The following is a 245,885-nucleotide window of genomic DNA, read 5'->3' as shown; positions in this document are numbered from 1 at the left end:
AACAATCTGAGTGCAAGGGAAGTTCAGGCGGCAGGAAAGTTTACTTTTGGGCCACAGGCCACGGGAACAAAACAACTAGTGCCCATAAATTCCTGCAGCTGCTGCAGCCACTTTTGACACCCCCCCTGCCAACTATCACACCCTGGCAGTCCCAGGCTCAGCCCCAGCCCCCCCTGGAAACTAATGACAAGCTTCGCAAAATGAAGAAACAATGCGCGCATAAATTACGCTCAAGGCGGTGCCCGAAATTGCATAGCAATGGCTCGGAAGCGAGAACTAAACGCAGAGGGAAAAAGAATCTCGGCTGACACGGGGAAAGCGGGAAAACGGTGATGGGCGGGGGTGGTACTGGGGAAGAGTGCATGGGGATTAAGGAAAACAATGGCGCATCAAATTACAGCTAACAGCAAACAGCGAGTCGAACTCGACTTGGCAGACAACTGCCACGCCCATCGACCGAACTTTGCATTGTCGTGGTTCGGTTTTTGTTTCAAAGTGCCACACGCCGTATACGCAACTTGCTGCCATGTGTAGGTCTGTGCCGCCGCCTGTGTCTGTGTTTGCGTTTGTCTATTGTAATTTGGCGCTATTATTAAAAATCCTTTATGACGCCTGGCAGCAGCAGTAGCAGCAGCAGCAGCCGCTCAGATTTCAGTAAACGCATTCTGTGCGCTCTAATTGCGCCATTAAAAGATGACAAACAAAAACCCCGGCCTCAGACTCCAGACTTCAGACTCTAGACTCCGGCTTAGCCGCAGACTCGGGCTCGAGCCACAGTCTATGGCCGAAGACAAAGGCGACGAACAACGCCGGCGACAGGCAAGAGGCATTTAATATGCTTTTTATGCGTTGCCATTCTGCCTTCCAACTCCTTGCTTTTTTCGGCACTTTCGCGCGGATGTCATAAATGGCATGCTTCATGCCAAATTGTGCCTGTGTGTGTGGGTAAAGTTTCCTCCTGCTGTACCACTATAAATGTAATTTATGTGTGCGTGCATGGCTCTGTGTTTGCAGGTGCATTTTATTTTTTAATATGCTCCGGGCAAACACAACACATGAAATTTGCATTTTATGGGCACGCCTTCCTTTTTTCGGTTGGCCAAGTAAAATAGTAAATATACACACAACTAGTGGCCGTAAAACTAACTCAAACACGCACAGCCCCATGCCCCATCCCCTCCACCTGTCAGCATCATCTGAAGTGTGTGCTTAAACCGTCTTTCATAGAGTCATTTTTTCTGACAAAGTTGTTTTTCAGGCGCCTGAAATGGAATGATTAACTTTGAGAGTTGTTTAACAGGTTGAGGGTGGGAAAAATAAAAACGAATATACAGTTCTTTTTCCATATGAACAAATAGACTTAAAAACCATAAACTTGTTTAAAACAACCTACTTCCATTTAATGGAATTATCTTCCAAGTATGTGCTTGTAATCTCAAAAGCAGTCATTAAGTTCAATAGCAAATCCTTAAAAATATATAGTCACTTAGGACTAAAGTCAATTGATGTGAGCACCTTCAGTTTTCCAAATAAAATAAACTAAGTGAAAATATGAACTCATTTCACTCCAGAATCGCTTCATCCCTTTTGCAACTCACTTAAATCCGCAAAAACCTGCCTTGTCTTTGGATTTTCCTTTTCCCTGTTTTATGCTGCCTTATTGAAAAATTAAACTTGTAATAAAATTTAATGACTTGGCGGTTTTTAATAAAAATGCGCCAAGGCCTCGGCCAACAGGAGCCAGAGGAAACGCCCGCAATTTAAGCGCAAATTTGTGTTCATAATCACAATTTCGGTACCTTTTTTTCTGTCGGTTATGCGGTAATGACCACACAGAAAATTTTGGCCTGCCCTCGACCGCTAACTTGGCGCGGTGCGTGCAATAAAAAGTAACGAGGCTGTTAACATTAAGGCAAACGTTTGCCTTTCACTTTGGACAAGAAGTCAGGCGGAGGCTGAAACAAAAATACCTACAGACAGAGCGGACTCCCGACTGCTGACTGCTGACTGCCGGCAACCGACTGCCGTGGCAACGGCGACTCATCGACGTTAAGTCGGGGCGTTAATATTTAAATTTATATTGCGGCCGGGCCCTGGTCACGGCAGACGCACGGCCCCGCTTGGCCATCAATTCTGCGTTTAATGCCTGCGCAAATATTTGCGCAATCAGCAAACAAAACAAGCGCCGGCCAACCGTCGACTGTCGACTGTTTAAGCAAAGCAATTGACCGTTGCCCAGGACACTGGGGAATGGGGCCACGGGCACACGGGGATATATGGGGACACCGGAATACCGGGGGAATCAGGTAGCGTTGAAAGCGACACGGCCGCAACTTGTATTTCCTGTTGACCCGTGTCCGTGGGCAAACTCAGTGCGGAAACACTCGCAGGTGCGAAGCGGCCTTTTTTCGGCCAGTCCAGCGCTGTAAATATCTGTGTTAATCATTTAATTAAACTGCCTTTGCTGCACATATTTCTGGGACATACATTTTGGGTAATTTATGGCGTGATTTGGGTTCCCACAATTACTACTTCAATATGCTATCTTTTATGGGCCATTACTGGGTATTTACAATGGGGCGTATGCGCAATATTTTGCACCAGAGCATTAAGCCCTGCATACTTTTTGAGCCGAGTAGAAAAATGCGCAGTCCTAGATGATTGTAAAAAAAGGAAATTACAGTCGCACATAGAGCTGCAGACATTTACAAGTGCTTTTTGGGATTTGATTATAGCTTGGAAGCAATATTATTAAGTGGAAAAAATCAATAGTAGCATTACTATTTACGTTTTCCTTTCTATCGTGTGTGATTGCTATGAAGAGTTACTTGGAAATAGTTGCAAATTCGCGAACAGACCTAATTCCCTGGGGAGAAAGGGATATTTCCACAGAAAACCCTCATGTTTTACTTACTTTTAACAATGGAAAGTAAAAACCTGAGTCAATATTTCATCTATAATGAAGCATAATGTGATATTTACAACGGGGCGTATACTTAATATTACTCTTTCGATGGGTGGGAAATAAAACGCTGCATACTTATTTGGGCATCTTTTATGCACTACAACAATTTGCCGTTTTATTTAAATCTAAAGTAAGAAAATGGCAGTAGCACACCACCCCCTCCCCCCCTACGAAGGCCAGAAGAAAAGAAAAAGACTGAAAACCGTAAACATTCTTGCACTCTTGCAGCGGCAGAGCCGTAAAAGTTTTCGGTAAACGCATTTCAAACACTCGCCGAGATAGTTATTACAATTGTACTCAAGGCAGCAACAACACAACACAGCATGCGTGACGATGCCAGGGGGGGTGGGTGTGGGGATGCTGGCAGCAGCTGTGGGGTAAACTTGTAGCATTTTTCTCAAATGAAATGCAAAACGAGCAGAGCCATCTTCCACTTCTCCGACAGCAGCAGAAGAAGCAGCACAAAGTAATATTTACAAAAGAATATTCGTTTGCATTTATTTTTCCTTCGACATCCCTGCTTTGTAGTCTAGTGTATGGCAGATAGAAGCCATTTTTGAAGTGCAGTTAGCTTTGATCGGTGTGCGAGTGTGGGTGTACAGAGAGAAAAAGAATGAATATATTTAGAATATTTCTATTTCTTTGTTAGGTTAGGTTAGGTTAATATTTAATTACAAATAGAGTACATTTTTATAATTTCTGTTCTTTGTTTTTACTTACGGGATATACATTTTATGTTAATATTTAGCTTTATTAATATTATTTACATATAGCTTTTTTTTGTATTTAAAATTTAGTTTTTTTTTTTGGGAGCTTTAGAAGAATATTATTTAGATAAATATGGATTTGGTTCTCGGTATCATTCTTCTTTGTGCATGAGGGATTTGGGAGTAAAATACCAGAGGCGGAGATGGGGGCTTGGTGATTTGGATGGCGGATGTAGCCGAGCTTGGCGGAAGCCTGGCTGCAACTGTCGTTGTCGCTGTCACTGTCACCGCTCACTCCTATCTCCAATTCCATTCCGCCGCCGCCTTAATCTGCGGCCCCGACCCGCTCTGGCTGAACTCAACATCCGCTGGACAATTGATGAACGCCTTTGTTGTTGTATGCAGAGTGGATTCCAGTTGAACTTCAGTGCCTGTCCCCGTCCGCGCGCAAGTTTCGAGCAAGTTCAGTTACCATTTGCCGTGTGGAAAACTTTGTGCAGTTGACATCCTCGGGAAGGGATGGGGGATGGACTCGGAGGATAGGATTTTATCCAAAAGGTCCTCCGGATCGTCGCCTGATGTTTTTCGTTTCGTTTCGCGCCAGCAGTAAAAGTGCCGAGTTCAAAGTTTTGTTTACAAAGTTTTCAAATTTTTGTGGCACTGAGTTGAACTTCCGCCGAGCAGCGCAGCCATTCCCCCCTGCCATTTTCCCATTTCCGGCTGCTGTTGATGATGTTGCTGCTGGCCCTGTTCCCGGTTTTTCAGCGGACCATCCACCCGTCCGGGCAGCAGATGGTCTTCGATTCGCGACCATCCATCATTAGCCGCAATTATGTGGCGGTCTATTAAATTACCATCAATTGGGAAAATGTAACTAAATGATGCAGAAAATGCACGACCCATAGAAATGGCAGACTGACGGCGGTGAGGTTGTAGCACTCACTTGTGCACTCGAGGGCCGTTGCTCAGACACATCCTGCGGCTCCTTCAAGTTGTCATTGCGCGTAAAATTATGTCAATGCTTGTCAACTTTTCCGCGGAGCCAAGTTGCTCGACAAGTGCACCCTGTAGTGTCTTTGAGAGTGCATTGAGTGAGCGACTGAAAGTTTTCTTTAACCCGACCCCCGACCGCTGCGGCGGTTCCCCGTTCTTGTCCCTTGCCTGCTTGCGTGCATGCCAGTGTGTGTGGATGCGTTATTCACTATGCATAAAGTGCATTTACAGTGCTTCTCCGACAGAAGGAAGCTGCCAAGATGGAAAAAGACCGCTTACAGCGAGGGCGTGGGGGGAGGAACTTTTTAATTTAATGTACAAATTATACCAGCCGAGTCAGCCTCAAACAGAAGTCACCGGAAGTCCTTAAAGGCGACAACTTCGTTCGGGCAAACTTTAAGTAAACTTGGCGCTTGCCTTTTTCTACAAATTAGCCTGGTTAATTAGCAATTTTTGTGTGTGTACCTCTGTGTGGGTGGGGCCACGCTTAACTCAAGCAAAATTTAATAAGTTTCGCTCACCAATTAGCCCTTCCCCGCACCGTATTCCCCCGTATACCTACCTACGCCTGCATCCATGCATGAAATTCCCAACGAGTTCTCCCGAAAAGCACGCGCTGATATCCGTAGAGCAAGTGGAACGTTTTGCCCAATTATTGCCTTGAAGCTCTCGGGACTAGTCACTAAGCCACTAAGCAACCACTGTGTAAATACTAACGTAGTGCAACTAAAGCCTTCGACTGCCTGATTTTACTTTTACACCCCGGCACTTCCTCGAAGTCGTGATTAGTTATATGTACATATATTCGAACTGAACCGCTCGCGGTTATAGCGAGCAGTAAACACAGTACCTCCCAATCCCACCCCCGAAATATAACACCAACACACCGCCCACACTCACAAACAACGACACCTACGTATACTCTTCTTAAGCAAATATTTATATACTTATATCATACACAACTTATATGATAAGTGTCTACTCTTTTCCTTTTCGTCTCTTTTTACGCTCTGACATTTCATTTTCCGATAACAACCAATGCGCATTTAACCGCCACACGCCCACCACAATTGTAATGTGAACTCCACACCGAAACCCACACCAACAACACCATACAATACGCACCACCACAACAATAACAACAACAACAACAACCCCGAAAACACCACAAAACCAGAGCGTGCCGGTCCTTCGCACATTCGGCGGTCATCACATCGCGTAGCGCGAGCGGGAGCGGGAACTGGGCGTGGCCAGCACCGCAGCAACAGTAGCGGCGACCACTTGCAGCTCGCCGTCGACCACAATTGCCACGCCCACCGGTACGCCGCCGCTGCTGCCGCCACTGCCATTGCCCAACGCGTTTGTGGCCATCAAGACCAAGTCGGACAGCAACAGCAATAGCAACAGCAACAACAGTCTGGCCATGCACAGCGGCAACAACAGCTTCAAGTCGAGCGGCCACAGAAAGTCGCCACAGCCGCAGCCGCCCCCGCTGCCCCTCAAGAACGGTGCCAAGTTGCAACAGCAGCAGGGAGAGTCGCACTACCAACACCTGACCTATAACACACGCAACACCTTGGACCGCAAGCAGGCCAACGGCTCTGGCTCTGGCGGCGACTATTGCACCCAGATCAATCCCCACTACCTTCAGACCTTCGACAGTCTGGACCACTACAGTGTGGCCACTATGCAGCAGCAACAGCAGCACCAGCAGCAACCGCTGCGCAGCCAGTCCAAATCACAGATCTACAGCTACGGCAGCAGCGGCACAGCCAGCGACAACAGCAGCCAGCAGATCCCGCAGCAGCAGCAGCAGCAGCACTATCACAGCAGCAGCAACATTGCCCACATCGAGCACCACTATCATCCGCAGCACGGCGGCGATCGCTATAGCCACCCGCACGTGCAGCAGCAGCAGCAGCACAATCACCAGCAGCAGCATCACAGCCTGAAACACACCAAGCACGGCAAGGGGCACAAGAACGGCAAGCACGGCTCAAAGGGCAGCAGCAGTAAGTCGCAGGACGACTTCAAGGCCATGCACAAACAGCAGCAGAAGTGCAGCAGCAGCAGCAAGCAGACAAAACGCAACGGCTGTGGCAACCAGGTGCTGCCACTGCCACCGCATCAGCAGCAACAGCAGCACTACTCCAGCTCCAGTGATAGCCTACCATTCGATAATAACTATTATTAGACGCACTTGCACTCCAAAGCACACTAATCGCTAGCCAAGGGTGGTGAAGGATGGGGCTGTCCCAAAAAATGGTTTAAATAATTTGGTTTACTTTTCAAAAAACTTTATTTGTGCAAGGCATGTGGCTTATTTTGGACATGTCATTGAAATATTTCACACAGATCTTTAAACAAGTCAAAGAGTGAAATTTTTTGGGACACCCCCCTTTTAAATGCCAGTACACACAGATACACACCCAGCCCAACCCACACAGTTGTGTTCGCCAAATGGTTGAAAGTTTTCATTTGATTGAGAGACTCTCGAAGCTGAATTCAGTGTTGCAGGATGCATTCCCAATTGAAATGCAAATTTGATTTGTGGCTGCCGGAAGACAATTCCTGGCATTTTTTACAGCTGCAATGTAAGGCGATTTAAGTGTTTCGACTACTACAATCTGTTGTGTTGTTGGCTGGAATGATAGCCCTCTAAATGAATTGATTATTTACCTAGTCTATAAACTAATTTAGTTCGTAGGAAATGTGGAATGTGTGGCAGTGGAGAGCCATTGAACATGGCCAACAGTTTATTGTTTATTGTGTAAATAGGAATGATAAGCGTGTAGAACTAGTTAATATCTATTGTAGACCTAAGCCAGGCCCACCAGCCCCTGTCCAAAGACCTTTGACCCCGGCCCCGGCCCTTGACCCCCGATCTGAGACCCTTTCCCCACGCCCCCAAAAAGCTCACCAGCCACCAACTTCAGCACTCGAAAGCAGACCGCGTTCTTGCCCCAAACTCGGCTAATCTGATTTTGTTTATTTATTTCATTAACGAATTGCTTGAAATATCTGCCAACAACTCAAACTACACAACAACAACATCGACACACCACAAAACAACACCACCGCTTACACCTCCAGTCGAGTTCCCAGGCCCGAAGCAGTGGCCACGACGAGCTGGGCAACCTGCTCTGGCAGCAGGAGGCGTCCGAGTTCCTCGAGCAGTATCCCCCAGATTCCCAGCTGAACCGCTGCCCCGTGCCGCCCCTACGCCACTGCCACGCCCCCGGGCATGGCCATGCCCCCAACACGCTGACCAAGCGGAACGCGGATCTGTTCAGCGGCGACCTGGGCATTCCCGAGATCAGCACGCACGTGGGCAGCGTGGTGCACACCTTCGAGACGTTGGCCCTCCAGCGGCGCCTGGCGGAGGAGGAACGCAGCCCGGACCGGGAGCTGAGTAAGTATGAGACCGGCGGCGGCACCACCACTCCCACCAACACCAACAACACGCAGAGCAAGTACAGCCAGCTGAAGCGCCGCTCGCAGGAGATGCGCCAGCGGCTGGGGCAGCAAGTGCACCGCCAGCGGATGCAACAGCAACTAGCACGCTCACGAACACAGTCGCAGCCACAGCAGCAATCCTTGCACGAGGGGGTTTTGACCAACAGCTGTAGCACCCAGACTCTGGCCTCCTGTTTCTGGAAACAGCAGCCGCTGCCTCAGCGGTTGGATCGCTCTAGAGAGCAGCTCCAGCAATCCACCTTCGAGGACTACCGCAAGAATCTCTTCGGTACACTCAGGCGGCATGGCAGCGTCCAGGACGAGGAAGCGGAGCCGCAGGATGAGTCCTTCATTGTGAACGCGGCCTTTGATGAGATCTTCGCCCGTTACGACGACGAGAACGAAGAGGAGAAGGCGGCAGAGCGGAGCCACACCCAGACGCAGACCACCACCGACGACATCTTCGAGGACGAGCATATGCTGGTGAGCCTCAGCGAGCTGGACGACGAGGTGTTCGCCAGTCGGGCACAGACAGCCTGCACCACGCCCACCAAAAGTGCGGCAGGACGGACGCCCAAGCACAGCACTCCGCAGCTGAATCTCAACAAGTATCCCGCCCCGTCTCCACCCCGTTCCCGCACCCTTACGAACCTCTTCGAGCGGCTCAAGTCGCAGGACCACAAGCTGCAGAAGTACCCCGGAGAGGCGACGCTCAACGAGGCGGCCGACTTCAACCGGGGATCCACCGTCAGCAAGTCCTTTGTGCAACAGATGAGGAAGCCGTCGCACAAACAGAAGCGGGCGCCCCGGCCACCGCCCAAGCCACAGTCCCGGTCCCAGGTGGCCATCGCCCACGTGACGCCGCTGCGGAAGGCCCTGATCTTCCCCAAGCGATCCAAGTCCTCCAGCGAACTGCTGCTCGACGACCTGAGCGTGCAGACGCGTAAGTATCACCGATGGACGGAGCAGGGATCGGCGCTGTAGACAGGATCCGTGGGCACCCAGTTATGCACCTGTTTCTCACCTGTTGACCAGTTTGACCCACCTAGATATTAAATCGATTCTCACGTACTATGTATATTTCCGTTTACCCAGAGGCGACGCTTTTGTAGACTAAGTGACCCCCAACCCAATCAACCCCGACCCCGTCCTTCGAACCTCCCAAGCAGACCCCAAAACCGATCCCGAATACGATGTAGATGAGAGGGAGGAGAGCGCAGCTATCCCGCCGCCATAACGGAAGATAAAGATACGACCCGAAGCGAACCCAAAGAGAATTGAGCCATACGAGGATAAGCACCGCAGAACTAATCTAATTTCGTAATTACCCGTAATTAAATTAAGCCAAGTACATTACTCGAAATGCATGAAAATCAAATTAAAGACGACTAACCGTATTTACATATATGTGTACGCATACATTACTGTACAAATAGGATCGAAGACGCCACAACTGTGGGTTAGATATGGAAATGAAAATCAAACGGCAGACCGTGCTCTCAACCTAGTGCAAGTTATTAACGAGTACAAGTTTGTCTCTTCAATTATTGTTTACTTTCATCAATGAATATACCAAACAATCCCGATATACATCTAAACATTATACGGATATATATATATATATAAAGCATATAACTGCGTCATTTGTTGTAACTTGTAGGATAATTGCAAAATCAAAGCAAATGTAAACCAATTACAAGAAGAAACATTACTAACTCTTACCTGCATGCAATAAAAGATTTGAAAAAGCAAAAACAACTTAAAATATTTTCATTATAATTGGGTTTGTATATATATTTAAGGTTTGTATCTCAAAGATATCCTCAGGCCTGCAAACAGTTGCCTGCTTATTATTCATTTAGAACAAATCAAGAATTTCGCACAGTCCAGTAGCTGTTAGAAGGACGTAGAAGCAGCTTGAAGAGGCGTATACTCGGACGACCCATCAGGGGACTTTGGTTCAGCTGGGCAAAGTTCCACTTCAGCAGAAAGACAATGCTGGAAAATACAAATTCAATTAAGGATTTCAACTGAAATAAATACAAAATCAACTCACAAGCGCTCCGGTCCGCAAAGAGTGTTGGTAGGACAGCTTTCGTTAGACTCCCAGGATTTCCCTGCTGGCAACCGTGCGATCTCCTGCTCCCACTGCGCCCAGCTATACCGGGCGGTGTCTTGTTCTGCGGCCCAAGTCATGTGTGCCGAGGGGCTCTGCAAAATAAACCGCTGCGCCTGGTAGGTGCGCGTCGTCCGGTCCACGAACTCCATCACGAAAAGCAGCTCATGGTCACGCGAGTGAGTTAGTGCGTAGAGCTTATCCGTGCCCAGGAAGTACTCCCCCGCGGCGATGCTGTTGTAACCGTTGCGAAACTCTTGGGCCGAGCGACGGGTCCCATTGAATCGCTGGAGCACCAGAGTCCAGCCTCCCTCGTCCAGAGCCTGCTCGCAGAAAACATCGAACGGCTTGCTGGCCTCCTCCAGTTGGATGCGGGTGTATCCGTACTTGTCGGTCAGGGCACAGTTGCGCAGGAAGGCATTGGAGGCGACGGACAGCTGCTCAGTAGCATTGGCCAGACGACTTAGTATCTCATTCTGTTGCTCAATCTTTTCTTTCACACCACGCAGTGCGCTAGACACCGCTGCTGAGTGGGCGCTGTACAAGAAATTTATTTTAAATTGTTTTGTTATTATAAACATAATAATAAGTAAATTATCTACCTGCCGGGTAGCTTGACGTGCACTCCGCGCGGACTCCGGTGTGAGGCAAGGCTGCCTTGGGCAAAGAGGACCACTAGGATTACACCAAAAAACACTCTACTCAAGAACATATTTTCGCTTGGGAGACTCAAACGTCTCTGAGCCACAGCCATCACCTGGGAATTGATAGAAGCCCGCAGAGCTGCAGATAAGGCTACTGATAGCTCCTACCTTGACCTCGCTGAGCAAGTGCACTGGCCAAAATCTAATTCTGTGGCTTATCACTGGCCGACTTCGTGACGCATCTCGCGATTCCGGAGCTGCCCCGCCCTGCTAAAGGTTCTCTCGCACACTTGGCAGCGGTGCAGACGATCTTCGGTGTGAATCCGTTCGTTGCTTCGCAGGACGCCCAGTTGGGCAAACCTCCGGTCCCAATGGCCACAGGCGAAGGGCCGCCCGCCAGTGTGCGTCCGACTGTGTAACTGCATCAGAAAGACTCGAGAGAAGCTGCGCTGGCAAACAGTGCAGGTGAGAGGTCGGTCACTCGCATGCCAGGCGGCTATACTTCGCTTGTTGCTTGCCTCCAGGTAGCCACGTTTGCAGTGAGGGCACATTTGCTGGATGAGCCGCAGGTGCAGCCTGCGGTGGGTAACCAGGGCTCCATTGGTCCTGAATGCCTTCGAGCAGTCCTCGCAGGTAAAGGGCCGCTCGCCGCTGTGCAGGCAAAGATGAGAGGCCAGACTGGAGGCGAATTGCAGGCACTTGCCTCACTGTGGGCATCTATGCTGTCCATTCTGAACAAGATCCGAGCAGACGTAACTCTGGGAGCTGGAGAGATCTGTATAGAATCTACTACACTTCTCACAATCGTATATTTCCAAGGGCGAGTGGACCCTTTCAATGTGCCTTCGCAGAGCTACGAATTGCTGGAAAGCAGCGAAGGCAAAAAACTCTTCTAAATTATTATTTCCATTATTTCCGCCGACCGGATATCCGCTCGAAGCTTCATCTTAGTCTGCGAGCACTTCCGGCGGAACTTGGCCGCCATAAGCCGGTCGTTGGTGCATTCCTGGCAAACTTTGGACGTGAGTCGTTGACGTCCACCTGGAAATTAAGAAACTCTAAATAAAATGCCAATCACACGTACCGAACAACTTACCTTAATATCGACATAACCTTCCAGCAAGGAACACAAGTCCATTTGCAGCTCCTATACGATGTCAAATATGCCAACCAAGAGCTCGTCCTGCGGCACAGAAACTTCCCCAAAGGCAGTCATGTTAATTGTTTTAGTAATTCCTTAAATTAACAATGATATTGTTTGTTTTAAGCTAAATAGTGGTGGCAAAAATATTGGTTTATACTCGATTACTTTCTGAAAATACCCGATTGCTTACTGCGCTATATCCTCCCCACTAGAGGCAAAGAATTAAAAAGGACACCACCCCTGGCACCAACAGCTGTCCTTGCCAGCAGGACACAACAGGACTTCAGCCCTGCACTTATCGATATCTTATAAATATCGATTCATCGATACTATCGCTTATTTTATAAGGGGTATTCTTTTTAGACGTTAAAATTTAAATATTTTCAGCGTAAAATATTATTAGTTTAATGAAACTGCATACTGAATTTACAAATTTAAAAAAATTGCCTTTTTTAATTTCAAAAATATGTATTTAAAGAAAAATGGGCCTTATTTTATAATCCTGCAACAATCCTTTTGAGGAATTTTGCTTATAAGTAAGTTTAACCTTAATTTTAAGTAATTAAGACCCATAATTTTTATTGTTTTTAGCGGAATCCGAGGTAGAGATAAGTATAGTGGCAGGCTTAGCAGGATATGGAGTAAGATGCAGCTTCTCAGGCGACAATGCTCTGGGCAATGAGCTGCGGATTCGAAGTTTGATGCGGATGGGGAGCTGGGCCAAAGAACAGTGCTGACCAGCAGCGGTTCAGGAAGCAACGCATGTCGATCAGGCAGCAGAGCACATTGCTTGGCAACGACATGGCCTGCAGGGTCAGCCAGAGCAGGCTCCCTCCGATGAGCCCGGTGGTCAAAGTCAGGGTCCAGTACTCGCAGGCCAGAAAGGTTGGCTCCTCCACGGCCAAGGCTTGGAGGACACCAGTGATGGCACACTGGCAGAGTGACTCCACGCGGTGCCACAACTGCGTCAAGGTAACATCCAAGACCAGACAACAGATGCCCGTCTCCAGGAGCAGGTCACTCCAGGAACTGGAGCTGGGGCTGGTCTGGTGGGGTCTGCCTCCGCCCCTGAAACGCTGGCCGATGGGATTGGGAGCCGGAGCCCCAGTGGGAAAGATCTTGATCGCTTGGAGCAGGGCTACCACGCAGGCAGAGAAGAACCAGGCGCCCAAAAGCGATGCTGAGGCGGATGCTTCACGGTAGTAGTGATAGTACGAGATGCCCAGCACCGAGTGAATCAGCACCGCCATGCCCAAGGCAAAGAGTCGCGCCATCTTCAAACTCTGAGATCCTCTCCAGCTACAGTTTCCCCACGAGATGTTAAAACCTTCTGAAATATAAAAACTCCGAGACTGAAATGAACTTTAAGGGGTGACTTTTGGGGTTCCAGGCAAAGGTTCCTGATCAGTTTTTGCGGTTGTATTTTCAGATAACAGAAAGGAAGTAGGAAAAGGAAAGGAAAGGTCCTGCTAAATCTTAACTCTGCAACGAGTCAAATCAATTTTAAAATATAGTGATTTAAGTACAGTGATGTGAGATCGAGTCCTGAAATAGTCAGCAAGGATCTTAATTGTACAAAATACTCTAAGATACTGATGGTTCAAACCAAAGTTTCGAGGAGCTGCTTGCATAGATGGAATTCCAGCGGGGATCAAAAAGGTATCCATCCGGAGGTAATGGACGACGGATGTGGTGGTTCAAGTGGCGTCTTATGCAAATCGGGCAAAGTGCATGGCCATTTTCGCAAAACTGCAAACTTAGCCAATTCCACTGACACGAACACAAGCAGAAATCGGAGCCGCACATTCGACTTGACCCAAATGCCTTGTTACGGCGCACACACAGCCACTCCGCACGGAGAATAGCACCGAGAACGCGCCCGCCCCTTTGCGAAATTGTAATGGCAATTTGTATGCAAAATTCGGAGAATGTAAATTTCATGCAACACATCGAATAAATTCAAGTCGGCAGGAATATAAATGGAACAGAAAGAACTCGGTAATAACAACAAAGTGTCCCATGTCCGGTGGCGAGAAAAATTTGAAATGTGGCTCTCTATTCAATTTAGGAGTGGTGTACCTTTTTCTGGCCAACATTTTACATAATTTGAAGTCTTAGAATAAAATATAAATTAAGTTTAAAAAGAAAATTCAAAATAAAGGAGAATATTTTAATAATATCTTTCATTTTCCAACTTGAACTTGCTCTGAAGAATACGACAGACTCCTAAGCGAATATTTATCCTTTAAACCTTTTTTTGTTAATTCTCAAAACTATAATAAATGAGCAATTCAATAAAATTAATATTTATTTGCTTAAGTTAAACATTTGACAGCAACAAACAGTTTTAATTTAATTACAGAAATTGTTAGAGTTCTTAGAATATATGGGGAATTGTGTGAACATTTCCGTATGTTTTATGCCAATACTGGTGACAACTTGCAATCTAATTTATGTGGATTCAAATGCAACAAAGGTTTCCTTAGTTCGTTCATCTCTGAATCACAAGCATTGAAAATGGAAATGTGCCCTTATCTCCAAATTGAAAATGAATAAATTTATGTCAAGACAGCAATCCACTATCAAGGATTTCATTTTATGGCAAGCAATCTATTACTTGGCAACAGTATTTTTTGGTAGTGAGTCATAGAGACAATTATTAGTAGTTAGCATGGATATGAATTCATGTTCTTCCCAACTGAAGTTGATAATTCATGCTGGAATTTTTACATAACACAACTAGGCCCTGGTAACATATTTCTGGGCTACTTTTTATCACTTAAATACATTCACTTTCACTTGGTTTCGTTTTAGTTTTAATTATGATTTTACGTTGGATATTGAACCACACAAACCTCTCTAGAACCGAATTTGTCCTTAAAACTAGTATAAAACAAATTCGGATCTACAGGGTAGACGTGGAGCAAACTGGCGCTGAACAGCCGCTGCGGGATAATGAAGTCAGGTGAGGCAGGTGAGCAATCACGGCTGCAAAAAAAAAGTGAAAATATTAATAAACATATACAATGTGTGTGTGTGTGTGGGTAATTTAGGCAACGCGGCAATTACATGCGCCTCAGCCAAATTATATTTATCGTGCCACACGTGATGCGACGGCGGCCAGAGGAGCGTTTCCTTGTTTCCTTTGGAAACTATGAAATGACCCATAAATGTGATTACAAAGCCCGCCGTGGTCTGCCAATTAAATTCAGCCATTTCGCGGCTTCCCGTGCCCGTGTCCGTTCCCTTTTTCCTGTCACGGAAACCTTTTCGTCGGAGACTCCTGCTCCGTGGTGTCTTCGCTGTCGCCGCGGGAAAACAACTGAAGCCAAGACCTCACCGACCACTACGAGATTAGGCAGTAGCCCGAAAAAATCGTAGCGGAGCACGAAAAGTAATGCCCTGCCTTATCGGAAGAAGCGGCGATAAGATAAGATACGGCTGCGATGTCTTTGGGAGTGCTTAGGGCGTTTGTATCTAATTGATTGCCCGCGGATTACGGCACTTTCTTCGCGTCGATAAAAGAGGTGCGAGGCCTCGGAACTGGATAGACGGAAAACACATTTAATGAGTGATAGATCTGGTGTTGCGCAGCTAAAGGTCTGCTGTTTGCACTGAAATCAATCAGTGAGTCGCCTCGCTAAGCTCCCGCCCGACCTGTCGCTGGATCGCTGTCGCCAGCCGGCTCCGAAGCAGTGCCCCTCGTTAGGCGCCACCCAAAGCCTCCTTGTCCCTGCTCCACTTTGGTAACGATGGCAGCGATGATTCAGCACTAAGCCCGCTAAGGCTGCTGCTGAGTAATGGCTCAAGGCGTCGCCGATGCCCAATGCCCAATGCCCGATGGTCGGTGCAGTGCAGCTAGTTCTCCGGCGGTGTCCTGTAATGAAATTTCAATTAATTAATGACTTTCTAGCAGTATTCATTAGCACTAAACGGCAGGGCCTGGACAGTGGTAAGCTGGCAAAGTCAAAAACCTTTTCGGGGCTAGGCGGGTTACCCTGGAAATCCCTCGGATTAGGAGCGTAATGGCAACAAATCTTGCGTAAACAAAGGAAAGAGGACAAATCGTTTGACTTTGCACACCCTCTAACGCTCTCTCTCTCCCTGTCTAGCTCACTCTCTCCCCCTCTCGCTCTGCCTCCCTGCGGTGCCTCTTTGTCTGCAGCCCTGTTGTCCTTTTTTTTTGCAGCCTCAACATGGCTGCTCCGGATTCTACCCTCCTGGAGAGTGAGAGTGAGGGAGAGAGAGAGAGCGAGAGCTCTCCAAATGTGTACACACAATCCACAAGGTCCTCGAAGGGGAGGAAGTTGCGAACGAGAGAGAGGCTTAGCCATAGAGAGAGAAAGAGAGCGCGACGCAGAGGGAGAGTTAGGGTGAAGGACCAGGACCAGGCTGGCAAAAGGCAGCTGGGTCAAAATTGCTTTATATTCCTTGCGATCATTCGCAGCCAAAGTGCTCTATATAGCAATAATTTGGCCAAATTAACGCCGACTTGCCAAATCGAAATTCGCGAAAATAGATTACATCACTCCTCACCTATTCCACTCCCAACGGCCCCCGCCGAATCAGAAATGCTAATTGATTTCACGTGGTCAGAAGTTAACACCTAACGTGAAATCGTCAGCAAATAGGCGTACGCAATGGCCTCCCGAAGCTGGCTAATGCTAATTCAGTGCAAATATTTGCCGGCATTAAATATATTAGGGAAATGATAGATCTGTCGCTAATTTGGCTGAAGGATTTTGGTAACGAAACTTACAATCTGAGGGCATTGTGTACAGTCATGCCAAGGTGGTGGTGCTATAAAGATCTATCTTTAGAAATGTGTGTCATAGTAGCTTCCAAGATACAGAAGAAGGTTAATGTTTCCCATATTCCCATGAATTTATTATTGATTCAAATGTTCTTATTTCTTCTGAATATAATGCCCATTAATAGAAAGTTGATTTACCATAACAAGAATCTAAAAATTAACGTTCCTCGTTAAGCATTTATATGTCCTAAAAAGTCTATCATTTCTAAACTGTTTTTAAGACACTCGTCATTTATATGCGATTCTTTAAATAGTAGTCTTTTATGTCTTTTTTTTTTATTGAAAACTTCATTTCGTAAAATCGTTACGTTATGCACACATTCACCTTAATGATGTCTGCCATATTTCTGTGTGTGTGTAGCGTCTTTTTTAATGCAGCAAATTTATTTAATTGTCTGCCCATTGTGTTCAAGGAACATTGATTAATTAATTCACAAAGTATTCCCCCGATATCTCGGTCATTATCTGCATTGATAAGTATGATGTACGAGCAAGTCAGGTATCATTTCGGCAGTCTTTAGAAACTCTTGTGCTATTTTTGTGTTTGCCGATAGCCACAAGGAAATGATTTTCAATCGAGCCGCAGGCTTACGTTGCCCATTAATTATCTTTTACTTAACCTATTAACTCGGTTTAGTAAGCCACCAGAATCACTCAATCAGTTTGTTCTTAGGTGTGTGTCCGATAGCACACCTTCGAAAGCAGTGACCGAGGGAATGTTCCCGGAGAAGGCCCCAAGAGCAATCCCCTCCGGAAGTAGCAAAACAAAAGGCGGGCCAAGAATGCTTAGCTTCCCATCTACCAGTGCACGGTGAGAATAAATGGCGGAACGTATAAGAAAATAATTTCAGATTTACAAAAAAGTCTATAGCTATTTTTAAATATTTAAGATACTTTAAAAAGTCTTTTTTAAAAATGTAAAAATATTCCTTCTTTTCTTGGAGAAGTAATGCTTATCTTAGCTTTCGTGAATAGTGAATATTCACTAGGTTTTCAAACTGGAAATCAACTGATGAATTTAAAATTAAAATTCCCACTGATGGGAAACGTAAGAAGTTAAAGCAGACTTCCTGAAAAAATACTTTTAGGAATTTGATTTGCAACTATTTTGCCGAGTGTGCTTCCCCCTTAGCATCCGCTAACCTATTCCCTGGCCAGACCCATAAACCATCGACCATCCAGCAACAGATACAGCGGCACAAAGGGCCAATGACTGGCTAAAATTTGTGCAATGCTGCCCTTAGCTCATGAAGAGGACTTCGCACATAAATCAAAGTCTCTCCGCTGGGCGAGGAGCGGTGCGGGGGGCCCAGGGATCATTTACCTTGGTCAGTGCCAAATGTCACTGTGCATTGTGCCGGCGCATCACTGTTCAATCTCCGTTTGCCCCACTGTGCCGGCTGCCGGGTGCCGACGGCCCTCAGCCATGTTTTGTTGTTTGCATCAAGCTGAGGTGAGGCGCTGCGTTTGCTGCGGAGCTTCGGAGGCCAAGGTTGTTTCGGCTTACTGAATAATATTATTATTGCTACTTCACCTTCTTGCCATTCGCGGCAAGAATCGGGGGGGCAGGCAGGTAGGTAGAAATGGGCAGAGAAAGAGGTAAGAAAGAAATTCCGAAAATGGTTCGCGGCTCGCGATTTTTGTTGTGTTTATTTTCAACCTGCCCGGGCTTGCGGCATTTTGTATCTGTACATTTGTATCTGAATCTGTATGGGTATCGGCACCGCGGTTTTGGTATCTGTATCTGTATCTGTATCCCTGTCGTATGGGGCGCACATACCGGTCTCCGTCTCCGTTTTATTTCTCTCCCGATATTGTCGGTGTCCGTTTGTTGTTTACAAAAAGACGCGCCTTCGTTTTCGCATATTCAGTGGTTCCCTTTATTTCATTTTAGTATCTTAATTTATCTTTTCGCTGAGAGAGAAGCAGGTTGTCGAAACCAAACAAAAATCACAAAATATGGGCAATAAAATTGGTAATAAATGCAGAACCCGTCTAATCTTAAATACCAAATGTTTTTAAATAGATTTAAATATTTCTTAAGTTTGAGCAGTTCCTAATCTCCCAGTAGTTTTCTCTCTGTGCACTTTATAAAGTGCAAGGTCCCTAGGCCAGCTGCATTCCAACTGGGTGATTGTTTAAAAATTAGCATGAAATTCCAATAAATATGTCAGACTGCAGTTACCCCAAATTAGGTGGTAAAAGTTCCCAGCTCAGTTCTGTTTGTTTCTGCAAACTCATGGGGTTGGTCGGGATGTTTGGGGATGGTGCGCTAAGGGTATGTTAATATCAGCAGCTTGATAAGGGGAATATTGTCGTAAGGAAAATGCAGCATGTGGCAAGGTCAATGAAATTTCCTAAATCAAGCCATATCAGTTAGTCTGAATAGGGAAATCCCTAATATATTTTTTTTGCTATTTTGTTGCTGAATGTTTTAATAACAATCATCAATTTTAAAATGTCACATAGTTTGCATACTTATAGTTTTTTTTAATGATTTAACCCCTATTATTTCGTGACCCATTGACACAGAACCGCCGTCACAAGCTGCAGATTTAAATCTGAGAGCTCTTAACACTTTCCTCCGCTCATTCATATTTATGAGGCACACAGCACTCCCAATGCAAACTTTTAAAAATTCATATCTAATCACTGACAATCCACCACACCCGCTCTCCCGGTGCTGCCCAGGCTAAGCTCCCTTGTAAAGGGCCTAATTGCCCCGAGGAATCCGGACCAACATTGCATGCATTTTGTGGGCCATGTGGACATACTGAATAATTATACAACAGGCCAGGCCAAATTTATGACTCATATTCAGGTCAAAGCCCAACCTAAAAAAAAAAAAAAACAAACGAACTTGTTGGCGCAGCAGCACCTTCATAAAGATTCATAAAGATACCGCCCGAAAGCCCGGAGACGAACAGCTCTCCGAATTTGTCAAGAGCCAAAGAAAAAACGACGCTGGCCGACGGCCGGCCGTGGTTTCAATAACCAACGTCAGCAAATGCATAAAATAGCCATAAACTCTTATTTATTTTGCTTTTCCTATAAAGCCTGTGACCCAGCCAGTTTGGTTAGCCGTCACCTGCTCATTTGGTTATTAGTCAGTTGCCGGTTTTAGTTCGAACCATTTGCATACTAAATGAGCAGCGAAACAATTGGTGGGTCAAAAATAAAAATAAAACGAAGAGCAGCCTTTGAAACTATTTGACTTTTAGTGCAGACGCTTTCTCTGTCGTTTCAAAAAGATGTGCTTTTTCAAGGGGGGTTCCCCCAAGCGAAAGCAGCGCCATATTGCTGCGCATCCAGGCCAGAAATCGGATGACACGCACTTTACGCGCATCTCCACGCCATACAGACACAGACTGCACTGAGTAAATGAATACACCAAGAAAAATTAATATTAAATATTAAATATTAATAAAAACATTAATTGTAGGCTTTAACAAAACTTCCAAAATTGGCAGCAGGAAATTATACTTTTTTTTTGTATATTAGGGTAATATTTTGAAGTTTAATAGCTTGATAGTATAACCTCAGCAAAAAGTAAATCTATAAATAAATAATAATAAATTTATAAAGTAAATATGAAATAGGTAATACAGGTTTTCTCGGTGTATTTATGTGCAGCTCGCCATGTACGCACAGCCATTAACTGCAGCCGCTGCAGTCAGACTTGGGGTTGGGTCACCATCATCATCCCCATCATGCCATCACCCACCAAGGCATCTCCTCTCCAGCCCACTCTCAGCCGGGGGCTTAACACTTTGCCACTTGGCGTATCTGAGACCGATAATCATCGTCTTGGCCCCCGTGCCAGCCTCCAGTCGGGCAGCTGTCGCCGCTCCTTGGGCATCGCCACTAATATTTCGGTATACTACTTAACCCCATGCACTAAATGGCGGGACAAGTGCCTTCCACCAGGAGCAGAGCAGGAGGGGTAGGAGCTGGAGCACATTCACAGGGGGGTTGGGCTGCCAGGGGGTGGTTGCCATTGCCATTGCTGTTGCTGCTGCTGCTGCTGATAGCGCGACAACGAGGTTGAAATTCGGTTTGGCTTTTCCTTTTTTTTTTTGCGCCCGACTTTTAGAAGTGACGGGGGTGAGAACCGAGCTGTGTTCTGCGCAAATGAAAAGTGGATGAAAGGAGCACATTTCCGGGCGCTCACACACACACACACATAGACAGGGACGAGCTCTCGGAAAACGGGCACACGGATGTGTACACTCACACAGAGGCAACAACGACGACGACGAGTCAAAATGAGGACAGGCGCAGGCTTTGGAAATGGCAATTGACTATGGCGCTGCCATCAGCCCCCAAAGGTCCCCCCTTTTCAACACCCACTGGACCCCCCTCAATGCACATGCGTAGTGCTATCTGGTGACTTTGGCACATCTCCGTTCTTTTTTTGTTAAAGAAATTTAGATTCGCATAAATTTGGAGTTCTGGGACGTACCTGATTGGGAAGAACCCGCAATAAATGCATCTGGAAATCCATATTTTGGCTGAGGGTTTTATAATAATTGATTTTGGAATATATTTCCTCTAGATTTGTAAGCACTTTTTCACAGGTTTTCCAGTTTTCTGGTTGTTTTACTTGGTTTTTGTATGGTTTCGCTGCAGCCACATCAGGATCAGGTCCCAGCCTCCTGCAGGATAATGGCCGCTCTGCTGCAGCGACGGCAGCAGCAGCAGCAGCAGCGACGGGCGATGGCCGCCTTTTTTCTGCGAGGAGAACGCCCAACGTTCCGCCGCGGCATCAAATTTCAAACTGAAACTGAAGTGAGCTCAACCAGCGTTCGTCGGAACCGCCGCAGTCGCTGCCGCTGCCTCTGTCGGCGTTCTCCGTCGACCCACCAAGCCACTGAATGCCGTACGCTCTACGCCGAGCCGTAAGCGGTGAGCGGCGCTTTCTGCCAAAGTTGATAACAGCCATGATGCCCGCCGCTCAGCCCTCCTCCCTTCGGCTGACACCCCGCTTCCGCTCCCCTGGGCCCTGGCTCTGGCTGGGATCTGGATACGGATCTGGATCTGGGTTGTGTGTGGCCCAAGCAACTGGGAACTTGCGGGAAGCGAGGAACAGAGGGCTGTGTGGAGAGAATGAGAGAGAGCACCAAAGAGAATTGAGCTGTGGAAGAGAGCCAGACACTCGAATAAATGGTTAGGTTGAGTTTCTTGCCCAGAAAAAGTTTGGTCTGTCTGCAGGATACTCTAAATATATGTAGAATATATTTATTAAATCGGATATCCTTGTTTATGAATCGGTTAAGAAGCTTAAAATTTAGTATTGCAATTATTTTAACCATATCCAATGCTTGAAAAAATCAAATTAAAATAAAAATATGGTAAAATATTTTAATTTGTTGTGTAAAGTAGAAGCCGAAGTAGTAGATAGAATAGGAAACCTAACATTTATATGAATGTTATGATAAGTTAACCATTTAAGTCTTAAACAGTGAACTCGATAATAATATTATATAATATTTTTATAAAATGTATTCAAGCTAGTCCTGTATAATAATTTTTAAATATTACTTTTCAGTTTCAGCTAAAGGTCAACCTGGATTCAATAACTATTTCGCCAAGTGTGCCAACTCCTGTTTCTTCATTTTCCAGGGCACATTGTGTGCTTGTGTTTAGGAGAGTTTGAGCGAATCGAGCTCATTTGTAGACATTTGTGGACCCTGTTTCCAGCAGTTCTCGTTCTCACTTGCCCGATAGATGGGTGACGGCGAGTGTGTGAGTGGGAGGACCTCAGCTCGCGGCGATTTACGAGGCCAGCGTGGCTCTCCTTATATAAATATATATAAGTATATATCCTTCCAGCATATCTCCCCCTGGTCCGCCGAGCTGAGAGTCAATGAAACTTCTTTGTTGAAGGAGCGGCGACGAGAACGCTCCGCGTGTTTTCAGAATGAAATCAAAGTGGGATATTTAAAGCCTCATTAATCAGACCGTCGCTTTCGCCAGGGAAAATCCTCGCTCTGGGGAGCTTGAGGTCCTCGAGAGGTCCAAAAGGACCCCATTCAGCGGGTGGATGGGACTGGCTGCGGCCGTGGGCGGAGTCTGGTGTTGATGCGCTCGTTAAATTCAAATTTGTTGCACTGATAATTACCCAGTTGGCCATCGAAGGGGACACCATTAACGGGAGTCATCAGGCGACGCGGTTATGAAAGTCAATGCAGGGCAAACATATCAATTAGCTGCCTTTGAATGGATGGAAATCGGTGTTAGCCAAATATGTATATTAGCGGAAAATGCAGTTTAATTTGGTTCGATTCGGACTGGAAATGGATAAAACAGGTTATTTAAAACTTGTGAATGGGGATTACATATTTGTCAGTTAAAGGGAAATTCAGGTGTTTTGGTTTAATTGGTTCAAATATTAGACATTTAAAAATTAGGAGCTACGCAGTAAAGCCAAAAAATATATTTACTCTATGTTAATTAATTATCAAAAAAGCTATACATGTTGTAGATGATATGAATATAGTTTGATTTTTATTTTAAGCTAAAGGTCCCTATTAAAACTTAATTATTTATTTAAACTACATAACTCTAAATAAAATATTACTAATCTCGTAGGTTTTCTACCATGAATAATTGCAATATTTCTGTTTAATAAAATAAGAATGCATTGCATTTACATTTCATATATTACATTTTACAATTTTAAAAGCCAAGCGAAAAGTCCTTTGAAAAACACTTTTAAATATTTTAAACATATCTTACGACTCATATTTTATTGTCTGCACAATTTCCGTTCATTTGACAGATGCAACTTTAAGGAATTTAAGATTTTTTGACATTCGCCATTGTTGTTCGTTCCCGGATCTCTCATAAACAAACCAAGAAAATGTGAAATCCAAGTATGAAATGAGAAAGGCAAACGGTTCCCTGGCTCTAACGAGGGAAATCTATTGTCCCATTCGTGTTTGCCATTTTTTAATTTATGACCCATATTTCCTCTACGTTTTCCTTTTTTTAGGCAATGGCTACCTGAGGCGGAGTGGACAGGTAAGGGCGGTCGCTAATGGTCGCCGCAGCCTTGATGGAATCTCTCCGGAGCATATCATCCAACGTCATGGAACAGTTTGGAAAACGTCTCTTGACTTTGGTTTATCATCTAAATATTTGCGTTTATTTTGTAGATTAGCATGTACACCAAACGTTTTCTCCTCTCGGACGTTCGTCCCTGCTTTTATTGTTGCATCGTGAGCGGCGGGGCAATTTGATGATTCGTCGTAATGAATGCTAATTAAACGCATTCGTTTTCTAGTTCACTTGGCAGGCGGCAACAAATGGCCAGCATCCAGGTCCGTTGCTAAATCGACCAAAGCGGCCACGACTTGGTCTCGGTAAATACTATATGTTACCAGAGACTTTTTCTTCTCCGGGGGTTAGGAAAGTGTGTCAAAAATTCTTAGGCGTAACGTGAGAGTCACACGGTGAAAAATACACCAATTTATATACTTTCAATATATATTATGTAAATAGGTAGAAATAAATAAATGATTTTCAACATTGTGTCATAAAAAACGTTAAAGAATAGATAGAATATTTTAATTTAAATTAAATTAAATTTTAAGTTATTTTTGAGAGTATTTTAAGACGCAAAAATTATACCTAAAAAATAACTAATTGCATCATAAAATCGATATTTTTCTCTGTGCCACAAAGACGTCCAAAAAATAAACGAGCTCTGCGCTTTGCCGCCGGAACCTAGCCAAACATCGACAGAAACTCTCTCAAACTATCAGATACAATACAAAAGCCAGTGTGCAGGGAACGGGCATAGATACATTTTGGGTATAACCACGATGTCGGCAGTAAATGGAAACGCAAATAAAAGGTGCTAATTTCATGAGGGTTCAATTAGATGCTGGTGTGGCTGCTGTACGATTTCTTTTCCAGTTTCGTTGCTTCGGAATGCTCGACTTTTTGGAACTAATTTTCTTAATAATCTGATATTTCACAACCAAAAAATAAAAAACAGATAAATGCAGTAAAAATATAATAAAAAAATAGATCGCCCGAGCAGGGACTTGAACCCTGGACCCTTGGATTAAAAGTCCAATGCTCTACCGACTGAGCTACCCGGGCATGTGGTGAACGGCGGCCACAGTTCCAATAGGCTTCAAGAGCCGAAGCTTGCCCCGAAAGCTCTGGAAAGCTCTCCCTATATTCTAATTTTGGCTGCATAAAAAATTATATTGCAAAACAAATTAATAAAATAAAAAATTTTATTCTAAGCTTATGAAGTATTAAAAAAAATATATAACAACAAAAAGATTGTGGTCCAACCATATTGGTTGGGCTGATAACGGCAGTTCACTCCGGTACGCTATCCCACTACTGCCTACCACGGGAACTCTTGGCTGCTGGTTTTCACCCCTGGCCCGGTTCATCCCTCCTTAGCCAACCTGAATGCCGCGGACTCCTCCATGGCACCCATATTGATGGCAAGCTTAGTGCGGACGTTCCGTCAACATGAGCTGTTCGCTACACAGTAGATCCCAGCCTCAGGCCATCCCACAATCAGACCTCGCAGAAGCACGATTACAGAAGATGCCAACCTTCCAGTCGGAATCCGAGAGTCTAAAACTCGAGTCGTTGACGCGTTGCTTGATATTTGATATCGACGGGCACACTGCTTTATCGATAATCGCGTTGCCAACTGTTTGTTACTGCTTACCTTACACTGGGAAAATAAAACGTAGATTTAAAAAACCAAAAATAAAAACAATTTTTTTCTCTTTTCTTCAATATTTAGAGAGTTATATTCCAAGTTTAAGCAGATCTGTAAGGAGAAAATATTTTTAAAAATATAAGCTTCCTTTCTTGTTATATTTGTTTTTAACTTAAATTCAATAAAGTATTTTAAGAAAATAAGATAAACAAAAATAAACAAATAGATTCAAAAAGTTGGATACGGCTTTCAGTGGCCCGATAAAACCAAAGAGAATTCAGCGTTCATCTTTCCAGACTCTACATCTCCAAAATCAAAGAGTGGCAGGTTTTGGTAGAAGGTTCCACTTTATTTATTTATTTCTTTTTTTTAATTATAATTTACTTATCTTTTTTTTTTAATTAGGCTATGTTTTTTTGATTTCGGAAACCCCAAATATGTAAGTATATTGGCATGTTACCATTCGCTGATATTAAAAATATTGGGAACTGCTCCGCCTGAAATTCTAAGCAACAAATTATTACCATTTCTAAGAAAGAAAGAAGTAATATAAAAAATTGGGCACTGATAAGTTCTCACTGATAACACTTACTGAATGGTATAAATGGGATCGAAATCTCAGTTTTAGCTTAGAGTCTTTTCAATCTCTGTTGTCGAAAATGTCACCGAAAATGGCTCTTATCCTTCTGATCTGCTCCTGCGTTCTCCTGGGACTGGCCAGTGGCGGCCGTAGGCACCACCGTGGACGCGGAAAAGTACATAAGTGTTTTCGTGATCCTGTTGAATTTCCATTTTAATTTGTATTCATTTCTTTTTACTTGAAGCCAATACGTCGGAAGCTCCCTCCGCCCCCTCCCTGTGAGGAAGCAGAAATGAGTAAATGGTATAGTCCTCCGACTGAAAAACCTTCAACCCCGACATCCGTTATTGACAGGGAAGGCAAATAAGAGTTATGAGTAAAATAAAAATTGACAAATAACTTTTGTTTTGAAACAAAAACTTGCATTTTAAGAATAAACAAGAAAGAAAGCTAACTTTGGCCAGCCAAAGTTAGTGTACCCTTGCAGGTAACAATTAAAATATATCATAACTAAGCCAAAAATGCATTAATTTCGATTCGGAAAGCAGTTTTGTGTTAGTTTTTATTAATTTAAAAAAACTGCATACCAAATTTAAAATTTTAAGAAATCAAAATTTTTGGCCATTTTTGCTAATTTTAATGATGTAACCCCTTATCAAATTTCGCAAAAATGGCCAAAAAATCGATTTCTTTCGGACATGTCTAGAAAGATTCGCATGTTGATGCTGATCAAGAATATATATGGTTTATGGGGTCGGAAATGATTCCTTGACTTAGGAAAATATTATTTTGTATTATAAAATCTGATTTTTTATATTAAAAAACTTCTTGATTTTTTTTAAATTAAAAATATCCTAACTCTGCCAAAAGAGCATTAATTTTAAATCGGAAAACTGTTCTGTGCAAGATTTTCTACAGTTAATAAATCTGCATACTTCATTTCATATCTAGAAAGATTCCCCTGTTGATGCTGATCAAGAATATATGTACTTTATAGGGTCGGAAACGTCTCCTTCACTGCGTTGCAAACTTCTGACTGAAATTATAATACCCTGCAAGGGTATAAAAATAAAAGTAGAAATGCAATAACTTTTAAGCTGGGGGGGCCTTTTTAAAAGATTGGCAGGTATGTATAATTACTCTACTTTTTCTTTGATGTATAAAGTGTTTCTTGGAATTTGCACTTTCAGTTTTTTTATTTTGTAAGGATCAAGATACTTTAATCTAACTATTAACTATTCCTTCCAGCTCAATTAGGTTTGCGATGAGGTTTATAAGCCCCAAGTGGACCAGTCTCAGTTCTTTGTGGTCTCGGATTGAGGAACTCTGGTCTCAGGCCTTCTTTCCGATCGGATTGGACGTATTAAAGTCTTGGTCTGGCATTCTGGGCAATTTCTATTCGCCACGAATCTCGCTCAGCCGTTTGTGTCTGGGCCTAGCGGCCAATGCCAACTCTTATCTCATGTATACATATATTGGGTACTGGCCAACATTTTTGCTTTATTTAAAAATAATTTAATTAAATGTAAAATTATTGTGATAATTTTGGGGGGAAATAAACATTTTTGAAAATTTATAACTCAGCCAAAAACGCATGAAATTCAATTCGGAAAGCTGTTCTGCGCTTAACAAAACTGCTTACTCAGTTTTTCTTAAAAACTTATCCATAATTTAATATAATTTTACATAGCTTTATTTCTTATATTTACAGCACTCCAATAGCGAAAACAAGAGCGTGCGCAGGGATCTGGGAAGCACAAGTTCATCAAGTTCATTGTAATTGTTGATTGATGATCACCTGATCGGCAGAGGTGAAGCTGGAGGAGCGAGCAGCTGGGATGACAGATCTCAACCCGATGGCAGTGGAGGACGGTAATCGGATCTTGGCTCCGGGCTAGTTAAAACCCTGCAGCAGGCGTAAATAATTAAAATATTTATAAATGCAATTTAAATATGTAAATGTAATTGATGGAACACACAAATATGAATCAATAAAAGATGGTGAAATCAATGTCAAATTTTTTTGTGAAGGCGGCATTTATTTGGGATCGTTTGGGGAAAAATCCAATTATTTTGAAAGCAAAATCTAAATTTTTAAATTTGTTTTCTGAATTTTAAAAATTTTTTCGGATGTTTTACAATTATTCCAAATTTAAAAAAAATTGTTTTAAATTTTTAAAATTTTTTCTGAATTTTAACATTTTTTTTCTGAATTTTTAACATTTTTTAGATTTTTTATATTTATTTAAGAATTTTTTTAGAATTGCCAAATTTGAATTTGAATTTAACTGCCAAATTTGAATTTGAATTTAACGACGATCAGTTTCAGTGTGCCCAGGTGCATTTAAGCAACATTTTAGCCAAAAAATTTACAATATGGTCACATCTGGTTTGAGTCTTCGCTTACTCCAAGATCAATGGTTCGAAACTTGGACATTTTATAACAGTTTATACCAGTTTTCAGTTGCTTGCTGCTGATTTCTGTTCGCCTGTTACCCCAATTTGGGAAACGGGCAATTTGCATGGAAATGTTCGGAAATTTGGATGGTCTGCTGTAGGGATGTTGTTGTAAAAAGGTTGTTGTTGCCATCAAGCTGTTGTTGTCGGCAACAAATAGGTATAAATGCATAAAATGAAATATAACAGTTTATACCAATTATTATTTTTGCCCAAAAGTTTTTATAACAGTTTATACCAGTTTTCAGTTGCTTGCTGCTGGTTTCTGTTCGCCTGTTACCCCAGTTTGGAAAGCGGCCAATTTGAATGAAAAGTTTTGCTCACTTGTATCAGTGATGCTCATCTGCATCAGTGATGCTCATCCGCATCAGTGATGCTCATCTGCATCAGTGATGCTCATCTGCATCAGTGATGCTCATCTGCATCAGTGATGCTCATCTAACTGCCAGTGATGCTCAACTAGCTATTCTGCATTACTGGGACAAAATGGCATCTCACTAACTACCAGTGATGCTCATCTAGCTATTTTGCATTATTGGGACAAAATGGAATCTCACTAACTGCCAGTGATGCTCATCTAGCTATTTTGCATTATTGGGACAAAATGGCATCTCACTAACTACCAGTGATGCTCATCTAGCTATTTTGCATTATTGGGACAAAATGGAATCTCTCTAACTGCCAGTGATGCTCATCTAGCTATTTTGCATTATTGGGACAAAATGGCATCTCACTAACTACCAGTGATGCTCATCTAGCTATTTTGCATTATTGGGACAAAATGGAATCTCTCTAACTGCCAGTGATGCTCATCTAGCTATTTTGCATTATTGGGACAAAATGGCATCTCACTAACTGCCAGTGATGCTAATCTAGCTATTTTGCATTATTGGGACAAAATGGCATCTCACTAACTACCAGTGATGCTCATCTAGCTATTTTGCATTATTGGGACAAAATTGAATCTCTCTAACTGCCAGTGATGCTCATCTAGCTATTTTGCATTATTGGGACAAAATGGAATCTCTCTAACTGCCAGTGATGCTCATCTAGCTATTTTGCATTATTGGGACAAAATGGCATCTCACTAACTGCCAGTGATGCTCATCTAGCTATTTTGCATTATTGGGACAAAATGGCATCTCACTAACTACCAGTGATGCTCATCTAGCTATTTTGCATTATTGGGACAAAATGGCATCTCACTAACTACCAGTGATGCTCATCTAGCTATTTTGCATTATTGGGACAAAATGGAATCTCTCTAACTGCCAGTGATGCTCATCTAGCTATTTTGCATTATTGGGACAAAATGGCATCTCACTAACTGCCAGTGATGCTCATCTAGCTATTTTGCATTATTGGGACAAAATGGCATCTCACTAACTACCAGTGATGCTCATCTAGCTATTTTGCATTATTGGGACAAAATGGAATCTCTCTAACTGCCAGTGATGCTCATCTAGCTATTTTGCATTATTGGGACAAAATGGAATCTCTCTAACTGCCAGTGATGCTCATCTAGCTATTTTGCATTATTGGGACAAAATGGCATCTCACTAACTGCCAGTGATGCTCATCTAGCTATTTTGCATTATTGGGACAAAATGGCATCTCACTAACTGCCAGTGATGCTGATCTAGAAATTTTGCAATATTTCATGTTTTTTCCATTGTCCACCGCAAGAATGCCCTTTTATTGAGCCAGTTTAAATTATTCCACCCAAAAAAAAAACCGCATCCTCCTTATAAGTCAAAAATAACAAATTTTTAAAGGTTTTTTATTTACTTCAGCTTTAAATAAATAAAAGAAGAAAAGGTGAGGTATGTGGAAATGTCGGAGGTCATTTCCAGTGGTTTCGGCTCGGTCTTGGTGGCACCCTCGTCGTGCTGCCCCAGCACCTGGTCCGCTTCTGCTCCTCCTCGTCCTGATCCACCTTGCCAACGCTCTCTGACTCGCCATCGGCATCAGCTTTGAGTTCCTGGCAGCTTCCTGCAATTAAATTTAAAAAAGGATAGTTTATCTACTCTGAGATATGAGATTTACTTATTATTATAGAATTTTGGTATACATTTTATGAAAATCGGACAACTATATCATATAGCTGCCATAGAAGCGATCGGTAGATGTAGAGAAAATGTAAAGCTAGGAATGTAACTGTAACTGTCAAACTGTTTTGTGTGTGTTTTCAGCATTTTATTAATGTTATGAATAAATATACAACTTTTATATATTTTCTTTTATTTTTTACTTTTAATTATTTAACCAGAATGGCTCGATTCTTAGTGATCCAATTGTAATCTGCAAAGGTATACGAACTTCGGCGTGTCGAAGTTAGCTTCCTTTCTTGTTTTCCTATTTATTTCTCGATCGTTTCTATGGCAGCTATATCATATAGTCGTCCGATTTTCATAAATTTATATCGAAATTCTGAGATAATATAAAATGGCCATATCTGAAAAATGGTGAGTAATAATGTTTTTTCTAAAAATATATCGAACATTTGTATAGCAGCTATGTATATGATATAGTCGTCCGATCCGGCCCGTTCCGACATATATAGCAGTGAGAGCATATAGAAGACTATATGCAAAGTTTCATTCAGATAGTTTTGAAACTGAGGGACTAGTTTGCGTAGAAACGGACAGGCGGGCGGACGGCCATGACTAGATCGACTCAGCTGTTGATGCTGATCAAGAAAGGGAAAGGTCTCCTTCACTGCAAGGGTATAAAAAAAAGAATAATAAAAATAACAAAAAGATTGTGGTCCAACCATATTGGTTGGGCTGATAACGGCAGTTCACTCCGGTACGCTATCCCACTACTGCCTACCACGGGAACTCTTGGCTGCTGGTTTTCACCCCTGGCCCGGTTCATCCCTCCTTAGCCAACCTGAATGCCGCGGACTCCCCCATGGCACCCATATTGATGGCAAGCTTAGTGCGGACGTTCCGTCAACATGAGCTGTTCGCTACACAGTAGATCCCAGCCTCAGGCCATCCCACAATCAGACCTCGCAGAAGCACGATTACAGAAGATGCCAACCTTCCAGTCGGAATCCGAGTGTCCAAAACTTCGATTTGAAGTACAATAGCACTGCTTCTGTGAAGCACCACACTACCGATACACTGCTTTATCGACATCCAGCTAAGCAGGAAACGAATGGCCTTGTTGGCACTTTGGCACAAAAAGTAACATTGCCCGGGTAGCTCAGTCGGTAGAGCATTGGACTTTTAATCCAAGGGTCCAGGGTTCAAGTCCCTGCTCGGGCGACCTATTTTTTAATTATTTTTTTTTTTTAAAGGATTCTTTATTTAACAGTTAACATTTAATAAAATTATTTTACAGCTAGTGGCGAAATACATAGAATAGAAATTTATGGATGGGTTATTTACAGAGCAAACACATATTAAGCATATTTATTATAATGCATAAGAATTCGTTTCTCAATAATATTTTACTTTACAATAAACAATTAACAGAACTAAAAAAATAAATCGCCCGAGCAGGGACTTGAACCCTGGACCCTTGGATTAAAAGTCCAATGCTCTACCGACTGAGCTACCCGGGCATTTTGCAACCTCCTGCCAAAGTACCAGCAAAACTAAGGCTCTGCCTTCTTGCGAGCGTCATCTAAATGTGCAATAAAATCTCGACTGATGCAATATAACAACTTAATTCGAAAATGACTTTATTTACTTAAATAAAAATATTTTGCGCACTTGCTATATAGAACATTTCCTTAATATTTTTTCTTGCTTCAAAAACAGTATACAAAATATATTGTAAACTTTGCAAGCCCTCTTCTACATAAACCCACTTGTATTTCAAGACTAAAAAAATAGAAAAAAATTAAGCTCGCCCGAACAGGGACTTGAACCCTGGACCCTTGGATTAAAAGTCCAATGCTCTACCGACTGAGCTATCCGGGCATTCGAACGTCATCGACCGGACAACTGTGCTTACAGCATCGAACATCCTTTCTCCCCCGCCCCGAGATCATTATCAAAACACAGGAAATGGGTACATTTTAAAATAGTTTTTATTTTTTATGCCATATTCATACATGTTTACATACTTTTTGTTTTTCTTTATATTTGTATGGTTTTTGTGGTTTCATAGTTGGATTTGCATTTGTTTTTCGCTTTTGTTTTCGATTCCACTCTCGTTTATAAACATTGCGTCTGCAATTGAACCCAGATTAAGGTAATACATACATGCGAATTTCATTTAAAATTAGTTGCGTAATTTTATTTTTACATGGAATGCAGTTAAACTCTTTGCGCCCACTGTTCCCAGGCCGACAGTGAGTGCCCCTTAACCCAAAACTACGAATGGTGTATTGCATTTCGATCGAGTGGGAAATCATCTCATTACAGTTACAGTTCCGGCAAGTCGCATTAAACAAACAATCGAAATCGAGACTGTACAAACTAGGATTGAACAAATGTACATAATGGGAAACAAAAAATGATTGATTAATTTGTGCTAGGTTTTCTTTTGATTCTCTCATTTTCCACCGTCTCGTTTCCTTAGCGTTTGCTCAGCCGCTGCTCATTCTGATTTGTTTTCACTTCTGTTTTGCTTTCACTAAAATTTGTCTTGCTAGTTCGATATACATAATTTAGGCTTACGATCTAGGTTCACATAGACTACCGATAGTTCTAGAATGCACTAACCTTAGCTTAGCGAAAAGTACAGCATAAATAATTACTTTACATTACGGTTATGGGATCCTTTAGCTTTAGGCTTTAACAATTCTCGCTTTAATCGAATTTCGTTGGCTTACTGTGTCGATCGACCCTCGACTTACATAAATGTACAGACGTTGCTCAGAGGCCTTTGAATAAATAATGTGGAGGGGACGCTGCTGGTCTAAAGAAAATCCTGATTAACTATAGCAAGTTCTATGCTAATTTCGAGATATTTTACTTCCTGTTTAACTCCGAATTTGTTCTCAGTGGCAATTAAAACGATTGATTTTTGATAAAATTAGTAAAGCATTTCCAAGCTGCTAGAGCACTTTCAACAACACAAACGCAAACACACAAAATAAGGTGAACAGTTACAGATACTTTCCGAAATTTCTCTCCAAAACGAAACACAAACATAAAAAGGCGATCTCCACGTGGGGGCGCTCTGCTATTTACAAACTAAACAAAGCCTTATGTGGTTAACTAGAGTTAGGTCTCTACTAACTAGGAATTAAGTACACTCTTTAGGACTCCCTGGAGGGTGCTGGGTGGGGTGTTGGTTGGGTATTTAGGCTGGGATTGGATCAGATGTAAACGAAGGGCTAACGTTAATTAGAAATCACTTTGAAATTATTGCAGATATTAGTTTGCTTAACTCGACTTTTCGTCTGTTCGTCTGTGCAGCTTACGGGCTAAAATTATGCTAGGCTTACTAACTACCAGCTTTTCGAATACTGCTTAGAGAAAGAGGTTCATCATACTGGAAGGACCCACGAGCACTCGCAAGGATGCAAATTTTGAATGTAGCCACAATATATATCGGTTCAGTCTGAGAACAGATCAGTATCAAATATCAATCTGAACTTCAGCTGTACTTGAGAAGGTTTAGGGTGTGCACAGCACATTAATAGAACAATTGATAACAACTCTGAACTATTCCATTTTATTATTTCAATTTAAACAAGGGATGTTACCTCCTTGTGCATACCCTAATGCTTGCTTAAGGAATCGTTTTCATATGGAATCTCTGTGCAAGGGAAGTTGAGAGCTAAGCTCAATATACCCAGTCACAGAACAGTGTCTTTCAATTGCGATTGCTCGGGGTGCCGCCTCCAGTATCATAAACCCAAACGAACCATCTGAATGTGGCTCGTTTCTTAGCTTAACACGAATCAGTTGCAAACAAGAAACATCACTGGATGTTGGTTGATCGACGGGCGGCGACAGGCGGCAGGCGATGGGCAATGGGCGGCTGGCGGTAGGCGGCATGCGGCATGCGGCAGGGGCGTGGCTCAGCAGCAGAACAAGTTGCAGCCGACAATGTCCGCCTTGAACTCCAGCTGCAGGTCCGGGTCGGGCTCACAGTCCGAGGCCAGGAGCTGCTCAAGCCGCCGATCCTGGCTCCGGTCCGCAGGATCATCATCCTGCTGTCGCCGCTGCTGCTGCTGCTGCTGCCTGATGATAACCTGAGATCAGAACTCCTGCGGATACTTGATGCAGTCGGGCGCCTGGGAGCTGGAGGCCGCGGAGGCGAACAGGGAGTTGGGTCCGTTGCCGGGGCCATTGCTGCCGCCGTTGGACAGCGCTCCTGCCCCGCCACCACCTCCCACGCCACCCACTCCCACCCCCGAACCACCGCCCACAGCGCCACTGTCCTGGGACTGATAGCCGCTGGCCGCCGAGGCCGCCGCCGCCGTCTGATATGGTTCCTGATACAACTGATTGAGTCTCTAACCAGTACCCGAAAAGTGCCACGCGTCCTATGCGCTCAGGTGCGCGAACTGCGACGGATGGATATCGAACTGGTGGTAGGGGTGTCCGTAGGGACCCATGTGGTACGGCACGATGTTCATCGAGGCCATCTTGTGCTCCTTCTTCCACTTCATGCGCCGGTTCTGGAACCAGATCTTGATCTGCCGCTCCGTGAGGCACAGGGCGTGCGCGATCTCGATCCTCCGGCGGCGGGTCAGGTAGCGGTTGAAGTGGAACTCCTTCTCCAGCTCCAGCGTCTGGTAGCGGGTGTATGAGGTCCGTTGTCGTTTCGTCTCGCCATTGGCGTTCACAGTACCTGGGGGAGACAAATATGGAAATAGGTATTAGTTGGGTTGTCAGTGAGTCGAAGGAGTAAACTAAGAAACAATTTAAAAATATTTAAAAATAAAATTAAATTGGGAACTCTCTTCTTCAAATATAAATAATAACAATATTTTATTTCCCAATCCACCCCCATTGAAAGTCTTTCAGTTTACCCCGAAAACTATTTGAAGGCGTTTCTAGGCAATCGTCAAACGTTCAAGTGGACAGCACCACCCAGCCCGCTCTTCCGTTCCCCGCGACCTTTCTCACCGCTCCGAGGCAGTTAATTTTCTCATTTATTTTGTGATTTTCTGCAACGTTGCGCATTTCATAAATATGACGTGTCAAAGTGCCATTTGGTGGCACCCGAAAAAGTTCCAACCTGGCCAATAAGGGGAGCACGCAGAGTCCTCGCAAAAGTATGTATCTCGGCCCAGACAGATGTTTGTCGCTTGCCAAAACTATCCTTTCCCCTCCCCGTATCTTCCCCGTAAGATAATGACAATTTCCCGTTCTCTGCCAGTCGCCCCCGAAAACTTTTCTGTCATCTGTAAGGGGTTTCTTTTTTTTTTTTTTTGTTGGTTTGTATCTTTCCTTTTTGTCGTTGGCCAACTGCACGAGGGCGTTCGAAGCGCGTCGTTCATAATGAGGGGGCGTGCTACGGCAAAGTAGACTTTTAAAAGCCATTTACCGTGGCGTGTTATTACGGCCAACTCAATTGGCCCGCCCGCTTTGTTTTGGCTTTCCAATACACGGCAAAGAGTTGAGGCACCGAGTTCGGCAATAGATACTGTATCTGTCTGCGTATCTCTAGTATTTATATCTGGGAAATGTGTGGCAGTCAGTCAATGTGATAGACGGCAACCGCTGACTGGTGTGCGACGACCCCCTCTCTATTTTTGGGGCGACTGAAGTATAGGCTCCGTGTTCCATTGATTTAATATGGGTCACGGCCCATTTGCTGAGTTACAATAAGTTGGACTGACTTTTGCAGTTTTAATGCAAACCTTAGGTATTTTTTTTGTTTTTAATTAATGATTCATTAGGTGGTTAAGTAAGCAATGATATTCTTATGATTTTTAACATACGTTAATCCGATTCTTCCAGAATTTTCTTGGAGAGAAACATATTGGTGGGTTACTTGCTCTTGCCTTGTCATCCAAAATACACAGCGCTAAGTTCAGCTTAAATTTTAGCTTAAATTTCAGTTTAAATTTCATTTTAAATTGACTCAAAACTAAGTCTCTCCCACTCAATAGTAGCGCTATCTCTGTCCACTGCCCATACACGCTTCCAAAAGTTTTCCGCCTTTGTTGTTGCCTTTGCCGCTGTCACAGTTTAGTGGTCTTCGATGTGACGTTGGCGGAAGATGTCAGGTCACATCAATCAGCGGCGAAAATCTAAATGGAATTTCTGATTAAAGTTGAAATTAATTACCGCTCATTTAATTAAAGCGAGTTTGAGTGTGGCCAGCGTGGAAGCGCCAACATCAAAAGCTCCTGCACTTCCCCGGCTGGCTGCCATCCTGAATGGGCTTAAACTAATGACCAAGTAAACAGCGGGCAGACAGTAACCAGACAACGGCCATCGACTTCATCAGTCATGCGGATCAGCCGGCAATAGAGTGAGACAGACAGTGAGACAGAGTAGCTGTGGCCAACTGTTGTGGCAACAAATTGAATTGCACTAATCCCGGCTCTTGACCCATTTTGCTCGCTCTCCTGCAACCAACTGTCAGTCGAGCCATCATATTTGATATTGCAGGTAATATTTCTAGTGGCCATTAGGGCAAGCTTTTTTTTTCTTTTTTTAAGGAGAAACTTTTCCCAAAAAACTTGGCAGACTTCCGACTGATGCATGATGTGCAGACGTTTCCGAGTGCCCTTTACTATTTGATAAGCGAGGATCCTGACCTTGCCCAGGCGTCCGGCCAAATCGATACAGTTTTCTCTCCTCTGGGGTCAGAGACAGTTATTTTCGTGTGTCTTATTTGTTATTATGTGGCTGGCTCCGCGGAGGGACAACAAAAGACAAGCCGAGCACTTGCACTGCCATCGACCATTTACAATTGTCAAATGCGGCTGTCATATGTTGCAATTTGTTTACACCACTCAAGGGAGCTGGGAAAAGGGGAGAGGAGGAGAGTGTTGGGAACATCGTTGCGAAATGTATCTTTCGGATGCGTGCTGGTATCTGTCAGAGCTTAGGGCTGCTGCTGTCTTGGGAACGCTTCTCGAAATAATGTACAAACTTTTGTAGTTGTATAGCTGAACTAATTGCCTTGAAAACTATAACGATTTTTGGATTTTTTAAAATTTAAAGTACTATAATTTCACTTATTAAGCTTTACAATTAGTAATTCGTATAATTCAAAGCCAATTTCAGGTCAGACTAACTTATAATTTTGTTATTATTTGGTCAGCAACCTGAGGTATATCCGCTCCGAACCTGCTTCACTCTTTTTCGCTCATGATGTCTAAATCAGCCCCATCTGCTTCTCTATTACAGATCATCTCATCCCCAGCATTGCCATCCACTAATTCCCTCTCAGATTTGGTTTGATTTCCGACTAAAGATCACCGCACATCCGCAACCCGTTGAGTCCTCAGCCAAATGTCAGCACTGCGGCTTCCTCTCTCCGGGTTTTCACAGCATGTTTTATTTTTCTTTCATTTTTTCGGTTAACTACATGCGGGCAAGTAGCGCATCGCTGTCGTCATGGCCAGGCGCAAAATCCAAAGCAAAAGCCCCCAATGAGTTGACAGGGCAGGGAATCATCCGAAAGCAGCCTCATCCAACGGCACCTGGCATGTCATATCACTGGTGCTTATATCACTTGCCGGGGGGAGATCTCTTGACAGCGCCAATGAGCGAACATTCGAAGCGTTTTACAAGTTTGTTCCCATTTCCCAGCCACCTCAATGGGATGGGATGCTATGGCTTCGCACTGAGATGCCAGTGCCTCTGCCTCTGCCGCAGTCTGTATCTTTGTCTGGGTCTGGGCATTTGTGAAATACTATATAGACATATTGGATTTTGCATGTACAAACATATATATGTACACATATTTCAAAGACAGAACGCCCCAAGAATGAAGAATCTGCTGTGTGACTTTTATATTGTTGAGTTTCTTTTGTGCCAATACCCTTTTTATTTTTAAGCATCAACGGACCAGATAAAACGTTTTATAAATTGTATAAAACATATGATTAAAGCCTAAATAGTTTATATATTTTTAATAAAATTCTAATCTTCATGTTAAGGGAACTATCTAAATAAATTTTCATACTATAAACCCCCGAAAGAGGGTATTTACTAGTCCCCTTTGGCACAACCTTCCCTCATGCTTGGTCATTTCATTTGCATTTCGCGTAAGATGACGTCAAGTGTACTTGGCTAAGAGAGCGGCGCGCTGACAGCCGCTTAACATATCAGTTGGAAATTTGAAATTTTTTGGTGCATCCCATTTCGGGCTGCATGCAAAAATCTGTTTCAGAATTTATTAAGTGACGATCGGAGCTCGGAGAGCTCCTTCGATCTCAGTGTCACCGGCTCCGATTCTGCAATTCAAATTGCCATTGTCCGGCCGACATGTTCCCCCTGATGTTTCTTCTTGTGATTGACACGGGATTAGCATACACGGGACTCGAGGCGACTCCACTTCATGCCACTCCACTCGATCGCTGGCAGGTTCAAAGTTAAGCTGAAAACCTTTGGCGTAGGTCAGACATCACAGGCTCGTTCGAGCCGAAGTTTAATTGTTTTCTGTTCTGGCCGTGGCGCAAATAGAAATAAAAATACGACAAAAAGATACTTGCGGCTTGTCACAAACACTTGTAGCGGTCATTTGTCAACGGTCTGGCGTCTGGTCAGGCGCAAAAAAGAAAAAACTAAATAAAAAATATACAACAACGACTGAACATCGTCATCGTAATCAGCAACGTGTGCGGCACTCCAAGATCCCAGCACCTGGGATGCCATGCCAGGGTATGCCATGGTATGGGAGCGAGGGGCGCACGATCATCTGGCGGCCTCAGTTTTGATCTTATCGCGCAAAAACAACTTTGAACTTGTTGCACTTTTAAAGGGGAATTGTAAAGTTTACACAGAGAAAAATATGATAATATTCTGATATAATTTATATTGTTTAAAAACAAGCTCTACTTATAAACTTCTTACTATTCTTCTAATTGTGAACCTTTATTAATATGTGTTACAATTTCCCCAAGTGCAGGGCAGGGTCAGTTTGGTGGGCAAACGGAAACTCCATAAATCAACGCATTTCCGATGATCGACGAAGATCGGTGGCTACTTTGTGGCCTGCGACTAATGAGTCGTTTAGCCGAAAACCATTATCAATGTCAAAATTCCAGACGAGGACCATTACTCATAGGAAGCGAGCGAGTCGGGAATTTTGTCACAAATTGAACTAATTAAATACAACAAGTGATCGTGATCAGGGCCAAGATTGCTTGGATTGAGCAGGAATTCCGAGCAGTTTCGCGGCTCTCTGGAAACTAAAATTCCCTCAAATACGATTCGAACTCGAACAGTTCCATAAATAAATCAGACTGAGAGCGCGAGGTGCCACGCTTGAGGTCTGCTGAAAGAGATAAATCTTGGACCCTGGGACCCGATCGGAGCAGATGAGGATATATGGAATGGCATGGGATGGGATGGGATGGGATGGTGGAGGAGTCAAAAGGGCCGACGCGCCAAGGGTCGCCAAGGGGACATGTGCGGCGCGGGTTAATTTCTTTCGGAAAAAGAAAATTAATCAAATATGCGGTCGCCGGGCTATCTGGGCATGTATCTGCCTCTCTATCCGCGCACTATAGCCCTCTCTCTCGCAGAGCGTTGCATTCCTGAGGTGATAAATGATGCTGACTCTTTCCGTGTGTGTTACTTTGGGGGGCAGCCGACAAATGATGTGACATTCGTGATAATGAAAGTGTTACCATGGCCTCCGCCCACTCCATGGGCACATAACACGCGCTGGACAACAGGTGTTTTGGGGTCCATCGATGTCCACGGACCATTAAAGCGCTATTAAATCGTAGTCACAACTACTGTCTGCCACTGTCTGGATATATTTGTCACTCCCTGGGGCAAGGGATGGTGTGGGAAATCCCGAAAAAATAGCAGGAACAGCGGCCGAGCTTGATCATTAATCACAATTCAAATAAAGGAAGCGATGCAGTCACAGGATGGTGGTCAGGAGAATGGCAGGAATATTAAAAACACTTCAAGAAATGGGATGCAGCCACTTCAGGGGAACTTTTCTTATTGTTTTTGTGTAGCTTTGTGGTGCGAATTGTGCGTGGCCTTGCCTTAGACCCACCCACATCCACTTCCAACCCACTCCCCTCAGGTTTTTTGGGCACTCGCGTGGCTGCCTTTTGCCGGGTTTCGTGAAAAATGGAAATTATGTCAAGAAGTAAATTGATTATTTCGCTTTAAAGCATTTTTCAATTTATATTCCGTGTTTGTTGTCAACACGAACACATTCAGTTTCGTCAGTCCGACAGCCGCCACAATGCGCAAGAATGGTATTTCGAGCGCTTTTTTCGCCGTTTTCTCCATTTACTCAAGAGCCACTCGGGCGAAATGACATCATGTGGCACCGAGCCTTGGTTCTCAACTCTCGGATACAACAGCTGATGGCAAATTGGATGGTCTGAACCTTGAGGGTTTTGCTGAAAAACAGCATATGGTTTCCGGTTTTTACAAAACTAAGGCAGGAATTTGGGTCCAGCGAGGGTAGGAGGTTCTAGGAATGATTTCTACCAAATAAGTTGCAAATTATGAAATTATTAAAAAATAAACCATTATAAAACCAATAGAAATAGAAAGGTAACAAAGTTTAAAACCATTTACAAACAATATCAAGTTTCAAATTCATTAATTCTAATTCTAAAGTCTAGTAAATTCAAAAAGACAAGAGCCTTCGTAAAATAATTAAATTTTAATCCCCGAAATCAATGTATTTGACCTTCAGTAATTATTTAACTAACTTTGCACCCAATTGAATCGCACCAATTAAGCCAGTCATCGAAATCCACCTGTTGATTGGACACTCGGGACTTAAGTGCTTTTCGGGGGATTAAGCCAGGCAAACGCCCTCAGGAGACACGTGACGCCCCCGACCCACCTTCTTCACCCACACCTGGACGCGTTTCTCTGCCATTCCCGGCATTAGACAACCAACCCTCAGAGAGCTTTCCACGCGAAGGAGTTGGCCATAATTGTTTTCAATTCGAGACAGTTGCCAACCCCCAACTCGACGCGGGGCCACCTCATCCTTCGGTCCTCTGGCAGCTCGCTGGCATAATGAGCTGGGTAACAAATTATGCCGCTTGTAGCTCGCATTGTGTTGAAAATATAATAAATGAATTATCTGCATAATTAATGAGATTTTAATTTTTAATGGCGCGTCGCAGGCTCCCAGGGCCCCGGAAAGCGGACTGGGAGCCAGCATAAAACCCACACAGAGAGCCGCGGAGCGGTCAGCGTTATCGGGTCCCGCGTATCTCTTAGATACAATTTTAATGTGACTTCTTGCAAATTATTTATGCGCTCATTTTCGCTCAGATAATTATCGTTTATCTCTGATTTAAAGAGTTCTCTCCGGCCGAAGAAGCTGTGGAGCACACAGACACAGACACACACGCACACACACCAGGTACGGGCTGGCAGGTAGGTGTGTGCCCATGTTCGAGTCCAAAATGACTACCTCAGTTAATTATGGGGCTCCCGAGTAGGGAGCGAGCGAGCGTCGCGCATGCGCACATAAATTAGCCGGACTGCGCTGGAAACCTGTTTCCCGACTCCGCATAAAGACCGCGAAAAGGGGAACTCCCTCCCGCGAGATACCCTGCACCGTTGCACCCATTTTTAATGAGTGTCCTGTCGTCTGCAGTTGAATGAACGCGCTACAAAATGCGGCATTGTCGTTGTCTGGCGTTGGCTTCTGGAGTTCTCGCTCATTTTCCCGCAGCCCCATGATTAACTGCTCGGGGTCTTTGACTGGCGCTGATGACCACAGGTCCACGTCCGTGTCCGTGTCTGCGTCCGTGTCCTGGTCCCCGTCCAGAGTCATGCCCCGGACCCAACCAGACCCAATAATCAATCACGGGCACGTTGAAGAATTTTTTTCTCCGCGATTTTGATTTACTCCCGTCGCACTCATTGACTTTCCATTAATAATTTCCTTTGGAAATTGCATCCTGTGGCAATCGTTGTAATTGTGATGAATTCTTTATTAATGCAGAGTCCGGGGAGAGGGATCGGGGAGTAAGAGCTACTGTCAATGGCGTTAGGTTCAATTATCTTCCATATTTCTTGCGGCTGGCAGAGGCTGGGCAATTCATTTGCGATCCATCAGATAGCCGTCAGCAATTTGCATTTGCATTTGAATATAAGTTATCGCCGCCCCCGGACCCTCCACTATTTAATTTGCTAGTTGATGCGATTTTGATGATGCATTTAAATGCAGTTATCTGATTGACTTGGAGTTGCACAACAGCCTAGCCAACTAAGCTGAGTTGTCCCAGGTCAACGAGGGCAAGATTGAGAGCTCTGCATCGGCCATTAGCTGATCTACTTAGAGGTCATTAATCAAGACAAGATATTCTGTATTCAAATTATCGCTAATAGAGCTGTAGAATGTGTCCGCTTTATTTCATAAGAGCTTTCGAATCATTTGATATTTGCCATTCATTGAGAGCTGCACAGACTTTTCTACCGGTTCTCGGCGCCTCCCAAAACCCAGCTCAGTATTAGTTAATTAAATGGAAATACAAAATACACAGCCGGCTCAAACAAATTAACTTGAAATTTAACTTAAAGAAATAATAAAAAAGATGTATTTGCAAGCTTCGTTTTTAGAAAACAAAAGTATTCAACATGGCTGCCCCGACAGCATGTCAGAGAAGATGTGAACACGAGAAAAAAGCATACAAAAGTGAACAAAAAAACGCGATACAAAATTAAAACCCCAAGCAGAGCCTCAGCGACGGAGGCTGCGGTGATGAAGATGGAGATGGTGAAGTCAGGGCGCGGAACAAGTTTTCAAAACTTGCTACAAAGGTGTCTTTAAAAATCTTTTAATTTCGACGCTTTTTCCCCGGTCTCTTGCCCCTTTTCTTGCTTATATTTTTGCTGTTGCTGTCGAGCAATGTGCAAATTTGCTGTCGTCAGTGGAGCTGAAACCGAAAATGGAGCTGGAGAAGGAGCTCGAACCGGGCTGGGAGCTGCTAGTCGCCGCCCGCCTTTTAATGAAGCGCGAAGTGCAGCAAATGTATCTGTATCTGCGATTGCACGGAGAGAAATAACTTGGATCTAACTGCTCTATTTCGATGGTAAAAATATCTTAAAAATTCATCATAGAAATATATATATATTCATATGAGAGACTCTTTATGAATTTAAAGTTGTTTAGCTAAAGTTTTAAAGCTTTTTTTTTCGTTGTGCTTCTTTTTGCCTCATTTTTGAAAGTAAAGCCTGTACAAGCCAGCTGACCCGAAGTGGTCCTGGGCCCAAGGGCAGAACGTTGCCAACAAATTGCAATTGTTGCCATTGCATTCGGCCTGTCACTGCAAAAGGGAGTCACAAGACACACACACATACTCTCCCCCCAGGGGGTCCCCCGAGCTGACCCTTGAACCCCGGCCATTTTAGCACGCCGTAAACAGGAAGAGAGCCCCAGTTGCCGGCGTGGCACGAAATATGGCCAGGAAAAGCCAAGTGGAAGTGCCAGACATTTAAATCGAATTGGCTTCAGGTGGCACAACGGGCAGTTCGGTTTTAATCTGCGAAATGTAAGCCAGTGCTGCACGTAGCCGCAGACAGCAGATACATATGTATCTGCCAGATACACTCGCACACATACGGACCACGCGTGTAACTCAATTTTCAATGGAGAAGGAGGCGTCTGGCTGCACACGTCCCTCCGCCCCAGTTGGCCAAAATCCGGCACGAGGTGAGCTGTGGGCTTTGCGCCGCGAGGGGCGGAGTGAACCCAACCAGGGCTGCCTTGTGGGTTTGTCTACTCAGCCAAATAGTTTTGCCGCCTGCATTAATAATTCACAATTTCATCTCGAATTGTATGCGATTTGTGATGGTTTTCGTTTAACTTTGGTTTTGTTAGCCGTTCAGCTTCAAGGTCTGCGGTCTGAGACCAGGTCCCCATGTAGCAAGAGCCTGTTGCTGTTGCTACTCCTTGAAACAGTGGTGAAAGGGTGTAAAGAAAAAACGTATATCTTATGTTTTTTGGTGAGGTATTACTTATAGTTAACATAGATATTTTTGTATGGCTTTTAATTTAGGGTATTTCTATTGTTTTTTGCTATAATTCTTAAGAGGTTTTATATGTGAAAGCAAAAGGTTTTCTATATTGAAATGTTTATATAGCTAAATAAAAAGAATGAATAGAGTTTTTCTATGATGATAACATTGTGAGCAATATATTTTAGGCTTCGAAATAAACATTCTTCGATTTTCTTCCCCGAAAGTAGCCCCATAATTAACCTGTGCATCCCACTGTGCACAGTTCGCTTATCGCCGTTGCGTCATTTCATTTAAGTTAATGCGCAAAGAGATTAATATTCTATGCGTATCTCGGCGAAACCGGCCACAGGAAAAAGGGGAAAGCGGTAACTGGGTGAGAAGTTGATGTGGGGATGTGGCACTGGAAGTGGAGCTGGTTTGGGATCCATGGCAATCTGCAGATGTGCGCCAATTTGCGACTGAATTTGATAAATTCGCATTGCAGCGCTGCCGTGACACTCGCATGGATTTATGGCTCGCACTTTTTCACCATTCAAATCGCAATTACTTTGCTTGATTCGCAATTTAAATCCCCCAGCCCCAATCGAGTATCTGGCAGATATAGATATAACATAGATACGCATATATGCACCGGTAGTTCTCTAAACAATAGAGAAAGAGTAAACAACATTCGGGCGCTGAGCAAGTCCATTAGACTGTCGTATCAAAGTGAAATGGTTCTGCCAGAGCTTCCCGTTCTGAGTCCGTGAAAGTATCTCGTGGATGTATCTGCGCTAGCCGCTTGCATCTATCAGCGCTGGCACATCATCAGTCATTAGTGGCGCCATTGTTGGCTCTTTAAATATTGTTGTCTTTGTTGCCGGCGAATGGGCCCCATTGTTACTGTCTCGCTCGCTGCCCCCCTTTTATGCGCTTTTATTAACTTTGGCCAAAATGTGGCCGACTGCCACTTGAAGCCATCAATGGGCCACAAAGTTTCATAAACAACCAGCTCTTCGGGCCATCATTCATCTTTTTCTGTGTGTGCCGAGTTGAAGACGCTTTAAAAGTGTTTTCTTCACCGCCTGATTTGGGCTATATGATGAGTGATCTTCCTGGGGCAGACAAAGACAATGTCTTTGGGTAAGTATATATAGAACTGCACTAGAGTTGACCTACAAACAAATGAAATAATTTGGGGGATATGAGGCGGAATCTAGACAGCTAATGAGCAGCTAATTTCGATTACACTGTGCGGAAGTCATTTGAAAATTCGAAAGGAAATGTAATTCATTTTTTAAATGTTATTAGAACCTTATAAATTAAATGTGTATTTGTTGTTTGTCAACTTTAAGTTCAAAGAACATTATTTATATTATATTTTTTAAGACTGTATTTGAATTCTTCGTTCGTCACACTGTCTTATTAGGAACTTGCTCTCGTTCCACAGCCCGTATCTTCACAACTTAAAGCCAAATGAAATTCAATTCAAGCGGAGGGCTGAGTGTGCTCAGCATCCCTCTAAAATGAATGGAACACCAAATTCATTAAGAACAATCGCCATTAAAACACACTCTGCGCAATCGAGTGCCAAAAAGTTACGCTTGGTGCGAAACAATTCGACGGGCACTTCTGTTTTTTTAGCCACCTATTAGCGGCCCAGAAAACAGCCCCAGAGTTGGCTAATGATAGGCCCCGGCTTCTGACTCGGATCCATCATCCCGGGACCGAAGGAGAAGTGAAATAAATTTATGTTCTACTGCACTTTCAGCACCTTGCGCGGATGCCTGGCATTTTGCATTCACCTCGCGCGGTGGGCATTATAAAAATCATTTTCAGTTTCGGAATCGGGCTCGGTCTCGGGCTCGGAGGGGCCTTAGAACGGGTCGAGTACCAAAATAAAAATAATAACAATCATTATGATTAAACGAAGCTATTCGAAAAGTCGTGTTCCAAGTTAATGAAAATGTAATTGGGCAGCCAGTGCCGGGCGCGTTTTCCTTCCTGGCTCTGGATCTTCTGGTTCTCCTGCACCTCGGCTGGTCTCTGCCGCCTGTTCGCCTGTCTGCTGGTCTTTTTCTTTCCATTTTTTATGGGCGGGGGCAGGCGCAAAAGCAGCATGGCGGCAGGAGCCGAAGCTGCAACTGCAACGGCAGGTCCACGAGCAGACAGCGACACCCCAGACCATTTCCGAGAGAGTACCGGGAACCCAACCCCAGTTCTACACAGAAAAAAAGGGGTATAAGCTGGAGATTTGATTTTAAAATTATCAAAGGGAAATTCTTATAAAAAAAGCATACGAAAATCGGAAGACTATAACAACATAAGGTTATTCTCTTTACATTTTCTTAGTTAATATAGTAATGCTCTTAATCAAATAGTCCCAGTTTAACTTAAAAACTTTTAAGAATTCAAAACCCAATCAAAAAGTTTCTTCTAATTTAATTTATTTACTTTTCTTCAAGTGCATTTCCAGTCTCAGAGGCTGCTGCATATTGCTGCCTTGCAGCGGCCGCCGCGTATCTTGTATCTGGCATTCAACTCGTTTGCAAACTATTAATTTTGTGTAACATCCTGGCATCTGCCGCATCGAGTGGCCAAAGCCTTCGGGTTGAACGGCACGATCGGCGAGAAGGGAGAGAAACCAAACTCCAGATATTTGCAATTTAGATTTGAAAATATACTTTTCGCTGGCTATATATTTTCCCGGAGTTTCCCACTTTTCGCCCGGCTTCTGTTTTAATTCTTCAGCTGTGGCCAGGTCCCATTTCTGACACGATACTTGGCGATTATTATACGAATTATAAGCAATTTTCTGACATTATTTTTCAAGCCGAAATAGCACGCCAACTTGAACTTATTTTTAAGAGCAATTATCGCAAGCAAAAGCATAAGTATATGGCTGGCAAAGTGCATAAATATAAAGCCGGCATATTGTATAAATAAATAAATAACCCACTAATTAGGGAGCGGCCCCCTCTGAATAAAAAAATGTACGGGCCGAAATGTCAACAAATTGTCAATATAAATAAAAGAGGCTGGGGCAGAGGCAGGTCTAATAGGCATTTGACATTTCGTAAGTGCCGTCTGCCAGTCATCATCAGCAGGTAGTCCTATATCTTTGCATCTGTATCCGTATCTGCTGGCTGCATCTTTTGATGATCTGCTTGGAGCCCTGCCAGCTTTGGTCTTGTCAATTAGAGGATGAATTTCGAATGCCAAGCGACATCAGAGGACTGCACGCGGTATTAACAAACGGATTTTTCTAATTGTAAAAAGCAGGTACATATTATTCTACAGGTTTTCTTGCAAATAATTAGCATCAATCGACTTTTTCTTCTGTGTACTAATCGTTCGATACTCGATGCCAGGAGCTTCTTTTGGAGAGGCCTCTTCTGGCGAAAAGTGGTTCGCAGAATTCAGCAGACAGTCTCGTTCTCTCCGCGACGAAGATGGCGTTTTGGCTGGCGTTTTTTCTTTACATTTTAAAATGGTTGCCACAGTAACAACTTGACGTGATTATATGCAATCAGCCCGGCTCCCGGCCCCTCCTTTGCCCCCCTGACTCCTGCCTGCTTCCCGCCTCATGAGCAACATGCACTCGAAATTTGCATAATTGTTAACATGATGTTGCTGTTGCTGCTGTTATTTTTACTGGACTTTAATCAGTGCCTGTTTCCGATTCTTCCCTCTAGATTACCCTTTATTATTGGCATTTGCGCTGCTTGGCACCTGCAACAACGTTTTTTAATAGCGATTCTTAGTTTGGCTGCAATTATGAGAAAGGAACTAGCACATGCCAACACACCCAGCTGAAACTCCTAATAAAGACATTTGGTGTCGAAAATTGAGTTGTGCTCTGGGACGATAACGTGCCCAGCTTAATGGTCCGGCAGGCTGTTGACTCTTGGACTTTTATGGAATGGGTGTGGTGCCAGAGCCTCGATGTACATGTATCTATATCTGTGCCTACAGTTTTTATATATATTTATTAAGTTCTAAAAACCTCTCTGTAACAACTGCTTTATCGAAAGCGGATTCTAGTAAAGTAATTACTTTTAAGCACATTTGTTGCATGTTTGACTAAAAGAAGACATCGTATATAATTACCAGGGTATGTATTTATTGGGAAGAACTGAAACAATAACCGCTTTAGTTATAGTCATACATAATTGTGTGTTCTCAATGTATCTTTTACTTAGAACCCGATTTATAGTCTGCAGCCTATTGTTATAGCTGTATCCAGTGGAGATGTAATTATATTTTAAGATATGGCTGCACATAGTTGTATAGATGGCTGCCTTTCACATTGCCCTCAACCGAATATGATTAAGAAAGTAATTAAATCTCGACGATGCATGAAAACTCAGGGAAAATGGCAAAGCCAGACGGAGATGCCCAGATCCACGAGATACATTATTTGCCGAGTGCGTCTTTTTCGTGGGCGCTGGCAAAGTATCTGCATCTGCATCTGTATCTGTATACGTTTCTGTATTTGCATCCATTTCATTCATGTCTCTTCCAGGCGAAGTTCATGTTCTTCATTACGGCACCCCGTTACCCGGCCTCCCCGCCGCAATCAATTTCTTGGGCGCTTCCACTTGCTGCAATTTGCATAACAGATACTCGCCGTTCTTGCTGTTGTTGCCCCGGCTGCCATGAGTAACAGATACATAAATAATAACAATGTGCCCCATTGATTGGAACCGAGCAGGGAACGAGTTTCCACCTTCCCCGCCCGAACACACACGCGCGCAAATCGAAATGGAAAATCAGCCAAAGTTGCTAATCAATATGTATCTGTGAGCTCGCTGCTGACTTGTTGGCAGTCTGACTATTTATAAGGCCCCCTGAGCTGCATTTCAGCGTCTTTTTAATTGGCTGACATGTTGTGATTTCGGGTTGTCAAGTGCTACTCGCTGTCGCCAGTATGGAAATGCAAAATGCCAGCCGGCATTTAAGCAATTAAGCCTTTCAACGGTCAAATTATCTAGGAACTCGGCATGGAGTGTGCCAAAACCACATTGATTGTGGCAAGATTTACATAATGTATTTCATAGATAAATTCTATTGATTTTAAGGAAGTATAAGGTTAAATTTGGTATAGTTTCTTAATATTTCCTTTACATTCTTTTAAAAAAAGTATACTTTTCCCTATTGAATCTTGTTTGAGTGGTCTTCTAGTTGATGTTAGTTTATTATTAATATATTCTTAAATTATATTTATATATTTTCAAAATAAAAACAGGTATTTGGATTGACCTTCATTGCTTTGTTTTGAAATGATTTCATATTTGTTAAAAATAAAAAGCTGCTCGGTTCTACTTCAATGAGCTAATGAGCGCTGCGTCTGATTGATGAGACACCGAGCCAAAACTTGGCAAAAAATAGTTCCCAGAACGTGAATCTAATGATTTATACGTGGACACAAAAATTTAATTATTTTTTTTGCGCTCAAAAATAATAAACGAGCTGCAAGCCAGATTGCAGCCAGGTAGATCCAAGCAAATGTCAAACTATTTGGAGCCCAATTAATCTCGCCAACTACTGCCAATAAATATGAGGAATCATTCCGATAATTCGATTATGCCGGGATCCCCAGAACGACTTCGTGAGTTGCCCTGTCAATGGGTCAGCCGCGGTGGCGGGGAGATATACGAGGGGTGGCAGAAAGAAAAATCTGTGTGCGCGCCAGAGACATGATGAAAAATCGACCAACAATTTTTCGTTCACAATTTTCCAGCCCAACAAATTTCGGCCGAAAATGCGTTCGGTTAAATTTAAATATAAACCGAGCGAGGTGCTGAGATTTATATCAAGCCACAGTATCCGTAGTATCCGCATCTCGGAGATGTATCTGCATCTGTATATATATGTACGTGTCTTCGGCGGTTTTATGAGTTATTGTGGGAGTCAGGCGGCCTTAGCTGCGGGATCGGGATCGGATCGCTTCACATTTGTTTACAATTTTCACGCGCTACGATTTTCGCGGTCGAGTTTTTCACGCAGCGCTCTCGCTGGAAACTCGGAAAATCGAAGAGCGTAAGTGCGAGGGAAATTTTGTTATTGTTTATGTATTTTGACAAGATTCCCCGCGCGCACAGTTTGCCAGACAATTTGGAGCTGAGCACACGGCAACAACCCACAGCCAAGAGGCAACTGAATATGCCCAGTTGCAACACCAAGTGTCTCGCAGCAGCGGTAATGAGTGCTGGATGAGGTATCGAAGGAGCTATCCGATGGGTCAGCGATTGAGGTGAGCTTATCCACCGAGGATGTTGATTCATGATGCTGATTTGCCAGACAATTCCTCATAAGTGGGGGTGAGTCAGTTAGGCGATTCAGCGAAGACAAACAGCCTCATTCACAAATTAATAACCCAACATGGTACATTTTATAGTTAATTAATTTTCAATCGATGATAGGTGTTTTGTAATTTAATGCCACATTAATTAAAGCAATAATCTAGAGGCAATTGGATATAATAGTTCATTGATAAAGTCTATTACTTATTGGTTTATTAAAATGCAACTATTTTTCTAGGTCTAGCTTTATATTTATTCTTTATATAGATGAAATAATTATCGTTATTGAATTAGCTTTAGATAAACTTATATTTGAATTTGTAATGAAAATAGAATATGCAATAGTGGACTCTTAAGTAATTATCTATAATTATTCAGCAAAGGTCGCTATTTTCTATCATGTTCTGCTTTTCCCCTCAAATGAACCACTTCAATATCAGTTTTTAAATCAAAATCAATACTCACTCTGTCCGAGATGCACTCGCTTCATCCAGGGATATATCTGCGGCGGATTCTTCTTGCCGTTGCCGCTATTCTGGCTGCTGCCCGCCTCATTGCCGCTGTCGCTCTCCGAGTCCGAGTCACCGCCGCCGGGACTGTGCATCGGAACGTTGACGTTCCCGGAACCCCCTGCTCCACCGGGAACGCTGTGGTTGTTGTTCAAACTGGCGGCTGCAGCGGCGGCCGCCAAGCTGCCGCCTAGGACGCCCTTGTTCAGCGACCGGGCCACGCTCTCCACCACCGAGCTGGGCGACAGCTTCGGCGATATATCCCTGGTGGACAGATCCTGCGGACTGGCCAGCGACTGGCTGTTGTTGTTGTTGTTGGCGCTGCTGTTGTTATTGTTGCTGGGCACACCGCCGCCCCCGGCTCCGCCACTGCCACCGCCGCCCGGCGTCGACGGATCGTTGGCGTACTTGCAACTGATGTTGCTCTGCTGCTGCTGCTGTTGCGGGTGTTGCTGCTGTTGCTGGGCGAGCTGCTGCTGCTGCTGGGCAACCGCCGCTGCCGCTGCATGGGCATGCTGCTGCTGCTGTTGCTGCTGCTGCTGCAGGAGCAGGCGCTGCGGTTGCAGCTGTGTGTAGTCCACCATATCGGGGTTACCCTGTCCGCCGTAGGCCGCCTGGTTGGCGTAGTGCGCTTGCGGCGTGTTGGGGTACAGGTTGGGCGTATAGGCAGCCGCCGCTGGGAAATAGTCGTTGGCTCCCGGAGTCGCCGCCCCCGCGCTGCCCTGTCCACCATTGGCTCCGCCGGTGGCCACAACGCCTCCGCTGACACCACCACCGCCACCGCCGCCACCTACATTGCCGGCGCCCGCACTGGAGTTTCCCGCTCCCGGGTGACTCTGTTGAGGGTTCATCTGCTGCGGGTAGCAGGAGGCCAGTGAGTTGACGAACTGGTACGAGGACATGGCAAAGCAGTCGGGATCCATTCTGAAGCCAGTTGTCCTAGTCGTGGGTTGGAGTCTGTAAAAGAGGGTTTGGGATAGGAATTAGAAATGTTGCAAGTTGTAGATTAACTAAGGAGTGCTTTCCCTTTTTCTTTAATTAATAAGTCATTATTTTTTTGTTAAAATAAATTTAGTATATAATTTAGATCAGTATTGCTTACGAGAAATCTCCTCATAAATATAAAGTTATCATCAATTTTCAAGAATAATTTCCATAAAATGAAGCTAGTTCTTTAAGTACAATGGCATACGAAGAAGCGAACAATGTTATGGCTTTTCATTCGCTTTTTGTTTTGAGATCTCACTTTTCGATTAGCAACATTGTATCGGAGAAGCTCCTGGGAAGGGGATTGAGTATTTGTATTTAAGTAAAGAATCTGCGGGATTCAACATGGGAGAGGCAGTCAGCAGAGGGAAGGCTCAAGCCCCTGGGGAATACAAATAAATTGCCAAATGCAGATAAGAAGGAAATATTCATAAGTATTACAAGATGATGACCAATATAAAGGCTTAATATTTGTACAGCAATTTATCAAAATAAAATATATTGATAAAAAGAATAACAAAGTTCTGGAAGAGTAACCGAGTAAGTCCGACAAGGAAGTACTTATCAAAACCCTATAGTGAAAATATCTAAAGAACCAAAGTTATTTCCCTAAAATGTTTTACTTTTAAAACCCAATATCGTTCCTCTCTCCCCTAGTGATATCCGGCTTAGTTCAAAAATACCTGCAGATAAAAGAAAATGCCTAAGAAGGGATCCGGCAAGTGGAACCCAAGTCACTGTCTCCTGATTGGTTCGTCCCCCGAAGTGTTCCTTGGGACGCTGATAATTTCACTCGGCTTTTACTTGGCTTATTATTATTATTATTACTTTTAGAACGGTAGAGTCGGTTTTTTTTGTATTATTTTCCGCTGGTGGAGAGAGTCGGGCCTGCCTAAGCATGCAATTTGAGCAGGCCGGGCCATCGAGCTGGATACTGGTATCCGCGTATAGGAACCTTTGGCCAGGAATGCCGAGGGACCGCCCACTCTTCTGGACACACTTGGCGGAAACTTCTTGCGGCTGCACTTACCGGCCATGCCGTGCCACGTCCCCTCCTGAGCTCCCATCTCCCAGTGGGATGGTGCACCATCGCAGATATTGCAGTCTTGGTCTTGGTCTTGGTCGCGGTCTTGGCATGTTTGTTCAATGGTGGAAAAACCCGTATTCTGTGCGGCGCAGATAGCAAACAAAAGCAATGACCCTCCGCTTCGAAAGGAGCTGAAGGGAAGGGAAAGGAGTCTCGAATCGCCCGAGAGCCGAAAAAGTGCAAAAAGGCAATGAGGCAAAAGAGGCCAAGCGAGGCCGCTGCACATGAACATGGCCGAAAAAACTAAAGAATAATCGAGCAGGCCACGAAGCTTTGGTAAATCGAGACTTAAATACCCTGGCAGGTATTCAAAAATGCTCTTTACAAGAATATTTTGGGGGATAAAGGCAATACTCTATAGTCCACGCATTCTTAGACAAACCAGAAAGTTTAATTTAAAGAGAGAAAAACTAGTATAATTTTCATTCGACTGACTTAAAAGCTATAGCCTAAAAATGTACTAAACTTAATTGGTAAAAATCTATCTAGTACCCTGTTAAAGGGTATCAAAATAAACAGCAAAACATCAGAGCACCCAGAGAACTTGGGCCAAAAACAATGCAGCCAACTCCATGCCCCTCACCGCCCGTGCCTGCCCTTTTTGTGGCTTGAAACCAATAATTTTGATTCAGTGGGCAATTTAACCCTTTAGCATGTTGGCCAAATGAAAGGAGCTCTCAACTTGGGCTTAAATTAAAACGCCGTACGCCATTCGAAACTGGCCGAGAACCGAGAACCCAAGGAGCGAATGCTCAGCTCTGGACAGAGATTTATTTGATGAGCAGTGTTCTCGGGGAAAACACAGCGCAAAAAATAAAATTTAAAGGAAATATTGTAAGCTTGCCTTCAGCTTTCTTCCTCTCACTCCGATCGCCTCCGATTATAGGCTTTAAGGCCGTGGTAACGGTGCTTTGGATAAACCACCTCTTGATCCGGCAATATGGGAATTATAGTTGTAGACAAGCGCCCGTGTTTAAGCCGAACAAGGCCGAAATCAGCGAAATTATAGGATCAGCGTCTCTGGCTGACTTTGAACCTTTGACTGGCAGATATTTGAACAACCTAAGGTCGAATCGATTTGGGGGCAAATCGAATAGAAGCGATGAAAATTGATTGGGTGAAAAACAACAGCTTTACGATGGAAAAAGGCAACTATGAGGGGTTATTGAAGTTAGTTAACTAAAGTACTAGAAATTGATATAAGAAACACCAAAAAGCAGCGATTAAATAGTAATTCAAATGAAAAATTATAGCTCTTTGACTTCTGTGCACTCAACAAACTATTTTCTCTACAGTTGCAGTTCTGAAAAACAAACTCTTCGTTTCCCGATCACTTAAGGGCGAATTAAAAATTCCTAATAACCCGAAGATGGGGAGCAGCCAAAGCCATAAATTAAACGAATTTTCAAAATTGTTTTCCAAATAGTTTGAGACGGCGCTGAGCCGACAAGCGGTTCAATTGGTGTTAATTAAATCCATGAATAATAAAAACGCCAAGCGAATTTTGCGGGCAGGAGTCGGGGAAATCGTTAAAGAAAAGAGAGCGGGAGGGACAGACGCTGTCTTAGATTGGCGATCGTCGGCCGAGCTCATAAGAAAGTCATAAATTATGGCAATTCTTTCGGGCTCAGTGACATTTTGGACTCGATCGAGGGAGCAAACAGCCGAGTTTTCCCTTTGTTCCTCCTCTATTATATAAACAATTCCAATGTGCCTTCGAATGGGAGTGAAATTTCTTTCTGGTGCCCCGATACTTAAACCGCAGAACGAATTTCCCTCTCCCAGAAACGTCCTTTTCCGTCTCACACGGCCACAGGTAGGATCTCAGCTCTTGGACACTAAACAGTAGACAGGGGAGGGCAGGGGTCGGGGCGAGAGTAAATAAACACCAATTGAGTTGCACATGCGTCTGTCGATGCCATAAATCAATTTGGGGAAATATTCCGGGGCGACAGCTGAAAAGGGTTTTCCTTCTGGACGCTGACGTTACATTCTAAGAGGGTCGCGGAGTTTGAGGGTACTTTGCCCGGGGGCAGGAGCTGAGCATCTGCGCTATTAAGATGATTAACTTTTGCATAATCGATAATTAACCTTTTTTGGGAGAAGTTTTTAGATTTGCATATAAGCAAAGAAGTGGGTTTTTCAATTCCTCTCTGACATTTTTGCTTAGGTTACAAGTAGGGTTCAGTTTAGATACGATTTATATTTTATATTTGCATATTTTAAAACTACTTGGATTGCTTTTATACATATCTAGTAAATCTAAAAATATAATTAAAGGTTTTATAGTCACAAAATATGTTATTATTTAATATCTAAAAATGTAAGGAGTATTTTTCCTGCATAATAAACCTTTAACTTATGCAAAACTTTAAGGTCTTGTACGACTGAATAAATTTAGACATCTCCACAGATTAATTTAAAATATACCGATGCCAGACCTAGCATAACCCGTTTCCCATCTGCCACCTTCTAAGCCACTCCATTGAGAGGGAACTGTCCTCCATTTCGGAGCACTCCATCATCGTCATCATCTACGTCATCGTCTGCTCTGCCAAGGGGCCACCATCTTAATTATGAGACGGACAAAACACCCAAAGCAGTTACTTCGCCTACGAATGTCGCCCGTTTGGCCGTTTGTCGTCACCATTACGGATTTGTGCCCCAAACGAGCCGGGCCATAAATCATAATTTTTAATATTTGTTGTCAACAGGGGCGTAGCCTGAGCCTGTGTGCATGTAAACACGCCGCTCCAGAACCTACGGAACCTCCAGAACGAGCTGCGGTACGCACGAGTTCGGCTCACACTCTCAACAACAATTCAAAAAAAAAAAAAAAAAGAAAACATAACACAGAAAAAATAAAGATAAATAAAAGGTATTTGCGCACGCGCAGTCACACTCATTGGCGAAGCTTGTCGTCCCGCTCACTCGGCCTTCCGGAGGCATGGGCGCAACAGAGAGGGCCAGAGACTGTGTGCGGACCCATTAAAAAGTCATAAAAATTTGTAAGCACCTCATAAAAATAGTCATAAATATTATTCCTCTTCATCTTTTTGTGTATCTCCCCCCACTCCCGACTCCCGATCCGTGCAACCCTCGTCACAGTTGCCGTTTGCGGTTTGTTTGTTTGTCATGGCACTCATAATTTTTATGAGTTCTCTCCAATTGTTTTCCCAACTCGAAGCCAATCATCGATCCCGATCCTCCTCACTGCAAGCAGCCATTAGCGGTCGAGCAGTGTGGTCTGTCATCTCGTCTTGGCCCTCATAATTTACGATCTGTTGCGCAATTGTCGAGTCGGAATTATTGTCACAGAGGTCCTGTTTCTGTCCAAGGACATCTCAATTGTGTAATATGTCATGGTTTTTGGCTACTGTCCGAGGATATTCCTCGTGTAACTTGATTGCGGTTCCTGGAGGTGTAAGATTAGGATTATTATAAAAAAATCTTTAAAATTTAATTGTATAAATTGTACATTTGGAAATCCTTCTGTTGCCTTTATTATTAAAGAGTTGTCTTCTTTTTAACTAGACTAAATTATCTAATTTGTCTTTGCCTTAGGTTTAATTTATAATTTCTAATAAATATTCATTTAACCTTGCATTTACTGCAGCTTAAGCAGTAACTTTTGCTGCCTGTGAAATTCAACTATTGTTGATTTTATTTTCCTTACTCTAGTCTAGTATTTATTGTGCACATATTTCTTTTCTGGACAAAACTGTCTGCCATTTTGGCCAATAGATCAACGACTTTAGCACAAATTTTCAGCTTGCGTGTTTGCGATTTTGATTTATAAGTACGAGCAAGTAGAGTTGAAACATCAAGGGCTGGGAGGGAAAGCCAGGGTTAGGACATGATGAATGTCTCCGTCGGGCGCAGGCATAATTTACTATTTCAGTCAGGCTGCAAAAGACACTCGAACCTCGGACTTTGGACCTCAGACCTACTCCCGCCAATTAGCTGGGAACTGGGAACTGAGAACTGAGATATGGGAATGGCACTGGGTCCGCAAGTGTCTCTCTGTTGTGCCCACATTATGCAACCGGGGCAGCCAGCTCTTTGATCTTGGCCCACCCTCGGCGAATAAGCAAATGAAAGTGACCTACATCAAGTGGAATTTCTTCCACTTACCGCACATATGGGAGGCAATGCCGGGGATGCAGAATATAGGACCAGGAGCAGCGTCTTGGCGAACTTCCCGCTCCAGACGTTGCGCACCAGTGCGTCTGGCTGCCGAGTTGGTGGCTTCTTCTCTTCGTTTTACATAATTTCAGGTTCGCCCCATGGCGTCTTGGCCAGCATGAGTCCGCTCCCCGGACAGGCCAAGCCTACTACTATATGCTCGGTTTCTTCATCCCTACACGGCGGAGTACATAGGGCTATGTGCCTGGATTAGCCTTCTGCGAGTGGTATGTATATGAGGCGCTTGTTAGGCATTTTTCATTTGCTGTGACATTTCGCCTTTGTGCCTCTTAATTATTTCAAAAGCGGCTGCATTTCGTTTTAATGAAGTGAAAATTCCTTGTGTTGATATCGCACACGCAACCCAATGAAAAATTACTAAAACACACAACGAAAGGCAGAAACAAAGGCCAAATATAGGGAAAATACAAAGTCGTTTTGGGGTTTGGTTTCGGAAAATATATATACAACCTCTCCTTATTGATTTATTAAGATGATATTTCTTGGTTTCGACTAAGATAGGAGTTTCTTACGATTTATAAGGAGTTAGAAAAGTAAGCAGTAGATTTTAATTTCATAAGGAAAAGTATTTTCTTTAGTTTTTATGTTTAAACAAATAATTCAATAATAAATTATTATAATACACAAAATATTCCAACACCAAATTTATGAATAATATATTATTTAGTGGCGAGTATACCTATTTTTTTAGAGTTGATTTGTTTGAAATTATTGATTTAATCGTTGAAGCAAATTATATATTTAAATATTTATGATTCAAGCTAGTTGACAAGGAATAACAGAGAATCAAAATATGTATTTTAATTTCCAGTTATCAGTTAAATCCAATCTTGTGATTATTATTCTAAAGATACTATCTCATTTGAGTTGTCTTAGCTTTTGACCTAGAAAAATTTAAGTTTCGGTGAAATTAATATACTCAATCTGCCACAGGAAAAACTTTTTCCAACACAAATAAAAAATCACAGTAAAATAAAAAACAAAAATTAAATCAAAACAAATAGATCCCAAATTCGAATCATATTTTTCAGCAATCTAAACTCAATTTCCTGCCTCGCAACCCGATTTACTCACAATTTCTGTTAGCCGTCGGCGTTTGGCATTCACCTACGAACGAGTGGGTTCGGTTTTGTTTGCTTGGTTATTCACTGCACAATCACCGATTTCACTTGTCCGAGACTTGGTTTTTCATTAGAGAGCGGAAATCTCGATGACCTGGGGACAGTTCCGGATATCTGCGGAGTTAATCCGCTGGCATCCTGCAGCGGCAAATTGGCTTGGCTCTGGCCGGGGGTACCTGCACTCGAGAGTTTATTCGAATGCTTTTAAGCGGTAATTGGACGGCTTTTGGATATCACACACGCACTGGCACAATTTGTCACAGACCCAGATGCAGATGCAGATGCGATCGCGATAAGTATCTGCAGGATGGCTGAGAAGTATCTGCACGGATTTCACGCCGAATTTATGACTGTCCATCAACGACGGCATCGATGCAGGCACATTCGCAGGCACTGGCACTTTGCTGGCCATCCATCTTACGCTGTTATCGAACAGTATCGCAGTATCTGAGTGTCTTAGTATCTGTATCTCTGTGTTCGCGCGGCACAGCTGTGCGTTGGATTGTTTTTATTTTTTTAGTTTCTGTTTTAGTTGGGTGTTTTTACTTATTGCTGTATATATTCCGGTGTATCCGCGGATACGTGCTCGAAGCGCCAATGTCTCACTTTGACTGCTCGGGCATAATTCAAATATCTGAGCATCAATAAAAAACACACACAACACAGCACACACACACTGACGCGCCGCCTCACTCACTCACACTCCCCACGCGGCGTCCAATTGTATCTGCGAGTACGAGCAAGTAGGGCTATATATCTTTCGGATACCAAGTGCATCGCGTAAAAAGAGCAAGGCGAGTAATTCGAATAGCGAGCGAGGGAGACAGCAACACTCCGCTCTCCGTCGCCATCGCCAGCGCCATCTCGCTCGCTCGGCTACCTTTGCGGACGCGGAGAACGTTTTGGTATCAACCGCCAAACCAGAAATTCGTAGCCGCAAATTGTATCTCACGGATACCGTGTGTGTGAGAGCGTCCGTGTGCGTGTGAGTTCGAAAGAGCGCCTGTTCGACAAGCAGCACTCTCCTAGTTTCGAACCCATGTTCTTATTGCTCTCACTCGGCAGATCTTCGCCAGCAAGTTCGAAAACACATTTTCGAACTTTGGCTCACGCAGAATTCCTATTGCTCACACCGACACTGTCCGTGTGAGATCGATTCGAATTCCGAAGGGAAACCATAAACATTCGAACTTCAAAGTTTTGGCCATAACAGAAAGCTGGATTTCATGGGAAAGGCAGGGATTTGTTTTTTTGGGGCGCTTTCGAAAAGGGAGAGATTATCGGAGCAACCTCTGGAGGTGTCGAATATGACAGCGTTTTTTATCATGATTAAAAACCAGCTTAGTTTTTTAATGCCTTACATAATCTTTGAAGAAGTATACATTAAATTAATATCTTATATTTTATGGGAAAATTTATATTAAGTACTTTTTAGGGAATAGTAGAAAAAACCAAAGAAAACACAATTCAAATTTAAAAAATTACGTAGACAAGAAAAAGCTAACCAACTATACATTTGCCCTAAAATTTTATATGAAATCTTTAATTATATATAAATTAATAATATAAATTAGTAACTTTTAGACTTATCTGATCTGATGTCAAGAATAACTGAATTAATATATCCAAAATATCCTTATTAACTTGGGTGTATTTATTGTTTAATTTTAAAATTCATAAAAGAATTCAATGAAATTCACTGAGATGCTCCAAGTAATGTATTCCTGAATCTAAATATTCACTCTCTTTCAAATCTTTATAAGGATTTACTCCATATCAGACCCAGGTTTTTATCTTACCAATAAATTGAAGATGTAAGAAATCCAATAGCAGGTTCCTAATTAGCAGGAGCTTTTGAATAAGTTTATTTTTTGTTTGTTTCGGGCAGCACTTCACTGGTTAATATTTCGTATTTTCATGTGAATTGTATTTGCTTTGAGCAGCGCACTTGAGATATCTTAGTTATTCCAGACTTTGAGCACTTTTAGATATTTTAAAATATATATTTTTTTATGAAGGAATTTGCATTCCTCTTCCGTGAAGAGGAGCTATTCGTTGGAATATCCGCTATAAGGAGACCATTGCAATAGCAATTGCAGCTTGCCGACGCCAAAAACCTTTACACTTTTTGTCTTCGAGCGAAAACTTCGCGGACGTATCTTTGTATCTTGTATCTGAGAGTGTTCAGTATTTTTTTGGCAGGAGACCGAGCGCGCAGCTTGGCGACTGAAGTGCGCCACGTTCGAATCACGTTTGAGCCACAAACAGCAACAAAGCGACCCTTCAGTGCGCCGTGTGCGCTGGTGTGCGTTTCGAACACTGTAAATCATCCGCCGGCTCGAGCAGTGGGTGCGAGTGAGAGCCCGGCCCGTGCGCATTTTCGAAACGCATGGCATCCCTCTCACACGCCCGGCTGGCTCCGCCCCGCGCCGTGATTTATGCTAAGAGGGTGCCGTGGCCACGGGCCTATGGCGCTGCAGCTCCAGAGCTCTACCGCTCCACCGGAAAATGGGGAAATCCTCGGAGCAACGGCAACCGGGAGCAGTGAAAAGCGAGACAAAACAGGTAGTTTGCAGGCACCGGCAGCTCCTCGTTCCTCGCTCCGCGCTCCTTGCTCTGCGCTCCAGATTAGGCCGAAATCATCCCAGATTAGGCGACGCCACCCCGCCGCACGTCCCCAACTTTATTTGTATTCAATCGGGGCGCTCTTCCGCTAAATCACCGGCACATTATTATTTCGCATTACTATTTTATAAGCGTTTCGCCAGCGCGTTCATTTCCATTTTTATTGGCCGCCTGCGAAAATGCAAAATCTCCTGCTAAAGTTATTCCTTCTTTAAAACGAGCTCGTTGGCAGTTGTCTCCGAGCTTAAATTTATTGGCCCCGGTCTCGGTCTTCCCCATCTCCGTCTCGGTTTCTGTTTCTGTTTTGGGACTCGGACTCGGATTCGGATTTGGATTCGGATCGGGTTCATTTGGTGCCAAGCCAAGTTCAAGTTCTTATGATTCATTCGCCTTTCGGGGCTTAACGATTTTGATTTGTTTGGCTAAATGCCTTAATTAAAAGTCGATTTCATATTTGCTACCAACATTCCAGCTTCACATTCAGAGCTGAACAAATGCTGTTTGATTTCGGCGACATTTGAATGTGAATTCGATTTATTAGTTTGTTTTGATTTTTTTTAAGGTTGATTAGCTATTTTTATCAGCGCTTTGTAGAGACACACCCAATGTGGTTTTGTTTATTTTCAGAAATAAAACGTTAGTGGGTTGGCCTATCGAACAATTAATCAAAATTATGCATGATTTGCATACTGTTTTATTTATAAACATTCAAAAGTGAAAAGGCTATGAGCTACCGAAGTCTCAGGTTTCATTCAGAGGAAAAAGTACACTAATTTCCCTGGATCTGTAAACAACTTTTAAAAATAGTAGTTTAGAAATAAATATTCACAAAAACTGTTTTAATTAGAAAAAATATTTATAATACTTTTAGATACAAGAGAAACAAGCTTTAAAGGAAAGGCAATTCAAAAATGTATAAATTAAACAATTAACAACAATGAATTCCTTTGTTAAATATATTATTTTTCAATAAACTTCAAGATAGAATAACACCTCGTTTGGTATAAGAAACTTAGGAGTCTTCCCTTTAGCTAAAAACTCAATTGATTCTCCTTATTCTTGTTTCGATCCTTAGAAAAAAAAACCCACATTATAATGCGCTCAACTTTCCTCATCCAAAGAGCCCGCACATCATCCTCCCAAATGAAATGAAAATATGTAAAAAGGAGGAAAAAAAACTGAAAATAAATGAAAAACTAAAAAAAGAAATCATAAGAGAGACGCCTGCGTGTACTTCTGTAATTGGAGTTGATGTTGGCGATGCCAGCGGGCAGTCAGAGCCAGACTCCCAGAAACCCATCCTCGCGGGTCCGGAATCCAGATCTCACTCCAATCCACTCCACTCCACTCCATCCCAGATCCATAGAGGGTCCCCTCGGCAGCATCCAACATGTTGCAGTCGATTTTTCATCATCGCTCGCATGTTGCTCCCTGCGATGGTGCAGTTGTTGCCGCGGACACACACTCGCTCAGTTTTTAATATGAAACAATCAGCAGCATTTGTAGTTTGTTTTTAGTTAACAAAAACAGCGCTTAACGCGAAATAGGAATTTTCAAATTAAATGTGGGCATGGGACTGCACAGAGAGAAAATGGTATGAGATGTATAATTTTGTATAAGTTAAAACTAAGATGTATAAAGATACTTTACTACATGTGCCCTCTTATATATTTATACAGATGAATCTTTAATAGGGGCTCAATACCGTATGGTTCTTCTAAATAAAACCTATATGTCAACAGTCTTTCTCCGTGCACTAACGAAACTGCAACTGCAACAGTTTCCAATTAAACGATCCGGAGAAAAATGGATACCCCTCCTCCGGACCAAGCTCACGACAATTCGTTAATACCTTGCCATTTGAGTTCTTCACGCATCCGTAATGGAAATGGGGGTTTTTTCAGAATAGATCGGAGGACGGGTAGTCCGTGTCTACGAGGAGTTGATAAATACCCTCCATTTGGGGCTAGCACAAGTCGGTGTTAGTCGGGATATAAGCGGTATCTGGGACAGAGGGAGCACTACTCCTGCAGGCGGCGATGCATTGAGAGATGCCCTTACATTAAAGGCCGATTTAAATTAATTTCCATTCCCTGCTTTTTGGCAGCTACCAGTTTTCAGTTTTCAGTCCTCAGTCGCCAGTCTTCAGGCTTTCCTGTCCTCGGAGCCTCAGTGTCAGTGTCAGTCCATTCACATTTGATTATGACAAACGTGGCTCAGCTGTCAGACATGAGCTACTTAGTTGAACAAGATGGCTGCCGAGGGAGGAGTACGGGGTCCTGATACTGGGTGAAGTGCTTCCACGGGGGCTGGAGGTCATTAGGAGAAGACAACAGCTGAGCTTAAGCGATGAGCTCGGGGCAGGAGACTTGCCTGCTGCTGGAAAGGAGCTGGCACAGGGAACGAGACTTTAAGTAGGGTAAAAACAGGCAGTTGAGACCAAGATTAGCATACTTGCATGGAGGAGATGAATACTAAAGATAAATTCCACAAAATATTCCCAATTTTCTATCATATTTTACTCCAATTTTTATATTTAAATATTCTGTTTAAATACAAAATCCAAATCAACCACAAACTTGAAACAAAAAACTGTGCAAATAATGTACCATCCGGGCAAACGCCATTTTGATTGAATTTTTATACGCATACACACACACACTTTTATTCGCCGAAAGTATGTGTACGCAAGGACCATAAGGACACATTTGCCAGCCAGCCAGATAACGAAGCTTTTTTCTGCCAGCGAAGAGCTTTAACTGTATATTGCTCTCGCTTTGGCCGCAGCTGCTGTAGGAAGAGATGGTTTTTTTTTTTTTGGGAGGAGGAAGAGGTCCTGCGAGGACGCGGGGAGTGGGAACTGGGGACTGTTGCGCATGTCCTTAGCCACAAGCTGCGTACTTATGCGATGATTAATTCGCCAGGACAGCGGCGAAAGTTGCTACGGATCTATGAGATACTTTAAAGTGCCTTTAAAGTGAGTGTGAAAATTTTTTGGGAAAATTTAAAAATGGCCGCCGCAGGATAACAGGCAGCTGCTTTTGCCAGGCAGCCCCTAGGATTCGTTCCCAGCTAGAATCCTGACAGCAATCAATCAGATTGCAACAAAAGATACGCAGCAGAAAAAAAACAGGAAAGAAAACAAAAAATTCGATAAATGCTCGACTGGCCGCTCTTGAAATCCTGCTCCAAGGTCGAGCCCTCAGCGCGATGTCCTTCCAACAGGTCCTGCGGCATTGTTCGACATGTTCCAGTTGTAGTTTTTGGCAAATGCTTGCCAATTTCTTACCCGAAACTCCTTTCGCCCGATTCCGATACCAAGGCTCATTTGTGTTCATTATCGTCCTGCGGCGCGCCGCCATCGAAATCCTTCTATGCCCTTCGTCCTTTCTTCGCCCACATTATGCGTGTGAACAATGCGGGCATTCACTTGTATGCAGCACAAGGATACATGTGTCTGGATTGTGTCCCTCTGCTCTACATCTTGCCTCCTGCCGTCGCGGCTAATCAGCGCCGCTCTAATTAGCTTAGCCCACCTCATCAAGGCCGCATTAAAGGCGCAGAAGGATTGCAGCAGCGGGCAGGATTCGCAAATGTGACACTTTCGTCACGGTTTCAAGTTAATCCTGCCAAAGGCTGAACTGGAAATGACCTGGGAAAGAAACAGGTTAAGGATTTAAAGAGTTTGGGCTAAAGATGAAGTAACAACTTTGGCTTGGGCGAGAATTAAGCAATGACTAGGGCGATACCTTTATCGCAATGTGATGTTTATAAAAATAAATAATATATCAATAGCATTAAATAGTTGTACATCTTAAAAACGGTTATTTCTATCTACTTTGCAGGTTTCTAACTAATTTTCAAGTCTTACAAAAGTTCTAACAAACCTTGAAAAATATTATTCATTTACTATTTGCAGGTAAATATATTTTTAATTATTGCTGATATATTTCTAGATGAATAATGGTGAATAAAAAGGTATGTTGCAAGTAACAAGACCCCGAACAAGTTGTGTTCTGAAACATAGTTTCGATGACTGCAGCTCCCTTGGCAACATTGCATTTGCAACATTTATTGCAGTCGCATTGCAACAAGCTGGCTTAAAGGACATCAGCAAGCAGTGCCTGTGAACTGCTTTGCCATCAAGGAGTGGGTTTGTGTCCGGCCAAGAGTAGAGACTTATATAGTTTCGAAAAAACGTATCCGTAGAATGTATAGAATGTAGTTTCCAATCAGCCGGATAAGGATCAATATATGAATTCCATTCCAACTGGAAATTCATTATCCTTTCTGGTCACTCACACTCCTGACCACAGATGGCGCTTTAAGGTAGTTTTTCCCTAACATTTCTGCTCGAAAACCATTAAAGTCAAGTTCAAACCAAGAGCTCCCCTGGCTCTCCCCTTCGCAGCTGTCAAATCGAACACCGACCTTGGCCATTAATCGTCTCATTCACGTCAAATTTGTACAATTCAAATGTCAATTGTGTGCGAAAAGGAGAAAGTTTTCAGCCGGCAGCCTCCTCCGACGGCAGAAAAATCAATAATTCCGAACGCGTGAATTTCCATTAACAATTTGTTTTGGCGAACTTGAAACGTGAAGAGCACAGGGCACGAAGGGCCTTGAACGGCTGCTAAAAAATAAATTAGAAAATTCCTCCACACCCGCGGGCACATGTGCAGGGAAGCCCAGCCCCACCTCCTTCTCAGATTTTCCAGCGCCACTCTCCCCTTTTGGATTTTCCACCTCCATGTAAGCTGAGGCCATCGACATCGACTCTGCTACTTGGAATTAGGGTTTGTTTTGGGGGCAGCCCAAGAGGCGGCTGGCGCCTTGCCTAATTTGAATAAATGCTCTCGGGCAGAATTTGTGTGTGTGTCTGAAAATGGAAATTCTGTGTGCGATTCGCTTGCTGACTGACTGACTGACACATATTTGGGCATGATCAAAATTAATGACCCGGCACTCATATAGGCGCACAAGCTGAAGCCCGGAGACACCTTGGCACACACACATTAGGTTGATGCAACACGAGCTGCGGAAAATGGGTCAAATGGGGTTTAACTGAAAAGATTCCTGTGGAAAGATTTTCAAACTTGGATAGTAACTTTATTTCAATAAAGATATAATATTATAATGGAAGAATATAGGTTTAAAATAGGGAAATAGTCTCATCATGTATCGATATTTAAGTTAAAACACTTCCATTTATAAATACTCCTTAATTCATAACTAATCTATATTTAGTTTGCGAAAATAATGTAAACTATGTTTTGTTGCTTGAAATTCTTAAAATACTTTGGAAATTTATAGTTAAGGTTTTCTTTATTTATAATTATCTTCATGAACTACAATACAATTCCTCGACTCTTTGAATGCTTTTAGCCTTTCATGACTCATTCCTTCCATCAATCTGAATGGCTGCAGACTTGGCTCGTGGACAAAACCCAGAACAAACCCACAATATGATCGAATCACCGCCCTTGGGTAAATATCATTTCGCGGATTTTCTTGGCGTCACTTGCAGCCTGCCTTCATTTCGCGTTAAACGTTTTTTTTTTTGTGACCCGAGCTGTCGGTTATTAAAAGTCATAATTGAATTTCTTGTAAACAGTTGTTGGTTGTGAAAGATGTGGCCCGAACATGCAAAAGTCCACAAAAAGGCGAGGAGTACGGGGAGCCTGGCCTGGCGCTGGAAATTTCGAAAGTATGAAAAAAGCAATTAAAACTGAAATAATGAATTCTTTCTTTCGCCATGTTTACCCGTCGAGGTTGGAGTTGAATTCGGAGTTGGTTCGCTGGTTGGCTGGCTTACCCGTGAAGGGATTGGCCTTCGCTCCGCCGCTCCCCCGGACATTTCCCGGGCTGATTAGCATGAGGCGTAACAGTTTTTAATTGCAGCCACATTTGGCCGGGGCCGCAATGTGCAGCAACAGAAACACTGGCAACAAATAATGATAGCAACACTTATCTTGCCATCAGAAAGTTGAAAAAGTTTATACACATTTAGCCTTTTTTTTTTGTATAATTATAAAACTTTGTCTCCCAAAGGCTTTCCCCAGTTATGGCGGCGGTCTGAAAATTTCTTCGGTTGGATTAATGGGTTCGATAAAGTGTAGCAGCTTTCTGACTTCAGTAAGCTCAAATCCATTGCTAGATAATCGTAACAGACTGTATAGTTTAGTCCTTGCAAACTGCCCTAAATCTAATTTAGAAACCACCCATCGGGTGTTGACTGTCCGTAGCTGCATCTTCATTATTTTCCTAAGGCTCACAAGTTATCTACGCCGCTTGAGGCCTTTGTGGCCGCCTTCCCTGGAACAGCAACAACAAATTGTGACAATTTTCAGCGATCTGCGATCACAGGAACCTGGCCCAGAGCACCGTCCTTGACTGTCATAAAGTCAGTTCCGCTAAAAATCGTTGTAAAATACTCCCGTGAACTAGAAAAAAATAAAGCAGACAAAAAATGTGCCTCAGTTCTAGTTTGGTTTCAAGAAATTCTCTGTTCGCGCTGAGGGAAAAAATGGAAACTGGAATATGCGGGACAATAAAAAAAACGATGCGCTGTAAAAACGTTTTAGAGCGAATCCGGCATTGTATATCGCGCATTTTGGCCATTGTTAAAAAATTCGAGCATTTTTTTGGGTCGCGACACAATTTTTTGCCGCCGTATCTGCAGGATTTCTCCAGGTCCTGTCCTCGCTCGCTGCTCCTTGGCCTCAATTTCCATTTAAAATGCGCTACGCACAAAAGTTTTTACACGAATTTATGATTTTATCGCTTTACGACTCCGCTCGGGTCCCAATAAAACTTTATTGAGGCCGCAGCAGCGTCCTGCTCGAGTTCCCTCCCGTAGTAGACCTCATTTGGTAGCCTCAGAACTGTAGCAGGGTCAGGTTGGCTCGTCCTGCGAATTAAGCCGGCCCAAGGACGCGCCCGGTTATGCAAGTCTATGCAACGGATGGGCTTGCATAATAAAGGCAAATATTTGTTTAACTGGGAACTGCTCTAGTTAGCATTGTCCTGCCGGCATTGTCTCTCCCCTCACCCGGGCACCGCCCACGAGCCGGCGAAGGTGAGTCAATAAACCGTCACCTTCACCTCTTACACAATATTCGACAACGATCCCGTAAATCCGGGGATTAGGCGCACCGTTCCGGCGTTCTCAAAAGGCTATGGGCATCATGCCCGTCGCTCTAATTTAAATTGCCATTCCGCATTGTTTTTGCACCGGGGAAATGTTTCCTAAAAACTGACCTAATTTTCGCCGCACACTTTTCTTTAGACGTTTTCGAGTAAGTCTTTCGTTTTTACGACTCCCAAAAATGGTGAAAAGTTCCGCGAATTTTGAATCTATTGATGTTTTGTAAGAGTTTTCGAAAAGGTTCTCTGGGAGTTGTGGATTCTGCAATCGGGAAACGGAAAATCAGATTCGCGGAAGGAAAGAGACTGATTAAAATATATTTTCAATAAACAAAAGACTCACGTCGAGATTTTCAGTTTTATTTTTAGGTAGTTGGATTTTTTCCTTGATTTTAAAACCTTTCTGAAAAACTTAACAAGCTAGAAACTTAAACAAAATATTTAGAAAATATTCATTAAGTAAAATGGAAATTAGATGAGTCTTTTTTGTATTGCTGGTTCGGCATTTTCGAAGTATTTTTTAGTGTTTATTTATAAGGTATTTAAAAAAAATGTAAATAAATATTTACCAAAAGAAAATTACTGGAATATTTGGATATATTCTATATTTTACTATATATTTTATTTGTTTTTATAAAAAATAGAGATCAAAACCTCCAACTGAAAAACTGTATAAAATGTATATATTTTTGTTAAATTAAGATCTAATAAAATCAGAAATTTCTTCGAAAACAGTAATAAAAACTGTGTACTGCCTAAAACTGAAAAATATTTTGTTAAAATTGTCATTTAAATACAATTTAAATCGTAAGTCGTAGAAATATTTTGAGAATAAAGTACCAAATACCATAATACCCAACGAAAACTCTGAGCTTAACCCGAACTGTCATTACAGCTCAATTTCCAGCGAGACGGGGGCGTTAGCCAAAGGAAAGTATGTTTTGGGTAAACAGAGCCAAAATCCCTTCCAACACCCCCGCCCTCGAACCAGCCCGTTCCACCTCTGATCTCTCTGATTTCCACGGACGAATCAAGGTCTACCTGAGATGGGAAGACGCGTGTGTCTCGCATTAGAATGATGTCCTGCTGAAGGACGAGGGCCGAGAGGCAGGAGGAAATTGAGCTCGGAATCGAGGACGAGACTCGCGCGACTCGACTCGGCCGAGCTGAGTCGACTGTTTATGGATGGTAAATGCACCGTGTCATGGGTCCTTAAGCGTCTTAATTGCCCGCGTATCCTTCGCCTGCGAGCAGCGCAATTGGTTTCCAAGGCGGAAATATTATTGGCACATCATAAAACTATAAAACAGGCCGCAGGGGGCCACCGTCCACCTCGCTCTCTGCTCTTCTCATTCCCGTCCAGCAACGAGGACATCGAGTCCTGAGATTTCCTACGAGTCCATCCAATGCCATCAGCGAATTCGCCGAATTCCGAGGAGAGCGCGCGCGCGCCTTCGATTCCCCGGCGTACGACTCGTCATTGGAATCGCACTGACGACCTACGCCGAACTCCCCGGAGGCCTCCGTCTCAATCATTGTTAATGGACTCCGTCCTTATTAGCTGTTGATATCCCACGACGTCGAACGTTACGAGGTTACGCCTTGGATCGGCGACTACGCTGTAGTCCTGCTTAATGTCTGCATTCTCTGGCGAATTAAGTTGTAATTCAGTTGTTAACATTAGCATTAAAGTCTACTATATTTTATATAAATATAAGAAAGAAATCTAACTTCGGGTAGCCGAATCTTGTATATCCATGCACCTTGCAGTAGGATCCGGGTATCTAAACGAAAAATGATCTTAGCTAAGCCAAAAATTAATTAATTTAGAATAGGAAATCAAATCGAAAAAAGGATCTTAGCTAAGCCAAAAATTAATTAATTTAGAATAGGAAATAGCCCAGCATTGTTTACTAGTCGCCTCTTTCTATAAAAATATTATTTGCCTTGCCTTAAAAAGTACAGAAACCTCAAAGTTATGCTGTAAGTCTAACTTACATAATAAATAATAGTATAATAATAATATTTATGTTGCTAAAAACCTTAAATACTTGTCTCAATTTGCAGCTCCATTTGCTGGCCATCAATCTGAGTGAGCTCTGTTGGAGCGACTGGCACAGAAGGTGTTAACTGGGCCCTAACAGTGCCTTGGACAATTCGAAAATTATATCTCAGGGCCATAAACAGGCTCTTTGCGATGCATAATTCCCATTTCATTCAGCTTACGAGGTCATCATTGCTATTCAAGAGCGACGGGACAATGCGAATAAGTGTGACAGGAGCAATTATAGCCTGATCCTGATGTCTCCGATGTCAACACAACAGAGCGCGAAGACAGCGCAGGCAGTTGGCATTGAGTCCGGCCAGTATGGGACACACAGGACCTCGAACAGAAGCCAAGGACGCAGGCGACGCGTGACGCATTGGGAAAATATTTGTACAAAACATTGAGGAAACTGAAAAGGAGCACAGCGTCGCGGCATCCTTGACTTTGATTGGTGCCGAGTCCAAGGACGAACTGATGATGCAGTCTGACCTCGAGAGGAGTCGCTGGTGGGCCTCAGCTTCAAGGACATCGAGGGAATATGTCCTGTCTGGCTTTCTCTTTGCTCCTAACTGCCATATAGACTCGGGAACCTGGAGATTGCTTCATCTACCGCCCGACATCTGGCCGATTGATATGCCCGGCGGAGAGCTAACGATCCGATACGATCCCTGAGCAGTTTGATTGTTAAATCAAACAAATCGCATGGTGCACACCGAAATTTTGAATAATTCTCGAGCATCGCTCACTAATTAGCCGCCGATTGAGGCAATCAAATTGATTGCCTGCGATCTGAGCGCAAGAAAACCTCACGCTGGGATCTCCGGACCCGTGTTAGACGGATTGACGCTGATACTATATATAGACGCCTAGTATCGGAATAGTACGGGGAGCTTACACCACTCGCGGGCTGTTTGTTTGGTTTGTTGATAATTTTTCTCGGCCCTTTACCATTTTATACGCAGCAGGCAGTCGCCTGTTTCGGCCTGATAATGAGTGCTATCCACTCGATTGTTTTTATCGCCCCATTCCCAGATTTTTGGCAGTGCTATATAATGAGAAATCCCCCCGGGAGGAGATCAGCAGCGACTTCAAAGGAAACCAGCCCCAGCATGTGACCGTCGTAGCTCCACTCGAGCTATGAAAACAAACAAAACCCGGGGCTAACTGAAACTGGAGTATCCGAATGCTATAGCTTATGTAATGCGGCCATCTGTAGCCTCCTCAGGTGGAAGGAAGTCTTTTGAAGTATCAAATATTAATGAGCTTGGAGCCGCAGGTTCACCCATCGATAAACCAATTAAGGAAGCAATACTACATTTAAGAAGTAAACTTCATGACTTGTTTTTCCAGAGAAGCTTTTAGGTAGAACTTTGTGGTCTATATTTTAGCAAAGAAATATTACTGAACCATTGGTAAAATCTCTACCATCATTACGCTCATATCGAGGTCCTGATGATGGGTCCAGGGTTTCAATTTAGTTTCACTTCCCGTCCTAATGATGTTGGTCACTCTGGCCTCGCTTGACCGGCCCGAACGGCAGCTGATGATGCTGCTCCCGAGGAAAATAATGATGCCAGCGACTGCAACTGCAGCCAAACAAACGTGTCTGAGGGCTGGGAATTAACACATTCGCCTCCTCCAGGCGCGTGCCTGTCCTACCTTCCCGAGCATTTATCAATCGTCGACGGACCGACCCACCGCGCCACCGACTATATGGCCATACCGATGACTATCGCACTGGGGCAACCCTCGTGGAAGTGCCAAAAATGTGCAACGGCGTCAGCGGAAGGAAGGCAGGAAGGAGGAGGCAGGGGTTCGAAGGACATAAGGGACAGGGGACATGCAGCTACTCGGGCACAATGGGATGGTCCCGATCCACTGTCAAGGTAATTTATTAATTCGACAATAAAAACGCACGCAGCTCTTGGGCCGAGATACGGATTCGCAATCCTCTCTGGGTTGCCTTTGCGCTCGGATTCGGAATCGAGCTCGGGGTGTGTTGTGGTCGGACACTCGCATGTGGGCCTTACAACTCAATTAAAGTTGCCCGGGTCCTGGCTGCTGAATTTCTTTGCGCGGCAGAGTGGTTTATGGCCATGTGCCGGGTTAGGGTTAATCGCCATCGACACATTGATAAAAGCCAATTGGCCGTAAGTGAGAAAGTTAAGTGGAATTCAGGCACTAAAGCTGGTGATAAAATTTAATCAAAATTATATAATTGTTGGTAAACCCTTGGATATTTTATGGACATTTTAAAATATATATTTTTTTTGTTTTTGCAAGGAATTTTGAGGCATCAAAATAGGTTATTCGTCTTGGTACCATGTTTGGTTTTACAAAGCGGATTCGAAGGTTATTATACCCTTGCAGGGTATTATAATTTCAGTCAGAAGTTTGCAACGCAGTGAAGGAGACTTTTCCGACCCTATAAAATATATATATTATTGATCAGCATCAACAGGGGAATCTTTCTAGATATGTCAGGAAGAAATCGATTTTTTGGCTATTTTTGCAAAATTTTATAAGGGGTTACATCATTAAAATGTTTGATTTTGTTAAAAAATTGAATTTTCAAAATTTTTAAATGAAGTATGCAGATTTATTAACTGTAGAAAATCTTGCACAGAACAGTTTTCCGATTTAAAATTAATGATCTTTTGGCCGAGTTAGGATATTTTTAATTTAAAAAAAAATTAAGAAGTTTTTTAATATAAAAAATCCGATTTTATAATACAAAATAATATTTTTCTAAGTCAATGAATCATTTCCGACCCCATAAACCATATATATTCTTGATCAGCATCAACAGAGGAATCTTTCTAGACATGTCCGGAAGAAATCGATTTTTTGGCCATTTTTGCGAAATTTGATAAGGGGTTACATCATTAAAATTAGCAAAAATGGCAAAAAATTTTGATTTCTTAAAATTTTAAATTTGGTATGCAGTTTTTTTAAATTAATGAAAACTAACACAAAACTGCTTTACGAATCGAAATTAATGCATTTTTGGCTTATTTATGATATATTTTAATTGTTACCTGCAAGGGTACACTAACTTTGGCTGGCCAAAGTTAGCTTTCTTTCTTGTTTTTCTCTTATTTTTCTTCATATTTTAAAGCAAACAAAAGGCTAAATTTTAATATTAAAAATTTGGTGAATACTTTAATTATTCTTGTAAAGTTGTCAGTTTTCAAAGTTTTTATTTAAATAGAAGAATATACAATATTTTTGTCTTCAACTTTCATCGATCGCCTGGAACAACTTGTATTTTCTTTTCTGGATTGCTAGTTACTTGGATTCACCAATTTCTTAACCATTCCTCACTCGAGTATTAAGTTTCATTCCCCCTCCGCATTTCCAACTGATTGTTAAATTTACTCTAAAACCAAAAAGCCGGCTATGAAGCCGCTGGCAATTGAACAATCACAGGACATCGGGGAAAAGCGGCCTGCAGTCTGGCGGACTGTCTTCTGTCAAACTGAAAAACGCCATAAATTTTGTGCAACAATGGATGCTGCCAGGACATGGGGATGGACCGGGGTGGCATATAGGGGGCAGGGGTAGCATTCGCACATGCACAAACTGCACACATATGCCACAACTATCGATATGTTAGGGGTGTTCAACGGGGGTGGCTGAGATATAGAGTTCTCGCCGGCCGCGTAAGCCGATCAGAAAGTCGTGTAAACACAAAAAGTAGGCAAAATCTATTGTTTTTTTTAGCAGTCAATTTAGCTGAGCTGATTTTTTCTATGTAAATACTGTTTATGATTGGGAGTGAGAGATGAGTGCGGATTTTCACAAATATCTTAACATATTTATTGAATTCGGTTTTAACATTTGATTTTGTATAGAAGAAGGGCTGGTTTTACCCTTAAAAATTAGATGTAAGTGCAAAATATATTTTATACTTAGCTTAGTAAATCAATCTCAAGGTTTGCATTTCGTTTTTTTCTTTTATGAATTATTTGTTACTATATTACTTAAAGATTTTATGATTTAAATAAATGCAATTTAAGCAATTTCAATTGAAATTAAAAACAATTTAGCTAAATAACTTGAAGTATTTTTGAAAATATTTCTAAGATACTGTTTTGAAAATTAATAAAAAGTTAAAAACTATATAATTGAGAATGCTATAACTTAGGAGTTATTACATTTATTGAAATAGGATTTGTTGGCGCAGAAGGTGAGTGCTGTTTTCTTGCGCTGTCTGCAGTCAGTTAAGGAGCGAGGGTCCTGGGCAAATAGCAGAGATGGTGAGGAGTGAGTTGGCACCAGGAGTTGCGCACTTGCTTTCCTGGTCGCGAGGACAAACAAAAAGCGCAAACACGCGACCCTCGGCCACGCGCAATCGCTGCCGCGCGATCGGGACCAGGATCGGACGTAATGTTATCCTTTGGCCGCCCAGTGCCGCGAAATGAATTCGGAGGGAAAGGGCCGCGGAGAAGGATTCCGGGAACAACTGGCAGCCAGTCATGGGCCGAACTCTTGGACTGGCAAAAATCCAGAGAAATTTTTAGGGAACCATAAACGGGCCCGGGGAAAAAGCCTTTTGTCGCCGGGACATTCTGCAGCAACAGTTTGCAGTTTACAGTCTTCAGATCCTTTTTATGTCTTTATGATTATTGCAATTAGAGGGGGACGGCCTGAGGCCGCTCTCTCTCGCTCGTCGTACCTCATAGGTAGGCATCTCATGGCTGTAATTACTGCAGCAGCGTCTCAAGGCCGCCGCGGAGGGGAAGTGTCCGGCGGATAACTCGCGATGATAATGGGCGCGATGGGTAGGTAATAAGCAGCGCAGCAGGTAGGCCTCGAACGGATAGTTCGGCAGGACCTCGGATAACTTCCCCTCGATCTGCCGGCAAGGCCGTTCGCCGGGAGGGGTGGTTCGCCGAGCAGCGGGCGGCAAAGTGTCATGCGCAGGGATATTTATGCGCTATGACGACGAGCGTGTGCCGTGCCCCGGGTTTTGCTATATATGCAGGATCTGCCGCAGGACCAGCTCATTCGCAATCCCAGCAGCGTTGCGTGCACATCGCAGAGTCCGAACCAGCACAGCGCATTCACAGTTCCGAGATGGCCACCACCAACAGCCAGAGCCACTACAGCTACGCCGACAACATGAACATGTACAACATGTACCACCCCCACAGCCTGCCACCCACCTACTACGACAACTCGGCGGCCGGCAGCAGCAGTTACTACCAGACTAGCTCCTCCGCCAACTACCAGAGCTACCAGGGCTACTACTCCCAGGAGAGCTACTCCGACAGCTGCTACTACTACCAGAACAGCCAGGAGCAGGCGCCCGCCCAGACGCTGCAGCCCACCACCCCGCCGCCCAAGGCCACCAAGCGCAAGGCCGAGGAGGACGCCGCCTCCATCATTGCCGCCGTCGAGGAGCGACCCAGCACACTGCGTGCCCTGCTCACAAATCCCGTCAAGAAACTGAAATACACCCCCGACTACTTCTACACAACCGTCGAGTCGGTGAAGAAGCCTTCGCCCGCTCCCGCCAAGGCCGCTGCCAGTCCCGCCCCCTCCTACGAGCAGGAGTACGTGGCAGTGCCCACGCCCAGCGCCTCCGAGGACGTCGACTACTTGGACGTCTACTCGCCGCAGTCGCAGAGCCAGAAGATGAAGAATGGCGACTTTGCCACCCCGCCACCGACCACGCCCAGCTCCCTGCCGCCCGTCGAGGGCATCAGCACACCACCGCAGTCGCCGGGGGAGAAGTCCTTGCCGGCCGTCAGTCAGGAGATCAATCATCGCATTGTGACAGCCCCGAGCGGAGCAGCCGATTTTAATTGGTCGCACATCGAGGAGTCCTTGGCATCAGGTAGGCATCGTTCAGGCACCCAGCAACCCCTAAAAATATGAAATCCCCTTCCCAGACTTCTTGCATTTCTTTTTACATTTCAATAACTAACCAATCCTTTCCCCATTTCTTGATTCCAGATTGCAAAGACTCCAAGCGCACCCGCCAGACGTACACCCGCTACCAGACCCTGGAGCTCGAGAAGGAGTTCCACTTCAACCGCTACATCACCCGTCGCCGTCGCATCGACATCGCCAATGCTTTGAGCCTGAGCGAGCGACAGATCAAGATCTGGTTCCAGAACCGACGCATGAAGTCCAAGAAGGATCGCACGCTGGAGAGCTCCCCGGAGCACTGCGGCTACTCGACCCTGATGCCGCCCCTGGAGGCCGTCCCGACCACCGGCACTACGGGAGCAACAGCGATGCCCATGTACCACCATCACCAGACCGCCGTGCCCTCGTATCCCGCCTACAACCACAGTCACAGTCACGGCCACGGCCACAGCTACGGCCTGCTCAATGATTATCCTCAGCAGCAGGCTGCCCAGCAGCAGTACGAGCATTACCCGCAGCAGTATCAGCAGCAGTGCGGCTACCAGCAGCATCCGCAGGACCTGTACCATCTGCCCTAAGGTCCTCGCGGCGTCGCACAGCCGACACGAACACCGCGAAACCCGAACCGAGCCGCGCTTCTCTCGACCATTTGTAGGTGACACGCAAATGGCCCAAAGCCGAGAACGAAGCTGCGGCGCGATGAGTCGCACAGTGGAGGGCGCACTCCCTACGGTGCCCAGGCATCTTGGGCACAAGGACGAGTGCGCCTTCGCACACACAGACGGCGACGGCTGCGCAGCAGAGGAGAGCCCGAGAGGCTCCTTGCTGCGAGCCAAGGAACCGGAACCCAGTGGCTGGCCATGATGGGTTCTCAGCGATCGATTAGCTGCGGCCAAACACAAACCCAAAACACTCAGCTGGGAGGCTGACACAGGCCAAAAGACTTGGAGACTGACACACTGTACAGTTAGTTGTAGTTAAGTTAAAATTGTATTAGATTCTTATTTATTTATATACTAGTTTTATATATATTTATAGAAAAAACAAGAGAATTTTATGGAAATTATTTTGGAGTTTTATTTAAGGGATGCGAGTGTAAAATGGGAGGGGAATTGAAGAAGGGGAATGTGAAGATAGTTTTTGATTAAAAAATTATAATGAATAACTAGTTACAGACTTGCAAATTGAAGGATGAATTGGTATATTCTTTTACTTATTACCTACATGTTGTCCAAAGATATATGTAATCTTGGTTACAATGAATAAAATAACTAAAAATCATTATTATAATTGCAGTTTGGTTTTATTTCTATTAAAGAGTTTAATACGGATTTATTTGAAATAATACATAATACATACATAACATTGGTTATGTATACATGGAACTTGGCTTTAAGATATATTTTTTATTTGAATCATAATTAACTTAACAAGAAATAGAAAAAAGACACACTTAGAATATTGTCTTTTCTAATTATATTTTTGATTCTTATTCTTAGTTCATATTTAGCAAATGATTCTAATTTTAACAGAAATATTTTGTCCATTTAAAAATTCAATAGTTCATCCTTTGATTTATTTGTGATAAATGAGATTCTTTGATCGCTGCAACCACCCAATAAATTCTATCTGAACTTGGACGAAAGGCAAACGATTCAACATTGAGCACGGAATCGTGCAAATTCGAGCAGCTGCGTTTTCTCGCCTTGATCCCCCCAAGCCCCGACCCGCTGCTATCTCCCGGATTTCCTATAAAATTCACTCTTTTCGCCAGAGAAAATGTCACATTTTGGTCGGGCATCGGGTGCATCTACCACCACACCCCATAGCCTGCCCAGCGGCTTCCTCCCCTCGCCGCTGTGCGTTCGTCTATTGAAGTGAGACATTGATTGGTCATTTTTCATTGCATTGCACAGACCCGTGACAGTTATGGGTATAGCAGCGCAAAAGGAAAGTCGGATCGGGATCGGACTTGGACTCGGAGGGAATCAGGGGAGCCTTGTGTACGCACACACAGTTGGCCTGGCCATCGTTTATTCAACTCATTAGGTAAAAGTGGACAGTGGGTGAGCAGCAGGCGGCATCTGTGGGATCTAGCTGACGGACGGAGTTAGGTGCGAAACCAAAATACAATATAAATCTCCATATGCTAGTTTGGTAACCCAATAAAAACCAGCATAGAAAAGCTTTCAGGATTAAAATAATTTCATTTTGTTGTTAAATTCTGTCCCTCATCTAATTTTTTAACTAAAACATTACAAAAAAAATTACATGCTAAATTCAAGGACAATCAATATATTTTCTCAACCCCAAAAGTATCTTCTCAATTTATTCCTTTACCTGGATATAATATTTATTTTTTATGGGTTCCAGAAAGTCAATATTTTTCTTCGTTAACATTAAGCAAGCTGTTGTGAAAGGATTTTTATTAGTTTCCAAAATTCAGCCCTTTGCCTAGCCCTTTTTAGTCAACATTAAGCAAGGACTTTTTTACGGTTTCCCAAGAGTCAACTTTCCCTTTTCGATTGTTTTTTTATAAATTCTCAGCAACTCCCGAGGAGCTGTAAACGGTTTACGTGTAAATTGCGAAAGAGTTACGTTAACTCTTGCCGAGTCCTTCTGGGAAACGTGTCGTTTTTTATCCTTTTTATTCGCATTTCGCTTTATTAGAGAGCCTCGGAGCGGGTTCTTAACTCATTCGCGAACCATAAAACCCGAGATTCGCGGAAGGAGTCTGCGTTGTGGGCGGAATCCTTCTGGAGGCCGGGTGCAGTCAAGGCTGCAAAGTCAATCCTTTAGCGTAATCCTTTAAATAGCCAAAATAAAGCCCGCCTTTGTCAAAACAATGCGCAGCGCTCGCAGAATTCGCATTTGCGAATAGGCGGTGCCATTGTGTCCACTTAGCCGGCAGGTACCGCCTCCTCAGGATTCCAGCGATCCTGTCTCCTGCCTCCAGACCCTTCCTTCCAGCGACCTCAGCCATAACGATCGTAAACTTATCCTTTCGCAAACACGAGCACACGGTTACCTCCTTAAGCCTTAGGCCGGCGAAGGAGTTACAAAGTCATAAAAACAAAACACCTTTGTCCGCCCGGCATTGTCGGTTGGCGAATTATCCTTTCTGTCGCCGCTGCCGAATCCTTAATCCGCGACGTCTTCAATGACAGCTAAAGCGAGACGCATACACACAGTAATAGAAGGAGACGGCTGGGATTCTAAGGTAGAAATTCGCAAATGACCCGCGACCCTGGCGAAAGGGGAAGGAAGATGCCGGGCTAGCAAAGGGTATCGGATATCGGTAAGCCTTTCGCTGGAAGGGATTACATTACATTATCCTTATGTCTAAGATAAACACCGATCGCCTAAGCCAAAACATTGGATCGAGCGTGATATTCGAATTAGCTCGCTCGGGGAGATTAGCCCGGAAAAGTCAACAGATTTGTGGATGCTTAGCCGGCTAAGTATGAAAACAGTCCACCTTGGCATTATCGGGTTGAGAGGTACTGGAGAAGAAAATTATACGGAAACTATATTTCATAGTAATATTTTATTATAAAACAAGATCTCTCTTTGTATTCCAAACCTCTAATCAATCCGTTTTGGTTATGATTTCTAAATTAACTTCACAATAAAGCATATCCTTCCACGGTCAGAGGGTACCAAAACACTTGTAAATCTCAGTAGAATTACATTCCTCTCATATCATAACCAAAAATGAGATAATAATCGTGGTGATACAGCGATTTTCCGATAACGACTTCGGCAAGTCATCGTAAGGTCAGCACCTCTCTTGCGGCCGCACCCTTTGTTGTGATGGCCATATATTTATGGCGCTCAAAAAGCAATTAATTGTGACCCAAATCAACAATTTCCGAATGGCTGGCAATATCAACACGGCAGTCCGGTCTAATGGCCCGGCAAATGCCACCGATCTCCATGGACCAAGACGTAGGAATATAGGAATGGATATATGCACGTAGTGGGAATGGTAATGAGATCGAGATCGGAATGGAATGGTCTGGTATGCTGCATGAGTTATGGCCCAAGCGGTTAGATGTCGCCTCCAAATGCACAAAGAAAAACTACAGTGTTTATTATACTATTTTATGAAATAAATAAATTAAATCAAATTTATTTCAATTTTAAATATGCACTCATTATATTACAAAATAAATCAGTTTTTGTTTTAAATAATAACATCAATATGAAAAATCTATACCTTTTTTTCTCTCTGCACAAACCTAGTTCATATTGCTTGTACTTTCCACGGAACATCCAAGCCAAACACCGATGAAATCAGCGCCAAAACTAAGCCAAACCTGATCGCTGGCCAGCGGCTAGATCAGTGCTGAACCCTGCCCCCAAGCCAGAGGTTAACATCAATATGGTAATAAGCCATATCGCAGCCACTGAGAACCAGCCAGATCCCATCCCGTCCGATCCTCACGAGGGGCTGCCGGATTTATGAGTTCACCGAATGCTTTATGGCGTGTCGCTTTGACTAATTTATCTGCAAAAGGCGACGGCGCTGGCCACGAATTTTTATTGTTAATTTATGATTAAGCTGATTATGGTCGATTTGGTTTTGTTTCGGGCATTTTTCGGCTGTTGTTGGATTATAAAAAAGCCCTCTGACCGCTGTTTGGCAATACCAAAAATAAACGAACTAAAAATAAACCAATCGATATATTTTATTTATTGAAAAATGGTATTCTTTTGAGTATTACAATAGTAATATTCCTTCAAATAATGGCTATTTAATTGAAATTGGTTTTTAAGTTTAACAAAAATATACTTAAATTCAAATTTAAAATAAACAAATTCTTATCCTCGCATCCTCACAACAAAGAAAGCATCTTGGAATGTAATCCCGCAGATATATTTCAATTATTGTTGTTGCTGGGCCACCACCAGCTAATGAAACAGTCTTTCGTTATTCTGAAAATGAGAGCGAATGCGAGGAAATCTGTGGTCGGTTTAGTTTAAATGGGCCGTAAATGATAATTTTAATTTTTAATCAAACATATGCCTGCAAAAACGGCAATGCCGACGACCGGCATCCACCGTGGACTTTTGTGTCAAAGAGGCCGCCGAAAAAACATGTGAGGAGCCCCATGCCCAGGCCCAGGCATCCTCATCCTCAGCCTCAGAGTCCGCGGACGGAGCACGGAACGCGGCACCGCTCGACGTAGCACATCTTGAGTGGTCGTGGTCGTGGTCGTGCCTGCGGATCGGGAGCGATCTGCCACTGCCACCGCCTCCGCAGCGGCGCTATAATAGCAATATAGCTATAGCTGGCATTACGATCCGATGTTCACGGCCACGGAACGGGCATACTAAATTCCACAGGCGAGAGCTCCCGGCAAGAACTTGGAGAAATTGTTGGCAATGCGAATGGAAACAGTGCGGAGTTTTTATTTTTATTTTGTGTAATAAAAAAACTGGGAAAAGATTGTGATGTGGTAAACATAATTAACATATTGCGCATCTGTGCAAAAAAAATTGTATAAAGATGCAAAATCGGTAATTATATTTGGGAAATCAACAAGCTAGTAATTCATCGATTTTATACCCTTACACAGAAGCTATATAATATCGATGTATGCCATGTTTCAAAATATAAAGTTATACAATTTTATACTTATACGCTCTCCGGCTCTGGCATCGCTAGAAGATGCCTCCAGGAGGAAGCCAGGAGAACTCAAAAAATCTTCAAGGATCTCGAAACCCGCATAAGTAGTCTCAAGGTCCATCCAGGAATTTCACGGATAGCTAGGGGCCGTATTGACCTATGCGTGGGGCCATATTGACCCATCCGGATTAACCTAACCTAACCTAACCTGTATATATCTTTATACTTCGCCAGGATCCTGCCATCTACCGACAATTGCTGAAACTGGAATTGGAATAATTATCCGTTTCCAATTGGACGTTTTCGAATATTTAAAAAATTGCATTCTACATGAGCCCATGAAATATTTTTCAATTTAAGGAGAATTATATAAGATACCCTTGATGATTGTCCATATTTCTAACTCCTAATGAACTTTTAAAACCGCATACTAAGCTAATAATTTAAATAAATAATTTTATTTGAAAATATTGAACTAAGAAAGGGAATTTAAGGATTATCCTGATTGTTTGACATGGATTTGACATGTCTCCAGCGGACCGAAGACAACAACCAAATTCGTCTTCACAGCAGACGAACCGCTTGCTCGAACTGCTTGAACTGCTGGCAAAGAAATCATGTTGCTGTTGGCCCTGCTCCGCAACATTTGCTTAGATACAAAAGGAAAAGATTCAGATACTTTTGCTTAGATACAAATGGGAAACAGAATGTTAAAAAAATAAATTATTATATTTATCAAAAATGAATCCATAATGTAGCCCTTGAAGGTATTATAATTTGATTCAGAAGCTAGAAACGCAGTAAAAAAGTCTTTTTGACCCCATAAATCGTATATATTTTTGATCGGCATCAACAGCCCAAACGTTTTAGCCATTGACAACAATTTCAATTTTTAAAAATATTAAATTCAGTATGCAGATTTGTTAACTTACTAAAAACTAACTCAGAACAGTTCTTCGAATTGATATTAATGCATTTTTTGCCTAAGCATACCTAAGTATGAACGATTTAAAATTTGGTTCCCTGATCTAATTGTTAACTGCAAGGGTATACAAACTTCGGCTTCCCGAAGTTAGCTTTCTTTCTAACTTATACTAAATAGAGATTTTTTAAGTTTCACACTTGTATAATTTTTAAAGATTTACAAATGTTTCTAACTGCAAGTGTTTCATGGAATCCATATGTTTACTTTATATTTTGACTATATTTAAAAGTAATTTGTAATTATTAATTGTATTATTTTATTATTGTTAAGCCAAGAATTCAGCGTAGAATACAAAATAAGTTATATATAAATAAAAACCAACAAATGTTCAAGAATCATAAGTAATCGACTTTTTAGGACTAGTCTTTCTCTGTTGTTCTTTGTAATCAGAGAAAGGTATCTGTTTCCCTACTTTGTTCTCCTAATTGCGGCCCGTGAATGAGTTTCCACGGTCGCAAACAATACGCGGCACACATGGGGAAAACACACATGTAAGTATGTGTACCCCGCACTCTCAGATACGGATATTCGTGTCATTCGACGAAACTTCAAAGATATCCGACATTTTTGTTTCTTTCCTCTTGCGTGAGTCGTGAGCGTGAACCGGCAAAGTTTCGTATGGCGCCTCTCGACAGTTGTTCCTCAATTAAACTTTGGGCTTCGAGAGGGGCTCCCCCGAAGCCCCCGCAAGGCGGTGGCAAACACAAAGCGAGGGCTGAATAAATATGGCGCAAGCAAACAAAATATCTGGAAGATACAATTATACGCACGCAATTCGTCAATCAGAACGACATTTTTCTTTTATTTGCTCGCCGGTCATTAAAAGCAACAGCAACCTGAGAATGGGAGAACGAATGCAATAAAAGTGCCGCAAGCCAGCGTTTCTTTTTTCCCCTCTATTGAGCCCCAAGTCTGGGGCAATTATAACTTTTGTTGTAGGGTTTGGGGATGGAGTGTGGGGGCCTTTCCTTGGCAGTCATAACTCCGCTAGATTGAGATGCTCTCTCTCTAGATTCCGCTGCAGCCCGAATCGCTGAGATACGAGCACAAAAGGTAAACTAATTAATTGATTAATGGCCGCGATCACACGCTTTATCTCGCAAATTAATATTATTCAATTTAAAACTGACTTAAAGTCGTTTTCACCACAACTAAGAGTTGTCGCACTATAATGGCGCTCATTAATTTCGGCTGGAGAGGCAGAGAAAGAGAGAGAGAGAAAGAAGGCCCTGGCGAAAGAGAGATAGCACTCAGCAAGATCCTTTTGAGATCTTTATCGCCCCCAATACCTCGAGCTCCTCGGGCTCCTCTGATTCCTCCATCGATGGGCCCGCCGAATGAATCAGTTGCCGCTTGTCACATGCACCGAGCCGGGCCTCAGATAATGCCAATGGATCGCATAACTCAAATCTCGGCTCTGGTCACATGAGGCCCCGCAATTAATTGAGCTGTTAAATGTAAGTCTCGGAGAAACGAAAGGGAAAAATTAAAATTGACATCCCAATTAATATTTGGCTCGTTTGCATGTCGGCGGGGCCCGCAATACTTGGAACGCACTTACAGGTTCTACAGGTTTCCCCCAGCCACCAAGAGATGGTCCCGCGAGGGTTTGTCCCCCAAATCGTATCGATTTCAATCAGTTAGGTGTGGATATTTCAATTTCATCCTTAAATTATTCCGAGAATTAATAAAGCTTCGGCCAGATTGAGACGCTGGGATTCTAGAAAGTGTTGGAAATATAACCTGATTAGTTTTATGTGTTTAGTTTTACAGAGCACATAAGAAATTTATTCAATTTTAACTTTTAATTAAATGAATTTGAATATCTGTAAGGCTCCTCCTCCCAATGAAAGATCATCAAATTAAATTCGCCAAGCCAGCTTATTCTAAAATGCGCCGAATTCATTTCAATTATCTTTATAATTCCAAGTGTCTTGACGATAAATAACTGCAGAGTCCAGAATCCAATTAGATGATTGCATTCCTCCAGTTCGCCGAATGTATCTCATAGATTAAAACATTTTAATTACACGCATCGCTTGGTGGGTTTTCCCCGCTTTCCCGGCTATGGCCTGCTGACTGACATGGTTTCGTTCCACGCAACGTTCCGGGGATCAAATGGGAATAATGAAAACTTCAACGCCATCGAGGGTTCGGTCTCTAGTTCCTCACCTCTGACGGAATGCTGCCAGGGCATCCACATCCACCAAGATGGTAGGCATTTAAGCCCGGCCAGCACCAACACTAGCACGAGCACGCACCACTCTCACACAGACGGCTGGCTGGGCCGGTCCGAGAGTATCCTTTTCGCTTCCTTCGCTGGCACTGGGCCTCCCTTCAGGGGCGTAGTGCATGATAAATGTCCGGGAATTCGTCAATGTCAAAATCAGACTGTTACAAAGCAGCAGCGGCGTCCGCAGCGCTCCGAAGGGAATCGCCAGGGGACGGAGCTGCGAGCTGAGAAGGGAGCAGGAAGAATGCGTTCAGGATGCGAGCAGGAGCATCGCTAAAAAAACAACAACAAAAGTCCGACCAACTGCCGCTCCGGATCCGGAATCCCATTTCAATATCATGCATTCAATATTCACTTGGTAATTTTGCAACATTTTTGCCTTTATTCAAATTCATGTTCATATATTCGGAACACCAAAAACTGTGCACTCGGAGAAAAAATACTGATCATGAGACTGATGTTATTTTCTTCAGGAATAAGTCTAATTATAGGTAAGATATATTTTTAGTGAGTTTGGAAAATAATAAAAATATTATTATACAAAATAATCTAAATAGCTGAAATGGCATAAAGTAAGTATCCTTTAAGTACTTTAAATTGGTTTTTTTGGTGGTTTTTTTTCGGTGCAATCCAGAGACAGTCCAGTACATACTTATATGCAGGCCATGCAAATGCCAATGCAGAATCATCTAGCGGATATTATGCTGACTAATTGCGCGTAATTAATCAGCTCCTGGCGCCCACACAGGGCAGCAACAATAGGCAAGCCACTGCCAATGCCCATGGCCATGGCAATATGAGGCGGCGTGTGCAGTCGTGGCTGTTGAGTAACTGCCTAGAATTGAATTTGATATGCTCCATTGGCACCTTGCCTCATGTCAGCCCAAGTCGGGATAAAGTAATTAAATTAGTCAGTGGTGGAAAAGTCCTCCTATTAGTATTTTGAATTTGACATGCAGGCGAAAAGATACAAAAGATGATATCTAGAAGATTCTTCATTTATTTATTGGGATTATAATTGTATTTCGTAGTGCTTTAGTTAAGTTATATACTATGGAAATGCAGCTCATTATTTCATTATCAAGGAACCACCTGAACTTCTATCATACCCAGCTCCCAATTAGGATGGATTATTTTAGAGATACAGTAAAAATATCTTTAGTGTCTGTCATGATTTGTTAACCTGAAATATATAAGAAGTATCTTGAAGTCTTTTCTAATTAAGTCTGGCTCCAAAGACACCTACCTTAACCTGATTATACAAAATTAAATTTAAATTATATATAGTACTTAATTTCCATCCTGCTCTATCTAAGCCCAAGCTTGGAAGTTCATATCAATGTTAAACATATTTCCACTTCGACATGAGCACAAAAAGTAAACATTTTGTCCGGTCCGAGTGGCAAAAAATAAAATAGCCATGTCCATTGGCGAGTATTTTGACAAATTGCCCGATTGGACATTGAAACATTTTATCTGCCATGTCGCCGATGCCAGTGGGCGTAGTCCGGGGGGGATGAGGGTGGATTTTGGGCTGTGGGCGGTGGTGGGTGAAATCCCGGCAGGGTGTGTAAGCTGGGCTACGGGCAGTGCGTGGGGTCAGTGCGTGGCATTTCGGTCATTTATATGAACACTCGTCCTTTTTCATTGCCAGTTGGTGTCTCTGTCTCTCCTCGTTTCCTCTCTCTCTGTCTCACCCACTTGATCCGGGTGCTGTGTTATCTCTCTCTCTTTGTGGGCACATGTGTGTAACTTCCAAACTCCAAGCCAAACCAAACCGAACCGATCCAGAAGGGCCGCCTTCGGGAGCACATCATGGCGAATGACAGATTAGCAAAGTCCCAATGGACATTTGTAACCGAACGGAGGGACTCGAGTGGGGGCGGTGGTTGCACTGAAAAAAAAAACGCTGTGGGTGGAAAGGAGAAACTCTTGATCAAAGGTACTGTATTTTCTACCCTAAACTCTTTATTATACCCTTGCAGGGTATTATAATTTCAGTCAGAAGTTTGCAGCGCAGTGAAGGAGACGTTTCCGACCCCATAAACCATATATATTCTTGATCAGCATCAACAGGGGAATCTTTCTAGATATGTCAGGAAGAAATCGATTTTTTTTGCCATTTTTGCAAACTTTTATAAAGGGTTACATCATTAAAATTTTTGATTTTGATAAAAAATTGAATTTTCAAAAATTTTAAATGAAGTATGCAGATTTATTAACTGTAGAAAATCTTGCACAGAACAGTTTTCCGATTTAAAATTAATGCTCTTTTGGCCGAGTTAGGATATTTTTAATTTTAAAAAAAAATCAAGAAGTTTTTAAATATAAAAAATCCGAATTTATAATACAAAATAATATTTTCCTAAGTCAAGGAATCATTTCCGACCTCATAAACCATATATATTCTTGATCAGCATCAACTGAGGAATCTTTCTAGACATGTCCGGAAGAAATCGATTTTGTGGCCATTTTTGCGAAATTTGATAAGGGGTTACATCATTAAAATTAGCAAAAAAGGCCAAAAATTTTGATTTCTTAAAATTTTAAATTTGGTATGCAGTTTTTTTAAATTAATTAAAACTAACACAAAACTGCATTCCGAATCGAAATTAATGCATTTTTGGATTAGTTATGATATATTTTAATTGTTACCTGCAAGGGTATACAAACTTTGACTGGCCAAAGTTAGCTTTCTTTCTTGATTTTTTTTATAATTATTTATTTTATAAGCTTAAATCAAGCATAGAAGTTTATTGTATATTCTTATATTATTTTCATTATATTCAAACTAACTATTTTTACGACTTTTGTAATATTTCTCTCAGTGCCAGCGGGTGGTATAACTTGGGTGGTGGCTCCGAGAGTAATTTAAATTGCCAGGCTGGCCGGAACGCAGCGCTTTTGACCGCTGCCCACCTTGAGGTCCCCGGAGACGCTCGCCGGTGGACGCTTCTTATCGGCCGTGATTACTTTCTAATCCGTGGCAGCATCGGAGGCAGTCCAGTCGCCCAGCGTTGACACAAACAAATGGCCAACTGGCAGCGCCAGTCGGAATGACAGGGCACATCAAACGGGCCAGAGTGAAAGGTATTAATTGCAGTCCCAGGAGCGAGAGCAGGAGCAGAAGCAGGACGAGGCCACCAGGTAGGCTGGCAGGACACAGTGGTGGGCGAGGTGGAGAGAGTGTTTTTAATGTGAAAGCAATTTCGGCAAATCCAAAGCAACTCAAACGAAAGTGCCGCCACCACTCGCAGGTACACGTGGAAATTCTTTAGTTGTTATGACCAGAGAGTGGCCATAATTATTTTGATGTTGCTGCGTAATTAGTGTTCGATCAGCTGAATGAATGGACAGGGGGAAAGTGGCAGGGCAGCAGGAAAGGGAAAGTGAAAAATTGCATTTCATGCGTGGCTGCCTCAACAGGGAAATTACGCACTTATTTCCCCACATATCGGAAAGTGAAATTGGTTTGAAAACAACTAATTGCAGTCATTCGGTGCAATGCACAAAATGGCTGCCTTTGAATGAAATGGCGACATGAAGTCGAGGTAATTGCTAGAAAGTAACATCTGAGCCAGATGAACTTTGAGATACAAAAGTATCTTAAAGAAATCTTTAGATTGAAGATAGATGATTGAAGAGGGTTACTTTAATGGAATATAATAGCTTTTAAAATATTTTATATACTTTTTGCTACTTGCCACATTCAACATCTGTCTGAATCGAAGACTGCTTAGGGTTATAATTACAAGTTACAGGATCTCATAGACATCCTGCCTTACTCTGGCTGACTGATGGCCGCCACTCCCGTTGACGAGCACAACAAATTTCAGTGCAACGTCTCATACTATCAATGTCGGCAATATGTCAAATTTAACAGCAGCGGGCGGGATCGAGATCCGGATATATATAGTAGACGGCGACGGTTGTGGCAGCCACGTGATGCCAAAAAAATAAATAAAAATAAAACCGAAATGAGAGATGCAATGGCAGAGGCGCATGAAAATTCATTTTGAAAAGTTCTGCTCCCCGCATGTGAGCACGAATTAATAATGACGCCAACAGCGTCGACGGCGCGACGAGGCTATATATGCAGCTATATATCTACATGCAGTTGGCCCAGCTAGAGATGGGTGCGTGATGATGCTGGGTATTACAATAATATAAAAATAAATACTTATATTTATTTTAGCTTTAATTGAAAATGCAATATGTATACTGTTAACCTTTCTAATGGAATCACTATATTTTTCTGATTTTCTTGTAATTTCCAAGATCAAATCAACAGTGATTTCTGCGATATTCTAATATCTAATAATTTCTAATAATTCCTTATTAGTTCTTAGCTTTTAATCGTGTCACAGTGCCATATCAATTCACTGAGCCAACTGCAGTTCCCGACATCAAAGTGCTGGGAATTCGGTGTCTGGCTTTTGCCATTGGCTTGTTTGAGTGACAGATCGTTCTGGCCGGGGCTTTGAAGTGGAACTCGTGTGGCAACCGTTTAAGATATAATTAACTTGGCATCCGCGCACTCGCAAATTGGCGCAGAACAAATGGAAACAGAATGTGTGTTCAATATTCAAATGAACAACAAATGACAAACACCATTCCCCATTATGTGGGGAATGTGTTAACAGGGAAATAAACAAACAAAAAAAAAAGCCCAAACGGATGACAGTCGAACGACGATGAGAAAGAATCAAAACTTTGGCCGGTGACAAGCCACTCAACTCAACTCAACTCATTGACATTGAAAGCGACATCGGGCCACAAGGCAAACTCACACAAAATTAGATTAATTTGGGTAATTTGAAGTTTCGTTGTAATGAGTTTGGTCAGTCATTTGGCTCTGACATTTTCGTTCATTTTGGCCCTCGGCTTTGTTGTCTTTATTTCGTGGGTCGCGACTTTGTCAACGATTTCTGTTTTCCCTTTCCCCAGTGAATACAATCAGGGCCCAAAAGTTTTATTCGTCTTAGAATTCTTAACTCATAACGTTCGTTTGCTGCCTTATTTATTCGGCTGTTCGAAATGCTGAAGTTGCCCATATTTCGAGGGCCCCGGACGACATCAGTTCCGCATTCAGAGATTCAGTTGCATCTCGGGACATGGCATCGCATTTCCAAAGGGGGCCGGACTGGGGCTGGGGGGGAACATGTTCCTTATTATTTTCCGCTGATTAATCGATTGTCGGCTGCGTGTCGCTGGCTCTCCCTGCCTCCATATGTCATCCCCATCCGTAGTGCAGTGCGTTCGGTGATTCAGACACTTGTCACTGGAAAAATGTAAACATGAAATGCATTTATGTAGAAATGTAAAAAGTATCTGCGCAAAATACAAATATCCCCCTGTCATCCGCGGGAGGGATGCAAAAGTTGCTGCGAATAAAAAATGGTTTGACATGGCGCGTCTCAGTTGAGGGAGCCATTGCGTAAGGGAGAAATGGATTGCTCGAGTGTGGGTGGGGAGTACTCCCGGAAAATTATTTGGAAAATTTCTAAATTTCTTTGAGACTTCCAGATATTTTGCCAATGAAAATATTAAATTTTTATCAAGTTTTCTTAAGTAAAATGTAAGCTAAGAGCTTGTTAAATATGAAAAAATTGTATACAACGCACATTGCTTAACTTAATTCTTTTATATTTATATTTATTTATATTATTTAAAGAAAGAGTTATAAAGGAATCCTTAGTATTTCCTTCGGTCTAAGCCAGAAGCTTGAAATTCTGAAATGAAAGTGAAATGATTCCAGCAATTCCCAAATGTTACATTCTCACCGAAAGCCGCCTGGCTGCCGTATTGGGTTTCCCTTGGCTCATTGTTTTCCCAGCGCCATGGAACCCCCCCAGTTCCCAGTCCCAGTACCAATCCCAAATCCAAGTCCCTTCTCCGGGTTCCCGCGGCTTCAGATCCCGGCTGCTGGGCCCGGTCTGTTGGGCTGCTTTTGATGATGATGGCATTTCCTTTGGTAGTTGCGTACGTCATAGATTAATGGCGGCAATCCATCAAAATCACTCGATGGACATGACGAACAGCCGAAAATTCAGCAGAAGCAGCCAGCCAGTCCAGCAGCAGCTCAGAAAGAGCAAGCGAGATAGCACAGGGGCTGACAGAGAAGGGGAGAGATTGCCAGCTTGCCCATCAAGAAAGGCACAATTTTTGGGTTTTCTGTTTACCAAGTTTTTTGTGTGTTTTCACTGAATTTTTATTCGATATTCAGGCTTCTGGATTTTGTTATGATTTTATGAGGGTTTCACTGCCACCGAAGCTAATATGGTTTGGTTTGTATATAACATAAACTCGATTTGTTGTGGGTTTTTCAACAAATACCTTAATCCAATTTATTTACATTTTTTAGAATTTAGAATAAAGATAACTCTATTTTTAATACAACTTCAAAGAATATAAGTAATCAAACCTCTGTAAAACTGCATTATTTTTATGAATCACGCACTGAAACGCCTTTGACCCCATATCCGAGTATGGGAGCGTGGAAGACTCGAACTCGAACCTCTCAAAACGATTCGGAGGCGTCAAAGTGCATCGCCCGGGCACAGGCAGTGATCGATCAGTTGCCGGAAGAGCTGGCAACTCACGGCAAGGTACAATGACAACGGCTCTATGAATAGACCGAGAAGATCAGACGGAGGCCATCGCCAGCACACTTAGCAACGAGATTCGGATGCCATACCACTTAGCATGAATCCGGCATTAGTGGGAAGGCATCGACACGCTGTCCCCCAAAAGACACTTGAGATCGGCCGGGAAATACGGAAAATTCGGGGGGAAAATGCTGGCGTTCGCTTGCCACGTTTAATTAACAGCAAAAGTGTGACTGCGACACGTTCGCGGTGCACAGAGAGATCCCTGTACTTCCCCCATCGACATCTGTGACTTTATTCAAAACTCTTGTCTCCTGGTCGACGGCATTATCGGAAACTGATTAATAACCATTGTCGGGCCCTGTCTGGGTTCTGAAAGTGTGAGTTCATGTCTCCCTATCCGTGTCCCCCTCTAAAAAGCAAAGATCTTGTTACGAACTGTGTAGCTTGTCCTGAGGAGTATATCCCCAATTGAAAACAAGACAACCTGGGAAGCGTTTTGAAAATGGGGGAATAATAATATTTAAAATAAACAAGCCAACTTTGGAAAATGTGGGTAAAGAAAACTGATCTTAAACACATAATTTTAAATCCCTTGCAGGCTTTGAATTATTATTTAGAAAACTTTAAAAATAAAAAAACAGAAAGCAGTCTATTTATTTTGATAAATTTGTTTGCAGAACTTAAAATCGAAACCCAAGGACTAGAACCCTAATAATTTATTTATTAAAAGATTAAGTAATGTAATTAGAGGAATTATAAATCAATATATTCCCGTGAAGGCTCATCATATTCATTTCTGGTAATTCCCCAAATTATCAAAATACTATATAGAGGCTCTGTCATTTGTTCTGCAGATTTACATTGGTGTTATACAAGCCTTTGAATACACTTTAATTGTTTTTTAAGTGCCGCACAAATTACTTAATCACGTTCGGGAAAAGCCCTGGGCCTATGACTAGGATTCGGGATCTCGAAAATATATATTTCCAGGGGGCTTTTTGTGGGGATGGCTTTTTCTGAGCTGGCCCCTTGCGATTATTCGTCTGTTTTGTGTGATAAATGTTTTTATCACCGCATCGAGTTCATTCGGTGCCGGCAGCGCTTAATCTGAATGCCATCGTCAACTGATGGCAGGGCATTAGTTTTCCAGGGGCGTCCCAGGCCGGGATGGCCAGGAGAGTGGCGTTGGAGGGGAGTGGGAGGTTCGCCAGCGGAAGTTTCATTACTGGCGCCCAAGGAGGAAATGAAACGGAGAACGGCACGAACCCCGAGCTCAAATCGATGCGTATCTTGAGCGATGATTTGCGGTGTGTGCGAGTTGAAACTTTGTGAAAACCATAAAATAATTAACACTTGATTATTATTCGGGGAGCGATGACTGGGCGAAAGTTTGGCCACTTGGCCTGAGTGCCGACATGGGTGACATCGATTTAATTCGCTCGCCAAAACTCCACCGAAAACTATTTCGCAGCAATCTAAAAACAGATTTAGACTCGGTCCCTGTCAGCGGCAGATAGAGCGCAGAAAATGCTGAAAATGCTGAAAATTCAGAAAGCTGAAATGCAGAGCAGCAGCTGGGATCCTTGGGGCCGTTGGGGGGATGCAAATTTCTGCACTGCAAGATGGATGCAGGCATTAATTTATCAAAAAACTCCACACCCTAGCCGGCATTTTTCCGCTCCGCCTTTGTTCTTTCTAATAAACTTAAGTGCAAGTTGCACGCCGGCGACAAAAGAAGCCAAGACAAAAGCGGCGAGAATAAAAAATTAACGTCAAACAAAGAAAATCCACCATTATTATGTGCCACGCACACACACACACACACACACACACTGAAATGTGAATGGGAGAAATGCGGTTCGCTTTGGTTTTTCTTTTTCGGGTGGCTTGAAAAGTTCTCAAACTGGACAATAAGTCCGACTTTGGGTTTTAGAAAATATAACATATTCTTTAGGATTATTAACTTTTCAAAATGTTAACTAAAAATGTATAAAAGATTTTCAAATTTGAAGGTCTTGGCCAATGTTTAATTCTAACATTATAGCTCATTTATTATTATTCAAACTAATATATTTAATAAACAAGAAAGGAAGCTAACTTCGGCACGCCGAAGTTTGTATACCCTTGCAGATTGGTTTCGATGTTTATATTATAGATTTAAATGCTGAAAACACTCACAAAACAGAGTTTCCTTACATTTTACCTATACTTATTATGTTTACAGTTTGACAGTTACAGTTTTACAATCCCAGTTTTACATTTTCTCTACATCTACCGATCGGTTTATATGGTAGCTATATGATATAGTTGTCCGATTTTTATGAAATTTATACCATAATTCTAGAATAATAAAAAAAGCTTATATCTCAGAGTAGATAAACATACATTGAAAAACAACGAAACTATAATTTTTTTTCCTATTTATTTCTCGGCCGTTCCTATGGCAGCTATATCATATAGTCGTCCGATTTTCATAAAATTTTTACCAAAATTCTGAAACAATATAACATGGCCATATCTAAAAAATGGTGCAAAAATGTTGAAAAACAGTAAAGTTATAATTTTTTTTCTACAAATATATCGAACATTTGTATGGCAGCTATATGATATAGTCGTCCGATCCGGCCCGTTCCGACATATATAGCAGTGAGAGCATATAGAAGACTATATGCAAAGTTTCATTCAGATAGCTTTAAAACTGAGGGACTAGTTTGCGTAGAAACAGACAGACGGACAGACAGACAGACAGACAGACGGACAGACGGACAGACGGACAGACGGACAGACGGACATGGCTAGATCGACTCGGCTGTTGATGCTGATCAAGAATATATATACTTTATAGGGTCGGAAACGTCTCCTTCACTGCGTTGCAAACTTCTGACTGAAATTAAAATACCCTGCAAGGGTATAAAAATGTATAACAAAAATGTAAATTATATATAAAAGTAACAACCACTAATCACAGTTGCCATTCTCTCCTTCCAGAATTTATATATTTATATATATAAAATTTAAAATTATACAGCACTTTAAAATATGTTTTAATATACTTAAAAACTTTCACAAAATGTTCTTATTTCTTTGTATGGCAATCTGTTTTTTTCATATTCAAAACTCTTTAAACCACCCAAGCAAGGACAAAGCGTGGAAAATTCAGCTTTTCATCCCCGCAAGGGTATTATTTTCGGGAAACCATAGTTCTCTGTGTTACTGTTTTTTTTTTCTTTATTTTTTTTTCGCCGAGCTGCGGAGAAACAAGGGTGACATGATGGACAGACGTCCACGTTTTTCATCAGCGGTCGTCATCTTGTGTCATCGTCAGGCGGCGACTTAAGCACTGTGAGAAAATGTGACATAAATATATTTATTGTGTATTATTTTGTATAAACTAAAATTATATTTTATCAAGCTGAGATTTTTCAATATTTTAATTTGTATTTTGAAATGTTTTTTTAAATAAAATAAAAGGACTTTCAGCAATCGTCATATATGAGACCACAAATTGTTAATTCAAATACTTTTCAATTATTAAAATAATATAATTTAAATTATTTTCCTAATTTATATTTTATTCATTTTTTGGAGGATTAAAAACTGATGAAAAACTGCCAAAAGTGAAAACAACGGTAGAAACAGGACTTCTTCTCAGTGCACGGCCACTTCCGCAGGGACTCACGCACTCACAATGGTGCGTATGGCGGCCATTGGTATATTCGCGCCATGGTGGTAGTGCGATGGTGGTGGTGCTGCCACGGCGGTAGTGGTGGTGGTGGCAGTTGTGCGTATTTTTGTGTCACATTCCAATCTATATCAATCTTGTGTTCGCAATGACGGATGGCATTTGTCAATGTCAGACATTTTCGTTTTCCATTTGAGCCTCTAATGGCAGACGGGCAGAAAGGCAGAAGGGCAAACGTGGCGACGGAGCAGGAAGGCGAGCGTAGTCCTGGCTTTGAATCCTGCGTCCTTTAAGTCACTCGGCTCAGCGCCACTTGCCCGAGTCAGCGCCCACGCCTGCTACGCCCACCTCCCCCCAAAGCGCCCTCGACGCATGAGTTTGACGAATTTGATGTCAAATATTTTCCTTGTTTCCCTCAGTGTTTTTTTTTTATGAAAAGCATTTTCTGGGAATTAGAATTGGCTTCTCTGGGTGCGTTTTCCCCCTTGCTACTGGGAAAAATTCTTGGGTGCCGGGGTTGGTTTTGTTTGCTCCCCGTTCTTGGGGGGAATCTGTGCGAGTGTGTGCCGGAAATCAGTAAATGTGTTTGCACTAAGTGTTTTCGATTCACAAATATTTGCATTCTTTTGGGGGATCACCGTCTGTCTCTGTGATATCTGGGGAATGCCTTTGACTTATTTTCGTGTCAACTGAATAATATTAGTACAAATTTTAGGGTTTGCATTAAGAAAGGGATAAATCTTATTCCATTTGAGCGACTTTTCCTCTTTAGTATATAAAAATTAAGCATTAATATGAGGAAATTTGGGTATACAAGTTAGTAATTACTTAATTATTTAGGTTTATAAAAGATCTCCCTAAGGCTGCTTTTATGAAATGATTTTTTACTACCTTACTTCATCATGTTTTCGTTTATCTCAAATAACTAAACTAATTTAAATCCAACTCAAAATCTTACTTGCATTCTTGATGACTTGAAATGACCTCTGCAGGACTTGTTAACCCAAGCCGAATCTTCGGGGTACATCCACCTTTCGAAAGGAGTTACTCGCAACAAATTGGAAAACCATTAATCACAGGACTTAATGTTTAATTTAGCAGACTCCGCAGGACAGTCGCCGTCAAAACAAACACTCGACATCATTCAACATTAAGTAATGATAAACCGAGACCTGCGTGTCCCTATAAAATATGAAGAACAACTGAAACAATGATCGGAGGTTGTCCGAAGTAAACACAAACCACCCGCAAATGTGTCAGCAAACCAAAGCAAAGTCCAAATAAAACGAACCGAGAGCCGCCGTTTTGTTGAACATCATTAATAACAAAATACAACGAGCGAGGCAGAGCGGAGCAGAGTGCTTGGAATTAATGAATGCTTATGAGATGCCACTGCAAAGATGTGCTAAACGCACGTCCAGCCCAAAAATACACGGTTCCCGTCCGGTTGTCGGGCTCCCTCCGAGCCAAGGATGGACTGGATGGACTGGGAAATTAATGAACTGGCCCAAAATTAAAACCGAGAAACAAAACCGAAATGCATAAACAATTGAAAAGTGTGTCGACACCAGGCGCATGATTGGGTGGGCCCAAAATCGATTCTGGTACCAGGTTGTCTGCCCGGTCAGAGACTCCTCGTATCCTTTGGCAGCATTTCGTAGACTCCACGTCGGCATTGCGTTTTGTTTGATCGTTTCGAGTGGAGCAGGGAGAAGGGGATTTTGGGTGATTGATGAAGCCCAATCGTGAATTTCACACCCAGCCAATATCGCATACAAATCGAATTAAAGACAGAGCCAAACGATGGCTAATTAATTTCCCCCGAATATTGATAAATGACTGGATAGCCAGCAATGCAAATCTACAATCGAAGAAACTTCAAACTAAAATAGGAATTCCTCCTGGTGAAGTTATGAATACAAACAATAGATAAATAATGCTTTTTAAGCTTTCAAATTACTTTCTTCTCAATGTTTATTGCTTATTGAAGCTAAGAAAACACCTCCTAATACTTGTAAGAACTGATACTCCACATTTTCTTGCCGTGCAGCTGAGTTCCTCGAAGGGCACCTCGATCTGCGAGGGACTATAAATAGACGGGACTGATAAATGATGTGCCGAAGAACGGCTTCAAGTGACGGGGGCAATTATGCGAGGAGCCAACTGAGGCCCAAATGACAGGTCGATTGAGTTAACGTTAACGCTAAACGCTAACGCCCGCTGCCCTTTGAGGGCCCCTTCGAGCAGCTAACCGAAAGGAGGAGTCGCTGCACCGGCTACCAGCTAAATTTGTGGCTATTTCTGTGGCAGCGTTTAGCCCGATCGCCGCACGATCGATCGCCAATCATTAATAATCCATTGGAACAAGGTCTGGTGGCAGAAGCAGCAGCAGCCGCAGCAGCCGCCGGTTCGCACTGGAGTGGCTCGGCTCGGATCGTCCAGGGCCAAACAGGTGTGCCTCAGCTCCTCATCGGCGGATCGTGGGCTTTCGAAATCGATCATCGTCACGCCGCCGCGCGAGTCGATTAAGGTGAGCGAATTTTCATTACCAGAATTCATTTATTTCGCTGGCAGAGAAAATTATAATTAAATATCCCGTTGATTGTGTTGGCTGATCGCTTATTTTTTAGCTTTTCTGTTTCGTAATTCGCTTTTCAATTTGTTGGCTACAAATTGAGTGGGCTAAGAATGGACAGCGGGGCCAGGACCACACACACACACGCAAAACTGGCCAATGCAGGTGGTTGCGGCAATCAGGAATTTTAATTTAAAAATTTGATATTTGAGGTTTAACTTTCAAATCTCAATGGACTTTCTAAAAGCATTTATAAGCGGATATTATTATATTTATTTGAATATTTTTTGGGGCTTAAAATTTAAGCTAAAATTGTTTGAATGAAGAAATGTGAATATTTATTGTACAAGAAACCCCTTCAAAAATGTCAACATTTACTTACTGTTGAATGTGCATCCTTCTGTTTAGGGATATTGAGACTACTTTCAGAGCTAGGAGAGTCCAGACTAGACCGATTTGGTCAGCGGTGAAATGGAAACTGATCGACTGCTGTCCGCACATCCCGTTCCCATTACCATTGCCATTGCCATTTGCATATCCCTTCGCAGCTGCCCCGTCAAAGTCAAAAGTCAGAGGCCATAAATCAGCGGCAGACAGTGGGCCACAAAGGATCAAGTCAAAACACAAAACAAACAGACGCCCACGCGGAGAAAGGATGTGTGCAGAGTGAAGTTTTATGACGGTCAGCCGTCAGCCGGCGATTGACGTTTTGAAGCACATGAAGGACTACCTACGGCAAGGATTACAAAGGATTGCCGAACAATCGAATGGACAATATTTGCATATCAATTCGCCACGCATCCCGGAAAGTGTCAAGGACATTCCGCACAAGCAAACACAATAGGCGAAATGGGTGAGAGTAAAGGTTAAGTAAGGGTAGAAGCAGCGGCGAAAGGAGAGCGAGCCCATAAATCGTCCTGCTGCAGCCGAAGGACATGTGTTGACGGGGTTTTCAAGATGCAGTATTTGCATTTCTTTTATGCCTACACTGAGCGATAAATTGCTGGCAATTTGGCCATAACTTCTGGCCCATTCACATGCAAATGGGGGCTGGGGATGCTCGCCTGCGTGCTTGACGAAATTGTTGCACATTTGCATAATTATGGTAATTATCAATAAATATTCATTAGTGTGAGACTGGAGCTTAAATTTAATTCGCTTTTAATTGGCCTCATAACAATTACGGTCGGCCGGGAGTTTAGGGGCCAACATTGTACGTTTAAATATATAAGTTAACATATTGTTTACATGTGTGTGCCTCGACGTTGTGCAGCATTATTTTATATATATTGTATTTTTTCGCAATTAAAATGTATTAAAAAGTAGGCTCCTCCTTGGCAATTATAAAGTTAATGCATGAAATGTTTTTAAATATTATTTATAATTTTTTGAATAAAATATTTAAGCGCAAAGGCTCTTGAAAATGAATAAAAGAACCGTATTTGGTTTCTTAAATAACTCTAAATAATTTCTTAATAATCTATTCTTTTATATTAAAGGATTGTCTTGTTTAGAATGTCTCCCTTTATATATTCACAATGAAAAATCGATTTCCAAATGATCTTTCCCTATCTGACCAACTCAGTAGCCTTTGTTTTAGGCCACCGAATGACTTTTAAATTTATTTATTTCCCCCTCGACCTCGGGTTGGTATTATATTTAACCTTTATTCAAATCACTTGGATTTGTTGTGTAATTAAAATTAATACAGAAAATAAGGGGAAAGAATAGAGACAGAGACGACCCAAATCAGCCATTGACCTCACGCAGCTGGGAAAGCGGTGGGAAAACTGGTTTTCCGACCCATTTGAGCCCGGCCAGTCCGGCATGCAGGCGATAAATTTTCTACCTGTCAATGGATGAGCGGCTACCTTAATGGCATCCGAGAGATAAACCGGCCGAGGCCTTTGATTGTGCTCCCATCTTTCCAAGATGGCCGGCGGCTGGTCAGAAGGGAAAGCTGGAAATGCCATGAAAATTATGCACTTGCCCCGGCCGCCACTTAAAGGGCAGTTTTCCATAATCGCTCGAATTATTTAGCGGTCGAAAAACAAAAATTACTCGCTCGAATTAGGGGCCAAAAACACGCACTAAGTGGGCAGAAGTGGTGTTGGCCCTGTACGGTGGGTAATGGCTGTGTCAACAGGCGACGGCGACTCGCCGCCAGCCCCAAGCTGCCTGCCGATAAAGTCATTAAAATTTCACCCTTATTATGGCTTTTAAAGTGATTGCAAAATGAGGAGGAGAGAGCTGGTTCGCCGATGAAACGTCTTCATTAAACATGCATCAAATTTGCGATTAAGTAAAAAGTGCACGCACATTTCCCTTATGGAGTAGCCGGCCTTCGACTCCGGCTCCTTCCCTTCTTATTTTTTTTCTGACTGCCACGGAAGGTGCAAGGAAGCAATTTCCTGTAATTGCCACCATTCTTGTTAATCACACTCCGCGCCGGACTCCTCTATATATATGTGAGCATATAGGCAGACTGACTTGACTGTATAGTAGTAGTAGCACATTCAGTAGCCAGCCGGGGCATCCAAGTGCAACAGGCTAAATCGTTTTCTCCCGGCTGCCTTCTAAATTCGCGATGAAATATTTATGAGCTGCTGCTGCAAGCTCAGGTGGGTATCTCTTCTGTTTTTGTCTCAGTCCCGGGCGGAGCTTTGGGTTCCATAATTGGGGTCTGGCCTGGGAAGATCGCAATACTTCCGTTACGCGACTCAAATCGATCACTTTAGCAGCTCCAAATAATATGGAATTATTGAAAAGCGGCCATCAAGCAGCGCTCACGCCAGCCCATTAAACATTTTCGGTAAAAAATAATGAAGAAATTACGAAATTGTACACATTTTATTCAAAGTGTTTTTGCACGCAAACAATACTTAAGAACGTGAATTGTTTCCTAGAACTGTAAGTTAACTTAAGCTTTGCATTTGTATTATTATTATTTAAGGTGTTTTTCATTTAATGTAAATCCAGGTTATTTTAAAGGTAATCAAACCTCTGCAAACGTTTTAAAAGCTTTCAACTAAAATGTAATCCTAAAAACCTAACTTAAAAATAATAACCAAAAAGCCAACACTTACCTAAATTGTTTTGCATTCTTTTAAAATTCACACTCTCCAACATCCATCAAGTTGATGCTTCAACTTTTACCACAATTTTCCCATATGAAGGCACATAATCAAGCGACTTCCTTTGGTGGCGCTCAAAAGCGTCTGCATTAATTGCTCCAATCAAAAGATTCCTTTTTCTCTCAAGGAGCTTGGCTTGGGCTCATCGCGGCTTTGGCTTTTTGCATTCGCAATTTCTCTTCGTAACTCGCCACAATTAACGACTGATCAGCAATTAAAGTTGCATTACCGGCGACGGGCTGCGAGTCGCAAACGGCACCTGCGAGATTGGCGGGATGCGTGGATAATGAATTCGCAGCTTCGTGCAATCCATCAGTTTGGTGGCCATATATGTATATAAAATACTATATGTGCGGTGGGTCGTGATTGCCTCTGATTGCCGGCGACTGCAACATCAAAAACGAGTTAAGGCCACCGCCGAGATTATTCGTATTCGGATTCGGCGGACTTTTCCAAGTTTCTAATGATGATGATGGCTACGCTTTTGGCCTCGTCGGACGTCATCAAACCCGCGGAGGTCAAACGGGTCTTGATTGTGGCTAGTAAATAAGTTTAACGTAAGGATTTTCAAGCGAAAGAAAAACTTGTATTCCTTCCCTTAAACTAAACTGTTTTAAAGGCTTCTCTGCTGTGGTCTTACCCCTCCCGAATCCTCAAGGCTTGACTCTAGTTTTCCATCTCGGCAACCACATGTTGCTGCTCCACTTAGGTTATTAAAAAGCGAACTCATTCCATTGAAAAATCTCGTATGCAACTCCTTCGCAGGCAGCCAAGATTTATGGAATTTAATTTCCTGAGCTGCCTTGGCTGCCCGGCCAGGCGTGGAAAGTGGAGCTGGTGGGCGGGTGACCCGATGTAAACAAGGATGCAACGGATGCACGGCCATGTGGCGAGTGACACGTAATATTCGCAGCAAGCCACAGGCTGCTGCCGCTGCTGTCAGCACATCTGCAAATGGGAAACTGAGGAAAACTGAGGAAAATGGAAAAATGAGGAATGGCCCCGCCGGCAGGACGACACAATAACATTAGCCCAACGGCAGTGGCAGCATTGCCAACTGTTACCTAGGCAGGAGGATCGAAAGGGACCCTTGGTTTTTGGCCGAGTGACAGTGAAAGTGAAAGTGCGCCTCCAGGTCGCGATGGCAGGCAAATTTCATGCACCATTGCGTGACAGGCAGCGACTCAGCGTGGCAGGGCGGCAGTACTGCAGAGGCAGGGAGAGACACTGGGGGTAAAAGTGTGCCTAGAAGCGGCAGGACATCGTTTCTACACAGGGGAAAATTAAAAGGTAAAATAACATTTAAATTTGGTAAGCTAAATTAGGAAGTGAAGTACAACTTTTGGTCTTTTAATGTTTAAAAAGAGAACTGAAGTATTCAAGGAAAACGAAGTAAAAATGCTGGATAAATTAGGAATGAATTTTACAAAGGTAAAACTATTTATTTATAATATTTAATATTTTTTTATAATATTTACTAAAGTAAAACCTAGTTACAAAATAACTAATAAAGACACAATTTACACTTTCATTCTTTAGATTAGAGTTAGGTATTTTGTGTCACCTTTGTATTATGCAAAATTTCTCTCTCTGCACTGCTACTGTAGTTGTCCTTGCTGTTGTCCTCTCCTCGTTAATGCCACACAAACACACTCACACAGAAGGAAGAAGCGTTCTGGCAGGAGGCAAGGCACAGGGCAGGACAGGGCGAAGCAGGCAAATAATATATGAGTGCACTCACTCAAACTGACTAAATTCCCTGTTCCCACTCCAGCGACCCTCCCCACCTTCAGCCCCACCAGAAAGGGAATGGAACCGAACAGAACTGAACCGAACCGAACCGAAAAATGTTTGCTCTTGATCGATTGCCGTTGAACCGTAGCGGAGGCAACGCACGCGTAACAAATGCAATCCTCCTTAAAAGCAGAAATGTGTCACACGTTGGCATACACTCCGCCCAAGGAAGCCCCAGCTCCAGTCCCAGTCCCGGCTCCAGCCAAGTCCTTCTCCAATAATGGCTGAATCCTTTCAGTGCAACTCCTTGAGGCCGCCACCCCTTTTGTTGATTTTTTCCCCTCATTGTCGCCGCCGTTGTTGTTGATGTGTCCTGGCAGATCCTTTTGTTGCCCTTTTATTATAAACTTTTTGTCGCAAGCTTTTGTTCCAGAAGCTTTCTCTTCGGCTTCTTCTGGCTGTGCAGAAAACAAAGATAAATTGGTTAATTTCCCCCACCCCGCCCAGTCAGACATCAATCGATGTTCGTGTCTCCATCTCGCTCCCGCCGGAGCCTGGTCTCCCTCGCTCTGGTAATAGACTTGAGTGAGCTTACGCAGTTTTCCATTTTCCGGATGGTTTTTTACAGCTTCTTTTTAAAGGATTTTGAAGAATTTGCACATATTTTGAAGGGATTTTAACCTTAGTACTTTATGTCAATAATAGTTTCTTAATCCAATGATGCTTTTAATCATCTAAATCTTTAATAAAGCACATCGTTTTAGTTTTTTAGATATTTCTTGAAACTAATAATAATGTTTAAGGAATAATCTTAGATCACAAATTAAACCAAATAAACCAAAGGAACACCTAAGCTCACCTGCAAAAGAATGTTCTCTTAAGCTCTGGATCAAATCTAAAAAACAAATTGCAAATTTCAACTTGACAACCTTTTTCCATTATATTTCAATTTAAAGTAAACACAATCATTCCCCCACCCGCTCTGTTTTCAGTGATGCATTGACTGGCAAATGGGAAAAGTCGAGTCTGTGATAATTAAAAGTCAATGTCGTAACACACTCCAGCACCGGCTGGCTGATACTTATCAATGAAGTGCAAGTAGCGAGATGTATTACAATCCATAATCGTTCCAGCTACGATGGCAATCCGTCACTCAGATTTCCGAGGAGTCGGAATCGGAAGGAAGCGGAGTCAGAGGCCAGCGGTGTTATATGGATATCTCTCGGAATAGAAATTTCAGGCATCTCGCCTGCTTCCTGCCCTTGCCCCTAAATGAAGATTTCCCGAAATCAGCTACCGTTGGTCTCCTGGTTCTCCTGGATTCTGGATCTGCCCTCGACATATCCCACTTGCTAGAACAAAAAGTGGGCAGGCAAAGGAACACGGAAAGCGAAACGAAAACTGAAATACGGCTGCATCATTAAATTTAATATGATACTCATTTAATGAAATTGTTGCCGATTTGTTTTGAAAATACACGCGCTTGCTCCGCACTTCCCCCCTTCCTCCGTGCCTCCTTTGAGTTGAGTTTGACGCCTCCTCCAAGGAAGCACGGCGCGGGCGGTGACTCCCCTGGCCCTCGGTCTGAGTTGGGTTTCAGTCTGGCCTTTCAGTCCGGGCTTTATTTTCAGCTTCAGTTCCTCTGCTCGTGCCAAATGCGGGCGGGCGGCCTGGGGGCGTGGCTGAGGGAGTGCAATATTGCGAACATGGCCGGATAATGACGACAACGCCATCGTCATCGTCATTGCCATCAAAGCTAAAGTTGGCTCCAAAGGAAATATGCACTGGCCGCAGGCTGTGCGAGTGGGAAAAAGCCAGGAAGATGAGGGATACACTGTAAGTTATGGGATGAAGGATCACAGGATATTACTATATGGGTCGCCACTTGGAGAATTTAACAAGGTGATGCATTTTTTTTAAGTTCAAATTTATTTCTTACTCAAATTTCAACTCTTATTTACTTTTTAATTTAACTTAAGTTAAGTTCTTGAAGTTTGCTATTAAAGAAATCGATCATAAATAAGTCAAAATTACATCAATAGTTTAATATCAGGGAAACTAGATAAATATCCTTGTTTTACGATTTTCTCTCAGTGCCTCCCGGCATCGTAGTTAGTGGCAAAAATCATTCTAATGACAGCAAAACGTAAAAAGCTGGGAAAGTGTTAAGTGGTTCCTCATTAAACTTTATGTACTGCTCTCTGCCCTGCTCGCCGCCGTCTCGGTTCGGCTCGGTCCGCTCCTGTCCCGCTCCTCGGATTGGGTTTTTGCTGTTGCTGCGGGGGCGGCCGGCAGGATGGGGCTTAAACGATTGCCCGACCAGCGTCATTAGCACTTTTAACCGCATATTAAATTTAGTAAAGCCTTGATTAATGGGCTCGCACTTCATTTATGTGCATTTGACCGGTTCCGAGTTGTCTTTACAGTTTACAGTTCCTGTACCGGTATCCGTATCTGGTCGCATCCGTAGCCGTGCTACCGAAAATCTTATCTTTCAATGAGTCGCAGAGACAAATGACACGTGATTTTATTTGATTTACTTACATCTGCAGCTCAATTTTCAGTCTGACTTCTGGTGAGTCGAGTGTCTCGCTTCCCGCTTTTTGTCGCTGGCCTTTCTTATGGCCAACAGTTACAGATACGGATACAGATACAGTTACAGTTACAGATACAGTTGCCTGCCTCTTCATTTGGGCCATTATCCGAAATGATTCGATCATTAGCGACGTCGTTCCTGGCCACAGACGGGATTGTTGTGTTCTTTCGGCATTACGGGTAATTACTGGAATGTTGTGACAACATTTCCCTGCCTTGTCTTCAAATTACTTAATTTTAATGGGTGGCCATATCGCACGAAAAGATTGAGACATGTAGGGAAATTTATACGTCCTATTGTAGGTGGGTGGTAACCTTGATTCATTATTTACTTTGATCAACTCAACAGTTGGCGGCGATAATTGAAATCAAATGGGAATATCAATTCTATCTGATGGAATTTTTATGAAGAGAGACAGAGGGAGAATTGAATTAACTTTAACAGTATATTTAGAAACCGATTGCTTGCTTGATATTTGGTAATTTATTGAAAAAGTTGATCTAGAGCACCTTATTATATCAATTTGTTTGTATCAAAAATCTTTAAATACAATGCTATTAATTAGGCAAGAACTATAAGTGTTTTCTTCAAAACGGAACTCTTTTTAATTAAGTTACAAGTTTTTTATTTTGTGATACAATTGGCCCAATACACATTAAATTCTTTAGCTATAGAAACATCAACATATTTTGAAAATCTACTATATACAAACTATATTGATATTTGGAAAACCCATTTTTAAGATTTAGTATTAATTTATGTAACCCCTTTAATTATTAAATAAATTAATTAGCTGAAAGTTTGAATAGCTGTTATATTTAGCTACTTTGTTTTTACTTTTTTAGTTTACTTTGAAATTAAAAAATTGATCAATTAATTGAAATATATAAATAATTTGAAATTTAAAACTTTATTCTTGCAAACTTTTTTTAGATAGCAAATTTAAAACATTCTTTTTTTTTAACCAAATATTTTAATTTTCCATTTAGGATGATTAAAGTAGTTTTACACTTATAAAAAGAAAACTAATAAAACCCTTTTTAAAATACTTATCACATTCATGCACTTTCTTTTTAAATCATATTTTCATAGAAACATAACCACCGGCGGCAAGTGGCCGGCGGACTATCTTTTGGATCGCCGGCAAATGGTTGCTCCTACGGCATGGCGCTTCTGGTGGGAAGCAACAACAGCAACTCCGCACTCACACCAGCGAGCGGAGCTGTCGGTGCGGCGGCCATATTGAAAGTCAGTCAAGTATTTCGAAACCCAGGGGCGGAGTCAGGCGACGCGCATGCCTCCCGCCGGTGTGTGGGTGCGAGCGAGGCGACAAGTGTGTGCGTAGAGTGCGTCGCATGCGGAGCGGCCATGCCACCGTTATGCCGGCGAGCTGAGATGGTATTGAGCGGCGTGGCGCTGCCTCGACGTCGCATGCGCATCGCACGGCAGAGAAGGAGGAACTGCCCAGGGCCGCTAGCGGGTCCGGGTTTCAGGTCCGGTCGCGAGCTCTCGAACTCGAAATCGAATTCGAGCTCGAATCCACGCTGGTGTGGGTGCGCTCTCCCAGGTGCATTTCTATGTATTGGTGCGGCAGTGTACTGGTATGGGTGCGATCTCCGAATTTTCGCAGTTCGAAATCGGTTTCGAACTCGACTCAAAACCGGACTTGTCAGAACTGGTTTGCTCTGGGCCCGTCTACCTGCCAGCCTGCCCGCTGTTCTGCGTCTGTATCTGTATCTGTATCCGATACCTTCACATGTATCTGTAGGCTGGCCCGACTGCGACTCCAATATCCCGGCACAACCACTGCATTCGGGTTAGGCGGTTGCCCGAATCGCTTTTTGGGAGTTAATATTCTATTAGAGGCTCATTTGCGGGATTGCCAGCCAGGATGTGTAATGGCAATGGGCTTTCTGAATTGAATCGGACTCCGGGGCAGTTGTTACAAGCTCGTTCGAAGTTTGTTTTCCACTTCTAATTACGGCCCAGCCGTGGATGCATGATTTATGTGCTCCCTCAATATCGCCTTGATGGATCGATCGACGGGCCGGCCGGCCGGGCGATCGATTGATGGATTGTGTGAACCCGGCATCCAAGAGCACTTGTCCGCTCGCAGTCTTCATTATTGGCCCGAGTGGATTTCTGACATCTTGCTTTGTCTTCCACAAATTCTCAACCGGTCTCAATTTGCTAGCCGTAATTAATGATTTATCTCAGGCGTTTTGAAGTGTTGTCTTAATTCCGGCGAACTCCGAAGTGATTATTGATAGTTTCTCCATCGCACTCACTCGATCCGAGAGATCCGAAAGATCCGAAAGTGTGAGACGTCTCAAGTGACTTGGCATCCATCTCCGATTGGCCCTAGGCAACAAATGTTGCACTTTCCTTGTTTACAGATGGCGAAGGTTACTGATAGATGATACCTCAGGCATTTACATCATTATTTTTGGCCACTTGTTACTGATCGCTCAGCCTTTTATTGGGCATGCGGAACACAACGTCTCTAAATTAGACACATTTGTCTAAGAGTCGTAAACAATTTGTGAATTTCATTTAAATAATTTCTAAAGAGCTTTTCCTAGGGGATTTTTGGCTTTGTTCTTACAATTGCTGTTTTATTTCTTCGTGACTGCAGTATTTACTATAAATAATATAAAATAAAAAGCGTTTATTCAAAGTTGAAACCGAAATATAATTCAATTGAATATATTTTTGTATTGTAGAATCGTTTAAAGTAAATATTAATAGAAACATTTCTTTCAGGTATAAAATCTCTTGAATTTTACAAGTCAAATAACTTTAATTTTTCTTAAAATGAATCCTAGTTGTATTGTCCATATATACTACACTTAAAAGACTATAAAATAAAATATATATTATCCATATACTTAAAAGACTATAAAATAAAACTGTAGATATAAACAATTTCCTTATATTTGTTTTATTAATTTAACTTATTATTTTAAACAATGATATGCGGCATCAACAGAATATCCTTTATAGCTACTCCACCAGACATTTCATTATAATATTGCCAGATTAATATCATCATATAAACATTGTGGATGATTTAGTTAAAATTACAAAACTGCCCCTCGAATATATATTTGTAATAAGCCATAGAACTCATTATCACACCCCATCGAGTGCAAGATTCTCAGCATAAATGTGTTTACATTCATATAGTACTCTACAGCTACAGTCTAGGTAGGAATCTTAAGGCTAATTCTGTTTTGTTGGGGCCCAGAAGAAACCATTTTTAATTAACTTCAGCAGACCGAAAACCAAATAGGAACTCAAACTTGGCAGAAAATCTTGTGGGAATAGATGCGTCCTCTCGATGTCGCTGATTCGGCCATGGAAATGGAATATTCACGCTCGCATCCGTGAGTCCAAATTGGCAGCTGCTCAAAACTGTGGCTATTTATGTCAACTAGGGATGCGGCGGACACCTCGGAGGATGGCTGCTGGGAACTCTTGCAAGCGCAAACATTCTGCCGAATTATTCATGTGATTCGGGTGACACAAACGTGAGCACATTCACTGAATACGCGATTACAAATGGCCGGCGATTATGCGAACAATGCGAATTCAATTTGTTTGAGCTCCTGCCTGGCCCCGGAGATCGGGTTGAGTTCAGTGAGCGGCCAACGGGGTTTATGCGGGTGGAGCAGCTGCTGATCGTGGTCTTTGGGTCCGGATCTTGGCTCAGGTGTCTGGGTTGGCCACTGGCCGTTGCCCGTTGCCCGTTGGCCGGTGTGTCGTTAATGCCACGTGATTAATCGCTTATTATGATGTCAGATTAATAAGATCGTTTTCAAAAATGGTCCGAGTTCGGGGCCTGCAAAAATAACAAAGTAAATATTCAGTAGGCCATTCTACTTGAAATTGTTATATCAATTCAGTGCTTACCCTCTGACATAATCGTTGGCCTTAGAAAGCCACGACTCCATTGGCCATTCACGGATTGAAAATCACTGGAAATAAATAAATTGTTAATGGAAGTTTTAAATAACTTAAATCTCAAAAACTTACCATGAAGTTGTTGTCTGTTTAAAACCCCAAAAGGCAACCAATTCAATGAAAAACTACGCATACTTAAATTTTTAAATACTATATTTTTATTATAAATATTACAAATAAAAACAAAATCTCATTTGTAATTTAATTATAATTTTTCTTTATGCTTTTTCGCTTTGCCTTGGCAGCTCTTAAACTGCACTCCTCGTCTTCTTGTTTACACTAAAGTTTAAATTTTATTTACAACAAATTGTTTAGCTTCCACATTTCGTTTCAATTTCGCACAAATGTTTAAGTATATTTAATTTTTTTTTTTTTTGTATTTCAAATATATATATTTTTCAACGCTTTTGAATTTTGTTTTATGTTTTTTTTTTTTTTGTGAATTTCTACATTCTATATTTTTCTGTAATTTTTCCAATTTTTTTCATGAAATTTTAGATTTGAAACTTATACATTTAGTTTCTTACAGAATGAGGCCGAAAGTTACGTATCTGGATTGAGTTGAATTCCGCTCTCAAGGGTTGTTATAGCCAATGTAAAGGTTTTCTTTCGATTTTCGTTGACTTTTTTCTCTGCTTGCAAATCACAAATCGGGAATCGGTTTTTCGGGAAAGGTTCTCTCAAGGGGATTTACAAAACGAAACGCTCTACAGAGTTACATGTTTTATATTAAGTTGTTTAATTATATATATCTACATATAAACATATTATGCTTTATGCTTTTCCCTTCCCAACTTAATCTTTTCTCCTACGTTCCTTTGACTTTGGTATATGGATTTCCACAGATGGCGTGGAAATTGAGTTTGAGTTACGTACATACATTTAAATAGTTGTTAGGCGTCTATAATCGTATTGAAATCGCTCGGTTCTGCCTTCAAGGGGTTTAATGCATAATAATGCATTCATTTTACTACTTTACAGGGGTTTTGTCTGCCTTCATTATTTATACATATTCTTTGTGTTCTTCTTTTAACAATTTATAATTATTCCAATTCATATTTTATGCATTTCGGTATACTTTATATCCTTTTCGACCTAATTCGAGTTTTACTTTTGCAACAAACTAAAAATTGCACAAATAATTAAAAAATAAAATAAAATAAAAGAAGTAATTGAGAAGCTCCCAAAATGGGGCTCCAGTTGCGAGTTTTAAAACGATTAATTTGCCAAAAAAGTTTTGCCAATATCCTGCGATTCTTTCTGTCTGTGAATAGGTTTTACTTTGAATTGTTTACTTTAGGCGACGTCTTTCTGCGGTTTTGGTATCTCATTCTCTAAATCTGCGACATTCACTTGTATTATCTTGGTTTATGAAATAGTTTTGGGGGTTCTAGAACCAGCATGAAATGGATTTCGACGCCACTTGGATTTTTGTAGATTTTTATTGGGTTTTATTTCGTAGTTTTGCGCTAGGATTGCTACAAACATTGATTTATTAAGGGGTTTACGTTTAGGTTTAGGGTTTATGCTGGGTGTATACATATATAAGTTAATCGTACAGTACTTATGACGCGTAGAGCTAATGTTATCGTGTATATAGTATATATGCTTCATATATATTTATTTATGTATAACTCTAACTCCGCTCCTGGCTCTAGCTTTACTTGGTATCATGTATAGTTATCCATATATTTATGTGTATATATATGCATTATAGTTAAATATAGCTTATTTAGATCTGAGGTCACATGAGTTGGTTTTGTTTGAGTTTTACGCTTTACTTGTATCTCCACCGCGATCGGTATCTTCACGTCTACGCTATCTTATTTCGCCTTCTTCGTGTACAATTAAATAATAAGTAGAAAATAATAACAATTAACTAAGTTGTAGGTAGAGTTCTCAGCTCTGCTCTTTGTTTAGTGTGCTCCACGCGCAGTTCAACGGATTGGGTAGATAGTGGGTGTCCTCTGGGATCGATCGGAGCACTCGTAAATTCATTTGCGCTCTCCAAACTAACGTAAATTGTATTTAGATAGAAATTTCATTTAACTGGTGAAGTGGTGAACGTGAACGGATCAGCCTGCTCTGCTAGGGATTCACTGGGGACTGTTGGGTGGCGTTATCTCGTCGCCCTCGCCTCCGGATCCCGGCTCGCCCTTCGTCTTGTTCTCCTTCTTCCACTTCATGCGCCGGTTCTGGAACCAGATCTTGATCTGCCGCTCCGTGAGGCACAGGGCGTGGGCGATCTCGATCCTTCGCCGGCGGGTCAAGTAGCGGTTGAAGTGGAACTCCTTCTCCAGCTCCAGCGTCTGGTACCGCGTGTACGTCTGTCTTCCCCGTTTGCGTTCTGTTGGTTTGGAGTAGATAAAACAATTTTCACAATTAAAATCAATGCAACGATTAACAGTCCACCAAAATCAACAACAAATTCTACTATACATCTACAGGTCCAATACTACGGTGCATACAACAACAAGAGCCCGAATAAGGTACACCCTACATACTTGTTTCTCTCGTATCTCTCGCCTTTGTGCCCCCTCCACGCGGAGAATCGGATGAGAGGGATCGGGTCGGGATCGGGATTAGGGAGCGGGGCAACCCAAAACCACATGAAGCAAGACGCTGCTGCGACTCTGAAACTGAGGCTGATTAAAAGACAACCTTACCGAATTCGGATATTTGTACTTGTCAAAAAAAAAAAGAGGGAAAAACCAGGGCCCACAACAGGTCTGTGACGAGGGGCGGCCGCCGAAGGGGTCGTCTCTGCCGCGCTCCTCGGTCGGCCATCCCGATAGGAACTCTGGGTTTAATTTTCAACCAATACTCTTTCTAAGGCTAGCATGACTGGGAGATCATGATGATTTTTTAAGCAGTTAAAAAAAAATCGTATAAATAAGGTGAGCTAATAAACCCTTAAAATGGGCAACCAGAATTAATGAAAATATTCTTATTAATAATTATTTTCTTTAGAAATTGTTGGCTCTATATTTTATATTCAAAAATTCTGGATAATCATTTATATATTCGCTTTACTTATAATAGCTTTACTTCCTTTTCTCAAAGAAGGGCATCCCTTCTCCGTTCTGACCAAGAAAATCGGGTTTCACTTGTGGATTAAAACTCGGCGGAGATTTCATGGACATCAAGCGGCGAGCAGACAAGGTAACTAATTATGCCCCAATGCTGTCTGTCCGTCCGTCTCCCCCGACTGACTGTCCGACTGTCCGTATCTTTGTCCGTTAAGCGGAGTGGTATCATGGCTGTGATTCAGTCAAGTGCAGTTTTACCTTCGGGACCCGCTTCACGCCGCCGCCCCCCTTAGGACGGTAGCTGGGCATAACTGTAAAATAATTCGGCATAATTACGGGAGCAGGGTGCCCCAACCACCCCTGCCTTGGCTCCATTTCGAAAGCAACCAACCAAATGAGTTCGGCGCCTAATGACACTTACTATAATTATAATTTTCGGTAATGACAAAAAAGAGCGCAGTGAAAACGGCGGGCAAAATATGTCAAATATAATACGCAGCAGCAAATATTATAATTGTCAATGGCCGAGGCGGAGGCAGAGGCAGAGGTAATTGAAATGGGTTGCTAGCGTGAGAAGCCACTTTCGGGCGGAGTTTTCCTGCCTATATCTTGAGGGTTTGTTCTGACTCTGACTCTTTTTTTTCCTGTTTTGTTGTAGTTCGTTGTGGCTTTTGTGTATTTTTGGATTGGGTTTGGAAAATGTCCGGCCGGAAATTGAAAGGCGGCCACCGCAGCATTGGCATTGCGGTGGCTCTTGGCCAACCACGCCAAGCGGCAATCAGTGGAAGCCAACGCTCACCCTCACCCTCACTCCTCACCGAAAAAAACCATCCTGCCCGAGGTGGGCAGTCTTAACTATTTTTTAATAACATCTTCAGCATTTGTCTTGCTCAACTCGCTCGTCCAATTTTTTTCTTTTTTAATATTTTTACGTATTTTTTTGTGGGCTTCCATCTCGGGCTCGAGGTCATTACATCATAAGCTCTTTTATGTATTTTTCTCGTAGTTTTTTCTTTTTGTATTTTCAGCGGCATCCATTAAGGCGCGCGAATCCAAATCGCATAGAACCCGGCGAGGGGGGGACTTGGATAAAAAGGGGTGAGGCTGAGCGGCACAGCGGTGGTCAGAGCAGCTACCTTCTTTTAAATGACACGGCTGATGCCATGTCTATAACCCGAGGCGTTCGCATTTAATCATCATCAGTTAGACGAGTCGCTGTGGCGGCAAAAAAATCTTGAAAGATTTGTGGCAAAAAGCGTGTGCGTGGTCATCCCCCTCGGCATCTCCACCCATCTGCGAAGAATCCACGGGGGGAAGTCCAGAGAGTTGGGTATTAGGAGCGGATTAAGAGCGGAATAAATGGGCTGGACTTTCACCCCAGTGGGGGGACAAAATCAGTAAAAAAAGAGAGGTACTTGGAAATAGAGAGATCCCGAATATTGATTCAGGCAGGTGATGTATCTCTAAACTAAATATTAACTATTAAGTTGTATAGTCAACCCACCTTAAATATTTCTTTCAGACATCCTAAGATATCTTTATCAAGTATAAAATATAATTTCAAGCGGAAAATTTATTATAATACAGACAAGAACAAACACACATTATGTATACTGCCTTCCCAACCGATCCCTATCTTGCTCTGCAGCTGGCACATTTTCAACACATTTCCATTTCCATTTCCATTTGCATTTCCACTCCCATTTCCCGCAACAGAAGCTTTGCTAATAATTAGCAACACAAAGCTGTACGCCTCCCCCTCGTGCACTGCAAATAAATGATTATTTTAATTGATGAAAACACCTACAAGCTCTGGCTCTGGCCTCTGCGATGAGTATGCACATACTATTAAGCCGGGATCCCTGTGGCAAGAATGGAGCCAAGGGGTACTGGGTTTTTTTGTTTTTGCTGAGAGGGCCAGCAGTAAGTGGTTGGTTAGAGGGGCGTGCATTGGCAATTTAAGAGCGGGCGCTCACTGAAATTTGTTTTTAATGATGCCTTTGCACATTTCATGTGGCCATCGCTCAGAAAACAAGAGAAGAATGTCTACAAAAATATATATATATACTATATAGGAAGGTGGAAAAAGTGAAAAAAGAAGTTGAAGAATTCCTGTTTTTTTTTTCTTAGATACTTGAAGATCAGTCGCGGCGCCCATTTCTGCCCAGGAGCTTCGAAATTGAGCGCTGAAAAATGATTATAAACGCATTAATGGCGCTTTGGGGAAAACACGACGAGGAAAGAGGGGAAAGATTCCCAGTCTCTGAGCCCGAGGTGGAGGGTATCAACAGCAGAAATATAATAAAGGTGAAACAATTAATATGAAAAAGAGTAGCGATACATGTGAAGTACCAAAGGCAAGACCTCTGCCACGCCCCCGCCCATGTATACTATATATATATACCTATAGTATATACATATCTGTATAGTGACTGAGTGGTTGACTGACGTACCGAGTGGACCGGGAGGGGCATTAATGCTTTTTGATATGAAAGCGTATTGTAATTAAATTGCGATTAGGCCACCATTTTAACCATTTTACTCGTTTATTACACTGCTCCGGCTCCATAATGGATTTTATTTCATTTTCTTCCCCTATCCCCCTGCTTCCCCTCTTCCCCTCTGGCTCTCTATCAGCTGCCTCCTGGCACACACAATTACATTAGTGGCACGGCGTGTGTAGAGTGTGCGGTGTGTGTCGGTTAACGTTTAAAGGAAATCATTAAAATAATTGCTAACAACATTTTATGGAATTCGTTGAAGCAGGAAAAAAATTAAAAACATTATTTAATAGCTCGACACAACAAAAAATTCTATTTTATAATGCCCATAATGAATTATTATATTGGCTGAGATTGCTTTTTCATCAATCACGAGCCCCGTCGAGCGGAACTAGAACAATGGCCAGCATCGTGAGAGGAAGTTGGGGAAAATTAAATCAAGAGGATGGCTCGCATGAAAGTAGTGAGAGTCTTGGCTTGGTTTTACCCGTAATTATTTGATGTATTCTTTACAAATATTAAGTGCATATTAATTTAAGAATATGTTACTAATTACACCTTAGAAAGAAATTTCTATTAACTAAAATAACTACCATTTACGCAAGAAACTTCTTAATAATAAATTCTGTTAATGAACTGAAGCTCTTAATCTTAAAGCTGATTTAAACTAATTTCATTTGGCCATCAATTGTTCAAATTCCCATTATTATTGGCCAAATTAGATTGCCTTATAGCCAATAACCTCCAATATAGATGGCTTGGCCCCGGGCTAAGGCCAAATCCAATCTCCACCGAAGTTGGGTGGTCACCGTCTCAGCCGCAGTTTCTTGGCCAGAAAGCCACTCGTCATGCAACAAATACAAAAATGCATTTAGCAGCCAACAAAACGAAACGTAAACAAGTATCAGAGAGGTCTGGGCGAAAAAAAAAAGCTGACATCAAATGCGAGTAAATGTTTTTTTAATTGCGGAAATTACAGACAAACGCGAGCCGCCGCAACAAAAGCTGGAAAATTATTATTATTTATGATCGTAAGTTGATAAATTTTTCACCCAGCTGAAGAGTGTTCGTGTGTGGCATTTTGCAAGAATAAAAAAGAGGCGAGGCCGTGTACCGCTGGTTGATGTCACTCCGTTCTCCGGCCTGTTCTAGTGCGAATCTGCCGACTCATTCGATGACTTTGTGCTAAATAAATGGGGAGGCTGGGAGAGGGGGTAGACCAAGGCGGGAAGGTGGCTGGATCAGCGGGCGGGTGTGAGATTTTCCAACCAAAAAGTTTTTCTCCCCTTTGATTGTTTTGCATATTTGACGTATTTTTGCCGTCGCAAACTTTTTTCACAACCTTTGGGGACCTGACCGAAAATGGCACGAAAAGGAGCAGAAATAAATATAACCCGGAGTCCTTCTGAGGTTTGATGTCTTTGACTGCCCCACCAGCAATTTCTCTCTTTTTGTTACCGCTATTTTTTGTATTTTTTAATTAAGTCCAAGAATATTCGTTTTTATTTCCAGAGGTAAGAGTAACAATTAAATATTGCCATTGACCATTTGATCATTTGTTAGCACTCTTTTTTTGGTTGTAATTTTCATCTGGTCTGCCCTTTTCCATCTGGTTATAATCTCAGGAGAGTCGCAGGAGACAGCATTTTTAATTTGGGACTTGTTAAGCACTTAAGAGGGTTAAAAATCGACAAAAGTTGACAAAAAATGGAACCCCACAAAGAGAAGAGCTGAAAGGATCGCCAAGGAGTTGACTGGGGGGCTTATAAATGCATTCATTTCGGGCATTCCGACATTCGGGGACAAGTGGAGGGGGGAAATTTTAAACTTTATTTAGTTATCGCTTAAACAAAAGCCAGGCTCAGAGACCGGAGGAAGAAAAATAAGAAAACTATGCGCGCCATCTGATTGTTGTTGCGACTCTTTTTTTTTTTCGTTTGCTACACTCTCTTCTTCCCACAGTCGTAGTCCTATACACTGGCAGAAGCTTAGGGCTTAGTTTAATTTGGAAATTTGAAAATAATGTATTATTTAATTAATAAATATAATAAATAATTTAATAAATAGTAAGCAAAAAACATGAAGCAAAAGAAAATATGAACCTTTTCAATAAAAATATATTGGCCTCCATAAGATATTCTGAAATATTACACATTTTCTCTATGTGAAAGAGATAATACACAAGGAAAAAGCTTATAAAACCTAATTTGGCTATTCTTGGGGATATAATTTAAAAAAAATATATTTTTTTAATACTTTTAATAGTGATAACAAAGGCGTTTTTAATAACTTCCTCTTATATAAGAAACTTTTTTATTATTATTTGAAAATATCCCTATATTTCGCCTAGTGTATGGCCTCCATTTCCCCCATTTTGGATGCTCGCTGTGGCCATGGCTACCCATGTCAAAATATTTGACAGCTGACTAAAACACGCTATGCGAGGGACGAAGCGCGAGAGGAGCGGGAGAGCGGAGGAGCAGGCAGTCAGTCACTCAGGCTCATATCCCTGAGCGAGAGCCCAAAAATGCTCTCTCCCCCGCTCACACTCCCTCTCACTCTCTCTCTATGCTTTCCGGCCTCTGTCTCGCTTTCTCCAATGGCCGCTGGCTGGCAGCCATTGAAACATGTGGCCTGACATTGACGACGTCGACGTCGACAGCAACAGAGGAAGAGGGATCCAACGGAAGAGGTGGGGGTCGAGGGGGATGCTGGGGGTGGCAATTCTCTCTTATTTTCTATGGAAAAAAGCTTAGTGGAGCAGGCTAATGACAACTATAATGGTAGGAAATTATGGAAAACACTATAATTTGGGCAGGGAATTATTTAATATATTTTTTGTATTTAATCAATTTAAAATATTTAATAAAAAGGTAACCCTGCGCATTTAAGTGCATTATCTTAAAACATTCCTGGCTCTTATTCAAGATTTATTATTAACCAGAAGAAACGCTTTTCTTAAAAGTGTAATATCCTCTTTGGTTTTTCAATTTAAAAATAGACCTTTGCAAGGGCCTTTATAATAAGTAATTGCCAGTTATCAGGTTAGACTTCTTGGCCAGTTTAAAGAAGGCTTTCGAAGACCTCGTTACCCCAAGTACTCAAAATGGCTGCTTCCTTGATTGAAATAATTGCAAGAGGCTGGCCCCGCTCTCCTTTGGCGAGTCGTTTGCATAACCTCAAATTAATAATTCCTAACTAGTTTCGGATGCTGGCGAGGAGCGGAACCCCGGAACCGGGGAACCCGGGGTCTCCGCATTGGATACATTTTTTTTAAGGAATCCCAAACGCAGAAGCGCGGACCGCAGGAGGCCCAGAAGGCCCGGAGAGGGGCGGCAGGAGCTTCCTCACTTCATTGCCGCATGAATAATATTCGTAATTTGTCAAAAGGTTGGCCAAATCCCAAAATACAAAAACAGCAGCAAAGCAGCGGCAGAAACCGAAACAGAACCAGAGCCAGAAGATGAAGGAAAAAATGGAATCCGAAAACAGAGCAGCGATTGAGCCACAAGGCCCCCGCATCTCTGTCCAAAAACTGACCCATCTCTCAGCTCTCGAGCTGAGGCCCCCAAGGACCTTTGGCGAGCTGTTGCCATTATTCTGGGCTCCTCAGCTGGCCACAAGGATGGCGGCGGGCGGGGGCGGAGCTGGGGCTCGGGGGCGTGCAAACGGAATAAAAGCGAAATTTCCTCTTCGCATTTGCTGCGCTTTATTAAACTTTTCCCCCCAAAGCGACTCAGAGTGTGTGTGTGTGTGTGTGTGTGTGTGGGTTGGTGTTTTTGGGTTGGAAATCCCCAAAGTTCCTGTGTCATTTTTTGTGCTTCACGTTGCTCAAATTTTTTGACAGGCCCCGTCAGAGGGTGAGTTTTCCTAGACCTCTACATCTGCACATATTTACACCCTTGCAGGGCATTGTAATTTTATTCAGAAGCTTGCAATGCAGTTGAGGAGGGATTTCTGACTATATAAATCATATATATGCTTGATCAACATCAAAAGGAGAGTCGATTTAGCCCTGTCTGATGAATAAAAAAATCATAAATAAGGTAAACATTTTTTCAATATTTTTTAAGGGGTTACGTAGTTAAAATTTGAAAATATTTTTGTTTTTTAAATGCTTAACTCCATATGCTGGTTTTTCCAAATTAAAATTATTGCCTTTTTTGCTTAGTTATCATCGATTTCCAATCGCAAGGGTATACAAACTTCACCTTTCCAAAGTTAGCTTCCTTTCTTGTTTTTTTTAGAAAAAATCTTCACGCATTTGCCAAATTATCTTTTGATCCGCCCGCTTAAATTGCCCACAGCACGAAAAAAAATGCAGAAAAGTAAGCTAAAGCTCAATTATTCGACGAAAAGATACCTGGTATTTACAGAACACGGTATACAATTTCTTCATAAAAGCCAAAAAATATAATAATAATTATAATGTATATTATATTAAAATGTTTATAATATAATAAAGCTTCTTTTCTTCCTATTAAATGCCTCAACAGCATACCCCAAACCCCGTCGAGTACCTTGGAATCCTGAGCAATGCCAGAGAAAAATACGTTAACACAATTTCACTTTGGTTGGACACATCTAAGCCGGGCCAATCGTCTGCCTAAGTAGTTGCTTGCCGCCCTTCGTCGACCACACCGACCACCGACCACCGTCCACCCACCGCCCACTGTCGCTCTTGTGCCATCGAAAAGTAGTTTGCGCGCAAATCCTCAAGTTAAGCAAAACTCTCCAGGACATTAAGTGCAGCGCCAACAGACAACAAAGTCCAAGGATGCCAGAAGTTTCCCCGCACTTTTTGCCCCGCTGGCAACTGCCAAACGGATGATGGCCGGGATCAACGTTTTACGAAAGCCAGGGCAAAAGTTTTTCCAGCAGGCAACGTGCAACTTTTTGGCCAGCATCGGAGAAGTTCCTTTTCATTGTCTTGAACCCCACTGACAGCTCCTGGAGGGGGCTCGGGAACGGGAGACGACGGGTTTTGCGGGGTGGAAACTGTCGCTTATAATGCGCACAATGAAGTGCACTTTTCATACTCGTACTAGCCAGAATTGAAAAGTGCTCAACGTTGGCTCCTCCTCTGGCGTAAATATTTCCATTTTGTGTAAGCGAGAGATTTCCCAGGCAATCTGAGCGAATCACAATGAGCAGCTCTGACAGCGGCAATAAAAAATGCATTTATACCGAAGTGAGTAAACCACATTTAGGGGGGGTGTATAAGCTAGTTTCCAACTTAAAATAAGCAAGAAAATGTTTTTATTTAACAGAAGTAAATCTATAATAAATATGAGCTCTCTATAAAAGAAATATAAACAATTTCCCTACTAACTGGAATTTATAAACATTTTTCTCTAGGTGCAAATGGGTATTGAGAAGACCAGGCCAACAGGCAAACACTTGTTGCAAAAATTTGTTGACTGTCGCTTAAATTTATGACCCCAAAGTCGAGGACCGCAAAAAGAGCCAGCCGCATCCAAAGGATTCGGGCTTGGACTGCAAGTTTCCCTTCTCCTGCTTGACTCTCCAACAAATTATCAAATAGAAACGAGATAAAGACCGGGGGAAAAGGGCTGAAAATCGAGTTGAACTTGGTAAATATCAAAACAACATTAAGGGCCAGCAGAAGGGCCAAAAGGGGTGCCCAAGCCCCATTGTCGCTGACTGCCATCATGAGTTACAACTTAATTGAAACCGAGTTCGTTTTTCCCTCTGCTCCAATGCTTTTTATACGAAGGAGACCCCGAAGAGTCGTCTTCTCGCCTTGCCCAGTCACGATCGGAACCTTTTGTGGCACCTTTATATTTTTATTTGTTCGCCTTAGTTGTTGCCTAATGCACGCCTGAAATATGTCCAGGCGTTAAGTAGTTACGATCGTGATACAGTGGAAGAGGTATATGTCGGTATAACAGATTTATAACAGTTTATAGAACAGCTTTGTAGATTAAAAACGTATTAGTGATATATTTTATAGAATAGAATTGGAAATAATTAAGTTAAAGCTACATAGAAATTTGTCTTTGAATAATGTTTTTTTTATTTATTTCATCTAAAATAATTCATGAATAAGCTAAATAATTAATATGGAAATAACTATATTTCGCACTTTGTTTAAATTTATTTTTAAATTTAGATGGAAAATTCTCTATTAATAAGCCTGCACTGCCTGAGGCTTGCATCCTATTTTCGATTATTTACTCCACTGTCGGCGACTATTTATGGGCTATGCAAAATGCAGCCAACACAGAGACGATGCAGGCGAGGCAAAAAACCTAAGCAGAAATAAACTCGTATGCATTTAATCATCGTAACTTAAGCTCGGGGATCATGTTGTGGCACAGTGAGAATGCCGCAGTTGCCGCCGCGGGAGACGCCGTGCCAGCTTCGGGCCAACTCCAGCTTTAATACTGCCCCCTCCTCCTCTGTACCGCTGCCCCACACCTCTGACCGCTTCATTTTTAATAAAGAAAAGAAGCAAAAAGTACGGCAACAACAACAGAAATAAATGAAATGAGAGAAAAGAGAGGAAAACTTCATGTCACCGTGGCGATGGTGGTGGTGGTGGTGGTGGTTGCCTTCCTTTTCTTTATTTTTTTAAGGCGCGTTCGCTTTTATTTTTTGCACCGCCAGAAGAGAGTGGGGGAAGGGGAGGAGGCCAGCGGGCAGGGGATTAAGACGACGGAGTGGCCACTGCGGAGTGGTGCTATGAATGGAGCCTCGGCGTGTTCTGGAGATTAATAAATTGATGGCATCCATTGCACATAACGTGTAACTAATGGCGCTCATCAATTCTGCTTTACATCTCAATCTGGCTTTGGCGAAAAAATACGGGAAAAAAAACCACAGAGCGGCCGGAGGAAGGATGGAGATCCCGAAAAGCTCCTCGGATTCGGTAATGACCCAGGAGCAGGTCAGCTGCTGGCGGCAAGTAAACCGACGAACCAAAGGACCTAAGGGCCAGCAGCCACTTGAGTACGGCTCTCACTTTCTCCGGGGAAAAGTGAAAGGCCAACGGAATTCTATATTTGGAAGGGACTCGCCTTACTTCCAGTTTCCCTCGAAAGGACTCTCCCCACTTATGCAACACATCCTTTGGCACCACATGCAGCCTGCGTGCTCTAGTTGCGAGCTCTCATTAGTTACGCCTTCGGGTTTTTGGCAAACCTTTTTCGGGGCTGCAGGACTCGGAACGGAACGATACGGATTGGGACGGGTCGGGACTATTGTCAATTTGCATTAGCAGGGAGGACCGCCTTCTGTGCTCGGGGCTCTGCCGGAAAATCGGTGAGCACCGGTGAGCACCTCTTCCGCCAAACCTCTTTCATCTGCCTGCATTCATCGATTTTCCGGATCTGGGAAGTTTGCAAATTTGAACGAATGTCAGGTATCGGAGGGTGCCTTCTGCAGATGGATTACGCCTAATGTCGAGCAATTGGCCAAGGCAATAAAGTGAAATTACCCGGACGTGTCAAGGCCATGCCAGGATTGTGAGGATGCCGATGAAGAGCGGGAAGAGTTTACAGGGGAAATTTGCATAGCATTTTGTGAAATTCAAAGTTGAAAAGTTGAAGGTGTATTGGGGGAAAATATCGAAAATGTTGTGTTTAAAATTGTAGTACAAAAAATTACTTTTTCATAAAAAATTTAATTAAAAGCTGTAAAAGTTCTGATAATATAACTAAATACCAATAGTGACTCTTGTTGTTTGTTGTAGGCACCGTTAAAATTTGTAAAAAGGGGAAACTACGATCAACTCTAAACGGGGGAACTAACTACTGCAACCCACTACGATAAGAAGAAGAAAAATTCCACTTAATACGTTTCGTGGAATTGTCGATCACTTTCCTTGACACTTACCAAACTGACTTCGCATCCAGGGATACAGTGGAGACGGCATCCCCGAGGACTGCGAGTTCGGGTTTTGGGAAGGGGGCGTGTGTTGGCCAGGATGGCCCTGGTGCATCTGCGGTGGACCCTGGCCCTGGTGCATCATGCCCTGGGGCGGAGCGCCCACCGGAGGCACTCCCGTCTGCTGCTGTCCATACATGCCCATGTTGTGATGGTTCTGATGCACCTAAATCGGACGAGATATAAATTGGATTAGTTGTATGATAGATGCATATATTCAGGCGAGAACCATTCACCATTGACGGAGATCTTAGTGGATTGTGAAATGTGAATTAAGCGGAGTGGGGTACTCGTCTTACCTCTGTCACGTCGGGAACTCCCACGTCCGTGTAGCCCAGCTGTGGGTGCGAGCAGCGAAAGCGAGAGTGAGAGAGATGGGAAAAGCGTTAAGTGGTAAGCGATTTAAGCAGGTGGACTAAGGAGTTCTAAAACAGATCTTAGTCTATGTAAAACGAACTTTAGGCTAATATTAAAATAACAAAGAATCGAGGATAATTTAGTATAAAAGTAATGCCATAGATTATTTACTTGAATTTTACGAATTTATTCCATTATATGTATGAGCGTTACGCATCTTATTTTAATATTTTCTTTGATTTCAAATCCTTAAAAGATCTGCAGAATTAAAACTCACACAAGTGGTGACTTCAAAAACCCATTTTAATAATTGCGAAATGGTGATAATTTACTATTAGCGGTGTAAAAAATTTGTTAATTTAAATAATTAAATTTAAGGGGTATCCATAAGTCTGTTTTCAACTTCAAAAGGCAACTGTTAATTTGTTATTATTATAGCATACTTTTAGGCATATTTTTTTCTGCGATTTCCTTCTGTAACTTTAAACCACTACCCTTCACCCTTAGTGCTACCCTGCCATCCCGCTACTCACCTGCGCCTGCGGATGGCCCATGTGGTGGGGCAGCGTCATTTGGGCGTTCATGTGGTGGCCGGTCATCTGGTCGACCAGCGGCGGAGATCCCCCCTCGGGCACCAGGCCCAGGTTACCGACTGCCGCTTGGAGCTTGCAGCTGGCGTAGACGACCGGCTGCTGCTGCTGCTGCGGATGTGTAACCTGTTGCGTCACCTGGGGCAGTTGCTGCTGGTGCTGCTGCGGCGCCTGCTGCGGCTGCTGCTGCTGGTTCTGCGAGGGCTGCTGCTGCTGTTGCTGCTGCTGCTGTTGCGGCACCAGCTGGCCGTTGGTCTGCGCCTGCGGCATGACCCCGCCCACCTGGCTGGAGGGGCTGTCCGGGCGGGAGTAGACCTGGTGCTGCTGCTGTTGCTGCTGCTGCTGGTCCATTCCCTGGCCGTTGTAGTAGGGCATGCGGTCGTAGGGCGGGAAGCGCGGGTAGGGCATATTGCCCTGATGGTTGGGGTTCTGGCTGTAGTGGTGCATCTGCTGGGCGTCGAGATCGGTGACCCCGTTGCCCGGATAGTGACCATGGTGCATGTCCGCCCCCATGTACGAGTTGGTAAAGTACGACGTCATGCTCTCGCAGTTGTTTGTACTCATCGTCATCGTGGCGGCTGCTTCAGCGTCTGCTGACCCCGCCGCTAATCCTGATCCTGGCGTGAACGTGATCGTGACTGTGACTCTGCTTAGTGTCTAGTGACTGTGGTGCTTCCCCGTCTCCGTGCTTTTAGCTACTTTCCTTATATACAAAGTAAACTGAAATGAAAATGTTGAAAAAATTTATATAAAAATAGAATTTTCAAATTTAAAGCAGCTTAAGGAAAGCCTTGAGGAAAAGTCGTAAATATCACTCACCTAAATATCCTTTGAACACTTAAGTACAATGTACAGTTGCGTAGCCTAATCTTAGTTAGTGTGTAGTTGTTGTGTGAGGTATAAAATGATTTCCGCTTTGCTGTTCCTCTGTTTGCTGTCTTGGCCAAAAACGACGAAATGAACCTGCGCTCCTCGTCTCTTGTCTCTCGATTTGGTGTAGAAAATCCCCTCTCCTTGGTGTCCGTTAATCCTTAAATAGCCTTATCCTCTAGTTGGTATTCCTCAATTTTGATTTTGAAACTCTGCAAATAATTGAAAGCGAAATGTATGGTTATTGCTGTGTTCTCAGCTCAGAGTTTTGCCTTTAAGTGAAGTTTGATTTGGGGTTTTGGCTGCTGTCTGATTTCACATGTTGCCTAAGCTTAAGGCAACATGTGGGGGCATGTGAAAAATGGTTTATTGCATGCTTCGAAAAGTTCTTAAAAAGATGTCACAGAATTGGGGAGTTTTGAGATGAAGGGAGCAGTGCGAAGGTTGTGTAAGTTCTGAGTCAAAATTTGTTTTAAGATTTCCGACTAGGTGCCAGAAAATGAGACTTATTCATTAAATGTGACTTCTTAACACTTATGCAGCATATTTAATAGACATGGTCAAACTGGCTAGTATTATCATGACCTGGCAATCCTAAAACCCCAAGAAAACCCCTTATTATCTCCCCTCTGAGTAGCTTTCAAGCTTATTGGGCAAATTCCACAAGTCAAGCCAAGATGGCATGACTGCAATGTTGCTGCTGCTCCCCCAAAAACTTTTGTAATCCTCCGGCCAAGGATCTTCCGCTGGCATGCAAGTCCCCCGTTGCCTGACAAGCCTGACAACATTCATTGAATTTATGAATATGAAATCAATTGTGTTATCCCCTTTTGACCTGACATCCTTCCGGTCAAAGTGATTTAATTTCCTGGCTCATTATCACGAGTCTCTGACCTCATAAATCACAAAATTCCCCCCCTCCACTACACTCCGCTCGAATAATCCAGACAGACAGACAGACAACGAGAGGGAGAAGGAGAGACACACGTTACATGCCAAGCAGTGCAGTCATGTGTCTGTCCCGCTCTTTCCGAATCTGTGGCGATGGTGACAACCCTGCCGAAAGGACCCCCGACTAACTAACGGTAACTTGCTGTCGGAAATGAAACTTCCCCGACTTTCCACAGAGCACAAAAAGCCCAAGCAACAACAAAAAGAAAACAACATGTACCGGCGAGGAAAAAGGCGGCAGAATAATAAAATAAAGAGAATGGTAAACTTTAAAATATTTCAGTCTTGCATCCGAGTCCCTCCCCGGTCCCTTTTCCGCACATTTGCATTGTGTGTGCGGCGGCGGCGTTCTGCATTCTCCGCTTTTCCTGCCCTTCCTGCTGCTTTCCCCCTGGCATTTTGGCCTTTTGTTAACGAAATAATTTTCTTGCCTCCGTCGCTGCCAAAGCCAAAAGCTTCCCTTTCAATTACACACATTTCCCAATGATGGCGATTGAGCGCGGGAAACTCGGGAGAGGGGGAGAAATGGCGCGAAAGGACAATGGCGGCAGCGGCGGAAGGAAGCGTGTGTTTGCGTGTTTGTTTTCTATGTGTATGTGTATGTGTTGGTGTCCTTGTCGAGGGCCAAACGGATGCTGGCAAATCGCTGGACTGTGCCCCGATCTGTGCCTATATCAGAAGGGGGAACAAGAAGGAGGCTGGGAGCCTTGGGGCAGGCAAAGAAACTCACTCAAGCACAAGCGAGATGATAATAATGTCTGATGTGTGTGTTTTGTCTGTTCTTCCTGTTTTTGCCCGCTGCTGCGGTTGCGGGGGAGCTGCCCGCCCTGCTCCCTTTATGATTTATGTGCGTCTGATGTGATTTATTCAGGCGAAGAAATTGCTAAAATTTGATTTGCCATTAAAGATTTCGCAAAAACACTTTAATTGCAAGCGACCTTAATCTGTTGTTCCTATGCCAGCTATAGGATATAGTCGTCCGATCCGGCCCGTTCCGACACATATAGAGCAGTGAGAGTGTATAGAAGACTATATGCAAAGTTTCATTCAGATAGCTTTAAAACTGAATGACTAGTTTGTCTATAAATGGACAGACGGACGGATGGACAGAACGACGGACGGACGGACGGACGGACATAAGCACGGACGGACGGACAGATGGACCGAAAATAGCGCCGTCTATTGTGTCTGCCAGGAACTACACTCTTCAATACCTTGACACCTTGTCAAATTTGACAGGCGCTCTACATGCATTTCCATCAAAAGCCTGAAAGCAGGCAACAGAAAATTTGAGCAAATGCGTGGAATGCCTTTGGCAGAGGGCGCTGGCTGGTGAGTGACAAGCAGCGCCATCTAGCAGATAATCAGCGACTGTCAGTTTTACAGTGGTCTCTGTCAAGCGAAAATTTAGGAGAATTAAGGTTTTTTTTCATGGTTTTTCGGATATATCAATATCATAAAACACTTTTAAAAAATATGGAGAATATTTTATTTACTCTTAGAAACGTTTTTGTACACATCAAAACATTTCCGCATAAGTGTATCATGTCATAGGATTTGTCATTAGGCATAAGATACATTTTATGACGTTTAATTTTCTATTTGTGAATAAACATTTTTTTACTCCCTTATCCAGACCTTACTTGCTTTAAATTTCGATTTCCTTTTCATTATTTGTATATATTTTACTAAACTTTTAATTAATTTGTTCAAAAGATTTTGTTTGAAATTTATTCCCTTTATCCCACTGTACATTGCTCGTTCACTTAGCCATGACAACAACCATAGTTTTAAGCCCAGCCCACTTACGCACACACACGGACAACCCCGACAGAGTCCCGTTACCAGTTTTAAGCCGCACACATCGACAGCTCGAGACGAGGAGGAAGGACATACGAGGAGAAGAGATAGGATGGCAGGAAAGTGAACGGGAATGGCAATCCATCATTTCACGCACACATGCGAAGAATTTTGGCCAGAATTCGGTTAATGAGAACATCAACACTCGCCATCGCACTCCCACGCATGCGCCGTCCCTGTCTAACCAATGTGTCGGCCACTGAACGGAACTGAACTGAAATGGAATGATATGGAATGACTTCTTTCTTCAGCCATCAACTTCAGCTTCAGCCATTTTGATTTACGACAACCATGGACGAAGGCGACTGCTATGCCGTCGGCTTATGTAGCCTCTTAGTTTCCATAGAAACGATGGAAATTTACTTAAAAATAAATAATTTAAGAAACGAAGATAACGAGGAGAGGTTTTAAAATATATTAATATAAAATAAATAATATTTAATTTTATTTAAGGATAGTTTATGAAAATCTTTATCAGATTAAATAGGTTTTCAAACGTACAAAATATTTTTTAGTTATAAAAACAGAAGAATTTCTTATTTAAATTGAAGATTTAAGATAATGAATTCTGCTTCTTTAAACATATTAAATATCAGTGATCTACAAATGATGGGAAACTATTAAAGACAGCTCAAAGTAACCATTTTAAAAATTCGTCCAAGTGACTTGGCCTGGCTGCTGTCTCCTTTTCTTGTTCTTGTTAATTTTTTTTTTTTTTTCATTTTCTGCTGTTAGACAAAGGCGTCGCCCCCGTCAACTGTCAGTTCGTGTTCTCGTTCTTGTTCTTGCCGCTGCTGCTGTTGCTGTTGCTGGGCTTGCCATTGTTGTTGGCGGCATCATTTGAAGCCAAAGAGGAAGCAGCCAGCAGGGGCAACGGTAAACATATAGCTGGCCGTAGCCAGTTAGTGCGTCTCATCTTCAGGTGGCTCAGGGGGCGGCGCAGCGACTCGGGTGGATGATGTCTCTCAATTAAAGCAAGTCGAGAGAAGCGTTCTGCTCGGCTGCCCGACCTCTGCCGGCGGCTTAAATTGCTGCTTTGCATTTTATTTAAATAATAATTGGCTTGACTAAGTTTTCACCGAGTGCCGGAGAGAGGGAGAGAGAGTGAGGTTCTTTGGCCTCAAAAAGCTCTCAAGGTGTAACAGAGAATACGCTCCAATTAGGGGCAATGGCAAACAAAAGGCTTTAAGGAATGAGGAAATTTAATTAGGAGACTGTCTTCCGAAAAATAAATCAAAGATAATATCAATCTCATAATTACAGAGGAATTATACGTAGAATTTTTATATTGTACAAAAATATCAATCCATTACCCTTGAGCTTATATTTTTCTACAGTTTTTTTTTCCCCCCTTTTAGCCCCGCAAAAACCTAAGAAATGACCTTGAAATCAAACCCACTCAATCCGTCTCGCGTCCAGAATATATTTCAATATAATCACCTGAAGGAGAAGAGCCCCGAGCACGTGCTGCTTAAGGGGGGCCAAAAAATGCCAGAAGAGTTTATTGTGCCATCAACTAAAAGAGCAAATAAAATTTTATTACCACTATAAATTTCAGGCACTTGAAGAGGCGCACCAAAAACAGAGGCAAACGCAAAATAACAACAAAATAAAGTCTGAAAAAACCCTACAAAAATTGTACAGAGGCGTGGGCGGGGGTTATTGAAAGGGGTACATATGTATAAATGTATTTCAAGATTAAAAATTAATTTATTTTAAAGGTAAATAAATATTCTCTCTTTGTAAAGGTAAAATACCAATTATTTCAAAAAACCCCCTTGCTCACTACACCTCTGCCTTGCAGCCCATGATGGTCAGGTTCTGGCTCAGCCTGCAGGAGGATAAACCCACGCGATTTGGCGACGACGCCAAGACCAAGAAACAGGGGAAGAAGAGGAAACGGACGATAGGGAGCACCGGGAATAGGGGGTTCAGAAGCGGCGGCAATCGATGAGGGGGGATCCGGAGACCGGGGACCAAAGGCCTGCATTTTTCTCACATTTATCTTGCTGCGAGTGCTGCGTTTTATTGCGATTGGAAATTGAGCTTGTCAACGCGGCGGCGGCAGCGGCAGCAGCGGGCAACGCATGGCTAGTCATCGAAACCAGGGGTGTGGGAGGGGTCCGGTCCTCCAGAAGAAGGGTGCAGTGCAGGGACAGCTGGTCGAGTTTTGGGTTCCCTGGCTCCCAGAGATAATAATAAAAATGTCAGGCTTTGACGATCCTCCTCGTTGTCGCCGACGGTTCATAAATAAAGTGCTGCACTCGAAAAAGACATTGGGTTCTGGGAGAGTAAGGAAATATTACGACGGCTAAGCTAAAGAACAAACTACGTCTTCCGATAATCCAATACAGAGAAAATTTCTTTAACATTGACTTACAGAATGATTTACAAAGTAATTGAGGCTAAAAAACCTCTTCTAGGTCTGGATTATATTTAAAAATAAATCAATAAATTGTTTCCAGTGCATTCTCTCCTTCACGACACGTTTTCCTGCCTTCCTCTGTTTTCCCTTTTTTGTCTGCATTTAAATTTTGGCCATGATCTTGGCCAAGTGGCAGAATAAGGCATTTTCCTGGCTATTTAATTGGCGCATATTTAGCATTTACTAATGGACATGAGGCACAGTGTGAAGGCACCTGCCCCAAGCCGGCGACTCCCGGGGGAATTGGGCAAGCGGGAGACTGCAGAAGGGGCGGCGAGACAGTGAACACACACAGAAATGGACAATGACAAGAGCTGATAATAAATCTAATTGACACATTTGCAATGGTTGACTCCCCGGCTACAATTCCGCCGAGAGGCCGGGCGAGGAACCAGATCCTCGATGCAATTAAAACCGCAACTGCATTGCTAATGGTCATCACAATTATGTAGGTACAATCGCGGAAGAGGCAGGAGCAACTTGACAATCTACACGCACACACGAAATACATAAATTGCCGCGATCATATCGAATCATCGATCAATCGAGCGCTGCGGAGCAGCCATCGATGGATCACTCCTGCCGCGATAACACCGCAGGACCTCGGGCCGCCGCTGTCTGCTGCTGTCCACACTCGCCGGGACCCGGAGTCAGAGTCGCACCGAGACTCAGACCCGGACTCGACTGGGATCCACTGACATCCATCCATGTTGGACTTCATCTGTTGCCGTTGATTGGCAGGCAAACGGCGGAGAAAAAAGCTAGTGGAAATTGATTGGCAAAATGAAACATGGCCAACACATTGGGCTCATGTTTGCGATGGCAAAAATGCCTTCATTACAACGCGAAATGCGTAAAACGCAGGCCACGCATGCGCATTGCCTTCGGCTCTGGGATTCAGAGGAGATTCAGACTGCTCACGCAGGCCCCGAAATCACGCAATCCTTGTGCACTCAAAGAAAATGTTAGCTTTTAAGGGGGGGAGTTGTGATATATACCTGATGAGGTAAGACTATAGATAGGATAACACCTACTTCTTGTGTAGTTTTAGCAATCTTTCTGTTCCATTTTGTATTCACTTTGTCTTACCAATCTTTTTCTCCGTGTTGCACCCAATCCCAAGACTCCACTATCTCCGTTTGTCACTGCAAAACCCCTTGTTAAGTGCATTTGGCTTTGAAATATATTGTGGCACAATTGAATTGTTAAGTGCCTGGCCTTCGGAGCGGGTTGCGTGTGAAAATTATAATTTCCTGACCAGTTCCAGAGCTGACCCCGGCAAGTACCAACTACTAAAGAAAAACCAGCACAGCAATGTTGTCAACAATTTGCAAAGGTTTTTTTTATATTTTATGTTGCTGCGGTATCGCAATCAACCACGCGTAGAAACATTTAAGTGGAAGGTAATTAAATTTCATTTTATGACCACTGGCTGAACGAAAAAAGGAAGGGAAATTGGTTGCGCCACGAAAATAAATAATGTTTTTAGCGCGGAAAGTGAAATTACTTGGACTAGAGCCAAGTGGAAAGAGTTGAAAAGGTTACCAAAATTGCCGCAAAAAAAAGGCGCAAAATGCCGATTTCTCTTGCTCAGATTTCACCCCGAAATATTTTCAGGGAAAACCTTTAACGAGAACCTGTCCTGGGACACCCTGCTGACTAGCCAGTGGGTGTCAAAGGTGAAAGTTGCAATTGTTGCATAAGCAGATGATGCAACAAATGGAAAAGGACCCGGTACGGGGTCAGGTACTGGCCATAAAACTCGTAGAATTTCCAGAGCCGCCTACCTTGAGAACAACAAAGAAAATAGAGCAATTAACCTGGCCTACGTGCTCGGGGCTTACATCAGGCCAAGTCGCCGTGGAAGGCAGGGAACACTGTCATTTGCTTAATTGCCTGTTAGTGTCAAAGATTATCTGGACTCGGTTCTCCGGCGAAATGGAAGCGACGGAACTGAGGTATGTACTTCCCCCCGCCGATCAATTGCGTGAAAATGTCACAAAGTCAACACGTAATTGTCCCAGCATTAATTGAGGCCAAAAAGCTTAATTAATCAATTACCAAGCAATCTGAGGGAACGTAAAGTAAATTCAATAGAAATACATGTGACGGGGAAGTTATAGAAAATCGATTAAAAGAAACTGTTAAGGTTTCTCAATCAAGAGTTACTATTTTTTAAGCCCTCTCCAACATGTAAAATAACAAAAGGATAGCCCTAAAACCATCCTAAAATCGATAAGCAAAGTTTTCGGTATCTTTACGCTGCGGTCTTAACCTCCTTTCGATTATCTGCCGTCGCATTAGCAGTGTCATCTTCATCTGCTGCCATGTGCTGCTCCCGTTTCATACTTTATTTACTTATTCAAATCGCTGAGAGTCTCCCCCGTTGCCCTTCCGTCTCTGACCCAGTCCCTGTCCCCCCACCGCTCTCCGTGGGACAGCATTCAACTTTGCCGCCTGACACTTTTCTGACAGCGACAAAAACTTTTGTTCTATTTTCCGCAACAGAAGCCGGCGTCGACGAGAAAACCCTCGACAGCCCCAGCCAACGCAGGCAAAGCAGGCAAAGCAGGCGGGCAACATTGCAAAAATGCTAAAACAAAAGGCTGGAAAAAAATAATCTATATGTAGCAGTGTAAGATGTGTAAGACGTATCTCACCCCCCAGCTCGTGGCGAATGTCATGACAGGCTCAGTGACTTCGGGACCCGGGACCAACTGAATTGCTGACTAACAGCCTGTCGCGAAATATGAGTCCATTTCAGCAAAAGAGATACCGCAGTGGAGAGTACTAAGTACAGTGAGTATTAGATGGGAGGAAAGAAGTTTAAGGGGTTTTAATTTTAAATAAATTAATTTCGTTTTAAATGAAAGATTACCTTTCCTCTACTGGCAAACTATCTGTGTATAATCGGGCATCTAGTTAAGCCCCTTTTAAAATGAAATATTTAAAAGTTAAATCATTTTTAAATTGCTTGTTATAAAATGTATTTCTTTTCCCTGTATTTTATTTAGTGCAAACTGTCCCCTTCCTGAAAGTGCTACCCTCTCCCTAGTGGCAATGATGATGTTGCCCCAGGGTCTGTTCTCTAATCCTGCTCCCAGTTTCTGGCTCCACTGTGCTGCTGCGTGCACGTGCTTAAATACTTTGCCTTTACCGCCGCCGCCGCCCACTCTGGGCGACCCCCACGACCCCGGCTTCCCTTGGAAGTCTTCAGGATGTGACACAAAATGCCGCCATCGTCGCTGGCTGTCATCATTGTCTGCTTTAAAGATTACACAAAATATTTGTAAAAATACAAAACAACACAAGCCACCGAGTCACCGAGGGGAGAAGGTGCGGAAAAATAAACTCACAGCTTTACAAAAATAACAACTGCGGAGGCAGAACAACAACAGACAAAACGAAATCAAAGAAAAAACAACGCAACAAAATACTAAATAAAAAAATAAGGGAAGACAAAAAAAAAAACAGAAAACGAGGAATACACAAAATATTTACAAAATATTTTCCACTTCAACGAAATGGAAAACGCGACCGCCCCAGTAGCAGCCACCTTCCCAGCCAGTTCCCCTCTTCCGCTTTCAGCTTTCCCCTGTCCCCCAGTCCCTGCCACGCCCCCTCTTGGCTGCCCCTCCCCACACCACAGCTGCCGCCGCATAGCTTCTGGTTGCCTCGAGTTGACTTGGCTTTTGTCTGCTTTCCCATTACTCCACCGCCAGTCGCCAGCCGCCTCCTCATCGGGATGTCTGGCAATGGCTCGTTGGCTCCTCTCCTTATCCCCAGTGTTGTGGAAGACTATCGATTCTCCAGATTGCATAAAATCCCGAAAGTTTCTTCGAAAATCGTTTTTATCGCAGCGTAATCGGTGTGATTATTCTGGAATCTCAGATTAAGTTTGCAATTAAAGTTGGAGATAACAATTTATTGATGTTTTTAAGTGTCCCCTAACATTTTAAAGTTTAATTAAAAAATGTTATAAATTTTTTTAAATATTTAAAATTTATTAAATATATTAAAAAGGCTTCTGGATGCAAGGTTTATTTCCCTTGTGACTTAAAGCTTCAAGTCCCCATTAAAAAAAGGCTTAAAATTATTATTAGGTTATACAATTTATATAACTCTTCAAAGACATTAAAAATCCATATTTTTTGTGTATTTTTTTTTGTATATAAAAACCTAGCTAAATATTTTTAAAAAAGAAAGCCAACTAGTCAGCTCTTTTTCTCATCGCCTCAGCTTTGACGATGGCAGCGGCGCCGATTGCCAACGAGCGTGAAATGCCTTGGAAAAAAAACTACAACAACTGCAACGGCACATAGCAACAATAAATACGGTAAAACAGAACCGTGTAACAACAAATTGTTTAACTGAACTTGACTGAGAAATCAGCGGGCTTGAAAAAAGAAAAGATGAGCAGGGAAGGAAGAAGATTTTTCTCACAAAATGAGACAAAATGCTTCAGCAAACGAAAGTCGACAAATTATATAGATATGACATACATTTGTCGGTGGGTATATGGACAATTTTTTGCTCAATCTTAATTGGCAAACGAGTTTTTAATTGATTTTCCTTTTCGTGTTGCCTTGCACTGACCCACAAAAGTGAAAACATAACTTGAGAAACTAAAGAAGAAAAGAAAAGTTGGCTTAGAATATAATGAAGGAAAATGTTTTTAATTTATAAATTGCAGAGAAATATATTTTCTTAAGGAAGCATTCCTTGGAAATATTTGTAGATAACGTAAACCAATTATAGAAAAAATATTAACATTACTATATATTCAACTCAAAACGACCTTGTGAACTTTTCTCTCCCATAAACCCCATTACAAAGTTAACCAAGCCACATTATACCACATACTACACAGTAATTTTCACTATATACAAAAAAAAACCTAATGCTCATCCAGTGTTAATCCCTTTTTGGAGCATATATACCCCACTCATTGCCCCCGGGGGACTGGCAGCTCGTCCTCGGCCATGATATGATAATTACATGGCGCCACAAAATAGAACCCAGGGAAAAGTGGCTTGTGGAAATGGAAATGTGAAATTCATTTTCATTTAGCCCTGCCCGCAAACTTCAACGCGGCGGCGGTGGCCACTCAAAATATGAAATGGAAAATGTGTGAATATTTTATTTGCTTTTAGCCAAACTCCATTTTGCCCCATGCCCCCCCCCACCCGTGAGAGGAGTGAGGCACATGTGGCAGCCGCAGCAGCAACAGCAACAACAACCAGCCGTCGTGTCAATGTTAATTTAGTCAACGCCACAAAAAGAGCAAAAGCGAAACAATTCCATTGGGCATTGTTAGGCTAAGGCAACCACCTACTCGGCCGAGAACCAAGCACCGCCAGCCGCCTGATTTCACATGTGGCTCTGTGTCAACTTTCATGAAATTAGTTGGCAACATGACGAGCTGCCAGGCAAATGTCACCGTATCCGCCACGAACACACGCCCATTAGGACGGAGGCGTGGCCAGGCGGGGGGATGGAGGTGGTCCTTGTGCACAAAGAAAAATAATACCAAGAATTGTTATTCATTTTGTGAAGATTTTTACAACTTCACTCAACAAAATATATTTTAATTTAATCAAAATTACAATTTTATTTTCTCCTAATTCGATTTTCTCTCAGTGCACTAGGCTGGAAGTTCTGCCTAATGCGCAGCTGACATCGAGCCACCAACCAACACCTTGGGCCAAAGTAGTTTTCGCTGTTTGGGAACCAAAAACCAGACCGAACCCTGGGTCCATGGGGATTATGCTCTCGCAGCAGCAGCTCATATATCCATGTGCCGCACTGTACACGTGTTGCAACACCGCCGCAGAACGCAGAACGCAACTGAACGCACCACAGCGACCGTGTTGGCGGCGTTGCCTGCTAATTAAAAAATTCCCTCACCTCATTGCCACCCACGCCTCTTACTCCCCCTCTACAGGGCCTGCCAGCCATTTAGTCTAATTATTACAAATGGTCGAGGGGCAGGGCCAACAAAAAAAAAACAAAACAGCCGAAAATTGCACAGAGAGTTTTCACGAAAATGCACTCACAAATTCATTAAAGTAATTAAATGGCCATTCAGAAGTGAGAAAACAACTCGGCGGCGGCTATTACAATTTAAATTCACAAACCTGTGAACAGTGGGGTAAAAAGCTGGCAAAGGATATTAGAATTTGAAAGGAATATAGGGACAGGAATAGGATTTTGAATAGGAAATTAGGTGCTGATTTTGATAGATATTTTGTAAAAATTTACTACAACTTAAAAGGAGGTTAATAACAATTATAATAATGATTTCTTTCTTTATTCCAATTTATACCTTATTAAAATACTAAAAAGTAATAAATTTCTTTTACTTTTCAATTTGATTTTTGTATATTCAACCCACTGTCTGCTTCAGTTAGTTTCCATTGAACTTTGCCATTGTCTCAGGAAATCTGTTTTTCCTGCATTTCAACTTTGCCGTGACAAACACCAACTCCCGCTCCTCATTTACTCCCCTCGCAACACCAACACTTTCCTGTTTAATCGATAAAAACATTTCAACTGCAATTTGGCTATCGCTTAGTGCGAACATTTAGCAGGACGAATAAGTAGCTGAGGGGGGAAACTACTTTGCAGATACAATATGGTTGGCAAACAGCCCCCGCACATAAGAATATATATATATCAGATATCAGCTTTAACACAGGCTGAGATTTCAGTTCTCTGCTGTTGGTCCCTTGGGAGAATTCAGAGCACAAACTGAAGGCCCAGAATCAGCCAAAGAAAAGGAATTTCTTTTGTGCTAAGCTGTGAAACATCTTAAATTTATATAAAAATAAAATACAACCTAAAAATTTAAGATGAAATGATAATAAAAATAGCACTTGAAGTAAGTTCAGTTGTAATAAAAACGAGTATACGTTCAGCAAATTATTTTCATTAAATATATCTTTGAGATTAATTAAGAAATTATTATTATTCTGTATAAATAATTCAAAAATCAATCATAAAATCAAAGTAATACACATTTTCTTCTGTGCATAAGTGAATTTTGAGACCCTGAAGAAAAACTAAAAGAGGCCAGGCACTCAACCGATAAGGCAAGTCCAGTTTCAGCTTGGTCCTGGCTCCTGCTCCTGACCAGCTGCCCATATGGATAAATACCAAATACTAAAGGCAGAAAAAAAGAAAACAAAAAAGGAGGCGGAGAACCTAAAATGGCATTAGAACATCGTAATCGCAGGCACCACAAAAACCGGGTGGATTTTTCCTCGATTTTTTTTCTTCTTCGTTCCATCCATGGCGTTCGAACGGGAAAAACAACCCCGACCAAAATGGGGTAAGTCTTTGCATGTGTGTGTGTGTGTGATATTGTAGGGTGGTTTTCATTTCGCTAGGCTAAACTTATCCCATCTTCCAGTTATTGAAGTTTTCCTTTCGTTTTCCCGGACACGGAAAATTGCACACGCATTTAATTACATTGTTCGGAGGGTTAAGGGAATGAGATTGAAAAGAGTTTACTCTACCATGAACTGGAGCCATTGAAAAAGTGTTGAAGATTTACCTGAAATGAGAAGGAAAATAAAATAAACATTAGAATAGTAAAGCACAAATTAAAGTTTCTTGTATTTATAGCTCTTTAATTTATATTTATTTAATTAATACTTTTCCAAACTATTACAATTATCCAATACATTTCCCCTTCAAGCTCAATTGCCTTTCGATCCGAGCCAATTAAATCGTTGGCCAGCCTTAATTAAGAGAAAAGTCACTTGCAGGCACTCGCCAAGAACCTAACTCAATTCCAATTCCGATTCCAAATTCGCAACGTGTTGATTAAAAGACCATAAAAATAATAAGCAGGCAGAAGGAGAAGCCGGGAAAAACACACATCAGCAACAGCAAAAGTCACAAGAGCGAAAAAAAATTACTTAATTAGTTGGCCAGCAGCAGAAAGGAGCGCGAGAAAAAAAAGTGTAAATTGAATGAAATATTCATGCGGAGATTTCTCGGCGACCCGAGACTCCGTCTGTCCAGCATCCTTCGGTCCTCCACCAAAATTGGCAAGTGCGAATGCCAGCCTGATGTTTTATTGAATTGAAAATCTCATTATCACCTCGCTGCATTCTTCGAATGCATTCGGGGGGAGGGAGTCGCAGGGGGAACTTGGGCTTCGGACCAGTCAGGCCAACGCATTTGGCAGATACTCGCAGCTAATTATCGTAATTATTGCAAATTTACAAATTGATATGAAATTGATTAGTGCCCCTTGGACGTGGACGCCGAACTGGATGCTGGGGATACAGGTGCTACAGGTTCCCCCCCCCCCCAATCCTTGGCCACAAACAGGTTTACGTTGGCCTTAATGAATATGCCAAAAGGTGGGGGAAAAGAAGGGGAGATTTTTCTTCTTGTTTTAAATATTCCAGAATTTTAAAATGAAATGGGGAAGGAGCTTTTTCAATGTGTATGATTATTAGAAATTATATTGATAGTAATTTACGAAATTTGTAAAAATAAACGTCTAAAGGTTTCTTTTATCAGCAAAATAAATATTAAGCTTTACTTTTAAGAAAAGAGACTTATAACTCTTTCCAAAACTAAGAAATAAAAGTATTTCTGGTAACTTTTATTTTACAATATTTATATTACAATTTGTATTCATATTTTGGGGTATGTAACTCTTTCAAAAATATTCTCAAAACCCTCAAAAACTTGTTAAGAATAATCTAAAAATCTTTTCCGCTTTATATCAACTATGAACGTCACTGTGAAAATCGCTCAATTTGTCCATTCGACTGTCACATTGTTTGCCTCCAATGGCAGAGAAAGAGAAAGAACCGGCAAACTGTAAATTCTCATGGCGAGAACAAATTTTTCAATTAAGCCATTAATTCACTTCGCGCCACACAAATGCAAACACACACTCGCATTCGCACACACGAACACTCCATCATTCCGCAGTGTGTTAAAGCTATCATCATCATCTTGATCATCATGAGCCATGAGCCACATCCTCCTCATCGTCGGTCCCCATCGCCGTCGTTCCTTCTGTCGCATTATTTTATTAAGCAAATGCCGCTCTTCTTCCCCGTTCGCTGCACATTTTGCCTGCTGTCCGCTTTTACGCAAATTTTATTCATGTTTGCCCCTTGTCTGTCCCTCAGTCGCCGCGTGTCGCTTTGTTCGCCGTCCTTCTTGAGTTTAAAAATAATAAAAAAAAAAGAATAAACAAGTTTACGAGTTTACTTTTTAAAGGAACTGGCGACAAGGGACTGAAAACGATACAATTTTCAGAATTTTGATTTGACTTTTAATATCAATTGATCAAAAGAGGGGATACAAGAAGGGAATTTGATTTATTTAAAGATGGAAAAGTGTTTATTGTAATTGCTAAATATGAAAATGTCTAAAGTGACATTAAATTTTGAAATTTGAAAATTATTTAGTTCATGATTTAAATTCAAAATCAAACTTTATTATTCTTGAAAAGGCTAAGAAGAAACTGAATAAGATTAAGTAAATTATTTTATTTTATTCCATTTTCTTAATTTTTTAACTTTTTTTATGCTCTTATTTTAAATATATTCTCTATATATAAATATTATAATTTTTTTTTATAAATTTTAACCCTTGGTTCCTTGCATCATTCACCCTCCAAAACTTCGACCGCCGACCGTTACTAATTTTCAACACCTTTGCCATGAGCCCCCTGTTGGCCTCCCACTCCCTGTCTCTGTCTCACTTTACTACCTGTCTCTTTCCCTCTCTCTTAGCCCGTCTCTTTTCGGCCACCACTGCGGGTTGCCTTGGCTGTCGCTGTCGTCGTCATATCGTCATACGCCCCGTGGGTGTTCATGCAAATGGTTTACTTTTCACCTGCTTCCTTTTGGCCAAAATGCCCCGCAAGGAAAACTATACAGCGAATGTGCATATGTGTGTGTGTTTTCCACACAAACACACACTTATGTAGAGTGGCTATGCGTGCCGCTCGTTGTTGCTGTTGGTGGAAATTGCATGTTATTAGCCGCATACACGATCCCTTCCACTGATAACAAAACCATATTTTATTTTCAGTTTTTCTTATTTCCTTTTTTTTTTTGTTTTTTTATACAAAATTTGCGCGCTTAGACATTTTATTTGCCAATAACCAACGACCCACGAGCCACAGTCAAGGGGGCTGGGCGGGGTCTTAGCGGGGCCGCAACAGTGTCGCAGCATAATAAGAAGACATTACACCAACAAAGTAACAACAACGGTAGGCGAACAGGAGCAGCAGTCGAGGGGGAGGTCTCTTTTGGCCTTGCGTGCTAACATGCAATTTCAATGTAACCAACCAAAAAAAATGGAGGAGGGGAACAGGGGGACGAACGAGGGGGGGCCAGTTGGTAGTGAGAAAGAGGCAGAGCTGTAACACGTCTATAAAGAATTGTGAATAAATTTCTAAATAGCAACGGGACGTGATGAGGAACAGTGGTGAAGATGAGGTCTTAATATGTTGCTGGAATTATATTTATATTCGAATTACAAAATAAATCTTTATTAGTAAAAGAAAATTAATATCACATAGGATATTTAAAGGACATTCCAGAGATTATGTCCAAGTTTAATATTTTTGAATCAAAATGCAAGCCATCTCTTTGCTACTTTTCCAGTTTAATTTAATAAACTTTTATAAATTAAACAGTTACAAGACTTTTATATTATTTTTTGAAATTTATATTAATATCTTCCTTAAATCCCTAATCTTTTTCAAAATCAAATACCACGGCAAACCACGGTTCTCTTTACAATAAACAAATATAACCATATAACGTATACGCCACGTGTAACGTCGACATATCTGGCAGTTGAGCGTTTTCCTTTTTTTTGCCCCTCCCCTCTTGGATTTCCCCCTTGACAACCAACAACCTCCCTCCCTGCCATCAATATGCGTGGGTGAATATCCTGTGGAAAATCCTAACCGAAGCCGGCAAAACTTTTCTGTTTGTTTATCATTAAGACATTTTACACTTTACACGGTTGCCCTTATAATCTCCCTGCTGTCATATGTGGATACTATATGGGGATTCTTGTATGTATGGCATATATATATATACACACACATACACAAAGTGTGCGAGTGTACAGGATATTGGCGTCGCCTGTCGCCGTTGGCTGTTTGTGGAAAGGATTACAAGGCGGCCACAAACAACTGCGACTGGTGACTGGTAACTGGGAACTGGTAACTGGGATATGGTAACAGTGCTAACCAAACCCCGCTAACAAACTCCACCCCTCTCGTTCCCGCTTTGGCTAATTACAATAATTTTTCTAATGTCGCTGCGGCATAAATTTGTAACGTGACGTGGCGATAAGCATCTCTCTGCTCAGCGACGGAGTTCGTCGGGCCAGAAAACAACATGACAATTTCCAGAGCCTTGGAACACGAACATGGAAGACCAACATGGAGTTGACCAACCTGGACAAGGTGGCCACAAGCCGAACAAGCGAAGAGGTAGCAGGAGAAGCCCGGCCAGAAACAGAAACAGAAATGAAGGCAAAGCCAGAGTCAGAGTCAGAGTCAGAGCCAGAGACGTGTGCAGCGATAGACATCAGGCGGATCGCTCGGATTGTTGTCAATCAGAGGCCTCAGCGAAGGCCTGCACTCGAAGAAAAAATGTACAAAAAGGCAAAAATATTGGAAACTAAGTTCGACACCTCAAAGAAAATATTTAATAAAATATTTAAGCATGTAGCAGAGCTGTTTCTTAAAAAAGGCAACTTCAGTAGAGTTTGGTAACTGTTGAATGAACCTTAAGGCATTTGTTCTTAGTTTTAAAAAATATTAGAATAATTAAATTAATATTAAATTAAATATATAGCTCACTTCAAAGACAACCCTCTGTTTTTCCAGCAGTGCCTTGGCTTCATTGAAAATGCGCAATAGGCGCCGCCATTGTCATAGCCTAAAGTGAACACTCTGCAGACCGCTCAATCGTCGTACCGCCATGGATCCGTCTGTACCGCCAGACCCCCCAATACCCCGTAGCCCGTACCTCGTACCCCTACCCCATTCCCGCTCCCGTACCGCCCGAGAGTGTTGGCAATGTGCGCCGCCGGTGGCATTTAACCGCTGTAAATGAGTTTATCTGGCGCAATCAGCAATTTTCGGTATCCGCTTTTGTGATGTCGCTGCGCATGTGCAGTTGAATGTTAATTAATTGAAATGTACTCGAGCTTACAGCGGCGAAGACGACAGCGCCGCCACAGCAACAATGCCTGGACCCCTCCTGGCCCCCAATGTTCCTTCTCCCCCCTTCTGGGGGGCTCCCCATTGGCGATCGCGATCGCTGGGCGATAAGCAAATTGCAGGCGCTGCAGTTCAAAGGAAAACGACAATTATGCGCCGCACTCAGGTCTCGTTTTTTGTGAGTGTGTTTTGTTGGATTTTTGTATTTTGGTTTACTTCTTGGACATTATCTGGCGAATCGAAACAAAAGCCTTGAATTGGGGCAGAGGTTCCTGAGAAAAAAAATGGTGATCGGAATTGGAGAAGGGGTCAAGGATAACCAAGTTGGGAATACAAAAATTCGATCACTGAATGAGTCACCTTAGTCTATATCAAAGCTTAATTAACTTGTTTATATTATTTTTTAATTTAAAAGGAAATTGTTTATATTATATTCTATAAAAAAAATCCATTGAATCTCAGCTGAAAATATTTACTGCACTGCATAAACATTCCTTTTCCATAGTCGTATTACATAATTCCCCTTAAGCCATGTCCTACTCCCACTTAACCCCATCCTGCCCACAACAATAAAAGCAGCAAAACATCACGGAGCCTACGTCGGCGGCTAATTAAGTTATTGGCTGCACGTTGGCAACTTGTTGCGGCATTTGGTTGACATTCGAGTGCAATTGACTTAATCCCCAGTAAGCTGTTGCCGTTGCTGTTGGCCAGACGGCGGAGTGCAGCTGCAGCTGCCACTGCCACTGCAACGGCTGCCCCAAAGGTGCACTATTGTGCACTCGCCTTATTTGTACCGACAACAGCGGCAACATCATCCACACAACAACGTTGCAGCAGTTGCACAGTTGCAAGCAACAGCAGCAGCAGCAACATGAGCCGGTGGATCTGCGTCGGCGGCTTCTCTCCTCCTCCCCGGCCTTGTATGTTAATTTGTTTTGGGATCTCCTCGCCGGCGTCTAGTTGGGCGCGTGTCATCATTAACGTGGCCAACAACAGACTCCTCGAGCTCCTCTCCAGCCATTGTTGCCTGCTGCCCTTTCACATTGTTCCTGTTGTAACTTGGCCGAAAGGAGGCAACAACAATGGCAGCCGCCTTAATGGAAAGGCTAACACCCACGGCAACAACAAATGCCAACAAGATCGGGGAGATCGGGATAGCGACAGTTGCCACTGACCCAAAAAAAGAATAGGGATACAGGGAATGAACTTATGGAATGAGTAGTGAAAATATATACAAAAGGAATTTGAAATTTAAACAGAAGGCAGGATAAAAAGGGAAGACCTAACTGTAACCTAATTCCTAAATACTTTTATATATTTAAATTCAATTTAGATTCCCTTGATTACTCATTTAAATTTATTTCTTTTATTATATCTCTCTTTAAATAATTATGGCCACCTAAAACATAAAGCCAGACTTTAAGCGAGCAACCCGATCGCCCATAAAGCTTCGTCGAAACCTCTCCCACATTTGATAAATCTACGAATCAAGAGCTTTAAATTAAGGCAAATTAATGACTATTCGTGGGCCAAGAGTCGAAATCAATGGGAACTAGTTGGCTGACTCAAAATCTGGGCCAGCACCGCAGAAATAGCGAATTAAGATCGGCGAAAAAAATCCGCGAATACACAAAAATATCGAAAAGATCTTCCCAAGCTGCCGCCGGCGCTTTGATTAAGCGCTGTGACATTTCTATCGCTCGAATGAAAGAGGGGCTCTAAGGCGGGGAAACTGAAACAGAAATTGAAATTGAAATTAATGCCAGATTGATGGCAATCGCCGGACGATGTCGCTTGTCTTTCCATATTAATGGACACCGAGAGCGACGGAGATTATCTGGCCACAGTCTTTGATCATGGGGAGTCAGAGACATGCAAATGGCTTCCATTGAACCGATTTTATCATAAAGCCAAGTGAAGCGCATAAAATTTGTAAACTAATTGCGATGCCAAAGTGCAACTGACAACTGCATATCGGGCTCAATATTTGTGTGGAAGATACTGTTATTATCGTGCGACAGGTGACAGGGACAGGTTCATTATAAAGCATTTAAGAAGTGGAGTGTATGATAAATTTATTTACTATTAAAATTAAAAAATATAATATAATTTAGATTCAGAGAAAATTTAAATCTATATTGAATGTTTTGTATACTTTAAAATTGTATAAATTTATAATTTCAGTAGGTTTAATCTTTGAAATTCTTTAAATTAATGCCTGCCTAAAATAATGTTATTCCAAACCAATAGAAAGCCAATTCAAATGCCTAAATGCAGCTGACAACTGCACTTACAGACATATCTCTCTCAGTATCTGGGCGGTGCTTTTGTTAGGGAGCGAGAGCTTATCGGACGACAGGTGACAGTGACAGCTTCATTATAAAGCAATTAGAGGGCTTTATGGCAAAATTAATTTTTAATACAGCGCCCGAGCGAAAACTGCAAGTGACAGGAGTCACATGGGGACACAAAGGACACCCACACGGCGGGACACACAAGCCCAACTTTGGCTGACAGCCTGCACTTGTCTGTCTGTCCCTACCTCGGCATATACCTACATATACTATGTGTAATATATGTATATGGTAGAGTCTGAAGTCGAGTGTTGTTGGAGTGCGTGTGTTATTCAATATAACAGCATGTTGAACAGCAGTAACAACAAGCAACTGCAGCGACTCGAGAGCACGCTGCAAAATCTAACGAATATGTAAACGATATGCTAGAAAAATGTCAGTCAAACTGTCGCTTCCAACACACGCGCAGCAGCAGCAGCAGCAGCAGCAACAGCAACTGCAGCAGACTCAACATGCTCGGCAGCAACAACATTTAGTCACTTGATGCTTATATTGAAAATTGTTTTCTGCATTGCATTTTGCAGTAGTTGCATCCGACGTTTACTGCTACAATGCAGTTAAAGAAAAGTGTTTAAAATAAACTCGAAATAAATAAATATAACAATATTGAGGTGCTTAGCTTTTAATAGAGTCTTAAAAAGAGGGAAAGGAGTCATGAAATATAGTCAAGAACTAAATAACCCTTTAAGGAAGGAAATCCTCTTTTTATATCCCTTGTGACACCATTAATTTGGATACATTATTAATAACAACAAATATTTTTTAATACTTATTTCCATAATGATTATTAATTTAAAGAAGAAGCATTGCTATTGCTTCTACGAGCTTAATTATAAAGCCCTAAATCCAGGAAAAATCAGGAAGTAACTGTGTTAATTCGGAGTACAACATCTAAGCTATATCTTCCAAATTTTCTATAACAACTTTCAACTTCAACTTTCTTTCAACATGTTATTTAATTTATAGCTACTATTTTCCCCAGTGCACTCATAGTTCACCTCAGTTTTGATCAGACTGCTCGACAGAACCAGCTGTAGTCGAGGCTCTGGGGCAGGCAGACGACGACGAGCAGAATGAAAAAAAAAAAAAAAAACGAAAAAAATAAACACATTTATGGAAATTTATTCATAGAACTTATGAAACCGATAGACAACAGCAACAAAAACAGCAACAACATCGCTGGAAAAAGCGGCTGTCTGACGGGGTCCCACAAGTCGGCCTGCCGCCCCCCGAGAAGGCCCCTCCTTCCCTTTAGTTCAACTGCCACCAGCACCGTTGGTGGCTTGTGAGCCTGGTTTAGTTTCGCCAAACAGTTGGCAGTTTTTTTTTCTCTCTTTCTATTTTTTACAGATTTTTCGCTTAGTATATATCGTGTTGGTGCCCCACAGCCTTGGGTTTTTAGGGAGAACGAGAGGGTGAAGAGGGTGGAGAGGGCTTTGTGCAACGGGAGGCGTTGAAATGATTGCCACAGCATGTTATATTTACTATATAAATATGCGCGAGAGCAACAAAGAGATTGTTTTTTATCTGCCTCGGAATTGTTTGCTCAATGAAAGTGCCGGACAAATAAACAACATAGTGGGAAATGCAATTTGTTGATGATTTCATAAAGGGAAATGCCACCAGACCAGACCAGGTAAATGTGTAAATTGCTGCGAAAAGCTAGCTCAATTTTTAGGTGAATTTCAGCCAAAACCTATTTAAACTTATTTTAAAATGGGAATTTTTACAATTTTATTAAAATAAACTTGAAATCTTATCCTTTGGGAATTCTTCATAGCAAACATTAATTCCTACAATAAATTATTTAATTTATATTTAAACTAAGCATTTAGTAAATGCTGTAAATAATAGAAACTATTTTTTATGGATTTTTAATGCAAGAAATTCTCTATTTCAAACTTTAAAATACCACAAGAGTCGTTTTCCAAGCATAATCAAAGGCTTACATCAGCTTGAACAAATAGTTGCAGTTAATGAATACAGTTTTTAAGTTATTCTTGATTCGGTGAGTCTAAAAATATACCCCAATCGTTTAATCAAAACAGTGTACGTTGGAAATCTTGGATTTGATAAATAACCAGAGGTTTCCCGCCTCTCATTATTCGCTTAAAACATTGAAAATTCTTGTAATTTTTCATGTTTTTTTTTTTTTTATTTGCACTGGTAATTAAATTAATTGTTACTTGAATACTTTGACGCCATTCAGCGGCACATCATTATTAAACCACTACACAGGCACTGGGTGTGTGTGTGTGTGCGAACATATTCATATGCCAGATGAGAGAAAACTAAAAAATATGCGCGAAATATGAGCGAGAAATGATTTATGGCCATTGGCAATTGCAGCTGAGTGGGAAAGAGAGGGGCCAATGTTGTTGGTGAGTGTGTGTGGGGATAAGAACGAAAATTGGGGAATGGCCTGTCTCTATCTCACTCTCTCCTTCCCCTCTGTTTCTCTCTTTCTCTGTCGGTCTTATCAGCCATCGCTGCATCTGCATGTGCTAATTATTTCATATGTTTTCTAGCCATCTCGCTCTTATACAGTCCGTCCCCTTCTGACTGTCGTGAATTAGAGGTGAAAATGTTACGATTTTCATTTTGTACATATTTTAGGCGTTTAGAGAACAACTTGTTTGATTATTGAGCTACAAGAATTCGAGATAGAGAAAGTGCAGTTTTCAAAAATATTAAAAATCGAATATTTAGAAAATATACGAAAGAATTTTTCAAAAATATCTAGTTCTTTAGTAGCTTAACTTATCTTTATCAAAAGTAATTCTAAACATTTACTTATCACGAATATATTACACTAATCTCAATATATTTTTCCTCTCTGTTCTGAGGCTAATTTGTTTTATAAAACGACGACGAGCAAGCCGAGAAAGATTTATGAACTGCTTTAATGATCTAATTAAATTGCAACTAGCCGTGAATATCATTCGACGAACCCCATCTCGGCAATAGCTATCTCCTCTCCCCGATCGGCTGGCATTATTCTACGCCATAAATCATCCGGCCGCAAGTGCAGCTCTCGCTCTCTCTATGGGAAATATCTATATGGTAGTAGTGATTCTGATTCAGGTTCACTCATTCTGATTACATTGAATTATCGACATGCGTTTATGCAAATTAATTTGATTATCCACCATTATCTGTTCGACGTTTTGGCATATCATTGTTTTAGGCGGATCGAATGGAAACTTAATTGGTTTATGGATACTGACTGAATTCGTTTAAATTAAATGTGTGGGACAACAGACTGTGACGTTATTGAAACCAGAAGATTTTTGAAATTTAACACGAAAATTTGACTATAAAATTTTTATATTCAAAGTCAAGTACAACTTTCCAAGAAAATATATTTATATTTCGAAAGAAATTATTGATTATTTTCGGTTTAATAACTTATATTTATACCCGAAAAATATATTTTAATTTCATTTCCAACAAAAAATTTAAGTACCCATTATCAGTGATTTCCCAGAAATCGAAATCTTTATCAGTTAAGCCCGTACAACATTATAAAATTCTAAGATTTTTGAATTGCTGATTTGATTTCATATTCTTACCTTAGTTTTCTGTGATTGTTTTCGTGTCTTTTCTTTTATCGATATATATAGTTGTTGTTGTGTAAAAATCGGTGCCCAAAATATATATATTTATATTCATGTATATTTATATTTACTCGTGTGTACTTTGCTCAGCTAAAATATTCATTGATGTTCCTCTTGCTCACCGTATATACACACAATATTGTTGTTTCCGCGTTTACTTAAACTTTTGCGTTATATATTTTTATATATTTAATATCACAATTTCTTTTTTTAAAACGTAGACGTTTCGTAAGATTTACACTTAGATTATTACTTAGGATTTAGTTTTATGTTAGGTCGTTAAATATATATGTACAATCACAATTTAGGCGAACTAAGCATATTTATGGGGAAACGATGCGAATGTTTTGAGATTGGGCTTGAGTTACTGTTTCTGTTTTTGTTATCAATATTTTTGTTGTCGTTTTTACACTCGTTGCTGCTGCTGATGATGAATTTTTTGAATCTCTTGAGATTTTGCAAACGATACAAAAGCAAAATTAATAGAAACCGCGCCACCACGATGGCAATAAGGACGATAAACGAAAGGACGAGAAGATGCAAACGCAAATAATTTCGATGTTGGCGCGACGCTTTGCGTTTTCTACCCATAAACACAGAGGTATCTGGGTCTCCGTTCATACAGTTCGAAATCAGAAATCAGAAATCGAATTCAGATTCAATTTGCCATGGACCGACGTCGTCCTCCTGTCCTTATCAGCATGGATTTCTTATCGGCGAAGAAGCCAGCGAACAAAAAAAATTGGCAATCTCGGTCTTGTCTCCTCCGCAGCCTTAAAGTTCAATGTTGTGCTGCCTGCCGGGCCGATCTGATAAGCGCCCTATATGTATATAATATGCGAGGAGGGCCCTATACTTTGCAGCCCAAAACGATGGAGAAATTAATTCGGTGTTGTGCTGACACGCGCGATTTTCGGCGAATTTTCCATGTCATTTTCAGGCGGCTCCACCACGCGACACTTGGCGCCCGCACATTTTGCGCCAAAATATTTGCGAAAAGGTCGCTTATGTCACTATTATCTTGTTCTTATTCTCTCCTTTTATATTTGCTCCTTGTTGTTTTGTTTTTCCTTGGGGTCCTAAGAGCGGCGAAAAACGAGAAACCGAGTCGGGTTGACTTTACGAATTTATTTCTGTATTTATTCGGGATTCCTTTATCGTATTTTATTTATATATTTTCTGGACCGCTGGAGTGTATTTTTACGTCCGATTCTTTCGGGAATCTGGGAGGGAACCAAACCAAATCGAACGGAACGGAACTGAACGCGAGAAACGACGGCGGAACCGAGAACCCAGTGCGAAACGAGCGAAAAGGCGGCGGCACGTCTATTTGGCACGTCCATTCATTCACAACTGAACCGCCACAACCGAACCGCCAGCCAGTGAATCACAATGAGCCGGGCTCGTAAACATTCGCCCGCTGTGTTGCTGAGTTGCCTGCTGCCAGCAACATGTTGCCGTCGTTCGGCCCAGCGGCAACATCTCGCATCGCGTCGCTGACGAATGAGCGTGCGAGTCGTCGAAGGCAGCAGCAGCAGCAGCAGCAGCAGCAACACAGCCACTCAGCAACCAACGAAAATGATAAATGGCGGCATTGTTTTTGTGAAAACACACACACGCACACCCGGTGGCTGGAGGGGAGAACAGTGTGGGGCGGATAGTTAGGGGTAATCATTTTCAGTATTTAATTAATAATTACAATGATATTTGTCCCATTAAGAGGAGTTTAAACAAAAACATAACATGAGCAGTAATTTATTTAATAATTATTGCAAGAATAGTAATTGTATTCACTTATAAAAGCGAAATCTTTATAATTTGTGAATTGAAATCTACTATCTATCTATCTAAATATCTATCTATCTATCTATCTATCTATCCATCTATCTATCTATCTATCTATCTATCAATCTATCTATCTATCTATCTATCTATCTATCTATCTATCTATCTATCTATCTATCTATCTATCTAAATATCTAAATATCTAAATATCTAAATATCTAAATATCTAAATATCTATCTATCTATCTATCTATCTATCTAACTTTCTATCTATCTATCTAAATATCTATCTATCTAACTAACTTTCTATCTAACTATATTTATTGGTAGCTATCCATCAAAATTTACTATCTTTGGCAGTATGCATCTTATTTTTAAAAAGTTCTTAAATAATGAAATAGATTCTTCATGATATTTAAGTACTATAAAGGGTGCATTATTTTGTGCAGAAATTGTAATATGTAAGACTTCAGAATTATCCTGGTTTTGGGTATTTTATTGGGAAGCATGCAGCAAGAGATTTTAAGTCTTTTAAAAATGTTGTTAAATTCACTATGGTCTTTCCTTAAGAGACATCTGACTTTTGGAATTGTAGACTTCATAAAAATGATCTACAATATTTAAAAACAAAATTGATTCATTTCTTCATTAATGCAGTGTAAATTAATGTTCTTTTTTATTATTATTTTATGTAATATAGAGCAATTTTTTATACTTCCATATATTAAAATTAGATGTTGCTCTAAATTATAAATAAATTTCTTAAATCAGCTCCTATTCATTTTCCCGGACTGTGCTCACTGCCAACATATGTTGCCAGGCAACTCAGAATGTTGCTGGCGAATGTTGCGCGCGCTTCGCAAACTTGTTGGGCCAATGTTGCCGGCGTGCAAATGAAGTAATAATAATCGAAATAATTACATTCAAATGGCAGAAGTTACAAGCACCGCTTGTCCATTTATAAGCGGGCATAAATTAAATGCACATTCAAAGCAAATCAAGAAGGAATATTAATAGATTCCATGGAATATCATTGACAACTAAATAATCGAGAGCTTTTCACACGGAAATTCAAATTTTTAGATACAAATTCTTTGTCGTTTTCGGATTGGCGCTTTGACTTTGTGCCGATAATTGCTGCCATGAATATATAATAATTCAGAAGAGCCGAAAGGGTGAGGAGTTGTGTTTGTTTAGTAGCCAGGAAACCCTTTTTCAGTATTTTTTTTTTATTTATGCGAACAGGCTGAACTTGAATTTGATTTTTGTTGTTTTTTTTATTCGGGCAGCAACAACATAATCACAAAAATTACCGCCATGCATATGAAATACAAATATCCCCCTCTCGGAAATCCCCCCTTCAAAGCGCACGCAACAAACACAGAAAAAAAATAAAAACGGAGAAAAAAGATTTATTGCTTTTGGCGGCGCAATTGTTGTTGCCGCTTCTGCAGAGTAAAAGGAATATTTACAGGGTACACTTGATATCGTGAATTAGCTGAAAGAGTAACGAATGTTGTTTAAATCGCTAGTAGTAAAAAGATATAATCTTAAAAATTTTTTAAATCTGATTTTCCTGGCAGAACTATAAACTGAAATTCAGATTTAAAATTATATTAAAATATTTCGATTTTTGCTAAGACTGTCTATTAAAAATATAAATTTCTAACTCTTATACACAAGAGTTCTAAAACAGCTAACCTTCGGTAAGTAATTTAGAAATGTTTATTCTCTTATCTTTAACTTTAACACTTTCCATTAATCAAGGTGCTTACTGTACTCAGTAAAAAGTTGAGCCACAATTGAAAGTGAAAAGCGTGGAAACGGGGAAGTCATCGAGAGTGTCGTCGGTCAGTGAACGCCGTCGGCTAAGGACCTTCTCTGCCGCTCTTTCCCTTTCTTATTGTCCTCTCCTTGCCTCAATCCAGCGGTATGGCTTCATTATGCCCGAAGGTCCTGTTTCTCGTCCTGCATTCAAATCTATATCAGATTTTTCAATATCCCTTTGCATATATTTAAGCGCTAATTGCGTGAAGCCATAAATCTAAACTCTGTTTTTTATTCAGACAGAGCATGGCATGGGAGGGCATGGCTTGCTCGTGTTGATAACTTCATTTAATGCATTTGCAACGCACCAACAACTTGCAACAGTTGTGGCTGTCGCTCTTTTTCTTATTACTTTGGGTTGATTTTCTTAGATCCACCTCCGGCAACTAGGAATCTCTAGGAGGGACTTGAGAAAAGTAGATTTTCGAGAAGAATATTACCTTTGTATACCTTTTAAGGTATTAGTACTTTTTTAAATTACACTTTTAATTATTAAAACTAACGTTTTTTTGAAAATTAACCATAAAATGTCCTCCGTTTGGTCCGCACCACTGCCTAAAATGTATCAAAGCCTCTGACTCGCGCTAATTTAATTTATTTTGGCATCTGTTTCGAGCACATTTAACATCCATTAAGCGAGGCAATTCTCTTGATTGCACTCACACATCCTTGTGCGTGCACCCTCCCTAATGCACTGCCCCATCTCCCCCTGAATAAGGGCACACCCTCATCCTGCGTATCCTCCTGCCTATTCTCCTGCACTTTTCCAGCCACGTTCCCCTCGAGTTTCGAAGCGGGACGTCATTAGCCATATCCTGCAGCCAGCAAGAAGCTGTCCTGGACAATGGCCAATGACGTATCAAAAACAATTCTCGCCGCAAAATCCGTTGAATTGAAATTTCAACTTAGGGAAAAGGGTCCATTTCCATCGAAAACCCCTCTCTAAATCTACACCCTCCCCCTTCTCCATGCGACAAGGACGACCCACTGCTGTCAGGCCAAAAGCTGACAAAGACGAAAATCAAAAACGTTACGTGGTCCTGGCAGCATCCACTCTAGGACTCGAAATTAGAGCCTCCCATGCAACTGCTAATGGGAGCACACACACAAACACAGGAGACACACACAGGAGGCACACACAGTCTCTGCCACCGACTAAAACCTACAGTCACTTAGGCATTTCCACAGTCAAGGGCAAGGAAATAGTAAACATTAAGAAGAAGTATTGAAATAAAATGATCCAAGCGTCTAGAAATAGATCCAAAATGTAATGTATATTTTGTATTCTTTTCAGAGAACTTAAGTATCTTTTCAAATATTATAAATATATTATAAATAATAATAAATAAAATGTATTCTACAGTAACAACTTCCACTTTTCATGTGCTAATTCCTTGGCCTGATCTGTGCATATCCCGCATCCATATCCAGTCTAGCGGAGGGCGAGACCGAGGGCGAGTTGACTGGCAAAAGATATTCCAAACTCCCATATCCGATCCGCACACACACACAGGCACACACACACAGATACAGCCGCACACAATCGCAGATTCCGGCTCGCATATGAGTATTGAACGACGAAATGAAACGCACATAAATCAAAATGGCCGGACAGCGGACCCAGCGACGGGTCGTCGGTCGTCGGTCGACGGTTGAGAAGGACGTCGCTGCCGCTCGCTCTCCGTTTTAGACTGACAGGCGGACTCTGCTCTGGCGCAGAGTTAAGGGAAGGGGGTGCGGCGGAAAACCCAGGGCGCGAAGGGAGAAGGGCCAACTTTTTGGGCGCATGGGAAATGAAACTGAAAAGGGAAAGGAAACGGCGTTTTGCTGCCGCTATTCTGCTGCTGCTGCCGCCGCTCTGCTAACGGTTGCTGCGGGGTAAGGGCTAGGGGAGTGGCGGCTCGGTCGGGCAGGGGGTGGTGGCGACCCGAAGGGGGTGGTGCGGGCCATGGCTGAGTGCGCGCTGCTGAACAAATGAAATGACGACGGGTTGACTGCCTGTCAAAAGAACAAACATGGGCGCACAAGCCTCTGCCGCTGCTTCAGTCGGCGTCGCTGCCGATCACTGGAAAAAATAAAGATTGGGTTTCCCAATACCCTAATTTATATAATAGTGGTGGCCAAGGCTAAACATTGACACGTTGATTGACATTGATTACTACTTATACTAAAAATTAATATTTAATTAAGAAAAATCCTAGTACAGTTGAGCTTTTAATTTCCAAAAAATGCTTTAATTATAAGAAATAATCTTACAATTTCTCTCAGTGCAGTCGCCATAGGAAATCAAATGAAATGAAATGCACACATGACGAAACAAAAGCCAAAGCCAAAAAACACAAAACACAGAACCGAAAACAACAGAAGCGGCTGAAACAAAAAACCAAAAAACAAGAAGAAAAAATTATCAACCCGAAAGGCCGATGGCAACGGCAAACAACGAAAGCAAAACAAAAGCTCGCAAATAAGCAAAAAGGAAGCCGGCAGAAGCCATCATTGTAATCATCACCAGCGGAGGGTTAAGGCACGGGAGGGTGCGGGGAAGGACCAGCAGGAAAAAGCAGCAGCAGCAGCAACAGGAACGGAACAGCGGGCAGCCCCAATCCTGACAGCCTCAGTGCCTGGGTCTGCTGGGTCTGTGTGTGCGTGTGTTTGGGGTGGGAGTTGGTTAAGGGACCAAAGTGGGCAACAGGGGGTTAAAGCCTACTGCTGGTCACATTTGCGGCTGCGTCCTTTACCCGCTGAATATTAATTAAGGCTAATAGAATTGTTAGGCAATAGGAAATATTGGCCAACTACAATTTGGGAATTTGGTAGGATTGTTGGAAAATTTAAAGAGGTTGTTAAATTGAAAACTATTTCATATAAAAACAGTTTTATGATAGATATTATTATATTTAATATTTATATCCCCAAATGATATTCCCTTCCCAAATTCCCCCAATTAACACTCCATTCCTTTGATCCTCGCACCCACAAAGGAGGCCGAACACAAGTCAACCGAGATGATTACACCGAATTACAGGCCGCACCTGTCATCGATCCAGCCACGACTTCACCCCTCCAACTAATTTCCGCTGAAAAATTAAACAAATAATTCCGAGAGAGGGAAGAAGAAAGAGCCATTGAACACGCCCCCGTGCAAGTCCGAAAACATCAAGTGGAAATTGAAATGTTTCCATTGTTACGAATATCAATTTCGACATTTTCCAAAGACAGCAAAGGCACGAAAAAAACAAACGAAAGAAAACAGCAGAAGGACACGAGAAGAAGGGGCTGGACATGCAGCAGTGTCCTGTCCTGTCCTGTTCCTTGTTCCTGCCTGGCCCTGCTGGTGTTGGCAACGCACATGTTCCAATCTAGGCGCACAAAAACTGTACATGAAATGATTACCCGAACTGGTAAAAAAATAGAATAGAATTTCAATTTTAGAAACGTGTTTCAGAGGGTGAAACCAAAAAAAATGACACGAGATGGAAGCTGGAAAATGGGAAATGGGAACTGGGAAAATGTTGTTTCGAAACAAGAGAAGCGCATTTTTCCGGAGGGCCGACTTGACTTGTCTTTGCCGGATTTTTGGACACTTTCTAGTGCGTGTGTTTTTTCGGGAGGCAAAAGCACCCCCGAAAAAGGCAGGCAGGAACTGGAACCGAAACATGGCAACACGGACACGGACACGGACAATGACGGATGAGTGCTGTCATTATGGCGGCAGCGACGAGGGCTGAAGGGTGTCTAAAATCGAGCTGACGAACTGTCACTCACTCACCCACCCCCGTTTCCCTTTTTGCGCACTGCCACTGGAGAGATTTTGTGGCATCTGGAATGGCGTCTGTCCGCCCGCCACAAAAGAGGGAGGTTTTTCTCGGGGCAGCGCAGCGCCTCAGATTGATTGCTCTCAAAATGGATAAACCGGAAGGCCGGAAAGGCAACATGGCCGCCAATGCCCAGCATCCCTGGATTAATATTCATAAATACAAGACACAAAAGGTGCAAAACTGGCAACCGGAAAATGGAAAATGTTAATCGTTTGCCACGCACTCAAGTTGGTCTGGTCTGGCTTAAAGTTGTTCCCCTTTCCACAGCTCACAAAAATGTTACCAAAAATTTATTCATGGAGCTGGGGGTTGGTTCAAGAAGAACCAAAAATTTAATTGGTTGCGCTTGAGAGACACTCAGATACTCAGATGAGTTGAAGTTGAACAATGCCTAATGGGTTATTCTTCTCATGGGAATCGGAGTTGGTCTGGGGTTATCTGATAAAGTTATGGCCAAGAAGCAGATCAAGATTGAAAGTCTTACCAGAAAAAAGAAGACTCTAAGAGTAGGTACCGTGTATTAAGCCTTAAACCTTACCTGTAACGAAAAAGAAAAGGAAATAAGGTTAGTTAGTTAGTTATTTATTTTAAAATATTTGTATATACATATATAATAGATTGCTCAGTTTTCCATATAACTTAAGTTTTAAAAACAGTAACAACTTAAGCTGTTCAAAGTCCAAGAAACCTTCAATGAATATCTCTTACTTTTAAGAAAATCTCGCTTAATTTGCGCAAATAGAATGCACTTAAAAATTCGTCACACGCGTACACGTGACCCAGGGAAATGAAACAGGAAGGCCATCCCGTTAAAAGCCCTTCTGGAGCAACCCCTTAACCATTTTCCCCTTCGCCTAATGAATCATTGAGCCAAAAATCAGTTCGAGAAAAACTTCAACCCAAAAACGACGGAGAAACAACAACAGACTGGGGCGGAAAATGGTCAACTTCCACAAGGGAACTGCGGACAGAGGGGTCCTTTGTCCTTGGGGGAAGGGGATTTTGGCAGGAGCTGGAACCCGTGCCATACATGAGTTACAATATTTTTCAATTAGAAATTATTCTGTTGAAAGTAATTCGATTATTTTCACTCGGCAGGCGACACGACTGCCAACTGCCTCTGGCCGGTTGCCGTTGTCAGCTTCCGCTGGGCGCAGGATTCAGGAGCCAGGACTTGCGAGTTCAGGGCCCAGGACCTCCCAGTAACAACAACTCTCCACAGAAACGGCCAAACAAAAGCTACAGCAAAAAAAAAAGATGCAGGCAAAAATGTTTGCAAACAATTTTCGATTGGCGCCGCCGCCAAAAGGTAAGGGAAAATATATATATATATATGGTATGTTCTGTTCCTGTTGAGTTTTCAATTTCTTTTCATTTCCCACTCCCCCTAAAATAAATTATTTTTTGCTGAAAATGGAAAATCTGCTGCTGACAAAGTTAACAGTTACCGGATAATGATTTTCCCGTCGTAAAAAAAACAATAATAAAATATCACTTGTTAAAGAGCCAGTTATGAGAACTTAATCAGGCATTCCCCTACGAGATCATTTAGAGGGAACAAGGAGCCCCTTTTGAAGGCCCTTCAATCGTAATCGCTGATCGGCGTCCATCGTTCATTCGTTACAAATGTCTCTGGCACTTCATAAAACAAATTTATGAACTCGCCGCAGTCGAGCATTGATCTCGACATCTTCATCAGGTGATCCGGATTCAGCACGAATGTGTCCCCGATGGAAACACTCGAAGAAAATGGTAAGCTAATACATTTTAGAAAATAATTATGAAGGGAAAAATGTAGCTAAAAATAAAGTTAATAAATTGTAAAGTGCTATAGGGATCTAAGTAAGGCTACAGTTGACACACTTTCTTAGTGCCAAACCTCTTCTACAAAAGATCCTTTTCGTGGTTGAATGTATAGTTTAACATTTGTGTTATTTATTTTTTAAGAAAGCCCCTGTTTTTAAGGAATACTGTTTATAATATTCCGCCAGTATTTATTCCCAGTGCTTTTGCCTTGTTATAACTCAATTGTTTGATCCAAATTCCATGCAATTGCTCCCCTGGTTACCCATTGTGGCCGGCCTTTTCTTTGGCTGCACAACTGGCCGAGACAGAGCTCCTTCTTGGCCAAAGTCGGACTCTGGGCTAATGAATTTAATGCAACTTTCGGCCGCCTCTGTGTTGCTGCTGTTTACTGCAGCATGGCATTCGCCAGCGTCTCTTTTTCTGTCTTTGTTTTTGCTGACTTTCCTTAACCATTTGTGTCTGACGTTTTTGCGCACGAGTTATGCGTATTTATGATATACGTAGTACGTTTTTCTGGGTCCCGCTCCAAAGCCTGAGGTCTGAGGTCCGAGTCTGAGTCCAAGCCGAGGTCTGGGATCTGCGCATGCACGGGATGCCGGGTTAACCTGTTGCGTTGCTGTCGCTCTTTTTGCGCCTCATTGTTAGCCGGGTTTTCAGTTGGCCGACGGCGACCGGTTTGTGACATTTTCTTGTAAGCCACGCACCTACAAGTCAAATTTATCTCGCTCATTGCGGAATGAAGTTGTTACAGTTTTTCCTACCCCCCGATCGATACGATTTGATCCCTGAGTTGAGTTGATTTTCGATTGTCACACAATTGTGACATGAAATGACGCAATTCACAAGTTATGCCCCGATGCCCCTTATCTTGGTACCATTTGTGTCCAGACAAGACAAGATAATCAAGATCTAGTCTTGGGTTTGAGCCATTTTTAAGACGGTTTTCTATATTTATAGAAATGTTTGTATATTACTTACATGAAAATGGAGGCTTAATAAATTAATAAAAAATAAATAAAAAGCTTATAACCTTTAGGCACATTCTTCCCTCTGTTATTCTCAATTTTTGTGATTTGGCAACCCTTGGCCCTAGGCCATGACTGACCAACATGGTAATCCAATTTGGCCAGGCCACTTCCTGGAACCTCTTGCTGCTCCCATTTCGAGTTCAAATCGATTCATTAAAATCGTGGCAAGGGATCGATTTTTGGACACACAAAAAGAATAAATCGAATCGAAGTAAAAAAAAGAGCTGACCAGACGCCAACCCATAATCAAAACCCGGACATCTACACACATATACATATATTTATACATATAGATAGACCGACCCAGCCAGAGCCCGAGGAGCTCGCAGCTTGTGGTAATTTTGTGGGCGTTCTTCCTTAGATTAGGTCAGGGAACGTGCTTTGAATAGGGACCCCTCTCCTAAGTCGTCTAAGCCGTATCAGGAACCGAATCACAATCAGAATCGACGCTGCCGTTGTCCTTCCTGCGTGCGTGCGAATCAGTTAAACTCGTTCCCAGGGAGTCAGAGGGGGGACCTCGACTCCGGTTGGACACATGGCCATCTCCTGTTGGCCCAATATATGCATGCGGCGCACATAAATCACTGTCAACCATAATCATTTAAAATCAATCAAAATGCGAACGCTTTGACTGCAGAATTGCCGGGAATTGGCCGAACGTGGCCAAGTTCCAGGCTCCAATCCGGCCACCATCTCCACATGGCTCACACACATGCATTAGGCCCCCCCCTTTTTCGACCGACCGACCTCCTATCAAATGTCTATGATCTCCTGCAGTTGGTCAGTTCTGGCTGTCTGGGTCTGGTCATTTGGCCGCTGCCTTTGCCTGGAGTTGAAGCGATTAGTAGTGGCCCACAGCACAGCACAGCTCACCCACTCTCTTGGCCATCTTTTTTCCCTTGCTGGCCCCGTCAATTTTGTGCAGTTTTTACGCGTGTGTCTCAACCTGTCCGGAATGGCCTCAGCTCTGGTGAGCGGCGACTGTTAGAAAATCACACACACACACTCGCGTTGGGGGCATTAGCATATAGAATCCCCTTCGAGGCCCCCTTGAAGCTGCCCCCTGAAACTGTATTCTGTCGGGGGTCCTGCCACTTCCCTTCTCTGGGCGGTTGTTTACTGGTGTCTGGAACTGACTCTGGCCCAAACTGTGCGTCATGCGTCGGGCTAATGACAGGCATAGGAACGGGCACAGTGGAAGCGAAGAAGGTTTAGGCAGCTTGATTAAATAAATATATATTTAAATATAAATAAAATAAGAAATATAAAAGTAAGAAAGAGGTAGAAACCCTTTGATGTTTAAAAGAGGTTTAGTATTCGTAATTTTTGTAAATTTAATGATCTTTAGTGACTTCCTATAAAACTTGCTTCATATTTCTCATATATTATTTATTTAAAATATTTTAAATTATTTATTTATTCTAAGTTAAGCTAAATTTACACCCATTGTACCCACCCGTCGAGTTGTTTTCCCGCTTGGCTGCAATTTTGAAGTTTCGAAGTTGCTTGCCGCTATAAGCTCTCGGCTCAGCGATTGGGTGGGCTTGAGATCTACTTAAATGCCTTATCGATGACAATATATTGAGGCGATAACTGCGTAAATTGCGCCGCCAATTATCGATAGATGGTCGATAGGCCATGAGCAAATTACCGGGGCAAGTATTACGCGGCAAATAGCTTATGTAAGAGCTTATCGAGACTCCATCTGGAGGTGTTCTCCTCGCTTTTCCCCCAAGCAGATGCCAGTCAATGTTCGATGTCTTGGCACCTGTCAGAGCGAGTGTGTGTAGTAGCTATGTGGGTGGATATATACCTATATATATATATATATATATCGTGTGAACCGCTGCATATGTTAATGTTCTCTGGCTGGCCGCCATCTTCCACCACTGGTGCTCGCCCCTCTTTAATTTGCCTTTGTTTTTGTCGGTTTCTCTCTTGCCGAAAAACTTTTGGCCCAGAGTCTTAGAAAATTACAATGGAGACTCAACACACACACACATAAGTTTCTATTTTTATTTCGGTCTTTTTTTGAATAATTCAACTCTAAGAAATTCTTTGAGTTTACCTTTTCGCCTTTACCTGTATGGCATGGCTTTGCCTGGGCTGTGGTTTCCCTTTGCCATGGTTCCATTTCCAGCTCTGGCGGCTCTCATAATAATAACGGCGATAAATCATAAAAATTGCACCTTTCATTCAAGTCGGCGTTGGAGTCCGGGGTCTTTCTGCCCTTTTCAGCTCCCAGACTGAGTCTTTTCCCTCTTCCTGTCTGTGTCCGTCTAATGATAACTTGCAGTTAAATTTGCACCCGATTTAGAAGCTACTTCGTCAGATTTTTGAAAAAAGATTTATATACAAATACATTTCTAAATATCTTAAAGATTTCAATGATAGTAAATCAGATTGTTTACAAATATCTTTCAGGTTGGTACATATTTTTCGTTAGCTCATTAAAATTTGGAGAGAAATTCACACGTGCTGTGATTGTTCATATCGCGGCGCTTAAAGCGTGGCGGGAACTATTCCTTTTTCGGGCTGCCTCGCAAACCCAAAACATTGGGCTGTTGTTCGTGGCTTTTGGTTTTTGGATTTTGCGTGTTTTGAATAAATTTTATGCGTTTGCAGTTGACATGACATGTGCGTGCAAACATTTTTCATTTCCCCATTTTGTATGCCATGCTAGTATTTCAAAAATATATATATATATATATATTCGTAATTAAACACACAGGCGAGCAGCAGAAATATTATGCTCCAAATTGAGTTTTATTGCGGCTCATATGTTTGCACATAGGGATAACGATCTAACGCGGAGCTCATTGCACTAATTACAGGATCCTGAATTCCTGAATAGCGTTGCGTGTCGGAATGTCCTTTTTATGGCTATGTATTTATAATTGGGGAGCAATTAAGATTGCGGTGGAGTGTGCAAGGATATTCGAGTTGAGTTTATTTTTCCGATATGATAAAATCACTTGAATGCAGACTTTGTTGTGTTTTTTAACAAGCCAAAATACTTAATTATTTTGAAATAAAGTCTTCATAAATAATCCCCAGCCTGTATTATTTGTCAGAATTTTCTTTCAAGCCAATATACTAGAACCTTACCAAATTTATTATCCCCCGCAGAAAGTGCCAAATCAGCGCCATCAACGCCAAGTGCCAAATGGATTTTCTCGGCCATGACAAGAATTTGTTTAAACAAAAACAGAGCCAGCGGGGAATTAGCAGAAGCAGAAGTGGTGTCTCCGTTTTAATTATGACAAGAGCGGGTAAGTTGACAGTTTTAGCATTTGGGAGGGAAACTGATGTTTATTATTTAACGAAATAACCAAAATATATACGAAATAAACCAAATATTTTAAGTGTTTTGCAACATGTTTACGAGACAGCCGGATTTGGCTACACATATCTTTAAATATTTCTCGAAAAGCTTCCCCCGAAAATAAACACAGACATTTTGAAAGGGACTGGGATTGATTTATGGCCCCAAATTGAGGAGATTCCACCCCTCCGAAGTCTCGGAAATTATTGGAAAGGTATCAGCTCTTGGGCCTGCAACTTGATTTCCATTCATGGACAGCTGCAGGAAACACATGGAACTAATTTTTAATAATTATTAAAATTGCTTCAAACGCTTGCTTAACCCCCCCTTCCGACGCTGTGCACAGAACCTTGAAATATTTGTCTTGCTTTCCTTTTTTTTTATACATATATATTTTATGAATTCATTAAAATTTGTGCGCCGCATTTTTGTATTCCCTTCACGTTTTCAGTGACCTTACAACAAAACAAAATAAAACCCCGAGTTTTCCCTCAACTGTATTATTGTTTTCTGTGCTAATTAGTTAAAGTTTTCATTGTATCTAATTAATTATGTGACACGCTTATCTGGAGTCTAAAATAAAAAAGTCTCGAGTCTTTCTGGGCCTTTGCGGAAGTGGGCCTGGAAGGGGTAACCACTTGGCTTCCGACTCTTGAACCGGCCACACCTCTCGCTCTCGGCTTGGCCATAACAATTAAAATCCAATAAGCAGCCAATTCATGTAATTCACTTAACCAGAGAGACAGAGAGAGAGTGAGTGAGTCTAAGGCCATAAAATCCGTTTTACTGCCGCCTAAGAACCTTTCCACAGCCCGGCGGGCAGGCGGGGCCAAAAAGGAGGGGACTTGGCTCTGAGGGGCTGGGCCACACATTTTATGGGCCACAGCCAGCTGCGGTCTGTGCGGCAAATGGCGAAATGATTGCTTTTTATGACCTCATAAAATTAGATACAAATCGCTTTGTCGACGTTTATCTGCTCGCCCTGCATCTCCATCTCCACTGCCTTCTGTTACCCACTTATAAGGAGGGTCTTCGTCTCCCCTTGGAAAGTATGCCAAATTCTGGGCCGGGTTTTCGCCTGGCCAACTGGTTAAGTAAATCATTTAACGCCTTTTTAACGTTTCGTGGAGTGTCTGTCTGTGTGTGGCAATTATCAAGTGTTCACTGTGGTTAGTTTTACGACCTTGAAGGCTGTTTTTTTTTTTTTTTGTACTCCATTGAGGAACGAGATTTTTATGGAGTTACGCTTGGGATGCCATTATTGAGGGTGATTTTTGGAACAATCTGTGGCAATGTTAAGTAAATCGTTGTAAGCCTTTATGTAATGGAGTTATGACATAAAACATTTACGTTTTTTATGGCATATTTTATAGGGGAAAGAATCAATAAGCGAATAAACTATATTGTTTATTTAAAATTAATTGTTGTATGATCATTCAATAAAAAATATTTCCATTCAAGCCTATTTTATTTATAGAATTATATTAAAAATGTGGTAAATAAATACAATATATTGTTAGATTGATAATTAATAACAAAAAAACAAAATACTAAACCTGCAACCCTCCGACTTAATTCATTAAATTTAATTCTTGTTCATAGAAAAAACCCCTTGATTTTTTCCCAAAAGAGCTACCATTTCAACAACATTTTAATTGAATTCATACACTTGAAAAAATACATATATTTAAGAGAAGGAGGAGAGGAAAACGAACAAAAAGGGAGACCGACAGAACGAGAGGGGGGCAGCCAAAAAATAATAATAAACCGCCGCTTGAATTCGATGCAGACACGGGCGGATATTTTTTGACGTTGCCCAAGGAGAAGACATGCTGTGTGATCCCCCCTAGCCCCTGCTCAGTTCCTGGCTCTGCCCCACCCCCCCAGCCAACCCCCGCAGCTGAGGGGCGTAAATGGTTTCGAGGCCGAAATCAACTGGAAAGGGCAGCCAACGAAAAAAAAAAGAAAGAGAAACCCGAAATTCTCTGACGCAGCTGGAGGGCAGAAGCAGTAACAGGAACAGGAAAAGGATGAGGAACAGGATGAGGACGAGTACCAGCGACACATCCTTTGTGCCAAAAGGTAGCCGCAACACAACGCCAGCAACAATGGTGGTTGCAATTTCCAAAAGTGGAAAGCTGAAATGAAAACTTTGCGTACGGTGTTTTTTTTTTTTATGGAATAAATTGAAGAAAAATAATCCAACTCATTGCGAATTCTTAACCAATCCGTAAGGGATTTTTGCACATTTTTCCAAGGGTTTTTTGGTTAAAGGTGTCACAACTTTAATTTCCGCCATGACTTCAAAAAACGACAAACAAAAACACAACAAAAAAAGAATAAACCCTTACGACATGTTCACTTTGTATGTAAATCATCCCAGAGCAACAAGAACAGGATGCACAGGGGATGCGGAGGGGGAGGGATGGAAGGCTTCCAGGATGCGCCGTAGGTGGCCAGCGGTATGCAGCGACCGCAGAGGGCGCCGTAAAAGCTTTTTGTGTCAACACCATCAACGCTGAAATCAATTCAACCGCCGTCGCCAGAGGACCAAAGCCCATCGAAAACCACCCAAGGAGCACTGAGAAAAACACTTAAAAATTAAAAGGAAATTAAGAATTTAATGGTTTCTAAAATATTTCTAAATAAATTATAAACAAACAATTTCTTTGGTAATAAACTTTAAAAAATCTTTAAAATAATTTCAAGAGTGTTCTTAGCTTGGTAATTTTTTCTACAAGTGCTCTCAGTACCCACTGGTCTATCGTCTGCTCCTGGCATTGTTGATGATGCCAAGCTGAGGTCCTGTGGACAACAACGACACCGAACAACGGAGGACACTGTTGTTGTGCATCTTTCCCCACCCATCCGGATCCACAGTGAACTTTCACCTACGCGTTTGACTGCACAGTGGGAGGCACAGACAGAGCCCAGGGCCCAGAACTCGGAGGCTGGCAAAGGAAGGAGATGCCATCAGCAAGTGTCAATAGCAAAAGCGTCGAGGGAATTATGAAATATTTTATTAAAACCGAAAGGCAAATAAGGGAAGGGCCTGTGAGAAAAACGGGTAGGGGAAATTGTCTAGCAGAACTGAGAGTTTTCTAAGGGTGGAAAATTTTCGGTGGTAATTGTTTCTAAATTAAAGCACAAATTAAATATGGAAGTTAAAGAGAAAGCAAACTTTGAGGTGTAAAAAGAAACATTATCAACAAATTTAGAATAGTTTTTATTATAACTTTAGATTTAATTTGTAACCAAGATATTATTAATGTAGGAGATATATGTTATAAGTGTAGATCCTCAGTTTCTTTAGTTATATACATAAATATTACTTTTTTAAGATCCCCAAGGACCCTAATCAATCACAAACCATCAACAAGGTCCCAATTGAAATATATTTCCATTGAAAATAACTTTCAATTCTCTGCCAAAATGACCAAAATGAAACCTCGAACCGAAACACGTCAACGCCAATTGCGAAATGCAAAACAAACTGTCACAGAATAGGCGAAATTGCCAAAGGATATGGGATGCCAACGGGGAGAGTGCCAGGACAGTGGATAATTTATTGCTGCCAATTTCAATTATTTAATCAATAATATTAATTTTCGTATCATATTTTGTCATGGCCAATAAATGAGAAATTTGTAAAACAGAAGCCAAAGGGACGGACAACGACATTTCACTCATGCAAGGCACATACACTTGTACGCAGGGATATGCAGGACTGCATTCATGTTCACACATTCGCACATGGCAAACCAATTGTCCTACAACATCCCCACCCCCACCATCCCCTTCCACTCGTGCGGCATTGCACATTTCATTTGCATTTTGTGCAGCGGCTGCAATTTCATTTGTCATTCCCCTGCCCCGTGGAAATTCCTGGCCAACAACCCCCCTCAGTGAAATTAGCCACTTAAATTCGCCGCCCAAAAACCCCACTTTTCATTAGCAACAATTACTCAGAGCGGATGAATGCTTTCGCAATGCTGCAGGACACTTTCCGTGGGCGAAAATTAAATTCAGGACAAAACTTTCACTTCAATATCCGAGCGGATGAAGTGCAAATGCATCCTTGTTGTATGCATTTTTCCATTCGCCGCTCGTTTTTAATCAAATTGTCAATCGCTGTCGCTTGTTGTCCTCGAGAGTCCTTTGAGCCTCTGTGTCGAAGGGGGGCGGCCCCTTATTTATGGCCAATAAACTTCAAACGTTGCATTGGAATTTTTTCATTTATTGCCCAACACTCACTCTCCCTCACCTCCGACTGGTCCCCCTTCAGTTGTTTCAGTGTTGTCCTTTTCCGACTCCGAGAACAGTGTGAATTTAATTTTGTGTAAATTGCAGCATCGGAAGGAAACTCACAAAATACTTGGCAGGACGAGGGGTCGGTCTGCTGGCCAAAAAGGAATTTAATCAAATTGGGGAGGAGGAAATTACTTGAATTTACATACAGATTAGGTTGAAATTCGGGCGGAGAATTTCTCAAATGAAAATTTGGAATTGAAGTAGAAAAATTTAGTTTGGGAAAAGTATTTATGAGAGAAAGATGTTGATAATTTAAAACTGGATAAAAAATAATTCAAAAGAGCTTAAAAGAAGCATATTTTGCAAGGGGAAATTTATGGTTATATTTATAATAGAATTTTTCCCATATCTCTGCTTCTCTGCATTCCCCTAAATTTCCATATATCCAAAATTTAAGTGCTAACATATGCATCCTAATAAAAAAAAACCCATAGCAAAAAAAGTACATTACAAATGTCTAGACCCGAAAAATGATCGCAACTTAGGAGGTCGTAAAACTGAACATTAACCTAATAACCATAGAGATAATGACCATTGACCTTGCTACACTTAGCTGACCACACGCCTGCTTCCCACTCCCACGTCCTCTTAGGAGGATTAAGGATCGTCAGTCATAAAACTCGGGATAACTTGCCCTTTCCTTTGACCTTCGCGCTGCTCGGCAATTGCATAAGATTACGATAGGCCTGAAATTAGGGACAAAAGTCGGGGCCAACTGCCGGCGTGTCCTTGCCATTTGTCCTTGTTCCTGCAGCAAGCAGCATGAACTGCTGTGCGAGTGTGACTGCAGCGAAGCGATTGCATAAGTTCCATTATCCGAAAGAGTCAATGTTTTGCCTATTGATATTTTGCGAAAATCCTGAAAAACAATGCCAACTTTCTCTTTTTTTTGTCCTGCCCCTAAGCCGAGTTGGCCTTTTGTCCCAAACACTTTCGCCTCAAAAGGAGTTGATCCTTTGTGCAGGCGAACAAACAGGTTGCCTGTCGCTCTAAAAGGGATACAGAGCAATGGAGGGAGAAAGAGAGAGAATGTAGAAGAAAGGAGAAGTACACGTGGAGAAACATTTTATACTTGAATTTAGAAAGGAAAACTAATTGAAAGATATATAAAACTATCATTGGAATGGTGAAAAAAGGATACTAAATAGAACTACTATTCTTTGCTTTTGGGAATACTCTGAAGAGATTCCTCTTTAAATTCTTAAAAATACTTTGAAAACCATTTTTCTTTTAGTGCAAAAATTGAGACAGATCTCAGTGCGGCTCAGTCAGTGGTCCGAACGAAGATGGATTGTGTGTGAAAATCCTTTCAAATGATTTGTTTACCAACAGAGCCGCGGCTGCCTGGTCTACTAAACCTCCTCTGGAAAATCTTCCTCCGTCGGCTTTGCTCCTTCTTTGGCTTCCACTGGCCGCACTTCCATCTCCACTGGCACGTCTCCAGCCGACCGGCGACTGCCGCCTGCTGGTGCGGAGGAGAGCGTTCTTATCCAGCTCTGGCAGCTGTTGCATTTTCCACGCATTTATCAGTCGATGCCATGTCCATGTCCTCTGCGTCCACGTCCACATCCACATCCTCATCAGCTCTTTCTCTCTCTCTCTGGGGCCGTGGACAACACATATTTCAATGTTCGTGACTCGATTTTTCCGCTTACGTTTTCATTTCGCCCCATCTTCAGGACTTCTCACTCCCTTGGCCCGCTTTCTGGCTCGAGCGTTTTTATATTGTGCGATTTAATTTTTATTATATGCGCCTTGGTCAATAGCCCAACGTTGGCCACTCCTCACCTCGATTCTACCCATCACCTTCGCCACGGGTTTATCGACAAACACTTTGGCAACGAAGCCATCATGGCAGTCTTAGATGATCGGCAAAGTAGCGGAGTTAAGAGGGGTTTGTTGAGAAAAAAATAATTTTGAAAATTTATAAGAGCTTAAAATTAATATGTTTTTCTTGATTTATATACTAAGATTAAAGATAAAAGTACATTTTATAAAATTAATAATTTTATAAAGCTATTTCTATCTAAGAAATGTCATTTTAAAATCTTTTTGTAATTTGTTTAAGCTACAAAAATTAATTTTCTTTATAATTTATCCAAAACCCCTCTCAAAAACCCCCTTTCACACCGCCCCTGCACCCATCTGGTCGCATATTGATGGCCGTGTGTGTTTTTCTCCCCGTTTATTTTCTCATTTTGGGAAGCTTTCGTCCGGGAAGTGAAAACATGTTTGTGCCGCGCGTCTGGTCCTGGGCAGCTCCGTTAGTTTTGCCTGGGATATAGCCTTCGGATCGGACTGGTTTTGGCCGCATAAGGGGTCTCCTCCTGCTCTCCAGCTTGACCAAGAAGAGCCTCTCTTTTCGGCCTGTTCACCTGCCTGTCGCGGCTTATTAAAACCGAATAAAAAAAAAAAAATACCCCAAGTCCCGCAGCCTAATCGCACTTGTCACTTGTGTCCACGTTTTGTCCGCCACGCCCCCCTCTGCCGCCGCCCTCTTAAGTGGTCATAGCTCATAAATGCAGTCCGGGGCAATCTTCAATTCATTTACATTTTTATTCACGCAGATTAGGAGTAATCGCACAGTGTCATCTGCTTTTTGGCCCTGCAGCGGCTTTGTGGCTAAAAGCTGCTGCCAATATGCATCGAGGGGGGGGGAGAGGGTAGAGGGGGTGATCAGGGGCAAGTGGGGCATCACCTTCGACGGGCTCGCACGTTCGCCAAACTGTTGCAATGTCGCAAATTTTTATCGCACGTCTACAAGAAATTCAACGCGTGCACATTCCGCATTCAAGATGCTCACACAGCATCCCAAAAAAAGCTCGAAACAGTGGGGTTTTGAGAAAAATTTGGTGTTAAAAAATATATATAAAGAGAGGAACTGTAATTCTGCGATCTTGGCAACCTTTTTCTTATTTATAAAGACTTAAACATTTAATATTTAGTATTTTCTATGCCATATTCTCTGTTTTGTGCCCATGGTAACCCATGGTCCTTCCAGCACTTTGCCTGCTCGCACTCGCTTACATCTGTCTGTCTATTCACTGGCCTGGGTCTGGGTCTCTTGGTTCAGTTTGGTCTTGGCTGAGAATCGAGTCGAAGCAGTCCACCAGACGGAGTTGGCAGGCTGCCTGCCCTGGTGGATGCTGGGATGGATGGGATGGACTGGGGTCCAGGGAAGGTATCGACATGGCTGCAATTGACTAGCGCTTGTTTGATTGCATTCGAGGAGCAGTCGAAGAAGTCGAAGGAAATCGCACCTTGGTCCCTGGATTCACTGCCAATGGCAATGGCATTGCCAATGCGATTGCGATTGCCTGAGAGACGTCGGTTTGTCGGTGGGTCGGTCGGTCGGTCTGTGTCTCTGTCCATTTCGCAGAAATAAAGATGTTAAACGTTTTGCTGATTCGTGTTTTATGAACTCAATTTCAATTTATAATCTCTGTTGCCACTCACTGGCCGCACTGGCAACCAGTTTGGGGCGTTTTAGCCATTGTGTTATCGCCTAGAAAATACACTTGGCCAATTGGCCCGGCCCGGCCATTGGGCTCATCCCCCCATACCCAATCCTCATCCTCGTCCACATTATTCTGTATCCTGTCACTCTATCTGTGGGTTACTTAGTTCGCTTTGGTTCGGTTCTTTTGTCCGTTGCATTGTCAGGTCTGCAATTTTAATGTTGACAGAAATCAGATATAGCCAACTGCTGGAATGCTGCCTGCGCATTTAAGGTATTTGAAATGTATCCCATTCAGCTACCCATACCCATCCCAGCTCCCCAGCTCCCACTTGGAGCAACTGAAGGAGATGCCATCTCAGGTGTGTGAGTGTGTGTCTGCCTTGTGGGTTGCGTGCTTACCTGCAATGACAAAGAGGTGAGCATAGGAAATTAGTTCAATTTGTTGGATGAATAAGAGATCATATTGGAAATTAGTAATATGAAATGGAAATTATGGATGAATAGAGAAGGATTTATCTTAGATTTAAAATAGTTTTTTGGAATATAAAAAATATATTTTAAAGATTTATAATTGACTTATGGATATCTATTAATATATTCTTTCTGTTTATATAATATCTTGTACTACCTCTTACTAAACCCAATCGAAAATGCTATATTTCATCCCCTCAGAACCAAAGAATTCCATGCTCTAGAATTTTGGGGAAGCCAACTTGAAATCATATTTCACAGACGAAATCGTTCCAATTAAGTGCAACATGTATTTTAGTGGCGCCTGCAATGCCCTCGTGGGACCTTTGACATACATGGGCTACCCAATCTCCTACTCCTACACACTCTCCCACTATCCCTGAGCATTTTCCATTTCCATTTTGAATTCCCCTTGGCTTGGGCTTGGGAAAACTCTGTGAAAGATGCTGTAGCCTTTAGAAGATCTAATTTCCCCACAAGCAGCTTGTAATATCCTGTAAGAGGAAGTAAGCACACAAATATATATACTTAGAAGGATATTATTTTCATGCATTTAGACATGTGTGTGTGTGTGTGTATTTTCTCCTTTGACACTTTGAAACAATTTAGTTATTTCATATTTGCTGACATCATCTCGTTGTAATGCAAAAACCAACCAACTTCCCCCTGGATTTCGGATTTCTGGACTCTGGGATTTCAGAATTCAGGCGCTCTTGGGGTTGGGGGCGGGGCCTGCTTTCGGGGGTGGTTTCCGTCACTAGTGCTCTCCCGCTCGCACTCAACTATTGACGCCGTTGACGTTGACAGTTACATTGATTTATGGCCCCGTTCGGACCTCTTTTTTTTCTGGTCCTACGATAACTGAAATCTTATCCATCAGGCTGGTTTTTCGACCCCCTCGACCGCGCCAGGGCTTTTGCTCTAATGAATATTATTTGAGGACAATTAGTTAATTGAGTGGCTTATCCAGGCTTATCCTTGTTTCGCCTTTTTCTTCAACAATTTTTGTTGTTATTTTTTTCTAGGTGCGTATGTCTTATCAAGTTGGACCTTTACCTCTGCGCGAGGAGCTTCCCTTCTGGCTTTTTTCCACTCCCGTTTCCATTTTCCACGGCTAGTAGGAGCTGGGGGGAAAATGGTCGTCGATTGCGGTAAATGCAGCACTTCCGATGCCCGGTGATGGGTTAAGGAAAACGGGCTGGGGGAAAATGGGGTGGTGGAAAAGTGTGTGTAATGAATTATTACCCTCCGATAAAAGTGCATGTCGTGTATTTTTTTTTTCTGCCGTTTCGTTGGTGTTTTTCCGTTTTTCCGACTGCCGTTTGTTGAGCGGTAAAATCCAGTTTTGAAATGCAGTTAAAAATGGTTTAAGGCTAACCGAAAAAAAAGTGGTGAAATAGAATATTTTCTATGCAGGGGATAGACTTTAAATAATTAAAAAAATGCAATGAAAAATATGCAAGGAAAATTGTTCTTAAATAAATATGTAGTTAAAGTTATCTTTTTAGATATTTAATTCGGTTTCTTTGAAAATCCAAAAGCCAAAAGCTGACATTTTATAAATTCCATTTTAGAGAATCTTCAAAAGGACATTTCAGCTTGCAAGTTAGTAACTTGAATCCTGTTCTGCAGAAACACAAACATCTTTATCCACCTTCTCCCCTTAAGAGACCAGTTAACAAGCCTCTAGTATACCGCATCTGCTCTTCCCTCCATTTGCTAATCACTTGCAACATTCACCGCTCGAGGGTCTAGACAAACACTTCAATTAGAAAACACCGCTCTCATCCCTGCCCCCGAAAGCGCAGTGACCCTCCCACCCTGCCATCCTGCCCGTCGGCTCTTTTCGCTCACAAATGAATTCATTTTGTTTTGGATTCGATGAATCAGTTGGTAACTTTTTTTTGCCATTGCAAAATGGGGGGCGTGGCTGCAGCAGAAAAGAAAAAAATGAAATAAAATAAGAGAGGGCGGCAGACGATTTGCGGATGTTAAATAAAAATGTGAAATGAACAAAATACAAAAACGCAACCAAAGCATCAAAAAACACAAATGGACAAACGATGCTGCACCTTTCTAGACGAAGGCTGAAGTTGCACTGAGGGAAATTATAGAGCTTAATGAATTTAGAAGCATAAGAAAGTAAGGATACTTGGGCTTAACAGCAAGCCAAGAGTTCTCCCTTTAACTGTAAGATTTTTTAGAAAATATGTTGCTATATGAATGACAGTTTTAATAATATAACAAGTCCTTTAAATTTATAAGGGTTCTTCAGGAAATTAAACAAAAATTTGTAAGAAATTTCTTAGTAACTTTAAAACATAAAAGTAAAAGTTCTCCCTAAATATTGTCTAATTTTTATTGATATTTATTCTCGTAAATGAGTTCTTAGTCCTCTTTTAAGCTTTTAACGTTTACATATATTTTCTTAAAGTGCATTAAGAGGGCAAGGGAAACCGGCTGAGCTAGCTGGCTGGGATTAAGTTGTGAATCGTGATCTCGGCAAGCAGTGGGCAAGTGGCTAAGTCGGAGTCTCAGACTTCCAGCTGCAGTTGCACATGAATTCCAAGTCGCAGAGAAGAGCCTTGGAGTCTGGGGCTTGCCCTGCCCGCGGTGATTAATCCACGAACGAACCTCTCCGCCAGTCTGCGAGGTGGAAGATCTTCAACTTTAGATACTTTCGGGGTTAAGACGGCTGTGTGGACTGCGAGCAGCTGGCCCTGGCTTTGGCGATATTTAACCCGTGATTACAATGTTTGTAAATTTTTTCCTGCCTCGACTCGAACTCGAACTCGGGCTCGGGCTCTTCTTCCAGAATTTATTTTAGTTTATTTTGCTTTTGGTTCACCTTGCGGGCCAATTTGTTCGCGCGACTGCTGAGAAGTCTGGCAAAATGAAGCTAAATTGCCGCTACAGGAAGAGTGGCGGAGTGGAGTGGAGTGAAGAGCCCTGGCTCATGCTCCTGGTAGTTGAGCAATTTATTATGGCCGCAAATTGATTTTTATCTACGCTTAATCGATTGTTCCTAGGAGTGACTGGGACTGGGACTGCGACTGGTACTGGTACTGGGGATTAACGAAAATTATTTATGTTAGTTCACACGTTGTTTTACACGTAATTTATTAACATCGCTTTTCTAGTGCAAACTCTCTGACCTTGGGGGCAGTGATGGAAAATCGCTTTTCCGCTGTGGTGTGAAGGTGATTTACAATTTATTCCGCCCCCTTTGGACTCCGCCACATGCTGCCACATGATGCGATAATTTGCGACGGACTGACTGGAGACTGGAGCTGGCCAAAAAGATATTTATGACAGAGAAATGAGCGCCAATTGCTGCAATTACCAGCGCGTGTTTGGCCGTCGGCAAAAGCGGGCCCAAACGAGTTTAGATTTAGTTTAGATAGATTTGCTGTGGAGACAGGGATCGATGGAGGGGCGGACTTCGGGGGGTGGTGTTTGGAAATGGACTGGTAGATCCAGCTAATTTGCCAAGAATTTGGGCAACTGCGGAGGAGAAATTCCTGGGAAAATTGAGTTCCAGGAAGTGCGCAAAAATCTATTTCCTAAAGCGGAAAATGTATACGTTTATTTGGATTTTTTGTATGAAAATAATTTAATTTAAAGGTTCAAAAAAATAAGGATATAGAAGCTGAAGTTATATATTAAATTATTTAACATTTAATTTTTATAAATAGAACACTCTATGAATTATGAGAAAATTAAGTCCAAGTTAAGCTTAAATCAACATGTATTCCCTTATCATTTTTGTTTAGTTCAACTTTAATTCAATGAAACAGACTAAAAATTTTAAATTATATTTAAAAACTACTCTTCTTTCTCGCCTGTCGAATTAATATTGTTATTAAAAAAATAAAGGCAACTCCTGACAACTGCCGGGCTCAGGCAACAAATCGATACATTTTCAATATCCGCAATTGTAACATGTAAATGCACCGAGGGGGGATATGTAAATTCTGGCGGGGGATCGGCGGAAGAGTACAGAGGAACCGCAGAAAGCCAGACCAGACCGCAGCGTTGTGTTTTATATATTAATTTGCGAACAATCGAAAATCGACATGTGACACGCGTTCGGTGGCCCCTCTGCTGCCCCGCTTTTCCTTCTCAGTGTCTCATTTTTGTGTTTTTTAAATTTATGCGTTACGAATTGCATTTGCAATTTTTTTTTACCCCACTCTCTCTTTGTTGCTGTTTTGCGGCTGCTCTTGTTGTAAATGCAATGCAACATCGATGAATGCGAAATGAGGGACGCGAGGGAGAAAGGCAAGGCATCTTCCCTCCGTTTGTCGCAAATAATAATAATAATCGAGGCAATGAGGGACCCCGAGAATCGTTCCTGTAAATGTACGTAGATATTCCGATATATATATGCACATACATTCATGTAACCGACCTGCATCTGTCGCTGTGCCCGTCTCCCTCTGGTTCATCCTCCCTCCTCGACTGCCTGGGACATATCAAAAACAATTCCAGCTCATCAGCATCATCGTTGTCAGCCCCTTTTTCCCGTATATATATTAAACACTGAGAGAAAATTCCAAGTCTACAAAGAATTGCATAAGCTTAAAAGGAATTTTTGTCATAAAAAGGAGGAACTTAATTTTTTTTTCTGACTTGATCCAACATTATAAAGAAAAGACTATACTTTTCTAAATTTTCAGCTTATTGCCATATCAAAAATCATATTCAAGAACTTTTTTTATATCATTAACCCTAAAACTTTTATTTTTAGAATATTACATATTTAATTGAAAAGTTTTGAACGTAAAGTTGATAAAGAGTCGATGTTTATCGATTTAAAATCGAATTTTGCATTCAAAAATGATCGAAACATCGACACTTTACCTTCTCTTTCAAAAATTTAAATTTAAAAAATGTAAAAAATCCATCTGATATTTCTAGAACCATTGTTTTAAGATCAGAATTCAATTTTAAAGTATTTCAAAATGAAATATATACTTTGCTTTAAAATTATTTTTTTTTTCTTTCACTGTAAATATATATTGTTTTTTTTCCGCCCCGACATTCGCACACGCCATAAATCAATGTTCGATTTTCCCAACAACAACAAGAGAAGGAAAATTCGCATTGGCAAAAAGAGGAAAGAAAGAGGGCGCAGAGCGAGACGGCGACAGGCAAGGACACAGGACATTATGTTCGCGCCATGTTTAAAAATTCTTTTTTTCCGGGTCTGGCGTTTTTGCTTCCTTTTCCTTTTTTTTCGCTCGCCTGATTTTCAATTCTCGTTTTTGTAATATTTCTTTTTTTCCCCATTTTTGGTTTCAGCGCGTGTTGCATTTCATTTCATCTCATGCGTTACACACATTTCATTGTTGTTGCATTGCTCAATTCCATTTGCAGCAGCAGCGGTGGAAATGCATTACATTTTCCTTTCCTTTATTTTTTTCGGTGACATGCGGGGCGCCACGAAAACATCACGAGGAGGAGGATGAGGAGGGGATTGGGAGGGGAAAGGCCGAGGCCAGGTATTCCTATATTGCCAAGCAAAGGAATACTTGTGGTAAATTGAACAGATTTCAGCTGTGCCAGAGTGAAGCTCAATGGGAAATAGTTCTGGAAATAGCTTGGAGTAAGCGGAAAAGTGAATGGAAAATAAGGGAAATGTGGAAAAGGTACAAATTTCAATTTTTAAAGCTATATAAATTATATTTAATCAAGTTTTGGTGATTGAAATGAAGAAGATATTAAAAGATATTTACAATGTAAAATTAATGTAAAGAAGAATAAGTTCTAAATATTTTTTAAATATTTTGTAATCCTTCAAAAATGTTTCGTGGGGAATAATTATTTATTATTATTTACTCTTCCACTGAAACTCAACTTCATGTTCTTACAACCCCGATCCGTTCTAGTAATTCTAAGATACATTTTCCCAAAAATATTAGCCTCCCCAATCTTTCATCGTTTCAATAGTAAACACAAAAAATTCACCCAGGGAACCTCATCAAAGTAATGCAGTTGTGACCCCCAAGAAACCCCACTGGATCTCAACCCCAGAGATTATTTATACAAAACAATTGCTGGGCGCGAAAAACTTTCGCCGCGACAGCTGTTTCGAAACTTTGAAGAACTTTAATAGACCCCCAACAAAACAAAAAAAATAATATAAACAGAAACTTATGAATCGGAATAGAGATTTTTGTACCTGCCGTGGGATTGAACGACGACACTTTCCATGGAACTGAAACCTCCGGAAAATTGAAAGAGTTTTGAGGGGGAAAAAGAGAACCGAGTTCGGATACGCGGCTATTTGCGACACTTTTTCCGCTTGGTTGGGGGACGTAATTTTCGCTTCTCAAGGATAATCGTGGTCAGAAGCTCGATGGGGGTTATGGGGCACATGTTCGCTCGATACGGCCGTAGGGGTGTGGACACGCGGAGGGGGGCGGGACAAAGCTCAGATCCATTGGCCGGGTCAGCCGCACATTTGGTCGAAATCAATTAAGCGACACTCTGGATTATATTATCGAATTTTATATTTGGCGAGCGGATAAAACTCATTTGCCGACGGCAAATTATTCAGAGATACTTTATCGCCTTTTCAGCCACGTTTTTCTCCGGGAAAATTATTGCGCTCGAATCTCTCTCGACTCGACGCTGCGAAATTGCCAACTAGAGGATGCCTCCAGCTCGGCTGGCCGCCTTAGGAGCCAAAATACAAAAGTATTTGCCGTATTTTCTGCTCTCCTCTTATTTTGGGAGCGTTTTGGCTGGCGCTCGAGAATGCTTAACAAAAGGAAACCCCCTCCGCCTCACCCCCACCACAATAGGGGGGGCCCAGCTGGGGGGGAGGCACAATAAATTATTACACTTAAGAGAGCATCATCCCCGGGGTCAAGAGAATGAGATAAATAAAGAGCTCCGAGTGGCCGCCACATAATAATAACACAATTTTCAACTAGCCATAAACTTTGTGTAAATGACTTCATTGTCGGGGGCAACTATAACTTTATGGCTCTTTGATAGGGCTCCCCCTTCCCTGAGCCACAAATCTCCACCATTCTCTTACGGATTCTCAGCATGCGCAGTAGCTAGAGAAAGCTCTTTGTCTCTCTTTCTCCGGACACCCCTACGAGAAGTGCCACCGTTCACTCACCATCTTCGGGGCATCTAAGAAAAACAGAAAACAATAAAATCCAAGAAAATAACAATTCGGACTATGGGAAGCCAATCAAAAATTGAAATGGAAATTGGGTTTAAATTTGAGAATATATGGGTTTGAAAGGGTGTCTTAAGCTTATTGAAAGGATATCAAAAGAGTATCGAAAATGTATCGAAAGCGTATTAGAAACGTATCGAAAGCTTATCGGAGGAGTAGCGTTATCATATCGATAACGTATATTTATTATTTTTATATCAAAAGCTACGACTAATCTTGAAAATATATAACATAAAAAGTAGTAAATAAATGAAATTAAATTCTGAGTTTGAAAAATATCGAAAACGTATCGAAAGAGTATCGAATGCATATCGACAACATATCGAAAACTTTTTTTATTTTTAAGCCACTATTAATCTTAAACATTTTGAAACTAAACAGTAGTATTTAAGAAAGTACATGTTCTAAAAAGCATCTCACCATTAGAGTGGTTTCTTGAAAAACAGTGTCATAAGAAAACCTTCTCATCCTTATTTTTCCAAAATTTGTACACTTTGTTAGCAAAGCAGATTTCTTAAAGCATGCATTGTTAGTGTAAAATTATCTTTTTTATGTATCTAAAATCCCCTTTTGCCTTGTTTAAATCCCTTTTTAATTGTTTCCCCATTCGTTGCCTCAAGTGCATCTCAAAAAAACCATTTGATCCCATTGTCGCCTGCGGAGATTGTCATCGTCATCGCCGGGGCCATCATCATCGTCTGCACATTTATTTGGCCCGGCAGTGTGCTGCATGTAAAGGCAGCTAATAAAATTAAAATGCCATATTTCAGCCGTTGATAACAATAAGTGCGCTCAAGTTGCCTGGCCCTGTCCCTGCCCCTCCTGCCACACTTGCCTGCCTTTCTGCCGCTGCGGCGTCTGGCTGCGAGTAGGAAATTATTTTTTGGCACGAACGCACGAACGTGCGGCCTTGCCACAAAGTGTGGAGTCCTCAAATCCGGGGCTACGATACTTTCGGGGCCACTCTCAGTCCCCCTCAGAGCCTGTCTGTTGATATGACAAAGCATTTGAGCTAAGAGGGAAAAAATACCTGTGGAAAAAGCAGGCTGCTAGGAATTTTCCTAGATATTGATTTTGGTGTCAACGCCGACGGCGCAATTCTCTCAGCCGAAAATTATGAAAATTGAAAATGAATTTGAATATCTGGCTCGAGTGGGAGAGGGGGAAGTTTCCTAATTTTCCCCCAGACAAGTGCGATAAGAATCACGTTAGACAGGAGAGGAAATGATTTATGTGGACTTGATTTTTCTTATTGATTATCTATCAGCTAAGGTGGGCCGTGATTTTCAGAGTGCACATAAAATAATATTTGCTTCTTTAAATAAAATAAACAGAATCAAATTAAAAGGAATTGCATCAACTTTAATATTAAGGAAAGTTTTTATCATTGAAAGGAAGTATCACATCTAAAGTTTCCTCCTTTCACTCTTGGCTTGTAATTAAATTTAAATTCCTTTAACATGACAAGCCAGAAAACAGACATACACACGTACTCGTACACTGGCAGAAAGGAGTCAACAACAGGCGTTCATGTCCTGGTAATGGAAAATCCTTACGTTTGTGTGTCTGCTGACTGCATCTCTTGAGCTCGTTTTGTGCAAACTAAGACACGTTGTCAGCATTCATGTCACCGAAATAGGGGGAGGTGGTTACCTCCCAGAAAGAGGGTGAGAACTTTTCTCCATTCAAGTGGCTTTGCATGCTGGCCAAAAGATTTTTCATTAAAATTTTCCCTTCCATCGCCTAATAGTTTTTGCTTTCTTTATGCCAAAAAAGGCCAGAGAAATTCTGCATTGTAAGTGGAAAAAAATGTTACATTTTTTAGTTTCCAATTTTGATGTCATTTTGGAAATAGGAAAATGTTGAAATGCTTTAAAATTTTTGTTTAGGGAAATACCTAGGCCTAAGACTTATTTTATTCCAAAAGTTTATTTGAAACCAGTTTAGGCTGCAAATACATACAAATCAAATACAAATCTTTGCAAATGTTTAACATTTAATTAAATTTATTCCCATTTCATTTTGCCACATTTTCCAATCGAAAGTCGTACGCGGAAAAATGCTTTTCCCACCATCGAATTTTCCGTAATGGACTTCCCTGCGCGGACAGCGTTTAAAGATCGCGTTCGCATTTATCGTTTGGGAAAGCTTCATGATGAGGCTTCAATCCTGCCAGACGCCACCCCTGAAAAGGGGCTGTTGAGCAGGAAGGGGGTCTCTAGAGGGGGCAGGGAGCTGCTCCGAGGGGGAAACACAAAAATCTTTTTACGTCAGTTCTGCTTGTCTTGTTGCCTGGCATTTTCTTGCGTTGTTACCTTCGGAGCGGGAAGAGTGCGAAATGCTTGGTTGCGTTGTTGCTGCCCTGAGACACCCTCCTCCCCCATTTCCAACCCACCCGCGCCCATCATCTCCTTCGAGTGCTACCAACTTGGCTAGCTTGTAGGTAAATATGGCTACTTTTAAGGTTGGTAGACGGAAAATGGTTTAGTTTTAGCTGGAAAACTTGGTATTTTAAAGGTTTACAAAACTTTGAAAATTATGAAAAATGTGACACTTCTTGTTTAAAATTCTTCTTTAAACTAAATGTTATTTATATTGAAATATTAAGTTTTAAAGACTCTTGAATAAATTACTACATATTTTAATTTAAAATAAGAAATATAAATAAGCATATAGAAAGATATTTCTTAGGTTAGGATATTACTATACATTTTCCTTTAATGTTTATTAATACCTATATTTTTATTCGTGTTTCTAAATTTATTTCCCTATATTTTCTAACCATTTTTAAACCATATTTTGTTATTTTATTTGAATTTGGCAACACTGTCTTCGTTCCGTCTGTGAATCGCCGGCAATTTCCTTTAGCGCAGAATATACAACGAAAGCGAAGCGAAAAGTTTTTGCGAAAAACGTTAAACGCAACTGTCCGTCCATCCGTCCGTCCGCCCCCTTTGTGTCTGTCTCCCTCTCGTTCCGTCCGCCAGTCTGTCCCTGTCTCTCCGTCTGTCTGTCTGTCTGGCCCGGTTCATCCTTCCGCTTACCGCTTCCCCGATCCCCAATCCCTGCGATCCCCGCGATTCCAGCCCCTCGGGCAGTTTAGTATATAACAAGTCAGCGTCAGCTGCTCCTTGCCTTTCCGCCCGCTACAGTTCCTACATTAAGCAATGCACAGAGAGAAAAATATAGGTTTTCTTTGTGGTGTAAAATATATCGAGGGGAATTTGATTTGCTAGAAAGTTAAGGTTCTGAGAAGAAATCCAAAGTTATCAAAATCGATCATACATTTTCATAAATATAAAAATAACGACAACGTTATAAAACAATATTAATTATACAGATTTTATTAAGTAAATTGTTATATATTTTTAAAATATTTTTTCCAGTGTCCCTACTACCTACTGCTGCCACTTTGTCGGCTGACTCGAAATACTTCCATGTTCATTTTACAAGTAAAACGGAAATGACAGTTCCGCAGCGACTCGAACATCTTTCGCTCCTCCGCTTCTCACTTCTCGTTTCTCTGGTTCAGTGTTTTCCCCCCCATTTCCCCGATTCTCTGCTCCTCTGTTGTCCCGCCAGTTGCCATGGAAAGTGAAAGAAACCTTTCTCGCATAATAGTCTGTCAAAGTGCTCGAGTTTGCTCCTGTGACGCTCGGCGTAGCTCGCCACTCTCGAGCACTTAGCACTTGACAATCCGCAGGAAGGCCAACGGAGAATGATAGGAAATAGATAAGAGATACATACATATATATGGATAAAGGATAAAGAAAGGATAAACCGAAGAATTGGTAGGAACCTAGATGGATAAGCTTAAAGTTTTCATATTTCTCTTGATCAAAAGTTAATAGAAGGAAACATTTATTAGATCTTAAAATGACTTTTTATGGTCATAGCTTAGCTGATGTTGTCATTTGAATTTACTCTTATCCTACTACTCCTTTTTTACTTACCACCTAAAATTCTTTTATATCTCAGAACCCCTTTTATCCACCCATTTTCCCACCCTCCCCCTGATGACTAGAGTTACTTGAACTAATTTTCTAATTATGAGTCCGGCGCACAGAAATCATGTCAGGCGTCCGTTGCTCTCACTCGCTGGCTCACTTGCTGAGTGATTTATGGCTGCTGCTGGAAAAATGTCAAAATATTTGTTGGCCAGTCTCCACACAAGGCCTCCCCTTCTACCCCATTCCCCCCATTCCGCTGATGAGCTCCCCCTCAAGTTTATAGACTGGCCTACGCAATATCGAACTTATCCAAATCACTTGGCAAACTTTTGGCCCTCTTTCGCAATGCCGCCTTCTGCTTATTCCAATTCCCTCCAATTGTTTGTTGTGAATTTGATTTATTTATTTATTGTTGGCTCTCGTTCTGTATTCGCTAATCGCCAGTGGAGCGACTGATTAGCGTAATTTTCCGGTTGCTGAGCGTTTGCCCTCTCGATATCAATACAAAAGTTTGGGTTTATTTCTTTGCGTTATTATTTTGAAAACTTTGCTGATAGGGAATTATAACTGGGAATTGGGCGAATGATTGGACAAAAGGCGGAAAAATACATATCTTTTGGGAGTCTAAGGAACTGGAAAAATAACTGATAAGTTTAAATATTTTTGTATATAATACCATATGAATTTTTGAGAATTAATTACTTCAACTTCACCATAATTTATGTAAGAAATTATGAATTTTTTCCTTTAAATTAATAATACTTGAAATAAGAAATAAGAATATTATTTTTCTAAAATACTTATATCAGAAATTTGTTATTTATTTCAGTTTTAATTCTCTTGTGGGAAACCTATGAGATAACCTTTTTTATTTATTAACCACGAAATAAATTATTTAACAATTTTGTTACCATCTCCATTGCAATCACATCTCTTTCAATAATGCACATCTCTCACTTTCCTTGGAGGAGACACCCACACATGTTGCTCCTCCGCTTCGCTAAGCCATCGCTTTGTGGGGGCTGCTGTGGGGGAACAGCAAATGAGCTAGCCACATGTGTGTCTGTGTGTGGATATTGTATGCTTTGTATGCTAAGCGATTCCCCGAGGCCAGGCCAAAAAATACTTTTCGGGTATGTCAACTTCCAAGTAATTTGCACGAGCCTGACACTTTTTCTGTTCTGTGTAGTTCTGCGACTTTGATTTATGGGGCATCGTCAAAAGACAAATGCCAAGGCGGGCTGGGTGGCACATGTGGATCAGGGCAGACCTCAAATAGGGGGCGTGGCATCCCATCAGAGTGTGAAGGTCAAACTTGTTACCCGCCGAGAAAACAATTTTCCATTTCCGCAATGACAGTTTCAGTTTTCTGACATGCAAATCCCAACGAGAGAGGGCCAAAAAAAAATATATAAAAGGTGACATGCCGAAAGCTCCACAAAACTATGAATAAACTCCAAAAATATACAAACACACACCCGAATGGAGAGTGCAAAAGAAAAGGAGAAGCCGAGATGAAACAAAAGTCCATGTTATTCTACCGAAAAAGTCAAAAAGTCAACTTCACATGCCCGAAAAGTCGCACAAAAATAATCCCAAAAAAGTTTTTGCGCTCAAAAACATGAAAGCGTTCAACACGATGACATGGGTGGCGGGGCAAAAGGGGGGAATTTCCAGGCTTGCTGGTGAGGATGAGGGAACGAGAACGCAGACGTTGATCACAAAAAGGGAAAATGTCAAAGTTCCTCTTTTGCGGTCTCCGAGGTTCTTTAAATGTTCTCGGTAACAATTTTGGTAAGCTTATTTTTTTTAGGGGGATTTTGCCGTTGTTTTTGTTTCTCGGAACCAGCGACAAGGGAATTTTGCACAGAAGAACTTGACTTTATTTTTTAGGGATTGTTGTATTTGTACTCGAAAAGAGTGACTTCCCAAAGGAGCATCGTTAAAGACTTTTTAGTAAGCTTCTATAGACTTTTTTTTATTAGAGTAATCGATTACTGAAAGTAGCCATCACATTTTTTTTAGTATAATTTGTATTATTAGGTTAATATTATGTAATATTATTATTATGTATTCATACCTTATCAAAATAGAAATATAAGAAAACTGTGCCAACATTTTTATAAGTCCTTAACCGGTATAATAGAATAGGATGTGTTTAGTGCGGAATATACTTCAATATGTCATATGAATAATCAAAAGAATAATCTTAATATGACAAAAAACAAATAGAAAATTAATTAGTTTCATTTAAAGAACTGACTAACCTCCTCAAAAGACTCTTTTAAGCTTAAATTGTATAACATCTAGTTACAAAGCTAAACCCCCATATAGTATATACTATCCCAGCTTTTTATTTGGCCATCTTCTTATCATTTCGCTTCAGTTATGGCCGCTTTCGGCATCTGCTGGCTGCTTCTGCTCCCCCGCAATATTATTTACGCTTATTTTGTTGTTGTCACGCTTCCGTTAACATGAAAAGGAAGTGCACGTCAAAGCTTAGACACAAACCACGAAGCGTAAAGGTGCAAGTGAAGCCAAAATAACAACAACATTCATTGCAATTGCCACCCAGTAAACTGAACAAAAAGCGAATAAAAAAATGCGCAAACCAGAGGAGAGAAAAAACAAAACCGGCAATAACAATAACAATGGATTAAAGGGCATCCCCGTAGCCAGCAATGCGTGCCAGCGAGAATTTGTTGAACAATTTCGCCAAGAGAAACACAGAGCACAACATAAAAAAACCTCCAGCTTGCATAAATGAATAAATGACTGGCAAATGAAAAGGGAAAACTAAATGGAAAATAGAAGGGGAGAACGCGAAAGCACAAATTACTAACAATTAAATGGCGAACAAAGTAAGCCAAGCTGAGCCAAGCCGCAATTATCACATCACTGGCTCTCTGGCTAACTGAAGACCCTAGCAAAAGCCCCCTTAAAACCCCACAAAACCGAAGAAAAAAAAAGAGGAGGAAAGACAACTCTAATTTATGAACTGAGGCAGAGGCAGGAGGCAATGCACAGTGGAATTTCGGTATTCCACCAGCCTTTTCACTCCACTTTCGAACCGTCTTCAAGGTGAACAGCGATTTGTAAAGATGCAGCGATAAACAGGTAATGAAAAAGAGGTGGCCATAAAAAAGTTGTAGGCCTAAGCAGGTGCTAACAATTCGCCGGCTAGCCTAGTAATAACCATAACGGCCCAAGGCCCTTGAAGTATCTGTATCTCTCTCCGCAAGACCCTTCTGCGAAAGTATCTTTTTCCCAACCAAAATTGACAACGATCCAATTTCATAATGAAAATTTTGTGCCGCTGTCAGCCTTCAATTGAATTGGATAAAAGAAGCAGCCGAAGCTGAATAAAAAAAAGAAATTGAACAACAAGCGACGGCAAAAGTTTTGCAAGCGAAAATAGTCCAGGGAAGGGAGGCTGGGTGGGTGCTGAGTGTAACCCCCATGAAGAAATCCAGCTGACAGGCCGCAGAAAGAGAGAGCCATAGAGCCGGAGAAAGAGATGGGTTGCGGGAGTTGCTCCCCTATCTGTTTGTGCCGAGTGCGTGTTTGTTTTTGTTCTTCTTCTCGTTTTTGTATAGTTATAGCGAGTGAACGAAAAACAAAAACTTTTTTCCACTTGAGTAACTTAAGTGCCAATTCCATCCAACAAAAAAAAATAAAAGAAAGAACGAAAAAAGATCCGGGAAGACAGCAACGAAAACCAAAGCCAGCTAAAGTTGAATTAAAGCAGCGCAAGAACAATATTTGGCAAGTGCTGTTGCAGGAAAGAGACAGGCGGCAGTGAACTTGAGTGTCTATTGGCGCCCTCGGGTGGGCCTTAAATTGATGTGAGAATCGATTGAAAGCCAAATGAAAGGCTGCTTAATGAATCCGAGACGGCGAGAAGCTAATGTGGGGCATTAGGCAGTATTTAAATATGCATAAAGATTCGACATGCTATCGAATTAAATGACGGAAATTTATGGAAGAGGGTAGAAATATTGGGTATTAATGGATCAATGAAACACAATCCTCTAAAGGAGTAATAAATGCACCTTTAACACCATTAATTTTAATATTTTGTGACAAATTTGCCAAGATTCATCAGTAAAATCTGGAAAGACCTTAGGTCTTCAAAATCCACAGACAGAATTAAAATGGAACAGGAATGGTTAATCTTCAATCAAATTAGAAAACATAATGTGATGTGACAAAATTAAACTGATAATCCACTTGTTGTAGTGCTTTCGATCAACAGCAAAAAACAATGATCTATTAAATTTTCACTATTTTTTATTTTCCTTTGTAAATTTAGACATACATATTAACTTCCTACTGAACAGGGTGTTTTTAGCCACATTGCATTTTATAAAACCCTAAGAATTAAGCAATTTAAATACTTTTCAAGTAATATTCATATTTTATTTTTAAATATTCATACATTTTAGAAAATACTCTTTTCTATTTGCGTATTGCTTTGCCGACGGCAATAAACATATTATAAATGTGTTGTGACAACGAAATTGTTACTAATATGACTTTTAGATTTTAAAATAAAAGTCAATGAAGTCGCTAAACTTGAAAACTAAAATCAATTTGGTTTTTATTTTATAAATATAATATTTTTTTTGTTCAAAAGGAAATATGAATAATGGCCGCGCAATTCAAGTTCGCCAAATTGATGGAAACCAAAAACAACGGAAACACGCACACTCACACTAGGGCAAACACACATACACACACACTTGCACAGGCAAACACAAAGGGAAGTATAACAGGAAGGCGGCCATGATTTGCCGACGGCAATTCCCAAAAATCGTCTTCCATTGCGGAGTTCAGTGAAGAAGAGTGAATAATTCGAGTGGCGGATGCAAAATAAGAGTGAGATTCCAAAAGGCAATGGGAAGAGAAATAAGAGAGAGAGAGAGAGATTGTGGGAGAGATTCCCAACAGTACTGGCAATTTGTCCTTTTTTTAAACGATATATCCTTGTTTTCTTGGAATGACCATTTAGAAATATTTTATATTTTAATAATTTAATTTTTATATTTATTATTTGACACAAGTTTTTATGCATTATCAAAGTCTAGGCTTTTAGAAACTGTAAGGCAAAAATATAGCACATTGTCAAAAGTTTCAATTAAAATATAAAAAAGAAAACTCGATTACACACTGCATTTAAAATTATTCCAAGCTATTAAATTGTAATTAGATTATTTTTTAAATTTTATTTTTATTTGTTTATTAATGTTGTTGTTTTTATATTTAGTTTTAATTTTATTTAAGTTGCCTTTTGGCATCACTGACTTTTCCACCCAAATTAAAACTGGAATAACAGCTGCGCTAAGAGAGCCACATTTCATCCTGATTTTCTCTTAAGGTATCTCTTAAACGCACAGCTGTTCAGTTTGGCGCCAAAAATATTACTCTCCCTGGAAGTCAAGAGAAAATTACTCTCTTTGACTGGAAATACCTGTGACTTTGCATCAGGACCAAATGATTTGTGTTTACTTTTTCGTTTCCCTTTCATTTGTTTAAGAATTTCCTAAATTTTATATTTTCAAAAATTCAAAAATTTAATTTCATTGCCAAATCGAACGATACTCTCATAACTGCCATCGTCCGTCTCGCATATTGATCTTGGGAAATTAGCATAAATTCTCCAGCCCCGTATTTGTGGAACGCAATATAAAACTTTCGATCATTTAAGGCAATCGACAAGGAAATTAGATTTTGGCTTTGGTTATTTTTGTCTTTTCGGCCATTCGCACGTTTGACCCCCTTCAAGGCGATCGCTTTTGGCCAACCAGCACATATGCCAATACCAATGCGGCTAAAAACGGGGTTGGGCTAACGATTGAATTATTTTTGCAACACTGGAAGAAATATTTGGTAACTAAAAAATGTAGAAAATTTTATGCTTAACTAGGAATTTTTATCTAATTTTATTAGTTATTTAAATGATCTTTTTTGACAATAAAAAATTTAATTTTAAATAACTCTTGTTTTAATAAAATGATATTTTTATTTCATAACAATAAATTGTGGAAATAGTTACACATTTTATTAGAAATTTGTTTTCTTAAAAAATGGTAAAAATTTAAAGAATAACACAGACTACTTCAGTGGCTTAAAAATCCCTAAAATATATCTTAAAATTATGTATTGCTTTTTAATTTTGTTTTTATTTCTTAAACTCTCGATTTCCTTTCTGAATTCCGGATATCAAATCCTAACCCTAACCCTAAGCGGTACCTCTGACAGTTAAGCAAGCCTTTCAAGCCCCATTTCCAATCAAGAAACCTGGCTCAAATCAAGAGGCCTCCATAACGAAGACCTTCGCATTCCGAGGCATCCGCTCCAGTATCTCAGTTTCTGTTGCTCTTTCTGTTTCTGTCCCCTGTCAGTTGGTTAAGATATCGATATGTGCGCATATATATATATTTATATAGAGCCGCAGTCCCATATCGATTTCAAATTGGAAGTCCCAACTCGCACGGCTGGCAAAACAGGAACAGAAAATAATTAAGTTCTCAAAAGATAAAAATCATGTTAGCCGCAGATCAATTAGTTGATTTTTACCATAACCCAGGCATATATCAATTTTTGTTCGCCTCCTCATCTGCCTCTCCTACGACTACGTGTTGTGCCCGAGGTGACGCCCCCGCCACCGCCGCAGAGTAACCACCCCCCCCACAAAAAACACCACACACCTCCACCTCGCCCAGTGTCTCACCTGGAGAGTGGCCAGCTTAGTGCATAAATTTACATATGAGAATGTCTGGAAATGCTTTTTGAAGGCTGTTGAAATGTGGCTGCAGGACAGGGGGCTACGAGTGGGTAACCGAGTGGGTTAAGTGGTGGGGGAGGAGCCTGGGCTCCTCGAGAGGTTTCTCCTTGGATGTAGCACCTGCTTTTTGGCCTGGAGCAAGATACTCGAGTGGCCGAGAAGAAGAAGGAGCCTCGAATGGAGGCTGATACTGGACATGCACATGCTCGGACGTCAGTAACTCATTTATCGCTTAACTGGAGTTCCCACTCCTAACTCCTTTTTGTGCACAGAAAGAAAAAATTGGGTATTTGAAATACATTTAAACTAGCATCTAAATTCTGTAATAATGTGGCCATATTATTAAGACCACTTAATACTAAATTTAGACATATTTTAGGAAGCAAGTCCTTACTAATTACAAAACTATAAAAAGTTTTGAGGAAATTTAATACTGAAATTTCTCTATTTATAAATTAAAAAACAAATTGTTTTTTCTCCAGTGCACTAACCGTCTCTGTTTCGGTTTCTTTGGCTTCATTTTGCTTTATTTTGACAACGAATTTGCATGCGCTGAAAATTGTGTTTTGAGGCTTGTTAATTTTGACTAAAGTCGCTGCAGTTACGTGCTGCGTTCAGTTCGGTTCTGTTCCCAATCCAAATCCCAGATCCCAAGAGTCGCGGCCCATTGCGTGACTGACCCAACCCGAGAGACTTACGCATGCGCGCGCTTACAAACGCCAAACTGAGTTTCACAAAAAATAAAAAAAAAACAACATAAGAAATTAAAATAAAACTGAAAAAAAAACAGAAAAAAAAACTAGTAAAAAAAACAAGTAAAATGTGAAACAAGACCCAAAACAAAGTGTTCGATGTTTCCGTTTCAAATTCAGTGGAAGAAGACATTTGCAAAGGCCCCAAAGTCTTGGGGTTCGTTCCATTGTGGGACCAAGTTGGAGTCCAAGCTCTGTGGGGACAGTGGGACCGCTGGACAGAGACAATTGGCGCGCAAACAATTGTTCGGTTCGTTCTTTGGTTTGGCTTTGGTCTGCGCTCTTTGGACATACTAAGAAATAAAAACAAGTTCGGTATTTGGCTTTAAAGCAAGGCTTAACTGCTAAGCTGGGAAGAGCTTCCACGCGGATGAGAGATGGTCTAAACAGTGGGCTTAATAGAAAACTATAGTGTAAGATATAAACTGTTTAGATGTTTAAGGTAAAATATTAATAGCAACAGAGTTTTAGGGAAACCCCTTTATTTAAATTAATAAAATATATGTTTGTCATATCTTTAAACATTTTTTAGAGTTTAAAGTAGTTCTTAAGCTATTTAAGATATTGATATATAAAATTTAGATATTCTTTTGGTGAAAGGATAAGAATAATTTTGTAAGATAAATTTTCTAAAGAACTTTCTATATCTTGATTGCAAAGTAATAGTTTCAATCGAATTATGAACTTTTTAAAATCTCTAAAATATCTCAAAATATATTGCATTAAACCTAGACTTCATCCCACTGTGCACATTGCGCTGTTCAACCAACTTGGCGATTGTGGCGCAGATAAAAGAAAGGCACTTGAGCATTACATTTGGCCAAGGCAGGCAGAGCATGCTCTTCAGTTTCTTCCAACTTCGAAGAAGATTTCGTGGCGGCCTAAAAAAACCCCACCAAATGCAAGCAAAATAAAGTCGGCGGGAAAAGTGCAAGGGAATTAACAATTCATTTTATTGTTAAGTATGCTCTCGGGCTGGCTTTTGGCCATGGAACCGGCCTCTTTTTTAGACCATCTTGTTAGCAGAGCTCCTCGGCAGCAGCTGGAGTCTCCGTCCTCATAGTTAATAATGCGATAATTTCAGTTTCATTCAAAGCAAATCGAAGGCAGCAAAACACCAAAAGGGGCAAGGAAAGCAACAGCTACCGGATTACGACGAGCCACAAAAAAAAAAGGAAAATAAAATCAAAAGGAGGGAGCTTGTTGCTGGATTTCTTGGCGTGTTGCGGCAACATGTTGCAAGGAGAAAAAACCTGATGCATGCGCAAAATTTAAATTATGTTGTTTTGTCGCATGTTTCTCTCTTCTTCTTTTGGCTGCGCTTTGTCGTTGTTGAAGTCTTTTTAATGTTTTCTTTTTTTCTTTTTGGGTTCTTTAGGCATTATCAATGAATAAATGAAAATGTCTTTTGTCCAGAGGAAAATTGTTGTTGCTGCTGCTGCTGCTGCCTGGCATGCAACTGCAAAACGCTTAACATCTTCTTTAAGTCGCTGTTTTATGTCACAGCCAACTGTCATTTGTACATTGAATTGCGGTCCCTGGTCTGTATTTTCTGTCCCTCCCCGGCTGTCTGTTCGATTTGCATAAAATCACAGGAAGCACTTAGGATTAATAGCGAGCGGCCAAGTGTCGTGGGTTAAACATGTGTGTTTTGGAAATTGATACGATTGGGGGCTTACCTTATTCCGATGTGCGGCTAAATTGTTGTAATCCATGTAAGTTGACCGCGTTTGTTATCCATTTACAGCGGGGTTAATCCAAAAAAATTGCACTGCAAAGAGGAGAGAAAGAAAGAATTTGAAAATGTTGCTTTGTACTCATTCTCAGGGATATTATCGCCTGGCGCCATCTATGGGCAAGTGGCCGAAGCGCTCGTGTAAAATGTTGAGGGTGGGGAATTTTATGGGAATTTTTTTTAATATTATTATTTTATAAACAATTTTTAATTAATATAATGAAAAAATATGAATAAAGAAAATTATACAATTTAATTATATTTTTCTATGTAATTTTTTGTATATTTATTTGATATTTATTTGGACATTAATAAGGGTATTTTTCCTAAGTTTATAAGTAATATTTCGTTCACATTAAATATTCAAAAATATACAAAAATGTTAATACAAATTTTCAGCTTGTCAATAATTAATAATTCAAGTGGTAAAAGTGGTAAAAGTTATATATTTTCCACAATATTCTAATAAAATCCCCAAATTCAAAAGGTATATCCCAAAAATCCAAGTAAATCTCATAGAACTTTCTATCCCACAGCAATTATCTCTATAAAAAGCTATTTTGCCCAAAAGATCCTTCTGCCCCACCGCCAACTTTTGACATTTTCCCACCTTTTAATGTCACCAAAGTCGGAGGCAGGCAAAAACAGGAACCAAAATCAAAACCAAAACCAAACACCGATCTTGGCAGCGGCAACAAAAAGATCGCTAACAGCATAAAGCAGCAGGAGCAACGAGGAAGCCATTGGCCATGGCCAAAAGAGCCGGAGCTCCAAAGGGTCCAAAGAGCCAAAGACCAAGTGGCAGAGACTGTCAGGTTCAGTTTCAGTTAAAGTTTAAGCTCAAGTTCCAGGCTCAGAGGCAGGCTCGCAACGGAGCTGCTGTCATATCCTTTTGCGGTAAACGACTGAGAAAAAAAAGAGAGGAGGGGACGTATATTTGAGCCAGCTTCTCATTCATTTGCGCCAAATGTCATTATTGTTGCTCGTTTGTTGTGGCCAGTGCCACTGCCTGCTGCCTGCTGCCTCTTTTTGTGGCATCTTCGGGTCTTTTGTAAAACTCCCTCGTTAAACAGATTATTTTCACACCCGACTTCAGGCTGTTGGCTGCTGCCAATTTGGTAAGTGAATTGAATGGGGCTCAGAGAGGAGTCTCGAGTGTAGTTCACTCCTTGCAGGCGTTAATAATGCGATTTCAATGCAGGGGCAAGCACTGATACAAAAACAGAGTGAATTTATGTAAATTTAATTTTAAAAGCTTTACTTTAGAAGATTTGTATTTTTCTGGAATAAAAAATGATTATTCTCCTACATACATATACTGTATAAATTTATATAAAACTAGAGAATGAGTAAAATCCAATGAATAAGTTTTAACTTATAATTATAAATAAATATATTTCAATATATTTCGCTCAACAAATTTGAATTAAATCTATCCCTAGTAACTTTATCTATAATAAATTGAGTTATATTATATTTTAAAACCAATTTTTTAAACCAATTTTTTTTCAGTGACAGCCAAATTCAAAGACTCTCAAAGTGCGAAATGTTTTTTGTTTATATTTTTTAGGGATTCCTTATGAAAGCGACAGAAGGAGTGACACATGTATGCACCTGGTTTAGAAGGTTGCGGTGCCAACAATGGGCAGGCTTCGATTTTGGCTTCGAAACCGCTGATTGTTAATTGCCAGAGGTAAGCCAAAGGATTGTCTGAGCCTCGGACTTTAGTTTTCGTAGTGAGGTGATTTTAGGGGGTCGATGGTGGAGATTAGATTGAAAATGATGATTGCTCACTCTTTCTCGAGGATTTTATATGCAAGAAGATTTATTAAATATTAAAAATAAAGCTTGAGAGTTTGAATAAATTTGAAATAATAATTTCAATAAATTTATAAGGCTTTATGAAGGCATAAAGTTAGATAAAAAAACTTTCTACTAATGTTTTACTTTAAAATATAAATAGTTTCCAAATTTCTACGACAGCTGGTCTCATTTATATCCTATTGGCTGCTCCCTCTGGCAATCAATGTAATCATCGCCAAAGAAAGTGAACGCTCCTATTTGATAGATCACGGGGATTCCCCTCCCTTCCCTTTGGCAATCATTTCGCACCCCAGGCCCAAAGGTATTTCGCGCAAATTATTCGAAATTATTTTTGCGGACACGCTCTGCCGCACGTAGCACTTGCGAAAAAAAAAGCTAAAGAAGAAGCATACAAACCCTTGGAATTCAAAAACAATTTATTTTATTTCAAGGGGGGGGAGATGGAGCTGGGGGGAGGACCACCTAGGCGTAACTGTACCCAAATTCATATGCATAATTTTTGCGCTATTTGCGCTGTTTGTTTTGATCGCAAAAATATTTAAGCGCGATCGCTGCGTAATTGTTGAAAGTCAGACAAGGCAGGGCCAACACTCGCAACACTCGGGGGTTTTTTTTATTCATTATTTTGATAGGCAGGGGGGGTGGGTGTACTGACACGTGAATGACAGATCAGACAACCAGCTCACGCCCAACATCAGAAAACATCCATAAATATTTTTGTCATTTAGCTGCCGGGGAATCGGCACTCGATGCGATTTATGGCCGAGAGTCGTAAAAAACCGTAAAAAGCCAACCCATAGCATCGTAAAATTAAACAGCGAAAATAGTTTTTGGCCGCTTAAGTCGCCGTTTGTGATCGAAATATTTAATTAATTGGTCAAACCTCACGGATCGATGGATCGCCGAACCTATTCGTGGGTGGCCTGGCCCAGCCCCGAATTGGAGTGCGTTCGTTTGATTTATGCAGACAACACGGACACATTTAATGAGCGGCATTTGAATGCACAGTCGTCGGTTCACAAAAAAATCGAATTCTGCACTTGTCGCTAAAAATAAATAGCCAGAGTTTGAGGCTTTGAGGGACTTTGAAAAAAATCGAAAAATATTCGATGTCTAGTGTAGTTCAGGCGCCATCCGACGGCTGTTGGCGGAACTAAGTGAAAGAAAGTTTCGGAAAAAAAGGATATTTCCATTTGGGTTGCTGTCTCTGCTAAAGGATAATGGGGTGTTTCGGAGTCAAAGGACCTGTGTTTTTCGAAGCTTTTGCTTGGAAAGCTTTTATGTGTGGAATTTATTTCCCAGTTTGCTGGAGAGTCTAAAGCTCAGGACATTTTTCTGTTGCTGAACAAAGCTTTAAGGATTTTAAGGATACAGGATGTAAGGACTATGTCAAATTACATGGAAATTGTATTTTTACATTTTACAATTTAATATTTAAAAAAATTTTTGTTCTTTCTTCACGATTAAGTGTTATTTTTTTAAGTATGTAAATATTTAAGGATCTTAATTTAATAAAAATATTGTAAAATATTGCTCTTAATTTATATATTCTATATATTGTAAAATATTGCTCTTAATTTATATATTCTATATTTTAAGCTTCACCAGAGATCGTTTTCTATACAAATAAAGATTGTCACATCAATTTTCTAGCCCTTTTCCCTTTAAACATACGAGAAAACAATTAAATAATAATAAATAAAAATGCTAAGAAGCCCTAATAAAAATTCAAATCAAACAAGTTTTCGTTGGTCTATCACTTAACCATCATCTTCAAGCCAACAGATTTTTGGCTCATAAAAAAATGAACAAACTGGCAATATTCTCAGTTGTACAAAGGCATGTAAATAATTTGTAGACAAAAGACAAACAGAACCATATTCAGAAATGGCAAGGCAGACAAAGACCACACACAGCCAACTAAAGCTGGGAAAAAATAAAAAAATAATAACAAAAAGATATACAAAAATGGAAATAAAAAACACCTTGGCAAAACGTAAGGCAATAAAAAGTAAAGTTCCTTTTCATTTTATGACAGAGCCGACACTTAATAAACAATAATCATAATCTCGAGAGGAGCAGATTTTGATCTCCACTGCAATCATAATTCCTTTATTTTATTTAGTTTTTAGTTTTTTTATGATTTTTATTAAGCATTTATATCATATTTTTGTGCCAACGAGATTTGCATTTTGATGAATTGCAGGCGAAAGATGGAGAACCAGACTGGAGAGTAACCTGTAGTAAGTCATTTTTCGCGACACTATCTCAAAGTGCCAGTAAAAAGATCGAGGGGTCTATAGTGCCAGGGCAACTTCTGGTCTCTTGTGTGACTTGAAATTTAAATTAACCTTTTGGTCTGCTCTTTTTTTCGACTCTTCTTCGGCGGCGGCGGGTAATTATTTTTTCATTTTGCGAGTTAGCTTTGGTTTGGATGTGAGTTATTGTGCAAATTAAAATGAACGATGTGTCGGTAAGGTCGCCTTTTGTTGTCGTAGCGCCAACGATATGGTTCCCCCCTCTCAGCAGACCCTGAACCTGAACCGCAAGTGCGATGTTTCTGGCGTTTTTCTATATTTCTTTTTTTTTCCACATCTTGTTTGGCTGTCTAGCGCGTACATGATGTGACTATGATTCGTGTTCGCCATGAATTTGCCCTGTCCATGGCGGTCGAGGCGATAAGAATCTTTCCCGAGTTCCCGCGACGAGAGCGGTCCAGATGAAAAGCTCCGGACTGGCGAAATATTGACCAAGTGTCGGGGGAACGAAGGGGAGGGGTTGTACAACCTGACAGCGGTAAGTGATTAACCTTTTACATGGATCCGTCTCCGTCTCCGTTCCTGATCCAATCTAAATTCATAAGACAAAAGCGGCAATTTTGGTCGTGTTTTTTTTGTTACTTTTTTTTCGGGTTTTCTCGGTTAGTGACTCAGTTTAGAGAGTGCCGTTATGCGATTGCGCTGAACTAGTTGCCATTTAATCGGAGGTCAAGCATCTTGATTTATTAATTGGCAAAATGATTGAGCGACGTTTTGCCAGAGGCCGGAAATTGAATTTTAGTTGACTTCCTTTGGGTTTCATTTGTGTTTAATATCCTTGGTGGGATTAATAAGATAAGAAGATACTCTTCTCTTGATTCAAAATTATTACTGTATTTAATAAAAGATAACTAAATAATTAGATAAATAATGGTGTCACTTCTTATATTCATTAAGAATGATCACAAGATTTAATTTAACTAAGATTATACGGCTCGAAGGACCAAAAAGCTTCTTTACCACCATAATTTTTCCAGTTTCTAGAGTTCAAATTAAATTACATATCAAATTTCTAGGCTAGCTCTATCCTTAAAACCTTTAGATACTCTTAAATTCAACCATCAAACTTGAAATTTCCTTGACTGAATTTAAATTTCCTTTGCAGGCTGGGCTCTGAATTCATTTTTCCACCTACTCTCTCTCTCTCTCTCTCCGGTTCCTTCTCCTTCCCTTGGCCTCACTTCAATTTCCATTTTGGGGAACCAATTGAGACTTGGAATTCGCCATAAATTGCATGTGCGACAACTGTTCCTCCTGTCTCTGTGTAAGTGCGAGTATCTGTGTGTGGGAGTGCCCTGTGTGCGAGATAGTGTGGGTGCTGCAACTCTCAGCTACAAGCTGAAAATGCTCCTCAATGAAGTCAGTTCATTTAAGTTCAACTTATGATGCGGCAGAAATTTGCAGACAATGTTGGAAATATTTCAAACTCAATTCCGAAAGGGCAACCCCTGAATGCCAAAGTGTGTGTGTGCGAATAGGTGTTTGTTTGGATGAAGCTGGGAAATATGTATGTATATGCAAAGTCGGTTTGAATTTTGAATGACCTTGGCAAAAAGCATTATTTAAACTTAACAAGGCGACAACTGGGAATGAAACTCATACACACACACACATGCGAAATGTGGGTGGGAGAGGACTCTGAACACAGGGTTGATGGTTTCGGCTGAGTAGCAATTTGTGCCGAACTCAATCAGAGCACACGGCAACCCATTAGTTCCCTCACTCCTCCGGGGATTTTCTAAGCCCAGAAAAAGGGGCGGCGGCCTGGCAGCCCACAAAAGAGTACAGGCGAGGTCAAAAGAAAAGGTTTACCATTATTCTATACGTTTTACTCAAAAAAACATTCTTTAAAAATAAAAGAATACATTTTAAAATATAGCAGATTGTTTTAAAATAAAGTATTTGTTATAAAGTAAAGATTTATCCTAAGGTCAACAACTTTTTAGTAATTGAAAAAACATATTAGAACTTTAGAAGTGTTTTTTTAGTTCAAAGCTAAATCCTTGTTTCTACTTATAAGAAACTTTTCATTGTTAGTTTAAAATACACAAAAATTAAACAGGATTTATTTTATACGCAAAAAGTTATCTCAATTCACCCGTTGCTGTTTATGGTTACATATTTCCACACGTGTGTTGCATTGTCTCTGCGTGTATTTTGCTAATTTACTAGACAGAAATACGCCTTTAACCCACCTAGCTCATTTATTATATAAAACACAGCGGCCAAAAGGGGGTTCAAAGGCTGCTGGGAGGGCGGCGGAGTGGCAGGAGACAAAGGACAGGGCGACAGGTTAACTGGCAAAGCAGCAGCTGCTGAGCCCGATTGCAGTCCTTGGCAGAAAGGAAGCCGAAATAGCCGCAGGACTCATCGCCGGCATCGTTGCGTCGTCCTCCCTTTGGGCTTTGAACCCTTTTTGGCCACAGCTCCCTTACATATAAACATATATGTGTTTTTCGAGGGTAGCAAAGTGTAAAAATCGTGTTAATTTTGGAAGGCAGCGTGGCGACGGAGATTTCGGTGTAACCATTTTATATGAGTTTTTAATTACAGAAATTAGTTTGCTTCCGCTTCATTCTGTTCTTCACTCCCTTTGGCTTTGGGTTTCTGACATATAAAAGGGTTGAACTTTTGATATATGAGCATAAAGTACAAAACAAATCTTTTAATATTATTGGATTAATGAAAAGGGAAGTTAGAAGTAAAAGTCTTGTAAAAATTGTTAAAATTAACTTTGGGAACATTTAAAAAATCTTTTAAAAATGTTTAGGTCTTGAATAAAAAATTGAAGAACTAAATGCATTAGTTAAAAAATAAGATAATCTCTTAAAGTAACAAAAATACGGCAATTAAGTATTTATTTAACTCCTTAAACTTTCGGTATGAGGTTACTATCTCAAAATAAAGTGAAACTATAAATTATAATATTTTTCAACCTAATTTAATGTTACATTTCATTCCCATTTAAAATACTTTTCCTGAAAACTCACACTTCTTCCAAAAATAAGCTTAATTTAACGCCAACAAAAATACAAATAAAATAATAAAATATTTAAATGCAATTAACAGGCCGCGAGTTCAGCGTCCTGAAAGGGAAAAAAAAGTTTTGTCAAATCAACATCCTTCCGTTTTCGCTGCGCACAAAATGAAAAATATCACATGAAATTAACCCTGCCGCGGGCAGGAAAAGCCACTCCACCAACCCCCTGGCCCTGCCTGAAAAAAGCGGGCAGAGGGGTTGCAAAAGCGATGGCCGAGGCAGACAATGTGGCAACAAATTTGTATGTAAATGTATGCAAAAGTAATTAATCATAGTCGCACATGCACGCACACACACACACACACACACAGGGACACTCGGGCACTGCGGACTTTACACAGACAGGCAAAGCAAGAAAGGACTCTCTCTCACACAGATACATTCAGTATATGTATGTGTAAATGGAAATCCTGGCCGTTGGCTGAGGTGCAACTTGTTTAAAGGTTAACTTCATTTTTATGATATTATGACAGGACAGGGCGGGATTCAGGCTCGGATTTGAGACCGGAGAATATCCTTTATGTAAGGGGATGTGCATTTGGGGGTGAAATAAGCGGTTTAAGCGCGGAACTAACTCAGTTAACCAAAGCGAATATAATTCAATAGCAGATATAGAAGGGAAAATGAAATAAATCAGTGGTTGTGACGGTGTAAAGATTATCTAAATTTTTATACTTCTAATTATAGAAAATATATTTCTTAGGTAAAATCATCTTAAATATAATTTTATTTGAGCTCAACGCTCTTTGTTGTTTACTGCTTCCCATTTCATATTCAAGTTATATATTTTATAAAGTCCCTTTTACCAATAGAACCAAAATACATAAAATATCTACATATGGACATCCTTTTATCCTTTTGTTTCTTGAAATTTATATATATTTCTTGCTTATTATTTAGTGCAGAATCCTTCGATTCAATGAACCAAATGATTTACAAAAAAAGAAAAGAGCAAATAACCGCACTTAAAAATCGTTTAGCCTGTCCGGTTAGCCTGCCTTCATCCGGAAGGACCTTTCCCCCCCTTTCCAACCCCCCCACATTATCCTTTTCTGCAAAAAGGGTCTCAAGTGGCTTTGTGTGCGATGGTGTGTCCGTGGGCGATATTGAAATTTGAGACCGCAGAGGTCGACAAATCCTTTGGCCCAACGCATGACAACATGCGGCGATGCAGGAGCATCAGGAGCAGCCATTCCCCGCCTCATTCTTGCAGCTCCTGTGCCAGTGTAAGTGTGTGTGTGTGTGTGTCTGTGGGGTTGGTTATATAACGATAACGGCGGCGGCCATGATACCGCTGCCGCTGCCTGATTTTGATGCTGCCGTCGCTTAGTGCTACCCAGCGATAGCGACCAGACAATGGCGGTGGTGGAAAATTCGAGCCAGCGACACATGTGCACCGTTTCCAGGGGTGGAGTATGAACGGGTGAGCGGGGGGACATCTGGAGAGGGGCGTTGGCGTAGCTGCTGCTGCTGTGTTTTGGCCTCTTTCCCTGGGCTCTGTCTATCCTCTTCTTTTTTTTTATTTTTTGCTGCCCATAAATCATCGCTGAGACGACACCGTGTTAAATTGGAACTTTTCCCATACTTGAATGGAATTGGGTGAAAATGTGAAATATATATGCAGCTAAATACATATTGAAAATATAGTTGGGAATGAAACTGATATAAGCTATTCAAGTTCTAAAGCTGAATCTGTAAGTTTTCAATCCCAAATAATTTTAAATCTATTTTAAAAATATTTAATAATGTCTCAAATTGTAGGAACCGAGAGAAAATTTAGTTGTAGATTTTTAAATTATTTTCATTCATCTTAAATACAATTTATTCTGTATTTTGTGCTTTGTTTCCTTTCCTTTCCTTTTTTCCAACTCAAAAATAAAATATTAGAAAAATGGCAAAGATACCCATAATATATTTACGAAAACTGAAAATATTTACAAATCAAATTTATTATTTGCAACTTTGTTGAAAGAAAAACACATTCTAAAATTAAATCGAAATGAGACACAATTTTCTGCTGCCATACAGAACAAGGTTCCTCAGATATTTTCACTATTTGCAGCGACCACAAGAGCGTACAATTTTCTGCATTTAAATTAAGCATGTGCGGAGCATGCAACATTGCCACTCACATGCATGCAAATCCCCTCCCTCCCATCCCCTGCTCCCTGCCCCCCAATGACCAACCAACGCTCGCGCTCCGCACAAGCCGAAAAAGCCATAATTTTCCAATTAAGCGAAAATGAGCGATTTATTTGCCATGAAATCAGTGAGAATCGCCGATAAAAATCTCTTCATTCTGTTGCACAGTTTCTCTGGCCAACGGCCATTCGTGGGGGCGTACAAGGGGGCGAGGTGGGAGTGGAGGGTGGCAAAGTGGGCAGGACCATGGCAGCCTGTGGGAGGAGCAAGAGGGGATGTACGGACTGTCCCCGTGCAGTTGTTGCTGTGGCTTTTTTCGCTTTGGTTGCAGAAAGTGCAACGCGAAATGTTTGCCGCCGTTGCAATTATTTATTGTGCCCCGAGTTTAAAGGGGGAAACATTCGGATTCGGATTTTCGGTGGAATAGTGGTCGAACGATAAAGCATGGGTGTGGAAAAAGGGGGTATTTTGTTGTTCAAATGAACACGAATAATTATATAATTATAATGATATTATAATGATCTTTTTTGTTCCAGCCGGCTCGAAGGACCAAATGTTCAATTTAAGTGATTATTTAATTTGTATCTTAAATAATTATAATAAATTTTATGTTCAATTAAACAACTACAACTTAAAAAGTTAAGAACTATTTAAATATCCCCTTGAAAAAAACCTTCTTACGCTCCTGTATTGTGGGTGGCAGCAGCAGCTGCTGTGGGTGGGAATTTCATGGATTCGAAATGTTGACGCTGTGGCCGCGTATGACGACGATGTGAAATGTGGATGCGCCAGTGTCTGAGCCACTTAACCCCCAAAGGGGGGTGAGGGTTTGCTGGAGGCAAACGGTAGTTACTAGGCTGTAGGTGAAGAGGGGTAGCTACATTGTCTCTTTTTTCCCTAGAATTCCATGGAACTGATGTGGAATTTTTATTTTATTTTTCCCTATCGTTTTCTGTTGCTTCTTTTTCGATTATTTTTTATATTTTTGTTTTGTTTACGTCTGCAATTTCAAGTGGAAAATTGCTGAATACGCGACGGACTATATAAAAATTATGGCAACACGACAAAAAATAGTAAAAAAGCTATACAAAAAGTATAGCATACCTTAAGTGAAAGATTTTGGAAAGATATAACTAAATAAAATTTTTAAAATAATATAATATATTTAACCTTAAATAAAATCAACTTAAATATCTCTTACAAGAAAAAATCAAATAAAATATCCTGCAATTCCTCTAATTAAGCTCAATGACAACCCTTAAAGTCAGCTATTTATTTAGTCTTGAACTTTTGTGTGATTGTTGCAACACCTCGAAAAGTGTTCAAGTCCGGAGTTGCATGTCCAGAGAGGGTCTTGGCTATTTAGCACCTGTAAGCCACACTTAATTAAAAATGCAACCAAGTGTTGTGGTGTTTTCTTTTTTTTCGGCCACACGCCAACACCTTGAAATGAACCGAGTATTTGATGTGAAGTAGCGTGTCCGTGGACTCTGCCCCGTTTTGTTGCACTCAACGTACAAGTATTTAGCATTTTGCTCGACTGACTAATTCAATTGTGCGAGCAAGCAGAGGCCCCCCTTAAACCCTTACCTACCCTCCAGGCCAGCGAATTGCTTCATTTTTCAACAACTTTTCACTCGCTCACTCGTCTGCTACTTCCGTTTTCTTGCAAAGGGTGGGAAAAAGGTGGTTTTTCTAGGTGCCAATTGCAATTTGTGTTGCATTTTTAATTCGAGGAATCTCTCTGGCACTTGCTTCTTGGAAGATTATAATGTTGTGAAGTTCAAGATGGGGATTGCAAAGGTCTGAAGGTTATGTGCTAATTAAGTTTAAAATTTAACAAATTTCAGTTGAAACATACAATCAAAAGTTTTATTGAAGCCTCTGAGTAATAGTTTGCAATTTCCCCCTCAGCAGGATTTAAAAACTTTCTTTTTTAATTATTTCCCTGTGATATATTATGCCCAAAAGTTGTGTGTAAATGTTGTGAGGGAGCCCTGGAAATGAATTTATCTTATTCACTGAAATGTCAAAAAAGGTCACTGCCCCCCAGCCGAGAGAATAAACCCCCTGCTTCTTGTGATTGCTGCCAGTGCATTTGCATTGGCGCCAGTTGCAAAAAATATATATGTATATATGCACTCCATGTTTCGGAGTTGGGGATCGACAATTTTTCGGACGCACGCATTTCGCAGAGTGGCGACTCCAGGTTCGCGTCCTCCAACAGGACCGGGCCATAAATTTAACGCATTTTCCACAAACACACACACACAAGTGCGGGAAATGCAGAGCAGCGTGAAGTGAACTCTGCAAATTTCCATTTTCGTTTTATTTTCTGTTAATTTGCCCATGGCAAAAGTTCTCTTTTTCTTTTGTGAAAAAAATAGCCAGCAGGAAAATGAGGAAGTGCAGAGCGGCAAATGCAGAAATTTATGAAAAATTAATTTTGAAAATCGTTAATTGAGTGTTTATGGTGCTGCACACACACGCACACACAGAGATGAGAGTATATATGCATATGAAATGGAATTTTTAAGCGCATAAATATGGAAACAAATTAAATGTAAGAGATTTATGACAGCAGCCAAAGCCTTGAATTATTTTCAAATTTATAATTAAAGTTTAAAGGGGTTAAAAATTATTCTCTATATTAAATTGAAGAGATAAATAGTAGTTAAAATGTTTTAAATTAGTGCTCAAACTAGAGCTGTAATTGTAGAAATTTTTAAGTTTCATTAAAAACCTCAAAGGGTGTCAAAAATAACGCTCAAAACCTTAAATCTTATAAATTGCAAATGTTCTTTAAATTTGGTACCTAAACAATTTCATTGCATACTTTTAGCCACCTTTTCAAACGTTTTCAAATCCCCTAGTAATTTTAAGCATTGCTTAAATTATATTAATAAGTCATAATTTAGAAAAAGATAACTGAAATGCTGTTGAAAATTCAACTAAAAATAATAAACTGACCGAATCAAAGTGTCAGTCAGCCAGTTGACTTCAATTTGCATAGGCAGCTAAATCATTTTGCCGTGTCTTTCGAGTGCCAGTGTGAATGTGCGAGTGCATAACAAGAGCAAACAATATTTCTCACATAAATTCACACTTTAACCAATTTGCATGCAATCTGCGGGGGTGCAACAACTTTTGCCCCCAGAAACCCCCTCCCAGTCGGCGGCCCTGTCTGCAGGGTGGAAACTCTCTGCATTTTGCGCATGATTGTCGAGGGAGCCGAAGTGGAAATGGAATTGGAAATGGGGAAACCGGGGGTGCTGGTGGTGGTGGCCCACTCATTTCTGCCTGCCGCATTCAGTGCGAACTTTTTGCATATTTAAATGGCTCTGGTCTGGCAGCCAGCAAACTGCACGAGTGACTGAATGAGTTTGAATGAACTCGATGTACTGAGAGAAAAAAGAAAATACAAAACCCAAAAACAAAACCAAACAAAACTCTTTGGCCCACGGTTGCAGCCGAGTTTTTCATTTCCCTGTTCTCTGGACAGCGTCACCAGCCCCAGGAACAGCAACAAAATCGAGAACATTTCAACGCAACGAAGGGGTCGGCCAACTGAGAAACAAATGGGGGATATATGTACGGTAGAGTATGGGAATATATAGACAACTGAATGGAAGGAAACAGTAGGCCAAAGTGTATGAAAGTGCAATCGAATTTAATTGGAATATAAGCAATAGTCAAAGTTAAAGGTTTAGAGAAATATTAATGAAATATTTAATACGATGATAATTATTTTTAATAAATTAGTAAATCTGAGGGAATTTAAATCTATTAAGCATTGTATAATAATGCATTTCTTTGTGACGGGTAAAATATCTTAAAAGTTAGAGTTTATTAGATTTCTTTACTACTCTTTTAAGTTGAAATATCCTTAAAATGGGGACTAAATCAGTTACTTCACCCACTTTTTGAATTTTAAGACCCTTAACCCACACCTTTACTTTTTAGTTACGTTTTTATACCCTTGCAGGGTATTATAATTTCAGTCAGAAGTTTGCAACGCAGTGAAGGAGACGTTTCCGACCCTATAAAGTATATATATTCTTGATCAGCATCAACAGCCGAGTCGATCTAGCCATGTCCGTCTGTCCGTCTGTCCGTCTGTCTGTCTGTCCGTCTGTCCGTCTGTCCGTCTGTCTGTCTGTCCGTCTGTCTGTTTCTACGCAAACTAGTCCCTCAGTTTTGAAGCTATCTGAATGAAACTTTGCATATAGTCTTCTATATGCTCTCACTGCTATATATGTCGGAACAGGCCGGATCGGACGACTATATCATATAGCTGCCATACAAATGTTCGATAAATTTTTAGAAAAAAAATTATAACTTCGTTGTTTTTCAAACTATTTTTATCTACTCTGAGATATAAGCTTATTTTATTAGTTCAGAATTTTGGTATAAATTTTATGAAAATCGGGCAACTATATCATATAGCTGCCATATAAACCGATCGGTAGGTGTAGGGAAAATGTAAAACTGGGAATGTAAAACTGTAACTGTCAAACTCTCAACATAATAAGTATAGATAAAATGCAATGAAATAATATCTGCAAGGGTATACAAACTTCGGCGTGCCGAAGTTAGCTTCCTTTCTTGTTATTATTATATTTTTGCATCAAAAAATTTCTTATAATTCATAGTTGTATATATTTTTCCATTTATTTAATATTAATTAAACCCACGAATACCCTTATTTACCCCCAAAAATCTCCTTTCAAAACCACTGTATCTGCCTGCTGCAAGGACATTAAATTCACCAGCACAGGATATATCCCTTTCGAACAGAACAACCTACTAACCAGGCAAGAAACTACACTTAGTCTGCCGGCTCAGCTGCACTTTGGCATTGTCTGAACTTAAATCAAAAGGTGACTAAACGAGAATTTCCTTTTTAAATTAATAAACTCGACCAGCCGGCTGACGTTTGCTTTGGGTCCTTGTATTATAGGTTAGCCTGGCCGGTTGGCCTGCTCTTGGCTTCTGCCCAGTTGGGTTTTGTGCTTTTGGGCCCAACGGCGCCTCGAACTTACCCGTTAACTGCACTCATAAATTCAGTTTTTGGTGGCAAAGTTTTGTGACATTCCGCATTTTTTATGGCCGCCAAAAACTTTAGCTTTGCACTTCGATTTTAGAGATATATATACTTATATATTTATGTATATATTTTTTGGTATAATTGGTTGACAAATCATTAGGTGCAGATACTTTTGAACGGAACTCACCTGAAACGAGAGCAGATAAAGGCAATGATTTATTAATTATAATTTTTAAGCCAACTATTGATTTATGCTTAAATAATGAACACACTAATTTATGACTTGGTTTGGTCAATTATTCAAACGCAATCGCTGGTTAATAATAAATGTACAAAAATAAATATGATATGTGTGGTTTGAATATTAATTTTTAAAGCTTATTGAGAAAAGTTTATATATTTATTTTTGTTATACGTAAAAAGTATATTTAATAATCATTCCTTTAGGAAAGATTAGTTAAAATATATAAAATATATATTATATTTTTTATTCCTTGTAGAATATCTCCTTTTCTCCCTCAGTTTCTCTTCAAGAATTCGCATTCAGCTTTAGTTCCTTGCTTATTCCGTATATTTAATAATCATTCCTTTAGGAAAGATTAGTTAAAATATATAAAATATATATTATATTTTTTATTCCTTGTAGAATATCTCCTTTTCTCCCTCAGTTTCTCTTCAAGAATTCGCATTCAGCTTTAGTTCCTTGCTTATTGCGCCTTGGCAGTGCAGTTCAACTACCCCCAATCGGACGACCGTAGATTGCCAGCCAGGATACGGGTTAGCAGGACCACACATACTCGCCTGCCAGCTGATAAATATCACCCTCTGAGACAGAGAGCCCGAGAGGAGGAGCGGGCCCAAAGCCTGGCCTTTGGCTCTGGTAGGGCGCTTCGCAGGAATGCCAGCCGGAATGCTGCTCAAAGTCAGGCCGAGGGCACAGCACATGTCCTGGGCCCAAGTGTTTTAATTATAAAAATGAGATATCGCAGTGCTGGTGCGCAGACATCTTCGATATAGCCAACCCCTCCGAATAGTTGCTTGAACTATGCGAAACGCGTGGCAGTTGCACGAGCCTTCTGTTTGCACCCGACGACCCTCGGGGGTTCAAGAAGGAACCGAGCCGAGGAAGGAAAACAACCGGAAGGAAGCGCATGTTGACTGAGTCCTCGTCCTCGTCCTCGTTTCGGTCCTCGTTACCATTCCCATTCGCTGACTTATCGGGCCCAAACGCAGCAGTATCTTATCACAGACAATTTAAATGCGAGGCAGGGTTTGGAGGGTTCCACATCGAAGGACTGGCCAAGGAAGCTCTAACTCCAGCCGCAGGCCAACTCCCATTCGGTATTTACTCATTCATGCGTTGCATTCGCATTGGGTCTTTGATAAGACCCTTAAGATAAAAGTACACAGCAAGAAAAAATCAATCTATACTAAGAAAACAAAATATAGAAACTATTTCCATGCTTTATTAAAGCTTTGCTGCTTTTAAAATGATTTTCTTCAAGCAAGAAAGTTATTTCCTTCTTCAAGCAAAAAACTCATCACAATATAAACTAAAATTAATTTTCAAAGAGAATAAATTTAAATAAAGTTCCACAAGTTTAGCCTGACACCATTTGAATAATGACAAAAATCTCACAAAAGTTGAATCGGCGAAGGAGGACTCTCGGGCGAAAAGTCACCCGAAAAGTAGGCAAAACGGAAGCCATAAATGAAATTAAAACAAAAGAGTGGGGGGGAGGCTTCAGGGTGGACCCACGGTTCAGGGTGGGTTCGCAGGACATGGCCCTGGCCGTGGTATTTGCTGCTGGTTCTCTAAGGACTGAAAATTAGGGTCACTGGGTGTGTGTCTCTCATTTCTTTTGCCCGGTTTTTTTTCGGGAAAACATTGCGTAACACACAAACGGAAAATGAGGAGGTTGGGCGAGAGATAGCGGAAGATAGGGAAAAGCCGAAATATCTAGACCGAAAATTTGTTACCAAGTGGAAAATGTTGCTTCGCTTGTTGGCTTTCTTTTTCCCTTTTATTTTCCTTGTTTTCATTTTGGTTTCCCCACCATTTTCAATGCGGCGCCCATTTTTTCCATTTTCCGCCGCTGCGTTGACCAGAAAAAAGAAAAAAAGTTTGAAAAAGAAGGAAACTTTTGTCGGTTTGTTATATATATAAATATATTTATTCTTTGTTCGGACTCATTCCGTTGGCTGTTCCTCTATATATACAAAATATACGTGGTTTTTGTGAGCAACTTTTGTTGTTTGTTTTTGGTTTTTGTTTTATTTGACTGCCCGCTGTTTTTGCCATTTTTTATATTACCACGCCATTTATCATTTCCCTCTGCCAAAACACACTCCATCGCCCCCACTCTCTCTCTCCCTCTCTATATATATTTGCATATTTGAAACATTTTTGGCATTATTTACCCAGACTTCAGCAGGTAAATAAGACGATTCTCATGCGGCTTTAATTTAATTTATTAAAAAAAAACAGAGAGAATAGAAGGAAAACCCTGACTCTGGCTGCGATTTTCCTGGTGGGTGGTGCGTGCAAGGCTTCAGTTTGCCACTCCCCCAAAACCCTACCCCCCAACGTGCTAATGGAAATTCTAGCTGCCACTGAAACTGAAACCGAGAATCGGGGAAAATGCCTCGAGACTGCGTTTTGTTTTCGTGTTCGGTTAACTTCGCTCTTGACATTTCCTGATGCCAAGGCAGGGGCTCCCGACTCCGACTCCCGGATCCGGCTCAGGTTCTTGGCTATAGTTCTTCTCGCTTGGGTTATGTTTTTGGCTCGGCTCCGACTCCGAGCGACTCTGCGTGTTTGCATTTGACACATTTAATTCTGAACCTCCCACCGCCGCCCCCAGCTCAGTCCACTCCCCCTGCTATTTTGCGCCTGACGCTGACATGATTTATTAATTATGAGCCGAAACATGAAACGAACTTGAGTTCTTAATTTTCGACCTTTAATCTGAAGGATTCTAGGAAAATAATATAATATAATTAAGGGATTTTAGTTAGAATTTGTGGTTGAAAAATACACAAAGAAAACATCTTATAAAATGATGATAAACAGAAGAAACAGATCTCTAGAAATACTATTGCAACAAAATATTTGTACCAATGGAAAATAGAGGCAATAAATATAATAATATTATCCAAAATATATTATTTAAATTCTAAACAATAAGTACGTTGTTTTCCCTTTCCTTTTATAACTATTAATCATTCTTAAGGTCTAAGAAACTAAACCAAACTTAAATAAAAACCCAGTACAAACAATCCCTAATCTCTTGCTTTAAAAACCGTTAAAATAAATAAATATTTATGCCAAAAACATTTTTTAATCAAAGCCCATTAGTCGTAAGTATAGAAAACACACGTGTTTTTCTTTAACACATTTTCTGCGACTAATGAAAAACAACGGAACGTAGAAAGACGAAGCCAAAGAGCCCAAGACGAAGATGTTTTATTTTCGAAAATTTTAATTTTCTAGAAAAACAAAGGCGCGACAAGAGAGGGGATGCTGGCAGGTTGTGGGATCTGAATCTGAATCAACATAGAAAACAACTTTTTGGCGCTGCACGCGGAACGCGCCAAGCGAGATAGATGGATGGCTCTGGTGCCAAGATTTATGGTTGATCAAGAATTTTCAAAAAAAAAAAAAAAAGAAAACTCCACCTTCTTTCCCCTCCCCACACCGCTGCAGACTCCCCTGTATTTTTAGATTTCCTTTTCGTTTCGTCTTTCAGTGCAATGCACCCATCTCAGTCAGCATCTTTCCCCGAGTTGCATCTAAGCCGGGTGCGAAGAAGAGAAATGTCTCCTGGGTGTATTCATAACATGGCCGCACCATAAATATGCCGCGTTTTTCCACAACACCAAGACGGAGAGCAAGACCAAGACACATCCGACGGGCCGCGGCCAATCGAAAATAGGAAAGCGGGGGAAAACAGGAGCGAGGTGGAGAGGCGACGGGAAATGTTACAAAACTGGGCGTACGCCAGTCGACGCCTTGACGGATTGGACGGATGTGGTGGCCCCGGCAGATGCAAGTATCTTTGAGATGCACAGATGCAGATGCACTGCATCAAGTGCCGATCGTTGGCAATCAAGTTGCCTGCCTGGTTAATTGAGAAACTAGTTTTGCTTTACGAAAATAATAAAACTCGTTGTCCCCAATGCTGAGAAACAGTGGGTGATTATAATATTATTTAAAATGTATTTTTCTATTTAAAATATATAACTAAATCAACTTTATTTCACCAGAATTTCTTGATTTAATTGTACTCATTCGCTTTGAATTAGTATTCCCTTGACGCTTTAAGTCAGCGATATCAAACTACAAGTTAAAGGACTTTTCCCCGCGGAGACATAATATAAATCACAAGTAAAACGACTTTAAGTGGTCGATAAACCATTTCTGATATTGCATTGAAATAAACACTCTTTAAAAAGTACATTTCAAGATATTTGTCCCATGGTGCTTGGTTCTTGTCTTGTGTCGCAGGAAGTGTTAAGCGAAATGTTTTAATAGCCGCCCAGCCATTGGAGGGCTCGTCCCCGTCTTGCGTATTTTGTATTTTGTATTTCGCATTGCTTATACTATATGCAAATTACAAGAACTAAGCTAATAACACGTTCCCCCTTCAGACAGCTGAGGTGGGGAAAAGGTGGAGCTGGGACATTTTAATTCTCCAGAGCCAGGGAGAAAACGGGTTCGCGGCAATGTCTCAATTGGAGGCAATGCAACTGCACCACCTACAGACTTTGGGCATCCTCCTCTTTTCGTGTGTGGTGTGTGGTGGATGGTGTAGTGAAATTCATAAAAATGCAAATGCAAATAACAAAATAAAATTGAAATTAAAAGTTGTTGTGCAACATGGCCCAAAGGTGATAAATCAGGCGACAGAAATTAATTGAGTTATTCAACATTGGAAGCATCGGATATCAGACACCTGCAAGAGTGTGTAGATACTTGTCGTCGGTGTTGTTATTGGACAGAGTCCCCAGATCCGGCTAAAGCCGCACCTCACCTTAAAAAAAAAATAACTAAAAAAGAGGGAGAATCTGAAGCCGAAGACATCTTTTTGTTACTTTTTCTCCTCTTTTTTGGTTGCTTGTCGCTGGCTGATTTTGGATTAATTTGTTCTGCAGTCAAGTAAATCCCCACGCCCGTCTGCATTGCAGGCCCATTGCGTCACAAAAAGGTAAAAACGCCCAGGAATACGGAACAGAATCCTCAAAAAAAAAGAAAAGAGAGAATATATACAAAGTAAAGTCAAGACTACAGTCCAGGTAGAGCTGGATTTCGCGACTTTGCAGGTTCTCGTTTTTGGCTTTTCGCTGCGGAATGATATATGAAGTATCTCATGGTATGACATTAACAGCACACACGAACATGTAGTTTTGTTATTTATTGAGTTTTCAGATATTTTGAAGGCATTAACATTGAAACAAATTATTATGATTACAAGATTTATGGCCGCCAAGCCAGCGAAAACACACGAATAATCAACTCAGATACAGATACCAGTGTCCGGCGAAAGAGACGACACCGCCACTTGGGGAGACTTTGGGAGAGAGATAGGGAAAGAGGAACATATATCTCATTTGAATGAAATGTCTCCCTGTCTCCCTGGGTCTCTGTATCCCCTTAGCTCACGGATATTCCCTCCTTTTTGTCACCTGCAGTTGTATCTTATCGGCCTCCTTCTGTCGCTTGACCATTGCTTTTTGCCATTTGATGGATAGGAAAGACAACCTGACATCCTAGGGGATATTTCAGAAAGCTAAATAGTACTTTACATTACGTTAATTTAGTGTTAAATCATTTAAATTTACGCATTTTTCATTTTTAAATTTAATTTAAAATGCAGAAAATTATAGAAATCTAAAGAAACTCATTGGATATATTTATGAACTATTTTTAAATTAATGTTATATTAGAAAATATGTAAAAATGGGTTTTTAACTTTTTAAAAGAAGAATAAAATGTATAAAAAATTATATAAATATCCAAACCTTTTCCAGACAATTTTATAGATATATAAATGATATAATTATATCTTTAAAACCCCATTCAAAAATCATTTCAACCTTCACTATTTACATAAAAACTAAAATAATTATTAAATATAGACTTTAGAATTCCCAAATGAACCCCAGACAATCGGATTCCTTAACACTTTGGCACCCATTCGCGGCATTTCATAGATGATTTAAATGATCGCCGATAGCAGCAAGCACTTCCCACAGAGAATTCCTTCCCAGAACCGACCAGCCCACAGACCCATTTGTTATTGCCTTATTAACATTGATAATCTCTGGACAGTGGCCAGCCAGAAGAGGACCCAGACCCAACTTGGCCCCCAACTCCGTGCTGGTGACCCACGCATGCGGCCAGCGAAATCAGAATTCGCCATCGAAGCGTAGACGCGACACTTTTGGCCAATTGCGATTGCAATTGCAGCGGCGGACTGGCCTGGCCTGGCCCATCCTGGCCGCCAATTGCATAATTGGCTAGTTGAAATGCGCAAGTGCGAGCGGTTTTTTATTGCGGATGCACTGGCAGACGATTCAGCGGACTCGATAAGGTAAGCGCCCCGTCTGGCTCTTAGTTATGCACTGCGAGAAATGTACTAGTTTGTACTAGTTTTATACTAGCTTATGTTGTTTTAAGTTATAACAAACTTATTTAAAAACTTTTCTAAGCTGGAAATAAACTAAAATGGGATAAAAACCATTTCGTTAGGTATTTTAAAAAATATTGTAAATAAATTTAGAGGTTTAGGAAAGCTAAAAATTAAGTAGAATTCATTTTAAAATAAGCATTAAGCATAACTTTAATTAAATCTAAAATCTTAAACATTTTAAGAACTCAAAGAAATTTTCTTAAGTGCAACCTTTGATTTTCTAGGTCCCTAGTTCTGCCAGCTGTCGGCTTTCTAATCGCATTTATTGATTCAAAAACGACCAGGCCCATGGCGGACACCTGACCGCAAATGGTTCTGTTCGCTTCGTGGGGAGGAGGGGACCCTGGGTTTTCTCTGGATGATGATGTTTTGGGTGCCAATGCCGGCGGCGTTGCAACTTCGCGCCGGACTTCATAATTGCCACAAGTTGACGCACATAGCACGTGGGTCTACGTGTTGGCATTAAGCTCCTTATTTTTTATCACACTTTTATTGCTTTTTTGCGCCAAACGTCTAATGCGATTCTTCATAATTTTTATAGCTTTTTTATCGCTATTTTTTTCCCCTGTTTTGTGGGTCTTTCTCCAGTGTGTTTTTGTGAATATTTTCCAGTGGTTGTTGTTGTTGTTGTTGTTGCTGGCACTTTGACTAATTGCAGTGCACTTGCCACATGAAGTTGTTGCCGTTGCTGTCGCTGCCGTCAGTCAGCTTGTCCGAACAATTTGTCATCTTCTCTGTCACGTCACAAATGGGTGATGGGCAATGGGTGGTGATGAGGTGTGTGTTTGTGTGTATTTGGTTGTTTGTCTGCAGGTTAATTTTTATTAGATTTTTCACGGAAACCCTTCTCTATATTCTGGCCTGCTGTGTGTGTGTGTCTGTGGCACCTCGTTCATCACTTCCTTTGACAATTTAGATGCAAATCAATCGGTGGCTCAAGACAATGCAAGTCCAAGGAAAGAATGAGGCCCACAGATCCGTAATTAAGTCGTTAGAAGGGTAATGACTCAATTATTCATAACACTGTACAACCTTGCAACTTTGAAATATGAAAAGTTTCACTTAAAACCAGCTAAATTATATTTTTAAGATCCTATTGTGTGATTAATTCCATCAAAAGAATCTTTACTTTAGAATTTTATCTTACTTATATTATCTATTTTAGTTTGTTAATCTTTCCAAATCTTTAAAATAGCTTTCAATCTTTAAGAAACAAGTTAGATACTTTTCTTCTCCTTATTTTCCCAATTTTATATTTTCTTTCGCTGCAAAACCAATAAATATTTTGCAATCTCTCAATCTCAGCTTGCGATTTTTCGCCACCATCCCGTGGCCAATCAACTTCAATTTCGCTTAACATTTCTCTCTCTCTCTCTCCTTTCCCTTAAAGCCCGAAGAGGATATATCCATCCACCAAGTATCGACCCCTGGGCTGGAGGACCTCATAAAGCTTTCGACTCGAAGGAAACCAATTTGTTCTGCCGTTTGATTTAAACGGTTTTATGGCCCGTCCTGTTGTTTTCACTCCATGTCTCAGGACGAGTACTCCCCTTCGGTCTCCCTCTCTCAGTCTGTCTGTCTGTCTGAATGTCGACGACCACGACGCGCCCTTAAGTATGCCACTCACAGGGTGAGCCACCCACAACCACCCACCCACCAAGGCAACCCAGAAATCCCAGTCAACTTCGACCACTTGGGACTTTGGCAAATTTGCAGCATATGCACGGATGATAAGGACAAAGGACATTTCGGTTTCGCAAGACATTTGGTCAGAATTCAAATATATTTTCGACCATGTGTGGGCTGCCGAAACACCCTCCTGCCACACCCCTAAGCCCCCTCTGTGTGTGTGTGTGTGTGTGTGGGGTGCAAATGGCAGCCGTAACGGTTTAATCTGTTTTAAATTATTTTCCCTTTTCGGCATTTTTGGATGGCAATTGGGGGAAACGAGGAATGGAGAGAGAAAGAGGTGCAAAAACCCAAAGAAATAAGCGGATTTGCACACACAAAAAAAATTACTTGAAGTTGGGGATGTGGGAAGAAAAATACAGCTTAAAAATCTTTATGTCAATCCTTATTTAAAGAAATATACAAATAATAATAAAGTTAAACATTTTTTAAAATACAAAAATCTTGACTTAACTCTAAAAGTAACTAGTTAAAGTCACAAAGTTTGAATATTTACATTCTGTGCAGGATTCAGGACCTCTGATATAGAAGGGTTTTGAGGAACAAAACATTTTTATACATAAATTTATTTTTCCTGCTGATTTTTTTCACTGTAAAAAAGGATTTGGAATACAGCAAATTCCTCGAACCTCCAATCTTTGGCTTTTCATAATTTTGTAAAATTTTTTTGGTGGAGTGCTCTGCTCTTATAATCCTCAAACAATGCTCGCTGTCTTTGTCACGCCAAACACTTGCCTTCTCCCTCTCCCCGAATCTCTCACACTCAAACACACTCACACACAGTCGTCGGATATGAAGAGTATCTGTGTGAGGGTCTCTCGCTGCCTGGCATCAAGATTAATTTTAGACGAGAGAAAAAAAAAGGAAAGAAATAAGTCAAAATGATTAATGGGCTTTAATTTTTGTTGCTCTCGCTGTTGTTGCTGTTGCTTCTCTCTTTCTCTCGCCCATGCCTTCGGATGCCATGTCTCTTTTCCCTTTCTCCCACCCTCGTCTCCATCCCTTTCCCTCTGCGTTTCCCACCCCCGCCCGAAGGTTGAGAGTTTTCGGCTATCCAAAATAGTTTTCGAAAGGTTAATGCATCACTTTTTGTGTTGTGCTCAACCATCTTGGCTATCTCTGGCTCTCTCTCTCTACCGCGCCAGCAGCTGTGCCGGCTGCCATGCCATCCCGCTCCATCCTCCATCCCCTGGGCGACGGCCATGCCGGCTGTCGGTTATTGAAAGTGGCAACGGAATGGAATTATGGCCGCCGCTCTTGATGCTGCTGCCACCTTTTGGATGCTGATTACTCTTAGCGTGGGGAATTAAGATCGGAAATTTTTATCGAAGGCTGAAGGATTTAAGGGATCTATGAGAAATAAATATCTTATAGATATAAACGGGACTCATAGTTTTTTTAGATTTACTTAGATGACAGAAACAACTAAAGTTAAGGTACAGAATTAAGTTTAAGTTACATAATTACAAGAGAAATTATTTCAGCCAACTTTCAAACGTTCTCAAATATTTTTTTATATTTTTTTAGATTTATTTTTAAGCTTTGAAAACTACTATAACTCTTTTTTTTATCAAGTTACCTATTTTTGTGGATTTTGTGGGTCCTCCATAATTTCACTTTAAGGAATAAAATTCAATTTAAATTGAAATCAAATACAGGAGTAGTCAATTGATTTATGTGGCCTTTAAATAAATTATTATAAATATAATGTCTAAAAAATATTTCATTGATCTAAAAACATTATCAAAGATGTTATTGAATTTACAGATATGATTTGGTAAGTATACAAAAATCTAGTAAAACTTAAAAACACATCTTTTTAACATTTAAAAAGTTAAAAAAGGGCTAATTCTTTCTCTATTTTATTCTATGATCGTTATCTATTCAAAAAATATATTTATATATCTGTAACAATAAATAAAAATCCTCTAAAATCAATAACTAAATATATTTCATTAAAATGTATCTTTTAGGTTAATCTTGTTCTATTCTTTCCATGGTTTTATCATAAAAAGATTTCGGCTAAAAGAGAGCACAAATATGGTGAAAAGATTTGAGGGTAAGACGATTTCTTATATTTCTTCTGTGTGTTTTGACTTGATATTCCAGTTAAGTCTTTCCTAAGATTGTTTTATTTTGGTTTCTCTGCCTTTTTTTTGTGGTTTTGTGCCCTTTTAATTGTGAAATTTCCACGAAATTTTGCGATGCGACTTTCAGTGAGTTGATTCGTGTTTTTCGAGGCTGACACGATTCCGCCAAAAGCCAGACCGCAGTCTGGAAACGGAGTCGGAGTTGGAGCTGAAGTTGGATTTGGATTTGGATTTTTTTTTTTTTGTTCTTTTTTTTTTTTGCTGGGGTCCAAGTGGCAAGACCGAGTGCGGGGTTGCGGCTTGGGTCAGTGAGCAATCCGGACCGCATTTGTGTCATTTTGCGACAACTTTGACATGTGTGACATTGTTTTTTCCTCAGCTCTTCCCCGTACTTTTGTATACAGATATTTCTTTTTATTTTTTTTTGCGACATTTTCGTGTTGTTTGTCGAGTTTGCTTTGCGGCTTGCAGCGAATTATTTCATGTATTTTTTTCTGCCTTGCGGAGTTTTTTGTATGCGAAACTGAGGCAGACTTTGCCCATGGCTAGTTAGTTTAGATACATAGATATAGATTACGTATATGTGTAGATGTTTGTTTCAGCTTTGTTCAACTCGAATTTGCCGCCCAGCTTTCGGACAACATTTCGCAGTTCTTTTGGGTTTTTTCTTTATTATTTTTTCTTTAACTTTTCTTGACTCATTTTTTTGTGCCTCAGCTCGTGCTGAGTTTGTGTGTGCGGCTTAGAGCGTTTGAAATTCAAGATGCAGATTTAGATACAGATACTTTTAGCGCAAAAACAAAAAAATCCCTAAAAATCCAGAGCGTTGCTAATTGTTAGAAAATTATGGGAAATTCATATTTGTCATATTTTGTTTGGACATCTTCGACTACCACCCGCTGCTGCAATATGCAAATATTTCTCACATATGTACTTTTACTTTGAACTTCCTTTTTACGCCCGAGTTTCCTGTTCTTTTCCCAAAACACTCGCAGCGAGGGACACAGGATGAGAGAAAAAAGATCAAGATTTATTTCGATTTTTTTATGACTTATTGACTTCTTCGCACAAATAAATCACTGAATTTTCTCCATTGTGATGTGTTTGTGAAAATATTGGAAGTGAATGTGATTTATGGTGGAAATGCACACGTGGTGGAACAATTCTCACGGTGGGCATAATTGAAGTAGAGGAAAATACCATAAAACATAAAGAAAAGGCAACTATGAGGGTGATCGAGGGTCACCAAAAGATGACCAGAAATATAATATATCATAAATTCTATAATAAAAATTTTAAGCAGAACTTTGAGGTTTGAAGAATATAAATAATAAATTCTCAGATTTAATAAAATTTAGTATTTATATTTCCAGTTTTTATTTATTAAAATAAAATGCATAGCTCGATCAAATTTTAAATAAATAAGTTCATAAGTTTTCAATTCAATTTAAAATTGAATGAAATATTTTTCCACAAGAAAAAAGAAAGATTAGTATTTAATTTACCAGTTTTTATACAGTTTCATTGTATTTATTTAAATAAACTGTATCTTTCGATCAAATTTTAAATAAATAAGTTCATAAGTTTTCAATTCAATTCAAAATCGAATTTTGAAATATTTTTCCACAAGAAAACAGAAAAATCATTATTTAATTTCACAGTTTCAATACAGTTTCATTGTATTTATTTAAATAAAATGTATCTTTCGATCGAATTTTGACCAGAGTCGAATTTTGAAATATTTTTTCCAGCTGAAAAGTCTTTTAAATATTATAAAAACCCCAAGACTACTCATTATACATATAAAATATTTGTAATCTAAGCAAGAACCTTTAAGAACCTGTTCCCACTTTAGGGCAATCCTTAATCCTTTGGCACAATACACCAAAAATCTAAGCAGACTCCGGCTTTTGATTTATATCCACTCACGGATTCAAACACGAGAGAAGACAAACATGGAACTGCATCTCGAGCACACAAAAATGATTTGATTTATTATGAATTTCGTTTTCAAGTTGAAAGTAAAAATCTTGAACTGCATTCGAGGCTATGCAGGAATCGGTTGGCCGGTTCGATCCCAGATCGACGACGACAACAATGCGAGCTCATAAATAATAATTTGAGAGAACAGAACCGAACGTTGGGTATCTAAAAAGACGAGGGCCGGCGGCCGGTCGGTCGAAACTGTAAAAACAGGTAACCTTCGAGATACAGATACAATGGCTGCTGCAGACAGCGAGACGTGGCTAAAGCCAAAAGTCATGTACTCCGACTCCGTCGGCCCAGCGACCCAGCGGCCCAGCGGCCCTGCGGCTTCGAGTTCAAAGTCGGATAATGGACTATGGAGATGCGTTTGCCGAGATATGCGCACCAAATTGCCACTGCGAAGGACGCATATTAATTTTTATGACCGTAGAAAATGACGATTGCATAACCGGCACCGCCAGCCAGGTGACTTCCATGGTGACTTCCTAATGGCCATATGATTTTTGCTGGAAATTCTCAAATTTTGCGACCTCGTGACAAGTGACAAAAAGGAAAAGTATCATAAAAATCTATCGTTTTGAAACAGCAGGTTTTCACTTTCGGTTTCGGGGTTCGTTGCTGTTTTTGTTGTTGCATTTTCAAGGACACTTTGGGCATTAAAAAATGGAATACCTTGGCAAATTTCTGGAAGGTGCTTAGCGAGCTTAGGTAGAGGCAGGCAGTCAGTGTGTGTTTCAGGAATTTCCTTTTGGGTGGATTTGTGAATTTTCATTTCGTTTCCTGTTTTTTTTCGAAGAGAGGAGAGTGTTCTGGCTGAGTGTTTTGGTTTTTTAGTTTTCGACTCTTTGAGTTTTGAGTTTTTGCGTTCCTTGTCGCATATCTCTTTGCCATAAATCATTGTCACCCGCTTCGGCGCAATGTCACTGCGAGCGCTTCCCGCTGGGTTTCTGGCCCCGACTCTGAGCTCTCCCCGAATCTGGACTCCTCACTCTGGTATCCTACCACGAACCTACCAAAAAATATATATGTATATTGTATATACATGTATAAAAAACAGTTCGAGGCGCTGACTGCTTTTTTGGGCTAAACAAAAAATAGTATAGCAACTCTTTGGCCCTTTCTTTCTGATTTTTACCATGGCCAAAAACGTATTCTGTAGTGGAAATTGCCACCCAAATCCTGTAGAGTTGGCTTTGTGTATCTCTACAGGATCTGCCAATAAAGTCCTTTAAAATGCAGCTGCACTGGTTTTGCAAAAAATATGAATATTAAGAAATATAATCAACATTTAATATAAACAAAATTTTATGAATGTCTTTTTAATACTCCTCAATAACATCTAAAAAAGTAGTATTTTTATAATATAAATATTTGATAGCTCCAGTAAAGGTTTTTGATTCAAACAATGGGATTTTTTATATAAATTTCTTTTGAATTTAATGAAAGTTTTCTCAATTCTTAGAATAATTTATTTATACATACAATTATATATAATTTTAAAGAAAAATAAAATAAAAGGTCTGTTGTTGTTTATCCAAAAAAAAAATACCCAAATGAATGGTATGGGTTTTTTTAGTTTTACCAATTTGTTTTTAAACCGAATTCAAAGTGCGTAAAATTTAATCTTAATAAATGTTAGGAAAATATTTTAATGATAAAACTAGTGTTTCTAAGAATCGTTCGAAGTCAATTAACAAGAAATACCGCAAGGCATCGTAGAAAATTAGAAATTTTAAAGCTAATTTTCGGTCCCTGAGAGGTTGAAACACACCAAGTCCGCCATTTCCGGCGGCTTGGCTTTATCAAGGTCCAGTTCTCCAGGGCCCAAAAATACGCTTGACTATCCCGGGACAAGGCGAAGCTATTTTTTTTTACGATCAACAACAATACGAAATCATTTCCAAAATGCCGTTTCTGGTCTTTTGTTTTTTTCTGTTTTGTGGTTGTGATGCTTTATGTGTGTGAAATTTCGGTTTTTATTTGAGCGGTTTTTTGTTTTATTTAAATTTGCCTGGGCTTGCATATGATTAATTAGCCGTTTCATGTCGCCATCTATCAATGGGGGCTTAAAATATAATATTAATTTCAAATGCAAACCAAACAAGTTTTCTTTGTTGAAGCTTTTTGTGTTGTGCTTACTTTATTAACAACAATTTCGTTAACTTTTGTTGCTTAGTTTTTTTTGTTTTTGTTTTTGGTCCAATCTCTGAGGTCGTGATTAATGTATTTACAAAAGAGTTGTCGCCATTTTAGTGCCGACTTATAAATCTTGACTGCGGCTTTGTGCCCATGAGTGTGAACTTGATTTAGAATCCGGTCAAAAAGGAAGTTGTTACTCATGGTTTGTTAAAAGGGAATTAAAGTTTTGGATGAGATGGAAACGGAATAGTTATACCGTAACATAAGGGATCAGATATTGCTTATTATAAGTCACTGAAAAAGTTTTTAGTTAGGGATTTATGAGATATATTAGTTAAAAAGGGCTTTTTTAAGGATATGCTCTATAAATTTATTTTAAAATAAATTTTGAATATTATTCAACTTGAAGAATGGAATTTTCCACCTATTTTTTAAACATTTTCTTTCAATATTTGACCACTGCCTCGTCGGTTACCTTTTTCCTTTGACATTGCACCATAAATCATAAAAGTTTTCGCCTGGCAGACAAAAACCGAGTTTATGATTTTGTCAGCTGTGTAACATTTCCAGCTGATTAAATCGATAAATTATGAGAAAATAATTCCATTTGATGCCAGATATTTGATTGTGCAAAAATCGAAGCTGGCAAAAATGCAAATGAAAATGTGTTAACAATAAACAGGAGGCAAAGGATATTCCACACAAAGTTCATTAAAACCAATTGTGCATATCAGCAACATATATACATATATATACATTCATAAAATAAAAAGTTCCCAATTTAAATGTTTATTAAATTAAGTATAAATCTCACCGATGGCTGCTGCGGCGCAAGTGCAATGAGAGAGAGTGAGTGGAGAGATGGCGGCAAGCCGAATGAGAGGGGCAGAGTGTGGCAGACAGAGAGGGCGACAAATATGCAAAGGCCAGACAACTAGGACAACAACAACATGGCCAACAACAAGGACAATGCACTGCAACAATGGCCGCATAAATTTTCTATGCGGAGAACCCGAGAGTGTCCTGTGTGTGTGTATGTGTGTGTTTTTGTGTTTGCGAGAGAAATGGCTGCCCTTTCCCACGATTCGGAAGTGAAACTATGTTGCCCAGGATATGTGCAATAATTCAAAAACGAATCCCAAGTTCAAAGCGCCCATTACTCGTGGCCAGTTCTCGTTCGGTTTGGAGCTCCGCTTTCAGCTTTCCCCTCCTCCAGCCTCAGTTCCCTGCGAGTCCCCCTTTTTGCAAATTTATGCAAATGGCTAATAAGCCTGTCAACAGTTTGCAGTTTGCAGCCCAAATGAGTGATGACCTGGCCGTAGCATCCGAAAAACGCTCTTTGAGTTATGAAGTGTTGAATCCGAGTTTGTGCAAAAAAATTTAACTTGGCCCATTGCACTTTGAGAAACTGATGGGAGGTCTTTTAGCTTTATTTTATAATATTTTTAAGTACATTTTTGTAGTGAATTTTTTATATTTTATGAGTTTAATTCATATGTATAATTTATATAATAATTATTATATTGCTTTAAACTTTAAAGATCAATATTTGTATGGTTTTTTTTAATTGAATTAAATTATTGGATTATTGTAATACAATTTTTTTTATGAACAGATTATTTTAAACCAAAATTTATCTTTCTAAAATATGAATTCCTTTCAGTCTTATTGAGGAACCTTTTAATTGATATATTAATCATCCAAAATTGTTAATTTTAATTTTTAATCCTTTCAAAGAAATGTATGTATTATATATTATATTTTATATCATATTATATTATATTTTATATTAGAATTATACAAAATAAATTATTATTTAATTCATCATAAAATTATACGGAATATGTATACAAATTTATATAGGAAATTATTCATAATACTTAGAAAATTAGGGTCTAAAACTTAATTTAATATGATTAGTTCCATTTTTTAAACCATGCTAAACATAATTTTGTTTAGTATTGCTTTTTAAAAGAGCTCTAAGCATTTGATGTATTTAAAATTAAGTTTAAGAAGAATAAATCTTATTGTCTTAACCTCCCACTTATTTGTTTTTCTAGCAGTGCTGCCCCTGCAAGGAAATTGAAAAGTCAAGCTCTACGGCACTTACCTTCTAAATCCAATAACGTGCGCTTATCCTTCAATCCTGTCGGCTTTTCTCGTATTTCTCAACCTTGCACGTGCGCCAAAATATAAAAACTTTGCCCGCAGTGGAAACGAAACTTTTTCTTCTCCTTTTTTGCTAGATATATATTTTTTTCTTTTTTATTTTTTGGCTGTCCTACGCTTTTCTGACTCTGTATTATTTGTTGTTGCTATTCGAGTTGGAAGAGTTAGCTGTTTTGCCTTGTTTGTTGTTGGTGTATTGGATATATTGCTCGATTTGCGGGGGACTAGAAAACGTTGTTCAGCAAATTCGCACTATATGTTTTTTGTGTAAGAATAGAATAATCACTTAGGCAGTAGGATTTGGCTTGATCAATTGGAACTTTCGGGTGTAGCACAGTTTAGCACAGATCCGCGGGAACCATTAAGTAATTGGTTATTGCACAATTTAATTACGGGACGAAATCCGGGACACTCAAAACGCGCGCGATTTTTGTTTTCCTTTAGGATTACGGCTACGATTACGATTATAGCGGTAAATGTAACGATTACTGGTAGCGGTTTCGATGGCGAATCCAACGTGTTCAGTGTCTGCGCCGTGCGAGGGCCAATGTGCGACTGATTGCGGTTCTAATTCTTTACGATTATCGTTATGATTATTACCAGTATTATTATTATTATTATGATCTGTCAATTGGAGCAAGTAGCGCCGGGGAAGAGAGCGCTGCGGAGCGACCGCGGCGGCGGAGAGCGAGCGAATAGTTAGGCTGGCGGCCCCAAGAAGACCGTTAGATTCTCGGATTCTTTCGGGATCCCTCTCTCGCACACACACTCGCAATCGGACGGCGGCTCGAGTGCTTTGTTGTGTGATGTTGATTTCTTTACGACTCCTATCAAACTAAACCCATAAAGCATTCAATTCAAAGCATATACATGTGAAAATCCCAGCGAGAACTCCTTATTAATCCGCCGGCGTCGGCAGAGCGGCAGTGCGGCGCGGCGTCGGCCATCGGCAGCGCAGTATATAAATAAAGTCTTATAAGAAACTCGTGAGCGGGAGAGAGCGTTTTATTTATGTGCCGCAGCGTCGGCAGCAACGCGAACAGCGGCGCAGGCAGTGACAGCCACAGCAGCAGCGACTGCGACGGTGACAGCGGCCGAGGCAGAGCCGGCGCGCTCTGGCCATAAAGTATTTTGCGAAAAAGAACCGTTCTGCTCTCATTGCCATTTGAGTGACTGAGCGAGCGAGTGAGTTAGCAGCTCTGCAGAGAACTTGACCGCGTGCTGCTCGCATTCTGGCACTCCCGCATTCTGGCATTTTCGCATTCCCGCATTCAATTCGCCTGCGTTCTTCCGCCTTGAGTCCTTCTGTTCCAAGGCTCAAAGGACAAGGAGTTTACGAGCCTTCATTTTTATGGGATTTTTATTTTTTATTTGACGGTATGTTTTTTAAATATTTATTTATTTTGGGTAGTCTTTATGAAGAGCCTCATGATCAGTAGAACAGTTTTGCAAACCTTTATGGATTTTATGTGTGGGTTAAAAAATAATTAACTATATTTACTTATAATAACATGTAAAAGGGAAATATATGTACATACAATTTATTCACAATATTGACAATGAATCAACGAATTTATAAATTTTTAAAATTAATTTTCATTTTTTATTCTCTAAAATATAATGTATCCTAACAATTACAACTTGTCTTTTTTTATACCAAAGTAATTCCTTCATTCTCTATAAGAATATTCGATTTTTCTTAAAGAACGTGTTCTCTAGGGTCTAATTTTTGTAAATAAAAATATAAGTTAAGTATCGGATCTATAATTTCTATAAAAAAAATAATGGAGAGTCTAAACTACAAATACTTTTATGATATATCATTAAGACAATTGACCTTTGATGCTGAAAATCAATTATTTATGGGTTTTATTTTTAAAGATCTAAAGAATACATTTTTGATTTTGCTGTGATTAAGTATTCATCAAAGAAAAATTATAGTATATTGAATATATTTATTAATTTTTTTAAATTGGATCTACTGTTTGTGTTAACCGGATGTCAGTCATACAAATAATATGTTTGTTTAATTTTATTGAAAAGTTCTATAATCTCCATAAAGAAAACTTTATTCTTATAACACCTATCCACAAAACTCCACAAATATCATAAAACTATTATAAGCAAGATCGAATCAATTTCTCCCCGAAGAATGATTAACCCATTGCCGGCTGATTTTGTCCTATTATCGCGTCATGATTTTTGATAATCGCGTAAATGATGGCCGCCGCCGCCTCTGTGCAATATGGAATCCAAGCCTCCACTTGCCGTCGGCAAAACAATCATGGCCGAGTTTATCACACGCACTCACACACGCACACGCCCGGGCAGGCCATCACTCACACGCACGTAAGCCAGCCACCCCAGCATCAGTTCTCTCGCTCGGCGCTCTCGCTCGCTCTCACTCTCTCACAGCTGTTGTTGAGGAGCACCCGGGGAAACAACAACATAACTTGGCCGACTTTGGGACACAGTCGCCGTCTCTGTCGGCGTCGCTGCCAGCGTCGTAAACAGGGAGGAGTCCGCCACAGACGCACACTCATAAAGCATTCTCAGCTGTCGGAGAGCCCACACACACAGAGACACGGACTGGCCGCAAGATGGATGGCGGCGCACAAAGAGAGCGCGAGTGCGAGCGAGAGGGCCGGAGGCGAGTGCGAGAGGGACGGCAAGATGCGGCCGCGTTAAGTGTGACGAATGTGCCATTATTTTGCTTTATGTGTGTCGTGAGCGTGCCGCGCTGCTCTTTTTTCAATTGCGATTTCTCACATAAATTTACGCAGTCGTCGGACGTCGACGCTGGCTGCTCTGCCGGCGTTGCAGTCAGCGCTGACAGCGATGGCGAGCAGAGCAGAGGAACCGCCTGGCCCCGGCAGAGCAGAGCGTGGCGTTCGGAGAATTCACTAGCGAAGAAGAGACCGTGTAGGGAACTTGGAGACTCTGAGTTTCCAACTGGAAAAGCACATTTGCCAGCGGCAAAAATACCTTTGTTATGTGCTTTCGATATTATGATTGAGAACTATGAAACATGCTCTTTTTTTTAATTTATTATTTCTTTATTTGTAATTTTTAAGTTTAAAGAATATATTTCTTGAATATTTTAATACCCAAAGACGCCCTTTTGCTACTTTTGGTTGTATTTATTTATGATTGTTTCTAATATGATTTATTTTAACTACTTTTTAAATCGAACAATATTTTATAAAATATAAAATAGGTCGCAAAAAAATTTTTTTTAATAATATATAATTTGAAAAATAAGAACTTGTCATTTTGCGCATTTAAACGAATATTTTTAATATTATATTTAATATATGATGAGATAACACATAATTCTTTTATCAATACTATTAATTTTTTTAATAACAACTGAAGAAAACTTGTATAATATTAAATAATAAAGTAAAGGCTTTATTAAATTATTTTTAATAAAAAAATAGTCAGATATTGGTCTTTTATAAATTTTTGTATGTGGAAAGACATTTTTGCTCTTCTAAAATCCAAACCTTTTTTATGAATTTCGAATATTTAAACTCTAAGTTAATTAAGTTAAATCGGATTATATTAGTGATTTCCTGTTTATATATATACATACATATTATATACATAATGTTTTACATATATACCTCTGATATTTTAAATTTGTACCGTCGAATCCCAAAAGAATTTTACACTCAATTATGTGCCGGCAATAAATATCAAGAAAACGGATGAATCGGTTTTAAAAGCACACTTGGCGCCCCCACCCTCTTACCACACCCCCCCGACCTCCACCCACCCAGTGCCAAGCCATTCCAATTGGGACGTGGAACAGCCCCCACTTTCCCCCGTTAAATCCTACGCCGGAAAGGAAAGGTCCCATGGATGTTGTCCGTACGCATCGCTGCTCTTTGACAACTGTGCGACTCTAAATCATTCAATTCGGGCCAGGATCAGGCCCAGGCTCAGCTGGAATCGAGTGCCCGGCGGTGTCGGCGTCGGTGTCTCCTTGCCTTCGGGTCCTTTTTATACTGTCCCGGTGTTTGTGTGTGGCGTTCACCTTGGAAAATATTTTCACATGCCGCCGCCACAGACAATTCGCCCCAAAAGCCAGCATTTCCGCTTCGGCAAACTGCAGCAACAACTAAGAAAACAAGAAAGGTATATAAAGACTTGAAAATACCATGTAATTGGGATATAAAAGTATCTTAAAAGATAAGGGATCTTCCGAGGATAGAGGATCTTCCGATTTTAATTCAAAATCATGAGTAAATCAATTGAATAAAAGCTAATTTCTAACATAAGACTGTCAAAGATATAGCTACAAAAATGTTATAGTTCCTTGACTTGAACTCTATATTTTTCTTAAAATATATGTATATGCAACTGATATACCCCTCTAACTCCATGATTAACTGGTATTCAACAGCAGCAACAACTGGCTGAGGAGACAGCGCGCGTGCCGTTCAGCTGGATGGGAGATTTCAAAAACCCGGTCCCCTGTTCCTTCTTCCCAGTTCCCTGGCTTGTGGCTCTTTCCCCTCGAGCACTCCAGCAATTCCAGCAAATAAGTCAACCTGTGCTGGGAAGAGCCCAGCAAAAGCGACAACAACAACAACAACAACAGCAGCAGGAGTCCCCCCAAAAGTGATCGATGAAGTTGCCCGCCAAATTTACGACGTGAAACTTTGAATTGTTTCGCATGTCGGTTCGATTTTGCCATCTGCCAAAAGGAACTTCCCCAACTTTGTACCTTTGTCCCCGGAGTCCTGGCCCTTTGGAAACGAAAACCTGCATAAAGTAAGACCGAAAGCGAAGCTTCACCTTCCATTTCTTTGTTTTTTAAAGTATCTTTTGCATTTTCTGGTTGATTTTTAAGCGAATGTTTTCTACGGTATTTAAGCTCACCTTTACATTAATTGTATCTTTATGAATTTGTATCATTTTTTTATGTACTAACGTGGAAATTGTGATACGATGATCAGAATTAATTTTTTTATTCGAATGTCGATTGTACGATATCTTCAAAATGATAATAAACGATATATTTGTCGATTTGTCGTATTGAACTTTTTCTCTCGATAAAATATACATTTTTAAGGGTATCTATCAATAAAGTTGATCTTTAAAGACCAGTTAGTGACCTAATGCGACATCAGCTGCTAATAAACACTTAATAGATTGTCCAACATAAAGGTGACTTGGTTAAATCGTTATAAAGTGTCAAAGATAATTATAATCAAACTGATGAATTAAATTCCACTATGAAACTAGTTTTCTTGGCTACAATTTTCTAAGCGTTATGTCAGCAATCAGCTAGGTAGAATTATCATTTTAAAGGCCTTTTCTGTCGCTTGGCATGCAAACGGATAATCAGTCAAGTCGATCAGGTGAGTCAATAAATAAAGTCGAGCTCCGTACTCAGTGGGCTACCTGGGAGTTTACAGAAGTCGCGGCAAAAACAATGTGAATCTCGAGAGGTGGAACATGTGTACATATGACAACATTTTAATGGTCGTTTATCATATTTTGTCTCTGGTCTAAAGCTAATGCTAACATCAATTGCTTACACTGGAAGGAGTAGAGGATCCTTGACACTTGAATGTTTGCATGCCAGGAATATTTTGATTAAGCGCTGCCTTCTAGGACATATGTCTGCTTTGCTGTCTGTTGACATTGGAAATCTACTGGAAAATATTATAGATATATTAAAAGATTACAGTTAACTTAAATTTAAGAATTTTCACTCATTATTTAGTGAGTCAGAAGAACAACTTAGCTGTAGTTTAATATTTAATAAATATTCTTAAAAGTTTTAAATATTTTCTATGGAATTTAATCTTTAATTTCATCAAAAGAATTACTCAATAGAATAAAATTTGCAAAAATCCCAGCATTCTAGCTAACCGATTAAATTATTTAGTTGCCATTTTATCGCTTTAAGCCCATTCTGCCAATGTTTACTATTTATATTTATTTAGCTAGTTATCAGCAAGTAAATCCAGCGACCCAAGGAACTAGGCCCATTTCGGGCTCATCTAATGATATGATTATGAAAAATACTAAAGACCCAGAGGAGCGACCGAGAGGGGGATATAAAATACGGCTAAAATACACACACACACACACACACTCGCATATTGAGAGGGAGCCAAACAGATATATTTATGTATCTATGGGATCGAAAGCAAATGCGTGTGCGCCATTAAAATGAAAAAAGGCGGAACGCCTACAAGTTGGGTGCGGAAAGGGAACGCAAAAGGGGGCTGGGCGGTAGGAGGTGCCCTTGGATGTGTTTTGGGGGTGGTGAAATACGATGTGGCAACACCCAGCGGCGCCACCAACACGCACGCACACAACAGATACACTGGGAAAGTTAACTTAGTTATTATTTAAATAGCAAAGAATTATAAAATAGGGAAAACTAAGATATTTTTTATATGCACAAAAAGCAAACTTGAATTAATGAAGAAATAAATTTACATTATATTGACACTTTTATAGAACTAACTATTTATTAGTCTAATAATTATTAATAAATAGACTTTTCAAAAACATTTCCTTTTAATTTAAATAAATATATAATAAATATATAATAAATAAAATATTAGTAAATTGCTGATTTTAATGTTATGATATCCTATATATCCTACACTTAATTTAAAATTGATAGTACTAAAAAAAGATAAAATACCATTACAAATGCCTTTTATATATTTTTTATTTTATTTGAAAATAGATATGACTTTCTTAATAAAATTATTTCTTAAAAAAGAGACATTTGAATTTAAACACTTTTACTAACTTCTCACACTTATTTTTCCATGTGCACATACACACACACTTATGTACACCCACACATTCTCCTCCCTCTTGAATTTTTTTTTTGTATTTTTATTTTTTTTTTTTTCTGGTGCCTCGCACGCACGCACTCGACACATGGCGCTATCGGCGCTTCCGGTGCGTGCGTCTCCATCTGCCTAACCTAAACCCCAAGTGACGCCCACCCCCCAAAGGTCTCCCGCTCCTTGCCCCCCCTTATGCGACCCCGCCCCCTCTGAGGTTTTCTGGCAGGCGTGGCTGGCAAGCCCAAGGCGATTCCAGAAGCTGAAAGAGCGTCACAAATAGCAGGAGGCCCAAAGAAGTAGCTGAGGAAAATAAGAATCTAAAACGCAATAACTTTGGGGTGAAAATAGCCGAAAATATCGATGGAGGAGGACACGACAGTAGCAACAACAACATGAAGTGGAAGAACAATGGATTAAATAATATTAAGACGACTATTGGATACCTTTTTTTAGGGAATATTAATGAATTAGGCCTCTTAATTTAGAAGATATACAGAAAATTCAATTAAAAATATATTATGATGTGAAAAAATATAATAATAAATATATTTAAAATAATACTATAGTATATATATAGAAGAACTATAGTTCTTTTGTTGGTTTATTGATTTAAATATATAAAATCTAACTTATATGTTTATTTATTAAGTTTTCAAGTAATGTTTAAACCTTCTCATCTAAAACTTTCCCTATTCCTAAACTAAAATACCCCCTAAGAAGAGCATTAGAAAAGAGGAAAAAAAAAGAAATTCTAAGCAAAATAAGCGCCTGAAAAAATGCCAAAATAGAAATAAATTCCTTTGTGTGCTCTTATCTATATGATTTGTGATTCTGGGTGTCGTCAATTGTTGTTGTTGCCACTGCTGCTGTTTTCGGTGTTCTCTGCAGCCAAAGCCAAAGCCAAAGCCAAAGCCAAAGCCAAAGCCACTGACAATGAGTGGGCGAGTGGGTCAGTGGGCGGGGCCAAGAACAACCTAATGGATTTTTCAGCACAAGGATCTGGGGTTCGAAGAAGATGCGACAAGAAGGACTCTCCCCCTGAAAATTCGGTCTTGTATCAAAGATATTTCGCACATAAATTTGAAAGCCAAGACAATCTATCTTGCGCCACCCGCACGTGAAATTCTTTTGTCCAAAAGCAGCTGAAACCGAACTGAAAATTTTCCCGGCCATAATGAAATATACATAAGCACTGGCAAGAGAGAGAGAGAGAGGCTGTCCGCAAAATATAAATAATATCTCATAATGTCGTGAAGTATCTGCCAGGGAGAGGAATAGAACTGGAAGTAAGGTAGGTATACAAAAAATATATATAAACGGGCACCAAGCTCTCCGTATCCGTATATTATTATAATGCGGATAAAGAGATACAATTTCATTGATATCGCCTAAAAGTCCAATATGCGGGAAGATTTATGACCAACTGGAAGATGATCCCCCCTCACAGACTTGGCTTGACTTTTTTTCTTTTCTCTCGTTTTTTTTGCTGGTTTTTTTTGTGGCTGTTGAAAAAGATTCATGTCCCTGGCCAAGATACAGCACAAAATTATCAAATACTTGCACACAAACTCACTTTTATTGTGCCGCTGCAGATACAAAGATACAGCGTTACTAAGATACAAAGATACAAGATACTTGTACATATGCGAACATCTTGCGGAGAACAAACGATTTTGATAAATGCCCATCATTACACTTTTCATTATGGCGATCCATTTATCACTGGCATTGTGATAAGTCCTCTCATCCTGGCTGGCCACTCAATCTTCAGCTCATTCTTTGTAGAACCATTAACGGTAAATTGTCCAATTAGAAGCAAGGGGGGGTGGATTGATATTAATTTTAGGCTGGTGATTGTTTAAGGGGAAACACTACGTACAAAAGCCCTAAAACTTGAGCTTTAAATTTTACGTTTTTCGATAAAATAGTAACAAAAAATAAATGTATGTAACATATCTCTTTTTTATACATTTTATAAGTCATCTAAGATTCCTAATCTCATTGTCTTCAAATACACTTCTATTTTTTTCTACTTCCCTTTTCAACTAAAATTTATTTAGCCATTGTTTTAACTTGAATTTTGAATTTATTTTGGGTTATTTATTTTATGTTTTAATCTGACTTTTCCATTGTTTTTACGCCCTGTCCAACCTTGACCCTGAAAAGCGAAAGTGGGCGGGCGATCCACCAAGACCACACACACCTGACTGAAACAATGGATGATCGGGCCCAGACTCAGCGAAACAATGAGGAAGAGGCCAGAAATCATCAGGTGGCTGAAAAGTCAGGGACGGGCTAATTAACCCAACACCGAACGGCGACGCAATAATGCATAAGAAGCAACGCTGCAGTTTGGCACCAATAAAATGCAATAATTGTGGCAATTGCTTGTGTCCTTGGCCCGGGTATTTTGGCCCCGAACTTAGGGGTGCAAGGTCACGCAGCCAAACGGAACGGAATGGAACGGAGAGCCGCCGTCGCCCGGAATCAAGGTTAATTGTCCATTAAGGCGGGAGAAAGTGCAAGTGTCTGGGAAATGCCACCATCAACACAACCACTACACTTTCGTAATGGCCATTGCAACTTAACCGAACTGCAATGGCCCTATATACAAACATACATACATATATCTGCGGGAGTATGTGGGTAATTTATGAGGTCAATGTGCCCATTCCGTGGCCCTGACTTTGCCTTTGAGCACACTTTTGGGCCAAGAGACAAGTCCGGGTCCTTGGATAGGCAAATAAAAATCCGCTTTCAAGGAAATCTGCATAGAAGTGAACTAGATTCTAAATTTTAGAAATTTTTTAAAATAAAAATTCTCCAATACTGCTTTACCCTTTCAACTCGCTTACTAATGACATAAGGATATCCCTTCTAGCCTTGCTCACCAATTGTCCAAGGGAAGTAAGGAAGTCATTTAAAGCCTTGGACTTCAAGAGCGAAACGCAATGAATGTCCAACCTTCTCCTCCCTGAACCCCCTCCGAGTATAATGAATTCAAAATCACTTCCGATTTGTCGATTGAATAAAATGACTACAATAAATTTGCGCACACACAGAGAGCTTCATATATATGTACATATATACGGAAGGAAGGAAAGAAGGAAAGCCTTGAGTAATCCCCAACGAGCTGGGGGGCAGGACAAGTGAAAAAAGATTGGCACCACTTAAAAGAAATTGCCAATGATAATGATAAAATAAACAACAACAAGCTTAGGAGGCAGAACAGCCTGGGCAGGATCCGGAACTTGTATCCTTTGCAAACTCAAATCAACAAAATGCCTACGAAAAGTTTTCTTTTCATTTCCATAAGAGAAAAAAAACAAGACACCCAGGAAAACCAAAACAAGAAAACCCAAAACAGGCAACGGAGGAAAACAAGTTTTCTGTGGATTTTTTTTTGGGGGGGAGGGGAATACAGTGGGGCGGAGTATGAAACAGAGAAAAACCGTAACCGTAACCGCATTTTCTCCGTTTCAGCGATTGCGGGTGGTTCCTCCTCCGGATTCGGCACCGTTTCTGGTGCGGTTTTGGTTTTCGCTTGCCTGATTTCGATTCCGACTCCCGACTCGATGAGTTTTGAGGTAAGATAAGCCAAAACAAACAGGGGAGGGGCAGGGGCAGTGTGTGGTTTTCCTCGGGGGAAATCGGTTTCACTCAATTTCGAAAATGTACGAAAACACCCTCGAACTAGAGTGGCCGAGATATAGAGCTAAAGGAAAACTTTTGTCCCGTCCTCCCAGGGGATCAACAAAACCTAATCGCTTATGGCGTTCAGCTGAAGAGCCAACCGGGAATCGTTCGCCAAGTGGATTTATCCCTGCCTCTTTTCGTATCTGCTCTCCGTATCTATTTTCCTAGATGCAAATCGGGCAGATGGCAATCTGTAGTTGTACCTGATTGCCACTTTGATTTTACCCCAGTCTTGTCCTAAGGCAAATCGAGGGGAGAAGGGAGAGGAGATTCTCCCTTTGACCAATCTGAAGTTTTGGGTTTCCTCAATTAGCCAAAAGCCAGAGAATGTTTTGTATTCTAAAGATTTAGGCAATTCAAATGCATTGCGAATCTCTGATGCAGCTGCCTTTACCTTTTTCCTGGTAACTAAGAAATATCTCTATTAAATGCCAACTCGATTGACTGGGTTATATCACATTCGAGTCTAAATTTCAATTGTGAATGCCCAGAACGTGCCAGGTACAGAAATAATTTCAGAATTTAATTCCCGAAATGAGCATTTGAAGTGAGACACAGGCCACGTCCCAAAAAGTAATTGGCTGGCGTAACGCGGAACGTCTCTCTCTCTCTCCGCCTGCTGATGATATCTTTATTTATAAATTATAATTCAGCTAGAAGATCAAAGCTCTGTCAAGATCTGGTGTGTGCGGTAGGTCTAGACTCTACACTCTACACTCTAGACGGGTTTCGACTACATTTTCCCCAGTGCGCAGAAAGGCTAGAGGGACGATAAAAATTCCAAGGCATTTGTGCAATTTGGCAGCAACCAAAACCGAAACCAAAACGTGTTAACACTGACCAAACACCAAACAGGCAGTGTTTCCAGTGAAAATCCATAAAAAAAGCCAACAAAGACCTGCAGCTCGGAGATGTCCCGACTGCAAATCGCATTCATTTGGTTGGACTACAGGAAGGCCTGGGTGTTCCAGGGCGGGGGGCAGGATGAGTGTATTTCTGTTTGGGGTGGCTCGGGAGTAATATCCCATCAACGATGATGAGCAGATTTACATGCAAGTGCCGAGCACAGCAATGACTTTTAGCTTCTGTCTCTGCCTTCTGTTGCTGTTGCAGTTGCATTTTCTGTGTTGCGTCTCCGTCGCAGTTAAAACGGAACCCGGCGTCGTCGATGGTGACTCCGACGACGAAAACGACAACGACTTAATTAAAACGTGAGCTAAATGCAGCATGAAAATAATGAAAAACTGACCGAGTTGCAGGTGGAAATGCTGGCAAACGAATGCAGGCATGGGTGTTGTCAGCAAGGGGCTAAAGAGTTTATTTTAAGTTTAATGTGTGCTATGTTTCCTGGTTCATAAGCCAAGAATAAAAAGTATTAGGCTTTTTTAAAACACTTAAAAACCTGTCTAAAAGTATGCAATTCTATTTTTATAGTGTCAAATTCAGTGTGTATTTTTGGAATTGTTTTTTTTACTAAAAATACTAATTTAAATATTTAAATAATACATTCAAAGTTAAGTTTTTGTAATTACTTGATGTATTTAAATAAAACTTTGATCTTCAAAGGGATTTAAATATTTCCAAGTCCCGTCACAAATAAATTAAATACTTAAAGTTACCTCTTGACCCACCATCACTGCCATATGGCAAAACCAAGCCATTTGGCTCAGGCTCTAGCAATTCCAGTTATAATTAGTGTCAACAACCACATTACGATGCCGTCCTGGTCACCACCCTCTTGGGCAGTCCTCCTCCATCCAGCGACCCCACCTATCCATCCATCTAGCCATCCGTTTCGTGCAATCAAAACCGAAACTGTCGAAACTGTCATTAACTGGAGGAGACATAGGCACCCGTATATGGGGAGCTGGTGAGGACAACACTTTGATTAGGCCAAGAACTGCAGTGAGCCATAATAATAATAGCAGTTGCAACAACAACAACAACGATTGTTTTGGGCCAAATGCAAATGCAACAATTTGCACACTTGTCGCCGATTGTCGTGTGATCTCCCAGGCCCATTGGCCATTCGCATCACGATCTGCAACGCTTTCGCTATAGCCACCATAGCCCCTTGTATTAATATATGGCAGTCGGCGGCAGAAACACGAATTTGATTCTTTTTATTGCACCTCCAATGGAAGGCAAGGCTCCACATACAAATTAGTTCCTCTGAAATGCAGTGGCAGGAACACAAGGGACAGGCAGTGTTGTTGATTGAGTAATCCAGAAGATTGAAATTTAAATAAGGAAATAAGAAAGATTAATCTGGCACTTCATATAATAATAATTAACATTTTCTATATGGTCATATTTCTACTTACACTATTACACTTTACACTATTATTTTATAATTTCATTATTATTGAATAGATTTTTGCTGGTTATTTATTGTCCTTCCATTGGAATACAATTTTGTTGAGATAAGGTTTGTTTTTATATTCTAAAATGGAAGCCTGCTTAATTATAATTCTTATTATTATTAAATATTATTTTACTTCTTTGTAGGGTACGTCTTCATTTATAAGGTATTTTCATTCATGATCTATTCAGTATCTGCTTAACATTTCTTAATTTTGTTTAGAGTTTCTTTGGGTTAAAATATTCGAGAACCTTAGACTCACAGCTCTGAAGAAAACCCCTTTACCAAAGCTGCATTTAAATAATTTAAAGAATCAAATGCAGCAATACATACTTAATCTTCCAAATTATAAACCTTTGATCTAATTTATAAACTCACTTAATTATATAATTTCTTCGTGTGCAACGGCTCCTTTCATCGTTTCTTTTATGGTGCGACAATATCCATTAACCGTATGTTTCGTAATGAACTACCCGCATCCCCCCAGCCCCTCCCCCCTTTTTGGTTCACAGCCAATTATGCAATAGTCTGGAAACGGATTGAGAAGGACTTGGAGGACAGAGGAGTTGAGTTTGAGTTGCCTCTAAGTACATTCATTATGGGCAGCACCCAATTACTTCCATTCGTTGCTCCGGCATTACTTTATCTGCTTTCGTATTCAAGTGTGAAGTGCCCGGCAAATGCACACGCAATTTAAATGAGCAAAAACCCGCCTCTAAGACCCGCCCCCCCCCAGGGAAGGAGAGGTTTTCCACCCACTCTGCATCCTTCCAACTCTCTTGCCCCGCGCACACAACTCAAGTTGAAGCGGCAAATGAGTTTTCTCTGCTTCTCTGTGTGTGTGTGTGTGCGTCTGTGTCTGTGGACCAAGGAAACCCAACACCCCCAACACCCTAACATCCCCCACCCCTCCAACAACCACCCACCCAGCCGGCTGTCCTCCCCCTTTGCCGAACCGCACACCTTTAATCAGCATCTGCTGCTCGCATCTTCAAGTTGCCACAGAATGCTTTATTGCATTTTGTTGTGTTATATTACCCTCGTGTACCCACAGGAAAAGAGGGGGTGTGGGGTTGCGGAAGTACACTGAGAGAAAATTAAGGAATGTAAGACATTTTATAAATAATTTCTTTACTAGTAACCTTGGCCCTCTGCTACTTTCAATCTTCCTAAGATATTACCTGATTCAAAATTGCACATTTCTAAATTGTTAACAATTTTATGTATATTTTCTATCCTTTTTTTTAGTGTATCCCGAAAGAGAAGACTAGAACGAAGGCAGCACCAGCAGCAGTGGCAAATACAGAAGCAGGAGCTGGAGCAGCAGCAGCTTGCGACCCGGACACGGATCCGGACACGGACACGGACACGGAGCCGGGAGCTGGGCTGTCAGTCTGTGCCTCGGTGCCTGGTAGCTCCACCACATTCCTTCCTTGGTAAAGCTCCGCTCCCCTTCCCCCTCCGCTCCCCTAGCCTTCAACCCTGCCAGCCGGCAAAGTCGCAGAGGCAGCACAAATGTCCTTTTTCTTCCTTTTTTTCTCCCCCCCAAACCCTCCTCTGTTGCTGCTGTTTTTCTTTTATTTTCATTTTGCTGCGTTTTCTTTTGGCATTTTTCGAAATTAGTTTTTGCTCTGTGCGAAAGTCGGAGATGTCCGGGAGATGGGAGACTGAGTCGAGTCGGTTTTAATATATAGCATCCCATACATATTTATAGAGCTGCGGCACATTCATCTTCAGACCCTCGACCAACCAAGCAGGCGAGCAGCAGCATCCAAGCAACCCCAACCCATCTCGCAAAACCCCATTTCACCCGCTCAGCTCTGTCACCCACTTAAGTTGGCATAAAGTAGGAAAAATGGTTGTTATTTTCCGGCATTGGCAGCATCATCACCAGCCATGAATCCCGGAATCCTTGGCGGCGTCAAAGTGAAAACGGTAACATTAAAGAAGCTCACTAATTTTGCTAGGGGAATGGGCGGTTGATGAGTCTTGGCCACTTAAAAATTCCACTTGGACACATCTGGTGCTCCAAGTTGCGATATATCTTGGTCCTTGGTGAATGGAGAGTGGAGAGAGGTCCTGAAAGAGGCCTAGGGCTGAACCAGACTGACCTCCAAGGACAGATGGTGCTTAGGGTGGACGGAGGAGACTGCTAAATGTCAAAGATTATAATGGGAATTTTTTAAAATTTAAATATAATTTAAATTAATTTATAAAGCTAAGTAACTGTAAGGTAAAATTAATATATTTAGCTACAAAAATATAGTATAAAGAAATATTGAAAAGAATATTTGGGAAAAACTTTATATAATGGAAATATAAATAATACTTAATGCTATTTCAAAGCTGTTTGAAAATGTGTTAATTATTATTTAAAATCCATATTTCTTGATTTACAATTTTTCTTTTTTATATAAAGGTAAAATTAAAGTTTAAAGTTTATGTTTCTTACAATTCCTGATACTATTTCCATCAAAATTGCCAAAAGGTTTGAGTTCTTTGCAATTTGCAACATCAAAAAAGATCCTTGGCTGAATTTGGATGAGGCGAACTAATAATTCATTCGCTCGTTCCAGGACAAAGCTGGAGCACGAGGACTTTGGAATGAGAATGGAAATGGGTATGGTATTAGATTGCTGGGGGTGCTTGCCATATACACCTAATATCCTTTTTTCGCACTTTTCAAAGCTCACGCAATTTGCTTGCCGAAGATGAAAAACAAGAAGAGAAAAAAAGGGAAAGAGGGGAGAAAAAAAAAAGAAAAAGTAGGGAAGAAACAGTAGCAACAAGAACAAATAAAACATTTTATATAATCTTGGGAAATATATCACACTTAGCCGGGACTTCAGCTCCCCCGGAAAACCCCATACCCATCCCATCGGCATATATTTTCCTTTTCTTTCGTACTTCTACGCTCTGCTTTGCTCTGTTCTGTTTGGTCCTTCCCTTTGTCCAAATGTCCTTCTGTCTGTTGTTCCTTCAGGCACCATCTTGCATCTGGATCTGGTGGTGGTGGTGCCTTTATTTCGGTGGTGGCTGGGGCGGTTGGGCGGCCTTTGGGTGGGTGGTGGTGTTCATCTTCGCTACGTGCGAGAAAAATACCCTCGAACATATTAAATTGCGAATGCTGAAAATGCTTTATGGCTTTTCAGTTAGATTTATTTCCATTTTGTATGTTTTATTTATTTATATTCGGCTTTGCCAGCCGTTCCACCAAATGTGCCTTGCATCCCCTCCAATCCCTGGCTTCTGTGGGGGTGGATTTTTCCCATCGCCTTGTCTGTGTATGTGTGTTTGTGTGCTTGGGTTCGTTTTCAGTTTCAGATACATACATATATATCACGTTGTTATTGTTGTTGTCGAGGAATGATAGCGAAACTAATCGAAAAATAATTGGATGTTTGCCCCGTTTTTGCCTTTCGCCGTTCGCCTTCCTTTCTTTTTCGGCGCCTTCTGCTTTCCTTTTCTATTTTGGCTTCCGAAATGGAAAAGTTCTTTTTTTCTTTCTTGCATTTGGCTATTCCCAAATGCATCGTAATGTTTAAACAATTTAAAACGGACAGCATTTGGCTTTTATTTTGACAGAAGCAGCTGTGAAATGGCCAAAGTCTGGTTGGAGATTTCTTTCTATTTATTTATTGTTGCTCAACAGAACTGGGATTTCTTAAAGGTTTTTTAAGGGGGGGGTAAGGTATTTAATTTTTTTTTTCGTAAATTTTTTTTTATTTTTTATTTTAAAAGTTCAATATCTTAAGAATATTGTGTCCAAGTTTTACATCAATCATAGTAAAATTGACGAAGTTATGCGGAGCTGAACGAAGGTCGGTTGGTGTTCAATGCATGAGAATCACAAAGTTTAAAGCGCTCTCCTGAAAAATGCCATTTTGAAAATCGGTGTACACGATAACTAAAAATATACTGAACCAATCGGTTTGAAATTTGGAACATAACTTCTTTAGATAATTCTACAGGTATTCTCGTCGAGCTTTTTTTAATTTTTAATTTTCTTATATTTTTTATTTAACAAATTAACTTAATTTTTTAGTCAAAAATCGGGGTTTTGACTTCAAATTTTGATAAAAAATAGGGAAAAAATTTTAAAAATAAAAACGCTTCGAGAATACCTCGGGACACTTATCCTTTAACGAATGAGGTATAATTTTTTTAGATCGGATGATTTTGTGGACAGTTAGGATGTACACCGCAAACCAACTTTTTTTGGAGGCGACTCGGGAGATTCCCTATAACTCCTCTACCTCTAAATATTTTTCAATACAAAATTTATCACAAACTGTTCAAATGTTGTGTTATTATATGGTATTTAATTCGTTAAGCTAGCTTTAGCCGTTTCGCCACAACATTTTTTTGAAAAGTGGGCATTTTTGCACCGAATTAACCTTACCCCCCCCTTAAAGAAATAATAAATTACTAAATAGGAAATAGATTTCTTCTTGCATATTCATAAACATTGCCTATAATAAAAGCCACTTAATCCAAGTAATCTCTAATAAACAAAGACATAAAATCATAGCCCATAACATCAAGCATTTACACCAACTTACATAAACAACAGAAGTGTCATCGAAAACAACTACACCCATTGCAATTACAACAACTTTAACAACAACAGCTACATCAATTACATCAACAACATCAACCAGAATCCGCCGTCGATGCAAAATAATCAAAATTTATCATGGCCAGGAAAATGTCCAGCAGAGAATTTATGCATTAAGTGCAGCCAACGGCATTGGAGGACATCCATTCTCCGATTTACCATTCGCCGTTTCTCTGGAATTCGCGCAGTTTTCCCCACTTTTAATTGAATCGAAGCAGCGGGGCAGGAGCTACACGGAAAACAAATATTAGAAACCATTAAAAAACAAGCCAAGTTTGAAAAAAAGAATGATAATAGTTACATTATTTAAAATTTAAAAGATTTAGGTTAATGGCAAGCTAAACTAGAAGATATATATTTGGGTTCATATATTTATATTATTAGAAAAATCTTGAAAAACATAAACGGTTTTCTACATACTTACTAAAGGTTGTATTTAAACTAATTAGCTTTTTACGTTCTAACTGATTTCCTAAATCAGTATCATAAGGTTTATTTTTCAATGTTTTTTGGGAAATAAACCTCCATAAAAACCGGTATAATGAAAAATTCGAAACCTAGTACAAAGAAGTTTATAAAATAAAATATATCTTAAGAGGAAAAAAATCTTTAAAATACACAGGCAAAGCTTCTTTTAAAATTCTTATATAATTTTTAAAGTTCTCTAAACCCTTTTATTTCCCTGTGCATTGCAACATTCGACTGGCAACAGGGGCCGGCTTAGAAATGTTCGCCGAAATGTTCAACATAATCATGTCCTGGCCAGGACAAACCGAACGACCAACAAAAGGACTGCACCCAACTGCAGCACACCAAATTAATTTGGAAGACAAAACGCTTGAATGCAAGTTTTCCGATACGCGGAGTGCCATTAGTGGGGGTTATATAGGATTGGGGAGGACTGGGGCTTAGTTGCAGCAGAACACGCGCCAGCCGCAAGCTGTGCCAGGATGTGTGTGTGACAGTCACCGCCGCAGATCCTGCCACCCAAGCCCGCTCCTGCCAACTGCTGCTGCTGCTGCTGTGGAACGTGACACGAAAACGGGACATGGGCAAAATGCGTGTTGGCCATTTGATTTGGTTTTTGGTGGATCTAACCACTCTGGTTTTTTGAAGCTTTAAAAGTCAAAAGTAAAAATGAATAAATTACTTTGAAAATAGAAAAATCTAAGAACTCTCTCTTTCTTTAATCTATTAAAAGGCCATCATTCAATTGAACCAATTAACCCCTGACACTCCGCAACTCTTTCAGACACTTTCTAGGCAATAATTTACAGAATGTCGCCTACATATCACGAAATTAAATCCATCGAAACTAAAAATAGAAGAAATTCCTGTCAGATGTATATATTCTATGTATATATTTTCAGGACATGCCACATTTTAGGGCCTACACAACCACATCAGAGGCGGCGTCGCATCCATCGACTGTGAAAACCCCAAAAAATAAGATTTATGCCGCGCATAATTCGTTCGAGGCGGGGAGTGGCGGCACCGGGGGTGTGGCTGCCACTTACAAGCGCCATAATCATTTCAACAAGAATAATTTTAATAATTATTAAAAGCGATTCAAGCGCGTTGATGGCCGCGCCGACAATTACAAACGACTCGCTGGCTCGACATTTCTCTGGCAACAGGCCGCCAATTGTTTGTCCTCGCCACCGAGCTCATCCTGCCCAATTCAGCCTTGACTTTATGATTGCCTCAGATTTTGTTCTTTTTTTGTGTTCTCTGTGATGCGGTTAAAAATTAATACGCGGAAGGATATGGCAGGCAATTCGTTTTGTGCAAACGCCTCCCGAAACAGAGCCAACTGAAATTTGAACGCATTTCATTGCTCATGAAAAATTTACATTTGAATAGACGCCCGAAATGGCTGAGGTTGGCCTCGAGGGTTGAGGATGAGGTTGAGGCCACCGCAGGATGCAGGACAATGGCAGCGCAGCTGGGAAGTTCGCCTCCGTGAGCATTTATGTGGCGTATTGTTTTAATTTTCGGAATTATAACAATTCAGCTGCAAGAGTGCACAGGACACGGACTTTTGGTTTGAGGCTTTCCTCTTTAAATAATAAAATTAAATTGAGTCGGGCTTAAATGTAGTTAGGGGAATGGGTAGGGTTGTGATTTTTAATTTTGTGGTCTAAATATGTAAAGTCATATTTAAAGTCAGGATTCTGTAGTAAAACCTTTAACACATTCTTCTGACCACATTTATTTACTTACAATATCGGCAAATAAGTTTCATAATTACTCCCAATTCATGTCTTTATAATGCTATTTTTTCCACTAAAATATTACCCTCTTTAACCCAAGAAATCACCAACCAACGCTAGAGTCTTTAATGGACTCGAAAGCGCAAACAATTCACACACGCTCATGTGTGTAGGGGGATCTCATGAGTCGGTCGTAATGGAATCCTTCGCTTTATTACCATGCAATATTCATAAATTTCATTTCTACACAACAACATCGAGGAGAGCAGCAACATCAGCAGCAACAGCAGCAGCAGCAACAGCAGCAACACCGAACAGAATGCAACAATGGGCCGAGTGCAGGCAGCATCGCAGCAGCTAAAACCAACTCCCAAACTGAGAGCTCACAGTTCCCAGTGCCCCGACTCCCCTTGCTTACTTGTTGAGAGGTGTTGAAAGTGTTGGAATATAATAAATAATAGCGCTAAGTACTACTTTAAGAATTTACATGCGGCAATTGCAGCCAGCGGCAACAGGAGGTACATGAGGGGGGCAGAGGGACCTACAGTTCGCGCGCCACCGAAATCTAAAGCCAAAGGCATGACACCCAAAGCGAAGCTACACTGGCAAAAAATAAAAGATGTGCTGGCAAAATTTAAAGTTCAGACACAGAAAAGACAAAAGATTACACTTATTTATTTTAATATTTTAGACATTTTATTTAGCTAAGTGACATTAATTGTTGTTTAGTGGATTTATTGTTTAGTAAAACAACAGATTGTTGCTTTGATTGGTGTTGAAAAACATTTTCTTTAAATATTTATATTTATTATATTTATTAAACCGTTGAGTATAATTATTAATTCATTTAATTTACTATTAAAATTATAACTAATCAAAATAACTTCCTTGCTTCCTATAACCTCATTTAATTCCGCTCAGTGTAAACAATTTTGACGCCAACATGGCTGCAGGGATTTTCGTACACTCACACTGTTGCAAAGGGACTCACACACACACACATACACACACACACACTCGACTTTGTGACTTGCATTTTGAATAATCACCGGACTCCTACTAGGAGCGGGTAAGTGGGTGGCGGCAGGCGGCAGCTTTTGCATTGTGCGCACGGCTGTGAATCTTTTCGGGCTGCCTTTTGTCCCGCTCCACCCTCGGCCAGTGTTGACTTAATCCTTTTGAGCTTCGCCGCATAAGGAGGCAGCAACCGGGCTGGCATTAATAGAGCCACTAACCCGGCTAGGATGTGTGCTCCTTGCCCCGCAGTCGCCACTAGCCAGTAGCTTGATAAATAAACCGCCATCAATAATGTCTTAAATAAATGTTGGCTTATTAAATCCCATTTGCCTGCATCAACTTACAGTTAAATGAAATGAAAAATGTGGCCGGTCCGCCTCCTCGAAGTCCTCTGATGTCCTCGAGAGGAAACTGAGGCAACATCATCAGCAGCAGCAGCAGCCGCCGAGGCGGCAAAAGAGGCAAAAGCAGATAAAAAATCCATTAAAATAAGAATGCGATAAGGTTTTGTGCCTTGTAGTGAAAGCGTGAAAAAAAAATCGTCTAAATTTATGCGGCTTTGCCATAAATTTAGCAGGCTATAAGGATATCATTAAAGCGCAACCACACACCCACACCCGGAGCCAATACACACACACACACACACAGGGGGAGAGTCTTGGCAGGCTTTCACTTTCATACAATCTACTAAGCTCAAGCTTGTCCTTCACTAAAGTGATGTACAATGGCAATAAAAGTCTAGAAAGTTAGGTACAAATAATTAAAATTAATAATTGAAATGTCTGATATTAATTTGAATTTATTTATTTATTATTATTGATAGTTTTAACTCATTTTCCATAATTTTAAATATTTAAAATATATTAAAAATTTGTCTCATAACCTTCCCGATTTCATCCCATTGTGTCCCTTACCAAAAACTTACAAATACTAAGGCGCCGCGGCCAGGACAACAACATCATGACTTCGCCTCTCAGCAAGGAAAAAAAAATTATACTTATATATGTATTTTGCAGAACATTAATAATAATTTTCGATATTTATGACGGGAAACATCGACGAGGCATACGAGTGAGCCTGCCGCCGAGTATGGAAACGTGAAATGTGATTACAAGCCAGCCACCCCCCAATCAACCCCCGGAGATATCCATCTTCCATTGATCTCCCAGCCTGGGGGAGGGTATCGAAAGTTCGCCATTTGCATTGCCTGGGCCCCCATCTATGCCAAAAAAAAATAAAAACCAGGGGAATATATATATTTTTGGGCCAGAAAGTTTTCTTTTTCTTCTCTTCTGGCCGAAAATAAGAGGAGCGAAAAGAAAGAAAGAGGAATTTCATTTATATCGAAATAAACAACCACTGGAAACCCTCTGTTTGGGCGCACTCCAACGTTATTTATGATGTCATCCATCATTTTTATCGTGAAAAAACATTTTCCTGTCTCAGCCTGTGAGCCAGAGCCTGTGAGCCAGCAGCTCCTTCTGCGGACTCTCCTGGCGCTGTCATTGGCCAAGGACTTTTTGTGTCGCTTGTCGCTGATGCGACCAAAGCGAGGCGAACGGAAGCCTGGCCAAAAGAAAGCCCCTTCCCCGTGACCCACACATGGCGGACTCCTTGAAGGAATTAGAGAGAAGGTCTCTGCCAAAAGGGACGTAAATTTCCAAAGGACCCAGCCCGGCTCTAATGATGCAGCCCACCTACCACCGCCCATCCAACCTCCTCCATTCAAGCGCACCGAAGGCAACGGCAACGGCAACTCTTCCCCCGGACGATGTTAATGAAGTGTATGCGAATGAAATACGGAAAATTACAAATTGCCTGAGAGAAGGCAGGAGGAAAATAAAGAAAGCATCGGGGAAAAAGGAAAACTGCAAATGTTGTTTACGATGTTCACGGTTTCCTTTCGATTTCGTTTGCAATTTATGGTGAAAAGCAATTCAGATTCGGTCTGGGTATTGGCCCGGCTCAAGTGGCGCAATATTGGTCAATGACTCACACTATTGGATACATATCCTTAATTCCCCGTTGGAACATTAATTAGCGCCTGCTAAAAGAGGTTCGAGATGTTTCGAAATGTCTTAATGATTTAATTCGCTAATAGAATAGATTCTTTGAAAAGCTAACAAAAATCTTGAAAAACAAGAAAGAGAAGCCAAAGTTACATGGCTAAATAGACTATCCTGGTGATGCTGGAAATATGTACTTCATTAGGTCTTAAATCTTAAATATATTTTCGAATAAAGAATACCCTTTAAACCCTTTGATACCCTTTTACAAAAAAAATGTCACGCTGTTCCCCTGCCAAAAAAAAAACCGGAAAAAAAATACATCCCTCCTTCTTGATGCTCAAGAATTCTCCTTACATATCCTGTCTGATGCCTGCCAAGTGCATGTAGAACTCACGAGTTTCATGCGAATAATGTGCCCCGGGACCGAGTCATAAATTAAAACGTATTTCACTTGGAAGAAAAAAATCTGCGGCATATAAAACAAATAGCATTCAAAATTGCAAGACGCACATACGAGTCGGACTACGTAATTCAAATTGGAGACAGAAATAAGCAAGCCAGAAAAAAAAGACAAGAAAATAAAGGAAAATATTATAATCTTCTTTCTGTCTCGATGCCAGGGCCTGAAATGCTTGACATCCATTTAAGCAGACTGAGACGCGGTTGGGGGATCTGCAAGATTGGTCAGAAGAAGAAAATGCAAAGACTAAAAGACAGATGATGGGGATATATAGAAATAGTGACCAAAATATCTAAATAGATTACGGAGAACATCGGAGAAAGAAGGTACTTTTGCTACTCCTTTTAAAGAAATTAAAAACTGGGAAAGTAATAGTTTTATTCCAAGGTAAATACCATTTAAAAAGATACTTGTTGCTACTCTCTTTAAAGAAATTAAAATCTATAAATAGTTATAGATTTATTCCAAAGTAAATAACATCTAGAATCTACTATTTGTTTTTCTATTGAATATTTGTCGTGTTCACATCTGCAATTTATTTGCCATCATCAGGCATCGAAGTTGTTTATTCATTTGCTCCTGTTTGTTTGTTTATTTATTTGATCGTGTGAGTATGTGAGTGTTTGAGTGTGTGACTGTGTTCAAGTGTGTTTCTGTGTGTGTTTGTACCATCGCCATAACTCAAGTTGCGGCACAATGTGATCATTGGATCGCATGATTTGGATTTATTCCCAACGCGCCATTGGACATATTGCCGGCATGTGTGCCACACTCGCTTCCAATCCCAATCCGAATCCGGACAACAAATACGAATCGCAATCCACACGGACATCCCCCCATGTTGCTCCTTGTCTTGGGCCTTTGGCAGTGGGAAATTAACATAATCGAAAAGCGATTCCAAGCCTGTGCACTCCCGGTCGCTTTATTTATTCATTCATTCTGTC

General features: G+C 41.1%; 9 protein-coding genes and 4 non-coding genes across 14 annotated transcripts; 4 read left to right on the top strand and 9 right to left on the bottom strand.

The window, feature by feature from the left end:
• Positions 1-3,371: 3,371 nt before the first annotated feature.
• Positions 3,372-6,859, top strand: LOC138928728 (TPR-containing protein DDB_G0280363-like). Its single transcript, XM_070286249.1, has 2 exons — positions 3,372-3,431; positions 5,888-6,859. The coding sequence occupies exons 1-2, from the start codon at positions 3,372-3,374 to the stop codon at positions 6,857-6,859; spliced, it is 1,032 nt and encodes a 343-aa protein (XP_070142350.1).
• Positions 6,860-7,350: 491 nt separating this feature from the next.
• On the top strand, positions 7,351-9,832 carry LOC138928988 (uncharacterized). The gene is made up of 2 exons (XM_070287388.1): positions 7,351-8,077; positions 8,134-9,832. Exon 2 carries the CDS (start codon positions 8,170-8,172, stop codon positions 9,103-9,105), a length of 936 nt encoding a protein of 311 aa, XP_070143489.1. The 5' UTR covers positions 7,351-8,077; positions 8,134-8,169; the 3' UTR covers positions 9,106-9,832.
• A 56-nt stretch (positions 9,833-9,888) lies between these two features.
• Positions 9,889-12,153, bottom strand: LOC108081097 (angiopoietin-4-like). Its single transcript, XM_017176089.3, has 4 exons — positions 11,978-12,153; positions 10,840-11,922; positions 10,178-10,774; positions 9,889-10,119 (listed from the first exon to the last, which is right to left on the bottom strand). Exons 2-4 carry the CDS (start codon positions 10,989-10,991, stop codon positions 9,990-9,992), a joined length of 879 nt encoding a protein of 292 aa, XP_017031578.1. The 5' UTR covers positions 10,992-11,922; positions 11,978-12,153; the 3' UTR covers positions 9,889-9,989.
• On the bottom strand, positions 11,100-11,866 carry LOC108080882 (zinc finger protein Paris). Its single transcript, XM_070286248.1, has 2 exons — positions 11,805-11,866; positions 11,100-11,559 (listed from the first exon to the last, which is right to left on the bottom strand). Exons 1-2 carry the CDS (start codon positions 11,864-11,866, stop codon positions 11,100-11,102), a joined length of 522 nt encoding a protein of 173 aa, XP_070142349.1.
• A 424-nt stretch (positions 12,154-12,577) lies between the features above and the next one.
• Positions 12,578-13,402, bottom strand: LOC108080969 (uncharacterized). Its single transcript, XM_017175882.3, has one exon. The coding sequence runs from the start codon at positions 13,297-13,299 to the stop codon at positions 12,682-12,684; it is 618 nt and encodes a 205-aa protein (XP_017031371.1). The 5' UTR covers positions 13,300-13,402; the 3' UTR covers positions 12,578-12,681.
• Positions 13,403-24,874: 11,472 nt separating this feature from the next.
• On the bottom strand, positions 24,875-24,947 carry TRNAK-UUU (transfer RNA lysine (anticodon UUU)). Its single transcript has one exon. It is a non-coding gene; the product is annotated as a tRNA-Lys (tRNA).
• A 6,822-nt stretch (positions 24,948-31,769) lies between these two features.
• On the top strand, positions 31,770-31,842 carry TRNAK-UUU (transfer RNA lysine (anticodon UUU)). Its single transcript has one exon. It is a non-coding gene; the product is annotated as a tRNA-Lys (tRNA).
• A 226-nt stretch (positions 31,843-32,068) lies between these two features.
• Positions 32,069-32,141, bottom strand: TRNAK-UUU (transfer RNA lysine (anticodon UUU)). Its single transcript has one exon. It is a non-coding gene; the product is annotated as a tRNA-Lys (tRNA).
• A 288-nt stretch (positions 32,142-32,429) lies between these two features.
• Positions 32,430-32,502, bottom strand: TRNAK-UUU (transfer RNA lysine (anticodon UUU)). The gene has a single exon. It is a non-coding gene; the product is annotated as a tRNA-Lys (tRNA).
• A 92-nt stretch (positions 32,503-32,594) lies between these two features.
• Positions 32,595-59,412, bottom strand: Scr (Sex combs reduced). The gene is given in 3 exon segments (XM_017176211.3): positions 32,595-35,332; positions 51,378-52,378; positions 58,776-59,412. Coding segments are annotated over 2 exon segments (1,743 nt in total). The 5' UTR covers positions 52,345-52,378; positions 58,776-59,412; the 3' UTR covers positions 32,595-34,556.
• A 16,307-nt stretch (positions 59,413-75,719) lies between these two features.
• On the top strand, positions 75,720-77,447 carry ftz (fushi tarazu). The gene is made up of 2 exons (XM_017175825.3): positions 75,720-76,482; positions 76,602-77,447. The coding sequence occupies exons 1-2, from the start codon at positions 75,720-75,722 to the stop codon at positions 77,093-77,095; spliced, it is 1,257 nt and encodes a 418-aa protein (XP_017031314.1). The 3' UTR covers positions 77,096-77,447.
• Positions 77,448-109,797: 32,350 nt separating this feature from the next.
• On the bottom strand, positions 109,798-222,554 carry Antp (homeotic protein antennapedia). Of its 2 annotated transcripts, XM_017176072.3 has the most exons (7): positions 221,681-222,554; positions 190,548-190,639; positions 124,867-125,129; positions 123,991-124,767; positions 123,400-123,438; positions 123,050-123,266; positions 109,798-112,009 (listed from the first exon to the last, which is right to left on the bottom strand). In XM_017176072.3, exons 4-7 carry the CDS (start codon positions 124,615-124,617, stop codon positions 111,759-111,761), a joined length of 1,134 nt encoding a protein of 377 aa, XP_017031561.1. In that variant the 5' UTR covers positions 124,618-124,767; positions 124,867-125,129; positions 190,548-190,639; positions 221,681-222,554; the 3' UTR covers positions 109,798-111,758. The 2 variants fall into 2 exon arrangements, with proteins under 2 accessions (XP_017031561.1, XP_070143351.1); XM_070287250.1 differs by lacking the exons at positions 190,548-190,639; positions 221,681-222,554 and adding an exon at positions 148,306-148,421.
• Positions 176,467-176,562, bottom strand: LOC121501912 (uncharacterized). Its single transcript, XM_041774495.1, has one exon. The coding sequence runs from the start codon at positions 176,560-176,562 to the stop codon at positions 176,467-176,469; it is 96 nt and encodes a 31-aa protein (XP_041630429.1).
• Positions 222,555-245,885: the final 23,331 nt, after the last annotated feature.

The sequence above is a fragment of the Drosophila kikkawai genome, chromosome 3R, assembly GCF_030179895.1.
Source record: "Drosophila kikkawai strain 14028-0561.14 chromosome 3R, DkikHiC1v2, whole genome shotgun sequence".
Taxonomy (NCBI): domain Eukaryota; kingdom Metazoa; phylum Arthropoda; class Insecta; order Diptera; family Drosophilidae; genus Drosophila; species Drosophila kikkawai.
This window is presented reverse-complemented; position numbering and strand designations above follow the sequence as displayed.

Bases quoted from the DNA above. Each gene is read 5' to 3' on its own strand.
- LOC108080882 (XM_070286248.1), bottom strand. From the start codon at position 11,866: ATGGCGGCCAAGTTCCGCCGGAAGTGCTCGCAGACTAAGATGAAGCTT. The intron at 11,560-11,804 runs GTCGGCGGAAAT...ATTCGCCTCCAG, and splicing joins AAGCTTCGAGCGGATATCCG to TCTGGCCTCTCATCTTTGCC.
- LOC138928988 (XM_070287388.1), top strand. From the start codon at position 8,170: ATGCGCCAGCGGCTGGGGCAGCAAGTGCACCGCCAGCGGATGCAACAG.
- LOC121501912 (XM_041774495.1), bottom strand. From the start codon at position 176,562: ATGTGCCCCATAACCCCCATCGAGCTTCTGACCACGATTATCCTTGAG.
- LOC108081097 (XM_017176089.3), bottom strand. From the start codon at position 10,991: ATGGCTGTGGCTCAGAGACGTTTGAGTCTCCCAAGCGAAAATATGTTC. The intron at 10,775-10,839 runs GTAGATAATTTA...TTTCTTGTACAG, and splicing joins CACGTCAAGCTACCCGGCAG to CGCCCACTCAGCAGCGGTGT. The intron at 10,120-10,177 runs GTGAGTTGATTT...TGTATTTTCCAG, and splicing joins CTTTGCGGACCGGAGCGCTT to CATTGTCTTTCTGCTGAAGT.
- LOC138928728 (XM_070286249.1), top strand. From the start codon at position 3,372: ATGCAAAACGAGCAGAGCCATCTTCCACTTCTCCGACAGCAGCAGAAG. The intron at 3,432-5,887 runs GTAATATTTACA...CACATCGCGTAG, and splicing joins AGCAGAAGAAGCAGCACAAA to CGCGAGCGGGAGCGGGAACT.
- Antp (XM_017176072.3), bottom strand. From the start codon at position 124,617: ATGACGATGAGTACAAACAACTGCGAGAGCATGACGTCGTACTTTACC. The intron at 123,439-123,990 runs GTGAGTAGCGGG...TCGCACCCACAG, and splicing joins TGGGCCATCCGCAGGCGCAG to CTGGGCTACACGGACGTGGG. The intron at 123,267-123,399 runs GTAAGACGAGTA...CGTCCGATTTAG, and splicing joins GAGTTCCCGACGTGACAGAG to GTGCATCAGAACCATCACAA.
- ftz (XM_017175825.3), top strand. From the start codon at position 75,720: ATGGCCACCACCAACAGCCAGAGCCACTACAGCTACGCCGACAACATG. The intron at 76,483-76,601 runs GTAGGCATCGTT...TCTTGATTCCAG, and splicing joins CGAGGAGTCCTTGGCATCAG to ATTGCAAAGACTCCAAGCGC.
- LOC108080969 (XM_017175882.3), bottom strand. From the start codon at position 13,299: ATGGCGCGACTCTTTGCCTTGGGCATGGCGGTGCTGATTCACTCGGTG.